The sequence below is a fragment of the Pipistrellus hanaki genome (assembly GCF_964339955.1).
Source record: "Pipistrellus hanaki genome assembly, chromosome: 9".
Lineage (NCBI taxonomy): Eukaryota > Metazoa > Chordata > Mammalia > Chiroptera > Vespertilionidae > Pipistrellus > Pipistrellus hanaki.
This window is the reverse complement of record NC_140511.1, coordinates 80480608-80751679: the sequence shown is the minus strand read 5'-3', so window position 1 is coordinate 80751679 and position 271072 is coordinate 80480608. Positions and strand designations below refer to the sequence as shown.

At 60.7% G+C, this 271072-nt stretch overlaps 15 protein-coding genes, 3 long non-coding RNA genes and 1 pseudogene across 34 annotated transcripts in view; 10 read left to right on the top strand and 9 right to left on the bottom strand.

The window, feature by feature from the left end:
- Positions 1-11669, bottom strand: part of LOC311628501 (SH3 and multiple ankyrin repeat domains protein 2-like) — a gene marked incomplete at its 3' end in the record, with an annotated part of 63148 nt that extends 51479 nt beyond the window's left edge. Inside the window, exon 1 of the mRNA XM_084895717.1 lies at positions 11549-11669. The remainder of the gene's footprint in view (positions 1-11548) is intronic.
- Positions 11670-29070: 17401 nt separating this feature from the next.
- On the bottom strand, positions 29071-38836 carry LOC311628277 (actin, alpha skeletal muscle-like). The gene is made up of 8 exons (XM_084895361.1): positions 38474-38836; positions 37012-37137; positions 36515-36625; positions 35505-35589; positions 33234-33395; positions 31983-32171; positions 30332-30513; positions 29071-29281 (listed from the first exon to the last, which is right to left on the bottom strand). Exons 1-8 carry the CDS (start codon positions 38762-38764, stop codon positions 29138-29140), a joined length of 1290 nt encoding a protein of 429 aa, XP_084751487.1. The 5' UTR covers positions 38765-38836; the 3' UTR covers positions 29071-29137.
- A 12218-nt stretch (positions 38837-51054) lies between these two features.
- KMT5B (lysine methyltransferase 5B) lies at positions 51055-93958 on the top strand (the record flags this gene model as incomplete). 6 transcript variants are annotated; one of them, XM_084893757.1, is made up of 11 exons in its annotated part: positions 51055-51429; positions 65877-66110; positions 68870-69017; positions 71934-72002; positions 76250-76415; positions 76787-76896; positions 78527-78693; positions 78965-78984; positions 79065-79201; positions 81437-81633; positions 88995-93958. In XM_084893757.1, the coding sequence occupies exons 2-11, from the start codon at positions 65951-65953 to the stop codon at positions 90527-90529; spliced, it is 2709 nt and encodes a 902-aa protein (XP_084749883.1). In that variant the 5' UTR covers positions 51055-51429; positions 65877-65950. The 6 variants fall into 6 exon arrangements, with proteins under 6 accessions (XP_084749883.1, XP_084749884.1, XP_084749881.1 ...); XM_084893755.1 differs by having other exon boundaries at positions 51056-51429; positions 71931-72002; XM_084893756.1 differs by having other exon boundaries at positions 51057-51325; positions 71931-72002.
- Positions 93959-104461: 10503 nt separating this feature from the next.
- LOC311627350 lies at positions 104462-114588 on the bottom strand. The gene is made up of 3 exons (XR_014795892.1): positions 111543-114588; positions 109718-111433; positions 104462-106091 (listed from the first exon to the last, which is right to left on the bottom strand). It is a non-coding gene; the product is annotated as an uncharacterized lncRNA (long non-coding RNA).
- Positions 114589-114755: 167 nt separating this feature from the next.
- Positions 114756-153894, top strand: CHKA (choline kinase alpha). 3 transcript variants are annotated; one of them, XM_084893770.1, is made up of 13 exons: positions 114756-115233; positions 125588-125699; positions 135121-135150; positions 136127-136180; positions 142880-142993; positions 145182-145315; positions 145634-145738; positions 146626-146684; positions 148159-148246; positions 149022-149130; positions 150577-150683; positions 151743-151824; positions 152831-153894. In XM_084893770.1, exons 1-13 carry the CDS (start codon positions 114929-114931, stop codon positions 152888-152890), a joined length of 1359 nt encoding a protein of 452 aa, XP_084749896.1. In that variant the 5' UTR covers positions 114756-114928; the 3' UTR covers positions 152891-153894. The 3 variants fall into 3 exon arrangements, with proteins under 3 accessions (XP_084749896.1, XP_084749894.1, XP_084749895.1); XM_084893768.1 differs by lacking the exon at positions 135121-135150 and having other exon boundaries at positions 114758-115233; XM_084893769.1 differs by lacking the exons at positions 135121-135150; positions 136127-136180 and having other exon boundaries at positions 114760-115233.
- On the bottom strand, positions 130091-136154 carry LOC311627351. The gene is made up of 2 exons (XR_014795893.1): positions 132079-136154; positions 130091-131727 (listed from the first exon to the last, which is right to left on the bottom strand). It is a non-coding gene; the product is annotated as an uncharacterized lncRNA (long non-coding RNA).
- Positions 143016-144895, top strand: LOC311627352. The gene is made up of 2 exons (XR_014795894.1): positions 143016-143389; positions 143639-144895. It is a non-coding gene; the product is annotated as an uncharacterized lncRNA (long non-coding RNA).
- A 1846-nt stretch (positions 153895-155740) lies between the features above and the next one.
- On the bottom strand, positions 155741-165662 carry TCIRG1 (T cell immune regulator 1, ATPase H+ transporting V0 subunit a3). Of its 2 annotated transcripts, none has more exons than XM_084893761.1 (20): positions 165532-165662; positions 163333-163453; positions 162939-163017; positions 161986-162200; positions 161825-161910; positions 161415-161541; positions 161201-161283; positions 160877-160970; positions 160371-160583; positions 159317-159461; positions 158779-158918; positions 158541-158698; positions 158369-158459; positions 157532-157650; positions 157169-157382; positions 156756-156878; positions 156514-156618; positions 156322-156439; positions 155972-156149; positions 155741-155891 (listed from the first exon to the last, which is right to left on the bottom strand). In XM_084893761.1, exons 2-20 carry the CDS (start codon positions 163447-163449, stop codon positions 155813-155815), a joined length of 2484 nt encoding a protein of 827 aa, XP_084749887.1. In that variant the 5' UTR covers positions 163450-163453; positions 165532-165662; the 3' UTR covers positions 155741-155812. The 2 variants fall into 2 exon arrangements, with proteins under 2 accessions (XP_084749887.1, XP_084749888.1); XM_084893762.1 differs by having other exon boundaries at positions 165545-165648.
- A 1919-nt stretch (positions 165663-167581) lies between these two features.
- Positions 167582-171371, bottom strand: NDUFS8 (NADH:ubiquinone oxidoreductase core subunit S8). 3 transcript variants are annotated; one of them, XM_084895521.1, is made up of 7 exons: positions 171272-171371; positions 170200-170257; positions 170063-170113; positions 169641-169730; positions 169380-169552; positions 167830-167958; positions 167582-167754 (listed from the first exon to the last, which is right to left on the bottom strand). In XM_084895521.1, exons 2-7 carry the CDS (start codon positions 170255-170257, stop codon positions 167623-167625), a joined length of 633 nt encoding a protein of 210 aa, XP_084751647.1. In that variant the 5' UTR covers positions 171272-171371; the 3' UTR covers positions 167582-167622. The 3 variants fall into 3 exon arrangements, with proteins under 3 accessions (XP_084751647.1, XP_084751648.1, XP_084751646.1); XM_084895522.1 differs by having other exon boundaries at positions 171016-171279; XM_084895520.1 differs by having other exon boundaries at positions 171068-171279.
- A 1574-nt stretch (positions 171372-172945) lies between these two features.
- On the bottom strand, positions 172946-187025 carry ALDH3B1 (aldehyde dehydrogenase 3 family member B1). 4 transcript variants are annotated; one of them, XM_084893766.1, is made up of 10 exons: positions 186724-187025; positions 182058-182220; positions 179422-179532; positions 179175-179295; positions 178815-178900; positions 178387-178468; positions 176464-176850; positions 175689-175855; positions 173918-174017; positions 172946-173422 (listed from the first exon to the last, which is right to left on the bottom strand). In XM_084893766.1, the coding sequence occupies exons 2-10, from the start codon at positions 182217-182219 to the stop codon at positions 173232-173234; spliced, it is 1407 nt and encodes a 468-aa protein (XP_084749892.1). In that variant the 5' UTR covers position 182220; positions 186724-187025; the 3' UTR covers positions 172946-173231. The 4 variants fall into 4 exon arrangements, with proteins under 4 accessions (XP_084749892.1, XP_084749893.1, XP_084749890.1 ...); XM_084893767.1 differs by lacking the exon at positions 186724-187025 and adding an exon at positions 183814-183955; XM_084893764.1 differs by having other exon boundaries at positions 179175-179532; positions 186724-187017.
- A 3853-nt stretch (positions 187026-190878) lies between these two features.
- On the top strand, positions 190879-204733 carry UNC93B1 (unc-93 homolog B1, TLR signaling regulator). Its single transcript, XM_084893763.1, has 11 exons — positions 190879-191035; positions 191297-191438; positions 192432-192585; positions 195828-195989; positions 196211-196343; positions 196575-196668; positions 198589-198713; positions 199304-199486; positions 199881-200154; positions 201921-202039; positions 204301-204733. Exons 1-11 carry the CDS (start codon positions 190943-190945, stop codon positions 204595-204597), a joined length of 1776 nt encoding a protein of 591 aa, XP_084749889.1. The 5' UTR covers positions 190879-190942; the 3' UTR covers positions 204598-204733.
- Positions 204734-206729: 1996 nt separating this feature from the next.
- LOC311628514 (aldehyde dehydrogenase family 3 member B2-like) lies at positions 206730-213115 on the top strand. The gene is made up of 10 exons (XM_084895726.1): positions 206730-206819; positions 209248-209410; positions 209761-209871; positions 210024-210144; positions 210319-210404; positions 210513-210594; positions 210762-211148; positions 212023-212189; positions 212558-212657; positions 212901-213115. Exons 1-10 carry the CDS (start codon positions 206761-206763, stop codon positions 213083-213085), a joined length of 1461 nt encoding a protein of 486 aa, XP_084751852.1. The 5' UTR covers positions 206730-206760; the 3' UTR covers positions 213086-213115.
- A 2245-nt stretch (positions 213116-215360) lies between these two features.
- ACY3 (aminoacylase 3) lies at positions 215361-220943 on the top strand. Of its 3 annotated transcripts, XM_084895359.1 has the most exons (8): positions 215362-215522; positions 216536-216857; positions 217618-217813; positions 218041-218134; positions 218518-218625; positions 218778-218887; positions 220457-220683; positions 220716-220943. In XM_084895359.1, exons 2-7 carry the CDS (start codon positions 216622-216624, stop codon positions 220676-220678), a joined length of 966 nt encoding a protein of 321 aa, XP_084751485.1. In that variant the 5' UTR covers positions 215362-215522; positions 216536-216621; the 3' UTR covers positions 220679-220683; positions 220716-220943. The 3 variants fall into 3 exon arrangements, with proteins under 3 accessions (XP_084751483.1, XP_084751485.1, XP_084751484.1); XM_084895358.1 differs by having other exon boundaries at positions 220457-220943; XM_084895357.1 differs by having other exon boundaries at positions 215361-215522; positions 218518-218887; positions 220457-220943.
- Positions 220944-226046: 5103 nt separating this feature from the next.
- Positions 226047-230980, top strand: TBX10 (T-box transcription factor 10). Its single transcript, XM_084894636.1, has 7 exons — positions 226047-226282; positions 227249-227350; positions 227894-228065; positions 228562-228717; positions 228954-229021; positions 229279-229373; positions 229765-230980. Exons 1-7 carry the CDS (start codon positions 226152-226154, stop codon positions 230052-230054), a joined length of 1014 nt encoding a protein of 337 aa, XP_084750762.1. The 5' UTR covers positions 226047-226151; the 3' UTR covers positions 230055-230980.
- Positions 230981-231518: 538 nt separating this feature from the next.
- NUDT8 (nudix hydrolase 8) lies at positions 231519-233385 on the top strand. The gene is made up of 4 exons (XM_084895519.1): positions 231519-231768; positions 232249-232381; positions 232906-232983; positions 233076-233385. Exons 1-4 carry the CDS (start codon positions 231575-231577, stop codon positions 233307-233309), a joined length of 639 nt encoding a protein of 212 aa, XP_084751645.1. The 5' UTR covers positions 231519-231574; the 3' UTR covers positions 233310-233385.
- A 1860-nt stretch (positions 233386-235245) lies between these two features.
- LOC311628500 (double C2-like domain-containing protein gamma) lies at positions 235246-238916 on the top strand (annotated as a pseudogene). Its single transcript, XR_014797072.1, has 11 exons — positions 235246-235589; positions 235721-235800; positions 235869-235940; positions 236315-236452; positions 236542-236742; positions 237349-237488; positions 237771-237825; positions 237917-238015; positions 238100-238181; positions 238341-238436; positions 238511-238916. The product of XR_014797072.1 is annotated as a double C2-like domain-containing protein gamma (transcript).
- Positions 238917-239066: 150 nt separating this feature from the next.
- On the bottom strand, positions 239067-244233 carry NDUFV1 (NADH:ubiquinone oxidoreductase core subunit V1). The gene is made up of 10 exons (XM_084895518.1): positions 244030-244233; positions 242973-243055; positions 242732-242902; positions 241659-241842; positions 240783-240972; positions 240228-240440; positions 239855-240021; positions 239584-239665; positions 239309-239454; positions 239067-239216 (listed from the first exon to the last, which is right to left on the bottom strand). Exons 1-10 carry the CDS (start codon positions 244099-244101, stop codon positions 239130-239132), a joined length of 1395 nt encoding a protein of 464 aa, XP_084751644.1. The 5' UTR covers positions 244102-244233; the 3' UTR covers positions 239067-239129.
- Positions 244234-248925: 4692 nt separating this feature from the next.
- On the bottom strand, positions 248926-251242 carry GSTP1 (glutathione S-transferase pi 1). Its single transcript, XM_084895334.1, has 7 exons — positions 251156-251242; positions 250847-250882; positions 250292-250398; positions 250125-250212; positions 249745-249848; positions 249365-249472; positions 248926-249188 (listed from the first exon to the last, which is right to left on the bottom strand). Coding segments are annotated over exons 1-7 (633 nt in total). The 5' UTR covers positions 251157-251242; the 3' UTR covers positions 248926-248999.
- A 13520-nt stretch (positions 251243-264762) lies between these two features.
- Positions 264763-269971, top strand: CABP2 (calcium binding protein 2; the record flags this gene model as incomplete). The annotated part of the gene is made up of 6 exons (XM_084895111.1): positions 264763-264927; positions 266956-266986; positions 267996-268130; positions 268577-268686; positions 269101-269248; positions 269741-269971. The coding sequence occupies 6 exons, from the start codon at positions 264763-264765 to the stop codon at positions 269764-269766; spliced, it is 615 nt and encodes a 204-aa protein (XP_084751237.1). The 3' UTR covers positions 269767-269971.
- Positions 269972-271072: the final 1101 nt, after the last annotated feature.

Here is a 271072-nt window from a genome sequence, read left to right as displayed (position 1 = left end):
TAGCCCCCGCCCAAGCTGGGACAGGAAACTCAAACCCGGGCCCAGGGCAGGGCCGGCCCAGGACTGAGCAGCCGGCCCAGGACGGAGGCCGCCAGCCGGGGCCTCAGGGTCCCCGAGAGTGTGGAGCTGGGGCGCAGCTCCTGCCCATCCAGGCACTGACGTCCCCGCAAAGGCCAGGAGGGGGCGCCGCCGCCCAGCACGGCCCGGCGGGCGCCCGGGACACCGTGACCCCAGCCCCGGGCAGGGGTCCAGGAAGGGCCGGGCCGGTGAGAACCAGGGCTGCGGAGGGGTGAAGGCCAGGCCTGGCGCCTCCCCTGCTCCGAGGACCTGATACGGGGTCAAGGCCAGAGCCCAGGGCTGCGCACGGGAGCGGCTGCTCAGTGGCACCCCTGGAAAGTTCTGGAAAGTTCCCAGGGCTTGGAGGCTCCACAGGAAAACCGCGCAGGACCCGGCGCCCGCTGGCCTGGCCGCCCGCACCGTCACTGCGGCCCCGCGGCGATGAGCACAGGCCGGTCCATCCCCCGCCCGGCCCGGCGCCCTCAGACCAGCCGGGGTCACGGCCTGGCTCACGCAGCCGCTTCTCTTCCCCAAATAACCCAGCCCCTGCACCCCCAGAGCGCGCGGGAGACCCCGTGCAGCAGGCCCGTCCTCCCGCGGAGCTGCCCCCGGGGAGCGGGGAGCGGGGGAGGAGAGGAAGCGTGGGGCGGGTCTGCCCTCCACCCGGGCGAGGCGGCCCCCCCACACTCTGCCCTCCACCCGGGCGAGGCGGCCCTCCCGGGGAGCCGGCGTGCGGGCGCCTGGTAATCACAGGCCAGCGCCTGGCACCGCCCCAGGCACCTAATTACAGCCGGGAGCCGCTGGCGGGCTCCACAGGCTCAGCAGCCGGTGCCCTGGGCCGGGACAGGAGGGCCCGTGGCACACACAGTGCCTTCCGTCCGCGTCAGGTTCCCACCCCGCCCGGCTCCGGGGTGAGGGCCCGGCTCTGGGGGTGAGGGCCTGGCTCCCGGGAGTAAGGGCCCGGCTGGGGGGTGAGGGCCCGGCTCCGGGGGGTGAGGGCCCGGCTCCGGGGTGAGGGCCCGGCTCCGGGGTGAGGGCCTGGCTCGGGGGGTGAGGCCGCGGCTCCGGGGGGTGAGGGCCCGGCTCGGGGGTGAGGGCCCGGCTCCGGGGGTGAGGGCCCGGCTCCGGGGGTGAGGGCCCGGCTCGGGGGGTGAGGGCCCGGCTCGGGGGTGAGGGCCCGGCTCCGGGGGTGAGGGCCCGGCTCCGGGGGTGAGGGCCTGGCTCCCGGGGGTGAGGGCCCGGCTTCGGGGTGAGGGCCCGGCTGGGGGGTGAGGGCCCGGCTGGGGGGTGAGGGCCCGGCTCCCGGGGGTGAGGGACCGGCTCCCGGGGGTGAGGGCCCGGCTCCCGGGGGTGAGGGCCCCGGCTCCCGGGGGTGAGGGCCCCGGCTCCCGGGGGTGAGGGCCCGGCTCCCGGGGGTGAGGGCCCGGCTCCGGGGTGAGGGCCTGGCTCGGGGGGTGAGGCCGCGGCTCCGGGGGGTGAGGGCCCGGCTCCGGGGGTGAGGACCCGGCTCCGGGGTGAGGGCCCGGCTCTGGGGGTGAGGGCCCGGCTCCGGGGTGAGGGCCCGGCTCTGGGGGTGAGGGCCTGGCTCCCGGGAGTAAGGGCCCGGCTGGGGGGTGAGGGCCCGGCTCCGGGGTGAGGGCCCGGCTCTGGGGGTGAGGGCCCGGCTCCGGGGGGTGAGGCCGCGGCTCCGGGGGGTGAGGGCCCGGCTCCCGGGGGTGAGGGCCCGGCTCCGGGGTGAGGGCCTGGCTCGGGGGGTGAGGCCGCGGCTCCGGGGGGTGAGGGCCCGGCTCGGGGGTGAGGGCCCGGCTCCGGGGTGAGGGCCTGGCTCGGGGGGTGAGGCCGCGGCTCCGGGGGGTGAGGGCCCGGCTCTGGGGTGAGGGCCTGGCTCGGGGGGTGAGGGCGCGGCTCCAGGGGGTGAGGGCCCGGCTCCCGGGGCGGGCGCGCAGGCAGGGCCTCGGAGCTTTGGAACCACACCCGCACGGGGCCCAGGGGGTATCCGGGCCCCGTGTCCATGTGGTCGCTGAGCTCCGGGCCACGGTGATGACAGTCACAGCGCCAGGTGCCCCCGAGCCACGTCTGCAGCTGTAACTTTAAACACTCGCAGCTCAGAGACACAGAGGTGCCCCAGCCTTCCCTGGGGCGGGGTCATGACCTGGGGTAAAGGTCACGTCCAGGGGGTCAGGGTCATGACTGGAGGCGAGGGTCGTGACCTGAGGGTGAGGGGCCCTGTCGGGCACCCTGGACGGCGGGAGAGGTGCAGCGTCGGCAGGTCAGGGGGACCACCCAGCAGACACCAGTGCTGGGTCCTGTGGCTCCGGCCCCCCCTCCGCGCCTGCGACCCCAGCGGGCGCCCAGAGACAGCGGAGGGGGCGCGAGGACCGAGGGCCACGCTAACGAGGGGCCCGGCCGGCGGCCGATGGAAACCCCGAGGCACCCCACCTGCCGCCTGGCCAGCGTGCCCTCCCCCAGGGGCATGGCCCCAGAAAGCCCTTGGGCTTGGGGGCAGCACCGCCTCAGTGTCAGCATCTGGAAAATGGGCACATGCAGAGCACAGCCCGGAGCAGACCCACACACGGAGTCCACGGAGCCCACAGAACGGGGAGGTGTGGCCGGCCGGGGGCTGAGGCCAAAGGGGCGGGACTCCCTGACCTTAGGGCGCCGGGAGGCCACGCACCACGTCTCCGCTGTGGCCGGGTCTGCGCAGGAGGTGGTACGGCCCAGCGGGTTTCTAGAAAACCAGGGGGCGGGCTCAGGGGGTTTCAGCTAAAATCAAACTCAACCCCAAACCCAAACAACAGCCCAGGGCAGCCCCCCCGCCCCCCACAGCTGGCCCGGGACTGCACCGCCCGCGCCCTTGCCCTCGCCCTCGCCCTCGCCCTTGCCCTCGCCGTGGCTGGTGGCGGGCACACAGGCCCATCGGCTGCCGGAGCTCAGAGGCAGGGCCTGCGGGCGCCAGGCCGCAGGAGGCAGAGAGGCGGCCATCCCCGTCCCGGTTCATTCCAGACCCGCCCGGAGCCCGGGGCCGAGCCTGCGGGGTCCTGACCTTCCGTGGGCCGGCCACCTGGGCGGGAGGCCCTGGGAAGGCAAACACGGACGGTTACTGATTAACGCCGGGCCTGAGCGCCGGGCGGTCCGCCCGCTCCGACACGGCTGCTCCGTTTCACCGAGCGCCTCAGCCGGCGTGAGGCAGGCCGTGCAAAGACCCACCTGGATTCCCCGGAACCGGGGCCCGGTCTCAGCAGCGCCCCCGTGGGGGCGAGGGGCCCTTTGCTCTCTCACCTGCGCCCCCTGGTGGTGGGGCTGCACAGAGCAGAGGGAGGAGCCGCACGGCCTGGGGGCCGCTCCCGGGAAAGAGTCCTGTCAGCCAGGCAGGGCCGCTGGGGCCAGCTACGTCTGGGGGAGGGGGGACCTCAAGCCAGAACAACAGGTCGATAAAGTCCAGTGACGCTCGGAACGTGTTGGGTCTCACTGACCCTGCCAAGGTCCCAGGTGACGCGGAGAAGGAGAACAGTGGCAGGAAGCCCTGGCCGGTGTGCCCAGTGGTCAGAGCGCCACCCTGGGACCAAAAGGTCTCACGTTCACTTCCGGGTCCAGGGCTGGGACCTCGGTGGCAGGTTCGACCCCCAGTCCCAGTGGGGGCATGTGCAGGAGGCAACCCATTGATGTGTCTCTCTCATATCAATGCATCTCTCTCTCCCCCCCCCCCCACTCCTTCCCACTCTCTCTAAAGATCAATGGGAAAAATAACCTCGGGGGGATTAGAAAAATAATCAGTACATAACGTGAGGGCGGGGAAAGGGGGTCTAACAAAGATCCTGTGTGTGGCTGCGAAGGTGCCTGAGGAAACCCAAGTCTTTTATATATATTATTGATTTTTTTACAGAGAGGAAGAGAGAGGAATAGAGAGTTAGAAACATTGATCAGCTGCCTCCTGCCCACCCCCCACCGGGGATGTGCCCACAACCAAGGCACATGCCCTTGACCGGAATCGAACCTGGGACCTTTCAGTCTGCAGGCTGACGCTCTATCCACTGAGCCACACCGGTTTCGGCGAAACCCAAGTCTGAATGCGGCCCTCGCGGCCCCGACGTCTGATGGACAGACAGCCGGGTGGACGCTCCTGCTCGGGGCCGTCCAGCCACAGCGCCAAGAGGACACGGCCCTGAGACGGACACAGAAAAGCCACGTCCCGCGGGCGTGGCTCAGGGGCGGAGCCTCACCTATGACCTGGCAGGTCAGGGGTCAGGGCACGTGCCCTCTCGCCGCCAATCGAAGAGTCTCTCCTCACTGATGTTTCTCTCTCCATCCCTCTCCCTTCCTCTCTGAAATCAATTTAAACAAAGACAGCCCAATACCTCGCGGCGGGAGCCAGCTTCATCAGGTTCGCTTCTAAGACTGAGAAGGCCCCAGGCTCCGGTGTATAATGTTTTAAAAACCGCAGGCACCCTCTGTGCTGGGGAGCGAGACGCGGTGACTGCCCCTCTGCCCTGTGCGCCCAAAGGCACACCACTCACTCTCCCGGAGCGGCATGGCCACCGCCACTCAGGGTCAGGGTCAAGGTCAAGATCTGGGTCCAGGCCGGAGCCTGAGCGCAGCCCTCGGGAACCTGGGAACCGGAAGTGAGGAAGCGGTTCTGTCCGCTGTTGGAAATGGCCGAGAGGAGCGGATGAGAACGCAGGGCTGGCGGCCGGTTTGCGGGTGTGGAGGGGGCGGGTCCGGGGACGAGTGGCGGGTGGCAAGGTCACGGGAAAGCCCCCTGGTCTCCCGTGTTTGCTTAATCCCGGCTCCAGCGCAGCCTCACAGCGGCCACCGCGAGGGCCTGCTGCCCGCGGCGGGGGCGGGCCGGGGGTCCTCTCCGGTAACAGCGCCCTCCCCACGGCGGAACCGGGGAGAGAGGCTGCGAGCCGGTGGCTGCCGGCCCCCGCTCCCTCTTCAATAAAAGATGGCAGGGTCGCATTTCAAATCGACAAGCGCACGCCGTGCCAGCAGCACCCGACGGGCCTCGCACCCCTGGGCCCCCGGCCGCCATCTGGAGCCGGGGAGGGGGTGGGGGGGTCCCCCGCTGGGGCGCCCACAGGACCCGCTCCCTGTGTCCGGGGGGTGCCGGAGCATGGCGGCCCCACGGCTGCCCATTCCCCAGGAGAACAGCAGTGACAGGAGGGGCTGCCCGGTCCCAGCACCGGAGCCCCCACAAGAGTCAGCGCGCCCCCCAGAGCGGCCAGAGGCTGTGTGGGGAACGGGGTGGAGGGAAAGTCACCGGGGCTGTGCCTGAGCCCCGGGCCCACAGACCCCGCTCACGGGGGCGGGGGGGGGGGGCGACCAGCGGTCAGAAAGCAGGTCCAGCCCCCCCTCACAAGGCCACAAACCCCGTCTGACAGCCACGGGCTCCAGCACAAAGGCCGTTCCCTGGTGGCCACGGTTTTACAGAGAAAACGGAGCCATGGAAACGAATACTCAGAAATATTGGGTCGGCAGCTAAGTAATTGCGGGTTTCACACATATATGGCTTCAGTTGAATTTTTAGGTTTGCAGACGTAGTACAAATGTAAAACACATTTTGTTATTTGATAGTTGGCTATTCAGCTGTTAATCAGTAAAAAAAGTTTTTTGATCTGTTTTGTAGTTTTCGTTTGGCGTTCATTGAAAAATGGAAAATCAAAAGGAACATTTTCGTCATATTTTGCTTTTTTATTTCCTCAAAGGGAAAAACGCATCGCAAGCTCATAAAAAGTTATGTGCTGTTTATGGTGACGAAGCCTTAAAAGAACGGCAGTGTCAAAATTGGTTTGCCAAATTTCGTTCTGGTGATTTTTCACTCAAAGATGAAAAACGCTCTGGTCGTCCAGTTGAAGTTGATGACGCCCTAATCAAAGCAATAATCAATTCGGACTGTCACAGTACAACATGTGAGATTGCAGAGAAGCTTCATGTATCACATACATGCATTGAAAATCACTTAAAACAACTTGGCTATGTTCAAAAACTCGATACATGGGTTCCTCACGAACTGAAAGAATCACAGTTAACGCAACGCATTAGCAGCTGCGATTTGCTAAAGAAACGTAATGAAAATGATCCATTTTTAAAATGACTGATAACTGGCAATGAAAAATGGGTTGTTTACAACAATATCAAGCGGAAAAGATCGTGGAGCAGGCCAGGTGAACCAACTCAAACAACATCAAAAGCTGATATTCATCAAAAGAAGGTTTTGTTATCAGTTTGGTGGGATTACAAAGGAATTGTCTACTTTGAACTCTTACCACCCAACCGAACGATCAATTCTGATGTCTACATTGAACAATTAATGAAATTAAACAATGCAGTTGAAGAAAAGCGGCCCGAATTGACAAATCGAAAAGGTGTTGTATTCCATCATGACAATGCAAGGCCACACACATCTTTGGTCACTCGGCAAAAATTAATGGAGCTTGGTTGGGATGTTTTGCCACATCCACCATATAGTCCTGACCTTGCACCATCTGATTACTTTTTGTTTCGATCTTTACAAAACTCCTTGAATGGTAAAAATTTCAATAATGATGATGATGTCAAATCGTACCTGATTCAGTTTTTTGCTAATAAAAACCAGAAGTTTTTTGAACGTGGGATTATGATGCTGCCTGAAAGATGGCAAAAGGTCATTGATAAAAATGGGCAATACATTACAGAATAAAGTTATTTAGTTCTATGAAAAAATTGTCTTTGATTTTTTTAAAATCCGCAATTACTTAGTTGCCGACCCAATATTTCCTTCAACCCAATGCCTGCCAAAGGCCACCGTTCACCACGTGGCAGCAGCCACGTGGCCAGGGCTCACAGCCACAATCACAGGCACAATCACAGACGGGGGGCTGGCGCCGGCCTGGGGTCCCCCGTCAGGAAGCTCTGCCTGATGTGAACGTGCTGCCCCCTCAGCACCCGTGGCCCTGGGCCTGGGCAGCAGGGTCCCCGCATCTGTACAGTCCACCCTGCGGGGCTCGGGCGCCCTGGGCCGCCCACCCCTGAGCTGGGTGCCTCCCCCCAGGACACACGATGTGCAGCGTTGTTGCTCAGTCTCCCCGGGACCAGAGCTTGTTTCTAAGGACAGAAACGCTGTGGACTTAGAGCGCGACACACCCAGCCAGAACCAGCCCCGGTGAACCGGGGCTGGGAGTGGGCTGCGGGGGGGCAGTGGGGGGGGTGCGGTGGGGGGTGCTGACCAAAATCAGGGCCCGGCCAGAGTCTCGGCAGAAAGAGGCCTCAGGACCTACCTCGCACCAGGCCCTGCGCTGACTGCTGATGGGTTTTTAAAAAGCAAATGAGAAGCAAGATATTAAAATGGTTAGTGAGCCAAAACCGGTGTGGCTCAGCGGATAGTGTCTGCCTGTGGACTGAAGGGTCCCGGGTTCGATTCAGGTCAAGGGCATGTACCTTGGTTGCGGGACCATCCCCAGTGGGGGGCGTGCAGGAGGCAGCTGATCGATGTTTCTCTCTCATCGATGTTTCTAACTCTCTATCCCTCTCCCTTCCTCTCTGTGAAAAATCAATAAAATATATTTTTAAAAATAAAATCAGTGAGAGGGCGCAGGAATGTCCGGTGGTGGCGGGGAGGGGTGCCTGGAAGACAAACATCACCCAGGGAAAGGGCGGGACTGGGACCACCTCCCAGTGTGCACTCCCCTTTCCTCCTGCTGGTCCTCACCTGAGGACGGGTTTTTCCACTGATTTGTTTAGAGAGAGTGGGAGGGGAGGAGAGAGAGAGGGAGAGAGGGAGAGAGGGAGAGAGAGAGAGAGGGAGAGAGAGAGAGAGAGAGAGAGAGAGATGGATGTGAGAGACACATGGACAGTTGCCGCCCGCACATGCCCCAACCGAGCCCGGCGGTCAACCCGGCAATCCAGGCACGTGCCCTTCACTGGGAATCGAACCAGAGACCCTTCCGTGCGAGGACCCATGCTCTAACCACTGAGCACACCAGCCAGGGCCCCGGGTAAACCTCTTCAGGACAGAAAGCTACGCTCTCAGCCAAGGCGCAAAGGCAAGGCGGCCAGGCCGAGGCGGATCCAAGGCGAACGCAGAGCCTGCGAATCGGCGAGAAGCCAATGAGCCACCGGCCCGTGGTCAGGAGGGGGAGACGGGGAGGCTCAGGAGTGGGGGCCGGAGCAGAGGACGCTCTGTCAGAGCAGAGAACACCCGGGTCCAAACGAGAGGGCCTTGGCCGCCGCGGGCCTGCCTGGCGTAACCGGTCAGCGCCGCCGGGCCCAGGGAGCCCCAGCCCCGGGCGGCAGCATGGCCGCCTCGGGGGACAATCGGGGAGAGGCAGGAGGGGTGACCCGGGGGCCAGGTGGCAGCAGGGGCCCATCTGCAAAGCGGTCAGTCTCTGAAATCGTCACCTGGCCCGCCGGGCGTGGCTCAGGGGCTGAGCGTCGACCCCTATAGGACCCAGGAGGCCGCTGTGTGGTCCCCGTCAGGGCACAGGCCGGGCGGCGGGCTCCGTCCCCGGTGCGGGGCGTGCAGGAGGCAGCGGATTGCTGATTCTCTCCTCGGACCAGGCAAGTTGCCTTCCCAGGCTTTTCTGCGGGGGCTGCCGGCCCTCAGGGGACGCGGGGCCTCCCGGCTGCGGAGCAGGAGCTGGGGTTCATGGGAGAGGGTTCAGGGTCCAGAGCCAGGGACCCGGCCAGATCCTCACCCAGATCCTGGGAGCAGGAGGCACAGGGCCCCCAGCAGCTCCCACCGGAGCCCCACTTTGGGAAACAGGCAGTGAGTGACAGTGCTTCCTCTGGAGCCCGGTTCGGGGAGCTTTCCTCCGGGGCCAGCTCCGCCCCGTTTTCTGTGCCTCAGGCATGGTGTCCACGTGCTCCCGTCCCCATAAAATGCAGAGCCAGGCTCCGGAACTCCCCATCAGCCTCCCAGGGGCACTCCTCAGCCCCAACCCCGCCTGCCAGGGTCCAGCTCCTCCCAGGGGCCACCGGGCCTCAGCACGTGGCCTCCCCGGGTGCCCTGCAGGCGGGAGGCAGGAGGCAGGAGGCGGGAGGCGGGCCGTGCACAAAACCCCAGCGCTGGCCGAGCCCACGGGTGGACAGAGGGAGAGTGAGGGAGCACCTATCGAAGCCTGGGTGTGCACGGGCTTCCTCTTTATTTTATTCTTCGATGTATGTTTATTGATGTCAGAGAGGAAGGGAGAGGGAGAGGAGAGAAACATCACTGATGAGAGAGGATCACTGATCAGCTGCCTCTGCACGCCCCACGCTGGGGATCCAGCCTGCAGCCCGGGCCTGTGCCCTGACCGGGAACTGAACCCTGGCCTCCTGGTTCATAGGTCCATGCTCAACCACGGAGCCACGTCGGCCGGGCTGAAGTGGCCTTTGGAAAGTAAACAAGACCCCGACCCCACCACCACCACCACCAAAACGGGGTCTAAATTTGTCCCAAGCGGCCAGGTGCCCACCAGGGCTGTCTTGGGGGTAAAACCGCCAAATCCATAAAGAGCACCACCTGTCACCGTCCGTCCCCCAGAACCGGGGGTCCCTCGGCTCCCCATCCGGCCCTAGAAGACAGGGTCCCCCGGGCCAGCGCTCACCTCCTGTCCATAGGAGCCCCCCCATCACCACGGAGCGCCCGCAGGCATAGAGGTCCCGGCGGCAGAGGGCGGGTGATGCCCACAGGGCGTGAAACGGGGTCTCCAAGGACAGCTGCCCCCGGGCGTGTGGGTCACCCTCCAGCCCCCAGGGCACCCGCTGGGCCTGGGTAGGGGCCTCACTGACCACTCTTCCCTGTGGGCCCCACACCGAGGCCAGGCTCTCCCTGCCCCGCCAGCAAAGTCCGGTCCCGGGACAAGGCCCAGGTACAGCTCAAACCCCCCCCAACCCCCAACACACCCCATTGACAGCTTCCACCCCCCACCCCCCCCCCACCCCCCCCGCGCGGGGCTCCTCTAATTAGCAGTGGCCTCGTTAACTCCAAAGGGAGCTCCAGACAAAAGGAGGCCACGGGACTATCCAATTTACTCCCTCCACTTCCCGGGAGCCAGCTATTTCCAGACGGTCTCTGGGGACCCCGCCCCGGCCTCCTGTCCTGCGGCCGGAGCTCCCAGCAGCCCCCTGAGCGCAGTCCGGGTCCCGCCCCCCAGGGGGGCCTTCCAGGCTCGCCCTCCAGAGCCCATGGTCACGGTCACGAGCCTGGCCTCCGCCCCTTGGACGCTCCCAGCCCCACGGAGACAGGAACCATCGGTGCGATGGGGCAGCCCGCAGCCGGCCGCACCCTCCGACCCGGGCGGGGAGACCCTCGCGGGGCTCACACCTGCTCCGCGATCCAGCGGCCCCAGCAGGGCGTGGTGGGTCCCCGGTGCGCCGCCCGGAGGAGGGGCGCCCGGAGGAGGGGCGCCCGGAGGAGGGGCGCCGGGAGGAGGGGCGCCCGGAGGAGGGGCGCCCGGAGGAGGGGCGCCGGGAGGAGGGGCGCCCGGAGGAGGGGCGCCCGGAGGAGGGGCGCCCGGAGGATCTGCGCCCGGAGGATCTGCGCCCGGAGGAGGGGCGCCCGGAGGAGGGGCGCCCGGAGGAGGGGCGCCCGGAGGAGGGGCGCCGGGAGGAGGGGTGCGGGACAAAGTTGCCCGGAAACTTGAGAAGCGCGCGGGGCCGCCTCCTGCATAATTCACCGGCGGCGGCGGGGCCGGGACGGCTCGGCTGCTCCGACCGGCACCCCCACCCCGGCTGGGGCGCTTGGCCGGCCAAGCGGAGCGCGTTGCGGGGATTCTGTGTGACCCCGCGGACTTGGGGGCCCATCCTGTGGCCCCAGAACCTACACCGGGGACGCCGGGCCGGGCCCTCCAGGATCCGCTGCACCCACCGCGGCGCCGGGGCGGGGCACGGGCGCCAGTGCGGGGCCGGGGGCGGGGGGCGCCAGTGCGGGGCCGGGAAGGGGGGGGCGCGAGGGCGCAGCTGGTCTCCGGTCCCGGCGGCCGCGGCCAGGTCCCCGCTCCCCGCGCCCCGCGCGCCCCCTGGCGGCCCGCGCCGGCTCCGCGGCCGCAGCCTGACCCAGGTCACCCGGCGGCGGGCGCGCTGGGGCGGGAGGGGCAGGGGGCGGGAGGGGGATGGAGGGGGAAAGGAGGGGGAGGGGGTGGGGGGGCTGTAGGTGGATCCTCCGCTGGGCCCAGGGGAGGCGCCGGGCGAGTCAGGGGCGCGGGGTTCGCGCGCGAGGGAGACAAAGGGGCGTCCCGCGCCCGGCGTCCGCGCCACCGTCACTTGTGAAGCGTCCGACCCAGCGGAAGCCGCAGGAGGAGCGCCCGCCACCGGCGCGCACTCCCCGCCCCCCGCCCGCACGCGGCGGGTCCGGGACGCCGCCCCCCGGCAGTTGGGGCTCCGCAGTCCGAACGCCCCGGTGCGGCCGGCGGCGGCCCGGGGGGGTGGGGGTTGCCCAGGGCACGTCCTGTCCCTCCCGCCCGCGCCGGCGCCCGGCCGCCCTCCCCGCGCCCGGCCCCCTCCCCGCGCCCGGCCCCCTCCCCGCCCGCCGCCTTACCTGGGCCCGGCCTGTGGCTCCGGCGCGGCGGGCGGATCGAGCCCCGGGGCGGGGACGGCGGCACCTGCAGGGCCGCGGGGACAGAGCCGCCGCCCAGCCGGCCGAGCGCGAGCCGCCGCCGCGCAGGTGTCCGGGGGAGGGGCGCTGCGCCCCGCCCCTCGCGGAGCGGGCAGTGCGGGCGGCGGGGGCCGCTCTCCGGGCGGCGGGGGGCGCTCTCCGGGCGGCGGGGCCGCTCTCCGGGCGGCGGGGGGCGCTCTCCGGGCGGCGGGGCCGCTCTCCGGGCGGTGCGGGGCGCTCTCCGGGCGGCGGGGGGCGCTCTCCGGGCGGCGGGGCCGGCGAGGGCGGGGAGGGTCCGCCGGCTGCCCCGGGGCGCGCGTGGCCGGGACCCGCGTGGATCTCCCCGGCCAGACCGCGGGCCCCACCTGCTCCACCTGCTCGGCCCGCGGCCGCTGGGCTCCGGCAGCGTCTGTTGTAGCAACGCCGGCCCCGCGGCCCCGCCGCCGGCCGCCCCGCCCCCGCCCCGCCCCAGGCGCGCGGCCGCCCGGGAGAGCCCCGCGGACCGGACCCGCGGGCCCGTGTGCGGAGCGGCCGGCTCGGTGTGGTTGGCCCGGACGCGGGGCGCACCCGCCCGGGGCACAGGCGTGGACGGGGCTGGGTGCGGGGGCCGGCCCGTCGGGGGTGTGCGGAGCCCCGGAGCCCGAGGCTGAGACCCGGCGGATCGCCTCCTCCCGAGGCGGGACCTGCGGACCGCTGACCCCGAGCCCTCGAGTCCTCCCCGGAGCTGCACCCGCACGTGCTGTGTGGCTCCGAGTAAGCGAGGGAGGTCTCTGGTCCCGAATTTCCAATATTCCAGTGTCCCGCCTCCAGATCTGCCCCTGGGGGGTGGGGGGTGGGGGGACGGAGACCCGCATCCAGGTGTGTAACAGCTGCTCCCGGACAGACAGCCTCCATTCCACAGGCCCAGTGCGCCCCCCGAGGGGGAAACCCGCGCATACAACACATGCCTTGGTCGGTTTTGTACTTCATAGGCATATTTATTTATTTATTTTTATATATTTTATTGATTTTTTTTTTTTTTACAGAGAGGAAGAGAGAGGGACAGAGAGTTAGAAACATCGATGAGAGAGAATCATCGATCAGCTGCCTCTTGCACACCCCCCACTGGGAATGTGCCCTGAACCAAGGTACATGCCCTTGACCGGAATCGAACCTGGGACCTTTCAGTCCGCAGGCCGACACTCTATCCACTGAGCCAAACCGGTTTCGGCTTAAGTTATTTTTTAAGTATACATTTTTAGTGAGTTCAGAGAGGAAGGGAGAGGGAGAAACATCCATGATGAGAGAGAAGTATTGACCGGCTGCCTCCTGCACGTCCCCCGCTGAGGTTGGAGCCCGAAACCGGGCACAATTTTAATGTACATTTTCCACATATTTGTTAAGTCAATCTCACAGGACATGCCTGAGAGAGCGGCCCGGGCCAGTGACTTCCACATACCAAAGGCAAAGTTAAATATTTGCTCTAGATACTCTTTTTTTCCTGCTTGCATAATTGTCCCACATTTCAAAGAAGTCTTTAAAAGCACTTAGGTTAAAACAAAACAAAACAAAAAAAAAAACACCAGAAAAAGTCCCACACCAGGCTGTGTTTGTGTTTGGGGCCAAATATTTCTGGCCTCTGGCGTGCGGGCACCGGAGCCGCCAGGGCAGCTCCCGATGCCCCCTTCTCCCCTCCTCCGCCCTAACCCGGGGCGGGTGAGATGTTTGCTGAGGGAGGAAGGAGGGGACCCATCAGGTCAGAAATACCCTGGACGGCAGGAAGCCCCGCGGGCTGCACCCTCCGGCCGGGCCTGCGGAGGGCGGGCAGCAGACCACCGTCCTCCAGGTTTGTCTGGCAGATCCACAGTGTGGCTCTTCAGGGCGGGGCCACGCTCCCTGACTTCATTCAGTCCCTCCCATGACCCCAAATAAATCGGGTCAGCTGAACGGAAGGCCTGTGCATGTCTACAACCCAAACCCAAAGACAAGTGCCCCCCTGTCACCCGCCTGCACCCAGATCCCCCACCACCACCCCGATTTCTAGGAATGTTTCCCAGGAGTGAGGGAGGCAGCCGGCCAGAGCTCAGCCAGACACTCCCCGCTGTCCCCACAGAGCGTTCAGAGGCCAGAGCCCGTGTCTCAGAGGGCCCCAGGCCTCCATCAGCCCGTCCTCCCACCCCCCCAGCCCCACACACCCCCGTCAGCCACCCCAGCCCCTCCGGTCTGTCTGCGGCCCAACAACAGCGCTCTGTGCGCGCCCCGTCTTCTGGCGTCTTGAGGGCGGCTTCCTGCCCTCGTCCCAGTTTCCCCATTAGACCCCGTCCAGCCCACGCCCACGAGGCAGCGTGCTCCTGCCCCACAAGCCTCCCTGGGCGGGGGGCGGACGGCAGCTGCCTGCTCGCCCGGTGCCCTGGAGGGACCAGTGCCCGGGCACCTCCACCCCGGCGGCCGCCCCGCCGGTGTGGGCCTCGGACGGGCACTGCGGGGCGGGCATTGGAGGACAGGGCCTGGGCTCTCCACAGCCTGGGCTCCAGGGGCCCAGAATGGCCTGTGTCCGCCCCGGTGGGTGTCCGCCCCGGGTGGGTGTCCGCCCCGGGTGGGTGTCCGCCCCGGTGGGTGTGTGCTCCCGGTGGGTGTCCGCCCCGGTGGGTGTCCGCCCCGGTGGGTGTGTGCTCCCGGTGGGTGTCCGCCCCGGGTGGGTGTCCGCCCCGGTGGGTGTGTGCTCCCGGTGGGTGTCCGCCCCGGTGGGTGTCCGCCCCGGTGGGTGTGTGCTCCCGGTGGGTGTCCGCCCCCGGTGGGTGTCCGCCCCGGTGGGTGTCTGGCCTGGGTGGGTGTCCGCCCCGGTGGGTGTCCGCCCCAGGTGGGTGTGTGCTCCCGGTGGGTGTCCGCCCCGGTGGGTGTCTGGCCCGGGTGGGTGTCCGCCCCGGTGGGTGTCCGCCCCGGGTGGGTGTCGGTGGGAAAAGGAAACCCTCCTTTCTGCGTCTGGATCTCGGAGCTCTGTGCGCTGCTTCCGGGGCTGCTGTGTCCGGGCCCAGGGGCTGCGAGGTCTGAAAGGGCCTCAGAGAGACCGTTTCCCCGCGACGGGCTTTCTTTTTTCCTCTTAAATTTATTTCAGAGCGGAAGGGAGAGGGAGAGGGAGAGAGAGAAACATCACGACGTGAGAGGATCATGGATCGGCTGCCTCCTGCACGCCCCCCACGGGGACGGAGCCCGCAGCCTGCCACGTGCCCTGGCCCGGAGTCGAACCGTGACCTCCTGGTTCCAAGGTGGACGCTCCGCCCCTGAGCCACGCGGCCGGGCTCCGCACCCCGAGCTTCCCCCTCTCCCGGGAGCCGGACAGCGTCCAGGGGCTGCTGTGGGCGCAGAGCCCGCCTCCGGGAAGAGGAGAACTGGAGGCGGCCTGCCCTGCGGGGCGGGAGTGTGACCGCGGCCTGTCCCGGAACGGAGACGCTGTGGCTCCGGGGAGCGCGGCGGCTGCAGCCGCAGGCCGGCCCTCGGGGGGCGCTCCGGGTCGGACCGGCCAGCACTGCTTGGAGAAGGGGCCTGAGGCGGCCGTGGAGCGACCCGCCCTCCTCTCAGCTGACAGAGAGAACTGAGGCGCCCGGTGCTCGAGGCCGGAGCAGGGAAAGGCAGTCGTGCCCAGGAGAGCCCCGGAGAGCCCGGGAGTGCCCAGGAGAGCCCGGGAATGCCCCGGAGAGCCCGGGAGTGCCCGCGTGGGCAGGCAGTCAGGAAAGGCGAGAGCTCCGCGGTCCCTGCAGAGGCTCCTGCCTTTGCAATTCTTCCCTCCACGTTTTCATTTCATTATAAATATGCTAGAGGCCTGGAGCACAGTCTGGCGGGTGATTGGGGCCCATCAGGGCTGGATGGCTGGGGGGGGGGGGGGGGAGTGGGGGAGCAGGAGAGGGAGGTTGGCTGGTTGGGAGAGGTTGGCTGTGGGAGCACACTGACCGCCAGGGGCCAGCTCCTGTGTTTATCATCTGCCCCCTGGTGGTCATTGTGCACCATGGTGACCAGTCAACTGGTCATAACAGTCTCTTAAGCTTTTATATATATAGATTTTTATTTTTTTTAAATATATTTTATTGATTTTACACAGAGAGGAATTGAGAGGGACAGAGAGTTAGAAACGTCGATGAAAGAGAAACATCCACCAGCTGCCTCCTGCACACCCCCTACTGGGGATGTGCCCGCAACCCAGGTACATGCCCTTGACCGGAATCGAACCCGGGACCCTTCAGTCCACAGGCCGACGCTCTATCCACTGAGCCAAACCGGTCCCGGCTAGATTTTTATTGATATCCAAGAGGAAGGGAAAGAAGAGATAGAAACATCAACGATGAGAGTCACTGATTGGCTGCCTCCTGCACGCCCCCTTCTAAGGATGGAGCCCACAACCCGGGCATGTGCCCTGACTGGAACTGAACCTGGGACCCTTCCATGTACAGATGTGTGCGCCATCTACTGAGCCACACCGGCCAGGGCCTTTCCTCGGTTTTTCTCCACAGCAGGCGGCCTGCTTTCCTCCTGCGCCCGCACAGCGAACACTGGACAGCTCTCCCGGTCTCCGTAAGCCCTCGTCCTGCTGGCTGAGACCAGGATGAAGCCGGAGCCGGGCCGGGCGGGCCACACCGGCCCCTCAATGCCTGCACCTGCCCGTGCTCCGGCCTCCGCCCCGCGGACCCCCAGCCTGAGGGGGCTGGGCTGCCCTTTGCGGAAAACTTACAGAACTCCTCCGGACTAATCCCCCCCCCGCCCCCGCAGTAACTGTTTCTCACACAGAGTCCGGACTGAACTTTAACCCCCGTTTCTAGAAACGAGAAAGAGGAGCTGGTCACCGCCACCGGCCCGCCCGGTGCTGACCGAGAAGCCGCTGAGCCAGGGCTGGCGGAGTGCGTTCTCGGGCCCCGCCGCGCCGGCCCCGCCATCACACCCTCCGTGTCCGTGGATTCGCTGCGAGACCCGGAGCCACGGGAGCGGGAGAGGAACACTCTCCGGAACCTTCCGTGTTCCTTCCTACGACCCAACGCCTTCTCCCGCGGTGAGCAGACACTGACCCTGACCGGGAATGAACCGGCCCTGGAACAGGGCCGAGCGTCGACCTAGGAACCAGGAGGTCACGGTTTGATCCCGGTCAGGGCACAGGCCCGGGTTGTGGGCTCGATCCCCATGTGGGGCGTGCAGGAGGCAGCCGATCAGTGATTCTCTCTCACCATCGATGTTTCTCTCTCTCCCTCTCCCTTCCTCTGGGATCAATGAAAACATGAACATAACAGCATTGTACATGCTTAAAGAAATGGGGACGCGGGAGAGGTGGGCTCCGGGGAGACACTGGGAGGTCTCGCCCTGCAGGAAGCAAGGACCTTGGGCGACCTTGAGGCCTGGCTTTCAGCCCCACCCCAACAGGAAACACGCCTTGGATGAGATTTACGTGGAACTACACACACGTCACGCTGGGCCACGCCTGTCGCGCCCGGTGCCAGCTGCGAGCACACGCAGGAGGATTCACTCAGGAGACTCCAGGCCGAGCCAGTGCCGGGCCGGCGGCTCTGGGCTCGGTGCCCGGGAGGCTGTCCGGGCCGATGGCGCTCCCGTCCGCTGGGAGCCTGGGAGCTGGGGGTCAGGCGCGGCCCACGCCGCCCTGTCCCTCCCTGGAGGGGACACTGGGATGGGCGGGCGGCGCCTCAATGGCCCTTTGTTCGGAGGAGGCGGTGGGAAGGGGCGGCTTGGCAGCCCGAACACAACACCTTTGTCCTCTCTGGTGCCAGCGCTTCCGCACGCAGGTGAGCGCCAGGCCTCCCGCGGCCGGCCACACGGCTCCAGCCCTGGTTCCCGCCCAGGGCCGTCTGTCCCCGGGAGGGAGCACCCGGCCGGGAAGGAGGACCCAGGCAGGGAGGGAGCACCCAGGTCGGGAGGGAGCACCCAGGCCGGAGGGAGCACCCGGGCCAGGAGGGAGCACCCGGGCCGGAGGGAGCACCCGGGCCGGAGGGAGCACCCGGGCCAGGAGGGAGCACCCGGGCCGGAGGGAGCACCCGGGCCAGGAGGAAGGACCCGGGCCAGGAGGAAGGACCCGGGCCAGGAGGGAGGACCCAGGCCGGAGGGAGCACCCAGGCCGGAGGGAGCACCCGGGCCGGAGGGAGCACCCGGCCGGGAGGGAGGACCCGGGCTGGGAGGAAGGACCCGGGCCAGGAGGGAGGACCCAGGCCGGAGGGAGCACCCAGGCCGGAGGGAGCACCCGGGCCGGAGGGAGCACCCGGCCGGGAGGGAGGACCCGGGCTGGGAGGAAGGACCCGGGCCAGGAGGGAGCACCCAGGCCGGAGGGAGCACCCGGGCCAGGAGGGAGCACCCAGGCCGGAGGGAGCACCCGGGCCAGGAGGGAGCACCCAGGCCGGAGGGAGCACCGGGGCCAGGAGGGAGCACCCGGGCCAGAGGGAGCACCCAGGCCGGAGGGAGCACCCAGGCCAGAGGGAGGACCCGGGCTGGGAGGGAGCACCCGGGCCAGGAGGGAGGACCCGGGCTGGGAGGGAGGACCCAGCACATCCCTGAGGAGCAGCGGGGATGGGCGTGGCCCCCGAGAACTCCAGGGCCCCAGCTGCTGGAGAGTGGTCACAGGACACCCTGGTCCCCGGGGAGGAGAGCAGCTCTGGCTTCTGCCCGCGCTGTGGGCAGAACACCGTGGGCTCCAGGCCGGGAGGTCGGCAGCCCAGCGGCCTCGGGGCTCACAGCGGGCTGTGCTCTCGCTGCTGCAGTGGGCGGGGGCGGGGACCGAGCCCTGGGGGCCCTGTCTTTGCTGAGATGGCCTGACCCGTGTCCCCTGGGTGACACGCCCTGTGTCCTGTCCAGGCCCCTCTCCCCAGCAAGACCAGAAGGCCGGTCCCGGTGCTGTGCAGCCTGGGGCGGCAGAGCCCTCACGGCTGCAGACGAGTTCTGTGGGGGCGGGACCACACTGGCTTCCCACGGGGACCTGTGGCCTCAGGTGGCAGCAGAGGGACACGCCCGCTTCCAGAGCCCCCTGGCCAGCGATCACGTCACTCGCCATCCCTGTCGCAAGGCAGCTTTTGGCGCGAGGAGCGGGGAAGCGGCCAGGTGCCAGGGCCGGGGGTGCCAGGGCCGGGGGTGCCAGGGCGGGGGGTGCCAGGGCAGGGGGTGCCAGGGCGGGGGGGGGCTGGTGCCAGGGCCTGCGGCCGGTGCAGAACAGGCCGGGCTGGTCGGGCGGGTTGTGCGGGCCAGGCTCGGAGGAGGCTGTTCTTCGTAATCCGGCTGTTGATCCAGCAAACAGGGACACAGGCCGGCTTTGTCCGAGGGCCTGGCTCCTGAGAAAGACCCACCGCAGCGAGGTCTGCCCAGGAACGCGGGAGCCGGGGCCGGGAGCCGGGGAGGGCGGCCGGGGGCGGGGGGGGGGGGGGGGGAAGACATGGGGTGGCCGGGCGTGGGCACCGAGCCTGGCGCTGGCTCGAGAGCCCCAGCTCTTCCAGCTCCGAGGCCAGTGACCCAGTGATGCCCCCATCTGGAGGGCCACGCTTCTTCAAGAAAAAATTTTTAAATATATTTTATTGATTCTTTATAGAAAGGAAGGGAGAGGGATAGAGAGTTAGAAAGAAACATAGTAAATCAGCTGCCTCCTGCACACTCCCCACAGGGGATGTGCCCGCAACCAAGGTGCATGCCCTTGACCGGAATCGAACCTGGGACTTTTCAGTCCGAAGGCCAACGCTCTATCCACTGAGCCACACCGGTTTTGGCTAATATAGTTTTACTAGTGACCCGGTGCATAAAATTCGTGCACATTAAAAAGGGATTAGAGGAAATAGCCGAAACCGGTTTGGCTCAGCGGTAGAGCATCGGTCTGTGGACTGAAGGTTCCCAGGTTCGATTCCGGTCAAGGGCATGTATGTTGGTTGCGGGCACATCCCCAGTGGGGGGTGTGCAGGAGGCAGCTGGTCGATGTTTCTCTCTCATTGACGTTTCTAGCTTTCTATCTCTCTCCCTTCCTCTCTGTGAAAAATCAATAAAAATATATTAAAAAATAAATAAAATAAAATAAAAAGGGATTAGAGGAAATAATTTAATATTGCTATTTGCCCTTTCTCTATAATAGCAGTGTCAGAGATGAAAGAAAATTAGTAAGACGCATATGAAAACTTTCCTCCTGTCAGAGTCTGGGGCTCACCACGGGACCCAGAGTCAAGGCCCCTTCCACCCACATGCACCTCAAAATCGTGTGAGACCCAGACCCACACCCATTGGGCTAGATCCAGGCCCGGCCAGTCCCACCCTTGTCAAGCCCCGCCAGGCAGGGGCCCAGCCTCAGGTCCCCTGGCCCGGTGCTGGGATGGGGGCTGCGGCCTGAGGTTCCCCGTCAAGACCCACTTGAGCAGGAAGTGCAATCTGATGTCCCCTGGTACCAGGGTGCAGGCCGCAGCCTGAGGTTCCCTGTCAAGCCCCATCTGGTGGGGGTGCGGCAGGCTGGGGGCCGGGGAGCAGCTGAGGTCTCCTAGCCCAGCACCAGGACAGGAGCTGCACCTTGAGGTCCCCATCAAGCCCCCCTGGGCAGGGGCATGTCCTCAGGTCCCCTGGCCTGGCGCCGGGGAGGGGGGGTGTGGCCTGAGGTCCCCTGTCAAGCCCCAAGGGGGCAGGGGAGGTCATAGCCTCAGGTCCCTGCTGATTGCTCGTTAAGGCTCCTTATGGGAAGTTGGCTCAGCTGTGGGTGCAGCCATCTTTGTGATGGAGTGGTGGTCAATTAACATATTCCCTCTTTATTAGATGGGATGGATTGCTTTCAGAGAGGAAGGGAGAGGGAGAGAGAGAGGAACATCAATGATGAGAGAGCTGGGCCTGTGCCCTGACCGGAATCGAACCCTGACCTCCTGGTTCCTGGGTCGATGCTCAACCATGGAGCCACCTCGGTCTATAGTGACACGTCTCCACTGGGGTAGGATGGGCCCAAGTCCAGAACCAGCGTCCTTCTGAGAAAGGAGGGGGGACAGCGAGAAGGTGACGTGCAGACGAAGGCAGAGATGGAGGGATGCGCCCACAAGCCCGGGACTGCTGGCAGCCGCCAGAATCAGAGAGGCATGCAGGGAGTCTCCCTCCGGCGGGAGCCGGCCTGCCCGCGCCCTCCCATCAGCCCTCTGGCCTGCGAGAGCCCGCACCCTGTGGCTTCCCTTTTTCCTGTCCTCACCCGAGGGAGCATAGAGAAGGGAGAGAGAGAGAGACACCGACCTGAGAGAAACATCGATGGGTTGCCTTCATACACAATAACCAACCGGGGACCAAACCTGCAACCAGGCGTGTGTCCTGCCCGGGAATCGAACCGGCACCCGCCCGGGCACAGGAAGACGCCCACCCCACGGAGTCCCCCCTCCCCCACCAGACAGGCCCCTTCCCGCAGCTTCAAGGCCCTCGGTATGTGGTCAGTTGTGAGGCACCAAGGGACCCAGGACGGGCTGCGATGCTTCTGAGCCACCTCCCTCCCCCAGGCTCCTCCTCCTCCTCGTCCCCCTCCCAGCCTTCCCCGCCACCAGGGTGGCCACCTGCTGCCCCCGGCCCCGTGCCCACCACGCTTGTGCCTGCCCCGGGCTCAGCGGCATCTGTGTCTCAAGCTTCTGTGGCCCCTGGCGGCCTCAGTTTCTCGCCTGCTGCTCTGTGGGTGTGACTTCGGAAGAGGCAGCCGTTAAGCACGCTGGGGGGTGGGGCATGGGAAGGCCTCCTTGTCCAGGAGACAAGAGTTGGCCCCTCGTTTTAAGTCCAAATCCAAGTGAAACCCTTTTCGAGTAGCTTTGGCCAAGCCTGAGGCGCCCCCTGGTGGCGGGCGGTAGACTGCAGTGTCCAGGGAGAGCTCGCGTTCTGCATGGAACGGCGCCCCCTGGTGGAGAGGGCTCCGTCCCTCAGGCTGTTCCTCTGTGTGCCAGTCCCCCTGGGGACCTGCCTGCCCCTCCGGACCCCACGATCCATGTAAAAGGCCCGACATCCGGGAAATGAGAGCCACAAAGGAAGCCAGTGAAACTAAGGGGACCGTAAATAGTTGGATCAATAATCCAGGAGCAAATGCCAAAATGATGAGACATCCCCACCCGGTGAAGCCCCACCAACTACCAGTTCTGCCGATGACCTTACAGCGTGTGTGAGACCAGCTCTTCTCTTTCTTCTTCTTTATTAAATATATTTCTTTATTGATTTCAGAGAGGAAGGGAGAGGGAGGGAGATAGAAACATTAATGATGAGAGAGAATCATTGATTGGTTGCCTCCTGCATGCTCCCTACTGGGGGGTCGGGCCCACATCCTGGGCATGTGCCCTTCGCCGGAATCGAACCTGGGACCCTTCAGTCCGCAGGCTGACGCTCTATCCACTGAGCCAAACCAGCCAGGGCCCAGCGCTCCTCTTCTTGACCAGAGTTCCACCTGCGCAAGCACCTGCCACAGGCCTCCCGGGTTCCCAGCGGCCCGCCCGCACCTGGCCCCGCCCGCACCTGGTCCTCTGGTTCCTCTGACTGGTCCTTACAGGGACATAAACACCCCGCTCCCCCTACTCGGCCCGGCTGATGCCATTTTGGTCCCAGCGCTTCTGCTAGCAGATGTAGCAACACATTTACAATCGACACCCTTTTGGCCTCCCCGGTTCGGTTCCTCCTCCCGCGGCCTTAACAACCCCACCCCCGCCCCGCCGCCTGCGCACTCACCGGCGCACTCTCTCGGTGGCACCGGCTCCTAAATGCTATCCAGGCCCAAGCCCAGCGCCCTCTCAACTCCCGAGCTCCACGGCTCCCGGCTCCTGGGTGCAAAGGGGCTCAGGATCCCCATCGAACCCACCACTAACCTTCCCAAGTTATCCAGGCGGCTGCAGCGCTCTACGCCGATTGGATACAAAAAAGCGCCGGTCCGGCCCCTTATTGGCTCCTTGGACTGGCAATCTGCGGGACTAAGAGGCGGGGCAAGGAAGCCCTGAAACTTTTACTGGCTCCTCCCGCGGCCGCAGCTGGACGCGCAGGGCTCCGCGCGCCTGGACTACAAGCCCCAGCATGCACCGCGCAGGACCGGGGGCGGAGCGTGGGAGGCCGGTCTGCCCGCCTCATGGTGGGAAACTCCGGACCTCGCAGGGGCCGCTGGCCCAGGGAATCTCGTGCTTCGCGGCTCCCGCTTTGCCTCCAGGGCAGGAAGGGTTGGACAGGGAAAGCCCTACAGAATCTTCTAGGTTTTCCAGGGCGGCGGTAGCAAAAGCACCCCCCAGCGGCTTCGCAGACGGAAGCATTGTCCTCACTCACACTCTGGGGACCAGACGTCCGAGATCGAGGACTTGGGCGGAGGTGGTCCCTGATGTGGGGTGGAACCGGCTTTGCTCATTTTCCCAGCCCAGTGCCCGGAGAGCAGGATGGGCCACACCGAGGAGGGCCTCCCTGAGCCCGGGGGTCTCAGCCGGGAGGGAGGGCGGGGGCGGGAGTGTGGCGGGGACCCAACTCCGCGTCCTGCCCAGGGCCTCTGTGTCTCAGACCCCATGGCTGCTGTCCAAACAATAATAATGAAAGACAATAAACAAAACAATAGAAATTGCAGGTGTTGGCAAGGGTCTGTGTTCTAGAAACACCTGTGCATTTGGGGGGAGGGCATAAGTTGTGCAGCCCCTGATGTGCTGTCTGTCCTTGGACTTCCCAGCCAATCAGATCGCCTGCTCTGAAATAGTGGGCCAATCAGAGGTAACCCCTGAAATGACTAGCCAATCCGACGTGCCTTTCTTGATCTTCCCAGCCAGTCGGGTCGCCCGCCCTGAATTCGTTGGCCAATCAGGTGTGGCTGTCCTGCTAAGGGCCAGCCTGCGGCGTCCTGGCCGGACGGTTGGTGCTGGGGTCCCACCCTGCACCCCTCACCTGAGCGGCTCTGCTGCTCTGACTGCCCAGCGTAGGCCCTTGTCCTCCTACCACATTGCTACTCCGCTCGCCGTCAGAGCCCGTACCCCTCTCACACTGACTCTGCCCGAGCAGCTGCGAGCGGGGCCCCTGCGCCGCTCCGAGCCTCCGCCGGGCTCAGTGAGCGGTGCTGGGCGCGCCGGCCCCGCGGGGCGGACGCAGAGGGGAGCTGCGGGGAACCCAGGCCACAATTTTAAGGACAAACCGTCAGCCTCGGGGACAGCGGGGAGCCTGTAAGACGCCCCTGGGCGCTCTGCCCCCGCAGGGGCGGGGAAGGCAGCCCCCGGGGTCTCCCGCACACGTGCTGAGGCCCCGCCCCGCTCCTCCAGCCGGCGCTCTGTGACCCCGTGGGCGCCTCGCCGTGTCCGGCCTGTGCCCGCGGCCCATTAAGACCAGCCGGGCTCGGGGCGGGGGGCCTCCCACAGCCCGCAGGCCCAGCGGCCCTAATGACAAGATTGCAGGCGCCCTCACGGCCTCGCCGCGGGCGCCGCCAGGCCCATTAGCTCCTTCCCGGGCCATTAGGGCTCCTTCCAGCTTCAGAGAGATCCTCCCGGCGCCCCTCCGCCCCCGCACTCACCCCCTTCCCCGCACCCCTCCCCACCCCCCCGCGGCTCCTCCCCGCTGCCCTCTGCCCAGCAGCTGCCCCAGAGGAAAGGCGCCCCAGGCCCAGGGCCTCGCTGGGTCCTGGGAAGCGGGTCCAAGCAGCCGCCTGTCCCGGGGAGAGCGAGGAGCGTGAACTGGGGCCCCCATCAGACCACGTGCACCGGGAGGGTGTGGGGGCTCCCAGGCCAGGCCCCTCCTCCCGACCTTGCCCCACTGAGGTCCCCACATCCCCTCCGCAGGCTGGCGGCCCGCCGGACAAGGCCCCGGACGCCCTGGCTCTCGAGCGGCCGACTGGCTTCTGGGGAGGAAACGTGTGAGGAAGCAGCTGGGCTCCGGCCCGGGAAACGCGGTGTTTGCCAACGTGTGGTCTTGTCTGTCCCTTCCCCCGGAGGACTGGGAGGGTTCACCGTCTCATCCAGGGCTTGGGGCGGAAGGAGGCCCAGAAAGCCTGAGAGGAAGGAGATGCAGAGGCCGCACTGGGCCCTGAGTGCATGGCGGGGGTGCAGGGAGCTGGGAATGCAGCTAGGGGGCTGGGGGGCTGGGGATGCAGGGGGCTGGGAGTGCAGGGGCTGGGGGTGCAGGGACTGGGGGTGCAGGGGGCTAGGGGGGCTGGGGGTGCAGGGGGCTGGGGGTGGGGGCAGGGGCTGGGGATTGTGGGTGCAAAGAGCTGGGAATCATGGGGGCTGGGAGTGCAGGGGCTGGGGGTGCAGGGACTGGGGGTGCAGGGACTGGGGGTGCAGGGGCTGGGGGTGCAGGGGAGGGATGCCAGAACCACACTCCACCAGCAGCGCGCTCAGGAATCAGGGCACAGGCCAGGGTTGCGGGCTCCACCCCCGTGTGGGGCTGCAGGAGGCAGCTGGTCCTTAGCGCTCTCACGTGGATGTGTCTGTCCTCGCCCTCCTTCCTCCCTGACATCAATAAGCACACGCTTTTTACAAAGAAGCCTGGGGGCGGGGGAGGCAGGCTCCTTGTTCTCAGGGACTTGGGCAAACCTTGCTTTAACCCTGGACCCACTCAGCCCGGCCAAGGCCAAGGCCAAGGCCGAGTCTCCCGGGACGAGTCTGGGCCGCGGGCAGCCCTCGCTCACAGCCCGCCCTCTGCAGCGGCCGCGCTCCCTTTGGGGACAGTTGTTGCCTCTCAAGCAACAGGCTCTGCGGGGTTCGGGGCAGATGGACCGGCGCCAGCAGGAGCCATTCCTCCCCTCGTCCCCCAGTCGCCCCAATCCCCTCCCGCCCACCCCACACGCACACACACACTCTGTGGGCTGCGCCCATCCGCCAGCCCCGGGGTCAGTGCCCGGGAGGCCCCGACGTGGAGACGGGCCTCTGTCCCTCGGCTGCCACGCTGCCACCGGCAACTTCTGCTCCGTCTTTAAGACAATTTAGCCGCTTCCCTCTCAGACCTCCAAGAACTGAGAGCAGCTTCCATTGTGAAGTGTCAGGACGGCATTGTCTGAGCTTGTTGCCTGGCGGAGCGTCAGGTGGGGAATTAGGCCTTCTATTTCTGACGTCCCCGATTCTCAAAATAGGAGACGGTGAGCGGCGACGTGCTGGCCCAGATCGCCACCTCCCTCTGCTCCCCCCGCCCCCGCCCTGGGGTCTGAGCCGGTACCGCCTCCCCTTCCAGCCCAGCTCAGCGCTCTGCTCACGTGCCAGCCAGGGTGCCGGGCACCGCCAGCATCCCTGGGACCCGGGGTCGGCCAGGCAAACCCGGGGGGTGGGGCCCCTGCCTCCCCGCCCAGCGTCTCAGAGGGAAGAGACTGGTCAGCGTCCTGGTGTGGCCGCTGAAAGAGGCAGCAAGTGCAGAAAGCTCTCTCTCTTGTCGGTCACACACCCCCAGGGCTATTTTCCCGTTGATTTTTAGAGAAAGTGGATGGACGAGGAGGGAGAGAGAAACATGGATGAGCGAGACACACCCATTGGCTGCCTCCCGCACACGCCCCGCCCTGGCCGGATCACACCTACAGCCACTCAAGGGCCTCCTGCCAACATTGACCTAGAACCGTGGTCGGCAAACCGCGGCTTGAGAGCCACATGTGGCTCTTTGGTCCCTTGAGTGTGGCTCTTCCACAAAATACCACGGCCTGGGCGAGTCTATGTTGAAGAAGTGACGTTAGAAGTTTAAGTTTAAAAACTTCGGCTCTCCAAAGAAACTTCAATCGTTGTGCTGTTGACATCTGGCTCTGTGGCCTGAGTTTGCCGACCAGCGGGCTAGACCTCTTCCTGAATCGCTGGTGAGCTCCTGTCTCATTTGCATCTGCAAACACGTGCAGAGCTAATGGAGGAGGGTTCTACCTGCGCCTCCGGCCTGCTCGGACCGGCCTCCATCCCTGGGTTCTAGGCCGACCCTGGCTCAAAGTCACCGGCTTCCCAGCACCTTCCGGAAGCTTCCCCGTCCGCCAGTGGCGTGCGCAGGCGCTCCCCCAGGCCCTCTGCGGCGACCCACTTCCTCTCCGGTTCTGGGTCACGCCGGGCTCCCCATTAATCACAGTGACCTCGCTCCGCGCCTCACCTCCATCCGCCCGAACAGAGGGGCCCCGGGCGCCAGGCGGCCCGGCCCGTCTCCTAGGCCTGAGGTCGGGGCCACGCAAGGACAGGCTCCCGAAAAGGTCTCACAATGACAGAGCCAGGACGCTGCCAGTGGTGGGGTCATCAGTGGGGTCACCTGGGGGCAGCCACGGGCTCCACCACCCCTTCTCGGCCTGCCCCGCGCTCTGTGAAAGCCGGGGACACCGAGTCCCAGCCGGGCTGCGCCACCCGTGGGCGCGGGCGCGGACAGGACTGTCCCCGGTCCCCCTGGTGCTCTGACCTTGGGGTGCAGTCCGGGCCCTGCCAGTGAGGCCCCCTCCCCCTCACCGCACAGACACGGGGACACCCCCGGTCACACAGGCCCCGCTCCTCCTGGGCCAGGCTCACCCCGAGGGCGGCCGCACCCAGCACAGGCACGGCCCTCCCTTCCCCATGCACCTGTGGGAATGGCACCGCCCCTGACCGGCTGCTCAATGGTTAGAGCACTGACCTGTGCACCAAGGCTTCGGGGATTGATTCTTGGCCAAAAGCAGCTCCCCCCCTCCACCCTGTGTAGGAGGCAACCGATGAATGTCTCTCTTTTTCTCTCTCTTCCCCTCCCTCCTTCTCTCCCTCTCTCCCTCCATTCCACTCTCTCTACAAATCACTGGGGAAGACATCCATGGATGAAGATTAACAAAAAATGGAAAGGGCACCGCCTGCCTCCCCGGCTTAGCCCAGTCCCCGGCCGCACTGCCAGCCTTGTGTCAGGGCGCCCCCTAGCGGCGGGCTCCGAACCCCAGGTCAGCTGGCTTCCCGGCTGCATCCACCGCTCGCTGGGTGCTGGCTGCGGCCCAGGCCAAGCCTTTCCAGCCCCGCCCCGCACGGCCCACAGCCCACGGCGTCACACGCACCCGCAGCGGAGAGAGCAGCACCCCCTGGGGGCGGGAAGGACTCCCCTTCTGTGGTCGCCCACCGGGTGCTCAGGGCTGGCGGGTGCCTCTCCCTCGCGCCGTCTCCACGGGGGCAGCGCCACCGAGGCCCCGCGTGGCGATGGCTGGTTTCCCGGGAGACTTCTCCTGGGGGTGGCTGTCCCCCGCCCAGGGTAACAGCAGGGGTGTCTGTCCAGCTCCAGCCCAGGGCCCATGGACCCCGCGGAGCTGCAGTTACCCGTACAGTTGGGCCAGGAAGTCCTGGCGGTGGCAGCCGACCCAGCTGAGCCTCCCGCCCTCCCTCACGGCCGCTGTCCAGGCTGGAGCACCCGGAATCCCACAGCCTGAGACCTGGTGACTGTCCCTGGGGTCTGAGCTGCCCATGCACGTCACACACACGCACACACACACACACACACACACACACCCCGCGGGCCTGGGAGCCCAGCCCAGGTGAGGACGACTCTGCAAGGCCAGGGACCGTCGGGCTGAGTTAGCTCTTTACCGCCATCTGCCGGTTGGCTGCTAACAACGCCATTTCCGCATCTGCTCAGAGGAGGGGCATCAGGATGGCTGCTGGCTGCCAGCTTCCTGGGAGTGGCAGTGAGGGTCACGGCTGCTGAAGGACGGCGGTGACACTGCCCTGGGAGCCCGCCAGCTGCCTGCTGGGCACCGTGTGGGGCCACTGCTGAGCCACACCCCCCGGCTATAAACACGGGTCGTTTTCCAGTCTCTGCACCCAGGCCCCGCCTCACCCCTGCGCTGCCCACAGCCGCAGGGACCGAGGGGGTGGGAGGCCCGTCGCTGTGTGGTCTCTACAGAGCGGACTCCCCGGGACCCGAGTGGCCTGAGCCGCACAGCGTGCGCCCCTGAGCCCCGCTCGCTCACTCGGCCCGGCCACGGGGCAGGAGCCAGGGCCCTGGGCTGAGGCTGGGATCCCGGAGGCAGGGGTGGGGGGTGGGGGGTGGCGTTGGACTCTCCATCCGTCCTCCCGCGCAGGGGCACTCCCGTCTCCGCTGCCATGCGTGACGCCGCCATGAACTCAGGTGCAGGTGTGGGTTCCAGTCCTCTTCCACTTTGGGGGTGTTCCCAGAAGCTGGATCGTGGGGTCACGTGGCAATTCCCTGTAAGCCTTCTGAGCCGCCCCACACGGCTCCCCACGGCGGCTGCCCGCTCCCATCCCACCAGCAGGACAGAGGCTCGCTGCCCCCACGTCCTTTGCCAACTGCTCTGTGTTTGGTAACAGCCGCTCCCGCTGGGCGTGCAGGGAGGGGGGAGGGGGAGAGGGAGGGCCTCACCACGGTGCACAGAGGCTGCCAGCCGAGGCCACACTGGCGTCTGTCAGCCGCTCTGGCTGCGGGGTGGACGCAGGGAGCCTGGGGCTGGAGGCTGTAGCGGGACGCGGGGGGACAGGCGTGTGAGAGCGGGGGATGGGGGCGCCCGTGAGCACCCCGGACCTGCCGGCCTCGCCCAGACCGTGTCCTCCCTTCCTGGTCCTTTATTGGCGTCGGGGATGGGACGGCGGGCGCGGGGAGCGGCTCTGCGCCGAGGGGGGTCGGCCTAGCCGAGGCTCAGCCTGGCGGGCGCGGGGACGAGGGTGTCCCGGAGCCACGTCAGAAGGACCTCGCGCTGAGGGCAGAGGGGCCCTTCTCGTAGTAGTCCTCGATGGTGACCCACATGTCCTTGAAGGTGGAGAGCGAGCACAGCACGGAGCCGCCCACCCAGGCGCTGTACACGGAGCTGGGGCAGGTGGACACCTGGGGGCAGCGAGGGGAGGGCCAGAGAGCGGGAGGAACCAGAATCAATGCTGCTCTAACGGGGGGGGGCGGGGGGGGCAATGGGGCGCAGTGGCTGAGCACTGACCCGTGAACCCGAGGTCACGGTTGGATTCCCAGTTGGGCACAGGCCCGGGTTATGGGCTCCATCCCCGGTGTGGGGCCTGCAGGAGGCAGCCGATCCATGATTCCCTCCCATCACTGATGTTTCTCTCCCCCTCTCCCTTCCTCTCTGACATCAATACAAATGTATTTAAAATAAAATAAAATAAATTGGGGGCACAAAATACCAATTCCTGAGCAGACTTCTCCCCTCCGTGTCCCCCCACCTCCGTCCAGACGTTGAACAGTCCAGTCCCCCTGCCCCTCGCTGCCTCCCTGCAACCTGGCCGTGGCTCACCCCACCCTCACTCTCCCTGCCCCCCGCTGCTCTAAGGCACCAGCACCCCCACGCCCAAATCACAGCATCGCTCCGCTGCCCCACAGCCTGCCTCCTGCGCCCACAGCTGGCCGCCCCGCGCCTGAGCCCGTCCGGCACCTGTGGGTGGGCCCTGCTGGGTCAGGTTGCTCTGCTCAGCAGGGTCCCACAGTCTCAGGGGTGGGGGGAGGGGGGTGGGGGTGAGCCTTCCCTGGCTCCTCTGAGCTCCTCTGCCCCCTGTGCTCTCCGCCCCGCAGACAGCAGCCTCCGGGCGGCCGCGGGCGCGGTTCCCTCTGCCCCACTTGGTCCCGCCACCCCCACGGCCCCCTCTCCTGCAGGCATTTCTCCCCAGCACCTCCCAGGAGCCCCCACCACACCTTCCTGGGCTGCGTGGAGCCCTGTGACACTGACGTCAGGGGTCAGGGGTCAGGGGTCAGGGGTCAGGGGTCAGGGCACGTGGGCTTGCTCTGTCCATCTGTCCGCCCACTGGAAGATGAGCTCAGGGGGTGCCCCTCCTGTGTGCTGTGCCCCCCGCACCAGGCAAGCACCTGGCACCTCCGAGGCTTCCGGAAAGCCCCCCCCGCCCCGGGGAGCCCGCGACGGCCAGGACCTGCCTTCACGTTGGTGGTCGGGGACACCAGGGCGGACAGCTCCCGCTGCATGCGGGCCCTCAGGCTGGGCAAGGAGCCCGTGCCCCCCGACAGCAGCACGTTGCGGAAGAGGGTCTTCTGGAGAGCGGGGCTGCAGGAGCTGATGCTGCGGAGGGCGATCATGTGGGCGCCCAGGCTGTTCCTCCCTGTGGGTGCAGTCACCCAGCCTGTCACCCCCCGCCCCGCGGGCACCCCCCGCCCCGCGGGCACCCCCCCCGCCCCGTGGGCATGCCCCGCCCCGCGGGCACCCCCCCCCCCCACCCCGTGGAGCCCTCCGCTGCTGAAGGGGGCCCGGGGGCGGGGTGGGGAAGAGACAGGATACAGCCCACATACAACGTCAGCAGAGCCGGGCACACAGAAGGTGCTTAGTAAGGGACAGCTGCTCCAGAGGCACTTTTAAACCGGCCCCACTCGCTAATACTCGCTACTCAGAGCACAGCCCTCTCCCAGCCGCCCCAGCTTGGGGTCTGCATGTTCGTGCTCACCTGTCCCTGTCCGCCTGTCCACGTCCACCTGTCCCTGTCCTGTCCGCCTGTCCACGTCCACCTGTCTACGTCCACATGTCCACGTCCACCTGTCTACGTCCACATGTCCACGTCCACCTGTCCCTGTCCTGTCCGCCTGTCCACATCCACCTGTCCCTGTCCATGTCAACCTGTCCCTGTCCACCTGTCCACGTCCACCTGTCTACGTCCACGTGTCCACGTCCACCTGTCCCTGTCCTGTCCGCCTGTCCACGTCCACCTGTCTACGTCCACATGTCCACGTCCACCTGTCTACGAACACATGTCCACGTCCACCTGTCCCTGTCCTGTCCGCCTGTCCACATCCACCTGTCCCTGTCCACGTCAACCTGTCCCTGTCCGCCTGTCCACATCCACCTGTCTACGTCCACCTGTCCCTGTCCTCCTGTCCTTGTCTGCCTGTCTACAAACACATGTCCACATCCACCTGTCCCTGTCCACCTGTCCATGTCCACCTGTCCCTGTCCTCCTGTCCACATCCACCTGTCCCTGTCCTCCTGTCCACATCCACCTGTCCCTGTCCATGTCAACCTGACCCTGTCCACCTGTCCTTGTCTGCCTGTCTACGAACACATGTCCACATCCACCTGTCCCTGTCCGCCTGTCCACGTCCACCTGTCCCTGTCCGCCTGTCCACGTTCACCTATCTACGTCCACATGTTCACGTCCACCTGTCCCTGTCCACGTCCACCTGTCCCTGTCCGTCTGTCCACGTCCACCTGTCCCTGTCCGCCTGTCCACGTCCACCTATCTACGTCCACATGTTCACGTCCACCTGTCCCTGTCCACGTCCACCTGTCCCTGTCCATGTCCACCTGTCCCTGTCTGCCTGTCTACCTCCATGTCCATCTGTTCGTGTCTGCCTGTCCAACTGTCCACGTACACATGTATGTCCACTTGTCCACATCCACCTGTCCCTATCCATCTGACCACGCCCACCTGTCCCTGTCCGCCTGTCCATGTCCACCTGTCCCTGTCCATCTGTCTGTGTCCACCTGTCCGTGTCCACCCATCTGTGTCCACCGGTCCATGTCCCTGGCCCGTGTCCGCCCATCCACGTCGCCCACCGCTCAGCGGGCGCCCCGGCTCACCTATGAGGTCCGGCTGGAAAAGCGCCTCCATGCAGAGGAAATGCTCCATTCCGAACTCGACCTCCCGGCCGTCGGGCAGCTGGTGCTTGTGCACCAGGGACACCGAGAGGGCTGCCGCCTTCTCCTTGTCGAAGTCCAAAGCCACGTAACAGCATTTCTCCTTCATGCCCCGGATGTACTCCCGGTCGCCTGGGGAGGAGGGAGAGCGGGAGGAGGGCAGAAGGTGAGCAGCTCGGCCACTCAGCTCGCTCCTCACGGTACAGATGCTATTTCTACTTTGGTCTCGGATCCAGCGCCTCCGGGTGGATGCGTGCTGCAGCCTGAGTTCGTGGACTAGAAAGCAGAATAGTGATGTCTGGACGAGGCTGCACACGTCTGAAAAGGGTCTGGCCGGCGCGGCTCAGGGCCTGAGCATCGACCTATGATCCAGGAGGTCACAGTTCAATTCCCAGTCAGGGCCCAGGCCCAGGCTGATGCCCCAGAGTGGGGTGTGCAGGAGGCAATCAATGATTCCTTCTCATCATTGATGTTTCTCTCTCTCCTTCTCCCTTCTTCTCTGAAACCAGTTTATATGTATATAATATACTTTTTTTTAAGAAACTTTTTTGAGAACCCTGAGGATATTTTCCCATTGATCTTTTAGAGAGAGTGGAAGAGAGAGGGAAAGACAGAGAGAAATTTTAATGTGAAAGAAATACATCGATTGGTTGCCTCCTGCACAAGCCCCAACCAGGACCTGGGCTAAGGAGGAACCTGCAACCATGGTACATGCCCTTGACAGGAATCGAACCCAAGACCCTTTGGCCCACAGGCCTATGCTCTATCCACTGAGACAAACTGACTAGGGCAATATATTATCATCATCACCATCATCACTACCATCACCATTACCATCACCACCATCACCATCACCACCATCATCATCATCACCATCACCACCACCACCACCATCACCATCACCACCACCATCATTACCACCATCACCAAAATCACCATCATCACCATCACCACCATCATCATCACCATCATTCTTCACCATTATCATCATCATCATCACCACCACTATCATCATCTTCATTATGACTGTCATCGTCAATCAGATAACTGTCCCTGGACACAGATGGGTTGTTTCTGGGACATGGATGATGGATGGGTAAGCAGCTTTCGTTTCAGGAACCGAGGGCTTTAGGCCAAACGAGGTGAAGGGGATTGCCGCCGGGCTGGTGTGTCCAGCCCACCATCCGCCCCTACCTAGGCCGAGCAGCGAGTTCCCCCTCCTGGACAGCAGCTGCATGAGGTACAGGGTTATGTCCTGGCCGGCCACGTCCATCTGCATGGTGGACACGTGCAGAGGACAGCCCTCAAAGACGGGCACGAAGTGGGTCATTCCTTCTCCGCATTCGATGGTGGTTCCTACGCGAGAGAGCACACGGCATCGCCATGTGGGGCGTGGCACCCCTTACCACCCAGGTCGGCAGGAAGAGATGGTGAGGGGAAGGCTGGGCATCTGGGGAGCAAACAGTCCCCCCGGAGGGATGTGCTGAGCTGGAGGACTTCTGGGTCAGACCAGGGCCGACTCCGAGGGACAGGAAGTCTACAGGCGGGACAGGGAGTCTACAGGCAGGATAGGGAGTCTACAGGCGGGACGGGGAGTCTACAGGAGGGACGGGGAGTCTACAGGCGGGACGGAGAGTCTACAGGCGGACGGGGAGTCTACAGGAGGGACAGGGAGTCTACAGGCAGGACGGGGAGTCTACAGGAGGGACAGGGAGTCTACAGGCAGGACGGGGAGTCTACAGGAGGGACAGGGAGTCTACAGGCAGGACGGGGAGTCTACAGGCGGACGGGGAGTCTACAGGAGGGACGGGGAGTCTACAGGAGGTACAGGGAGTCTACAGGAGGTACAGGGAGTCTACAGGCAGGACGGGGAGTCTACAGGAGGGACAGGGAGTCTACAGGCAGGACGGGGAGTCTACAGGAGGTACAGGGAGTCTACAGGCAGGACGGGGAGTCTACAGGCGGGACAGGGAGTCTACAGGCAGGACGGGGAGTCTACAGGCTGGACACAAAGTCTACAGGAGGTACAGGAAGTCTACAGGAGGGACAGGAAGTCTACAGGAGGGACAGGAAGTCTACAGGAGGGACAGGAAGTCTACAGGCAGGACGGGGAGTCTACAGGCAGGACAGGAAGTCTACAGGAGGGACAGGGAGTCTACAGGAGGTACAGGGAGTCTACAGGCAGGACGGGGAGTCTACAGGAGGGACAGGGAGTCTACAGGCAGGAAGGGGAGTCTACAGGAGGTACAGGGAGTCTACAGGCAGGACGGGGAGTCTACAGGCGGGACAGGGAGTCTACAGGCAGGACGGGGAGTCTACAGGCTGGACACAAAGTCTACAGGAGGTACAGGAAGTCTACAGGAGGGACAGGAAGTCTACAGGAGGGACAGGAAGTCTACAGGCAGGACGGGGAGTCTACAGGCAGGACAGGAAGTCTACAGGAGGGACAGGGAGTCTACAGGAGGGACAGGGAGTCTACAGGCAGGACGGGGAGTCTACAGGCAGGACGGGAGTCTACAGGCGGACGGGGAGTCTACAGGCGGGAAGGGGAGTCTACAGGAGGGACAGGGAGTCTACAGGCAGGACGGGGAGTCTACAGGAGGGACAGGGAGTCTACAGGCCTTCTTATCAAAGCCACACAAGGGCCCAGCAGCAGCTGCCGCAGAGGTGAAGGGGGAGGAGAGCGGGGAGCCCTCAGCCCTCTCCCGTGGGGACTGTCTGTGGGTGACGCGGGCACAGGGACCCTGGGGAAGGCCTGGGATGGCCAGGGGTCGGCATGCTGTGGGGGAGGCACGCAGGGCAGAGGGGCGTGGTGTGGGGCAGGGCCTTGCTGTGTGAGGTGGCGACTCCTGGAACCGTCCACAGCTGACCGGGGATCTGGGCAGCTGGCCTGTCACCTGCTGAGCCTGGTAACTGAGAACTTCAAGTTTACAGGAAGGCGGCCCATGACCCTCACCCCCACACCAGACGCCCGGGCACCGCTGCAGCACGGGACCCCGCAGTGCCCCCGAGGACAACAGGCCCCGCCCAGGCCTCAGAAGATGCACTAGAGAGCGCAGGGCCGCTGCCACAGCCAACATTCTGTCCACGTCGCCCGGCCGGTGTGCTCAGTGGTTAGAGCATCGGTCTGCCCACCAAAGGATCCCAGGTTCAATTCCAGGTCAAGGGCAAGTTGCCGTGACAGGCTTGATCCCTGGCCGGGGTCGGGCAGAGGCGGGAGGCACACATTGATGAGTCTCTCTCAGATCCACGTTCCTCTCGCTCTTTCTGACCCCCTCCCTTGCTTCTACTCGCTCTAAAAATTCAGGAAGAAGCCTGGCCAGTGTGGCTCAGTGGTTGGGTGTAGAGGAGAGCACAGGGCTAGACCAGGAGGGGTGGCGCAGGGTGGAGGCTGGGGGCACACATTTGGTTTCTCTTTTCTTGCAGATATGCAGGGAGGGGGGCTGGGGCTCCGGGGCCGCTCACCCGAGGTCAGGCCGGCAGAGAAGAGGGACAGGACCGCCTGGTTGATGATGTACAGGGCCGGCATGCTGAAGGTCTCAAACAGGACCTGTGGGGGGCAGGTGCTACAGCCAGGCCGGGCCACCCCCTCTGCCGCGGCGTCCGGCGTGGGGGGCCCCGGCTCCCCAGGGGATGCAGGGCCTCGGCACCGCCCGCCCGGGATGGTTCCCAGTCTGCTGGGCTCACACCCTCCCTGAGCCCGTGGCAGGGCGGCTCCTGGTTTATGGCGAAGGATGGTGCTGAGCTGCTGTCCCTGCTGCTGGGGGCGGGGGCAACAGCCCCTGAAGCCCCACACAGACTAGGGCGACTCGCTTGCTTCCTAATGACAGTAACGACAGGCGCGAAAGCCGTGGCCGGGCCGCCGGCTCCGTCAGTTGGAGCCCAGCCCTGCGCGCCCAGAGGCTGTGGGTTCGATTCCTGGTCCGGCACGTGCCAGGTGGCCATTTGCTCCCTGGTCTGCAGGAGGCAGCCCATCAATGCTCCTCTCTCATCAGTGCTTCTCTCCCTCCCTCCCTCCCTAACAGCAGAAAAACACACACCCTGGGCTGAGGATTTTTAAAAAGCTGACAGGCGTGTTAACGGCACCCCAGATGCTCAGTCCCGATGGCGTGGTCAGGAGAAGGTGCTGCCCGTGCATAGGCGGGAGGGACAGGGGGGAGGGGTATGGGGGGAGGGACAGGGCGGGAGGGACAGGGCGGGAGGGACAGGGGGGAGGGACAGGAGGGACAGGGCGGGAGGGATATGGGGGGAGGGACAGGGCAGGAGGGACAGGGGGAGGGACGGGGGGGACAGGGGAGAGGAACAGGGGAGACGGACAGACAGGGAGACACTGTTGAGGGGCCAGGTGGGGACCCTGCTTCTTCATCAGTGCATCTAGGCCCTCCCGGGAGGCTCTGAGGGAGTGACTGGCACGCGGACACCAGCACCCTCCCTCGTCTCCCCCCCCCCCCGCCCCGCTTTCCTGCCCAGCTCACCTGGGCCATCCTCTCTTTGTTGGCCTTGGAGTTGGAGGGCAGGTCAGCGAGCAGCATGGGGTGCTGCTCCGGGGCCACGCGGAGCACCTGGTAGAAGGTGTGGTGCCAGATCTGGGGGGCACGGGGAGGGCGGCGGTGAGCGCAGCCCACCGCGGCGGCCGGGCCTCCTGTGGACGCGGCCTGGTGGGCCGGGGAGCATGCCCCCGGGAAAGGCGTCCGGTCTCCCTGGAGCGGTCCGGCCCTGACACCACCGGGAGCCTGGGATTGGGGCGGGGGGGTGTCAGGCCCCGCAAAGTCCCCCCGACTGCCCAGGGTGCCGAGCCCGGTTCGTCTGCAGGCGCAGGCACTCCCTCGGTGGCGGGGGGGGGGGGGGGGGGGCGCCATGACATCCGTGGGGCCTGACTTCGTGTCCTGCAGCCACAGAACCAAGCCCACAGGCTCGCACGGCTCCCGTCCAGGCCAGAGGCTGAGGCCGGCGAGCCCAGCAGGGAGCCCACCTTCTCCATGTGCTCCCAGTTGGTGACCTCGCCCCGCGAGACGGGGTACGCCAGGTGGAGTCTCCCTCGCTGCTTCTGCACCTCGTCGCCGATGAACCAGACCTTGTTGTCCAGCCCCACCGGGTCCTGGAAGCCGGACGGGCGTCGGGGAGGGGCGGTACCGCGCCGGCTGCACGCGTGACCGCTGCGGCTGGCTCTGGGGCCTCGCAAGCCTGCCCCCCATTCAAACGCCCTGAGAGGTGTCACCAGTGACCCCCAGGGGCGGGCCGCCGGGCCACGGCTTGGTGGGGAACAGCAAAGAAGGGGGAGGGGTGAAGGGACCTTGTGGGGGGCAGGCACCCGCTTCCACATTCACTTTGGGGCGATGGCGGGGGGGGGGGGGGTAGGGAGGGCCGTCTGCCCTTTGAGGAGGAGGAGCCCAGCCTCTTGCAGACCCCCCTCGGGGTCACTCGGGAGAGGAGGGGAGCCAGGGGTCAGGGAAGACCTACGCCACAGGCCTGCTGAATGGAGAGCAGAGGTCGGCCCTCACCTTCACCCGCCCTCACTCCCCCTGCCGACCTGGGCCCCTGCTCAGAGGGCTCTGCATGCCAGCCCGAGGGAAGGACAGCCCAGCCCAGCCCCCAGTCCCAGCCCAGCCTGGTCCCAGCCCCAGCCCCAGCCCAGTCCAGCCCCACCCCCCAGCCCCAGCCCCAGCCCCGCCCCAGCCCAGCCCCAGCCCAGTCCCAGCCCAGCCCAGCCCCCAGCCTAGCCCAGTCCAGCCCCAGCCCAAACCCAGCCCAGCCTGGCCCCAGCCCCCAACTCCAGCCCCAGCCCAGCCCCAGCCCAGCCCCAGCCCGGCCCCAGCCCCAGCCCAGTCCAGCCCCAGCCCAGCCCCAGCCCAGCCTCAGCCCCAGCCCCAGCCCAGCCCCAGTCCAGACCCAATCCAGTCCCAGCCCAGCCCCAGCCCAGCCCCAGCCCAGCCCCAGCCCCAGCCCAGCCCAGCCCCAGCCCCAGCCCAGACCCAATCCAGTCCCAGCCCAGCCCCAGCCCAGCCCCAGCCCAGCCCCAGCCCCAGCCCCAGCCCAGCCCCAGCCCAGCCCAGCCCCAGCCCAGCCCCAGCCCCAGTCCCAGCCCCAGCCCAGCCCCAGCCCCAGCCCAGCCCAGACCCAGTCCAGCCCCAGCCCAGCCCCAGCCCAGCCCAGCCCAGCCCCAGCCCAGCCCAGCCCCAGCCCCAGTCCAGCCCCAGCCCCAGTCCCAGCCCCCAGACCCAGCCCCAGACCCAGCCCCAGCCCAGCCCCAGCCCCAGACCCAGCCCCAGACCCAGCCCCAGCCCAGCCCAGCCCCAGCCCAGCCCCAGCCCAGCCCCAGCCCCAGCCCAGCCCAGCCCAGCCCCAGCCCCAGCCCCAGCCCAGCCCGGCCCCAGTCCCAGCCCCAGTCCAGTCCCAGCCCGGGCCTGCCCGGCGAGGATGCCACTGTCGCTCACTTCGTCGTCGCAGCGGAGCTTCCCGAGGACGGTGGGGAAGACGGCCAGGGGCTCCTCTGCCCCCGCGAAGCCCACCTTGCTGGAGCCGGAGCCGAAGTCGCAGATGAGGGGAGTGCCCGTGGCGCCGTGGGGCCTCGACAGGGCTGCGGGGACGGGACGGGAGTCCGTGCCGTGAGGCCTCCACTCGCCACGGACCTGCCAGCGTGGCCTGGCCCTGAGCGCACAGGCGGCTGGCTCCCACCCGCGGGCCGGGCCTGCCGGGCTGAGCCGCCGCTGGCTGCCGAGGGCCATTGGCTGGGAAGGGGCCTCCCCTGTGGCCACTGGCACGGCCAGGCTGGAGGCCGGCCCACGGGGAGCTCCGGGGTAACACGCCTGCCCCCCTTCCCTGCTCCTGGCGGCCGTGGCCGGCTCCCGGGCTCCTCTGAAGCAGCCCTGGCTCTCCCCGTCGCTGGGCAGCGCTGGGAGCGTCCCAGCCGCCCCTCCCCACTCCAGTACCGCCTCCCGGCCGGCTCCCCCTGGCCTCTGGGACACAGACCCCCCTTCCTGTCACCGTTCCGTGGCTGCGCAAGTTTAGGAAACACGGCAAAACCACAGAGGACAAGGCTATGACCACCCATGGCCCTGCCCCTGTGGCTGCCAGTCACATACATGTATCCAACATGTGTGTATTATCTCAGAGAGGGAGGGAGGGAGGGAATGGGAGAGAAACACCGATGAGGAGAGAGAATCACTGATCGGCAGCCTCCTGCACGCCCCACACTGGGGATGGAGCCCGCACCCTGGGCCTGTGTCCTGACAGGGAATCAAACCCTGACCTGGTTCACAGGCCGACGCTCAGCCACTGAGCCAGCAGGGCTCCGGGTGACATTGAGCTGCTTTCACCTGTCTGTGTATCATTCACCAAAAGTAACTACGCTCAAAGAGGACACCCGTCTCCTTTAACCAGAGCTCTCAGACCAGTGCTTCTTTAGACGGATTTTCATTCCTTTTTAGAGAAAGTCCAGGTTCTCACGGGAACAGCGGCCAGCCCTCCAGGTCCCGCTGACCCCGCGCCAATGGGACTGCGGGGGTCGCCCCAGTCCTTCCCGCACACAGCCTGTCAGCCTGTGCCCCTGCCCAGCCCAGCCCCGCGCCCTGCCCAGCCCGGCGCCCCCGCCCAGCCCCTGCCCAGCCCCGCCCCCTATCCCTGCCCAGCCCCGTCCCCTGCCCCGCCCCTGCTTAGCCCCGCCCCCGCCCCGCGGAGGGGCCCCGCCCTCCCCGCGCCCTGCAGCAGCGCCCGGCCCGCACCTTGAGCTCTGGCCACGGCCGCGGCCAGCTTGGACAAGCACTTGTAGGTCAGGCGCCGGGACATGGCTTCCCGCGGAAAGGGGCTTCAGCAGAGATCCCCGCGTTCCAGGCCCTGAAGACAGGGGTGGGGGGGGGCGGGGGGCGAGGGGGGCAGAGCTGAGCCCGAAAACCGCCGGGCCCTGCCGCCCGCACCCCGCACCCCACCCCGCACCCCGTCCCTGCCGCCCGCACCCCGTACCCCGCACCTGCCGCCCGCACCCCGCACCTGCCGCCCCGCCCGCCGGTGCAGACCGCCGCCAGGAGGCTGGAGGACTCTGTCCTGAAGGCGGACGGTCCAGTCCCCCCTCGCCTCCCACCCCCAACAATGGCCTGTGTGCTGTAACAGCGCCTCCCGTAGGCCCGGCCCCTCTGCCCCCGGGAGAGGGAGAAGCGCCCCGGCATCCACCCGGGACCGGACCCGCAGGGGCGGAAGAGGGAGCAGTCCCCGCGGGGTGCCCCCCCAACTGGATGGAAAGCGGGCGTGGGCAGGAGGGGCGCTAGCAGGACCCCCACGCCGGCTGCACAAACCCTTCAGAACGGCCGCCTGGTGCTGACCCTCAGCGCGGACCAGGCCCAGCTGGGGACACACGCCCCCCTTTCCCCAGGTCACTGCGCAGTAGGGATGACACTGAACTCTTGGCGTGGCCGTGGGCAGTGGTGTTGTTCGGGTCCCCTGAGGGTATTTTTCTGTTGATTCTTAGAGAGGGAGTGGCGGGGAGAGAGGAAGTAGGGAGAGAGGGGGAGAGAACCCCTCCCACAGGTGCCCGGCTGATTGAAGCTGCAACCCACAGACCTGCCTGTCCACCGGACCCTGGGGTGCCCGGGCCGAAGCGCTCATCGCTGGGCCACCGGCCAGACTTCACAAAGCCGTTTTTCCAGCTCCGGAGAACAAGCCTTTACACCTCGCGTGACCGCCACCCCGGGCGCACCCTGGTTCTCCTGCGGGGACACTTTCCGGAAGACCGTGGAAAGGAAACAGGCCACGGGAAATAAGGAGCCGAGGGGCTGGTGCGAACGGAGGGCCGCCTGGTGGGCAGGTGTCCTGGAGACCACGGGGTTCCTGTCCCAGCCGTACAAAGGGTTCAGCGTTCTGGAGAAGATGATTAAGGAGTTCGAGACGAAAGATAACTCTGAAAGGCATTGGGGGTCAGAGGATCTTCAGCGAAGGAGCTAGAAGACTCTCCACTCAGGACCCTGCTCTTGTTTACATGGTTTATGCTCAGGCAAGGTGGAGAGAATACACTTCCAAGGGGAGGGTCACAGAAGCACTGTCAGCTGTGCAGGTGTTTGGCCAACAGGAGGGAATAAAGTGCCCTGAGCTGTCTGGCCGCTGACAATCCTATTCAGGTTTGGGGGAAGTGCCGCGGAGCCGTTTCCAGCAGGTAAACTATTATACAAGTGTGGCTCACCCTTGTCGAGCTGCCCTGCTTCACAAGCCTTTTGGTGAGCCTCTTGTAATTATTACAGGCTGGAATTGGCTCTCGGCGGAAGGCCACTTGGGCCCAAGCCACCGCGGGAGACAGCGTGGAGCCCTGAGCGTGGAATCTCCTTCACAGAAAGTGCCAGGGATCCAGTCTCATCGAAGAGAATTGAGAACTTCCTCAAACGACAAGAGATTGGTACAGAAATTTTTAACATGTGGTGAAAAGCAGAGGATTCAGAAGCAGCAACAGGGAAGGTGTGTGTGTGTGTGAATGTGTGTGTGTGTGTGTGTGTATGTGTGTAGTGTGTGTGAATGTGTGTGTGTGTGTGGTATGTGTGTGAGTGTGTGTGTGTATGTGAGTAGTGTGTGTGAATGTGTGTGTGTGTGTGTGTGTGGTATGTGTGTGAGTGTGTGAGTGTGTATGTGAGTAGTATGTGTGAATGTGTGTGTGTGTGTGTGTGTGGTATGTGTGTGAGTGTGTGAGTGTGTATGTGAGTAGTGTGTGTGTGTGTGTGGTATGTGTGTGTATGGCTGTGTGTCTGTGTGAGTGTGTGTGAATGTGTGTGGCTGTGTGTGTATGTTAGTGTGTGTGTGTGGTATGCATGTGTGTATGTGTGTGGCATGTGTGTGTGTGTGTGGCTGTGTGGCTGTGTGTGTGAATGTGTGTGTGTGTGAGTAATATGTATGTGTTGTGTGGTATGCATTTGTATGTGTGTACTATGCATGTGTGTGTGTGTGTGTGTGTGGTGTGTGTGGGGGGGGAAGGGCCTGTGTACGACGCCAGGAACAATTACACCTCGGCCACTGCCCTGCACGGACAGCCTCCCGCCGGCAGCAGGCGGAGGTGACTCATGTGTTTCTGACACTCGGTCGCCTCCCAGTCATGAACCTGAACTTCCCTACATTTTCCTTCCTGTCTCCTTCAGGCCCCCTTTCCTCCCCCAGCGTCCGGGGCCTTTTCCAACACGTTCTTCCGGAAGTTAACGGCTTTTTTTTTTTTTACCATTTCAGGCTTTGATCCATGTGGGATTTTCTGTATAGTGTGAAGTAGGAAAAAAAATTAAATATATATATATATATATATATATATATATATATATATATATATATATAATTTTATTGATTTTTTACAGAGAGGAAGGGAAAGGGATATAGAGTTAGAAACATCGATGAGAGAGAATCATCGATCAGCTGCCTCCTGCACACCCCCCACCGGGGATGTGCCCGCAATCAAGGTACCGGAATCGAACCTGGAACCTTCAGTCCGAAGGCCGACGCTCTATCCTCTGGGTCAAACCTGTTCGGCTTAAATATATTTTTATTGACTTCAGAGGGGGAGAGAAATAGAAATGCCCATGATGGGAGAGAATCACGGACCGGCTGTCGCCTGCAGCCCCCACTGGGGATGGAGCCCGCACCCCGGCCTGTGCCCTGACCGGGGATTGAACGCTGACCTCCTGGTTCCTAGATGGACGCTGAGCCACGGAGTCACGCCGGCTGGGCAGATTCTATTTCTCCGAATATCCTGCTGGCCGGGCGCACCCTGCCCTTCCGCCTCACCCCCAGGCAGCGGGGCCGGGCGGGCTCCGGGGGAGCGCCTGGGGTTCCCTCCAGCCTCCCCGGCTGCAGGGCTGAGGGGCCTGCTCCTGGGAGGGCACCCTCTCCTCTCATTCTTGGCCCTTCATCCTGTTGTGGGTATTTAAACAATAAAACAACTCAGGCATTTTAACACATGTGCCAACTTACACACACACACTCACACATACTCACACACACATGTGTGAGCAGAGGCACTGCGTCCGCCGGCGGCCGTCACAGGCATTTTAACACATGTGCCAACTTACACACACACACACACACACACACACACACTCACACAAACACACAACACCCCCCCATACACACTCACACACTCACACACACCTATACACACTCCCATACACATACTCACACACACACACACTCACACATGTACGCACTTACACACACACACTCTCACACACACACACACACACTCACACACACTCACACATGTACACACACACACACTCTCTCTCTCACACACACACACACACACACACACTCATGCACACACTCACACTCAAACACACGCAAAAAAAAAACACCATGATTGTGACTTCCTGGGTGTTGGGTGCACCCTGACATCTTTCCAACCTTCCTCTGCCCTGGCCACAGGCAGCCCGCCCTGCAATCCCACACCCCTTCTTCCTGTCTGTCATGAGCCCCCCAAACAGCGGATAGCATCTCAGTGCTTGTTGCTGCAATGGAGGTGGCCTTTTCTCTTTTAAAATGTATCTTTATTGAAGTCAGAGAGCAAGGGAGAGGGAGACAGACAGACATCGGTGATGAGAATCACTGATTGGCTCCTCCTGCCCGCCCCCCACCAGGGACCCAGCCCACAACCTGGGCATGTGCCCTGACAGGAAAGCGAATCGCGACCTCTAGGTTCCTAGATCCATGCCCCACCACGGAGTCACACCAACGGGCGGAAAGGTGTGTTTTATTTTGATCCAGTCTTGTATCAGGGGTGTAGTTCTCTAACTATGACCCAGAACATTCCATAACACAAGATAGCCAGTTGAGGTAACAGACCACCCCCACTCCCCAACCCCTGAAACCAAACCTTCCTCCCTGGTCCCAACTGCCCTCCCAGAACCCAAACCTCCACCTGGGGCTCCCACCTCCATCCATCCAGAACCAGACTATCAGGGCGGGGCGGAGAAGATTTTCCCGGGCCCCAGGCCTCAAACACAGAATCCAGACTTGTATCCTGGGTGTTCTTCTCAATTTGTAACGAAGACCACCATTTCCACAACCCAGAGGTCCAGGGGAGGTACCAGACCGCCCTCAGGGGCCCAGATGTCCCTCCCTGGCCCCAAAGTCCCTCCCAGGACCCATACATTTGGCCAGAGCCCAGACCTAGCTTCTGGTCGCAGACCATTAGGGCGAGGACCAGAAGGCCATTCCTGGGACCCATACTACGGTAGCAGCCAGTGCCTCTTCCTTAATTGGAGACCAAATAACCAGGCTAGTCTGACCACCATTTCATCATCCCGAGGTCCTGCCCTTGCCCCAGACCTCACACCTGGGCCCATTGCACCCCCTGGTGGCCACACCGTGCCTGAGCGCCCAGACCTACATCCGGGCCTGACCTTCATGGCGGGGCCAAGTAGGCACACCTGGGGCCCAGGCCACAAACCTAAAACTCAGTTGTATCAGGGGAAGAGTTCTCTGTGCTTAACCCCAACAACTATTTTTTTTTGCTTAGATGTGCAGGTGAGGTACTAGATTGTCCCCGGGGCTCAGATTTCCCTCTGGGCCAGATCTGTCCTCACAGGACCCAGACCTCCACCTGGGGCTCACACCTACATCTGGGACCCAGACTATCACGGCGGGGCCGAAAAGATTATGCCGGGGTCTAGGACTCAAACACAGAATGCAGACTTGGATCCTGGGTGTACTTTTCAATTTGTAACCAAGACCACCATTTCCATAACCCAGAGGTCCAGGGGAGGTACCAGACTGCCCCCAGGGCCCCAGATGGCCTTCCCTGACCCCAAAGGCCCTCCCAGGACCCAGACCTCCATCCGGGGCCCAGACCCAGCTCCCGGTCGCAGACCATTATGGTGAGGACCAGAAGGCCATTCCTGGGACCCATACTAGCAGCCAGTGCCTCTTCCTTAATTGGAGGCCAATTAAGCAGGCTAGTCCTGACCACCATTTCATCATCCAGGGGGTTGTTCTTGCCCAGACCTCACACCTAGGCTCATAGCGCACCATAGTGACCGCACCGTGCCTGAGCATCCAGACCTACATCCGGGCCTGACCTTCATGGCGGGGCCTAGCAGGCACACCTGGGGCCCAGGCCACAAACCTAAAACTCAGTAGTATCAGGGGAAGAGTTCTCTGTGCTTAACCCCAACAACTATTTTTTAACTTAGATGTGCAGGTGAGGTACTAGATTGTCCCCGGGGCTCAGACTTCCCTCTGATCAGAGATGGCCTCACAAGACCAAGACATCGACCTCGGGCTCACACCTACATCCATCTGGGACCCAGACTATCACGGCGGGGCCGAAAAGATTATTCCGGGGTCTAGGACTCAAACACAGAATGCAGACTTGTATCCTGGGTGTACTTTTCAATTTGTAACCAAGACCACCATTTCTATAACCCAGACCTCCAGGTGAGGTACCAGACCGCCCCCAGGGGCCCAGATATCCCTCGAGGGCCTCAAAGGCCCTCCCAGAACCCAGACCTCCATCCGGGCCCAGACCCAGCTCCAGGTCGCAGACCATTATGGCGAGGACCAGAAGGCCATTCCTGGGACCCATACTAGCAGCCAGTGCCTATTCCTTAATTGGAGGCCAATTAACCAGGCTAGTCCTGACCACCATTTCATCATCCTGAGAGTTGTCCTTGATCCAAACCTCACACCTGGGCCCATTGCACCCCCTAGTGACCACAGCATGCCTGAGCACACAGATCTACATCCGGGTCCCAGACCTTCATGGCGGGCCAAGTAGGCACACCTGGGGCCCAGGCCACAAACCTGGCACACAGAGTTGTATCAGGGGAATAGATCTCTATGCTTAACTCCAACAACTATTGGAGTTCAGGTGAGGTTCTAGAACGTCCTCGGGGCCAGAGCTGTCCTCACAGAACTGAGACATCCACCAGGGCAAACACTTACATCCGGGACCCAGAGAATCATAGCGGTGCCGAGAGATTATGCTGGGGCCCAGGCCTCAAACACAGAAACACAAATCCAGACTTGTATCCTGGGTGTACTTCTCAATGTGTAACCCAGACGACCATTTCCACAACCCAGATGTCCAGGGGAGGTACCAGACCGCCCCCAGGGGCCCAGACGTCCCTCCCTGGCCCCAAAGGCCCTGGGAGAACCCAGACCTCCATCCGGGGCCCAGACCCAGCTCCCTGTCGCAGACCATTATGGCGAGGACCAGAAGGCCATTCCTGGGACCCATACTAGCAGCCAGTGCCTATTCCTTAATTGGAGGCCAAATAACCAGGCTAGGCCAGACCACCATTTCATCATCCCAAGGGCCTGCCCTTGCCCCAGACCTCACACCTGGGCCCATAGCGCCCCCTCGTGACCATACCGTGCCTGAGCATCCAGACCTGCATCCGGGAAATGCCCCAGGAAAACAACCTAACCGGGTGTTCTCCTTGACTGCTCTGCCAGTCCTGGGAACGTTGGAGAAGTTCACATTGAGCAGTCGCCCAGTCCCGTTCACTCCCGCCCCCAGAATTCCCCTCTTTTGAATGTCTAATTGCATGTACAGACGTAGATGTCCTAGTTCAGTATGCAAGTCCTCAGAAGGCACACACCTGGGTAAACTGCTCCCCACACAGGTGTCAGTCACACCAGAGGGTTTCTCTCTTTTATTAAACATTTTTATTTATTATCTTTTTAATATATTTTATTGATTTTTTTTACAGAGAGGAAGGGGGAGGGATAGAGAGCCAGAAACATCGATGAGAGAGAAACATCGACCAACTGCCTCCTGCACACCCCGCATCAGGAATTTGCCCTCAACTAAGGTTCATGCCCTTGATCGGAATCGAACCTGGGACCCTTCAGTCCGCAGACCGATGCTCTGTGCCACATGGAGATTATTAAGCAGCAGCGAGAGGCAGCTCTCCCTGGCGGTGAGGAACCTGGGTGTCAGCTGCTGACGGTCTGTTTACTCCCTGGCGTGTGTGTGTGGGAGGACAGGCCGTAAGACCGGGCTTCTTTTGGTGCTGGTGGGAAGATAAAAGGGGGCAAGTGGGGGGAACCTCAAGATTCTGTCTCTCGGGGACTCGGGGCCACAGGATTGCCCAGGACACAAACCCCAGGGCACGGGGCAAGCACCTTGAGCCCAGATCCAGGTCCGCCTCCACCTCCTTCATTCCTGCAGCAGCCCTGGGAGGGGCTGTCCTTCGGGGGCTGAGCCTCTACCCGGCAGCCCAGGGGCTGTTCTGGATGCAGAGATACAGCCGAGAACTCGGCAAGGCCCTGCCCGCAAGGAGCTGACAGCCCGGAAGGGGAGACGCCCAGGAGACGCGGTGAGTACATAATACAGGATGCTAGATCGTGATGCGTTCTAAGGAGAGAGAAATGCAGGCAGTTAAGGGAGAACGGAAGCTCGGTATTGCTCCTGAGCAAGGGGAAGGATAGCTGAGAGGTGGGAGTGTGCACGAGTGTGTGTGTGTGTGTGTGTGTGTGTGTGTTTAGCGATGCTGTGTACGGAATGCCCTCCACCAGGCTGGAGGCAGGCACTGGGTACCTCAAGTACAACAGCGATGTGGAGGTTGTGAGTGGGATTACTTAGCAGGTCCAGGGGCTGGCACCCTGTCCCATGGAGAAGACCCTGTGGACAGGCTACCTCATCTGCCCAAACACCATGGCTGGTGAGCGGCGGAGCTGGGATTTGAACCTGCCAAGCCATTTTGCAGCTGCCAAGTCTTGCTGCTGTTGGAGCTGTGGGCAGGTCGCTGGACCTTTCAGACTGCAGGGGTCTTCAAACTACGGCCCGCGGGTCACATGCGGCCGCAGAGGAGTCTGATCCGGCCCGCCAGGTTTTTTGGGCAGTGAGCGCAGCCGAGGTGTTACAGTAGGAATTAGTAGTTCATATAGTCCGGCCCTCCCGCTCTCTGAGGGACCGTGATCTGGCCCCCACTTTAAAAAGTTTGAGGACCCCTGTTTCAGAGGCTTGGTTTCTGAAGGAGAGGTGGGCAGTGCAGGGGCAGGCGAAAGACGAGGGTGATGCAGGGGCCTGGTGGTGCTCAGGCAGGTACCCAGACGGGCCACCCGAATGGTCCTGGGTGTGCCCCTGCCCTTTCCCACCAGTCCCAGACCCCGCTCTCATCGGGACAGTCAGGTCTTCCAGGAAGGGATGGGGGACCGGGAGAGACTCACGCAGAGTCCAGAGCCAACGCGTCACTTTCCATGAGAAGCCACCATCACCCTGCCTGGAAGTCCAGGCTCGGCACAGGATCCCAGCAGGCAAACCCTGCCAGGCAGTCGCTGGGCAAAACGGACTGGAGGAAGGGCAGGTGGAGAGGGATGCAGGGTTGGGGGGACCCGGCGGGTCTCTGGAGTGTCCCTGGGCCCTGCTGGGGGGCTGGGACAGGCCGTGGCCTCAGCCAGCTCCTGGCAAGGGCACCGCTCCCGGGTCAGCGCCAGGCTGGGCTGGCACTCCTGAGGCTTCCAGGGCTGGTGGGCCTTCTGCTGACTGGCTGACTGGGCCTCTCTTTGGAGTTGTCACTATCGCTCTGCCTGTCCCGGCTTGGGGGGAGGGGGGTGGGGTGGCCCTGGCCTCTGTGGCTTAGCACTTCCACTTTGGAGCAGCCAGAGGCTTCGAAGTGTAAATGCCAATGGCTCCTGTCACGTGGGGGCTGGGCAGGTGCCTGGCCGCACTACTTCCTGTCCCCGCCCCCTCCCTGCCAGCTGGCAGGAGAGCCTCCAGCTGGCCACGCTCTGTGGAAAGTCCAATTTGTTGTCTCCCTCGGAGGGCCACTCCCGGCTGCGCCCTCTGACCAGCTCAGCCCTGACCTCCCTGGGCACAGGATCCCAGCAGGGACCCCCACACACACCCCTTACCCTCCCCCTCCCCTCCCCCGCCAAAGGCACCAAGCCTTCAGTATGGCTCCATGGAGGTCCTGAGCCCCAGCTCAGCAACGCAAGTGGTTGGGGAGGGCAGACCCCCAGCCGGCAGCCTGGAAGGAAGCTGCCCAGGTCTGCTCCCTGCCCCTGCCAAGCTGTGGGCTGGCCTGATCCCTGGGGAGTCACTGCCCAGAACACGCAGTCTGGCACTGGGCAGTGACTAAATGGAGGTGCTGGCATCTTGAGACTCGGGCCTTTACAGGCTGGGGTTTGGTGCCAGCCCAGGGGTCCGTGGAGAGCACCCTGTGTTCGAGTGGACTCTGGAAAGCTTGGCGTGTGGTGGGCCAGGCTGTGAAGGCTGCCCAGGCCCCGAGGCCCACACTGGGCTGTGGCTGCCCCTTGGAGGCGGTGTGCATGCCGCCGTGGGCAAAGGCAGTGTCAGCGGGATGCAGTTGAGTATTTGGAGCCACGCACTATGGAAATATTGAAAAGAAAGTTTGGTGGTAAGTCAGAAACGACTAAAGCCAAAGCAATCGTTCGCTAGGTGTGTCTGCAAAGAGGGACGTGACCAGATGAATTCTGATGGCAGGGAAGGCCCAAGCTGTAGAGTGAAAGCAGGAGGCCCAGAGCAATGGCCTGGGTCTGCTCTACCTGAGGGCTCGCCCCTCTCCCCCCAAGTCAGCCTCCAGAGCAGAGCAGGGAAACAGGAGGGAAGTGAGGGCGGTGAGAGGAGCTCTGGTTTTGAAGTTCAAGACCCGCTTCTGCCTCTGTCAGACGTGCCCTCAGCACACGGGGCTGTTTCCCACCCGTGGGAGGGATGCTAGGCCCTTCCTGTGGGCCACCCAAGGCCAAGGCGGTAAGCACCTGTGTGGGGGTTGGCTCCCAGCTCTCACCGGTGCTGCCTTCTCCGTGCCAGGCCCCAGGACGCAGGGCCCACCTGCCCGCCCTGCCCTGCCCGGAGCTGTGCCGGGTTCCCTCAGTTCTGGAAGGTGCTGCCTCTTTCCCCTCCCGGGGCCTTCGCACTTGTTGGTCCCACATTTCCTATCGGCCCCGTTTTCCCTGACATACCCCAGTCCCCGTAGGTCTCCCCGGAGACACCTTCCCCGCGCCTGCCAGCCTGTGGCCACCCCAACTTCTCCTAGTCTGCGGGGTACTGCCTACCTGAGGCTGCAGCTCCAGCCCTGGCGGCCGCTGCAGAGCTAGCCTAACCTCTCCGTGCCTCAGCTTCCCTGTGTGTAAACCGGGGCCACAGGGTCCCACCTCCTGGGGTTGTTGTAAGGAGTAAGTAGCAGGACTAAAGGCTGTGCCCGTTACTGCCATTTCTGTGGTCACTGTCATCAGCCTGCGGGACCCAAGAGCAGGGCTCTGCACGATCCCCCCCTTCCCCGCCCTGTGCGAAGCACTTGGCCTCTTCCAACCGGCCTGGGCGCCTGGCACCCTGAGGGCCCGGCACCCTGAGGGCCTGGACACCCTGAGGGCCTGGACACCCTGAAGGCCTGGGCACCCTGAGGGCCTGGACACCCTGAGGGCCTGGACACCCTGAAGGCCCGGGCAGGCACCCTGAGGGCCTGGCACCCTGAGGGCCTGGACACCCTGAGGGCCTGGGCACCCTGAGGGCCTGGACACCCTGAAGGCCCGGGCAGGCACCCTGAGGGCCTGGCACCCTGAGGGCCTGGACACCCTGAGGGCCTGGGCACCCTGAGGGCCTGGCACCCTGAGGGCCCGGGCACCCTGAGGGGCGTACATGTCGGAGCCTGCGCTGCCCATGGGAGGGAAGTGGCAACACCGCGTCTCAGGGAAAGCCCGCACACAGTAGGTGCTCAAGAAAGGGCCCGTTGACACTAGGATTCATGCCTCTCCCTCCCTCCCTCCGGCGTCCGCCGAGGCTGCCCACCCGGACTCGGGGTGTATCTGCCTCCGACGACACCATTTCCACAACAAAGAGGCTCGCCTCCGCGGGGCCGCCTCGCCTCGGCGGACCGGGCGGCGCCGTGGGAGCGGAGGGCAGGAGCCCGCCGCCCGCAGCGGCGCCCCGGGGCCGGTCCGGGCTGCCCCGGCGGGTGAGGCGGCCGGGGGTCCGGGCGGGGGGCGCAGGCAGACGAGAAGCGGCGCCCGCGGGCGAGCGGCGCCGCCGCCTCCGGCCGCGATTTAAAGGGCGGAGGCGGAGGGATCCTCCGGCCGCTCCGCACGGATCCCTCCGCGGGGCGTGCGGCGGCCCGTCCCGCAGCCTCGCTTTTGTCCCTCCGCTGCGGGAGCAACCGGCGGGGACTCCTTTCTCTCTCGGGTTTCTCCGCCTCCCCCCGCGAGTCCCGTGAAAGCAACAGAGGTGACGGGGAGGCGAGCGGCGGTGTCCTTCCGCCCGGCGAGGGCACTCCTTTCCGTGTCTCCCCACCGAGCCGGCGGCGTCCGGGCGGCGCACCGGGGGCAGCGACGCGGCTGCGGCGCGGGCGGCGAGGCTGCGGGGCGATGAGGTGAGGCTGCCGGGGACGGGAGGTGGCAGCCGGCGCCGGCCCCGGGACGCGGGCCTCGGAGCGGGCGGCGGCCTCTGGGACCCCGCGGCCGCGCGCGAGGCGAGGTGAGGCCGCGGCGCGGGGGGCGCGGGCGCGGGGCCGGCGCGATGGGGGCGGGGGGCTCGGCCGCGGCTGGGACTCATTTCTCGGCGGCGGAGGGAGCGGGCGGTGCCGCGGCGCCGCCATCTTGGATTTTACTCTCCATTTTTCTGAGGAATTATTTTTTGGTGATTAATTTTTCGGGGGGACGGGGAGTGGCGCCGGGCGGCGCGGGCCCCCCAGCGCAGCGGCCCGGCGAGGAGCTCGACGCGCTCGGAGGAGCGGGCGGCGCGGTGAGCGGGGCGGCGGCGGGGGGCGGGCCGCGGCGCGGGCGGGGGCGGGGGCGGGCCGCGGGCCGGGCTGCAGTGGGCGCCGCCGCCGGAAGGGAGCGGTAGCGGCCGGCGCGGGGCCGGGCGGCGGCCGCACGCGGGGAGCAGCCCCGCCGCTCCGATTGGGGGACCGTGCGCTCCCTCCTCTCCAATGGGCGGCGGGCTCCGCGGCGGCGGTGTGTTTGGGCCGAGCCTCCCTCCCGCCGCCGCCCCCGCCCCGGTGACAGCGCGCCGCCCCGCGCCCCGGCCCCCGGCCCCGCGGCCGCTTCCCCTCCGGCGGGCGGCGCCGCGGCCCCGAGAACGCGGGTCCCTCCGCGGCCCCTCCGCGCGGCCGCACGCGATGGGAGCGCGGCGCTCGCACCGGGCGCGGCCGCGCGTGTTCGCGGGGACGGTTCCACCCCATTGTGAGCGGGGCCGGCGGGGCGCCCGGACCCGGAGCCGCGGAGCCGCGGGCAGAACCGCCCCGCCCCGCCCCGCCCGGGCCCGCGGCCCCGCTCCCACTCCGCACCCGCCGAGGGAGCGTGTTCTTGGAAGTTAGTTTGTGAAGTTGCCGGGCGGGGGTGTGGCCTGGGGACAGACGAGCTGGCCGCGGCGGTAGGATTCTCTCGGCACCTGCTGAGATCGGGGCTGTCCGATGTGAAGTCCGGTGGGAGCTGCGGGGACGGCGGCTGGGGGTCCTCCGGAGGCCGGCGCCGGCGGACACTGCCGCAGTTTGCATGCTGGGAGCCGCCCGTGGCTTCGACGCTGAGCCGGGACAGCACCGGCAGTTGGAGAAGGAAGGGGGAGTCTGCACACTTCGATACACGTAACTTCTTGGCCCTTTTCGGCGGCGTCAGAGTTACTGTGTCCGTAGTGGCCGCAGGTTACCTTGTAGCGGTTTTAGGGGCGGCCTGTCATTGTCGGGGCTCCCGATCCACAGTCCAGGATTCAAGTCCGCGAATGCTAATCCCAGCGGCTGTGGGAACGCAGGCCGGTGTGGAGTGTTCAATCTCTAAACCTCGTACGTGCTGCGCTCCCTTTTCCAAGCACCAGCCCCATGGTGGCCATGCCTGTGCCTCCTGGGGCGCACCCTGCCCAGCGGTCCCGCACCCCCTCCCCGTTCACAGGGCTCTTCTGGAAGGCCCGGGAGCGTGCCCGCCTGGTGGAACCCCTCTGGCGCACACAGGTGCCGGCTGGCTCGCCGAGGAGAGCGCACACTGCCTGTGTCCCCCGGCCTGGTCACCTGTGTTGTATGTAGTGTGTGTGGTGGTTCCTGGCTGTCCTCTGGGCTTGCTGTGAGCTTGTTGTTTACCTCCTCCGTTCAGGGGCAGGTGCCGAGAAGGTGCTTATTCAATAGACACTTGAAGGCGTTAAATTCGTTCATATCCCAAGTGATGAAGCTCAGTAGTTAGTATTTAGTTTTTCAAAATGTTATTAAACGTTGTCTTAATAACATATTCTAATGTTATTAAAAACATGGTTGTCATTAGCAAAACAACTTGAAGTGAAATGGATGTTTGGATATTTATTGTTTATGAAGAGAGTAGAGCAGGGCTGTTTCACCCATAAAACTTGCGGTTGAACTCTCATTTGCAAGTGCTCTTTGCCTCTGTTTTCATCTGTCTTCTGTACACACTGAACTGCTTGTGCTTAGAACGCTCCGTGCTTGAGCCAGCCGCCAGGGGGCAGCACTGGGGAGGGGCTAGGCTGGGAGCACGGCAGGACAGCAGGTGAAGGAAGTGGTTGCAGGTTGTTCGCACGCCTTTGAGCGTAGACTTTTGTGGGTGGGGATGTTGGATTGTAAATTTCCCTGGTCATATAAATCTGTCAGTGAACCTGCTTTTTCTTCACATGAGTACCATTTTGTTACCGGGCAGAGTATGTGGCCCAGTGGTGTTGTAAAGACGTACATTGTGTGAGTAGCATCTGAACAGCTCCCTGTCCACAGGAATGCCCTTCCCATGGCTTATGAGAGAAATCCTTTCAGATAGAGCACATAGATCCCATGTTTTTTACTCCCATTTTACTTTGTTTTTATTCTTTATTGTTGAAAGTATTACATATGCCCCCACTTCCCCCCCCATTGGCCCCCTCCAGCTCACCCTGCCCCAGTGATTCTCTCTCATCGATGTTTCTCTCTCTCTCTCTCTCTCTCTCTCTCTCCCCCTCTCCCCTCCTCTCTGAAATTAATAAAATATTATATTTTAAAACAACTTTTGTTCCAGTTTGCTCTGTCATTATTTATATGAGACCATCGAGAGGGCCAAGTTTCTTCATCTGTAAAATAATGAAACATTAGTCTCTGAGGTCACTTCTAATCCTATATTATAGTTTATATTTTACATTTAATTGCCACCCTATTGTAAGGGCTATTTTAATCAAATTTTCACCAATTGGTTTATATACTTTATCTGTATATTCATATAGTCTTACTCCTTTAAAAAATCTAATTAGCCGAAGCCGGTTTGGCTCAGTGGTAGAGCGTCGGTCTGCGGACTGAAGGTCCCAGGTTCGATTCCGGTCAGGGGCATGTACGTTGGTTGCGGGTATATCCCCAGTAGGGAGTGTGCAAGAGGCAGCTGGTCGATGTTTCTCTCTCATCGACGTTTCTAGCTCTCTCTCTCCCTTCCTCTCTCTAAAATATATTTTTAAAAATCAAATTAATGATACAGCTTACAGTCAACTGGGTTTTATAATTAAAAGACTTGGGTATATTGCCAAAACCGGTTTGGCTCAGTGGTAGAGCATTGGTCTGCGGACTGAAAGGTCCCGGGTTCGATTCCGGTCAAAAGCATGTACATTGGTTGCGGGCACATCCCTTTTGGGGGATGTTCAGGAGGCAGCTGGTCAATGTTTCTCTCTCATCCGACGTTTCTAGCTCTCTCTCTCTCTCTTCCTCTCTGTAAAAAATCAATAAAAAAAAAATATATATATTTTTTTTTAAAAGAGAGACTTGGGTATATCGTATATCAGTGGTCCCAAAATTTTGATTCTTAAGGTCTACATGGCTCCTACTTGTCAGTTGCATCGCTGCAGGATGTCTCATTTTCTGCATTTTAGCAGTGCACTGAGGCCAAAGGAAATAGGCCTGGGAGGCATTCCTCAGTGGTAAGCCTCTTTATTTCTGCCTCAGCCACCTGTGGCTCAGGCATTGGCGTAAACCCCAGCCTGCAGCTTAAACACCAGAGCTAGGCCCAGCCTTACCACTTCGCTGCCGTTCGACTTCAGGAAAGCAACCTCACTTCTGAGCTTCGGCCGCCTCCTGTGGAGTGATAATACCGGCTCCCCCACAGCATGGCTGCCGAGCTGGCGAGCTCGTGGTCCTGTGTGTGCGGGCTCTCATCGCGCACCTTTCTAGAAACACCGGGGCTCGTAGGAACAGCAGATTCATGGCGCTGGGATTGCCTCTCTGGTCTCAGGCCAGAGACTCCTGGGAGGGTCATCCAGCTTCCTGTTCTGGAGACGGGTTTCCTGGAAGCTGAAGCTCTGCGCCCTCTAGTGTTCCCGGACACAACCAACATTCCAGCACCACGAACAGTGCCTGCCCGTGGCTCCCAGTAGGTTCTTGGTAAATGTTGGCTTGAGTGGATTCTAAATCTGCAGGATGATTCATTCTGTCTGATTTGTATAACAAGGTTGAAGTATCTGATAAATGATCCATGAGGTGTATTTTTATTTTCAAGAAAATGCTTATGTGGCCCAATGTGGAGGGATATATATATATATATATATATATATATATATATAGTCGAACCTGGGACCTTTCAGTCTGCAGGCCAATGCTCTATCCACTGAGCCAAACCGGTTTCAGCGGCTTAATTTTTTCTAATTCTCTAAGGCTTGCTCTCATTTGTAAAATGGGGTGATAATAGTTATCTTTCATGTTCCTGTATAATTTAATTTTTATTATATGTGAATGAGTATATTTAATATGTTGTACATGTTAAGGGACTGTGATGGGGGCAGGTGACGTAATACACGTAAAGCTATAAGCACAGGCCTTGGATCACAGGGCAGTACTGTGCAATAGTACCCAGAAACCAGTGCTGAAGAGGTGTCTCAGCTGTGCCCAGGCCTGCAAATCGTCCCTACAGCATTCAGGCCTTCACTCACGTCCTGAGCAGAGAGATACTTAGCAGTCCATCGCCGTAACCACTCAGCAACCTCGTCCCAGATAGATATTTAAGTGTGTGGTGGTCACGGTGCTGGGCACTTAACAAGTAACCCTAAACAGTGTAAGTGGGGGTGCTGTTTGCAAGGCCTGTCTCCACAGTGCCGCTGCTCATTTTTTTTCCTCTTTCCTCCCCTTTTCACTTCCAGTTAACTGGAAAAGCTAAAAAGGAAAAAGGAAGTTTGGTTTTGCGTGTTGGTAGCACATTATGTTGTCAGAAGTGAGTTACTTTAGGTAGGTAATTTCTCTCCCTGAGCCTGCTTCTCTCCCTCTAAGACTGTTTTGAAATTCTGTGATTCTTTGAAATAAAATAATATTGGAATGTTGGCATTGTGTAAAGTTCTTTTTGTTAATGTCACTCCACAGCCCCGCTTCTCTCCGGAGTTCTGACATCCCGTGCAGCTTCCCCCGGGGAGTGCCCCCTCCTCCAGCTTCGCAAATCCAGACTTGCCCATCTTTCCCGCAAACTTTTCTTCTGGCCTCATGGCAACCTTGCAGTGGCCCCAACCAGAGCTTTCTGACTCAGCTGGAACTCCTTTCAGCCCCTCCCCACCTAAATCTAATTGGCTCCCACGTCCAGCCAAACTTCTGTTTGAAACACCACGCCTTCCTCGCTTCCCACTCGCTGCTCCTGTTGCGTTAATTTCCTCGCTGGTCGGTCTGTCCCCGGTCACAGGCTTCCTCATCAGCGGGTCTCCTGGCGCTGGGATCGCCTCTCAGGGCTGAGGCCAGAGGCTCCTCCTGGGAGGGTCATCAGCTTCCTGTTCTGTTAGAGCAAATTCTCTAACCTTTCCTCTGAGTACTAACAGCTTCATAGGATGTGGGATTAAGTGATAAAGTGAATATAGGAAGCACTAAATGAATAGAGGGGCTGTGATTTACTGGTGTTTTTAAAAATGGAGTTACAATAAGGAAAAGTGTTTTACCACATACACAACAAGCTCAGTGCCCTGGAATGAAGCCTGCAGGCCTCTGAATGTTGCCTCTGAGTGGTAGTTGGTATAATTTTAATTTCACGTTGTTGCCAGAGGTCACATTCCCCCCTAGGAGCAGTGGGGAGCAGAGCTGGTCTCCGCTCTGGAGCATAAATTCGCACCCCTGGCCCTTGTTTATTCCCCTGAAAACTGTACTTTTAAATGGATGAGGTGATGTGATTGTGTGTTTGTGTGTGTGTGTGGGGGGGGGGGTAGGGTGAGGAGTTAAGGGGAAATTTCTGCTTGAATTTTTAAAGATTTTGTGAATGATGGGCAAACATGCCTGGCCCTCTCTGATTCTGCTTCAGTGACTCAGAAAGAGACAGTTGGAGAACTTTATTTTATTGGCAGTTTCTGCTCCCTTAGTTCTTTGGATAAACCAAGGAGGCAGGCCCTGTCTTCACTTCCTCATTAGGCATTAAAGAGGTTAAATGGCTTGTCCGTGGTCACACTGCGCACACAGAGAGTAACAGGTGGGCCAGGCGGGCCGGCACTCTGACTCCACCCAGAGCCGCGCCCTGAGCCACACAGTCCACATCCTGCAGCCTGGCTTTTAGACCCCCCCACCCCTGAGATCGCCTTTTGGAAGTTTTCTCACCTTTGTCTCTGCCCAGGAAGAATTAATTCTTCTTTGTTCCACTTGCCTCAGAGCTCCCGAGGAACTGAGGGCTGCACTTGCAGGCTTTTGACACTAGGTGGCATCTGTTTATAGAAAAGGAAAATGCTGTGTGAGTCTCAGAAAACAGTAACAAAGGAAGCATCCTTGATTTTATTCATAGGCCCCACTAGGAGGTAGCGGGTCAGACATGGAGAGATGGGCAAGCAGGTTGTTGGTTTTGGAATTTCCCTCAACATCTCCGTCAGCTAAAACCTTTATTTTAAAGTTACCTACTGAGGCGATTTGAGACACAAATTTTTATGTGAAATCCTTTGTTGTGCTATAATGAGACATGAGTAAATAAGGAACTATGAAGCAACGTTCTCTGTAAGGATGCTGTTGGAGAGGTGTTTATTGCATGCCCAGCTGTTGTGTTGTAAATGTCTGATTGCTGAGTTAATGGTAGTGTATATTTTGCTGTTTAAAATGTTCTTCTGAGGCCCTGACTGGGTATCTCAGTTGGTTAGAGGGTCATCCTGATATGCCAAGGTTTGCAGGTTCAATCCCCAGTCAGGGCACATACAAGAACCAACCAATCTACTAGTCTTATCTAGTAATAAAAGAGATACATGCAAATTGACTGTACTACCTCCGCCACACCCACAAGCCACACCCACCAGCCAATTAGGAACAAGTATGCAAATTAACCCAACAAAGATGGTGGCCACAGAGCTGGAGTGAGCAGGAGGCTTGGTTGCCCTTGGCAATGGAGGAAGCCAAGCTTCTTGCGGCCCTGGCTGGCCCTGGCCTCTGCTCAAGGCTACAGAGTTTCAATTATAGAAGATAAATAAGTCCCAGATACCTGCTTCCAGTCGGCCCTGGCCTCCACTGAAGGAGGTGCTAGGGAAAAAAAAAAAAGCAAACAGGAGGGGCTAGGAGCTTGGTCGCCAGGGGCTATGGCCAGCCTGCAAACAGCTATCAGCCTCTCACCCAGGCTGGCCAGTCACCTCAGCAGGACCCCCACCCTGTTTGGACACCCTTCAGGGCAAACCAGCTGGCCACCCATGCACCAGGCCTCTATACTACTAAAAGGGTAATATGCTAATTAGACTGGGAGACCTTCCAGGAGACCTTCCAGATGTTCTCTGGACAAAGCCATGGTGGTAGGGCTGAGGTAGAGGTGTTAGAGGCCAAGAGGGTGATCAGGCCAGGATGGGACAGCAGTTGTGGGTGATCATGCTGGTGGGGGGTGGAGCTGTTGGGGGTAAGCAGACCAGCAGGGGGGGCAGTTGGGGGCAAGCAGGCCATCAGTGGGGTTCAGTTGGAAGTGATCAGGACAGTGGAGGGGGCAGTTTGGAGTGAGCAGGCCAGCAGGGGGACAGTTGGGGGCAAACACACTGGCACAGGGGGCAGTTGGGGGTGATGAGGCTGGTGGGAGACATTTGGGGGTGAGCAGACCGGTAGGAAGAGTGGTTAGAGGCAATCAGGCAGGCAGGTGAGTGGTTAGGAGCCAGCAGTCCTGGATTGTGAAAGGGATGTATCGGTTTAGGCCCGATCCCTGTAAACTGGCAGTTGGACATCCTTTAAGGCACATGTGTCAAACACAAGGCCCGCGGGCCAAATCCAGCCCGCCAGGCCTTGCAATGTGGCCCGCACCACGCTGTCATCACTGCACTCCGCTGTCAGTTTATGACATTGTCAGTTTATGACTGTTCAGTAAACCATTCGGCCCGCGATTTAGGCTGGATTTTAGATTTTGGCCCCTTCTCTGATTGAGTTCGACACCCCTACTTTAAGGGGTGCCAGATTGGAGAGGGTGAAGGCCAGGCTGAGGAACACTGCTGCGTCACCCGCCAACCCCCGTGCACGAATTTAGTGCACCAGGCCACTAGAGCGACTTGAACGCCATAAAGACCAGAATGACCGGTCCTATGACTCCCACTGCAGCTGGCCAAATGGGGTGGGACTGGCCAATCTCCTGCAGTCCCACCCCCTGGCCAGCCCCACCCCCAATGGGCCCCCACCATCCCCATCGGCCTGCAGGTGTCCTCCCCCCAACCCCTCCCTGCTGCCCTGCCCCTGATTGCCCCCCCAGTAGGGGGCGGGGTCAGCAGTCAACCTCCTAAACTCCTCCCCCCCCAATCAGGGGCAGGGCCAGCCAGCCTGTGGCCCCTCCCCCTGGCTTCAATGGGCCCCCAACACCTCCATCTGTCCTTGGCCCCTCCCCCACAGCCAGCTCCGCCCCTGATCACCCCCCCCACACACACACACACACACACACACACCCCAATTGGGGTTAGGGCTGCCTGGCCAACATCCCACAGCCCCTCCCCCAGCTGCTGACTCCCCCATCGCTCCCCCCATTGGGGGTGGGGCCCACCGGCCAATCACCCATGGCCACTCCCCCCAGCTGGCCAGGGCCCTGATGGGTCCACACCCATGCATGAATTCAGGCCTCTAGTGAATACATATAAGTGGAATAACTGATGTTTTTCTCTCTCAAATCAATATAAAAAATAAAAAAAGTTCTAAATGAAAAATTCTAGTAGTTTTAGTTTTCATTTTTATTGTAAATCTTATATAAACATAAACGTGTTCCATCACAATATTTCCCAGGAAGGTCTTGGTTAACTGGGCTTAAGCACAGTTCGTAGTCACATGTGGGACTGAGACTTCAGCTTCAAACTCTGTAGCTTTGTTTCACCCTGCAGTTGAAGAGGGGGAATGACTATTAAAGTGTGTCTAAAACAACTTCTTAAAGGTGCTTAAAACCTGTTTTTCTGTGATACGTTTGGAATTTGATGTGTGTGAAGTCTGTTACCTCTAACGCATTTTCACTTCGGTTTGCTTTTTTGTGGCCTCTGTTTTAGCTTCCTGTGGGCGCTGTGACGGTGACTGCAGACCTGGTGCCTTAGTACAGCACGTGTATTCTCCCTCCTCAGCGTCCCTGGGCCAAAGGAAGGCATGGAGCATAATTACATTTCTGAATCCCTTTTCCTATAAATGACATTTGCTGGTTTGATATCTTTGGGGACCATTTTCCAGCCTACACAGTATTCTCTCCTTTTTTTAAAAATGTATTTTTTTTATTGATTTCAGAGAGGGAGGGAGGAGAGAAAATAGAAAGATCAATGATGAGATAGAGTCATTGATCAGCTGTCTCTTGCACACCCCCTATGGGGATTGAGCCCGAATTGGAATTGAGCCTGGGACCCTCCAGTCCATAATCGGGCACGAACAGTTAACTCAGAAGTCACTGACCAGTTTTTAATCCTGTGTCATAGCGGACAGTAGGAGTGGTAACAGTGTTGGCATTTGGTGAGGGTCCATCACTGCTGGGCACTTGGCATGAACCACACGCATTTTTTATGAAACAGTTCTGTGCTTTCTTTTGAAACTTTCTCAAGTATCAGTATTTTTTCCAATTATTCATAAATAGGTTTGCTATAAACATTCGGGAGTGTATGTGTGTGTGATTTTTAAAATTAATCTCATTCCCTCAATGATAGCCATTCTGTTGATTGGGGGGGGAGGGGTGCATCTGGTTTTTCCTGCAGTGGTGTTTACAATGTGGTTAGACGTTTTCTCTCTAACTACAACTCTGCAGCCAAAGCTGGTTTGGCTCAGTGGTAGAGTGTCGGTCTGCAGACTGAAAGGTCCCAGGTTCGATTCCGGTCAAGGGCATGTACATTGGTTGCGGGCACATCCCCAGCAGGGGGTGTGCATGAGGCAGCTGGTCGATGTTTCTCATCAACGTTTCTGGCTTCCTCTCTGTAAAAAATCAATAAAATATATGAAAAATAAATAAATAGTATAGCGCTGGGGTGTTGATCTGTGAGTGCCTTGGGTGGGGCCTGGATGAGGCTGGTTGACCTATTTGGAAATGTCTTTTGTGTGAGGTGTATCATTGGGCATGTGGAGGTATTATTGATATGAGAAAATGCTAAGTAACTGATTTACTATCTGAAAAGGGATTTACTATCGGGGAAAGGGAGGGAGGAAGAGACTGAACATAAACTGTGCACCTACGGATGAGGACAATGGGAGATGGGAGGGGTACCCAATGGGGGATGGGTGGGGTGGGAACCTGGTGGAGGGGGGGAGAAATGAGGAACCTTTGTAATAATATGAACAATAAAGATTGATTTAAAAAAAAAAAGAAAAGAAAAGAAAAATAAATAAATAAATACAACTCTGCATAATTCTTTAACTGCTTTCCTCTCTAAAGCAGCTCTTATTTCAGCACTTGGCCATAAACACTCTGCCCTCTTACTTACAGTTGGTACTAGGGTCTGAAGCTGTGCTTCCTTCCCCACGTGGTGCATGAGGGTCCTGCCGGCTTGGTGCCGGTGAGCCGCCGGGCCGTCACTGCCTTTCCTTCGGAGAGCCTGGCGCTCTGTGCTCAGAAGCAGAGGGAGCAGACCTGCTGCTGCGCGCTCAGGGCCCGCCTCACCAGAGGGTGCTCCTTCTTCAGTCCAGAGAATTGGAGATGTGGCATCTACATCTCTTCGTCTAAAAGCGGTTTCGTTTATTGGTTTTAAAGTAGGGAAAGGAGAGAGAGACAGACACCTGCATAGTTACTTCCTGCACGCCCCCTACTGGGGATTGAGTCTGCACCCTGAGCATGAACCGAACCAGTGACCTCCTGGTGCATGGGGCAGTGCTCAGCCAACTGAGCCACACTGGCTGGGCTAAAACTGTGTTCTGTTTGTTTGTTAAAAATTATATTTTATTGATTTTTTTACAGAGAGGAATAGAGAGTAGAAACATCAATGAGAGAGAACATCGATTAGCTGCCTCCTGCACGCCCCTCCTGGGGATGTGCCCGCAACCAAGGTATATAACCAAGACGGGAATTGAATCTGGGACCTTTCAATCCGCAGGCCGACGCTCTGTCCACTGAGCCAAACCGGTCAGGGCTAAAACTGTTTTTTATATAAAAGACCCTTATAGACTGTCTCAGGCATACTGTTATCAAATTAACTTATCCCCATCTTCTCCTGTCCTCTGAATTTAATTTACATACATCTTTTCTGACATGTGAAATTTCTACTCTTTTTCTCTCATTTGAAACAGATGACATAAGAGTTTCGGCCTCTTTTTATTCCTTATTCCTTATTTTCCCTCTGCTATCCAATTCTGTTCCCACGAGCCCATGTTTGGAGACATCGTGTCCGTTTTAGAAGTTCCTGCTGTGTCTGAAAGAGGCTCACAGATGGCGAGTGGCCGTCCTGCGTGAGTTTCGGCTCAGAAAGGCGGTTTGCCTCGGAGCCTGGTGGCCTGAGCCAGCGTGGCTGCTCCCCGGAAGTGCTGCTCCCTGCTGCTCTGCCTCCGCTGGTTGCTCCTTTCCCCACCCTGTGCTGCTGTGTTTACTCAGGCTGGTCTGTACCTGCGAGGGCGCTCCCCAGTCCTTAGGCTCCCGTTAGCCAGCCTCCCTTCCCAGGTGGTCCTTCCGTCCTCTGACTGGAAATAGCGTTAGTGCTGACACCAGGCTTCATTATCCAGCCTCGTGCCAGGCCCTGGCGTCCACCTGCCTCCCGTCATCTCCACGTGGTCCGCATGGTTCTCAGATGTTCAAGAGCAAACTCCTCACTCTGACCGCTGCCCACGCCTGAGCTTCGCCATCCTCGGCACCTTCGTGATGCCAGCTCCGTCCTCCACACGGAGGCGCATTGGGTCCTTTTTCTCCCCCCAGGCTGTGCCAAACCCGTCTGCCAGCGCGTCCTTCAGAAAGACCCTGAGCGACCACCTGCGCCACCAGCTCTCCCTCCGATTAGTGCAGGGCGCTCTCCTGCCCCACAAATTACTAACAGCTTCCCCAGAACTTCTCCTAAAAGCATCGCTGTGAGCTCTCCACATAGTAAGCAGCTAGCAGGGCCTTACGACTGTCGGCTGAATCCTGCCTGCCCTGCGCCTCACTGCGAGTCAGTGTCCGAGTCTCAGCAGGCCTGCGGCCCTCCGTGCATGTGTGTCTCCTGGCAGCCTCTCTGGCCTTCCTCCTGCCCCTCTCTGCCCCTCTGCCCCGCCACGGGCTCTGTGCTGCCCTCATGCCCTGCGCAGCTTCCTCTGCGCCCTTTGCCCTCCCACCCCCCACGCCGCCGGCTTCCCGCAGGCCCTGCGCCCCGCACTGCCGCCCTCCCGGGGCTGGCGTCACTGCGTCTCCTACATGAGCACACGAGGCCGGACCTCGGTGCCGGGACCGTGTCCGGAATACGGTAATGTCTAGGACTTCCCCTGGCATTTTTACATTTTGAGATCAGAATGGACAAAGGTTTGTAGCTGTTCTGCCCTTTAAGGAGTGGTCAGTACTCATTTCTGGAAATCATGTTTTCTGCCAATTTGGGGATAAATTTGAGGTAATTTTTGCTTCTAAATATAGTCAGTGGCCAGTTAGCTTAGTGCTGTCGCCACACCGAGGACCCTGGCGGCCCTTCCCCGGAGCCGCTGCGGTCCAGGCAGACGCCTGCTTCCGGCGGGAGGGCCGCCCTGTGGCCGGGAGCCCAGGCTCTGCTCACCTGGGGCCTGCGGCCTGTCTCCGCAGTCCTCCGTCACCGCCTTCCCAGGGCATCCCCGCCTGGCCTGAGTGCTCCTTCCGCTGGAACCGCACCGGGCGAGAACACCCCACACTCCGGGGCAGCGCAAACGTGGCCTGATCATTCCTTTTACTGTGTTCGAAGAGTTTCTGTTGTGTGTGCTCATCTTGAGCTAAAACATTATAAATGGCCCCCAAATTTCCGGTAGTTTCACTAGAACTGCTCCCACCAGGGGCTCCTTTGTCTTTACCGGAACGAGCTGGCCTTCTCTGGACGAGCGGCGAGGCCTGGAGTCTCTGCTAGAATCCATCCGCACGCAGGCACTCAGACCTGCAGCTAGGATCTGTTCCCGTCCGGAGCTTTAACCCCCATTTGTGTGTAAGTGAGGGTGGGTTTCAGTCTGTGCTCCATGACCGGGGCTGAAGTGTGCTACTAGAATGATTTATTGGTGAACTTCTCCTAATTCTTGGGGGAAATTAGGTTGATAGCACAATATCCTCCAATTAAAATGTTTTATTCCACAATTTTCCTTAAAATGTTGGCATCTGCCCTTTGCCCTAACAGCGGATCGGTGATGGATAAGTAACTTAGAACAGCTTCCCATGGAGCTGCGCCCGGACCACCTGAGGCTTACAAACAGATCGCTGGGCTCGCCGCAGGCTTCCGCGTTTGTCTGCGGGCAGTCTGGGTGGGACTTACGGGTTCTCTGTGGAGAGGTGACTCGCTATTTCTTTCATCTCTTCATTCTTTCTAGCCCTGGTGGGTGGTTCCGTCGGTTGGAGTGTCATCCATTTATGTTTCTTATCCTAGAGCCTTCAGTTTGACTTACACTCCAAGCATTTTTCCATGCTGAGTGAAGTCATGGACATCCCTTTTCTCATTCCATCACCAACAAACAATCTACTGCACACCCTCACTTCCAAAGGTCCTTAAAGGTACAGGGAACCTCACTGTCCAAATCATTCCGTCCCCAAATTCAGCTCGTTCACGTTCAGATAGTGAGAGACCTCTCTGTGAGCAAGTGGAATCTCTCAAGTTCCTTGTAAAGGAACGCTGAGTAAGACATTTTATGACGGGCAATACTTTGATAAAATATCCCTAAGTATCTTGAATGTTGATGTTAACGACAAAAAGATGTAACAAAACTGTTGCGGGCAAGAGAGAATAAATACCTCTGTAGTTTACTCAGAGTTCACAGATGTGACCACAATGTGAGATTTGAGCTGATGACTGAGCTGAACCTAGATGTCAGCATAACACAGAGCAAAGGTGATTCTTTTTTTTTTTTAATATATTTTATTGATTTTTTTTTTGCCCCCCCCCTCCCATACATACCCTCCCTCCCCAGAGTTTTATGTCCATTGGCTGTACTTATATGCATGTATACAAGTCCTTCGGTTGATCTATTACAAAGGTGATTCTTGACGGTAATTGCAGGACAGACATTCATAGAGCACTTGCTATTGGCCAATTGCTGTTCAAAGCACCCGCTGTGAGCAGGACCCAGTGGTCCCTCCTCAGAGCCGGGGGCATTTAAGACCTCAGCGTGATGGACGGCGGGAGCCCAGGTCCTCTAAAGAGGAAACATTACTACAGTACTTTTAATACTCTGCATCTTTTATAGTGGGAACGTTATTACTACAGTACTTTTAATACTCTGTATCTTTTATAGTGGGACCGTTATTACTACAGTACTTTTAATACTCTGTATCTTTCTATAGTGGGAACATTATTACTACAGTACTTTTAATACTCTGTATCTTTTATAGTGGGACCGTTATTACTACAGTACTTTTAATACTCTGTATCTTTCTCGCGAGTCTGTGTAGCATGGTCTGTTGTGTATTTACCTCCCATTTTGTTTGTTTTTCCTGTTTTGTTTCCGTTAGGAGAGAACATTGAACTTATTCTGAGCTATTTGAAGAAAGTGACTAAATGCACCTGGGTCAGGCTGGCTGTGGGCATGAAGTGGTTGGGAGAATCCAAGAACATGGTGGTGAATGGCCGCAGACATGGAGGCAGGTTGTCTAATGAGCATCAGCAGAACCAGCCGAAAGTGCCGCACTCGGGGAAGGACTCTGTGAAGGCTGGCAGACACGCAGGGGAGAGGAGGTCGAGCAGATGTATGTACACAAACTTGCTCTTTTCATTGTGATGTGAGGCAGTAATTCTTTCCCGTTTGTAATGTATCCGTGCTCTGTTGTATTCAAAACAATTCTTCATGTTCTCACATAGTATAGTATTTTACTCTTTCAAAGTTGTATCAGTTTTTATTCTCATCAAATGTGTCAACTTCAGTTTAATGCTTAATATAATAACTTTAATCATCCTTTTATATTCATGGTTTTAATTATATTTTGTAGAATTTATACCTAAATTGCTAATCTGTACTATAAAAAAAATTTAAATACTGCTACTTACCTGAATTTCTTAAAAGTTCAAACTGTATTTTTTATATTTGATGTAAATATAAATATGTATGTCTTTGAAAACTTACAGTAATATGAAAAGTTAACTCTGATTTGCATGATAAATAGAGTTTAGGGCAGTTTCACAAATTGTCACCATTTCTTACATTTTATAGAGTGAACAAGCCTTTATTCGGATAGGGAGGCAATATTAAGTTACTTTTTTACCTTTATTCCTCTTGGTAAGAATAAAGGTTGAGAGTTGTAGAAATTGTAGTTTTCACAGCTGTTGTATGAGCAGGATGAACATAAGCCGAAGAGGACAACTGCAGGAAGGTTTTCCAGAGTGTCTGACCGTGTTACGGAGTAGAGCTTTTTCTCTTTCTTACTTTTCCTGAGGTAATTTAGCGACTGCTAAACAGCCTTAGTTTGTGTTGGAACTTGCCTGCTCCCCGTACAGTGAATTAGCCTGAGTGTCCTGCAGTTTCAGCTAAATGCTCTAGTTCTCATTCATTTCATTTTCACCTTTCAGGGGTTATGCTGTTCATTGGTGGCCCATACTGCCCTTAACCTTAAACAAGTCACTGTTTTTGTAATGGATGCTCTTCTGCATGGCACCTCCCTGCCCCTTAGCGTGTGATGGGAGCCGGAAGGGACTGAGAAATGTAGTGACTATAGCTGTGGTATTGGCTCTGTTCAGTAAGTTAGGCATTTCTTAATTTAAAAAATATATATTTTTTTATTGATTTCAGAGAGTAAGGGAGACAGGGAGTGAGGGGGCGAGGAAAGAGAAGAGAAACATCGATGTTGAGAGAGAATCATTGATCGACCACCTCCTGCATGCCCCACACTGGTGATTTAGCCCCAAATAATCTACGGATTGAATGCATTTTTCTGTCAAAATCTCAACTGGCTTCTTTGCAGAAATTGACAAGCTGTTACTAAAAAATTCTTATGGAAATTTAAGGGACCCAGAAAAACTAAATCTTGAAAAAAAAAAAGACTCTTAGTCATCAGGAAAATGCAAATTAAAACCATAAGGTACAACAACCATTAAAACTAGAATCAAAAGGATAGTTAGTAGTGTTGGTGATGATGTGGAGAACTTATACCCTCACACACTGCTGCTGGAAATGTAAGCTGGTGCATCCACTGAAAAACTGTCCGGCAGTTCCTCCAGAGGTTAACATGGAGTTACATATGGCCTGAGCATTCCATTGTCAGGGGTGTTCCTAAGAGAATTGGGATAACATATGTACACACAGAACTTTCATATGATTGTTCATAGAGACATTACTCATAACAGCCAAAGAGTGGAAACAGCCCAATGTCCCCTGGCTGGTGAACAAACAAAATGTGGTAAGTCATACAGTGGAATATTATTTAGGCATGAAAGGGATGAAGTACAGCATGGATGAACCTTGAAAACATAGGCTGATTGAAAAAAGCCAGTTGCAAAGACCACATATTGTATGATTGTAGCTGTATGAAAACTTCAAAGTAGGCAAGCCCATGGAAACAAACTGGACCAGCGGTTGAAGGGGCTGGAGGGAGAGGCAGGTGGTGGCGGCTAATGGTGTGCAGGTTATTGTGGGGAGGGGTGAAATGTTCCCAAATCGATCGTGGTGATAGTTATACAGTTATGGGAATATATTAAAAAGGAACTATTGTACACTTTCAAAGGGTGAATTATATGGTGTGTGTTCAGTAGCTGCAGTGTCAATAAAGCTGTTACAGAAAATAAGTGATCTGATAGCTTTTCACAGACCCACATGCAAATCATGTACCTACCCTTTGGCAGGGATTTTCACAGAAATGTGTGTTTGTTTATTTATTTATTTATTTTTAAGAGTGAATGAAAAGAAAGTTAACCTTCACTGTGGGTTTCTCTCATTTGCCTTCATTTTGAGAGTCAGCTGGTATCTTCACCGACTGCGGTGGGACTCAGTGACACGTGCTGGAGTGAGCACTGCTGAAACTGATAGACACAAATTCGGCCTCCTTTCCTCTCTTTACAGTGCTTTTCTTCCAAATTAACCCCATCGACTTCCATCACGTATATATTTCTTTCATCTTCCTTATTTTTCAATCAAAATATCTTCAGACAGGTCAGTTAGAAACAGGCCTGTCATTCTCTTTTCTCCTTTCCCACCTCTGCTACCTCGCTTTGTAATCATAGGCAAGGAAGTTCTTAACCTCTGGGCCTGTTCCCAGCCAAGTGGAATTAATGATCACTCATCCACCTGAAAGCAGGAAGCTGGAGTCAGCTACTTGGGACTCCTTTTGGGACTTAAATCAAGCTCTCCCCGCTGTTCCTGACTGCAGAGAGCTCTGTGTCCATAGTACTCCCACGTCCATTATTAAAATTGATTGAAATAATGTTAGTTCTTGATTACTAGCTTGAATGGGCAAAGGTTTTTAAGGTGGACTTGTCATTTTCAATTTGAGTTACTTTTCTTTTTCTTTATTTGCAGGTAATGGTAACTCAGGATTCGAAGGACAGAGTCGATATGTACCATCTTCTGGAATGTCCGCTAAGGAACTCTGTGAAAATGATGACCTAGCAACCAGTTTGGTTCTTGATCCCTATTTAGGTTTTCAGACACACAAAATGAATACTAGGTAATTTTAAGTCTTTATCCTGAATGACACAGATGATGTTGAATTTAAGAAAATAGATGGAATGAAAGAAAATAGATTTTTTCTTTCAGTCAGAAATTTAAATGACATTAAAGGAAAGTACTTTGCCTCAGAAAGATTTTCTATATGTGAGCCACGAAAAGCAACAAAAGCTGCTGAGAATCTTGTCAGTTTTAATTCTGTGTTCTTATTTTATCTCAGGATATTTCTTACTAAAATATAAAGCTAGGGGAGCATCTTTATTCTGTTCTAAATGTTGATGCTAATTAGTGGAAAGAAATCTGACAGGCATCCTGTACAACCTTAAAAGTGTATATTTTCCGACTAAAAGTACATTATAGCCTTTTCCCATAGTTTTATTACAGGCATTTCTAAATCATTGCCACTGTGTTTGATCTTTGAGGTGCAGCAAAGCATTCAGCTAAGTAAGATTCAACTTAGTAAGCGTGAATATCTTTAAAGACATGCTTACATTCAGGTGCAGATAAGAAAATAGATGTGCAAGTGCTTTATTGAGTATTAAAGGTCATCTACTTACAATATTACTGCATCACTCTTGAAATCTTCATCCTTTAAATTTCTTTACTCTACTTCCCTAAAAAGGCTCTTAGAGAATTTTGTAATGCCCTCCACCATACAGCTTCTCTCTCTCTCTCTCTCTCTCTAACTTCCACGGAAAAGGGTGTTCAGTCTGAGGGAAACGTGTGGGGACTTAGAATGTAGAGCCAAATCCGGGCAGCGCCCACTCCTGCCTCCGTCACCCTGTACGTGGTCAGTAGCTCCCGTGTCAAGGGCCAGCCCTGGAAGGACTTGATCACCAGGTGGATATCACCGATAATTAGGGGCAGTAGGAACTGGTGATAAAGGTGATTAGAGGAAAATCTGTGTTCATCTTTTTCCCTTTTAACTCTCTCCCTTGCTAAAATTAACCCTTTGCACTCCGAACCATTCTGGACATTGGCTACCAGCTACTCGACGCTACTTTGCAGCAGAAACGTGCGTTGAATTAACTCAATTCCCCGTAATCACTAATAAACTGCAATGTTCCCCCTGAGAGGGGACATCCGAGTGATATGCTAGAATTCCGATGTCCCCTGAGAGGGGGCAGCGGAGTGCAAAGGGTTAAAACAAAATGCTGTATGATGCATTTATTAATTACATGCTAAACCCAAAAAGAAGTAATTCTGGTGAAAATTTTACATATGTCTCCTTTTTCCCCAACTGACCCCCCCACCCAGCCAAAATACCAGAAAATTGGTATTTTCATGTAATTTTCAGTCATCATGTGTCTGTCTGTCTTTACTTAGTAAAATGAAGTGAAAAGCTGGGATGGACTTGAGAGGTTCTTTAAATAGTTCCCTGCCTTCAGAGGGGCAAATATCTAAATTTTCTTAATAGGAGACAGATGGCTGTCCTCTGGGAAGTCAGCAGCCTCAAAATGCCATAGTGTTCACGTAAAGTCTAGTTTGTATTGTATTAAGTCCATTTCCCTTTTTTCCCTCAGTAAACGCAGGAGACCTGGCCGCTCTAGAGCAAGCATGTCAAACTGGTGGCCTGTCAGCCAAGAGTCCACGAGTTTGGCATGCCTGCAGAGGATCCTGATAGCATAGCCTTTTTCCCCCTGAGTTAAGAAATGTGAATCACTGATTCTCATAACAATCTAGTAGCAGCATTCAGGATTTTACTGCAGAGGCCTATAATTATGACCTGGAGTCATCAAGAAACGTATTATCTTCATTAAGCCTTATATACTGAAATATGGAAGCATATAAACCATTTTAGAAAGTGTTCCAACAAAACTATAAGCGTTTCTAGTGGCTTTAGGAAAGAAATCTGGGTGTGCAGGATCCCCATGCTTTGACTGTTCCAGAGGATGAAAGCTCACCTGTTACTGGGAAATAAGTCCAGTCCTGTCCTATATAATAAAAAGCCAATATGCAAATTGACTGAACGGCAGGATGACTAATCACTATGACGCACACTGACCACCAGGGGGCAGACTTCAACACAGGAGCTGCCCTCTGGTGGTCAGTGCACAACCACAGGGGGAGTGCTGCTCAGCCAGAAGCCTGGGCTTGTGGCTGACACGCACAGTGAGTGACGGAGCCTCTCCTGTCTCTGGGGCATCCTTCGAGGGCTCCCAGACTGCGAGAGGGCGCAGGCCGGGCTGAGGAGCCGCTGACCCCTCCTCCCCCCCACTGCACGGACTTCGGGCACTGGGCCTTGAGTTTTCCATAAAACCCTCCTCGGTAGTTAGTTTCTGGGAGTCACTTGGTGAATCTTAAGATGCTTAACCAACGGACACAGACACGGGGGCTTGCCCGGGGTGTGGATGGCTGGGTGGGGGGTCAGCTATGGAAAAAGGAGACACACCGGAACAGGTGCCTCAGTCATGCCCCTGCGGAGGCTGTCGAACCCAGCGGCTGGGCAGTGTCCGAGGACGGGCGCCTTGGCAGTGCGCTGAGCAGGAAATGATGTTATAAAGAAATGCAAGAGTCACTTTTTCTTTGGAGTTTTTCTGATCCAAACTGCAGTCTGTATAGTCCTTGCTCATCCTTCTACTACTGTAACTAATTTTATTTTACTTTATGTATTTGATTTTGTATTTATATCCTCTGTTGGATATGAATTTATAAATCACGTTAAGTGTCACTTTGAAATTAAGTGCTTGACTAGAAAGCGTAAAGGAATTCTTAAATCTCCTGACTCGGTGTAATGTGAACGGTGTACTGTGGGAAGAGAGGGTTTTAGCATCCGGCTTTTGTCCTGCTGAGACTGGAACACAGTGTCTTAAGGATTTTTGCAACAGCTAATATTGTAAATCTGCTTAGAGATGACAGGTCCAGGTTGTACAAATAGTTTTCATTGTTGTTGTTTGTTTTTGCATTTCCATAGCAGCGCCTTTCCTTCGAGGAGCTCAAGGCATTTTTCAAAGTCTGACAGTTTCCCTCACAACAGCCCTGTGAGGTAGGTGGAGCGCGTTGCAGACAACGATAAGGTGCCGCGCACCGGCACAGCCCGTATGATGTGCTTTGGTGTGAAATAATGGAGGTGTTGGCACAAGCATGACTTTCAGAACATGTTGCAAACCTTTTAAAATAGTTTGGTCTTAGTCATAGTTGTATTTTAAAAAAATGACTTGTACTCCATAACAGGGTAATTTTAAGAGAAATCTTTCATCAAAGATCAGGAATCACTCCCTGGACTAGCTGAGCACTGAGCAGACTCGGCCAGGTATGTGTCCAGTGGCTGGCTGGCTGCAGGTGAAGAAGGAGCAGAGCTGCGGCTCTGGCCGGCCTCCTCCTCCTCCTCCTCCTCCTCCTCCTCCTCCTCCTCCTCCTCCTCCTCAGCCCTGCGCCTGTCAGTGTGCAGTCCAGCTTTCTTCAAAGGGGAAATGTGTTCAGTGTTGCCTCATGGTTTCTTATTTTATATCTTAAACATTTGAGCATTTTTCTCTCTTTTCCTCTCTCCTTCCCTTGCTCCCCTTTTCCCGTCCTCCTCTCCTCCCCTCCTCCAGTCAGCTCATGTTGTACATGCTCTGGAGGGGACATAGTGCAGCTAACACAGACCCGCCACCCTCTTCATTGCCCAGTGCTCTCTTGGGTTCGGACACAGGAAAACCAAATAGCCAGGAACCCTGGAAGGCAGTCTCAGGAAAGAGTGGGGAACAGGTGTGTGGGAGTGTGAATCCCTGTGTTTTCCTGCCCCTTTTAATAATAATGATTGTCAATGACGTTTTTCTTATAGCAGCCATTCATCAGAGGTGTGGGAGAGAGAAGAGAAATGTTTGGTTTATTTAAAGTAGCAAACTTTGTGCTAGAGGAGGCACATTGACTGGGAAATACCAGCTTCCTGTTTCTCTCCTCCCCTAACACCCACTCCGCCCCCACACGCCCGATGTAGGAGTGTCTAGAGCCTTTCCCTGAATGCTAGAATACCAGCAGCTCCCGCTGCCTGGGCTCCGGGCTGGTGTTCCATGGCACACACAGTCCAGTCCTGTTCTGTGTGAAACCACACGAGAGCGCCCTGATCCGCACCAGAGCTGCTGGGAAAGGCTTCCCTCAGCCAGCCTCAGGGCCTTTTCCTCACTAGCTGGGCCAGAGGCTGCTCAGACAGCCTGTTTTCTCCTCGCTCTAAGAGCCGTGCGAGGAGAGCTTTGTGCGGTGTGAGAGATCTACAGCGATTGTGATGAAGGAGGCAGAGGGTATTTTCTACTCAATAATAGACAGCTGTTTTAATGTTTTTAAACATCTTCATGCTGTTTGCCTGGTCCTAATAGTGTCACAGTCTTATGCTAGTAAGTAATTCTTATTCCCCGGCAGTGTTTGCTATGCTGGGGTTTGCTTGAACCGCCAGCCTGGTGATTTACTGGGTTTTGGTCGGGTTTTTGAAAACAGCTGCCTCTTCCTCTTCCTGTCTGTACCCAGACCCCTTTTCTTCCTTTCCTCACTCTCATTTCATGCCCATATCAGCCAGCTGTGACAGGAAGTTCGATGGCAATTATATTTTAAGTGAAATGGAGGTTCTTGCTATTGGCAAGTAACAGTTTGCTTGTGTTTGACTCAGCAAAGCAGAAACAACGTCAGCACAGGAAACGTGGAAAGCAGACTATAGCTAAATCAAGAGTAATTCTCTTGTGTTGGTTTTAGCATATAAATTGGCATCATGAACAAGGAGTAACAAAGCTCCAACAGCTGAAAGGCGTTTTTAGGCGGAAGCAGCGGTCTCAGGAGTGAGCGCACTGAGCCCATAGGAACAGCCGGCGTCCGCTCGGGGCTGCGTGTCCTGGAAACGCAGGGAAGCCAGCCTGACTCTGACTTGCTTGCTAATGTGTTGAGCCATGCAATTGTCTTAAATAGGGTGTCACTGGGCACTCCCATGGTGGACACCAGGATTGCCGGTTCCTTTCTGCCACCTGGAGCACTAACATGGCTATACATTGTGTTTGCTCAGAGTGAGGTACTAGGATTGCTTTTCTGTTCTCTGCACGAAACACGGGTTATCCATTTCCTGACATTTCACATTTTGTTTGTGTGAAGTGGCATGTGCAAACACTCCTAGTGTAGCTTTGCAGCAAGAATGTCAAAGAAACCCAATCTGGACAAAAATCACTTGTGATATCTACAAGTCGTTTAATATTATAACTGGATGGAAGTTTGCAGACTTTCACAATTCTGCAAGTCTTTAGACTATTTTGACATATTTTGACAATCTTAGTTAAACGCATTCTGAATTGTTTAAAGGACATCCACTCGTCTATCTGCCAGAGCGGGTACACTAATAAAACACGGAAAATAAAATTTGATGTCCATTTCTTTACATGACGCCTCTGGGGTAGATAGTTGGAACTCTCTCTCTGATGGTTCTGCTCTGTAGTTGTGAGAGCTTCCGGAAGCTATAGTCTGAGCTGGACAGTTCCTGGAGGGGTCAGCGTGCATTAACGCATCTGAAGTCGCCAGAAGCCCTGTCTTCAGTGGTGTTATCCCTTCTCTCTTCCTGTTCTGTCCTCTGCTGCTGTTGCCCAGCTGATGCCCTCTGTCCCTGTTCGCCTCTTTGAATGTAGCCTTAAGATGCTCTGCTTAAATTCCCTCTCCCTGTGCCTGCCCTCCTCTGATTCTTTCCTGCCTGTTCTGGAAAGCTGAATTCACCCTCTCCTTACTGCCCAGACGTATCTGCACTTTAGTTATGATTTCCATGCTTTAAAGTGCTAGGGTGCAGGTTGTACCACAGTGACCTGCATTTGCCTAGCGCTGCTTTGCTTAACTGTTGATGCCTGTGTATGTCTTTTAGTCCCGGACACATTTTCCCTGTAAGAGCAGTGGCTAGTCTGTCCCTTCACCATAACGCCTGTGTGTACACAGCACCTAATAAATGAGCCTTGGTAAAATATTGTGGCTTAACATTTTACTGAAACGTTATGAATACAATTATGGTAGCTCATCTAGAAAAAAACCCTGCTTGAGTGCTTCCTTTCCTAGGTCTTATCTCAGTTTTAGCATTTTCAGATTTATGAAGTGCACAATTTCAGTTGGTAGAGTAGGGTGCATAGTTCAAATTCTTTTTCTTGGCCTTTAATATTTTTTTTTCTTAATGTATTCTATTTGAATAGCAGTCTGTAATTCCGTTTTTTGGTTGGATTTTTTAAAACTTTATTTGGGAAAATAAGCCAAATGAAATTGACATGAAAAGACTTTTTTTAATATTTAAATATTTAGTTTTAGAAAGAGAGAAGGAGGGGGAGAGAGAGAAAGATGGATGTGAGAAACACCAATCGGTTGCCTCCTGCACATACCCCAATGGTGGTGGTGGGGGAGGGGGTTGAACCCACAACCTAGGCACATGTCCTAACTGGGAATTGAACCAGTGATCTTTCATTGTACTGAATGACATTCAACCAACAGAGCCACACCTGCCAGGGTGACATTTTGAAATTAAGATTTAAGTGCTTTTGATTGTAGTAGATGTTTTATTGAGAGCACTACTTTAGAATGAGGGACTTGCAGACTTAATTTTACTTGGACTATGGTTGTATTGTGTGTTATTTTATGACTAGAAATGTAATATGCTGAAGTCATTCTAGCTAATTTTATTACTAGAAGCCTTTTATAATGGTACACCAACTGTTTTTCCTTGTGCACCATACAGCAGTAGTACTTTTGCCCTCCTTTTGTTCTCTGACTGCAGTTGTCAGAGATCAGTTGGCATGGTGCTGGAACATCAAAGTGTACAGGATGTCAGGGCTCCGGGGTACTTGGTTTGGGGTCGATCTGACCGCACAAAGGCTGCTGTGTTAGCGCCATGGTTCTGTTTGCTTCGTCATTCATCGGGAGCTCGTTGCCTGGCACTCTTCTGGTTGATTCTGCGTGTTTTTAAAAGTTGTCCCTCTAACACGCAGTTAGATGAGCTCTGTCGTAGGTCTTCCATTTTGTACCTCAGACTGGAATAAGCCTGAATAGAGAGCATTCACTTGAATCATCGGGTCCCTTCTCAGTTAATGAGATAACAGTGAAATAACAATATCAAAATGCATTTTGAAGACAGAGAAATTGTTTCCTGGTGGTTAATATTACTTGAGCAGTAATTATCAAGATTATTGAATGTTTTCTTTTGTTCTGTCGGGCAGTTTTTAGGTTACTGTATCTTTCTCAGTATCTCTTATCAGTGGCCCAAGAGTGATGGCAGATAATTAAAGTTGCTGTCTTAATTTTGTTCAGATTCCGGCCTATCAAAGGAAGGCAGGAAGAGCTGAAGGAAGTCATTGAGCGCTTTAAGAAGGATGAGCACTTGGAGAAAGCCTTCAAATGTCTGACTTCCGGCGAGTGGGCGCGGCACTACTTCCTCAACAAGAACAAAGCGCAGGAGAAGCTGTTCAAGGAGCACGTAGGTCTATTGATACGATGAATACTGTTCATATGTTTGCCTAGGAATAAGGAAACTAAAGCCTACATTTTGGTGAAAACTTGAAGTCAGTTTTTTGTGAAACTAATCGTATGAAGATCTAATAACATAGGATCCTTTGACTGTCCGAAGAGAAAACTTAATCATCAGAAGTGAGATTTGTTGTGAGCTTTCAGAATAACATAGCCATGCCATTCGGTACTCAAATATGTGAAATGTTGAAATATCAACAAAGTATTTTAAAAGTGCAACATTTTTATATTGTTGTTCATGGTTTGCTTTTATAGTTCTATGAAAGTCTAGCAGGACAAACAGTTTACTATAAAGTTAATGTCAAACTTTTTCTGTTTTAGGTGTTCATTTACTTGAGAATGTTCGCAACTGATAGTGGATTTGAAATACTGCCTTGTAATAGATACTCATCAGAACAAAATGGAGCCAAAATAGTTGCAACGAAAGAGTGGTAACTATTGCACTAGTGTAAACCCATGAAGTAATGTTGTTTGCAGTTCTCTCTGACTCGCTGTGAAGTGCTAAGGAAGTCCGGAAGGGATGGAGCCGGGGCTCACCGAGAGGAACAGGCAGGCCGGTGCCCTGGCTCCTCATTCCGTCCTCGTTGCTTAGAACTGGAAGTCTGAGTTGACCAGATTCTGTGTCTAAGCTGAAGTGTGTTTTGTTTTCTTTGGGTTGAATCCAGGTGTCTTGCTCAATAACGGGCTACTGAAAGGTTAGGGAGGCCAGGGTTGGACAGCCTGGCTTCTGGAGCTGGTCCTTCACTGGCCTGGGAGAAAAGTTGGGTATGGAGCCTTCATGATCCTAGGGAGTTGGCAGGTGGGAACTTCTTAACACATTGCTTGCTTTAAAAATGCATAGACAGCTGGAATGCAGATGGTAACATTGAGCCCGTTAGAACGGTGACAGCATATGGAAAAGAGAGAGTGTGTGGTTATATCTTCTTCCTCTGATGCCTGTTCCCTACCTTTTCTCCCAAAAGAAACAAGCAGCCCTTCCGTATGCCACCCTGATATGTTCTGTAGGAAATGACGGGGTCAGTGCCTGGAAGCGGGGGGCAAAGAGCACTACTCTCAGGCTCGGTGTGTGTGTGTGTGTGAGAGAGCATCTTCTCGGGATGATACGCCTGTTGCCAGCTCCGTGGCCCCCTGTGTGTCGGGGTGTGGAGGTGTGAGATCTCGGTCCTAGAGCTGCGCTGTCAGTACAGTAGCCACCAACCACATGTGGCTCTTGAGCTCTTGAAATGTGGCAAGTCGGAATTGAGAAGTGCAGTCAATGTGGTACACATGCCAGGTTTCATACGAAACTAAAGTTTTCGTTAATATTTCTTAGCCCCATGACCTGCTGAAATAGAATTTGGGGTTTATTGGGCTAAAATATATTGCTAAAAGTAATTTCACGGGTTTTTACTTTCTTAAAGTGGCTGTTAGGAAATTGAAGATTCTGTGCTGGGTTTGCATTCTGTCTGTGGGATGGCGCTGCTCTGTAGTGTTTCCCAAACTTTTGACATGTGTCCCCCTTCTACAATTTCCGTAACGCTGAGTACCCCTCGTATCATGAGAACGTAGAATTAGGCGCAGCTAAGCACGGTGCAGTGCATATCCCCACCAAACTCCGGTGCAGCGCGTACCCCCACCAAACTCTTCCCGTGCCCCTGGGGGTCCGCGGACCACACCCTGGGAAACACTGCTCTAGAGGGTAGCATCCCAATTCTGGGTCCTCATGGCTCTTCCCACACTCATCCGTGTCTCCTTCACCCAGTGTCGGCAAGCTGAATTCCGCCGGCAGGAATGGAGTTCTTGCTGCTGCAGACACTGCGCTGGGCGCTGCGGGTGTTCGGAGACATGATAGGCACTCAGTCTGTCCCGGAGGCTCTCAGCCTCGGGAGGAATGAGCAGGTCCATGGCTGCACAGCACACGGCACAGGCTCTGGGCTTCCCGGCGGGGATCCAAGCAAGTCAGCTACAACATGCAGAGCTGGGTCTTCTCGATGCTTGGGAGCTTATTGGACAGGCTTGTTTTAATAAAAGAAGCCTTATTCATAATTACTAGTAATTTTTAACATCACATATTTTAAATAGGAAACGAAATGACAAAATAGAATTACTGGTGGGTTGTATTGCCGAACTTTCAGAAATTGAGGAGAACATGCTGCTTAGACACGGAGAGAACGACTTCAGTGTCATGTATTCCACCAGGAAAAACTGTGCTCAGCTCTGGCTCGGCCCGGCCGCATTCATAAACCACGGTAAGCGCTCTTCCTCCGCCGTCAGCATGGGTGTGGGGCGGTTCCGCTCCGTCCGAAGGCATAGCAACCTAAGACCATCTTCCTGTAAAGCAGGTTAAGAATATGTCCCTGCCCCGAGTTACTAAAGGAAATGTTCCCGTAGTTTAACTGAAGACATAACTTCTATCACAGGTTGTAAAATTACATGGAAAGCTTATTTCAGATTTCTGTAATTGTTCGTGTTTCAGATCTTATCTACAGTTAATTGACTTTATTTTTGGACATTTTTCAGATTGCAGACCTAACTGTAAGGTAAGCATAAAAACTGTCTATCTCAAGTATTTAGTTTTTGCTTTAGGTACGAGTTTCTTAATGAGTTCATTTCATTTCAGTTCGTGTCCACTGGTCGAGATACAGCATGTGTGAAGGCCCTGAGAGATATTGAACCTGGAGAAGAAATCTCTTGTTACTATGGAGATGGGTTTTTTGGAGAAAATAATGAGTTCTGCGAGTGTTACACGTGTGAAAGGTAAAGAATTAAGTAAGATGTTCAGCTTTTCCATTCTTTTAACCACCTGATGAGCATGGGCATGAAGTCCCGTTATCTCCTCATTATTTAAATGCAGGAATAGTCTTCTACATTCTGGAGCATTGGAGCCAGTAGCAGCATAAACAAAACCAAAGGTCCTTAACTTTCAAAGGCACTGGCACCTGACCCTTAAAAATATTATTACCAGCTGTTCTTATGAATGGATCAGAATTCAAATGCGCGTCAGTAGAGAATGGGAAATACTTACACTCATACACACACAGCCACCGCACAGCCAGGGGTTTGCCGTGAACATGGCAAGTGAATTTCAACTGCTAACAGACATAAAAGCCCTGACATAATCTTGTGTGTTATCCTCTGGAATGTTTTCTTTTTAATGCACATACTCTTCATAATTCCTAAGTTCTGTCACTTAGCAAGGAACCTCTTTGTAGGACCAGCCAGGTTTTGGATCCTTGTAGAGGTCCCAGCCCTGCCGTGGCAGCAGTGATGTTCGCACGGCTCACTGCAGCGGCTCTGCACCGGGAGCTCCCAGCGCAGCCCCCGCCTGTCCGGGTGGCGCTGCCGGAGGCGCCGTAATGTCTGTTGAACCCGTTTCGCGTGCCTTGCACCGCCCTGGACAGACTGGTGTTGACTCATTCAGTCCTCACAGCCACCCTGTAGAGAAGGTAGTAAGGCAGTAAGGTGGCCCTGTTGCAAATGCAGAAACTTAAGTGCTTAACATATGATTTACTTACTCTTTTGAATAGAGCTGGGAAGGAATTTTTCTCTATACACTGAATAAAGCAAAGCTTTGTAAAACTAGATTCCTTTGGGAAGTTTAGGAACTCTTAGTAAGTACCCTCACTTCAGAAAAATTCCGTCAATACAAATAGAGCAGGTTAGAAATTGTTCTTATCCTGTCTGAAAAGCAAGTCTTTTGGTGTCTTATTTAGCAACTTTTTTTTTTATAATATATTTTATTGATTTTTTACAGTGAGGAAGAGAGAGGGATAGAGAGTTAGAAACATTAATGAGAGAGAAACATCGACCAGCTGCCTCTTGCACACTCCCCACCGGGAATGCGCCCACAACCAAGGTACATGCCCTTGATCGGAATCGAACCTGGGACCCTTCAGTCCGCAGGCCAACGCTCTATCCACTGAGCCAAACCAGTTTCGGCTAGCAATATTTTTATAACTTAACTAGAGGCCCAGTGCACAAATTCATGTACCAGTAGGGTCCCTCTGCCTGGCGTGCGGGATCAGGCCAAAATTGTCTCTCTGACATCCCCTGAGGGGTCCCGGATTGTGAGAGGGCACAGGCCAGGTCAAGGGACCCCACCGGTGCACGACTGGGGCCAGGGAAGGACGTGGGAGGTTGGCCAGCTGGGAGGGATTGTGGGAGAGCTCCAAGGCGTGTGCTGGGAGGAGTGTCACTCAGTCCCGATTGGCCAGACCCCAGCAGCAAGCTAACCTACTGGTTGGAGCATCTGCCCCCTGGTGGTCAGTGCACATCATAGTGAGTACTTGAATGGCTTTAGCATACATTAGCATATCACACTTTGGTTGAATGGATGACCGGACACTTAGCCTATTAGGCTTTTATTATATAGGATTGTGGTCATTTATGTTTAATTCACGTATTATAAAGAATCATTTAATCGTTTTTATAGTTCAGAAAGTGAGACTTGCATTAATACAGCCTAGCCTTCTTAGACAGAATTTCAGCTGGAATTTGTATCTTTCAGTTCTAAGTAATGCCTCATTTATGGAAATTCTCTGGGTTGTTGTTTTGTTTTGTTTTTTCATTCCTTAATTCTCAATATTCAGTGATGTAGTGTTAAATTGTGCAGGAAAAAGCTAGAATATACTTAACAGGTGGGTTATTTAAGCCACAATTTAGACCTAACTATATTGCACTAACCAGTTTTGAAATTGAAGATTTAGTTATCTACACATGAAATTCTATGGGGTTCAATGGTTTCCCATGGGCAGTTAATAATTGGCAATAGTCATAACAATTGGTTTTGTGATTTTAAGTTTAGAGCTTTTTGGTGATTTTATATATATACTTAATTCCTTTTGAGAGTCCTAGACTTGGTAAATTTCCAGAGATGGTTGAGGCCTCCTCAGTTCATCACATCTGTAATCTGATGTGGCCAGAACCCTCGGCAGCCGATCGTATGGTGCGTAAGTACGCTATTTGTCTGACGTGTGCTGTTTTCTCTTTCAGACGAGGAACTGGTGCTTTTAAATCCAGAGTGGGACTGCCTGCGCCTGCTCCTGTTATCAATAGCAAATATGGACTCAGAGAAACAGATAAACGTTTAAATAGGCTTAAAAAGTTAGGTGACAGCAGCAAAAACTCTGACAGCCAATCTGTCAGCTCTAACACTGATGCAGATACCACTCAGGAAAAACACAATGCAAGTAAGTAAGGGAGATTTGATAAGCATCTTTTCTTATGTGTTTTCACACAGTTTGTTCTCTAAAGTGTGTTTCAATAGTTTTGATCTCTTAAGAACTGAGAGAAGCCCTGGGACTCGTGCACTCCAGCAGCTTCGCAAGATTCTAGAAACGCTCTGCCACAGAAGCGGCTGTGCTGGCCTCCGAGTCCAGGCGCTCCTCCAGACTGCCCGTCTGCTTTTCTTGGCTCCTGGGTAACTGATGTTACCACCTTCAGCCTGTGTTCCAGGGTCGTCATGTATGTTTGAAAGAAACATTTTCAGGTGCTAGTTTCACCATAATTCTGTCATGTCTTCCGAGAAGACGGGACGGGTGGGATCTGACGGGCACACGTGTTTCTGGGCCCAGCCAGCCTGCGAGGGTGGAGGATGGGCTGGATAGCTTCTGGCTTCAAGGTCCCCACCTTTTTACTACTTATCTTTTTTCAAAATGAACGGACCCAGTTTACTAAGTCATTAGTTACCAGGCTCTTAATTACGATAAAGGAACATTTTAGATGTCAGTGTGCTATGACATATTAGCCACTAACAAAAGTAACAAGACGAAAGGAGAAAGAAGCAAGCTTTAAGATGCCAGGCCAGGGAAGGGGGCGCAAGACCTAATGGAACTGGAGAGAGAGAAGGAAGAAGGAGAGGAATGAGAAGAAAGCTGAGCGAACAGAAGAAAACACCGCATCCTGCCAGAGTGTGAAGGCCAGGACTTCTGATGCGGCTGTCTCACCGGCGATGCCCGTGTCTCTGGCTCCGCTCACATGGCAGCTTCAGTCCACCTGGCGTCGGACAGGCATTGAGTTCGCAAGTTTTGGCTGGTGATCCCCGGTGTATGCCGGTTTGGGCACTGAATGCTCAGATACTTCCAGTGCCTGTGCCTTCTGAGGCCTCGTTATTCCAGCTCTTCTCCGTTCTCACACGTGCTCCCCCCACACTGGTGCTCCCCTCTGGGCAGACAGCCCCAAAGAGCGGGAGTGCCCCCCAGGGCAGGGCTCACTGCCGTGAGTGCCCGAACCTGCTGCTGCCGCCGCCTCAGTGTGATCCTGTGCGTCCGGTCCGTAAAAATGTCCAACGTGAACAAGAGCAGTGAGTCCGTCACTCCCTGCGGACTGTTGGTCTAACAATAAATGCCGCACAATCACTGTTTGTTTTCCGAGTGTGGTTCCTTGTGAGACGGGAGGCTTGTGAGGTCTCTCTGTGAGACGGCCACCGTGCTGTCCACACTGATTGGCTCTTGGCATTTGTGGGTGTTTTGTGTTCTTATGCATTAACTATTTCTAATGCATAGATTCCGAACTCAGTACACCACTTAGTTTAAAAGATTGGAACACAAATATTTTTGGAAGGTTTTGAATATATTACTAAGTGACCATCGGGATATTTATTAATAAACTAAACATTAGTACTTACTAAAAGCCTGGTAGTCGTTGAAGAGAGACATACGTGTAGGAGACTCAGCCCCGCCCTCGGGGAGCTCAGGCCCTAGTCCCAGGACGGGGAGGGGCACCAGTCACCCCACAGCCTTCCTGACGTGCAGAGGGAGCAGGACCCTCTGGGCTGTGGTCTCAGCATCGCAGACAGGCCTCACTTCCCGGCGGCCGCGGACCCGGCCGCTGCTTCCTTCAGCCTCTTTCTGCAGAGCGGCTGGCTGCCAGCCTCTGACTGCCGGCCTCGGCGTTGGTGCTGGCTGAGGGCATGTGGTGGGCGTGCTCGGTGCTCTGACCAGTTCCAGGCTTACTCCAGCCACCTCCTTGGCCAGCATACACTCAGCCACGTTCACGCAGTGTTTTCTCAGACTCTGCCATGCATTCTCTTAGGCTGTGTTTCTTTGGTGCTTGTGTCTTAGACAAACAGCCTCCTGAGCGTGTGAGGGGGAGACCGGTAACGCAGCTGGGGGCAGAGCCAGAGCCTGAGCTTGGTGCTGAGGGCGGCGGTGCTGCTGAGGCAGGGACTCCCTGTGTGGCCGCCCGCGGATTCTGCAGCCTGTCTGGGACTCAGTGCTGGTGGAGGAGCTGCTTTCCTGAGCAGTGTGATATTCTTAAACAGTTCTGCCTCGTGGGAAGAAGAGTTATTCCTTCTACACGGATTGTTTTAAAAAAATTTAGTCCTCGTCTGAGGATATGTTTAATTTTCATTGACTTTAGAGGAAGGAAGGGAGGGAGGAGACATAGAAACACTGAGATGTGAGAGAAACATCCATCAGTAGCTTCCATGCTCGCCCTGATGTGGAATCAAACCCAAGACCCAGGTATGTGTCCTGACTGGAATCAGACCGCCACCTTTTGTGTGGGGGCGCTCCACCCCAATGAGCCCTCCTGCCAGGGCCAGGGCCGTGTCCGAATGGCATCTCAGAGCCTCGGCCTGTTTGCTTTAGCATCTACAGAGCGGAAACAAGTCCTTTTTTTAAAAGTTTTTTCCCCCCTAAACCGGTGTGGCTCAGTGGATAGAGCGTTGGTCAGTGGACTGAAAGGTCCCAGGATCCATTCCGGTCAAGGACATGTATCTTGGTTGCGGGCACATCCCCCATAGGGGGCGTGCAGGAGGCAGCTGGTCGATGTTTCTAGCTCTCTACACCTCTCCCTTCTTCTCTGTAAAAAATTAATAAAATATATATTTTTTTAAATAATAGTATTTTTGTTAAATAATTTTTTTAAATATATTTTTTTAAATAATAGTATGGGGTTTTTTTGTTTTTTTTTTTTTTTAAGTATGTTTTTGATGATTTCAGAGAGAGGTAATTAGAAACATCAATGATGAAAGAATAATCGATCAGTTGCCTCCCGCATGCTTCCTACTGGGAATTGAGCCCACAATCCAGGCATGTACCCTGACTGGGAATTAAATTGTGACCTGATTTATGGGTCAACACATACCCATTGACCCACACCAGCCGGATGAGAAATCCTTCTCACAAATTCCGTTTACGTGCCTGAATTGTGCCGTTATTGGAAGATTCCCACGTTTTAGGTTCTTGTGCCGGGATGGCTGGGCCCTGCCCACAGTCGGTGCCGTGATACGGAATGTTGGCATTGCCAGTGCCTCAGGTCGGTGCAGAACGGAGACGTGGCCAGTGGATAAGCTGCTCTTACTAAGGACTGCTGTCCCGGAGGCAGGGGTGGGTCCCTGCGTCTCTCCTGTCACAGCCGCAGGCCCGGGCGGGAGCTGCTGCGGGTCTGTGGTCACATAAGACGGAGGAGCTGGCTGCTCGAGTTCTGACGTGTCAGCCGTGTGTGTCCTCGTGTCACCTCATGGCGGTGCTCCCGGGCATCGCCAGCGCAGAGGGGGCGCAGGCCTGGCCCGCGGGAGCCTTGGGGTTCGGGGCCGCTCTTGTATCTGCCTGCAGCCCCTGAAGCCGGCAGGGCTGCTGTGATCTGAGGAGCCTGAAGTGACGGAGGGCCGCGAGGCTTCTTCCCAGGCGCTGGGGTGGCTGCCTGAGAGGCAGTGCTGAACAATTGGGATCTTAACCCATTTCCTCAGTTCACATCCCACCCCTGCCGCTCGCAGATGGACGGTCATAGGCACACCGGTCCACGTGAGCTCTGTGCCATAGCGAGACCGCTCTGGCCCCAAAAGACGCCTGTCAGCATCGAGATGGTGCTACGGTGGCCGTCTGCCCGACCTGCTACCTCATAATGGTTAAGAGTGTGTTCACCCAGTTAGGGTAGGTTAAGCATTGGAGGTCTGTCCCGGCCAGTGGGGGAGTCCCGCCTGGTGTGAGTGCTGGTGCCAGGGCCACCGTACCTCCTACGTCAGAGCCCGAAGTCGCTGATGCATCAGAGCCAAGGACAGTGTGGCCCTTTGGGGGCAGCGAAGAGCCCTTGGCCCTTGCCACCCTCTGGTCTTGGCCACTTGCTCACACCTCTGCCCAGCTTGCTTGTGTCTGTTTTGACCTTAGACTTGGTAAGCACACTTTTTAGTTGGGCTTTTGATGAGGTCATGCTTTTTAGACAAGATGAGAATACACTCTAAATACATAACCGTAAGGGAAACAAGTCGTAGCATCAAATAGTCTATTTTGAGCTGCTGAGAACAAACACCCACGTGGACAGCTAACACTGGTTCCATGGGAAGAAGGCGTGAGAGGAGAGGCAAGCGCCAGAATCACCATGAAATGAGGTTTCATCTGATGGCTTCAAATCGTCCCAGTAAGACAGTGAGAGCACCCCGTCCTCTGTAGGCGGCTGGACAGGCTCCCTGGGAGACGTGGTTCCTCTGAACTCCAGAGGGTGAGAAGCTGGCCACGTGAAGCCATTCAAAGCAGAGGGACTTTATTTTAAAATTACATACTCATTATATATAAGGGGATGCTTGTAGAGCTTGAATAAGTAAAGTTTATCATGGGCGGAATTGAAGGTAGGAAGAAAGGATGTGAGCACAACTTAAAATGTTGGATTTGATTCTTAGAGCATTCGCTTATTAAAAGGTTTAAATCCCAGAAGTGACTTGGGTACTAGGAAGATCATTCTGTCCGCATGGTGGGGAATGGGATGTTGGGGGAGCAGTAAGAGAGAGAAAAAAAAAAGGTGGCCCTAACCGGTTTGGCTCAATGGATAGAGTGTCGGTCTGCGGACTGAAAGGTCCCAGGTTCTATTCCAGTCAAGGACATGTACCTTGGTTGCAGGCACATCCCCAGTAGAATGTGTGCAGGAGGCAGCTGGTGGAATTTTCTCTCGTTGATGTTTCTGGCTCTCTCTCCCTCTCTGTAAAAAAAAAAAAAAAGGTGGAGCTGTTGCCCTCAGGCAGGCAGGCGGCTGTGCACTGACAGTGGAGAGACGTGCAGGAACGGCCTCCAGGGACCTGGCGGCTGCTGGTGAGGCCGTGAGGGAAAGCAGGCGTCAGGAGTGGCCCCCGGGGCCCAGGGGGACAGCGGAGAAGTTCAGTGTGAGCATGTCCAGGGGCTACGGCAGCCTTGGGGAGACCCGATGCCAGCGGGGATTTGGCGGTGGGTCTGTGACTAAGGAGAGAATCGGTTGAGAGATAGTGGCTCAGGAAGGGGGTGGGCGCCTCTCACCAGGAGGCTGGCTTTCCAAGGGCCTGGCACAGCAGAGGCCTGAGGGCTGCGGTGTCTGTGTGGGCAGGTGGAGAGCGAGTGTTCTCGGGACAGCGGAGGGGAGAGGGTTTCCCAGGAAAATGAACGTCAGCAACATCACATTCTGCAAAGGAAGGTGAGGGCGGAAGGTGCTCCCTGGGTCTCACGACCTGGCGGTGGTCAGAGATGGGCCAGGTGCTCGTGTAGGGGACAGGCTGGGTCCCGATCTGGGATCGCTGTGGAGAACGCAGTGTGTGTGTGACTATAAAGCACAGTGGCTGCAGGTGTGAAATGAGAAGGGGTGGGGAAAGGGACGAGAGGCTGAGAACACTAAGCGTGGCCATGGAATGGTCCTGGAAGAGTCAGGCTGGCAGAGGACCCCTTAGGCGACCGAGAAAGCCGAGCGCGGAGCGCTGGTGTGGACTTCTGTCAGTAAACACGGGGCCTCCTGGTGCGGCTGTGGTTGAGCATCGGCCTATGAACCAGGAGGTCATGGTTCGGTTCTTGGTCAGGGCACATGCCTGAGTTGAGGGTTTGATCCCCAGCATGCAGGAAGCAGCTGACTATTGATTCTCGTCATTGATATATATATATTTTTTAAAATATATTTTATTGATTTTTCTTACAGAGAGGAAGGGAGAGGGATAGAGAGCTAGAAACATCAATGAGAGAGAAACATCGACCTGCTGCCTCTTGCACAACCCCTACCGGGGATGTGCCCGCAACCAATGTACATGCCCTTGACCGGAATCGAACCTGGGACCTTTCAGTCCACAGATCGACGCTCTACCACTGAGCCAAACCGGTTTCGGCTGATATTTTTTTCTCTCTCTCCCTCTCCCTTCGTCTCTGAAGTCAATAAAAATACATTTTAAAAAATAAGCCAATAAGTGCCTCTACCAGTTCCACCTTGAAGGAAGCCTTGAAAGCAGAAATTCTTTAACCGAAGAATTCCCCAAATATCCTCATATTTTAAAAATCATTTCCAGCCAGTTCTGTATGATTCCAGTTCATATACATGTCTTCAAAGGGAATGGCATCCAAAATTACTCCTGTTCTTCAAAAAATAGGGGCCTCATTTCTGGGGATTCTGCTGGTTTGGGTCCCTCAACTCCATGTGGGGGCCCGCCTTGAGTACAGAGCCCTTTCGCGGGTGATGCTCGGAGTGCTTGTTTCTCATTCTGGTTCTCTGAAAAGACTGACTGGCGGCGGCGGACTTGCTCAGCCAGGAAGAGGGGACAGCGTCGCCCTGGCCGCCTCCGGGCAGGCAGTAAGGACCGTCTGCCCGGCAGTGCGCTGGACTGACCCACATTCGTTGTTTCTATTTCCTTGTTTTCTGATGAGACGGGCGGTTTGGTGTTCTCAGCTTCTCTGTGAATGGTGGAAAAGGGGTGTTTTGATGGGGATGAGGTTTTCGGGTGGGGAGTGTGGGAAGCTGAGAAGTTGACTCCTGTAAGACCCTGTGTAGGTGCACAGGAAGGCAGACAGAGATGGAGCTGGTCAGCGGAAAGTCAGAGGTCCTCGGGGCGCAGCTTAAACTGTCACACGTACGGCTTTTGGGAAGCCCTTCGTTTGCCACTCAGTTCCCAGTAGGATCACCCCAGCCTTCCTGTCCTTGTCCGGAGGAAGGAGTTGGAACCCCTTGTCTTGAGAGGAATTGTGGCGGCATGCTTCTCCTCTCGGTGTGATGGTGGGCAGGAGGGGGCGCGGGAGGGCGGCCGGGCCGGGGGACTGCTGACTCCCAGCGCCTCGGGGAGGGGGTTCGGTCGGCAGTTCTCGGGGCGGGTGTTAGGACACAGACGTGGTTCCTCCATCTCTTGTTGAAACTGTTGGACTAGACAGTGTCTCTGAGCCCATTTGCAATCTGTTTCCTAAGTTAACGAATAGTTAGATTTTAGAAACCTATTTAAAATGATTATTTTAAGGATTTATGGAAGGAAAAAAAATGATTTTCCCCCTTCGATCCACCTTCAAATCTCTTACATGGTGAAATACTAAGTCGAAAAGAAATACTCATTTTGACCAACATCAGGTAGATGAAGGAATGCAGAGGGGAATCTAGGTGCTTGGTAGCGGGAGCTCCTCAGACACCCCGTGCGGAGGGAGTCGATGCTCGTGGTCAGAGGCTGGGATCAGGAAGAGACGTGAGGGGAGGGTGGGAGCTGAGCGCAGGCAGAAGCCAGGCCGTCTGTCCGCCCGTGCTGTGTGACAGCGTCACGTGGCCAGGAGTCTGGTTTGGGATACTGTTTTGTGTTATCAAGGCTATTTTTCATCTTTTTTCTTTCTTTCTTTTTTTAACTTTGCAGCTTCTAGCCGAAAATCTTCAGTTGGTGTGAAAAAGACCAGCAAGAGCAGAACATTAACAAGGCAATCTATGTCAAGAATTCCAGCTTCTTCCAACTCTACCTCATCTAAGCTAACTCATCTAAACAATTCCAGGGTACCAAAGAAACTGAAAAAGCCTGCAAAGCCTTTACTTCCGAAGGTGAAATTAAGAAACCATTGCAAGCGGCCGGAGCAGAAGAGTGCTTCAGGAAAGCTCGAGATGGGAAACTTAGTCCTTAAAGAGCCGAAAGTGGTTCTCTATAAAAATCTGCCCCTTAAAAAAGACCAGGAGCCAGAGGGACCAGTGCCAGCCACTGCGGCCAGTGGGTGCTTAACCAGACACGCGGCCAGGGAGCACAGACAGAATTCGGGGCGAGGGGCCCCCTCGCCAGGGGAGGGCGCCCTCGGCGCCTACGCCACCAGGCGGTCCGCACGGACGAGAACGGCTCTGAAGGAGCCCTCTGACATCAAGCTGGAACCAAATACTCCGGGCGGCTACGAAAGCAGCGTGCCCGAGCCGGGCCCGGAGAGCGAGCACCCGCCGCCTGCGGCGCCAGAGGAGGAGGAGGAGGAGGAGGAGGAGGAGGAGGAGGAGGAGGAGGAGGAGGGAGAGCCGGCGGGGGACGCTGCGCCCGGCGGGGAGGCGAGGTGTCCGCGGGGCGACAGCAGCGCTGCGAAGAGGAAGCCCCGGCCGGGGAAGCTCGCGAGGCAGTTGGCGAAGGCGGGGGAGCCCACGCCGGAGCACAGCCCCCCCGGGAAGGCCGGGCCGGGGCCCCTCCCGGACCAGGGCGAGCACAGCGGCTCGGAGGGGCCGCCCGGCGGCTACACGGACTGGGCCCCCTCGCCCGTGGCCGGCCCGGCGCTGACGGCGGACGGCTTCAAAGCAAAGGACGGCTTCAGGGCGGCGAAGAGCAAGAAGAAGCGGCGCATCACGCGGTATGACGCGCAGCTCATCCTGGAGAACAGCTCCGGGATCCCCAAGCTGACGCTGCGCCGGCGGCACGACAGCAGCAGCAGGACCAGCAACCCCGAGGGCGACGGGGCGAGCGCCTCCAAGATCAGCATCAAGCTGAGCAAAGACCACGAGAACGACAGCAATCTCTACGTAGCAAAGCTCAATAACGGGTTCAACTCAGGGCCGGGCGGCAGCGCCACCAAGCTCAAGATCCAGCTCAAGCGGGACGAGGAGGGCCGGGCGCCGTGCGCCGAGGGGCGGCGCGAGAACGGGGTGTGCTGCGGGGACCCGCTGTCCCTGCTGGAGTCGCAGATGGAGGTGGGCGACTACAGCCCGTACGAGGAGGACAGCACGGACGCCCCCTCGTCCTCCGAGGGCGGCGACGAGGGCGACGAGGACGAGGACGAGGACGAGGACGAGGACGAGGACTTCATCCCCCTGCCGCCCGCCAAGCGGCTGCGGCTCATCGTGGGGAAGGACGCCATCGACATCGACATCTCTTCCCGGAGGAGAGAGGGCCAGTCTGAGGCTCAGCGCGTGAGGCTGGCATGGACTACTTAGAAATAAGGATTCCGGCCCGCATTCCTCCACTGAAACGTGTGAGCGGCGGCACTTCCCTCGTTCTCACTTCCCGGCACGACGCGTAGACTGTGCAGCGTGCCGACCGGCCGAGTCCGGCTTGTGCACATTTTGTTGTCCTTTCTGGATCGCCGCCTTACGTGCAATTCCGAGTCGGGGGGAAGCCCTGCCGGCAGGTGAAGGCTCAGCAAACTGCAGTGGGAGCGGCTTTCCACGGCGCTGAGAACAGGGATGCGGCTCCACAGTTTTTTTAACTGTAAGAGCATCAGCTGGCTCTTTAATGTGTGACTAAACAGTAACTCACACCAACCCTAGTAGCGGCATATTAAGGTTTTCTAGTCCATGCTAATATCACCAGCAATGACCTTTGGCTTTTTGGTTTATTTGCTAGATGTTCCCCTTGGAGTTGATCAGCTCCGCACTGTTAGCTGGCCAGGCGTACTGTGTGTGGCCTTGGTTAACTAGCAGACCGTCAGGAGTCAAATTGGTTTATTTTTTTTTTTAAAGTACAATCCCATGCGTGACAGCCAACTTTTCAGTACATTATATGTACGAGGGTAGCAGTGTGCAGGATGAGTTTCGATACAGCGTATTTATTGCTTGTCATGTAAATTAAAGACCTTGTATTTAACACTTTTCAATACTTTTAGATAAAATTGTTCTTTGCAAGAATGATTGGTGCTTATTTTTTCAAAAATTTGCTGTGAACAATGTGATGACAACAAGCGACATTTAATGAACTACAGCTGTCTTCATTTGGGTCTTCGAGTTTTCTGTTGCACTTGTAAAATGCTACAAGGAATATTAAAAAACTATTCACTTTAACTTATAATAGTTTATGAAATAAAAACATGAGTCACAGCTTTTGTTCTGTGGTAACCTATAAAAATGTTTGTCTTTAAAAGTCAATGTAAAGAACTGAAAACGATGTATATGTTGTAAATATTTGTGTGTTGTGAGAAATTTTTGTCATAAGAAATTAAAAGAACTTACCAGGAAGGTTTTTAAGTTTAGAAATATCCATGCCAATAAAATAGGAAATTATAAATACATAGTTTTAAGCACTGCATCAGTGGGAGTTCTTGACTTATGTTAGTTTATGTATGAAAATATCGAAGAGTTTTTGACTATATTGTCAGTTAGACGGAAAGAAGAGTCAGATTTAATTTGTTTTTTGAAGCACTTTGAAAAGATAAATTAATTTTAAGTAAGTTAATGAACGAAATTTTACTACTTTATGTTCAGTACCAGTCTTTCCTTTTCCTGGGTGGTTTTCTAAATCATTGGACAGACACTGGGGGATGTGAGCCTACAGCGGGCAGAGCCAGCGGGTCTGCTCCCGGGCAGCGTGTGCGTGTGCTCTCTGACACAGCGCTCCTGTGTACCCCGTCCGGGCCCCGTGGTGTCTGGAAAGGGAGCCCCGTTTTAAATATTGAAGGAATCTGCAGGTGATGGAACCCTTGGAGAAACCTCTGTGCTCACTGTCATTCCGAATTATTCCCCCAGTTCCCAGCTGCTGGGACATTCAGTTCCTTAACACTATCGCCAGTAGGTTCCAGGTAGAAATGAACAATCTCCGTAAGAGTTTGTTTTAATGTAGCAGTTCGTTTTCCTTCCTTCAAGGCATCACTTCTGTAGTCTGCTGTCGCCCCTGCGTGTTCAGATGCAGTCTGCCCTCAGGTAGCGATGGGCAGCGCGTGGCACACACCCTGCCTCTGTGCTCAGCTGGAGCGCCCCCCGGGCAGCAGGCGGCCCCAGGCCTGTCCCGAGTCCTCGGAGCCCGGGGTCCCTGTGAGACGGGTACTCGCGCCACCAGGGCAGGGCAGGGCAGAGGGCCACCTCATCCCCACCTTCAATCAAACAATAACTTAAACATCTTGAACTGTTTCTTGGAATACCAACAATAGCCGTTACAGGAGTCCCAATCTTAAATATCGTATTTCCCACTTTTCTCCATGGTTAAGCTTCTTTTCAGTAACTTATTTATGATGTTAGTTTTTACTGTCTGCAGCCTCGTCCTGTGAGGCTGGCCTTCCCGTGTCTGAGCGTGACACCGGCAGCCTCACTGTCTCAGAGTCTGTGCCCCAGCCTGGCCACCGCCGGCGCCTTCCGAGGAGCTGACTGTCCGCTGTTGTGTTGTCCTGGCTCTGCCCTGTGGGGTGGCGAAACCCATACTCTGGTGATCTCTTGTAAGAGGTCAATGAAACTTCATTCAATAAAACTCTTAGCTTGAGCTTATGCAATGATTGGTAAAGACTTTTGCATTGTAAGAATTAGGAAGTGATCATAGAAATATATGTATTCAATTTTCAATCATTTTTCAAACTACTGTTTTAAATTGTTTTTGCTGAGTTGTAATACTTTTGAGATACAATGTATTCCTTGTACTGAAAGAATGAAAAAAAGGACTTTTTCAGCATTTGAGGTAAGTTCTTTAATGTTTCATTAAAAACATTTTTTACAAATATTTTGTACATGCACTTGCAGTATTGAGGTTAATCATTTTAATAAATTCGGAAATTAAAACAGTCTGGCCGGTGTTCACTGCATCCAAGAAGGAAACATCCAGGTGATTTTCTCTCTCAAGGATTTCATTTCAGGTAGATTTTGTAAATTCAGCGTTTTTAAAGCCTTTTCAGTCTCTCTGAGTGTTGAGTTCTCAGAACCCTGATCTCCTTTGCTTCTGGTGGAGAAGACCTTTTGGCCACTCAGTTTAAGAGAGAAGCAGGGGCCAGGCTGGCTCAGTGTTTGAGCATTGACCTATGAACTAAGAGGTCACGGTTCGATTCCCGGTCAGAGCACACTCTTGGGTTACCGGCTGGATCTCCAGTGGGAGGTGTGCAGGAGGCAGCCGATCAGTGATGCTTTCTCATCATTGATGTTTCTCTCGTGCTCCTTTCCTCTCTGAAATAATCTCTATATAAAAGCCTAAGCGATCAAATGACTGGTCGCAATGGAGTGCACTGACCACCAGGGGGAGACAACGCGGGAGCTGCGTGCTGGTGGTCAGTGCGCTCCCACAGCGGGAGAGCCCTCAGCTCCGCTGCCAGGGAGATGCCGGCACGGAGGCGGCTGGGTGAGCGGGGCGGCTGGGTGAGCGGGGGCCGCACGGCCAGAGGCCTGGCTCAGGCTCCTCCCGGGCCGCCTGCCACTGGGCACCACTGCGTCCCTCAGTATCGACTGGCCCGTGGGGATCGGGCTGAAACCGGCAGACATCTCCCGAGGGGCCCGGGGTTGTCAGGGCGCAGGCCAGGCTGAGGGACCGCACTGGTGCACAGTTCTGTGCACTGGGCCTTTGTGTGTGTGTGTGTGTGTGTGTGTGTGTGTGTGTGTGTACTATATATAATTTTTTTTCTTTTAAGAAGAGTGAGTGGGAGGAGCACCTGCTCTCTGTGGGGAGGCTTTAAAGGACATCCTCTTACCCTCAGCCCTCCGGGCCTGTGAAGGCTTTTGCAGCCCGCTTTTCCGTGGTTCCTGGTTAGTTAGGTTTTGTCTCATGGACTGGATAGAACTGGTGTGAGTCCTTCTCCCAGTTCAGCAAAACCTGGTTGGAAGAGGAAATGCGGCTGGCATGGGAGTCAGGAAACCTGAGTTTGCCCAGCGTTGCAAGGTCTGGGTGACCCGGGCAGGCTGCTGACCCAGATCTCTCGCACCTGGGGGTCGGGCGGACCCCGGTGCCATGGCCGGGCGGCTCCAGGCCGAGCCGCCTGCTCGGTGAGGCGGTGAGGGCGGTGGTGCGGACCAGGATGGAAAGCCTGACCCTGACCCTCTGGAATGTCCACGCGGACGGTCTGCAGGGTGAAAAGGCTCCCGGTGGCCTGCCTGTCACTCGGTCTCGGTGTCCTTTGCGATGACCAGCTCGCTGGGCCGTGCTGCCAGCGCTGCTGCGGTTTCTGTCTCTCAGGCGCCATCGTGTTCGCTGCAGACCCGTGGCGCTCAGAGCCGGGTGAGCTGCTGGCCGGGGCACTGGCGCTCCGGGGCGGTGGTCAGCGTGACCCCAGCATGCAGGCCGGGCAGGTGGGGCGGTGAGGAGGCCTTGGGCTCGGTGGTTGCTAACGCCCAGGGGGGAGCAGGTTTGGACTCCTCAGGAAGGAGCCGGTGGTGAGTGGGCAGGATGGCCATGGGGTCTTCCCCCGCTGCCTCCGCCCCTCCCTGCGCTGGGCGCCCCGTCCTCCCAGGACACGGCGTGAGCTCAGACAGCTGGGGGCCTCCCTGGAGGACGGCAGTCTGGCGGGAACGTCTCTGTAAAAAGCCGTATGGCCCGGCAGGCGTGGTTCGTGACGGGGCGTCTGCCCAGGGCCCAGGCGGTGACCGCCGGACTCCAGTCGGGGCCCAGGCTCGATCCCCAGCGCGGGAGCATGCAGGAGGCAGTCTATCGATGCTTCTCTCTCATCAGTGTTTCTCTCCCTTCCCCTTCTTGTCTCTCTGAACCCAAAACATATTTTAAAAAATAAATAAAAAAGCTGTTGACAAACCTTAAAAACAAGTCTATGTTCCTGGATCCGATCCTGCCATATCTGTGTTTTCTGCTGAGATGTGGACGGTGACCTTGGGGCCTGGGGGGACCGTCCTGCTGAGTCTGCCCCGCTACGGGGAGGAGCGCCGCTGGGCCACTCAGGCCGGGCCCCAGGCTGGCAGCGGGGTCCCGGTCCGAGGCCTGAGCGGGGGCGTCGAGAGAGAAGAGTTGCGTTTCTTTGACGTGCGTTGGACACGGAATGCGCTGCGGGTTTCGGAGGAGGAAGGTTTGAGAGTCTTCCTGTGGGTGTGATAAAGCCCCCCGTCAGATGTGAGAGGCCGAGGGACCGAGAGCCGGGAGCAGGAGAGGCCCTGGGCGGCGCCGTCCAGGAGGCCGAGGGGTGAGGGTGGGGAGGGGTGCGGCGGAGAGGGAGAGAAGGCTGGCAGCGGCAGGGGGGGTGGTGTGGAGGGACAAGCAGGTCAAACTGGAGGGGAAGCTTCCAGGAGACAGTTCCAGGGAAGGGAGGGGAGGGGAGGGGAGGGGAGGGGAGGGGAGGGGAGGGGAGGGGAGGGGAGGGGAGGGGAGGGGAGGGGAGGGGAGGGGTATGAGTCTGGGGGAGGAAGTGCTGTGCCAAGCGCTGAGGTCCCGGAACTCCGTGTGCTCGTGGACTCCATGGAACCGCAGGCCTGGCCGAGGGCAGGTGCACCGGGCTGCGGCCCTCTTCCGGCTCTCCACCCCCCACACTCCCCGCCCGAGGCTTCATGGGGTCACACAGACCACAGGCCCGCAGGGGGAGCAGGGCTTGCACGAGGTCAGACACCGCTGTTTACAATGCAGGCGCACAGCTAGAAGTTTTTCTTCAGACGGAGTTGCTGGCCAGGTTCCCAAGGTCTCAGTCCCTTTCTGCCGGCCATCCCTGGATTCCCACGGGGGGGGGGGGGGGGGGCCCTCGGAAGGGGCCCGTTTACCACACAGAAGGGGGTCTTTCAGTCTAGATCCAGCTTCTGGGTGATAGAGGAGAGGGGGCAGTCCCAGCAGGAGGGCGTCTGTCCCGCACCCGGGAGGCAGGGTGTGGAGGGCGAGGGGCGAGGGCCCGGAGCTTGGGCATGAAGGAGGCTTGGCACTGAGACAGGGAAGGCACCCACGGGCCCAGGGCTGATGGAGCACGGCTCCGACAGGAGCGGACAGGGCTGAGGGACAGGGGCAGCTGGGCAGGAGCGCCCGAGTGCGGGCAGGCGGGAGAGGGGTGCAGCCCTGGGATGGGAAATCGCGGTGCTGGAGGCAGGAGGCGCCCCGGAGGGAGGGCGGTGAGCACGGAGCTGGGAGCAGGCGAGCATGGAGGACGGAGGCGGAGGCAGAGGGGGGTAAGGGCAGCATTTGCCATGATGTCCTGGGAAGGTCAGGGGGGAGATAGTGTCCTGGTTCAGAGAGGCTAAGACTCTGGACAGGACTGAGGGCGCCCACGTGGACAGCACACAGACAGCCTTCACCCTGAGGCCTGCAGGCCGCGGCTGAGCCTGTGGACCGAAACACCCTCCTCAGGGGGGCCGGGGGGCCGGGGGGCTGGGAGCTGGGGGGCCGGGGGGCTGGGGCCTGGGGGACTGGAGGGCTGGGGAACTGGGGGGCTGGGGAGCTGAGGGGCTGGGGGGCTGTGGCCTGGGGAGCTGAGGGGCTGGGAGGCTGGGGGGCTGGGAGCTGGGGGGCTGGGAGGCTGGGGGGCTGGGGAGCTGAGGGGCTGGGAGGCTGGGGGGCTGGGAGCTGGGGGGCTGGGGAGCTGAGGGGCTGGGAGGCTGGGGGGCTGGGGAGCTGAGGGGCTGGGAGGCTGGGGGGCTGGGAGCTGGGGGGCTGGGGAGCTGAGGGGCTGGGAGGCTGGGGTCTGGGAGCTGAGGGGCTGGGAGGCTGGGGTCTGGGAGCTGAGGGGCTGGGAGGCTGGGGTCTGGGAGCTGAGGGGCTGGGAGGCTGGGGGGCTGGGGCCTGGGGGGCTGGGGGGCTGGGGCCTGGGGGGCTGGGGGGCTGGGGCCTGGGGGGCTGGGGGGGTGAGTAAAAGCTCTGTAACTCAATGAATGCGTGAGTCAGCCTGCCCAAGTCAGCCTGTGGTGAGTGGCAGCCAAAGGTCAACCCCATCAACCCCAGATCCGGCCCCACGGCCCTGCCCTCGCGGGTCACTGAGTCCAGGGGCCCTGGGGCCAGAGCCGAGTCACAGTCACGAGGCCTCACCTGTGCCAGGTGATTACCGGGTGACAAACAGCAATCACGGCTTTCACCCTCGTTTCCCAACTCTGTCCAAAGGTCACGGTGCAGGTAAGCGGGGGCCGCCCCCGTTAGTCAAACAGACAGGGAGCCTGAAAAGTGGGTCAGGTGCCACCACGTCCGCCAGGCCCGCAGGACTCCTGCCTTTATCTGAGAAGGCGAGCCAGACACGAGAATGCCTCGAGACAGACAACGGGACAGCGGAGTTCAAGGTCTCCTCCAGCCTGGCCCCTCCGCGGCGGCTGCGGTCGGACAGTGACCTCACTCAGACGGGGAGCTCAGAGGGGCCGCTGGCTGGGGTTCTGGCGTTACCCCAGCACTTGGCCATGATCACATCGGGCCGGTGTGGGGAGGGAAGGGGTGTGTGCGCAGGGCGTTGGTGCTTCTCGGAGGCACACCTGGGACCCAGCTCCACCTGCCCCTGTCACCGCCGAACACCCAGGGCAGCTTCCGGGGGTGGGGGCGCTGGGCCGGGGGCACCTGGGGGAGACGGCGGCTCTCCTCTCTGCCTGCGGAGCTGGGCAGGGGCCCTCCCGGGCTCACTCCCCCAAGCCAAACGGAACAATGTTTATTTCCTCCTCTTCCCAGTCAAACGGCATTCCTCCTCTCGGGGTGAGAGGGTGAGTGAAGGCGCAGCCTTGCCAGCCTCCACGTGGGCAAGCTGACCCGGGAGGGGCTCCGTCTGGGTCCCGGCTGGCAGCGGGCGCCTGACCCGATCCCCTGCCGGGCTGCCCGGGGCTGGCGGCCAGGCTGCTGGCATGGCCTTGGCCTTTCTGCCCTTCCTTCACGGTGAGCACAGACAACAACCTCCCTTCGCTGGCCTCAGTTTTCTCACCTGTGAAATGGGCTGACCCCAGCACTTCGCTTTGGGAGTGGGGAGGATGGAGCGGACCAGTGGCCCCCACATCAGCAGTCAGTGCCGGCTGGCATCAGTCTGAGCCCCCCCACGGTCTGTGCATGCACCCTGACTCGTATAGGCCCTTTCTCTCTGCCCTCTGCCCTCTCGGCGGACAGCTGCCCATTGGGCTGTAATCACCACCTCCTCCATCCCAACTTCACATGCCCGGCTGTGGAGCTGGTCTCCGCTGCCGACCGGACACAGAGTGGTCCTTCCTTGTCCCCTCCCTCCCGTCCCCCCCATCCCAGGGCTCTTTCCGATCCATCTGCTCCTGGACGCTCCAAAGGCACAGGATCCCAGCCCAGCCCCCCTGCAGGCAGCAGGGACACAGAGCAGGACCAGCCGAAACTGATTTGGCTCAGTGGATAGAGCAGCAGCCTGTGGACTTAAAGGTCCCGGGTTTGATTCTGGTCAAGAGCATGTGCCTTGGTTGCGGGCACATCCCCAGTAGGAGGTGTGCAGGAGGCAGCTGATCGATGATTCTCTCATTGATATTTCTAACTATCTCTCTCCCTTCCTTTCTGTAAAAAATCAATAAAAATTTATTTTTTTAGCCGAAACCGGTTTGGCTCAATGGACAGAGCGTTGGCTTGGGGACTGAAAGGTCCCAGGTTCGATTCCGGTCAAGGGCATGTACTTTGGTTGCGGGCACATCCCCCGTAGGGGGTGTGCAAGAGGCAGCTGATCGATGACTCTCTCTCATCGATGTTTCTAACTCTCTATCTCTCTCCCTTCCTCTCTGTACAAAATCAATAAAATATATATATTTTTAAAATTTATTTTTTTAAAAACAAGAGCAGGACCGTGGGTGAATGCCTGACGGGACGGCCTTGTCCGCCTCATGGAGGGTCACAAAGACAGCGGGCGCCGCGGGGGCCCTGGTCAGTCACTCTCAGCCGCTCTGGTTTCCTGGAGTCTGACCCCAGCACCAGCAGGGCCTCCCCAGCTCCTCCACCTCCTCCCAACCGGACCCCGCCATCCCAGAAGGCCAGAGGAGAGAGGGACCCCCCACCCCCAGCGAGGGACAGTGCCTGGCCTGGGCCACACATCCAGCAGGGGCGAGGCGGGTGGGACTGGAGCCAGGCAGTCCTGGCAGCCGGAGCCATGCGGGCAGAGGCAGGCGGTGCCCGCAGGCTGCTGGTGCCGGAGTCAGTGCCTGGAGCCGCTGTTGACATGTGATAGCGGTGTTTGCTTAGCTGGGCCGCTCATCAGAGGGGTTAATGTTCAACCCCGCGGCCAGGCCTCTGCGTGGAGCCACGGCCTGTCTACCCCGGGCTGTGACCAAGGCCCCGGGCTGTGACCGAGGCTGTGACTGAGGCCTGGGCTGTGACCGAGGCTGTGCCCTGAGGCTGTGATCGAGGCCCCAGGCTGTGATCGAGGCCCCGGGCTGTGACCGAGGCTGTGACTGAGGCTGTGACTGAGTGAGGCCCCGGGCTGTGACCTGAGGCTGTGCCCTGAGGCTGTGATCGAGGCCCCGGGCTGTGACTGACTGAGGCCCGGGGCTGTGATCGAGGCCCCGGGCTGTGACTGACTGAGGCCCGGGGCTGTGACCTGAGGCTGTGCCCTGAGGCTGTGATCGAGGCCCCAGGCTGTGATCGAGGCCCCGGGCTGTGATCGAGGCCCCGGGTTGTGATCGAGGCCCCGGGCTGTGATCGAGGCCCCGGGCTGTGACGGAGGCTCCGGGTTGTGATCGAGGCCCCGGGCTGTGATCGAGGCCCCGGGCTGTGACCGAGGCCCCGGGCTGTGACCGAGGCCTCGGGCTGTGACTGACTGAGGCCCCGGGCTGTGCCCTGAGGCTGTGATCGAGGCCCCGGGTTGTGATCGAGGCCCCAGGCTGTGATTGAATGAGGCCCCAGGCTGTGATCGAGGCCCCGGGCTGTGATTGAATGAGGCCCCAGGCTGTGCCTGAGGCCCCGGGCTGTGACGGAGACCCGGTCTCCCGGCTCCGGGGAACACGGGGCTGCCGGCGGACTCCGGGCCGGAGGAGCAGCCTCAGGCTCCGCACAGTCACAGCCGCAGGGACCCACCACGTTGGGCCGGGCCGGGGGCTGGAGCCCCTGGGCGGACCCAGCGGCTGTGGCTCCAAGTGTGGGGTGGGGCTGGCCAGTGGGTTAGGGAGCCTTCGCTCCCTTCCTCTCAGCCTCACCCTGAGGGCTGCTCTCACCCTGTGGCTCCTCTCACCCTGTGCTGTCCACCCAGACGTCCCCCCCAAACCCTCTCAGACCCCCGCCCATCTCTCTGCTCAGCCCCGACCCTCCGGCCTGGGGGTCCTTGGGGCCTGATGGGCGTCGGCTCAGGGAGGCCTGGGCAAGCCTCAGGTTGCCGGGGAGGGCACTCAGCCTCCCTCCTCCGGCCAGCCGGGCAGGGCGCAGGTCACCCCGAAAAGCCGCAGCCTCGGCTGCTCCAGCCACGGGAGCACCGGCCGGCCTCTGCTCCCCGCTCCCAGCGCAGGGCAACGAGGCTGTGCCCACCTGTGCCCCCAGGAGGAGGGGCCGGGACCAGGGCAGAGCTGCTTACTGCGCGCTGGGCCGGGGACAGAGCCCGAGGTGCAGGATGGGCCCGGGAGGGCTGAGGGCCAAGGGGACTCGGGTGGGCAGCAGCCACTCCCCTCCTGCCGCAGCCGCAGCCTCCATGCCCCGTGAGCACCGGGGTCCCACGCAGCCCCCAGGGCCCCATGAGCACTGAGCTTCCAGAGGCTCCTTCCAGAGGCTCCTCCGCGCAGCCAGGGAACCTTCCAGAGAGGGGAGCAGAGGCGCAGGCGTGGGGGCAGAGCAGGCCGGGGACGGGAGAAGGACCTCGGTGTGGCCGGGCTGGCTGCTGTCCGCGGGCGCAGGGGAGGGCGCTCTGAGGAGCGAGCAGACCTGGAGGCAGGAAAAGGGCAGGGCGCCCTCGGCACCACAGCGGGGCGGAGGGGGGACGCGGAGGGGTGTCGGCGGAGATGAGAGGCCGGGGCAGCCCTGCCCCCCGCTCCCGCCAGCCTGCCCCCGCAGGTGGTGCCTGAGCCCAGCGCTGGGGACAGGGCTCACTGAGGACGCAGTGGGCAGCCAGGCTGGCATCGACCCCGGGGAGGACAGTCCACACCTGGGCTGACCTGTGGGTGAGCCAGGGTCTGACTGCCCCCTGTGCCAGGCAGTATCCGGGCACTGGGTCAGACAAACAGGCTGCGGCCACATGGCTGCCAGAGGCCTCGGGGTCAGCGGTGGAGAGTGGCTGTGAAGATGGCGGACTTTGGATGTGGGCCACCGGGAGCTGCAGGAACTTCCCCACCCAGCGCTGGCCCCGCTCCTACGGCCACCGCCTGTCACTGCACCCAGCCGCTCCCTCCCTCCCTCTCTCTCTCACTCCTTCCTTCCCTCCCTCCCTCACTCCCTCCCTCCCTCCCTCCCTATCTCACTCCTTCCCTCCCTCCCTCTCTCACTCACTCCCTCCCTCCCTCCCTCTCTCACTCCCTCCCTCTCTCACTCCCTCCCTCTCTCACTCACTCCCTCCCTCCCTCCCTCTCTCACTCCCTCCCTCCCTCTCTCACTCCCTCCCTCTCTCACTCCTCCCTCTCTCACTCACTCCCTCCCTCACTCACTCCCTCCCTCTCTCCCTCTGTCTCTCCCTCCCTCCCTCTCTCACTCCCTCACTCCCTCCCTCCCTCTCTCACTCCCTCCCTCCTTCCCTCTCTCACTTCCTCACTCCCTCCCTCCCTCCCTCCCTCTCTCCCTCCCTCCCTCCCTCCCTCCCTCCCTCACTCCCTCCCTCACTCACTCACTCCCTCCTTCCCTCTTCTCACTCCCTCCCTCCCTCCCTCTCTCACTCCCTCCCTCTCTCACTCCCTCCCTCTCTCACTCACTCCCTCCCTCACTCACTCCCTCCCTCTCTCCCTCTGTCTCTCCCTCCCTCCCTCTCTCACTCCCTCCCTCCTTCCCTCTCACTCCCTCACTCCCTCACTCCCTCACTCCCTCCCTCTCTCCCTCCCTCACTCCCTCCCTCTCTCCCTCCGTCTCTCCCTCCCTCCCTCTCTCACTCCCTCACTCCCTCCCTCCCTCTCTCCCTCCCTCACTCACTCACTCCCTCCCTCACTCCCTCCCTCCCTCCCTCTCTCACTCCTTCCCTCCCTCCCTCCCTCCCTCCCTCTCTCCCTCCCTCCCTCCCTCCCTCACTTCCTCCCTCACTCACTCACTCCCTCCTTCCCTCTCTCACTCCCTCCCTCCCTCCCTCACTCCCTCCCTCACTCACTCCCTCCTTCCCTCCCTCACTCACTCACTCCCTCACTCACTCATCGCAGCTTCTCCCCTCGCTGAGAGCTGAGGCCTCGGACACGGTCCTTGACCTGACAGCCCGCACTCGGCGGCTAAAGCAGCAGCGAGGACCATTGCAAACGTGCGGAGAGGGGCGCCCGTTTGTCTCAGGAGCCTCAGTTTTCCCCTGGGAAATGGGTGTGCCGGGGGCTTGGGAGGGTTGACCGCCGTGTCTGCTGGACGGGCTCCGCGCGGTGCTGCACGGGGTGAGCTTGGTGAGCACCAGACCTCGGCGGGGGCGGACGCCCCTGAGACGTGGCCCCGGACAGAGGTTGGCTGGGCCGGTGTTTGTGTGAGCGGAGACGAAAGACTCCCTCCCCGAGAGACTGTCCCCTCCAGGCCTGTCCCTCCGCAGGTCCCCGCCCCAGGCCGCAGCGCGGGAGCCAGCGGGGGCTGGGGCCGCGCTCTCTCGTCCTGGTCACTCCCTGGGCCGCTCCGGGAAGGGGCCACTTCTCTGCTCTCACCCACGTGGCTCAGGGGGCCGGCCTCCCAGGCGCCCAGCCGGACTGCAGGGCTGCCCGCCAAGGGCCGGCCCCGGGCACTGCGATGGTCCAGGGATGGGCACAAAGGCCTGGAGCCTCCCCCACCTTCTGCCACCCCAGGGCCAGGCCGCCACGGAGGAGGCGGGTCGGACCAGCGCTTAAACCAGGTGCCGCAGCCCGCAGCCCAGACACAGCCTCGGCGCCTGTAATGCCTGCAGCTGGGGGGCCTGGGCGCCGGGTCAGGCCAGAGGCAGGCTGCTCCCCGCTTTGCTGTGTAACCCACATCCAGGTGCTCCCGCTCCAGCCTCCCATCGGCAGCAGGCCCTGACCCCTGCCCCATGGACACAGGCTGGCAGGCCGCTCAGTCCACGGCTGCAGCCTGGCCTCGGCCGCTCACTGCTCCACTTGGCGGGCAGCCCCGGGAGAGAGCGGAGGTGGCCTCCCCGCCTGCCCTGGGCCGGCTGTCTCGGACCCTGCAGCCCCAGGAGAGAGCGGACGTGGCCGCCCGCCTGCCCTGGGCCGGCTGTCTCGGACCCTGCCTCGCTGGGGCTTGCTGAGAGCAGGGAGGCTGGAGGTGGCGGTCTCAGGCCGAGGACCCGGGGATCTGGTGCTCCGGGTTTGAATCCCCGCCTCCCATCGCCTGGCTGTCTGATTTGAGGCAAACGAAGCTTTTGAGCCTCCTTTTTCTCACCTGCTACATGGCAATATGATAATAACTAGCCCTGACCGACTGGCTCGGTGGATAGAGCGTTGGGTCCCAGGTTCGATTCCAGTCAAGGGCCTGTACCTTGGTTGCAGGCACGTCCCCAGTAGGGGTGTGCAGGAGGCAGCTGGTCGATGTTTCTCTCTCATCGATGTTTCTAACTCTCTCTCCCTCTCCCTTCCTCCCTGTAAAAAAATCAATAAAATATATTTTAAAATAATAATAATAGTAATAACTGTCAGCTGTCACCTACATGCAGCTGCTGGGCTTACATGTTCTGTGTGTTATCCTGGTTTCTCCCCGTGGCCGGGGGAGGCGGACCTCACCTCTGCGTGTTCCACATGAAGAAACTGAAGATAATGACACGAAGCCCTGGCTGGGTGGCTGTCGGTCAGAGCGTCATCCTGATACACCAAGGTTGCAAGTTCGATCCCTGGTTAGGGCACATACAGGAATCAACCAATGAATGATAAATAATGGGATGACAAATTGATGCTTTTCTCTCTCTCTCTCTAAAAATCAATCAATCAATCAATCGAATCAATAAAAAAAGAAAATGGCACTAAAAGCCACAGAACCATAGCGCTGGGTCTTGAATCCCTGTTTTTCTGTAATAAAGTGAGCTTCCCCAACTACTTCCCTGTTTCAGGCAGGTTCAGCCGGAAAAAACAGGACTTCGAGCCGAGGGACGGACCCCAGCACGGAGGGCCCGCAAAGCCCTTGGAAGAGCTGGGGTGGGGGGGCGCGAGGGGGCGGACGGCAGGCAGCCCCGGCTTGGAGGCCGGAAAGCACCGGAATGCAGGATGGCGGTCCTGGGCCCCACGGTGGGCCTGTGTGTGCCTGTGGGGGCGCCTGTTTGTTTGTGGACGGTGCTCCTGAGCATCCTTCACGCGGGCCTGACCGTGGCATGTGAACAGGAGGGAACTAAAGGTTCCTGACACAGGCGTGTCCACACCACAGTTTCTCCACACTTTGTTACGAAACGTTCAGACCTCCGGGAACTGGGGAGACTCGTTCAGCAAATCCCACCTGAGTGCCCCACCCTCCTCTGCTGCCTGGGGCTCTCTCCACCTGCCCATCCCGCTGTCTGCTTCTTTCTCTTTATATTAATCCTCATTGCTTTTTAGAGACAGTAGAGGGAGGGAGGGAGTGAAGGAGAGAGAGAGAGAAACATCGATGTGAGAGACACATCGATTGGCTGCCTGCCCAACTTGCTCCGAGCAGGGCTGGGGCTTGAACCTGCAGCTCAGGTACAGTACATCCCCTTGACCGAGAATCAAACCGGAAACCCTTCAGGGCACAGGCCGGCGCTGTAACCACTAAGCATACCTGCCAGGGCACTCTATCTGCTTTTGTTGATGCAACAATATAATTTTTTTAAAGAGAATTTTTGAAAGAGTTTATTTGAGCCAAACTGCAGACACATGTCAGGGAGCAACACCCCCAATGCTCCCCAACGAAGTAATTTTCAGGGGGCGAGTGGGGGAGCCAAAGCCAGTGACCCAGAGAGCCCGGGAGGAAGCGCAGCGAACGCCCGCGTCCACATGACCTCTGCCCGACAGGATCTTCTTCTTCTTTTCAGTATTTCCCAGCCTTTCTGGTCAACGGCTTTGATTAAAAAAAAAAAAAAAAAAAAAAAAATCCGTTTTGCCCTAAGAAGGAGCTTTGTCTTCTATGGGAGGGAATGTCTCCGTTGGGGAAGGGACCGTGGAGAGGTGACTGGAGGGCTGCACCCCCTTCATCAGAGGGGAGCCGAGAGCAGCTGTGGGAGGGACCGGCCTGTGAGAAGCTCCAGAACGTGGCAGCATTCCGGCTCCTTCAGCCCAAAGGAGAGCCGGGAGCAGTGCTCCCACCTGCCCCGAGTGCCCGATGGCGCCGGGGAGTGCCGCCCGGGCCGGTCACCTGCGTGGCTCGAGAGCACTCTTCCAGCCACTTCACGCGGGCCAGGGCGGTCACGGGGCCCGGTCTGAGTGCCCAAACGAAGAGCAGCTCAGCCGAAAGTGACCCCGAGCCAGCTCCCCGTGGCCAGCCCAGCCCCGGGCTGTGGCCGTGGCATCTCAAAGGTGGGCGACCCGGGGCACACAGGCCACAGGAGGAGGTGGGGCGCGGGTCCTCTGTCTGCACTGAGACCCCGTGGACAGTGGCCACGCAGACGGAGAGGGGACGTGTCCGTGACCGTGGCCTCCTGCACCTTCGCAGTGGGGCTGGTGTCAGCTTAGAAGACGGAGAGCATTGATGGGGGGGTCAGGAGAGGAGAGGACTCCTCGGGAAGAACACCAGCTTCTGGCTTCTCCCCCAGGACAAGCCTCCGGGACACCCTTCGCTCCCTCGGATGCGGCCCCGCGGAAGCAGGGGAGCTGGTTACCCCAAACGGCCGCCTAGGACGGCGGGACGAGGTCGCACGGGAGACTGGGAGCTTGGCCGGATCGGGAACAGCCGGGACCACATCGGAGGTCAAAGGAGCCGCGGCTGGAAGGAATGCAGAGTGATACTGAATGCAAACTGTGATTGGAAAATAAGAAGCGCTCAACAACAGGAAGCTCAGGAACAAAGGGAGGAAGAGGAAGATGGACAAACATTGCACCAAGTGGGAGGACGCGTCCAAGGGCTCTGACCACTGAGAGGCCGGGGTTGGCCTTCCCACGGCAAGGCAGGACGGGGGGGCGCCTCCAGGCGGGGGTGGGGGTGGTGGGGTGCACATCTTCCCATCCCTGGGCGCCGGCTTCCCTCTGGACCACGAAGGCAAAGGTGCTTAATCTTGCTTTGTGTTCCATAAAGTGTCAAGCAATTAAGTATTTATTTGTGTCCTAGATGATGAGCCAGGGACTTTGTTTTGGCTTTGTCATCCCTATCAGAGTGTGATCCAATTTCCTAAGTGAGAGAAAAAGAGTCCTGAGAAATGGCTCTGTATGATCAATGGCTTAAAACCTAGCCAAGACCGGTGTGGCTCAGTGGATAGAGTGTCGGCCTGCGGACCAAAAGGTCCCAGGTTAGATTCCGGTCAAGGGCATGCACCTTGGTTGCGGGCACATCCCCAGTGAGGGGTGTGCAGGAGGCAGCTGATCGATGATTCTCTCTCATTGATGTTTCTAACTCTCTATCCCACTTCCTTCCTCTCTGTAAAAAAATCAATAAAATTCCATTAAAAACAAACAAACAAACAAACAAAAAACTAATGAAAGGCCCTGGCCAGTGTAGGTCAGTGGTGGGAGCGTGGGTCCATGCACCAAAGGATCTTCAGTTGGATTCCCCAACAGGTGCAAGTATCTGTGTTGCAGGTCCCATCCCTGCCCCTGTCAGCTTGTGTCTCTCTCACATTGATGTTTCTCTCTCTCTCTCCCTCCTTTCCTGAAAATCAATGGAAAAAATATCCTTGGGTGAGGATATATTTCATGAGCCTGTGCAAGAAAAAAGGAAAAGAAAAAGAAAAAGAAAGGAAAGAAAAACAGAGAAAGAATTTATCTGAGCCAAAGTTTTGAGGACATGCCCAAAGCAAAATCTCAACAGCCTGGGGAACTGCTCTGGCAGTCCGTTCTGGCAGTCCTGCAGTTCATTTCATCCCCGGAGGAAGCAGGAGGAGGGGCACGTGAAACCCATTTGTGGTAGATTGGCGGCAGGAGAGAGCAAAGAAGGGAAATGCCTGCGATTAGATAAAAGCTAAAAGGGAGAGAGACATACTGCCTCCCCATCGGTGAGCACCGGACAGTTAACATTTCACATCGACAGCGCCTAGCGATGTGGGCAGCGAGATGAGAGCGAGGCATCCCTGGTCTGTGCCCCGTGGCCTGTGCCCCACTGTCTGTTGTGCCCCGTGGCCTGTGCGTCGTGGGCTATGCCCTGTGGCCTTTGTGGCCTGTGTCCCGTGGCCTGTGCTCCGTGTTCTGTGCTCCGTGGCCTGTGCCCCGTGGCCTGTGCTCCGGGGCAGGTGATGGTGCCCTGAGGATCAGGGAAAGAAACCCACTGTGGCGATTGGAAGGAATGTCCTCCTCGAGGCGGGAGAGCCGTGGCCCGGGCTCTCAGCAGAGCTGAGCTTCCCATGACGGCCTGCCATGACCTGCCAGCGAGGACCTTGTGGTCAGACCATCCTGTGCGGTTACGTTCGGTCACTGAGCTCTCAGCCTGCCACGCAGCCCCTGAGCCTGTGGGTCTGCCATGCTGCCCCCTCCGGTCACAGGCTTCTGTATCTGCCGGCATCGCCACCCAACTAACAAGATCAAGTCCTCAGCGCAGTTAAATAAAACCATTTTCCTCGTGTTTCTGCCCACTGATTTTTGCAGCTTGACTGTTGAATTCTATTTTTTTATTTTTATTTTTTAACATTCAAGGAACCATATTCTTTTTTTTCTTTAAATACATATTTTTCATTGATCTCAGAGAGGAAGGAAGAGAGCTAGAGATAGAGAGAAACATTAACAACGAGAATCATTGATTGGCTGCCTCCTGCACACCCCCTGCTGAGGTGGGGCGGGGTTGAGCCTGCAACCCCGCATTTGCCCTGCATTTGCCCATCGCCAGAATCGAACCTGGGACCCTTTAGTCCGCAGGCCGCCACTCTATCCACCTAGCCAAACCGGCTAAGGCTGAGCTCTGGTTTTTAATGAATCTCATCAACCACCTGAAGGCCCAGAGGCCCAGAGGGAATAACCAATCACCTCTCGGCGCTGAAGAGGGACTCTGTAGTGGGACTGGGATTAGCATCAGGCCCTGACCTCAGTCCACCTGCACTCAGACATCACTGCCCACCGCGATGGGCAGGACTGGGGGCGGGAGAGACGGGGGCGTGGACGCAGGCGGCGGGGGGCTCCAGCCTTGGGGCGGGCTGCGCAGGGCGGGCCTCCGGGGAGCCTGGCTCCGGGGAGGAGAGCCGGCCCGGCGTGGCTAGCGGCTCACAGCCTCGGCAGTTCCTTCTCCGCCCCGCGGTGGACAGACGCTCCGATGGCAGAAGCAGCTCCGTCGCCTGTGGAAGGAGGCCGGTCACGCTGTTGGCTGCTCCCAACAGAACACCCGGGGGTGACTCCCCCCAGGTCCCAAGCCCTGTGTGGGGGCTGGGGCAGGCTTGTAGATTAGGGGGCCCCACCGTTGACAGATCACTCCCTAGAGGTCCTGGTGCGGAGGGAGGTCTGGGGCCCCACTCCTGTCCCTCCCGGAGCAGGCCCCCCGCCTGCCGCTGCTGTGCCCACTGCAGCCTCACAGTCCAGCCCGGAGAGGCCCAGGAATCCCGTGGGGCGGGATTCCTTCTCCCTGGGACAGCGGAGCTGGGGGAAGTCGGCCAGAGGCTCGCAGGATATGGCAGGGCTTCCGAAGTCGCCTCCTCTTCTCTTTCATCCCCTCCCCGCCTGTCTCCACACCGCCCCCTCCGCCTGCCTGGTTAGATGGCATCGGAACCAGAAGTGAAGGTGAAGGGGCTACATGAAGGGGGAGGAGGGAGGCGGGAGGAGGCACAGCTGGGACATCGCTAGGATGGATGGAAAGCAAAGGACCAGGCACACTCTGTACGTTGTGGGCACAGCGTCGTTAACAGTCCGCAGTCAACACAGCGACAACGAGGCATCTGTGATCCCCACTCTGGTGCTCCTGCTGTGCCGGGAACAAAGGAAACTGCCCAGACATTCCAAAGGTATGCCGTCCGAGATGCAGACAGACAATAGACGGGCTCAGTTAGATAAAGGCTGACCTTTGGCAGGGAAGATCCTGGCCAAGGACAGGACTACCTGCCCTGACCTGCTCGTGAGGAAGTTCTCATTTCAGACCCTCCAGTGCGGCTCCTCTCCGTCTCCCAGTTTGGAGGCTGCGGGCGGGCCTCCCCTGAGCTGGTCGGGGTAGCCTGTGGCCCCCTTTCCGTCCCCAAGCGAATCCGTCCTGCGACCTTGGCCTCTGGCTGGTTGGAGATGGTGACCCCCTAGGACCTTCTGGGGCCTCGCTGACCCGGGTCTGGATACTAGATGTCAGGGGTCGGGACACGCGGACATTCTTTCACGAGTTCACAGGGTTCTCTGGGATTTACACACACAGCTCCAGATGCACAGTGAGAAATCAAGTCCCGTTTCCCAGGCCAGTTAAAGCAAGAATGGGATCATTTCTCAGGGCTCACCTACCTGATTTTAGCGACTCCAGGCTAGTTCCTCAGCCGTCACACAGCGGGTGGAGGCCGAAGCTCCACACACAGGCGCTGGCCCTGATGCTCCGGTCGGGCTCCCTGCGAACAGGGCCGGGAAGGACCTGTCCCGTCCCCCCACACGACCTGTGGGCCTTCAAGTCACCGGCTTTCCCGCTCTACCTGCGACCCCTGCACAGTGAGGCCACACGAAGGCCACCACCCTTGGCTCAGGGACATCCAGGAAGCTGCTGGGCACGCTCGGTCTCGCGCTGGGTCTTGGGGCGGGGCCAAACCTGGGCTCTGCAAAGGGCCGGAGCCCTGTCACTCCGCCGCGGGGCTGTAACCCGATCCCCAGTATGGCGGGGTTCAGCCGGCTGGCCTCTGCCACATCAATATTTTAAGGCTCAGACTGAGAGGGGCCCTGGGCCGGGGAGCAACCTGGAGGGACGGTGAGCTGCTCCGGCCGCTCCCTCCTGAGCCTTCTGGGCCGAAGGGGCTTTTGGTGCAGAAGGACGAGGCCTCCCCCAGCCACAGAGGGGAGCCCTGCTGGGTCCCGGGTCCTGCCCTCGCCAGCTGCCTGCTTTGGACAAATGGCTGCAGCCCTCTCGCCTGATGGTGCATTCTGATCACATCAGCTCACTGCCGCCAGGAACGTGCAAAGATGCTGGGTGTGGCTAAAGGGCTGGCACAGGCGTGACAAGCGGTCCCTCCATGTGGGGTTGGCAGGCTCACAAAGCCCTCCTTCGGACAGGCCTTGCCACTGGAGTTAGTGGCAGGGCTGGGGCCGTGGGTGGCCCCCTCTCTCCCCTGGTGGAGGCCCTGATGCCCTCAGGCCGGAGCAAAGGAAGCGTTCTGCAGGAAGGCTAGGGGCTGGAGAGGGACTTCCCTTCTCCCCTCCCCCCGTTCCTGAGCTCACCCCATACCGCGTCTGCTCAGATTTCAGCTCAGAGAGCTTCTGGAAACTTTTCCTTATGTCCTAGAAGAAAAGCTTTGTCCCGGACACCCTCTCCCCTATACGGTACCCGCCATAACAAATTTCTCTCCGAGTCTGGTCCACTTCCTCCCAAATGTCAACACTCTACTGATCAGAACGCATGTTCCAGTCTGACTTACTCTCTTACACAACGTGCGTCCCCAGGCTGAGTTGCTACAAGTGTGTGCATTATTCATCACCAAATGCCAGCCGCTGGCAGGTGCTGTGCCATGAGCCACCACGGAACAGCCATGCGGGTGCTTCCTGCAGGCATGGCACACACCCTCCCCGCCCCTCACCACAGCCCGGTGCCCGGGGGACTGTACCCCTATTTTACAGCTCAGCAAGCTGAGGCTCAGCCCAAAGCCATGCGTTCGGCAAATATTTCTGAGTGCCTGCCAATACCAGGCCTCCTGGGCACTGTGGCAGAGAACAAGATAGGCCAGCCCCGGCTCCTGGAGGCTCCAGTCTCCGGGAAGGAGACAGACAATACACAATAAACAAACCAAGGGGGGTGAGGGGAGAGGAAGAGGGTGGCAGAGTGTGTGTGTGTGTGTGTGTGTGAGCGCACGCAGGGGGAAATCAGTGCTACTGTTCCAGAAAAGGAACATGCAGGGGCCAGAATGGTGAGGGATTACGAATTCACTGGATCCTCCGCACACAGGGGCTGAACCTGGATGGCTCCAGCACCCAGGGACTCCTCGGCTTGTAAAGGACTGGTGGCCGCTTTTTCTGGGCAGACTTCTTTTTGCACGCCCGGAGGGGAGAGATGGAGTGGCTTCTGTGCACGCCTGGAGGGGAGAGAATGGAGTGACTTTTTTGCATGCCCGGAGGGGAGAGATGGAGTGACTTTTTTGCACGCCCGGAGGGGAGAGATGGAGTGGCTTCTTTGCACGCCCGGAGGGGAGAGATGGAGTGTGGTCCCAGCAAAGGGAATGCCATGGCGAAATGACCGGAGAGCCAGTTCCCGGGGGTGGGCATCGATTCAGCGGGTTGGTCAAGGCGAACAGCCACCAAGTCCTAGCCCGGCAGGTGGTGGCGGGTAGTCCGTCCAGGCCCAGAGCTTCCTCGGCACAGGCCCATCTTCACCTTCACCAGCCCTGTCCGCCGTCCTCATGCGCCAGGACCACACGCCTGTGGATGTCAGAGCACTTTTCTCTCCCAGACCCCTCAGGCACCATCACCGCCGGAGCACAGCCACCCGTTTCCTCCGTGTTATCTTGCTGCCTGCATCTCTCTCTGCTGCAAACGTTAGCTATCCTGTAGCTATCCGTGTGAAAGAAGTTCGGGGCCTTCCATTTTGCCTTCTATCCAACCCCAGCGATATCCCTGCTTCCTTTCTCCCACCCCCTCAGCCTACCACCAATGGCTTCCTTGTGACCCTCCTTGAGTTTTCTTTGATTCTAATGTATAACATGAGCTGCAAAGCTGCCCTTCTCGGGAGCATCTTTTCAATCTAATTCATTGAGATCTTGCTTGGGGCATGTCTCAAACAAATGACTGGTTTTTAATGAGAGAGAGGACAAGGGCAAGAGAGCGTCAATCTTGCTGTTCCTCTTCTTTACGCACTCACTGGCTGATTCTTGCATGTGCCCGGCTGGTGACTGGACCTACAACCTTGGCTTGGGCGGGACCATGCTCTAACCATCTGACATGCCGGGCCAGGGCGAGTTCTCAGCTTTCCATAGGTTTGGGTGTTCTTTTGTGGGCTCAGGGCTGCCGAGGGTTATGGCTGGCACTCGAGAAATATGTGGAAAATGCATCCTTCCTACCAACTTCACCCTGGCCACGCTGACCTGCCCGGTACACCAGCGTGGTGGGCTCGAACTGAAGGTGTTTCCATCCTCCAATCGGAGACAGCGGGAACGGGCTTTTTGCTTCCGAGGGCCATTTTCTTGGGAGGAAGTCTTGAGAATGGGGTTGCTAGCTTGAGTCCTGCGCGTATTTATCCTAGCCTTTTGGAAAAACAGTGCGTGTCCGGCATCTCCCGGAGGCCTGTGTCCCAGGCCTGGCGCTCAGTACACCCTCAGAGGACGCAGCTGTAAACAGCAGGCGCTCCAGAATGCCTGCTGGATTCCTCCCCAGCCTTCCAACCCTCTCAAGCACCGCCCACTTCCACAGGCGGAATCGCCCCTTTTTCATGTGAAACCCATTATTTTAGCATTCCTCTATGCCCAGCGGCCTCAGTCCCAGGATCGGGGTTTTGCCCAGCACCACGGGTGGGCGCTGGCTCCAGGCTGGCTATCCAGAAGGAAGTTTCGTATCCCCGTGGAAGCAAAGCGCTTCCCAGACAGAGCCAGGACACCTGCCTCGCCCTCCCCGAGCCTAGGACTTGTCCAAGGCTCTCAGCCTCCGAGTCTCAGCATCTATGAATCGGGATGGAAGCAACTGCAGATAAAACTTTTCCGACATCTTTAATGAGGTGACCTCTCACTCCCACAGGGAATTGCAGCCCATAAAGGCGCCGGAATAGGCTCTAACAGCCCAAACCGGCAGACGCCAGAACGAGTTATTGCCCATGAGAGGCCCAGCCCGCACTGCTGGTGTCCCTGCCTCCTGCCCAGATGTCTCGCATTCCTCTGCGATGACCAGGCGTGTGCCAGGGCACAATGGGAGGGCGGGCAGTGCAGGCCCCACCTCCCTGCAGGCTGGTATTTTTAGACAAAGTCCTTGGCCACCTTATCTAAATGGCCAGGCTGGAGACCTTTTCTCAGCTTCCCAAACATCCAGTGGGGCTCCCGACCGCACCTCCCTCCTCCACCCCGGGTGCTCCCGGCTCCATAGGGTGCACCCTCCGAGTCTCCCTCCGCAGCTGTCCGGCTAAAAGCCCTCTTTCGTCCTAACCCTTCCTCTCAGGGAGACCATTTTTCTTGTGCCGAGCTCAGCCAGTGAACACTGTAAGGAGAGGTTTCTGCCGGAGCACATTCCTGCAAAGCAGCCATTTCCTGTGCGTCAGGTGCCGAGTTTCCCCCGGCAGCCGGGGAAACATCGTGTCCCGGCTCACATCCCGTAAGACGGAACCTGCAATGTCTATTCTTGTCTGCACCCCGAAGAGCAGTGAGGGGGCGCGGGCGCGGGGGCGGCCCATGGGCGGGCGGGGGCCCTCGCTCCCCACCGGGCAAAGGTGCGTTCGTCACGGTCACGCGCGGCCCCGGCGGGGTGGGCGGGGCGGCGGCCACAAAGCGGGGCCCGTGGCGCTCACCTTAGGCCGGAGCTCCGGAGCGGAGGGGCCCGCTGCGGTGCCCCCGCCCGCCCGGAGCCCGCGGGCCGCGGCCTCAGCGCCGCAGACGGGAAACCGAGGCTGCGGGCGGCCTCCGGGGCCGGGCCGGCGGTGCGGCCTGGAGCCCGTCCCTTCCCCCTTTTCGGGCCTCGGTTTCCGATCTCGGGACAATCCTTGCTCCGGCTCCGGCTCCGGCTCGGAAGGGGCGTGGCCGCCGTCCGGGAATATTTTTTAAAAAATCATACACCAGGAGCCGCAGACCTGGCGCCTCGTCCCAAGGTCACGCGGAAAGAGGAGCCAGGCGCCGGGCATGAGCTTCCACGGCCCCCCGCCCGCGGCCCCGGCCCCTCAGGTCCTGGGGGTCCGAGAGGGTCCCAGGGAGCTTCCGGCCCCCAAATCCAAGCCCCGAGTCCGCACCCGAGTCCGGCGGCCGCCCCGCCCCCGCCCCGGCCCTCCCTCCGGCGCCCGGCGCCCCGCTCGCCCCTCTCCATCCCCGCGAACCCCGACACCGCCCCACGCCCCGCCCCTCGCGCCGGCCCCGCCCCCTGCGGCCGCGGCGCCCCTGGCGGGGGCGGCGCCGCAGCCAATGGGGAGGCGGCGTGCCCAGGGCGTTGGCGGTTGTGACGCGCCGGGCGTCGGGCGTCGGCCAATCAGCGGCGAGCGCGAGGGCGGGCTGTGACGCGGGCGGCGCTCCTCGTGCGGCGGCCGCGCTATAGGAGCGAGCGCCGCGGACCGCAGGGCCAGCCGAACGCAGCCGCCGCCGCCGCCGCCGCCGCCGCCGCCGCCGCCGCCGCCACACGCCTCCCGCCTCCCGCCGCCGCCGCACGCCTCCCGCAGCCTCCGCGCCGCCGCCGCCGCCGCCCAGCGAGCCCAGCGAGCCCAGCCCGGCGCCCCAACCGCCGCCGCCCCTGGCCGGCCCGTCTGCGCGCGGGCGAGCGGCCGCCGCCCCCGGCCGGACCCTGAACCTCGCCTTCTCGCGCCTCGGCCGCCCGCGCCTCCTCGGCTGCCTGCCCGGCATGAAGACCAAGTTCTGCAACGGGGGCGAGGCGGAGCCCTCGCCGCTCGGGCTGCTGCTGAGCTGCGGCAGCGGCAGCGCGACGCCGGCGCCGGGCGTGGGGCAGCAGCGCGACGCCGCCAGCGACCTGGACTCCAAGCAGCTGGGCGGCCGGCAGCCCCCGGCGCTGCCCCCGCCGCCGCCGCCGCCCGCCGACGAGCAGCCGGAGCCGCGGACGCGCCGCCGGGCCTACCTGTGGTGCAAGGAGTTCCTGCCCGGCGCCTGGCGCGGCCTCCGCGAGGACCAGTTTCTCATCAGCATCATCAGGTCGGTGCGGGCGGGGGCGCCGGCGGCCGGTCAGGTGACGCCGCCGCGGGCGGGGGGGCGCGGGCCGCAGGGCCACCTTCCCGGACGCGGCGGGTCCGAGCCAAATCTCGCGAAACAGGCCCCGCGGCCGCCCAGGACCTTCCGAGAGGCAGGCTTTTGAGAAAGAAAAAAAAAAGTGTTTTTTTTTTCCTTCTTCGGTTTCGTGGGAAAGCAGGTCTCTTCCGAGGAGAACAATACCGTGCGATCCCAAAGTAGTACATTTCGTTCAGAAGCGCCAGCTGTGTCTAGAAAGTTCCTTCGCGGTGTAGGGCCTGAAATGAAGGAGGGATGATATGACTGGCCTTAAAAAAAAAAAAATCACTTGGTAACTTTCGCTTCCAGTTCCTTGAGTCTACGATTGGATTTTTCTCTCTCTCCTCTGTGGAGGAGTCATTTATTAGGGCTGCTCATACCCCCAACACGGTTCACACCAAAGTTCGGGGGTGTGGCCCCGAAAACCCCGGGGGTGAAGCAGAAGGGATCCTCCCCCCGACCCCCGTTATTTTACGGTTAAACGTTTTCAAATTTAAATTTAATCCGAAACGTCTAGGTGTGCATGTTCCCACGTAACAGGAAAACATAAGACCCCCTTGATTTTTGTCTCCCATGGGATCCCCGTTTAACATGTTAGTGTGCATCCTTCTGTTGACACGGATGCCTTTTTCCTGCGAATTTCCCCTCACGGCTGACCAGGTGGAGGGCAGTATCCAGCAGCTGGCTGGCTGCCACCAGCAATCCCCAAATCCAATTTTAGTCATTTGACTCCTCTTCTGCGCCCAGCCCTCCGCCGGCGCTGCCAATGCAGCAGAATGGACGGAGCTCCTTTCCTTTCTGCGCCCGGGCCTCGCTCGCAGAGGGCTTTATGAGCAGAGTCAAAGGGCAGAGAGAAGAAAACCAGAAGGTGCTGAGGCAGTAATCCCTGAATGGAGCTTTTCGTTTCACTTCCCACTAGTTCAGGGCTGGTGTGTGTGGAGAAACGCGATTGACTTTTGTCTGTTAAATTTTGTATGTTATAACCCTGCTCAGTGGCTTCTCCGTTCCAGGAGGGTTTGTCTGTTTTTTTTCCAGTTCAGTCCCTTGGATTGTGCAGCTCCGCCTGCTGCCCATGTTCTCCTTCCTGGTTCCTCCACCGCTGGCAGCGCAGCACGGCCCCTCCTCTTCCCCCCGAGAGAATTACTGGGCCCCAGTGTCACAGCGCTGAGTGGAGCCGCCTGGAACGGAGGACTGGAGATGGAGCTTTCCTCTGGCACCCATCTGGCCACACTCCTCAAGAGTGATCTTTGCTTTGTGGTTGGTGCTAATAATGAGCAGCTGACATTAGCTTGTAATCTTCACATAAATCCCTGTTAATACCTCATGTTATGCTGAGAAAACAGGGTTGGAGGCACTGAGTAACTTGCCCAAAGAGCCAGCAAAGGCCCGCTTTTTGTTTTTCAAGTATGTTTTTAATTGATTTCAGAGAGAGGGAGAAACACCAGTGCTGAGAGAGAATCACCTCTCAGCTGCCTCCTGCACATCCCCCCGGGGCCAGCTGCATCCTGTGCTTGTGCTGTCTGGGAATGAACCTCGACCTCCTGATTCTTAAGTCAATACTCAGCCACTGAGAACACCAGCTGGGCACGGCCTGTGCGTGTAACTCCGTCTCCAGGCTTGGGGCTAAGGCACCTATTCCTGATTACCCCGTATTGATGCTGTCATTTAATTGAAGGATTTCTTGTTTTACCTGAGCTGTGGTGGTTTCAAATTGAGTTTTAGATGACTAGAAGATATTTTCCAAAAATCCTAAAGTTTTTTTCATTTGCAACCTAAATTCAGTAACTGTTTTGGTGTTACGTTTCCTTCTATTTTCTGTATATCTGTCCTTTGGACTTGAGGATTGTTTTTCTGCCGAGACGCTTTATGTTGTGAATTTTAAAAAATACATATTTTTATTCATTTCAGAGAGGAAGGGAGCGGGAGAGAGAAAGAAAGAGACATCAATGATGATAGAGAATCATTGACTGGCTGTTTCCTGCATGGCCCTTACCACGCATTGAGCCCACAACTAGGGCATGTACCCTGACCAGGAATTGAACTGTGACCTGGTTCATAGGTTGATACTCAACCACTGAGCCACACCAGCCAGGCTCTTAGTCATTTTGACTTTTAGACGATGGTCTTGAAACTCCTGGGTCCAGGCCCTAACCTGGACAATATGCATGCTGGACTCGATGCCTGTGACTTAATGTACAGTTTGCAGTGGTTTCGATGCCATTTTTGTTTTCCAGCAAATACAGCTGGTTAGGTGCAAACCAGATAACTTAGCAGAAGAAAATCTTTGTTAAAGGTGTCTTTGGAACGGGTGGTTTCTTGGATTTGCCATTGAGCATTGAGTTGTCTCAGCCAGATATGAATTCTTCCCCAGATGATTGAAATATGTGTAGACTTGTTTTGTTAAAAAAAATAAAAAATAAAAAAAATAAAAAAAAATATATATATGTATATGTATATGTATATGTATATGTATTATTGATTTCGAGAGAGAAACATCAATGATGAGAGAATCATTGATTGTCTGCCTCCTGCAGGCCGCTTGGTGATCAAGCCTGCAATCCAGCCATGTGCTCTAACCGGAATCAAACCAGACATTGAACTGTGACATCCTGGTTCATAGGTCATGCTCAGTCACTGAGCCACAGTGGCGAGGCCGAATATATCGAGATGTTTGTGATGGATGATTGGATAAGCAGAGGTGACATTTACATACAGTGGGGTATTATTCAGCATTATTCAGCCTTAAAAGAGGATATTCTGATACCTGCTACAACATAGATGAACCTTAGGACATTATGCTAAGCAAAATAAGCCAGACCCAGAAGGACAAATATTGTATTGACTTCTGTGAGGTCGGCAGAATAGTCAGAGAAACGGCAACAAAGGAGACTGTTGATTCCAAAGGCTGGGGAGAGGGAGAAAGGGGAATTCGTGTTAAATGGATACAGCCTTTTTGTTTTACATGATAAAGCATTCTGGAGATGGATGGTTGGGATAGTTGTACAGAAATGTGAACATATAACTGTACACTTAAGCATGGGTGAGAAGGTAGATTGTATGTTACTCGTATACTTGGAAACACTTTGTGAGATCAAGTTGCAAACGTTGAAGCCTGTCCTGGATGTAAAGACATACACGAGCTTGCCCGGCACCGGGCTTAGAGCTGTAGTTCTGCCCTGTACCCTGCCTGCTCACTGTGGTCCACGCCTGTTCTTCAGAATTACCGACTGTTTCCTTCCAAAGCTGGCTGCCTGAGCCCAGAGGGTGACATTCACAGTGCTGATGGTTCAAGGGGGTCACATGATACAGCTGGACTACATCACATCTACTAGAATATTCCTTTTTTCTTGGGACTGAAAGGTTTTGATGACATCGTTGTCTTAGATTTGGCTTCCTTTTGCAGGTGGACACATGGAGTATAGTTACAGTCCATGTGAACTTTTCACAGCAACCGAAGTTACAGTTTTCATAGCCCACACCGGTGGCAGCAGTGTTCGGTAGGATGGGATAGTCTGTAGGGACTGGTGAAGTGGCCTTTGCTTGCTTGGTTTGTGCTGTAGAACCACAGTGACCTCTTGCCCCCGAGCATTCTGCCTGCTCAGGGCATGCTGAGTTCCAGGCTGCGCTGTGGTGCTCCGTCCGGGGGACTGAGCATAGAAAGGGACTGAGCATAGAAGGGGGAGAGGGAGGAGGCCGGCTCGGATTGTACGGTCACAGCCGCCTTCCTTTGCTCTCACGTTACACGGGTTTCTCCTATTACCTGTTCAAGGGGGAGGTTCCTTCCCCCGCCGCCTCCCGGTGAGGCGCCTCCCCGGTGAGCCGCAGCTGTGCCTCTCGGAGCAGACGGCCTGAAGGAAGGGCTCCTCTCTGGCCTCAGGGGAAGTCTAGTTCACTTCTTGAAAAGTCCGCCAGTTGCCATTAAGTTTTGAAATCAGTTGTGCTGATGTTAGACTGTTTGGCTTGCAGTGACCTAGTAGCAAATTAAGAGGAACTTGATTAAATTTTAATCTTGCCTTATTTGGGGCTTTGCGGGTTTGCCCTGGTGCAGGTAACGTTAGTTTCCCCGAGGCTGTCCTGAGACCAGGCGGCCGCTGAGGTGGTGGACTTGGGAGGCTTGTGCTGTAGGTTCTGGATCAGGGGCTAACGCAGAGAAAGACGGTGGGAAGCAAACAATAAAGCTTGCTTATTCCAGAACTTTCCCTGAAGTTGAAGGATGGAAAGCCACCGAGAAACAGATTTGTTCTTACGAATTTTTGCTATGAATGAAAAACGTGTTGGCTTCTTAAAGGGCTAGCTCAGGAAATTCGGGAGAGGAGGCCCAGACGGAAACAGAAGGGAATTTGCAGGCAGGTTTCAATGAACTGGAGCACAGTTTACTGGAAGTTTTCCTTATTCTGATTGCTTTTTTAAATCCTCATCCCAGGACTAGTCCATTGATGTTTAGAGAGAGAGGAAGTGGGCGGGAAAGAGGAAGGAAGGAGTTGTGGGGGAAGGCACAGACCGGAGGTTGAACTTGCAACCTCTTAGCATATGGAATGATGCTCCAGCGAGCACCCAGCCAGGGTGTGAGTTAACGCTGATTAGCTGGGTATAAAGAGAAGGTGAAGTGCTTATTTTTATGTCGGATTAGTAATGTACAAAGGAGGCGGGTGAGATTGGTGACCACACTCAGCGAGGTCCAGGCATGCCTGTTAGAATTCCCAGCTCTTCCGTTTCCAACATGTGTCACTGACACGTGTTGAATGTGAAATGAATGTTATTTTTCATTTTATTTGCTTCATGAGTGTGTTGTGCCTCCTAAATTTAATTATGACATATCTGTTTATTATAAAGCTGTCCCAGCCAGATGATAAACTTTGTAGTTTGAGTTCACAATTCTTTGAAATCCCTGAGAGTTCCAGGGCCAGATATATATATATTTTTTTCTTCAAATTGATTTTAGGGAGAGGAAGAGGGAGAGAGGGAGAAACATTGATTTATTGATGCATTGATTAGTTGATTCCTGTATGTGCTATGACCAGGGATTGGACCCACAACCTTGAATCGGGACAACACTCGAACCAACTGAGCTACCCGCCAGGGTTTGGGCAGATAATCTTGACAGATTATGCCATAAATTGGGCTGTTGGATTTTTGCTATCATTTCTGTGCCATGTTTTCCTAATATCTCCTTGTTCCTAGTCATTTTATTTGGCTCATTGGTAACTGGCTTATTTCTGGATGGTTTTCACAGTTTGCATCATCCATAATGGTGACCTTTTATTTTGATTGTCACTAAAATCTAGTCAATGGTTTACTTCCTCCTACCAAAGCCTATTGAGCAACAGAGGCTACAGATAAGATGAGAGATGAAGGATTTCCAGGTTGTGGGCCTGTTCTGCCAAGCTCGGCCTGCCCGCCGCCTTCTTTAGGAGTCCGGGGATAAACTTTGAGTGGAGTTACACAACTTAGAACAGAAGCTCATCTGTTTGCTCTCCTTGTTGACTGAGCTCTCCAGAGGATGTGACAGGAAGGAGAACTAGGACTTTAACTAATGCCTGTCCTGTTGCTTGGGAGCCAGAGCCCTTGCTGGCTGGGACTGGAGCCGCACGCAATTCTGATGGCTGTGCGCACGAACACCCCCCCCCCCCCCCACACACACACACACACTGAGGAGAAAGGTTAGGGTCCGTGTGCCCTCCTTCTCTGTCCCTCACCTTCCATCCGCTTTTCCACTCGCTTCTGGGTGGGGGGTGGGGTACTAAACCTGAGTTCCCTTATCTTTCTCTTCCTCCTTAACTGACTGGCCTGGGGAAACAGATCCTTAACTCTGGTGAGGGCTCCCAGGTCCTCTGATTGCTTTCTCTTAAGCTTCTGAAAAAATCAAATTTGACTTTTATTTACATCTGGACCATTGTTTCTGTGGAAGCACGTTCAGATTTTTTAGTAGCTTAAACTCAGTACATAGGAAAAAGTCAGCTTTCTTATTTTAAAAAAACAACTATTGAAATATAATTCACATCCCACAATTCACCCATTTAAAGCCTACAATTTAGTGGTTTTTAGAATACCCACAGATACCTGCAACCATCACCACAATCAGTTTTAGAGCATTTCATCATCTCCAAGAGAAACTGTCCCCTTTAGCCTCTGCCTCCCTAGTCCTACGCACTCACTAATCTGACTTGTCTCTATTGACTACCTAGTTCTGGAAATTTCTTATGAATGGAATGCATATGATTTGTGTGTGTGTGTGTGTTTTTAAGGATCATCCATGTTATAGCATATCAGTGACACATTCCTTTTAAAAAAAAAATTGTGGTAAATATGCACGTAATAAAATTGATTACAATTTTAACCATTTGTAAGTGTCCTGGTCAGTGGCATTAAGTACACGCACATTGCTGTGTCACTGTTACCACCATCGTTTCTGTGCTTCCAGACTGAACCTCTGTGCCCATCAACACTAACCTCACATCCCCCTGCACAGCGCCCCCCCCCCCCGCCCCTTTACACTCATCAGCTCAGTCTGCTCTGTTCTGTGTGTGTTTCCTGAAATGGAGGATATGCTTTTGATGTGCAGCTCTGCTGACACCTTGATTTAGCTCCAGACCTTTTTCAGGCATTTGAACTCCAGACCTGAAAGGCAGTAAATGTGCTGGGTTAGCCGTACGTTTTCGGTCATACGTTACGGCCGCTGCAGGAAATGGAGACATTTGTGCAGGTTTGTACGGACTAGTCTTGATGTAAGGCTCTTGGTGTCCACTGCACTTGTTACCGCGTTTGGCTTTCTCTCTTGTGTCTTGTGGCATCAGTTAAAAGCAAGGACCCTGGAGCCATACACCTGCATTTGAATCCTGGCTTAGTCACTTCCTTGCTATGTGCCTCAATTTCCTTATCTGTAGAATGGGGCAATACCAGTGTCCACCGGAGGACTGTTGGGAGGATGAAAGAGTGAATCCTTTTCAAATACTTCATTACTCTGCGCCCTTACAATGACTGATGAATCCCACTCTTTACAGAGGAGTGAATCTGAGGGTCAGAGAGGCTGCAGTGGTGATGTGCCCACGATCGCACAGCTGATAAGTGGCAGAGGTGGGGTTTGAGTGCCTGGCTCCCTGGCTCTAAGCCTGCGGGCTTTCCCTCCGCACAGTGCCTTCCCCAGGAAGATGGGAGCTTACAGTCTGACCAGGAGCTCAGGTACGGCAGTTTTCAAACAGCAGGAGGGGTTTGGAGAAGAGAGACAGTGGGACAAGAGGGCTGTTGTCATTTTTAGAAAATCGTTACTGAGCATCCACAGCCTGGAGGCCATTGAGCCTTAAAAATTGAAGGCAGACATTTCCCTGGCCCGCAGGGAGCCAGCTCGGAAGATGGCAAAGCTTCTGGTGAGGTTGGACTTTGAACTTGGTCTTAAATGGCAGGTAGTTTTTAGTTGGGGGAGGAGGAGGAGTTTCCAGATTGGAAGGACTCAAGTTAGTGGACGTGGTGATAAGCTCTATCAGTTAGTACTTGTAACAGAAAGCTCCAGAGTAACAGAAGCTTCCGCCCCATAGAAATGTTTTCCTCCGTGTCAGCTCCAGAGTCCCCAGGCCAGCCAGTCCGGAAGCTCCGCAGGCAGATGGGGATGCAGGTCCTCCCAGCCAACTCCTCTGCCCTTCCCGGGAGGTGGCCTATTCTCATAATCCGAAAAGCTGCGAAAGCTCTGGCCACATGTGCCAGTCAGGCTCTTGCAAGAAACTAGACTAATACTAGGCACTTTGCCATAGAGAACTTAACACGGAACTGGGTGGCAGGTGTGGAGGGAACTGAAAAGGCAGAGGTGATTAAAATAATGAGTTGCATGAAGCAGCCCCACTCCGGGCCTTGGAGAAGCAGAGGGAAGCGGCCGGAGTTGTCAGAGTCTGGAAGTGCGGAGGGGGCACAGAATAGGGCACGGCCTGCGCGGAGGGGCACTGCGTGGCTGTTGCTGGTGCCTCACGTTGAGAAGCGTCCCTGGGAAGCCAGAGCCCAGACCGCTGCACCGGCCTCTGGAAGGTGTTCGGAGCTGGTTCTGGACCAGCTGCCAGGGCTGGGCTGACGGTGCTGCTGCTGCAGTGCCAACAGGAACACCCTCTCCCTCCCCTGGCCTTTCGGGCCCCTCCAGTGCCACAGGGCCCACTGCCCACCCAGCGGGAGCATCTGGTCACGGACCCTGGAACCGCATCACAGCAGAAAACAGATGGGTTTGGAGCTCAGAGACAATAGCTCAGCAATGACACGCCGTCATTTTCTTGTTTCAGACAGCAGCGTGGAGGGTGGGGAAGAGAGGGGCAAAGTGGGAACTTGTCTAATGTTGATTTCCCAGAAGTCACAGGCCTTTTCCATTTGTCAGCACTTGGTAGCATGGGCCCACCTAGCTGTAAAAGTCTCTGCTCAGTGTAGTTTTTAATGCAGGGCCCTTCCTGGCGGAATCAGCCTGGGTTCTAGCAAGGAAAGGGAGGTGAACATCTGCCACCGAGCAGAACTGTCAGAGCTGTTAGACTGACATTCACGTAGCAACGCTAATAACCCCCACCCAGGCAGGAGATTTGTCCCTACAGCTGTTCCTTCCTGCAGCTTGTTTCTCATCTTCACTAGGCAAGGTGGAAGGGCGAGGGTATTGAGATCTTCCACGTTCTCGGAATGCTCCAAGAATCACTTCATGGTGCAGGTTTTTTTTTTAAAGGCTTGCTAGTCAAAACTGGTTGAGAAATTTTTACTGACAATGGCATGGAAGAGGTGGGTCTTGGAACTGTGCTTCAGATGGAAAGTTCTGTAGGAAGGGGAATCTGCTGTGATGGCGGTTTGGAATCATAGAAGAATGTGGGGGTGAAGGACTGCATCTGGGATCCCCATTGCCAGTGCGGAGAGAGTGCTCCTGGTCCTTGTCATTCTCCAGAGGCCAGTGCCATGTGTAGGACACACATGCGTTTAAAAAAAAAAAAAAAAAAAGCCAAAACCGGTTTGGCTCAGTGGATAGAGCGTTGGCCTGCACACAAAAGGTCCCAGGTTCGATTCCGGTCAAGGGCATGTACGTTGGTTGCGGGCACATCCCCGGTGGGGGGTGTGCAAGGGACTGCTGATCGATGCTTCTCTCTCATCGATGTTTCTGGCTCTCTATCCCTCTCTCTTCCTCTCTGTAAAAAAAAATCAATAAAATATATTTTAAAAAAATCAAACCTCTCCCCAGCACTAATCTAGAAGGACAGATTGGGGATTTGCCTGTTTTTGTTTTTTAAGTATATGTATTTTTTACTTCAGAGAGGGAGCAGAGAGAGAAATCAGTGATGAGAGAAAAATCATCGATGGACTGCCTCTTGCACACACACACACACACACACACACACACACACACACACCCCGTACTGGGAATCTAGCCCACAGCCCGGTCATGTGCTCTGCTGGGAATTGAACCATGACCTCCTGCTTCATAGGTAGACACTCACCCAGTGATCCGCACTGGCTGCGAAGGGTCTGCCTGTCCTATATAATAGAAGCCTAATATGCTAAGTGTCTGGTGGTCCATTCAACCAAAGTATAATATGCTAATGATATGTTAGGGCTGCTTAACTGCTCACTATGACGTGCACTGACCACCAGGGGCAGATGCTCCAACTGGTAGGTTAGCTTGCTGCTGGGTCTGGTTTATTGGGACTGAGTGAGACGGGCTATTCCCACCCGGGAGCCATGGTCCCTCCTCGGCCCTCACCATGCACTGTGAGGTCCCTTGGCCTGGCCTGTGCCCTATCGCCATCTGCACCCTCAGGGGCTGGCAGCCGATTTTGGCCTGATCGTGCAGGCCAAGCCAAGGGACCCCAATGGTGCACGAATTTGTGCAGCAGGCCTCTAGTTTTTAATGTGACTCATGGAATTGATCTGAAACCTGTGGAGTTAATCATTTATGTTGCAAGTATCTTTTTTTAATTTTATTTTTTTATACAATATATTTTATTGAATTTTTACAGAGAGAAAGGGAGAAGGATAGAGAGTTAGAAACATGGGTGGGAGAGAAACATTTATCAGCTGCCTCCTGCACACTTCCCACTGGGGATGTGCCTGCAACCAAGGTACATGCCCTTGACTGGAATGGAACCCGGGACCTTAAAGTCCACAGGCCAATGCTTACCCACTGAGCCAAACCGGTTAGGGCTATGTTGCAAGTATCTTGAGAGAATGAATGAAGACTTAACAAGAACAGTGCTTGTGGGGTCCTCACTGGCATCCATTGTGGTTACCCAGGAGAGTGACTCAGAACACAGGAACTCACCGCCCTCTCTTCCTCCAGGGGCGGCCTCAGTAACATGCTGTTCCTGTGCGCCTTACCGGACACGGTGGCCTCCGTCGGGGACGAGCCCCGGCAGGTGCTCCTCCGCCTGTACGGCGCGATCCTGAAGATGGTGAGTCCCGGGGCCCTTAGGGACGGGGGCTGTGGACAGGTTAATTCTCTCCTGCTCCGCGGAGGAGATTTTAATGTTTCAGTGGTGTTACTGGGCTATTTTAATATGTTACGTTTATTTAATCGGGCTGTACAACTTGGCTTTTGTTTCTATTCTAAGTGAATTCCTGTTTTTACTTATTATTTGTTAGGAAACGAGTGCAAACATTCCTAGCTTTTATCCACAGAATGTATGATGTCGGTTAAATCTTAGAGTGCCTGATGATGCTCGGATTTCAGCGCAGACTGGGCTGTGAGCCGCTGACGTGGAGGTGTTTTCACAGCACGGTCACAGGTTTTACAGGGCGTCCCAGAGGCAGACCTCAGGGAAGTGGAACTCATTAACTGCCTCCTTGGAGATTTCCTTACAACTTTAAATTCGTTAGATTTACAGTCTTTCCTAATTTTTATATTACTTTAAAATAATTTATTCTAGTTTTAATTAAAGTACCTTATTTGTTAAATTGTCTTAATCTATTATAGGATATCCCAAATGTCTGGATTTTTAAAACTATTTTTAATATCGTGAGTTTACCATTTTACTGACCACACATACACATATTTGATGGATATATTTCTATGGTAGAATTTGATACTCATTTAAATCCTCTTTGGAAGAGCCTATTTTTTTATCTTTATAAAATGGAGAATATAATTTTTAGAACACTAGTCTCAGCTCAATCTAAAAAGCAGGTCATGTCCATATCTATGATAATTTGATTATGTTTAGAAATATTAATAATTAAGATTGGCACTTTATATGTTAATTCATTAAAAATTGGTCATAATTTGACTGAATCTTTTCACTGGATAATTTTTCCTTGACCCTGACAAGCTGTGAAAGTGGTTAGGATCTGAGAGAGTTGGAAACAGTCAGTCTGCTGTGAGAGTGTGTGCACTTTGCTGAGGCGAGCTGAGGCCGTTACAGTTAGGCACACACAGCTGAACTCCAGCGACCTTCACCCGACAGTGCACAAGCAGAAAAGGTTCTTCTGTTGCCACGCAGTTTAGTTTTTTTAATTTAATCACGTTGCAGTTTCCAATCACAGTTTTTGAAATATCCACTTGATGTCCTTTTGGCCCTTTTAATAAAGTCAGTCTTTATCCACTTTCTTTGAAGACTTTTCCATTCTGTAACAAGCCCATTTCTGTTTGTTTCTGTGTGCTTTCATTTAAGCAGTACTTTTAAACACTTTAATGACCAGCTATTGGAATTGCATGTGATAAACTCATTTTTCTTGGGGGGGGGGGGGGAACTTTCTTTGCCTCATAGGTGGAAATCATAATTACTTTATTGAATCCTTAGTTTAAACACCTTTTTTTTTTTTAGAAATTTAAGTTTGAACCTTGTAAAATTATCAACCCTACAGCTTCAAATTTAAATATTTTTGGTCCCCAGGTTCTTCAGGATTTATCAGGGGCACTTGTTGCCAGTTAGACTTTCAGACATTAAGACTACTTTTGACAACACTAGAGGGGAAATGCAGGGACCCAGACAAGACCACGGTAAGAGAGAAGGAAAGTAGAGGTAGGCTAAGGAGCCAGAGAGAGGCGAGCTGGACAGCAGTTATGTGTTTTAAAAGTTGAATTTTCACAACACTATCAGGGATTTTATCGTGAACTTAAATTCTTTAGCAAATATTTTTTACTCAATTTAAAAATTTCTGATATCTTATCAATTCCTTGAATCTGGCCTATAAGGGAAGGAGAGAGATTTATAATCTACAATGACACTTTTCTTCCCAAAACAAGGACAAAATTGCCAGAATTGACAGTAACTTGTCAGGATTGGCATTAAGAGATGTAGCTGAAGGCAGTTTAATATAGTACAGTGCAAATATTATACTTTCCCTTTTTACTTTGCGTTATATGGAAGCACACGCATCTCTATACATGATTGTGCATTTATGGAAATATAATTGGTATCACCTAAATCAGCTATATAAATGCAGTTGTAGCATCCTTTTGAGGTGGATTAAAATAAGCTCCTTCCTTTAAAAATTTTAATCGATGACTGTGCATAATATGTATTTTCTCATAATACTTTGCTGCTTTGCTTAATTATATGATAGACAGGTTTAGTTTAGTGTGTCCCTTTCCCCCTTCTTGTTTTAAGCTTTTGACATTTTTAATCTCTGTGATAATGAAATAATTAAATAGAAATCTTTGATTTACATTTATAGTCATTTACAAATGACTTAGTTTAAAATAATGAGAGATTTCTCACCTTTTTTTTTGTCCCTTCCTCTGGTGTTGTGCGATGTCTAACTTCCTTATTTCCAGAGTGGCAAGGAAAGGGCTGCTGCTTGGTGCAGTCCACTAAGGGTTCAGTAGCGGAAAGCCACGGTAAAACCTTCCACTTGGTCCAAAGCCCAGTTTCTGTCCCTTATTTTTGTATAGGATGAGCCATAAGCAGATTCCTAATTATGTTTTGAAGGTCTTATTTGGGATTTGTGTTCCTTAAAGGGGCTTATTAAAAGTCCTGTGTTAGACAGGGAAAGAATGGGTCCATTCAAGAACATAAAAAAAGAAACACAGTTTTGAAAAACTGCTGTACAAAATATTATTTGTAGGGAATTATTAAATATAGAAATATTGGTCTAATCTTAAAGTAATACATGTCAATATAATTCAGTGTCTATTTCACAGACTAGCTCTAATTTTAATGAGGAAGAGGTTATTTACATTCGCTGTGTAGTCAGTGAAAACTGAATTCAACTATAAAACTGCCCCTAACTTAAAGTAGGGTGGTATAATAGTTTTTTGTTTTGTTTTGGGCTTAATAGGAGTTTTGAGAAGAAATACTAGTTTAACTTTGCCATGTGGTAAGAAATGTCATTGCTAGAAAAGAGCTTGACATGATAAAGTTAGCTATAAATGTAACCTGATTTTTTTCCTTTCTGGTACTGGGAAGGAACATGTGCTCTGCAGCATCCAGTAGCAGCCTTTTCAAAGAAGCAAGTCTGGCTGATTACAAATAACCAGTTTGCTTATTTATCATGAATTGTGGAAGACACATGTCAGTACGTATTGTTCTCTCGATGTAACCTGTGCCAGTTGGCGGAAGGCTCAGAGGGTTGCTCTGTCCCTTCCTCTGTCCGAACGGTGGCTGTGTGGAGCCAGTCCCTCTGTGCATGAATGGGGAGATTTGGCCTCACCGTTCTGAACGGTCTCACAGGCATGGATGTTTATAATATACATCAACGATCTCTCGAGTGTGGTCTGGGAAATGCTTTGTGTTTTTGAGTAATAGAAGGCTAATATTAGTGCTTGTTTGAGTACTAACCGTAATACGATTAAAGGTATCCAGGCACAACGCAGATATGTGTTAGTGATTCAAAAGATTAAAATTTGGTACATGGTCTTTTTTGAATGCAGAAAACAAAATCTGCTCTTCCCAGTTTCCTGTTAACCCCAGTTTAATTAAAAGTTACCTCCCAGTCAAATATAGAACAGCCCAGAGATAGCTAATAGTAAATTATTGGCTCCTGAGAAATTGTCATTTCTCTGTGGAACTAAGGTCACCTTTACTGTGCAGACAGTGTGACCGAGGCCCCTTCACACAGGCCCCACATGTCCCCCGTGACTGAAAGTCATGTCCCGGTAACTGAGGACTCGGAACGAGGGTTATCACGAGCTAAGTTATGTTTATTCTGCGTTAAAATAAAAATATTCCACTGTACTTTGAGTATGCTGTAATTATATCTGTCTCTAAGGTAGTCACACTTACCTCTCGGAAATCAAACCTTTTTCTACTTTTGTATTCCCATTTGGTCCACCCAATATTTCTTTTAGCTAGTACTTGACAAAGATAGTCACCAAATTATGATCTGTAGTCCTTCCATACCTGCTTTGGTGCCTTCTTTTGATAACTAAATAAACCACGCACAACTGTGTCTAATTTTGACATATACAAAGTGTCTTTGTCTTGCTGGTCTTAAATGATGTTTGAGATTTATAGCATGAGCCAATACCGATTCTGGGCCCTGGAACGATGGTGTGACGCAGCCCGCCCCGGGAAGGAATGTCTGTGTTGGGGGGCGTGAGGGCGTGGGGAATGTACCACTTTAGCTGTATGTGCATGTGTTCTCTGCTGCAGGCTTGTCCATGCGATCGTGCCTGGAGCACTCTGGTTTCCAGGTGACAGACACGATTCACGGTATAGTATGAGTCCTCTGAAGTCGGAGCATTCTCTACAGCTTTAATTTCCTTCTTTCAGCTCTTGGTTTCAAGAAATGCTTTTTAAAAAGAAGTTGTAATGCTTTTGTTAAGTAGCACCAGCTACAGTTTGTGCTGTGTATTAAAGAGGGTCAGTGATTAAGATGTCAGAATGTTATATATTGAATATTCCACTTTTTATTTTTTGAGGGGTTTTGCTTTGTTTTTGCCCAAGGTAAATCAGATTCCCTTCTTCTGTTTCCTCAGTAGAAAATGACAGGCATTCAGTTATTTTAGAAATTTATGGGCCTCAGCCTGAGAAATCAATTGAAGCGTTAATCTTCTTCCTTCATAGCACTTAGCGTTGCATTGAAGTTTTGGTCAGAGTTGTAAACGAACTTTCTTCCTTGTCTGATCAGTTAGTATCCTCTTCCCTGTCCCCGGTGGGTCCCTGGCAGCTTTACCCGCTCAGCAATGCTGATCCGGGTTGGAAGCGTACACAGGCCTGAGAGCCAGGGCCCTCGCTCCCCCTGGAAACGGCTTCCAGCTCAGCCCTTGGCTGTTTATGCCGAAGCTCCTTTCACCGCCAAGCCTCAGGAGTCCTGGGCAGCGGTGACCCTGGTCAGACAGACATTTTGGGAAGGGCCTAGAAGGAGCCTTCTTTACCAAGAGCTGCTCCCCTGTCTTCATTGGCTCTGTCTGTAGAAGTTCTAGCCTCCTGTTGATGTTCAGCAAGTCACCCAATTTTACAAAATTCAAAAGAATGTTCCTTGGGATAATATAAGATACTCTAGAGACTACCGTAAAATATTAGAACTTGTCTGTCTAAATTATAATTCATATATCCTCATTAAATAATCACATAGGCTCTATTTTAAACCATTGCATTGTCATCTTAACATTTAAATACGTTCTGTAAAGTATTTTCAGGAAATGCTGTAAGAAACCATAACAGCAATAGTTCACATCGAACATATAATAACACTGGAAAACTCCTAGGAATCCTGGAGAAGGAAGGTTAGGGTCCACGGTAACATTAAGAAGAAGCGTGCTGCAGGATTTTAATGGGGAGAGCCATGACTGCTGTGACTTCTGTGGATCGAGATTCTCAAGCTGCTTCCACCCGAGCTCAGCAGAGAGGAATCCAGTCCCCGTGTACAGACATGGTGACAGGTGCCGTCCCTGTGCTGAGAATCCTCCTGGAGACTCGAGTGTGGTCAGCAGCAGGGTGAATCTGAGAAGTCTTCAGCCTTGCAGACTGCAGGGTAAAGCCCGTGTCATCCCAGCTCAGTGTTACTGAGCCTTCAGACAGGACGCACGGCCGTTATTCTCAGGGTGAATGTGAGAGTCTGGGCGTGGGTGAGCACTCAGCTCACAAGTGTCAGCCCAGGTCCGTGGAGAGAAGGGAGGATTCTGGACCACGTCTTAGGTGCCCTGAGGTTGAGTCTAGCTTAACATTTGGATTATTCTTTCTTCACTCATTTCTGGATTCCAAAGCACTTTTTAAAATATGTATTTTTATTGATTTCAGAAAGGAAGGAAGAAGGAGAGAGAGAGAAACATCAATGATGAGAGAGAATCCTTGATCGACTGCCTCCTGCATGTGCCCTTGACCGATGCTCTATCCACTGAGCCAGACTGGCCAGGGGTCCAAAGCATGTTTAAAGGCCACAACCAACTCCTTTATCAGATCGATAGCCTTTGAAAGAGACGGCCCATTCAGTTGTTTTTTGATGGGGACGAGCTATTAGGAAGGAGAGAATGTCTCCCATGTTTCTGTAAAACACTCTTCTTTGTATCTAAAAAATTGTTTTTAACATAGTGGCTACCTCCTTATGACATTGTCCATAATTGATGATGATTGATTTCCTAGGTAGCGTTTGGGTTTATTACACTATTGATGACATGTTCTTCTTTGTGGCTGACCCATCACTTCTCCCAGCCAGCCCCGCAGCCGCTCAGCAGTGTTGGATCTTTAAAGCTATTTTGAAGATAAATATTTCAGGTAGTACAAACGACATTTGGGTAGCTGTATGCCACTGCATGCCCCTGGGACTAATTTATTTATAGACACCCATCCACAGACTCTGGGGAAAACCAAGTGCTGCTTGGTTTAGTCTCACAAATGTTGTGGTTCTATTAAAGTAGTCTAGCCAGAAAGCTGACTCTGTCACTAGAGGAGCCTTTATTAAGAACTGGCCCCTAAAAAGAGCTAATCTTGCCCAATGGCTTAAACAAATTTAAAGTAATAAAATGATTAGATTGTGAAACATTAGGTAACTTAAAGTAGGACATTTTTGAATCCTAAAATTATATATGACAATTAAATCAAGTGTTATTTTCTTATCCCAGCTCCTAAAGATATTTTATTACCAGTGGATTTTTATCTCTGCAAATCACTTAATAGAACATTTTGAAAACTAATAACCTGTAATATGAACATTTTCTTTTTTCATGGTCATCTTTAAAATTCAAAAGTCTTTTAAATGGGATTTTTGTCAGAAAAAGCAACATTGGAAACCTTGAACCAAAAGTATTTATTATAGAAGTAACATATACTTTTAAGTACTTTTTGAGGTATGTATGGAAGTAAGTAAAGTAAAACATGGGAGTCCTGCCCTAGCTGGTTTGGCTCAGTGGATAGAGTGTCGGCCTGTGGATTGAAGGGTCCCTGGTTCAATTTGCGGCCCAAGGCACACCCCTCAGTTGCAGGTTTGATCCCTGGCCCTGGTTGAGGCATACGCGGGAGGCAGTCAGTCGATGTGCCTCTCTCACATGAGGGTTTTCTCTCTCTGTCTCTGCCCCTCACTTCCACTCCCTCTAAAAATCAGTGGGAAAATATCCTGAGTGAGGCCTAACAGTACAACCCCCTCCAAAGAAAAGGGAAAGCCCTTTATTCTCTCGTCTTACCATTTAAACTTTTAGGAACTTGGGTTTTCAATTTCAACATTCTTGGCCAATCACAATCTCTTTCAGCTTTTAAAATTTTTATAACATTAAAGCAAAATGTAAACCATACTGTTTTATTGTTATTGCTACCACTTTAGTCTTTTATTTCCTACATCACAGTCTAATGAATACGTGGATTATAAGGAATACTTATACATTCTCTGAAAACCAAAATAGGAGGAAAAGAATGAGGAAGAAGGAAGGAAGCCAGTGGCAGTATATTTTTAATTATCGCTGGGTGTCTTCTTTTTTTATAGTAACATCTTTATCCATTTAAAGTGTACAACTCAGTGGTTTTTAGTATATTCATAGAATTAGGTGTCTATTTGATGCATTATGACTTCTTAAGTCTTAACGTTTCATTGTTTCTTTTGTAAACTTTTATTATGGAAAACTTCAGATTGCGGCCCATAGAGTATAATGAAATGCAAGCCCCCAGCATACCCCTCTCCCTCTGACCAGTCTTCTCTCCTCTTCCCCACATTCCCTCTCCGGGATTATTCTGAAGGAAACCCAGACACCACTCTATTTCTCCCGTGAATGTTTCAGTCTGCATCTAAGGTGATTTTTAAAAAGATGATCAGAATAATATTCACATTTAAAAGTCTTAGTAATTATTTGAAATTAAATAACCAGTCAGGGTTCAAATTTCTAATAAATATAAATTCTCAGCTTTATTTATAGCTTATAAAAGCTAATTTTTATGAATGTGCAAGTTAGTTGACAAAAATATTGAAGTCATGTTACATTTTTTACATTATATTTCATATCTTCTTGATGTAATTTTTTTCCTCTGAAGTAAAAACCCACAGATTCCAGGATATATTTTTCTTACTGTCTTCCAGGACAGAAACGTCTCTGACCTTTGGGCAGTGTGAGCCTCTCTTCTTGGCTTATCTCAGGAGGAGGCCTCTTCTCTCACCTTTTCATGATATCTTATTGTTTTGAGGTTTCCTGGATCTTTCCCAGGTCTGAGGGAACCTGAGCATTCTGTACTGAGGAAACAGAACCGAAGGCTGACTGCAGCAGAAGTCCGTCTTACCTTCATGATGGTGTTCTTGGGCAGCAGTCATGCGTGCATTTGGGGGTGGGCAGGTGGGAAGTTATTTTCACTGAATGGTTGCTAATATGTTCAAAAGTCATGGCCTCGGGAACTAAACCAATTCTGACTTTGGATGAAGTCACTTGCTTTTGAGAGCACCATTAGACAAGGATAAGGGACTTCTGTTGACTTAATAACCCATTAACTGTATCTAAGAAGATACAGTTTGAGTAATAACAACCTAGGAATAACGATAGTCATTTAGAACTCTGTACAGGTCAAATCCAGTTACAACAAATTTCAGTAAGATATCTAAGTTCCTTATTTGTCTTCAAGTTTTTCCTACAAAGTATCAGATATTAGAGATAATAGAACTTCCTTTATGCTTAACTTCCCTAGGGGAGAAAAAGCAAAAGGATATAATGTTTTGGGGACATTTCTACCCCATTCAGTGTTTCAATGAACACTGTGGCCAGTGTTCCCACTGCTGGAATCATGGATGTGAGTTTGCCATCTCCCTGGCTGCACCTTGAGCTAGCCACCTTGAACTTCATGGTGTCAGAATGTTAATTTATTCATGCCATCCTATTGATAAAAGTGTTCAAGCACCAGCATTTACTTGGTGCTTTTGGGAAAGACATAAATCAGAGATGATATCCATATGCATAAGTACCTTGTAGGCCACGGGGAGAGGAGACCAAGTCTAAGGTAACAGTGTAATCATGAGAGTATTTTAGATTAAAGCTTTCATGATACCTAATTACTCCCTCCTAAGATTGATCACATCTTACACCTAGCCATCAGCAGAGGTCTAAAAGTATTTCTAAAATATTTTCATTTTTGTAGCTCTCAGTGTAACGGGATTTAACCTGTACCACCTTTTCATCAGAGAGATGCAAATTGCACAAAGTGTTTTATATCCCTTTTGTATTTTCTGTTCTTTATACAAAATGTGCTTAACTGTATGGTAAATACATTATCGATTATATGTAAGTGCAGGTCTTTGCAGATAGCTTCATGCACATTAATATTTATTTTGTTTATTTTTATGTTCAGTAAGCTAGAACATATACTGTTTATATAAAACATGTTAAAATGTCTGTGGAAAGTTACTTCTGTGTGTGATGGATGGGATTGTTGAATAAATCACTAGGTTTTTGAACGGTGCTAGAGTAGCTGGTGTTGCTTAACGTGGCATTTTTTTTCCTGTCCACACTTTCTACCCTTGGTACAGGTATTTTTGATAAAGCTGTGGAATGGAAAGGTATGTTTTTCACGGGGTGTCCAAGAATCTTTTACCTTAACATTTTTAAAGAGCTTCCTTTATGGGCTTCTTCTGTGTCTGACATAAGCAGACTTTAGTTTAATTTTAACAACATATTTTTAGAGGCAATATTTGAGTATAGACCTTTGACGTGACCTTAAGTTTATGACTTGCTTCCCCAGGCCCTGGCTAGCAGATAGCAGGAAGGTCTCAGGGCGCTTGGGTGGGGGTTGCTTTGGGAAGAAATGGCCGGGGCCATGAAGAAAGAACACAGGCAGAGTGGAAGATGGTGGTTCGCGATGTAGTTGTTGTTATTGCTAGAATCCTGGTTACCAGTCATTTGCAATTTCATTGCGCAGTGATGTGAAAATATCCCTTCATACGTTAATACGTGACATAAGTGAGAGCCCTGATTAAATCTGCACAAACCTCTCTTTGGTGGAGGACACGTTTATACTGAGAGGAACAAGCAGGGTTAGTCTGAAAGCACCACATTGGCAGGCTCGTCTGCACAGTTTCTGTGCCAGGTCACCTGCCTGCACAGCTTTCCCTGTGAGTTCTGTGCCTGCCACTGGCGGCTGTGCCCTCCCTGTTCTTGCTGAAAGAAGGCCTTTCTCCAGGGACAGAGCCACCTGGCTAACCAGGGCAGACTCAGCTTGACCATGTGCTCTGGAAGGCCTCGTTGGAAGAGCGCCCTCTGTTGCTTTCCTCCAGCAATGAAATTGTGAAGTGGTACACCAGAGTGCTGAGTCACAGCTGCTTGGTCCCACAGCACAGCCCTTCCTGTAAAGAAACGAGCGCTCTCCGGGTGTTGGTCCCGGTGTGGACACCGGTGGTGCAGCTTAGACATCAGTGGACTGAGCCACACGCTTTAATCGGTGATGTTGGTTACCCTGGCTGTTCTGGTGGCTGCAAAGTTAGCGCCTTCTGCTTGTTCCCCATCTCACCGGAAGTGTTTACTTTTTCTCATCCATAGAGGTCCTGTAATAAGGAGGGATCCGAACAAGCTCAGAATGAAAATGAATTTCAAGTAAGTAATGAAATCCATTCTGCATCTGTGTGAGGGGTAACCCGTTAGCCGGCCTTGGCCACTCTGGTGGGGCAGTATCTGCAGGACCCTGGTTGTCTGTCCATCTGTCTGAGAGGATGGGCTCTTGGTGTTTGGGAGCCACCTCAGTAAGCCCGAGAGGACAGTGGCTGATCCAGTTCCTGCTGAGGTAGAGCATGTGTGTGTCTTTTGGGCGACCTGGGAGCATTTGGGGGACTAAGGTGGCAGTTTGCGGTGACATTGTGCATGATGTTCTGGTGGAGACCTGGATCTCACTGCTGCCGTGTTAGCACTGCCCAGCCGTTCCCCCCGGGGCAGGAGGAGTGTTACTTACATAAGGCACCCGGTAGAAGGGTGTCTCCCTCAGTTACAAGCTTTGAGTTAGAATGACCCCACTTTGTAAAACGTATACATTCAAAAGATCTCACTAAAAAAAACAAGATGGCGGCATAGGCGAGCAACTAACCTGCTGCCTCGCACAATTTCAAAACTACAACTAACGGACAAAACGTCTGTCACCCAGAACCACGGGAAGCTGGCTGAGAGAGAGGAGCACAGCGCTGAAAAGCTGAAAAGCCTAGGAACGGAGGCCCGCGAATCGGGGTGGTGGCGGGCAGCTGGGTGCGCGGCTTCTTTTCAGCCAGAAGGGAAACTAGCTCCGATCGCTCTGAAATCCAGTTTCTGGGGTCACGCGGGGACCCAGGTCCTACAAGGAGAAGCTGGTCTGTCGGCCATCGGGTCCGAAAGTGAGGGTGACTTTTTTGCAGAGGTGCGTGCAGCAATCATTATTTACTGCACTGGAGTGTGGGGACTTGGAAACACTAAAAGGCAGAGGCGGCTGGTGGCAGCCACCGCTGTTTGCCACGCCCCAGCCTAGTGATGTCCTGAGGCCCCGCCCCGAACATTCTACAAACCCGCCCAGGCTCCACACAGCTGCTTTGGCATAAGAGGCGAAAATGCTGAGAAAAGGAAGGAGTTCTCAAACAAAAGAAATGGAGAACAAAAGGCTGGATATAGAGTTCAAAACCACGGTTATAAGGTTTTTCAAGAATTTCCTAGAAAAGGCCGATAAATTTAACAAGACCCTTGAGGATATGAAAAAGAAATTAAACCAACTAGAAATTTAACATACACTGGCTGAAATAAACAGCAGACCAGAATGCAAGAATCAAGTCAAAGATTTGGAATACAAAGAGGCAAAGGACACTTTTCCGGAGAAGCAAGAAGAGAAGAGAATCCAGAAAGTTCAAGAAAGTGTAAGAAGCCTCTGGGATAACTTCAAGCGTACCAACATCAGAATTATGGGAGTGCCAGAAGAAGAGAAAGAGCAAGACAGTGAAAACCTATTTGAAGAAATAATGACCGAAAACTTCCCCCATCTGGTGAAAGAAATATAAACTTACAAGTCCAGGGAGTGCACAGAACCCCAAACAAATGGAATCCAAAGAGGACCACACCAAGACACATCATAATTAAAATGCCAAGGGCAAAAGACAAAGAGAGAATCTTACAAGCAGCAAGAGAAAACGTCAGTTACCTACAAGGGAGCATCTATACGAACATTAGCTGATTTCTCAACAGAAACTATGAAGGCCAGACGGGAGTGGCAAAAAATATTCAAAGTGGTGAATAGCAAGAACCTACCCAGCAAAGTTATCATTCAGAATTGAAGGGCAGATAAAGAGCTTCACAGATCAGGAAAAGCTAAAGGAGTACATCACCACCAAACCACTATTATATGAAATGCTAAAAGGTGTTCTTTAAAAAGAGGAAAAAGAAGAAAAAAGTAAAGATAAAAATTATGAACAACAAATACATACCTATCAACAAGTGAATCTAAAAGTCAAGTGAATTAAAAATCTGTTGAACAGAATAAACGTGAATATAATAGAATCAGGGGCATAGAATGGGAGGGGGTTGATAATTCTCGGGGAAAGGAGTGTCTGTGTGGGGGGTATGGGAAGAGACTGGACAAAAATAATATACCTATGGATGAGGACGGAGGGGGGGAGGTAAGGACAGAGGGTGGAGTGGGGCCCAGGGGGAGGGGAACTATGGGGGGAGGGGAAAGGAGAAACAATTGTAATAATCTGAACAATAAAGATTATTTTAAAAATTAAAAAAAAAAGATAGCACTGATGTCATCCTGTCTTCTCTTTGAGGCTCAGAAGTGGGGAGTCGAGCAGTTACCTCCACACTCCAGGGAGGAAACAACCTTTGAGCATACTCTCCTGTTTGTGTATAAGGGATGTGTGTGCACAGGTGCATGTACACACAACACACATGTACATGTGTATCTGTACACATAAATACACTGGCTCTTCTAATTACTAAGTTGTGTACTAGTTATTAAAACAATAAAGACAAGCATAAAAAGAGGGGAGATGATAAAGGAATAAAGTGCTGCTAGTCCCCATGTTCTGCAGGCTGTTTACCTGCACCTGCTCTGGGACCCTGTCCTGAGGGTCTAGAACTGACGGGGAGGCCCCGGGCGGGAAGTGACCGGCATTCTGTCTCTCCCGTTCTGAGCCCGTTAGATGCAGACCTTAGTGCCTGTTGGGAGGTGAAAATGGCGGAGCACTCGGACCTCCACGGTGCTAAGTCCAAAGTATCTTTTCAGTTCTATTATTTTGACTTCTCAGAGCATTTAGCAGGACCCTCATCTATTTTGAGATGTGTTCTTCCCTAAAGGCAGCTGGGACACAGACACAAAGTAAAACTGTCTCCTAATTTTCCTTCTCTCCTTCCTTCTAGGCTCATGTCCTATTGCATTAACTGCTAGAACGCGCCACAGTTCGCTCCACTCCCTCTTCGCATGCTGCCCTCTCTCCTCAGGCCACCAATCCAAACCTTGTCTTTGTGTTTCTCCTGTACACCAGGAGTTCACACCATCTGCTACCATTCTCTCGTAGGGTGGTCACTTAAGTAGCAGGCAGCAGGGTGCCTGAGACCTTGTGACAGAAAGACCACCTGTGGCCCAGGCACTCATTCTAAGATTACTTGTGAGCCTTCTTACCTACCCATTTGTCTTGTAACTTAGTTTTTTCTTTCATTTTCTTCCTTTCCGGATTCTTCCCTCCACACACCATTCCCCTATCTCCCTGCTGTGAATAAATACTGAGCTGTAGCGTCACATAAGAACAAAGAGGCTTGTTCACAGTGTTCAGAGCGGTGCTACAGAGGTTGGGACATCCTCAGGTCTCTTTCTGTCTTCACCGTTTCTGGCAATGCGTTGGCTCAACCCTGGAGGGTTCTGGACCATGTGTGTTCTTTTGCAGTCATCTCCAGAAGCCTTTGCACAATGTGCAAAAGTAATTACTGAAATAATAGTGGGGTTTAAATCTATGGAATTTGAAACTTTAAACTATAAGGGGCATTGAGATTAGAAACGTGTTTGATTCAGTGTCAACCTCAATGACCTTTAACTTATTCTAAACAGAGGAAACTTGACAGCAAACTTTAATTCCAGCAGAACTGAGGGCACAGACAGGAGAAATCTTGGTCGGCGTCCTCTTTGGAAATGACGGGACGGGCTGCAGTTCGGGTGGGGAGCTGTACGGATGGCGAAGCGCCCCTGATGGGAGCCCAGCTGGACTGGGGCCACGGTCAGCCTCCTTGTCCTGCACTCACTCTGACCACGTCCGGCGCGGGGGGGGGGGGGGGGGGGAGGCTGCTGCTTCCTGGGACAGCAGAGCCGGGCGCAGGTGCAGAGCCGGGGACGCCCTGCGCTCTCCTGCGGTGTTCCCGGCGCTGGGCGGGAGGCCCGCAGACAGGTTAGCTGTCGTCAGAGGAGTGAGCGAAGACGTTTTGCAGTTAAATAGAGATGTCAGGAGTTGGTTGTCAGTCATTAAGAGTTTAAAGATTGTCAGTCAAATCCTGCTTTAAATGCACAAACTTTTGATAGGTCAACCCTGTGGCCCTATTGTCATTGTCTCAGACAAAGTCCCCAGAGCAGGAACTACAGGCCCTGGTTTTTCCAAGCTTTGGAGGCTAGAGGTCAAGGGCAGGTGCCTGCACGCTGGGTTCTGGTGAGAGCCCTCTTCCTCCCTGGCCAGATACCAGCTTCTCGCTGGGTCCTCACAGGGTGGAGGGAGAGAGAAGTAGTGAGAGTCCTCTGAGTCTGTTCTTCCAAGAACACTGATCCCCCTAGGGCTCCACCATCATGACCTCAGCGAACCCAGTCACCTTCCAAAGGCCCCACCAAAGGCCCCGATCGCAGTGGAGTTAGTTGGGGCTGCAATTATGGGTTTGGAGGAGGAGGCAGCTTGTTTTATAGCAGTCATTTATATAAAACTTCAAGCTAGTAAAGGAAGACTGGCCCCCCGCGGTGATGGTTAGATCACAGTGGCGGGGATTCCACAAGGTGGCGGCGGCTAGCCTAGAACTGTGGGGATTACCAGCAAATCCACTTCCCCCAAATGTACGAGTGAATTACTTTTAAATTTGACACCGTATCTTTTTAAGTAGCATTTCCTTTTCTTCTTTGTTTCCTTCTTACTAACGTTAGTTTGTATCATTGCTATGAGTTTTGTCTTACTTAATTTTTGTAATGTGTGATTTAAAGAACTTTTTAAAAAATCCTTTCCTAGGGATATGTGTGTTTTTGTTTGGTTTGGTTTATTTTATTGATCTTAGAGGAAGAAAATGAGAGAGACAGACAGACAGACATTGGACATCAGTGTGAGAGAGAGACGATGGAACCTGAAACGGGAGTATGTGCCCTGACCAGGAGTCGGATCCATGCCCCTTCGGTGTAAGGGACAATGCTCCAACTAATTGAGCAGCCTAGTCAGAGCTGGTTTTCTTCTTAAAAAAGACTCTGCCCTGCCTGGGTAGCTCAATTGGTTAGATCACCATTCCAGTATACCAAGGTTGTAGGTGCAATCCCTAGCCAGGACACATACAAAAATCAATTAATGCATCAATAAGTGGAAAATAATTGATGTTTTTATGTTTCTCTCCTCCTCCCTTCCTCTAAAATTAATAAATTAAAAATTTTTTAAAGAAGATGCTTTAACATTTCATGTAATACTGGTTTGGTGGTGATGAACTAACTTCTTTAGGGTTTTCTGGTCTGGGAAACTTTGTCTTTCCATTCTAAATGATAGCTTTGCTGTATAGAATAATCTTGGTTGTAACTTCTTGCCTTTCATAACATTAAGTCTTTCTTGTCAGTCCCTTGTGGCCAGCAAACTTTTTGTTGTGAAATCAGCTAACAGTCCTATGGGAGCTCCTTTGTAGGTAACTTAACTGCTTTTCTCTTGCTGCTTTTAAGATTCTCTCTGTGTCTTTAACGCTTTGTGTTTTAAGTATGATGTGTCTTTAGGTTTATCTCGTTTAGGACTCTGTGCTTCCTGGACTTGTATGTCTGCTTCCTTCACCAGCTTAGGGAAGTTAACCGTTTTCTCCAAATATGGTTTCAGATTCTTGCTCTTCTCCTCCTTGCACCTCCAGAATGCAAATGTTGGCAAATGGAAGTTGTCACGGGGCTCCTTTATACTATCCTTGTCTTTTTTAAATTCTTTTTCCCCCTTTGCTATTCTGATTGGGTGTTTTTTGCTTTTTTTATATTCCAAGTTGCTGTTTTTATTCTCAGCTTCATCTACTCTACTGTTGATTCCCTGTAAATTATTCTTCATTTCAGTTAGTGTATCCTTCATTTCTGACTTAATTGCTCCTGGCATATCAGTGGGAGAGATTTACCCTGAGGCCCATGGCTGCAAGGATGGGCTGTGACATTCAGCTGTGAGGGCCCCCCCACAGAACAGGGCTCGCTTCAGCGGCTGTGGCGCCCATGAGCCTGTCTCTGTGGCGGCGGTTGATGGTGCTTCAACGTGACCTGAAGCTGTCCACCTGGGCACCGATCCTGGGCCCCCAGCAGCGCAGCAGCACGGCTCTTACCGAGGGGTGAGGTGGAAACTCCCGCCCCTGAAAGAACTTTCCGAGATGCCTGCTGAAAGGCTCTGAGAGACTCGGGCGCTCCTCTGGCTAACTTCCCATGTCTTCACCCCAACAGATGGAAACTTTTAACCTGTAACTTGCTGCCTGAGAGAAGAGAACTAAGGAATAGTTTGAATTGAATCCAAAACATGGATTTTGAAGGCAAAATGATTCTAGATCTACATTCGTTTTTAGGACAGAATCATAGATGTTTTGGCAAGAACATTAAATGGCAGAGGAGAAGATCGGGGATGATAGGAGAAAGTAGAAACCTCGAATGCTCCAGGCGCAGGTGCTCATGGGCCAGAAAACAGACCCCTGATCTGAATGAGTGATCGGAAGCTCACTGTAACAGCCCAGGCAGCCGGCAGGCTTTGGCCCTGCGCTTACCACCCAGCACTGTCTGCCCTCACCAGCATGGCGGTCTGTGACCTTGGACAAGATGCCCAGGGTGGGACTCTCACAAGCTTTAAAATTAACAGGAGCCATAAAGGATTGATAGATGTTGTCCCGTCTTTTGAGTCAGTGACCTTAATTAAAGTTAATTTTAAGTCTCATCTGTATAGTGCTTTGAACATGGATCTTACAAATCCAGGTCTTTTAACCTCTTTCTTCATATTAAATATGGGTGATGATAATGCCGATCTTAGAGTTGGTGCGGGATCCGGTGACACTGCTCGTGGGGAGCACTCTGAGCCTGGCCCAGTCAGCCCTCTGACGTCTGCGCTGTTGGTGTTTCAGGGCACTGAGGCCATGGTTCTGGAGAGCGTCATGTTCGCCATTCTCGCAGAGAGGTCGCTCGGGCCGAAGCTCTATGGCATCTTTCCGCAAGGCCGCCTGGAGCAGTTCATCCCGGTAAGATGTCTTTCTCTCTTTTTAACTTTAAATTTTATGTTTAAAATTGATTTTGAGAGAGAGAAACAGTGGATGTGAGAACAGGAACATCATTTAGCTCTCCTGCACACCCCTGCCAGGGACTGAGCCCATAGCGGCCATGTGCTCTGACTGGGACTCAACCAGCAACCTTTGGGGACAAGGGACAATGCCCACCGATGAGCCACACCAGCCATGGCTGCCATCACTCTTTAGCAGCTTGGGAAGCTGAGTGAGCTTCTTTCATTAGTCCACCGTGGCCTGCCACTGACAGCTGCGTGCCCTGTTCCTAGCATAGTGTGGTCATTGTGGAGGATCCAGAGTTGGATAGAGACAGCTTGACTGGCCGTGGTCTGAATCACAGGGCACCTGCTGCTTGTTGAAATGCGCTGGTTAGCCGGGACCAGTTTGGCTCAGTGGATAGAGCGTCGGCCTGCGGACTGAAAGGTCCCGGGTTCGATTCCGGGCAAGGGCATGTGCCTTGGTTGCGGGCACATCCCCAGTAGGGGGTGTGCAAGAGGCAGCTGATCGATGATTCTCTCTCATCGATGTTTCTAACTCTCTATCCCTCTCTCCTCCTCTCTGTGAAAAATTAATAAAATATATTTAAAAAAAAAAAAAAGAAAGAAAGAAATGCGCTGGTTAGGTGCCGGCCCGGAGACTCGCCGCATTGAGCTGGTTCAGAGCAGCCTTGTCAGGAATTTCATGGCATGTTGGCATTTTACAGACACTGGAACGAGGCACAGGGTGTAAGCAGTGTGCCCTTGGCCGTGTAGTTTGCAGTGAGTACCGAAGCCAGAAAGGGAGCAGGGGGCCGTTTCCTAGCTGAGGACACTCGCTCTTCACCCTGTGCCATCCCCCTTTGGATTTTCTTACTTTTTAATACATTTTCATTGATTTCAGAGAGGAAGGGAGAGGGGGGAAGAGAAACATCAGTGATGAAAGAGAATCATTGATCAGCTTCTAACTGCCCACCCCACAGCCCGGCATGTGCCCTGACTGGGAATTGAACTTTCTGGTTCATAGATTGACATTCAACCACTGAGCCATGCCTCACTTTGGACTTTCAGAGAAATGTCTCTGGGTTTCTATGGGGAAGCATTTCTAAGCAGATAGACAAGTCTTAGGTCACTGAGCTCCTGTGAACAGCTGTGGGAAGGCAGCCACACGCACTTGGCCTCGGGCTGCGGTGGGAAAGCTGGGGAAGTCCCACTTGCTGGGCACCTTTTTCTTGAGAGCCTTCCTACCCGTCCGCAGGCCAGGACCCCGCTGTGAACAGTGGGATGGGACTCAGCCGAGCTGACAGCACTGCTGGCCACCACCCCTCCCTGTCAGCGGACTGGCTGCTCCGGCTGGAGAGGAGCTGGATGCGGTCACCGGAACCGCGGAAGCCCTGGTTTCTTTGCGTGGAGGCGGGAGCATACTTTTAGTGCTGGGTCAGCAGAGGGCGGCACAAATTATGAGGGAGAAGGACTTTCAGCTTTAAAATTTCAAAACGAATTGGACCTTTGAAGGTGGTCTGCCCTGACACCCGGCCCACGTCGCTCAGTGGGTGAGTGTCTCCCTGTGAACCAGGAGGGCATGGTTTGATTCTAGGTCAGGGCACATGCCCGGGTTGCAGGCTGGATTCCAAGGAGGGGCATAGTAAGAGGCAGGTTGTCAGTGATTCTCATAATTGATGTTTCGGTTGTCTTCTCCTTTCCTCTCTTTGAAAATCAGTACAAATATACTGAACAAAGAAAGAAAGAAATGCCATGGCAGTTAGTGTGTCACCATCTTCGGGCACAGTGCCCATTCTTAAGGGAGTTTTGTGTGTTAGCTGAGACTTAGACACCCTCAAAACCTGGCTTCTCGTCCTGAGAGAGTGTGAGCTCACACTTTTTTTTTTTTTTTTTTAAATATATTTTATTGGTTTTTTACAGAGAGGAAGAGAGAGGAATAGAGAGTTAGAAACATCGAGGAGAGAGAATCATCGATCAGCTGCCTCTTGCACATCCCCCACTTGGGATGTGCCCGCCACCAAGGTACATGCCCCTGACCGGAATCGAACCCGGGACCTTTCAGTCCGCAGACCGACGCTCTATCCACTGAGCCAAACCGGTTCCCGTTGAGCTCACACTTCTTAGGTTACCTGGATAAATGCCATTTCTAAAACCTTTCTTTGTTCCAGAGCCGACGATTAGAGACTGAAGAATTAAGTTTGCCAAATATTTCTGCAGAAATAGCTGAGAAGATGGCCACGTTTCATGGTATGAAGATGCCATTCAATAAGGAACCGAAATGGCTGTTTGGCACAATGGAAAAGTGAGTGGTCACATCCTTCTCTGACTGAGTTTTACAGCGGCAGCCCCGGGTGCCAGCGGCGATTCCTCTGTCTGCTGTGTGCAGCTTTAGCTGGTGGGGAATGCCTCGTGGATAGATCTTGCTTCCACGTCAGAATCAGTTCCCGGACCAGGAAAGACTTGCAGAAACGCCACTGAAAGGCGGATGGGCAGGAAGTGTGCTTCAGCCGCCTGGGCCGCATGCCCTTCCCTGTCCCCCCACGGAGACCCGGTGGTTACATTGAACTGGAACCCGGGACCAGCTGCCTGAGCAATGCTCTCTGTTCTCTCCTTCTGCAAGGTACCTGAATCAAGTGCTGAGGATTAAATTCACCGAGGGAGCCAAGGTGAAGCAGCTGCACAAATTCCTCAGTTACAACCTGCCCTTGGAGCTGGAGAACCTGAGGTCAGTGAGTGCGTCTGTTTTCTACCCTGACAGCAGCATCCAGAAATGTCACCGGCACAGCCGTCAGTGATCGCCTGCTGAGCATTGCCTCGGGGCCTGCATTCCGGCTGCTCTGCAGGATGGCTTTATGCAGTGGGTTTGTCACCTGGTGGGTGTTACAGGAGTGATGTCACTTGCTGTTCACTCACAGAGGTTACGTGGCGGGAGTGCAGGCCCGCAGGCACGGTGGCTGGCTGTGGCAGCAGTGCACCAGGGTAGTAGTTTTTTCTGAAACAAAACCAAAACAAGCAGCCATGGGGACAGACTGGGAGTGGGAGCCAGTGCGGGGACCGTGCGCCCCACGCTGCGGGGAGATACAGGAAGACGCTTGACATCGCTGTCTGAATAGACGCCATATGGAGTCTTCAGAGGCTGGGGGTGCAGACTCAGCACACGTGCCCCGAGTGCGAGTGTTTACACCTTTAGTACGCAGGGTGTGAGAGTCTGCTGAGCTGGGCTTTGTGATTGGTAACCAAGGCCTTCTTCAAGGCCCTTCTGTTCCATCAAGAGAGACAAAAACAAGAAAATAGAGAATGTTAAGTTGTGATAAGTGTTCTCAAGGAATCGAGAGGCCAAAACAGCGATGCGCTCTGGTCAGTGGCCAGTCTGGCTCTCAGAGGAGGGACTGCAGGAGGAGAGGAAAGGAGAGGGAGAGGCTGAGGGCAGGCCGTCCTGGAGCCTGGCCCACGCAGGACAGTTCCACAGCGACAGACGTCACGCAGAGGCCCGTGTTGTGTGGGGCACTGATACGGGGGCAGGGGGGGGGGGGGTGGTGTTGAGACGGCAGGGCTGTTTGCATTGGACTTCTTAAAAGCTTGGTACGTAACGGCAAACCCTTTCTTTTCCAGATCACTGCTTGAATCCACTCCATCTCCAGTTGTATTTTGTCATAATGACTGTCAAGAAGGTGAGACTTGCCTCCATTATGTGTGCGTGTGCACTAAAAGGTGGCCTCTGGGTGTACAGCAGGTGCCAGGTGTGCAGGAGAGAGAGGATTTGAGGCATTAACTTACGGCACAGCCAGACATGAAGTGTAGCATAACTATTAAAAAGGAAGAGGGAGCACTAGAAATCTTGCTTCTCAGCATGTCATGAATTTGGCTCAAATAAATTCATAAGAATTCTCAAAAGGGGGGGAAAAAAGAGGTTGAATTTTATACAGGCCAATAGAAAACCTCCAGGATATATTGAAAGAGAAAAGCATATTTTAGGAAAACATGTAGAATATCATCCCATTTCTGTAAAAAAAACAATATATTCAGGAAAAACAGAATATTCACTTAAACTGCGAGGTGGGATAAAGGCTTCAGCTTCCTAAGTCTGTGCTTGTGCAGTGTGACGCCTGTCTGGACTGGCTGCAGCCTGGACCAGCAGGACAAGGCAGTCCACTGCTTCGGTCCGTCAGGGCCACCCCACCCAGAGCGGCCCCTTGCAGCATGTCAGAGCCACCTCCTGTGGAACGTTAGTTCATGCCTGTACTGACTTCTGCTTTGCCCTGCCATCCACCTCTGGGCCCTTGGCCAGGCTGAGCCGTTGGTTTTAATTTTGAGAACAGTCTCTATTGAAGCAAGTCATCAGTAAGACCTCAATGTAAGCCGAAGTGCCTTTTAGTAATTGGCTGGTCGTTGCCAGCCAAGTCTGATCAGGCGCCATGTGGACACATCAGCCAGTTTGTGTGGGCGGGAGGGCAGCTGCCCGCGATGGCAGTGTGTGTGTGTGTGAGAGGGGGGCGTGCGTGGGTCCGCTCTGTGGGCATCTGCCCACTTCTCCATGGCCCTGGAAACAGGTGGTGCCGAGAAGCCTAGAGATGGTGCCACCTGCAGGATCCCTGCAGAGGGAGTGCCAGCAGAGGAGCCAGGCGGGCCCATGGGAACTGAGATGCAGGACATTGTGGAGAGTGGGGAGGGGGGTTCAGAATGTAGGCCTGGGGTCAGTATCCAGGCCAGAAGACAGTGTCCAGATGTTGTCGGTGGTCTTGGTTAGGAAACCTGGTGAGGGTGAGGGCCACGTGGCGGGGCCAGGTGTGGTGTGTGGCCTCACCTCTGCTCTCCTCACTGGGAGGACACAGACCCAGCTTTCCAGCCCCCCCCCCTCGGGCTGTGGGGTGTCGGGTAACCGGAGTTCTAGAGCGCCGTAAAGGCCTCCCCTTTGTGGCCGTGTCCAGAGAGCCCAGGGAGGGCCCGGCTCACTCCTCTGGCTGCGGTGAATAGACGGGGCCCTGGCCTTTCCCCCGGCACATGCTGCTCCAGCGCCACCCGGGACTCGGCCTGTGTCAGCATCCCTGAAGGCTCAGAGCCTCGCTCCGCCGGTCAGGACTGGCACCTTCGGCTGTGCGCACACGCACGCCGGAGTGAAAGCGGGTCATGCACACCTTTCTGCAGGTAACATCTTACTGCTGGAAGGGGGAGAGAATTCGGAAGAGCAGAAACTGATGCTCATCGACTTTGAATACAGCAGTTATAATTACAGGTAAGTAACAAGGGGAGGAATGGGGGATATCTGTAATGCTATCAATAAAATGTGTATTTCTTAAAGAAAGAAAATAATTACAGGTAATATGGTGTTTTTATTTCCATACTCATATATATATATGTGTGTATATACATTTGTATTGATTTCAGAGAGGATGGCAGAGGGAAAGAGAAATGTCAGTGATGAGAGAGAATCATTGATCAGCTGCCTCCCACACGCCCCCTACTGGGGATTGAGCCCACAACCCAGCCATGTGGCCTTGACCGGATTCTAACCCGGGACCCCTCAGTCCCCAGGCCGACGCTCTATCCACTGAGCCAAACCAGCCAGGGCACTTACATACTGTTTTATTTGAATATGTGTATGAAACACTTCAGGGGAAAGTCGGTAACTATGCGGTTGTGCGTTACAAAGTTTCTTCTGGGAGCAGTGCTTTCTGTCCCCTGCCGGATGCGGCCCGTCCTTGGCTCCTGTTAGGGGAGCAGGGCTGTGCGTGATCAGAATCCAGAATCTGGTACTTCCTTCGCTCAGAGATGATTTCCTTTCGTATGAGACTGATGGCAGGAAAGTGCTCTCGAGCAGTTGCTCGGAGCGGCAGGTCGGAGGTGCTTTGTGCTTCCGTGGCCCCGTGGGCTGTCCCTGCCCCGAAGCAGGTACTCGGGGGCCTCAGGAAGGCCAGCGCGGTGCCAGGAGATGCTCGGACCCGGCCTCTCCGTGAACGGAGCTTGGTGTGGGCAGGTGCCTCACTCTGCATTTCTGATCTCTTTTCCAGGGGCTTCGACATCGCGAACCATTTCTGTGAGTGGATGTATGATTACAGCTATGAGAAGTTCCCCTTTTTCCGAGCGAACCTGGGGAAGTTCCCCACCCGGAAGCAGCAGGTGAGGCGGGGTGTACGTTGGAGCATGAATTACCCAGGCGGCCTTCTGTGTTAGTGTTGCTTACATCACAATTTGGAAAGATGCTTTTTTTAAACTGTGTAATGCTTAGGCAAACCCTCTTGCTTTAAAAGTTTTTCCCATTAAACGTAGACACAAACTTGACGTTGGAGCTCAGCTCTGTGCCAGAGACACCAGGATTCAGGCAGAGGGAACACAGCCCCTTTGTAGTTCTTTTCATTGTTTTTTCTAAAAAGTGTAGCCTCTCTCCTGCTTTCTGGCTGCCCTTTGGGGATCTCTGATGTTTCCTGTTGTGTCATCGCTGCTGCCATGTTAACAGTCCTCTGTCACGTCCTGAGGTAGGGAGCCCCGTGACGGGACTGCCTCCTGGGACCCCTCTCTCTGGGCGGAGGGTAAGCTGGTGAGGAAGCAGGCAGGGCTGGGAGCAGTGCACCACGCCCCCTCCGCCATCTTACCCAGTGGCGGCTCCACACCTGCCCTCCGCACGTCCCGCCTGCTCAGAAGCACCCACAGAGTCAGGGAGCGGACAGGGATGCAGTCACGGAGCCGGTGTGTGCGAGGACCCACCCCTGAGGGAGGCACGGTGATGGGGCGCAGCCTTTCGGCTTCGGGCTATGGCTGAGTGTAACTCCTGCCCAAAACCCTGTGGCTCTCTTCTGGCCATAGGTGTTATTTTTAAATATTTGCTTATTGATTTCAGAGAGGGAAGGAGAGAGAGGAACATCAGTGATGAGAGAGAATCACTGATTGGCTGCCTCTTGCAGGCCTCACACGGGGGATCAGCCCACAACCTAGGCATGTGCCCTGATTGGGAATTGAACTGTGACCTCCTGGTTCATAGGTCGATGGTCAACCACTGGGCCATACCAGCTGAGCTCTTTTGTTCATATTTAAGGCTGACTGTGAAGATCTTGAGTCTGTCCAAAGTGTCAGGATGGTCTGGACCTCAAGGTCCCGCTGTGTGAGAACGGTGGGAGGAAGCTGGGGGAGGGCGCAGCCTGGCCTCAGGTGCTCCTGGCAGTCCGGGGCCCGCAGGACAGAGGCGGCTCTCTGCGGCGAGGCAGAGCTGTCCCCACCAGCGCTGCACAGCGTGGAACCGGAGGCAGACTCACCTGCTCTACGGCCAGGCGGTGGGAAGCATGAGTTTTGATGAGAATAAAACGATTCCAACTGAATTACTGTCTCCAGAAGTAGCCTTAGGTTCCTGTGCGGTCGGCAAGACAACATGGGCCATTAGAGCTCTGACGGGGCCAGTGACTGCCGACAGGCGCCCCCGGTGCCCTGGGCCGCAGGGCAGGGCGGTGGGCAGGGCAGGCCAGCCTCCGCAGGCTTCTCTGCCGCCTAGACGTGTGTGCTCCACCGAAGCTTTGGACAGCGCCTGTGTTCAGCCATCACTGGTCCTGACCTTTTTTTCTTTTTTCTTTTTAGCTCCATTTCATTTCCAGTTACTTGGCTGCATTCCCACATGAGTTTGAAAACCTCAGTAGTGAAGAGAAGTTCATTAGAGAAGAAGAAATGCTGGTTGAAGTCAATAGGTAATTTCCCCTTGCTGATCTGTGAAGGTGGCTCACTGCTCTGGAGTGTGGTGGGTGCCTCCTGTAAGCTCTACCGCACATCCCTCAGCCCTGTGCTTTGTCAGACACAGGACACCGGCGCTTCTCGGCCCAGCGTGTTCAGGGTCGGCAGGCGAGGGGAACGGTCTGCCCTCGGGAGGGCAGCGCAGGCCGAAGACTCAGCTGGGCGGGGCTGCTGCCAGCCGGCCTGTGCACTTGCCTCAGGCTCATGACGGGAGGTGCCGTCTAATACACGTCTCCTAGGAGATGGTTAAATACCGCCTGTTTTCCAAGTAACTTGTACTGTCTGCCCCCCGTCCCGGACCACCTCTGCATGGTTCGGGCATGTCCACACCCTTTCCCGAGCACGCCACCCCTGGTGCCACCGGCAGCATAAGCTGCCCTTCCTGGTTCTAGCCAGGTGGCAATAGGAGAGAGGTGGAGAGACCCGCACAGCAGGGTGGTACCCGGGCGGCGAGTGGGGACTGCCAGGCGGACAGGCTGGTTTAGTGAGCGAGCCAGAGCAGTCCTGGGACTGGCACTGTTCACTTGCACAAGGCCCAAAGGCATGAGGTGAGAATTTGGACTCTAACAGGCGTGGCGCAGCCTGGGGGTGGGGGCACTGGCTCACTCTCCTGTGCTTGGTTTCACTTCCGTGAGGGAGGAGGGGGCGAGGGGGTCCTGCCTCCTGGGCCGGGCCGTGAGCTCTGAGGCCTGTGGTTTCTCCTCTTGCGGTGATGTGTGCAGGTGCTGATGTGTGCCCGCTTACAGGGCAGCACAGCGTGGAAGTCAGTGGCGCCCAGGCTTCACTGGCATGGCCGCCAGGGCCTCCGTTCCATGTGCCCGGGACAGGCAGTTGGCGTGTTCACACGTGTCAGAGGCTGCGGTGCTCCCGCTGTGGCCATGGGACATCAGCCCCCTGAGCTTGCCCAGGCGGCCGCGCCCAGAGGAGTGGGCTGAGTTAGGATGCCCCCAGCAGAAAGCCCTCCCGGGCCCTCGGTGCACGCGCTTCCTCACGTGCTTCCTGCTTCCGTGTTACAGGTTTGCCCTGGCCTCCCACTTCTTCTGGGCGCTGTGGTCCATCGTGCAGGCCAAGATCTCCTCCATCGAGTTTGGCTACATGGTATGTCTGGGAGCGCTCTTCTCTCCTCCCGGGGAAAGGCTGCCTGGTGTGAGCGCGGGGCAGTGTCCCATGCGGTTCCCGTCCCCGGGAGCCCCTGAACTGGCCCGGCCAGCAGGCTCCGCGGGCAGGGAGCAGAGCGGCGGTCACTGAAGCCCCTCCGGCGGAGGCACGTCCCTGTGGGCCTGCCTCGCCCCGGGCAGCAGGCCTCCCCCGCACAGAGAAGTGCCGTGTGGGCCTCTGGTTCTGACAGGGGCTGCAGAGGTGCAGACGGGAGAGGTAGCCCCAGCCTTGGTCTCTCATGACACAGGGACACGTCTGTCACCACTCCTTTCTGTCTCCAGCCTCACCTTGGCTGGGAGCTGTGCTGCGTTAGACAGCCTACTCATGGGCACGTTTTATCCCGACCTGAAGAGCTGTCTTGGTCACAGACCCTGTCGTTACCTCCATGAGTGTGGGCGGTGTCCGGGGCCGGGCACACACAAGTCGAGTGAGCACCTTGCTTTGGCACAGCTGCCATTTTCCTCCTGATTCGTATCAGGATGATTGCTGCTTCTCGGCAGAAGTTAGGGAACACACAGGTGCTGGGAGGCAGAGGGCAGGGGGTACATGGGTGCTGAGGGGTAGAGGGGAGCGGGTGACGGGTGCTGAGGGGAGAAGAGGGAAAGTGTGGATTTTTAAAGCCAATATGGAGTCATGGTCAATGACACGGAGACAAAGGAGACTTTTTTGCCTTGTGCTTGCGAGCACACGGACTTTCTGCTCTAAAGGGGAGCCTCTGTTAAGTCCGTCCGTCAGTGTCGTGAACACTTGGAGGAGATGAGTGGGGAACCAGGGGAAGTCCTGTCTGGGTGGCGGGGCCAGGTGGGTACCGTAAGATGAAGGTGTGGGGGGAACACTGCCAGCAGCGGGAGGAGATGTCTCTGGAACAGGTGGCTCCCGGGCAGGATCCAAGCAGCGTTCGGGTGGGCAGGAGCCCGGGTCGAGCCTCTGTGCTTCTGTCTCGCAGGACTACGCCCAGGCGAGGTTTGACGCCTATTTCCACCAGAAGAGGAAGCTGGGGGTGTGACCGCGGGAGGACTCCTGACACTCCGTCCTGGACTGCATGGGGCGCCGAGCCACGGGGCCTCCGCTCCGACTGCTGTCCCTGCGGCGAGAAGCTGGGTGGCTGCTGCCGCATGCAGATGTGTATGATACAAAGACTGTATTAAACTTGATAACATTTATTTCATATCTTGTTTACGACTCACTAGGCCTCTGACGAGCTCGGCAGCGGAAACACAGTTGAGTAGTGCAATAGCGATAGCTCGGATTCCTGTAGGCAGGCCCGCCTGCGCGGACGTGCAGCAGCCCAGGCCCCTCGGCGCCTGTCACTGCTGCTGCTTTACAGGACTGACCCCGCTGGGAGCCCTGCGCGGCTCTGTAGGTAACAGCGTGTAGACACCGCTCCCTCCTGAGGTGACGGGGACAGAACAGACGTGACCTGCCACTCGTCTCCGGAGCTGTTCCTTCACCCTTCGGTCCGAATGGCTGAAGCTCAAGCAGCAGTAGGCACGCGGCTGCGAAGCTGCCTCTCCGTGCGATGGATGTGGCTCCTAGGACTGTAGTGCGTTCAGTTGTACGGACAGATCTCTCCCCACCTGGGGTGGCTCTGCCTCGCCCTCCTCACCGAATGTTGCTTTATTAACCCTGCCTCGAAGGGCAGTGAGGGGGTGTGCAGGCCCTGCCTTCCACGGGACCAGGGCCCCTCCCTGCAGCCACTTCTCCACGACTGCAGCCTGGAGCTGGCCATCTGTGACAGGGCTGTGTGCCCGGGCCCCCAGGAGGAGCACAAACCCTGGCTGTGCCCTCGGTGGCCAACCCTCACTGCTCTGACACCCCGGCGCCCTCCAGGTGGGACCAGCGGCCTGTGTGGCGTGGGGCGTGGGTAGAGTATAGCTGTGAAATTTGTATATGTTAGATATCCTTTGGGATAAATTTTTTAAACCTGAACTCTTATTGAATTATTTCTGTGCATATAGTCCTGCTACCACAGAGATTGTACTATACAAACAATAAAAAAATAAAACTCCATCTTCAGCTGTCACTTTTTTTTTTAATATTGATTTTTTTTCTTTTACAGAGAGGAAGGGAGAGGGATAGAGTTAGAAACATCTATGAGAGGGAAACAGCGATCAGCTGTCTCCTGCACACCCCCTACTGGGGAGGTGCCCGCAACGAAGGAACATGCCCTTCAACGGAATTGAACCTGGGACCCTTCAGTCTGCAGGCCAACGCTCTATCCACTGAGCCAAAGCAGTCGGGGCCAGTTGTCACTTCTGACCGAGTCATGCAACGGCGGCCCAGTACGTGCACCGGCGTCTGCTCTGGCGCGCTGGCCGCCCGGGCAGAGGGGACACGGCAGTGCAGCCACTGGGAGACTGCCCGCTGTTCACCTTGTGGACATTTAAACTTTAACCAGGGAAGCGTGATTTAATGTTCAAGCAATAAATGATACTGAGCTACGTGAGAGCTCATTTAACACATGGCTTCCAACTCCCTGTGCCCACAGGCCAGGCCTCGTCCCCACCCCAGCCTTCCCCTCCCGCCACGCCAGGCTTGCCAGGCTTGTTGCTGACTCTCCCGCTGAGATGCTCGGGGCCAGGTCTTCCAATGACGGGCTTCTTCACATCCGCGCAAACGACCAGTGCCGTTCTAGACCCCCCCCCTCCACATCCGGCGCCTCCCTCTTCCTACGTGCGCCTATTCCTGACATCGGCTTCTCCACTCGGTGTCCTCTGCTTTAGACGGCAGGACAGGCCTGCCGCCCGTGTGGGTGACCCACGTCCCTGTGTCTCCTGACGACCTTGCCCAGGAGTGCCCAGTGCAGTGCTTGGCACAAGCTGGCCCGCGGCAGCCAGACCCACAGCCAGGCTGCCAGCCATCCATGTGCCAGCCAGCGTCTCCCTAGGCCACACCTCCTCACAAAACCCCACACACCAGCTCCCAGAATGTCAGGGTTCCTCGACACCCCACCCTGCAGGCCTGCCCAGCTGCTCCCCAGGGAGGTGTAAGGCTTGGGGTCTGGGCTTAACCCTCGCAGCCCCAGTCTCCCACGCTTTCTCTGCCTCACTAGACGGCCGTCATGGTTTCTCAGCCACATCTGCCAGGCATGTGGGATTGCCACCCGGCTCCCAAGGGCCAGGCTCCTGGCAGCTGCCAGAGGAGCGCCCCAGTGAGGGGCCAGGCCCCAGGCTCACTGCGCCCAGGGCGCCTAGCCTCAAAGCGGCCTTTGTTCCCGACCGTCCAGCTGGAGAGAGGCCTCTGGGAAGCACTGGCTCTGCCTCCCAGGGGTGGAGGTGGGGGTCCAAGTCAGTAAGATACAGACCACCCGCCTCACCAGCCGAAGGACAGCCTCCAGGGAGCAGGTCTGGCTGCCAAAGCCTCCCAGGACGGAGACGGGGCCTGGAGTCTGCCTGCGCCCCCTTTCTGACCCTTCCCTGCAGGACCGTGGCCTCTGGTGTCCAACAGCACTGCCCTCCCCATATGGAGCATTGGCCAATTCGTGCCAGGCATCCCTCACACCCAGGGCATCCCAAGCATTCTCTCGCAGCCAGCTTGCACACCCTCAAGGACAGGAAGCTCACTCCCCTGGCCTCGCATGTGCAGGGAACACCCCTCCCTGGTCCACACAAGAGTCAGCTTCTTACAGATGGGCTCATGGGCTCTCTCCCCAACCTCTCAAGGCCCTTGGTCATGGGCCGGTGCCTCCCACCCCCTCAGCTGCCAAGGAGGATGGAAGAGGCAGGCGAAGAGGCCGCCACGGGGTCCATGAAACCGAAAGAGGCTCACGGCAGGACCAGCCCACGCCCGCGGCCCAGAGCCCTGCCACCCCAGCCTCCCCAGCCCCTGCTTTGCAGACAGGACCCAGACACAGTCCTGGGACTTCCTCCTCTTTATTCCTTTCCTGCTCCACTCGGCAAGCTGCGGGGGAGCATGGCCACAGGGGGCGCTATTGGTCCTCCACGGCGAAGGTGAAGGGGTTCAGCTTGTAGCCGGTGCCCGAGTAGAACTTGTTCTGGAACTCCACCCTGGCGTGAGAAGGGAGCTGGTGATGGGAAGGCCTGGCCTGGCCCTGCCCGGAGCCGCCCAGCAGTCGGCGGCCACTCACCAGTGCAGCCGCAGGGCGTGCAGGAAGGCCGAGAGTCCCTCCATCACCAGCAGGATGGCCACGGTCAGCACGGCGAAGGCGGCGAAGACGGGCACCAGCACCACGGCCGCCACGCCCATCTCCCGGCCCATGCCCAGGCCGATGCGCATCACCATGGCCCACAGGACCTCCGACAGCTCTGAGGGCGAGGAGCGGGCGGTGGAGACCAGGGCCGGGGTGCCCCCCCCCCCCCGCGTCCAGAGGGGACCCCGAGGCCCAGAGAAGTGGCCCGCCCAGGCCACCCCGCCGGCGGCTGTGTGTGCCGGCTGGAGCCGGACGTCACCGTGGCCCCGCCCACGCCGGTCACTCACGGGCATGGGCCAGGCTCAGGGCCCAGAGGCGCAGGTAGGAGGCCGTGTTGGAGATGCAGCCGAGGCAGAACTCGATGGTGTGGATGGCCTGGTGCATGAACACCTCGGAGAGCACAAACTGAGCGGGGAGGGGGATAGTGAGGGGCAGGCGGGCCAGCAGGTCCCCCCCCCTCAGGAAGGCACCACACCCACCTTGGCTCCCTCGTGGTCCCCGGGGTGCCCCGCCTTCTCCTCATCGGAGCCCCAGCCGGCCACAGACGCATCGGTTGAGTCCAGAAGCCCCGTCTTGTCCTCCTCCTGGGGATGGGGCGTAGGCAGCGTGGGCAGGCCCGCCCGGAGAGGCCCGCACTGCCCCCGCTGCCTGCCCACCGCCATGCACAGGGCGCGGTGGGTCTCAGGCTGGCAGCGGCCCCACCTCCCTGCAACACCCCTACCTGCAGCTGGAGGGTCCGCCTCAAGTGACGCCGGTGACTCCAGCGAAGGAACAGGGGTGTGCCCAGCAGCAGGACGGGCACTGTGGCCAGGGCCAGGACCACCAGTGCAGACTGCACCGCCTCCTGCGGGGAGGGGGCTGGGTCAGGTGCCCCTGCAGCCACACGCCCAGGGAGCCCGCACTGCGCTCCTCCCCCAGCCCCTCACTGAGCAGGGGGACCTCGCTGTGTCAGGAACCCTCGGGGAGAAGGGGCCAGGCCTCCAGGACCCTGTGCCACCTCGCTGGGAGCCTCCACGTCCCCGGGCCTCCGCCTCTCAGCTCAGGCCGCCTCCCTGCTTCTCAGAGGACCCTCGGCCGCTCCGTGGGGCCCGGCGGCCAGGCCGCGGAGGGCTGTGAGCCCAGGCCGCAGCCCACCTGCCCGGGGAAGAGCGGCCGGTTGGTGGGGCTGCGGGCGAAGAGGAACATGTTGATGAAGTGGATGAGGATGCTGGGGGCGGTGGCGGCACCGGCCGCCGAGATGCGCAGCCACTTGTAGACGACCATGAAGACCAGGTAGCCGAACAGGCCCAGCAGGAAGACCAGCTCCGGCAGCGTCTCCAGCACCAGCCGGTGCCACTCGCCGAAGTGCCTGCGGCGGGACAGGGGCCGAGTCACCGGCCGCCGGCCCCGCGGTCCCTGCACCCCCCCGGCCCCGCGCCCCCACCGCAGCCTCGGCCCCGCGGCCCCCGCGCCCCCTGGCCCCGCGGTCCCCGCGCCCCCGCCGCAGCCTCGGCTCACATGTGGTTGAAGACGCCCAGGACCACCCCGAAGGCCATGTGGGTGACGCCCAGGATGACGGACATCTTCATCTTGAAGGAGTTGAGGAAGCTCAGGTGGTTGACAGCCAGGCTCCAGATCTGGGGGGCGGGAGGGACAGGCGTCACGCAGGGGCCTCCTGCCCTCGTCACTCTCCCCAGCCTATTTGTCCCCGTTAGGCCTCAGCACCATCTGTCACCTGACCCCCCACCCCCCGAGGCAGCAGAGAGCACTGGGGAGGAGCACACACACGGCCAGACAACCTGGCCATCCCCAGCTCTTCCTAACCCGGTGACCTTGGGTGACCTCCCGTGCCTCCTCCGCCTCCTCTGTAAGTGGGAATGGTGCTGAGGTGTGCCTCGTGGAGATGTCACAGAAATGAAAAATCATTGCAGTCCTAGCCGGCGTGGCTCAGTGGATAGAGCGTCAGCCTGCAGACTGAAGGGTCCCAGGTTCGATTCCGGCCAAGGGTTGCAGACTCGATCCCCAGTAGGGGGCATGCAGAAGGCAGCCGATCAATGATTCTCTCTCATCAATGATTCTCATCATTGATATTTCTATCACTCTCTCCTTCTCTGAAATCAATAAAGAAATCTATTGTTGTGTTTTTTTTAAATCATTGCACATACAGGGCTCCACACAGCCAGGCACCAAGGCGGCTCACAGTGGCCCAGTGCCGCCATCACTCGGACAGCCCCCGCTCGGTGGCTGCCGGAAGCGCCAGTCAGCAGGCCCCTCCTCGGTCCGGACCCCGCACCCTGCACCAGGCCTGGCTGCCCTCCTGCTCACCCGCGGCCCCGGGGCCCGGCCGGGACTCACCGGGTCGATGCCGAAGGGGTAGGGCCCCAGGAAGACGCCGGTGACGTTGGGGTCCAGGGAGAGCAGCGGGTGGTCGGCCAGGAAATCGTCACTGTGGCAACAGCGGGCAGGGTGATCAAGGGGGTGCGGACGGGGCGGGCGGCGGGGCCCCGGGGCGGGGCGGCGGGCTCACCTCCAGCCGGACTGGTTGGCCATGGCGGCCACGCTCCAGCCCGAGGGGAAGATGACGGTGGCGCGGCTGAAGCACTCGTTGTAGATGAAGCCGGTGTAGACGGAGAACAGGCCCATGAGCAGGAGCAGGTAGCGGCCCCCAAAGAAGGTCTGCCAGATCTGGGGTGCGGTGGCTGTGAGACAAGGCCCAGACCCCCCCCCCCCCCCCAGCCTCCCCTGTCCCCACCGCCCTCACTCGCCTCGTTCTTTGCCGCCCTGACGGCCGGCCGGTCCTCAGCCAGCACCATGGCCAGCGCGAAGAGAAACATGAGCAGCCCGTGGCCCACGTCCCCGAACATGACGGCGAAGAGGAAGGGGAAGGTGACGATGGTGTAGGGCGCTGCGGGAGAGCGGCGCTCAGGGACCCGCGGCCGAGTGCATCCGGCACGGGGTGCCCGAGGCCTCCGCCCGGCTCCGGAGACACAGCGCGCCCCGGCCCCGGGCCCACGGTCTGCCGCCCCTTCCCAAAGCCGCTCTGACTCCCATCTTACAGGTGAGACGGCTGAGGCTCAGGGCACGTCCTGAGGGGAGGGAGCCAGACCCCAAACCCAGGCCACTCCTGCTGCAGGGACTGGGCTCCGTCCCTTTGTAAGCTCCACCAGGGGGTGCTGGGTGAACACCCCATACCACCCCCACATGATGGGGATCACGGGGACTGGGCCCCTCCGCCTGCAGGGGGCGGGCAGGCCCAGTGTGCACGCCACCCCGGGCTCCCACCACGGCCGGGGCCGCTCTCACCGGGGTTGACCTCCTGGTAGCGGCCCACGCCGTAGGCGTCCACGATGGCCTGGAAGCTGGCGGTGAAGCGGGTGGTCCGGACCAGCGTGGGCGGCATGTCCCGGCTGGGGATCCGGTGGACCACGGCGCTCACGCCCGCCTCGCTCTGGCGTCCGCCGGGCAGGCAGACGGACGGACGGACAGATGAGACTGGGCCTTCAGGGACCCTCTGACCCCCCCAGCCAGGCCCCGATGGAGACATGGAGCAGTGGGCAGCCCTCCCTTCTCTGTGCAGCCAGGGTGGAGGGAGAGCCAGACCCCAGACGGACCAGAATCCTTTGGAAAACCGAAATCCACTGTGGCTCATCTAGGCGGCCCGGGAGAGGGAGCCCACTGCCACCTGTGAGCACTGACTCGGTACCGCAGCCTGTGTGTGTGCACACTACGGCCTGTGTGTGCGCGCTACGGCCCGTGTGTGTGTGCACACTATGGCCTGTGTGTGTGCACACCACGGTCCATGTGTGCGTGCAAGCTACGGCCTGTGTGTGTGCATGCTACAGCCCGTGTGTGTGCATGCTACAGCCTGTGTGTGTGCACACTACGGCCCGTGTGTGTGCGCGCGCCACAGTCCGTGTGTGTGTGTGTGTGTGTGTGCACACCACGGTCCATGTGTGCGTGCAAGCTATGGCCTGTGTGTGTGCATGCTACAGCCTATGTGTATGCACACTACGGCCTGTGTGTGCGTGCGCCATGGCCCGTGTGTGCGTGCACGCTATGGCCTGTGTGTGCGCGCTACGGCCTGTGTGTGTGCGCGCTATAGCGACCCCTGGAGGCAGGGTCATTGCAGCTCGGTCTGCGATAGGTCAGGGCCAGTGCCTGCGGAGCCTGGACTTGAACCTGGTTTCTGATATAGTGCCCGCCCAGAGGCCGCCAAGGTGCCGTGGCCCAGCCAAGGGCTCCGGGACGTCAGGGCCACCCAGGGGGACCCCTTGGGGAGGGCAGAGAGCTGGGAGGAGGAGTGTGTGAGGCAGACAGGCGGCCGGGGGGGGGAGGGGGGCAGACCCGCCAGGCTCACCGAGCTGTCGTGCAGGGCCTGCTGCACGGCGGGCAGGTCGCGCGTGGCACACCAGGCCTCGGCGATGAGGCACTTGTAGGTGGCGCTGACGCTGCACTGGTTGAGGGCCAGGTACACGGCCTTCATCTTGCGGATCTGCACCTGCCAGGGCGGCAGCAGCCGCTGCACCCGGCCCAGCACCTGGCTCAGGAAGCGCTCCGACTCGCCCAGCACCTGCGCCGGAGGGAGCGGGCGGGGAGGACAGCACGGGCCGGGGGTCAGCGGGGAGGACAGCACAGGCCGCGGGGTCAGCGGGGTCAGCGGGGAGCAGGCACAGGCCGGGGGTCAGCAGAGAGGACGGCGCAGGCTGGGGGTCAGCGGGGAGCGGGGGCAGGGGGGAGTGGGACTTGCCCGCGGGGTCAGCAGGAGCAGGGGGGTGGGGGGAGCGGGACGGGGCCGTGAGGTCAGCGGGGAGAGGGGGCGGGGAGGAGGGGGCACAGGGTGGACCAGGCCCGGCGGGCGCCCACCTCCCGCAGCTCGTGGCTCTGCTGCTGCAGCTGCTGCAGGGCTGCCTGGCGGGCCTCCTCCTGCTCCTCGAACGGGAAGACGTGGCAGTGGAAGCTGCAGGGAGGACAGGACGGAGGCGTGAGGGGGGCCGGCGGCCAGGCGTGCGGAGGCTGGAGCTGAGGCCAGAGGGAGCTCCCGGGGCAGCAGGGCTCTGTCCCTGGGCACCCACAGGGCGCCCACCGCGGCCCCCGGGGGCAGGGTCCCCGCACAGGGCACCCACCGCGGCCCCTGGGGGCAGGGTCCCTGCCCAGGGCGCCCACCGCGGCCAGCCCCCGGAGGCTCACCAGTCGGTGATCTTGCGGATCTTCTGCCCAATCTGCTCGCCCCAGTAGGAGATGAGGAAGGTCATCCAGGCGGCAGGCTCGCCCTGCCAGAGGGAGGGGGCTCAGCTCACCAGGCTCCACCCTCCAGCCCCGTGTCCCCCTCGCCGTCCGTCCCCCTCGCCGCCCCCCCTCGCCTCCCCCATCGCCGCCCCCCTCGCCGTCCCCATCTGCTCACCGTCACCGGGTCCTCCAGCGGCTGCTCGGTCTCCCGGAAGCTGGCGATGAGGAAGCCCCGGCAGGCCCTCCAGAGCAGGCGCTCGAGGGCGGCGGCCTTGTGGGGTTCCACGGCCCCTGCCACGAAGCTGCCGGCCAGGCGGGCTGAGGGGCCGCTCCTACCCGCCCCCCTGCATCGCCCCGGCCAGGCCACCTGAGGCCAGGCCCTGGCCGTGCTGGCCAGCCAGGCACCCTGCCCTGCCCCCGGCGGGGAGGCAAGGCCCCCTCAGGCCAGGGCCGGACAGGAGGACTCCCCGGGCCGGAGGGAGGAGGGAGGAGGCGGGGCAGTGAGCACTGCACAGGAGCCCTGGCTGGCCCCACCGCTCAGGCCCCCTGGTGGCGGGAAAGGGCACGCAGCTGCCCCTCACTTACTTGACTCTCAGGTCCTGGTGGGGTCCCTTGGGGGGCTGGATCAGGGGGGTCCTTTCGGAGGGGCCATCCGTGGAGGTGGCTGCCAACTAGGAGTGGGGGCGCCGTGAGCCGGGGCCTGGCAGCCCCCCCTCCCCGCGCCCCGCCGGCCGGAGGGCACTGACCGAGGCGCCCTGGCCCAGCACGGCCGCCTGCAGCCGCAGCCTGTGCAGCTGGGCCCGCAGCGCCTGCTCGTTGCCCCGCACGTCCCGCAGCTCCTGCGCCAGGCGGTCCGTCTCCTCCTGGATGCGCAGCAGGTCGCGGGGCGGGGGCGCCAGCAGCCCGGCCTCTGGGGGCGGCAGGGCCAGCCCCGCCCGCCGCACCTCCTCCTGCAGGAAGGCTGGGGCAGAGGGAGGGGCGTCAGGGAGACCGGCCACGGGGAGCCCCCACCGCGAACGGCCTCGATCAGCCAAGGCTGGTTAGTGTCTAGGGGATCCCAAAGGCAACCCCAAATCCACTGGCCGCCCTCAAACTGGCTCACTGGGTCCCCCAGGGCACAGCTCCAGCGCCACACGTCTGCTCGGCTCCCGAGCTCAGGAGTCGGCTCTCCCCAGCCCCCCGGCCACGCCCGGCCGGCCGGCTCCCCCCGGGGGCTCCCGGGCAGGCCGAGGGAGACCCACCGGGGACATGAGCTCCCGGAGGCCGCACAGAACCCGCCTGGGTACTTATAAGCGATCACCAAGCTCCATCCCCACCACAGGCTCCTCCAGGGGGAGTGGTGAGGGGCCGGAGTGGCACCAGAGCCGAGCGCCCTCTGGCCCAGCACTAAGGAGCTGACCCTGGACCCGGCCCCTGCCCACCCCGTCCGCCTGCGGCCGAGGGAACTGCTCGCGCTCAGAAAGCACGGCGGCCCCAAGGACAGGCTCGGGCTCTCACACAGAGTCCGAGGCCGCTGCCCTGGCCTCGGCCCCCTGCTCCCAGGAGCGGACCCGTCCCCTCAGCTCCGGCCGCCTCTCCTGGCTCTGGGGGCCCAGCCTGGCTCTCCCTTCCCTGCCGTCCCCGGGGCGACCCCGACTCTCCCTCTCACGCCCGGCCCCCCTCCTCCTCCAGGAAGCCCGCGGCCGGCCGGGCCACTCACTGAAGGCCTTCTCCAGCTCCTCGCAGCGCCGCACGTCGCCCACGAAGCGCCTCTGGAAGACGCTCACTGAGGCGTTGAGCTGCGGTTGTGGAGGAGTCAGTCTGGGGGGAGTGGGGAGGTCCCGCCCCCAGCCCCCGGCTGCAGCTGCCTCCCCCAGAGGGCGCGGCGCACAGTGACCCTCCGGGGCCCGCGGGAGGCAGACCGGCCCCACCCGCCAGGCGGCACGGCGGGGCCAGGGGGTCTGGCTGCCCCGGGCCAGGCCGCGGCGGCCTCACTGAGAAGCGGCCCTCCCGGGAGCAGGCGGCTGTGGCCGAGGCCGAGGGTCCCAGCGGGGCTGGGCCACGGGGGGTGGCTGTCCGCCAGCGGGGCCCTCCCCACACCCTCGGCCACTCACGTCTCGGAACTCCACGAGGCCCCGCTCGCCCAGCTGGCTCACGCAGGTGTAGGCGGCAGCCGTGGGCAGGAAGAGCTGCACCAGCGACACCTCCTCGCTCCGGAACATGGAGCCCATGGTCCTGGGGGGCGGACAGGGCGCGGGGCTCAGCCAGGCCGGCCACAGCGGGAGGTCCGTGCACCTCAGCTCCCATCATCCCACAGGTCCTGCCCCACGCCCACCTGACGGGTGGGGAAACTGAGGCCCGGGAAGGCGCGATGGGGTGCCGGGCCACATAGGAAGTAGCCTGGCCCACATCCTGACCCACAGCCCAACGTCAAGCTCTTTCCTGGCTTGGCTCTGCCTCATCCCAGACCCCTTCCCTCCGCCCTGCCGGCTCCTGACCTCTGCTCCCGCTGTCCCTCGTCTGTGACCTGCCCTCACCCTGGATCCTACTCAGCCTTGGGGTCCCACGGCCACTGCTCCTGGGCCCCAGGGCCCCAGACCTCACTGGTCCCCAGTCCTTGTCTTTCTACCCCAGGGACAGGCGGATTCGGGCCTGTCTCCACAGCGGCTGAGCCCTCCCCGCCCCTCCCCGCGCGTCTGTGTGCGCCGAGGGCTGGGCTGGTTCCCGGGGCTCAGGGCGGGCCGGGGCCGAGAGGGACCTTAGTGAACGGGGACAGTGCGAGGCCTGGCTGCCTGGCGGCACCGCTGTGTGTGGGCGGGGCAGCCTTCCCGGTGTTGAAACCATTGAAAGTGAAACTGTGGAACTTTAAAAGGAGCGGAAGGGCCTCGCGGGGCCTTGCTCAATCGCCCGCAGGGGGAGGTCCCCGCGGCCTCCGACGGGCCTGCGCTGCCCCCGCCCACGAGCCAGGGCCCGCGGCTGCTGCCCTCGGGGTCCGGGGCCAGCCACTGCCCCTCCTGTGGGCTCGGCTGGCTCAGCTCTCAGCCGGGCATGGGGACAGACACCAGTGAAAGCCCCTCGGAGGGTGCAGGTTTGGCGCCAAAGTGCCTGGCGGCTGAGCGGGCACTTCCTCCCTCGGGGCCGGCTCACAGAGTCTAAATGGGGAAGGCAGCCCACCGGGAGGAGGGAACGGCCGAGGCGGCTCAGGGACCGGAGGAGGATCGTGTGGGAAGCGGCTGGATTCCATGCCCCGAGGCTCGGGAACTATCTGAGGAGCGTGCCCCTGGCTGCGTGACCTGGGGGAGTCTCTGGTCCTCTCTGAAATGCCACGGGACGGGGGACAAATTGTTAAAAATCGGGACCTCTGGTCACCTTAGGGAAATAGGACTTGGCCACCCTCAGCAGACAGGGCCTGGCTGGGGAGATGGCCAGACCCCCAGAACCCCACCCCATGTAATCCCTCCGCCCACACCATCTCATCTAAGCTCGGCGGCCGCGGTGAGGGAGGCGGCGCTGGAGGAGGCCAGCCAGGCTGGGGGCGCTGCAGCCCTGAGCATCAGCCGCGGCAAGGACAGCGGTGGCCCTGACCCGTGCGGGCCTGGCCTTGCCCGGAGTGGGACGAGCTGTGGTGGGCGTGGGGAGGTAGACACCTGGCTGGATGAAGGTGAGCAGACGTCCTGATTTTTAACAATTTGTCCTGCGTCCTTTAAAACGCTGTGGGACGCGGGACAAATTGTTAAAAATAGGGACTGTCCCGCCAAAAGTGGGATGTCTGGTCACCTTACAGCTAGACCCTTCCCTGGCCCACAACCTGCCCCTCCCCCTGGCCCCTGCAGTGTTTACGGGCCAGCGCCAGAGGCACCCAGCCCTGGGTAAGGAGCAAACGAAGATGCCTCTGTCCTGCACCCTTCCGAGTCCAGAGTGCTCCCTCCCTGCCCTCCTCCCTCCCCGGTCCCTCGGGAGGCTGGAGGCTGAGGCCAGACCTGTCCTCGGAGCCCCTGGTGCACGACCGATGATGAGCTGGGCTGGAGAAGGTCAGCCCCTCCTCCTCCAGGATGGCGGGCTCTGAGCCCCACTTGCCTCAAACTCTGTTTCTTCCTACTTGGGTGGGCCTCAGTTTCCCCATCTGTAAAATGGGTCGCTCCCTCCAAGAAGACGCGGTGGGAGAAAAACTCCGAGTGCCACCAGGCCTGGCAGAGCCGGGCTCGGTCCTCAGCAGCTGTGAACACCCCATCCTCCTCCTCCTCCTCCTCCTCCTCCTCCTCCTCCTCCTCCCAGTCGCCCCCAGCAACGTCTCACCCTGCGGGAGCACCCACCTCCACCACTCACCCGGCTCGGCTCAGGCACAGTGGGCCGCTCGGGCTGTGTGTTCCGCGTTCCCGGCTCTGAGACACCGGCCCGGCGCCACCAGCTCACTTTCCTGGGCGGGACGGACCGAGGGGGCGGGGCCAGCTGTTCCCGCCCCAGTCCCCTCCCCGGGCTCCGGCCCCAGCTCCGGTTTCTCGCCAGAAGCTGGGAAACAATTCTGGGCGGCGTGGGGCATGGGGACACACTGACCGCCGCCAGCCGGGCGCGTCTGCTGAGCCCAGGCCCAGCTTGGGGGCCAGAGAATGGGATCCCCACCACCCAGAGGCCTATGGCTGATGGACCCCAACCCCCTCAGGCCTGGGGTCCGCGATCCGCCGAGGTTCCGAGACCGGCCTGCTCCCCCGCTCTCCACCCGCCTCAGTGAGGCCTCAGGGCCCGTCCTCCCAACTCCCGCCTCTGCCGCCATGGAGCGCCCTGCGCCCGGCTGGATGGCTGCAGCTCTGGGCCTCTTTCCTCAAACACGGCAGGACGGAGGGCCAGGCAAGGCTGTTCCACTTGGCCCTGTCCCCAGCGTGTGCTGGCAATGCTGTTGGGGTGTCCCGGGGGGGGGGGGGTCCCAGGGACCTGGCTGATTCAATTCGGGGGTTCATCATGTCCCAGCACCGATCGGGCTCACAGCCACCCAGCTGCCTGCACTGCGGACAACCAGGACCATATCCCCTGGGGCCCAGGGGCCCCTCAGCTTGGCGGTCCGAGAGTCACACTGAGGGCAGGAGTGAGTGATGGAACCAGGGCTGGAGACGGAGGCATAGCCAAGGTCAGCGCCCCAGGGCGGGTATCTGGAACATGATGGGGCTGTTCCCGGAGCAGAGAACCCTCAACACGAGCACAGAGCACAGTGTGTGTGTGTGTGTGTGGATGGGGGGAGGGGGTCTCAGGGCCACACTGCTGGGTGCAGGGACGCAAACTGTTCACAGGGGCATTGGGGCCGCAGTCGTGGCGCAGGGAGGGAGAGAACCAGTCAGGGGCGGACAGGGTTTAATGAGCGACTGGTTGCCTGTGTGCCGACAGGCTCTGCCCATTCTCTAATGCCGGCTCTGGTCAGTGATTTGGGGCTTTTAAGCCCCTTTGGCGACTTCCTGTTGGCAGGCTTTGCCCAGGACCAGCGGGGGTGGCTCCCCTTGGGTCTCCGCTTACTTCTCGTTTCTGTGCTGTCCCTTGGGCTGGGGGTTGGGTAAGCCCTGGCCAGTGTTGGGGTCCAGCCCGGCCCCGGGTCAGCAGTGACCTGGGAAGAGGGGATCCCTGGGCCTGAGCTGGGGAAGGCTGGGTTTCCCTGCTGCAGGCCTTCTCAGAGCCTCGACGGCGTTAACACGCAGTGCTTGTCCCAGGGAAGAAGCTGGGAGCACTTCCCCACTCAGTGACCATAGAACCCCTCCCGCTTCTTCAGAAGCGACTTAGGGAATGGGCGCTGACAAGTCCCTCTGGGATCATGGCGCTCGGACTGAGTGAGTCTGCTCATTGGATGCAGGCTGTGATTCTGAGCAAATCACTGCCTCTCTGAGCCAGCCTCCCCTCTGCTCAGAACACACAGAATCCTGCCAGCGCTCAGCACGGCCCTCCAGGGGCTCACTGGCACTCCGCGGCACCGGGCTTGCTTCCCAAGGGACCACACCGCTTTGGGGGATCACAAAGCAGGAAGTCCTGAGCAGAAGCCACGCCAGCGGCCTGGCCTGGGGAACTTGGTGAGAAAAGGGGATGTGGCTGGAGGTGAGGCAGGGCCAGCTCAAGGTCAGCAGAGCCTGTGTCACTATCTCATGACTGTCACCCCCACAGCAGCCTCACTCTGACCAAGAAGGAGGATCCGGCATTTCTGAGCATCTGCCAGTGACGGCTTCTGCCCGAGACGGTGGGAGCCTCAGGGACGCGTGGACACCGGATCCCGGGCCCCGGGGAACGTGCTGGAAAGACGTGTGGCCAGCAGGCTGCTGCGGGCTGGAGCAGCCCGGGAGGGCCTGACGGGAGGGGCTGGCTCGGCCGCGAGGACAGACACACAGGACAGAGCGGGTCAGAGCCTCTTTATTGGCGCGGCGGCCGGGCGGTCACCGGTACAGGTAGTCGGCCTGGATGTTGGCGGAGATCTCGGCCTCCCACTTGTCCCCGTTGTTCAGCAGCTTCTCCTTGTTGTACAGCAGCTCCTCGTGCGTCTCCGTGGAGAACTCAAAGTTGGGGCCCTGCGGGTGGGGGTGCAGGCGGCCGTCAGGCCTCTCCAAGGAGCCCCCCCGCCCCCGCCCCCGGGGCCCACTCACCTCGACAATGGCGTCCACGGGGCAGGCCTCCTGGCAGAAGCCGCAGTAGATGCACTTGGTCATGTCGATGTCGTAGCGCGTGGTTCGGCGGCTGCCGTCGGCGCGCGGCTCCGCCTCGATGGTGATGGCCTGGGGGGCGGCTCAGGGTGCGGTCACCTGCCAGGCTCCCCGCTCAGAGCACAGGGGGCCCCTCACTGCCCATCCACCCCTGTCTGCACGGCCGGGCCCCGCTGGGCACTCATCCCCTGGGGCCTGCAGAGCGGACCCTCTGCCATCCCTCTCAGCCAAAGCCGCCCTCCAGACGCCCCAGCAGCCAGGCCGCGTCCACGTCGGCTTCTCCTTAGCACCCCCCCCCCCATGGCATTCTTCCCGTTTGTCTCCGGAGGCAGGCTCTCACTTGCTGTCCCGGCAGCTCCTGGTGTGAGCGGAACCGCCCTCCCCCTCACCCCCAGCCTTCCCCACCCATCGGCCAGACACAGAGGCGAGGGGCAGAGCCAGACTTGAAGGCCAGGCCTTAACTCTGTTCCTGGGAACAGCCTGTGCCAGCTGGGTACAGCCTGTGCTACCCCCCGTCAGGAGGGTCTTCAGAGCAGTGTGGCAAAGCCCCCACAGGCCCGGCACTCACAGAGGGACCTTGGCTGGTAGCCTCATCTATGAAAAGGGAACAGCGCTGGCCGGTGCGGCTCAGCTGGTTGGGCCAAAAAGTCACTGGTTTGATTCCTGCTCAGGGCACCTGCCTGGGTCAGGCTCTATCCTCAGTAGGCGATGTGGAGGAGGCAGCCTGTTGATGTTTCTCTCTCCCCTCCCCTCTCTAAAAATCCATACAAACGTATTTAAAAACAGGGATCCCAATCTCTTCCCGGAGTTGCTATAAGATCAGAGCCTGGCAGAGCCTGGCTTGCGGGCGGCACTCGCTGCCTGGAGCTTCATGCTGTGTGTGTTGGTAGCTGGACTGAAGGCGCAAGGCCACAGCCTGGGGCCCGGAGGCCAGGGAGCGGCGAGGAGACGTGCCGGACTCAGAAAGGAGCCTCCTGGGTCTCGGACACGGGGTCGCTGAGCCTGCGGGCTCCTGCTGGCATGCCGTGGGTCTGTCTGCCGACTGGCCTCTCTGATTCCACACAGCCAGGCCCTGGCTCCGGGCGGTCCGCCAGGGACCCTCCGACCGAACCAAACACGGGGCTCAGGGGCAGTGACAGGGGCAGTGACGGCCTCCACTGGTCTGCGTGTCCTTGGGGCTGGCCCTGTGGCAGGCACAGGCAGGGCTCCGGAAGCGGCTGCTGTGCCCGGGGAATGGACCCTCGGTGCCACCCTGCGGCCACAGGCCTGGCGCCACGGCCCTGACCAGGCCTCCGGGCAGCACCCTGTGCCATGCGGGCTGCTCAGGGGGGAAGCTTACCCGCTGACTCAGTGACCACGGACTCTGAGCCGGCCCGGAGACAGGCCTCCCGCCCCCATTCACAGGGGGACGTGGCTCAGAGAGGGGGAGGGTGTCCCTGGAGACACTGGCCGTGCCAGTCCTCGGCCCCCGCAGGGCCGGGCGGCCGGCTCACCTGGGCCGGGCACACGGCCTCGCAGAGCTTGCAGGCGATGCAGCGCTCCTCCCCGGACGGGTAGCGGCGCAGGGCGTGCTCCCCGCGGAAGCGCGGGCTCAGCGGGCCCTTCTCGAACGGGTAGTTGATGGTGGCCGGCTCCCGGAAGAGGTAGCTCAGGGTCATGCCCAGGCCTGTGGGCACCAGAGGCATGGCTGGTGAGGCCCTCACCCTGGCCACTGGGTCCCACGCCAGCCCGCCCGGCCCTCCCGCAGGGCCCACCTCGGATGAGCTCAGTCCACAGGAGGGTTTGAGCCGCCCGGTCGGTCACTGACTTCATGTCCATCGGGGGCTCGCGCAGGTTCACGTACTCTGCGGGGCAGACGGGCAGCTCAGGGAGGTGAGGCCGCGCCCCCTGCAGGCACAGCCGCCCCTGCGCTGTTCATTCCCCAAACCTTCCCGAGCCGGCCTGGGCCCTGGGCCTGTGCGGCCCTGAGCCAGGAGGGGAGGCCTGGAAGGGGCTTAGGGTTCGGGGTCCTGAGGAGGAGGCACGGGCGCCCAGGGCTCACACCGGGCAGCTCTCTCCCGCCCCACGGGGGAGCTGAGGTCACTCTGTGACCCCTGCGATGAGACTGTTCCCGTGGACCATACAGTCCGGACCCTCCTCCCACTGTTCGGAGAGGAAACGGGGCGGGCAGACTCACTGTAGGTGGCGGCCACCGCGCTGCTGTGGAGGCTCCGGGCGCTGGGAGGCCCTGCAAGGAAAGGGCCGAGCTGTGCAGCTGCCGCCTCAGGCCAGGCCCGGCTCCCGCGCCCAGGGCGGCCCTCCCCTCCGTCCTACCTGCACGAAGGGCCCGGGCCAGGGCCCGGAGCGCGGTGGGCGTGGGCAGGCAGTGCATCTGCGGGGGTGAGAGGGAGGGAGGGGTGATGGGTCCCAGGCTCTGCAGGAGACCTACCCTTGGCCTCAGGGCCACTGTGTCGTCTCTCTCCTACTTAACCCCATTCCTGCCAGAGGCACAGATGGCCTTGCTGTCCCAGCCCGCCAACATGACAGCTCAGCGTGCGAGGGCCCGAGTTCCATCTTCTCACCTCTGAGAAATCTTTCCAATCCACCTTCCTCCCTCCCCCGCCAGTGCTCCTGTTCATCCTCCCCACGCAGACCCGATCAGCACCGCCAGCGGCCGCCTGCGGCGATGGCGAGGTCCCTGCCCCGGCGCCCGGTGCGAGGGGCCACGCTCAGCTGTCCGGTCCTTACGAGGACCCCCCGGAGGCAGGGTGAGCAGCCGCAGCTCGGTGGTGGGTACGTGACTCGCCCAAAGTCAGGCTCCCGGAGGCTGGGACCAGGACTGGATCCAGCAGAGCCCCCCCTTCCCACCCCCAGCCCGGCCCTGCTGGAAACCGAGGCTTAAATAACCCTCAAGATCGAACTCCTCTCCCAGCACCAGGCCCTTCTGGAGCTGTCCACCAGACTGTCCAGTGACCCTGGGCGGGCGGGTCACCTGGCCTGTCTCCCCCATGGGAAATGGGGGACCGTAAGAACCAAGGGGGTTCCTACAAGCCCGGGGTGCAGCCCAGAGCAGGGCACTTCGCGGGAGCTCACGACGGCCCCTCCCGTGACCTGTGACTTCTAACGGGTCCATTTCTTTCGACCACTGACTTCAGTTTAAGGCACCAACCCATCTCCTTCGACCTTCCCTATGACCTCTGACCCCAAGGACGCCGCGGCGCATGCGCCCCGAGGATGCCGACTTCCAGGTCCCGCCGCTGCACGCTCAAGGGCACGGGGACGGAGGGGTCTCCGCGGGCCGAGAGGAGGCCCCGGGGCAGAGCCAGCAAGACCAGCGGAGGCGCCACCCTCGCTCCCGACGCCGCGCTGCCCAGGCCGGCCTCAGCGGCGGAGCCCAGACACCCACCTTGAAGCGTTGCCACTCCTTCCCCTACCGAGCGGCCTGCTCTCCGAGAGGCGGAGCCTCACACCCTTGGGCGCTGCCATTGGGCCGGCTGGTTTCGCCGTCTCCGCGCTGACTCTTCACGGTGTGCTCTGATTGGCCAGTGGCGCAACCGAAGAGGCGGGACGTAGAAATACCTTTCCTCTGATTGGCTACGGGAGAGCAGGCGCTCGAAGTTGTGTATAGCGCCGCCATGTTGTATCGGAGAGGCCAATCAGCGAGAACTCCGGGACCTGGGGGCGGGACATCCGGGGCGTGGCTTAGGGCGGTTCCGGCCGGCCCCCGCGGGTGTGTGGTAAAGGCGGTGAGGAGCGCGGGCGGCGGCGGTCAGTGCGGGGCCTGACGAAGCCCTGGGGCGGTCATTGTCCGTTCCCCACGGGGCACTGAGGCCCGGACCTGTTCCCTGTGCCCGCGCCCTGGGCCTGCGAAGTGCGGCTCCCCGCACCCAGTCCTCGACGTGACCCGGGAGCCCGACCCTCACCCGCCGCCAACCCTGTTTCCTCTCGGCGGCGGGAGTGACGGACGACCGGAGGCGGGGCTCGGCGGCGGCCTGAGCCGCTGTGCCCGGGGCGGGGACGGGGTGGAGGAGGTGCGGTCAGGCTGAGGGCGGCGGGAGCGGAGCGCGCCCGCCTGTGTGAGCGGAGCTCCCCGGAAGGACGTGGGCACGGGCGTGAGCGGGGCGCGGGGCCCGGCCACGGGCGTGAGCGGGGCGCGGGGCCGCGGCGGGGCCCCCGGCCGGGTCGGCAGGGTTGCGGGCCCCGGGCCGGCAGGCAGGCTCCTGGCGCTCGGGGGAAGCAGCGGGGCCGGGCAGAGGCGGGTCAGGGTGGCCCTGGGCGCCGTGGTTCGTGCGGGGATCCGGGCAGCTGTGTGGGGTCAGCATCCTCGGGGCTCGCTGAGAGGCGGGGCTTGGGTCAGGTGACCGGGCGTCCCGCTTTGGGCGGGACTGCCCGGTTTTTTAAAAATGTATATATTTTATTGATTTTTCACAGAGAGGAAGAGAGAGGGATAGAGAGCTAGAAACATCGATGAAAGAATCATCGATCAGCTGCCCTTGACCGGAATCGAACCTGGGACCTTTCAGTCCACAGGCCGACGCTCTATCCACTGAGCCAAACAGGTTTCGGAAAGTCCCAATTCTTAACAATTTGTCCCGCGGCATTTAAAAAAAGTCCCGATTTAAAACGCCGCGGGACAAATTATTAAAAATCAGGACTTCATCAGGACTTTAAAACACCGCAGGACAAATGGTTGAAAATCGGGATCGGGACGTCTGGTCACCTCGGGCTTGGGAGATGGAGGGGGGAGGGGTGCCGAGCTGGAGGTATGGGGACCAGTGCAGGGCACCCGGGCCCAGGAGGGTGAGCCCAGTGTGGGACGTGGTGCGGGGAGGAGCCTGGGGCTGGCCCTTGGGGACGGGTGTGTTCAGCGCTCCAGAGCCTGAGCTGAAGGGAAGGGAGAGTCCCCCGCAGGCGGCTCACCTGAGCCGGAGGGAGAGGCGGGAGGGAAGACACCAGGACACAGGGGTCCGCAGCTCCTGTTTATTAAGCTCCCAGATGCCACCTCTCCGCCCTCTGAGATACTGTTAGGCACTCCGCTGTGCAGACGGAGCAGCTCAGGACAGGGAGGCCCGGCCCACCACAGGCCCGAGCCCCTCGGCACCCTCCCCGGGAGCGCGCGGCTCACGGGTGCCCATGTCTGCCCTCTCCCGGGACGCACGTGCCTGGCATTGAGGTTCCCACCCTAGTGGGGGCAGCTGAGGAGGAGGCTGAGGGCCGGAAGATGGGAGGCCGAGCCCGGGCTGGGCTGGGGCCCTGGCAGGTCTTCTCATCCTTGTGCCCTGGACCCGAGGCCACATCTCCTCCCCCAGGACACGGCGGCCTCGGCCATCACAGGAGGGACACGGGCCCCGGTGCCCGCGGTGGGCTCAGAGCAGGGTGCAGCTGCAGCCCCGGGTCTCCATGGCCACCAGCAGCAGCCTCAGGTTGCGCGGCGAGTAGGGCGGGTAGCGGACGGAGTACATCTTCTCCAGCCCGGGTCTGCGCAGCAGGCAGGCGCGGCGGTGGGAGAAGGTGTCGAAGGAGAACTTGCCGTGGTAGCCGCCCATGCCGCTGGCCCCTGGACAGGGAGGGCACAGAGCGTGGCACTCAGGCCTCGGTGGCCAGCTGAGGCGACACAGACAGGCGGGCTCTGCCAGTCACGCAGTGCCCCCTGGGGGGCTGCTTCACCCCTCGAGCCTTGGTCTCCCATCTGGAAAGCGGGCTGGCTCATTGGGAGACTGGGTAAAGGGCTCAGCCCTGAGCTTGGCACCAGCTCAGCACGCGTTGGAGACGCCAGGTGTTTGACCTGTGGTGTTAGGACCTGGCAGAGCCCAGTGCGGCCGGGGCAGCGGCAGGGGAGCGGAGAGGAGGCCGGGCAGGAAGGGCCGCCTCCGGAAGCTGCCAGGCCCTCGGTGGCCAGCAGGGGCCTGGGAGCATGGGGAGGTTTTCGTGGGAGTAGTAGGATCAGATTCGCTCCCAGACAGACCCCACTCATGTCAATGCAGAGGCAGGTCTGGCGGTTCTGGGGCCACCCGTCTGGTGAGGTAAGAGTGCAGGGCCCTGCCACACCTACCCACTCCGCCGAAAGGCAGGCTGGCCAGGATCAGGTGCATGAAGCCGTCGTTGCCGCAGAAGCCCCCGCTGCTGGTCCGCGCCAGCACCTGCTTCACCACCTGGAACAAGCAGCCAGGAGCCGAGTGGCGGGGCCGCCCCCACCCCGCCCCAGGGGCTCTGTCCGGCCCGTGAGGGCCCCAGGAAGGGTCCGAGGCCCCTCTGTGACCCCAAGGGGGTGGGACCAGTGTAGGGCATGGCTCCGCAGCCTGCACCAAACTCCCCTCGCGGCCTGTCTCCCAGCCTCTGCTCCGGCGCGAAGGTGCTGGGGACACGCTCAGGCCCAGGGGGAGGGGAGCCCAGCTTTGCCTGGGGACATGCCGAGTGCAGGGGAGGTGCCGGGTAGTCAGGGAGGTGAGATGCCCAGAGAGGGAGGTGGTGCCTGGGTGTCTCGGGGGCAGAGCGAGAAAGGGCCCCCAGGCGTGCAGGGCAGGTGGGAGGCTCAGGGCAGGGAGTGGGGGTTGGGGGCTGATGTGTGGCACGGGGAGGTCAGACAGTCCTGTGATGAGTGGGTATTTGAACATGAGCTTGGCCTTCGCTTGCTTTAGGAGGCCCTCTCCTCTCCTCTCCACTCTGCAGGCTTATTTGAAGAATGAGAGGGAAAGGTGAGCAGTCACTTATTGTCATTAAAATCTGTCCCAGTGTGTGACCCCCAGGTGACACTGGGTCAGGGCTGGGCAGTGGTGGCAGAGTGGACCCCCATCAGTGGGCTCAGCGGCCAGTTGAGACCAGCAGTCATGACCACGGGTGGAGGGGGGACGGCTGTCTTCGGGAGGAGTAGGAATAAGTCGGGGAGTCCAGTGCCTTACGGGTCCCTGCATCCTGGGACCCGGCCTGGGCAGTCAGAAGCTTGAAAGCCTCTCTGCCAGGTGACCCCCATTCCAAAACCCCGTGTGGCTCTTATGTGAACATGACCCTGATGAGCCCGGGTCCCGGAGGAGCGGCTGGCTGTGGGCTGGTGGAGAGGAGGTGAGCCGGAGCGCCTTGTAGGCCCAGGGAGGAAGGAGGTGGAGAAAAGCAGGATGGGCGGGCTCCCGTGAAGCAGGGAGACAGGCCAGAGGAGCCGGGACAAGGACACACACTGAGGACCCGGCTTGGATCCCGGGGCGGAAAGAAAAACTGGCGAATCGGAACCGAGTGTGGAGTCCAGTAACAGTGCTGCACCAACGTCCGCCCCTGACCAAGGTCAGGGCCCTTTCCTGGGGGGTTGGGGGTGTGGTCTATGGTCCCTGGGCCATCTTTGTAACTTTCCTGTAAGTCTAGTTATTCCAAAATAAAAAGCTCATTTTAAAAAGCATTGTCGAGTCTGCAGGGTCTCGTGAGAGCTGGCTGAGGAGGGTGGTGTGCTCTGAGCTGCAGGTACTGCCCTGAGGCGCGGGGCTGCCCCAGGGGCTTGAGCAAAGCTGAGGCAGGAGGTGAGGGGCCAGGAGTGGGACCAGGGCCCATCCTTGGCCTGTGTGTTCTGGTCCTTCACCCTCCTCACGCCTGCCCATGTGTGTGCCTTCATGAGCTGGGCACTGAGGAGGGACACGAGCCACCAGGTGGAGGAGGGCTGGCCAAGGGGGCTCTGGGTGCTGGAGAGCGTGGCTGCTCCCGAGAGAGAGGGCAGAGACAACCAAGATTGCCACCCACCAGGAACTCCGGTGACTGCCGAGAGGGCCAGCACCCCCTCCCTCCAGGTCCCTTGGTCACTGCGGGCACCTGCCCCACCTGTCCAGCCCTGCCCGGCCCACCTGGCTGCGGCGGGAGAAGGCGTACAGCGCCAGCGGCTTCTCCCGGCGGTTGATGAAGTCCATGGCCTCGTCCAGGCTGCTCACGGTCATGATGGGCAGGATGGGCCCGAAGATCTCCTCCTGCATCACCGGCTCCGTCTCCTGCACGTCCACCAGCACCGTGGGGGCTGCGGGCATGGGGCGGCTCAGCAGGGCACAGGGGGCGGCCCAGTCCCGGGAACAGGGGGCGGCCCAGCCCGGGCACAGGGGGCGGCCCAGCCCCGGGCAGGGCCCTGGGACCGGGGCTCCGGCTCGGGATGTTCTAGGGGAGAGTCTCCCCACGGCCCTGAGCGGTGACCGGGACCCGGGCCCAGCGCGGTCTTAGGTCTCAGGGTGACTGGGTCTCAGAGCCCCGGAGCCCGAGGGCCCAGGCCCAGCCTGCTGGAGCAGCAGCATCACCACGGAGCCGTGTGGCCAGAGGCCGGGCCGCTCTGTAAGGACAGCCCGGCGGTGCCCGGGCGGGACCCGCGGGCTCTCAGGAGGCCGGGGCTGAAGCTGGGGGTCTGGGTGTGGGAGCCTGGGCCTGGGCCCAGCTCTGGGCGGGGCCGCGGGGTCACAGGCTCAGACCACGGCCACATGTGGTGTTCGTGTCCGGGAGTCGTGGCGACAGCCGTGGACCTGGCTGGGCTCCATCCGTGGGGCCCTGGAACCTCAGGCCCGGACTCGGCCCCGCTGTGGCTCCAGCAGGAAGGGCCCCGGCCCGGGGCCCGGGGCCGGGGCGGGAGGGCGGACTCACCGATGTAGCGGTCGCTCTCCTCGCTCTGGCCCCCGACGGCCACGCGGCCGCAGCCCAGCAGGCCCCGCAGCCGCTGGAAGTGCCTGTCGCTGATGATGCGGCCCAGGTCCGGGGAGGCCCTGGGGTCCTCGCCGTAGAAGCGGGTGATGGCGCCCTGCAGGGCGGGCACCAGCCGCTCCCGCATGGCGGGGCTGCACAGCACGTAGTCGGGGGCCACGCAGGTCTGGCCGGCGTTGAAGTAGCGGAACAGGGCCACGCGGTTGGCCACGGTCTGGGGGTCGCAGTCGTCGTCCACGTAGCAGGGGTTCTTGCCCCCCAGCTCCAGCGTGACGGGCGTCAGGTGCTGGGCGGCCGCGGCCATGACGATCTTGCCGACTTGAGTGCTCCCTGTGCATGAAAAAAACCCGAGGGACCCTCATTCGCCTGGACTGGTGGGACGGCCTCGGTTGGGGACTGGGATCCCTCAGGGGGGGTTCACTCCCCGCCCTGAGTCTCCCTGGACAGGGGGTTGAGTCGGGAGCTCCCAGGCCTCATTGGCTTTCCCCTGCCAATCACTGCGCTAGCAGGACCCTCTGCAATGCCCCGCCCCCCGCCCTCCCTGCTTCTGATTTCTGACCTCCCCTGTAGGTGTCCACACGCTGCCCTGCGCTCCTCACCACTTCACGCTCCTCTAGACCCCCCGACCCCCTTAGCTGGTTTGGCTCAGTGGATAGAGCGTGGGCCTGCGGACTGAAGGGTCCTGGGTTCAATTCCGGTCAGGGGCATATGCCCGGATAGCGGATGTGGGCTTGATCCCTATAGGGGGCGTGCAGGAGGCAGCCGATCAATGATTCTCATCATTGATGTTTCTATCTCTCTCTCCCTCTCCCCTCCTCTCTGAAATCAATAAAAATACACCCTAAAACAAACCCCCCCCCCAACCCTCGGCGACTCCTATCGCCAAGGCCGAGGCCGGAGTCCAGCTGCAGCCGCGGACATTCGGTCTCTCCTCTCTCTGAGCCGCCTGGCAGCCTTGCCCCCTCTGCACCCGCTCCTCCCTCCCCTCCTGGCTGGTCCCGTCCTCTCCTCTGGGTGATCTCCTGGGTCTCACGGGTCCTCCTCTCAGCCGCCCCCGACCCTACCCCCACCCACCCCAGTCCTGGGCCTCTCCTGCCCACACTGGCCCGGGTCAGCCACTGCTCTGCTGCTGGCTGCTGCCGCTCCCTCCCCAGGCTCCTCCTCCACTCCTCCAGCCTCTGCAAACATCTCCCTGTCTGAGGACTCCTACCCCCCCACCTCCCCTTGTTGAATTCCACTGAAGCCCCCCACCGGTGCCCGTGGGAGCCTGGGCGGGCGGCTCTGAGGAGACTCCCGCTGATGGAGGAAATGCCAGGGCCCGTGTGTCCTCTAGACGGCCGGTGTGCGGATGGCTCAGTCTGCCGTGAGACCACCATGGCCTGGCGGCCTCTGTGCCGGCCGCCGCGGGACCCGGCCTGGAGCCAGCCTCAGGTCGGCCTGCCCCTGTACCCTCCGTCCTGGGGCCAGCGCCCGAAGCCCGTCCAGCCGTGTGGCGTGATGGTGGAGGCTGGGTTGGCACCCTCCCGGCTGCCTCTCTGTCCCTCCCACCCCCCCAAAGTCGGCAGGAACAGCTGAGGCCCCTGGCCCCTCTGCTTCCATAGGCCGACCCTGGCCGGTGGGTGATCCAGGCTGGACACCGAATCCAGAGGTCTGTGCCAGGGGAGGAGGGGGTCCCGGCCCTCCTGTGAGTCCGGGTCCAGCGCTGCTCCCAGCCTCCTCCGGGCACCGCGGGCACTTCCCCTCTGAGTTCTGGCTGCCCCTCTGCCTTGGCACTGTGGCCTCTCTCAGTTGGGGACAAGACCCCTCCAGGTGGGGCTGGTGCAGGCCCCCCTCCTCCTGCTCCGGCGCCCGCAGCAGGCCGCTCACCCGTGAAGAAGATGTAGTCGAACTTGTGCTCCAGCAGCTGCCCCGTCTCCTCGGGCCCGCCCAGCACCACGGCAAAGCAGCTCTGCGGGAGGGACAGCAGAGGGCGCCCTGGGACCCAGCCCGGCCTGTCCCCTCGGGCCTGGCCTGGCCCGGGACTGCAGGCTCTAGGGCTTCATGGGGGTGAAGTGAGGAGAGGGTCTGGGGCCCAGCGGGGCTGGTGAGAAGGCTGAGGCCACAGTTGAGGGCACAGGGACCCCCAGAAGACAGGCTAATCAGAGCACTGCCATGGATGCCACCCCTCTGTGTTACCAGGAGGGAAACTAAGGCTGAGAGGAGTGGTGACTTGGCCAGGGCCACTCGACCCGCAGGAGGCAGGCGTGAGTTGGAACTGGGTCCGGCCCAGCCCTGGGGCCGCCCGCTCTGCTCACCCGGTCCAGGTAGCGGGGCAGCATCTCGACCAGGATCTTCTCGGTGTTCTTGCTCACCTCCGAGGGCTTCAGCACCACGCAGTTCCCTGCGGGCAGGCAGGGCAGGGCGGGCGGAGATGGGCCAGGGGTCCGTGCAGGCCTCATTCACCTCTCACCTGCAGGCCAGGTGGGCCTCACTGCCCTCTGGTGAGGAATCTGGCTCAGAGAGGCGACCAGCAGGCCCAAGGCCAGCAGCCCGGAGCGGGGGAGCCAGATGCCAGCTGTTCTAACTTAGCCACCCGGTGCCACCGCTCCCCCGGGCTCCGCGGGCCCCGTGAGGCCCTGAGGGAGGGGCCGGGGGAGGTCAGGCTGGGTGCTCACCTGCCGCGATGGCGCCCACCAGGGGCACCAGGATCAGGTTCAGGGGGTAGTTCCAGGGGGCGATGATGAGCACCACCCCGAAGGGCTCCTTCCGGATGAAGGCCGAGTCCAGCTGGGTGGCCTGTGCCGGGCCGGCATGGCGGTGAGGAGTGAGGTCTGAGGCTCCAGACCCTCGGCACCACCCTTTACCCAAGGGGCGGCCCAGTGGATAACCCCCCACGTGCCTGCCCTCCCCCAGGCCGCTCACCAGGTTCCTGGGCACCTTCTCATCCTTCATCCAGCCCCGCAGGTTCCTGAGGGCCAAGTTAATCTCGGAGTGGCTGATGCTGAGCTCCGACAACTCCGACTCAAAGGCTGACTGTGTGTGTGTGGGGGGGGGGCGGTCAGCTCGTGGCCAGAGGCCTGGAGAGGGCACAGCCTCCTCTGGGCACAGCCTGCTTTGGTTCCCTCACCCCCCCACCCCCCGTGGTCAGTGAGCGCTCAGTGTCCGGGGCTGTGCTGGAGCCAGGGATGCAGCCGTGGCCGCAACAGAAAACCTGCCCCTGGACCCACCTGGACACCGTGATTTTGGAAGTGCAGGCTGTTTGTTTATTATTTAAATTCTTTATTGTTTAAAGTCCTACATTTGTCTCCCCCACCCCACCCCCCCATTGACCTCTCGCCGAGAGTAGGCTGTTTCGGGCCAGGGCTGTGTCCTCTGTGCCTGCTTAGGGGTGACTGAGGGTGGTCCCCAACCTGGAAGGCCCTTTGGGGTTAGCTGAGAGGATTCGTGCAGAACAGGGCAGGGCAGGTTTGGGGACAGAACTTGCACCGAAACCGGTTTGGCTCAGTGGATAGAGCATCAGCCTGCGGACTGAAAGGTCCCAGGTTCGATTCCGGTCAAGGGCATGTACCTTGGTTGCAGGCACATCCCCAGTAGGGGGTGTGCAAGAGGCAGCTGGTCGATGATTCTCTCTCATTGATGTTTCTAACTCTCTATCCCTCTCTCTTCCTCTCCGTAAAAACATCAATAAAATATATTTTAAAAAAGAACTTGCAAGACCAGAGGGAGGGGCCACGTGAGTGTTCTGGCCGCTCCCTCTGTGGGCCGGGCTCCCGGGGCCTCGAGGAGCCGGGATGGGAGGCGGGAGTGAACCCCGAGCCAGAGGGAGAGGGGCCAGACAGGCAGCAGCTCAGGCCTCCGCTCCACGGCCGGGCAGCCGGCCAGCCCGTGGCGGTGGCAGAGGCTCCGTGGCGGTACCCCCGCCCCCACCACGCCCGGGGAATGGGACCGTCCCCACAGGGAGGCAAGGCAGCCCCTCGAGACGGGGAGAGCGGAGGAGAGCACGGACGGGAGCCCTGGTTTCATAAACAGATCATTCCAGAAAGGGCGATGGGGTGCCTGGGTGTCACGTGGCTACGGCACTGGTCAGGTTTGCCGACTCCGAGAAGGGAGCAGTCTTACAGGAGCCTTCCTGGCCAGCGTCCGCTGTCCCTGTGGACGGGGACCCCCAGCCACCACCCCAGGCGCTCCGAGGCACTCGGCTAGAAGTCCGTGGCTGCTCCAGGGACAGGCGGGCACCGGCTGGGTGTCTGGGAAGCGGGCGGAGGGACCCCTGGCCCTGCTGGTACCGGGCATCGTGTCGCTCTGAGACCCGAGTGGAGCGGCTGCCCGCCGGGAAAGTGGGGAGGAGGAAGGGGAGGGCAGGGGCTGGTGGACCTGAGGGTTGGAGGCAGGCCCAGAGCAGCCAGGGGGGACCCCAGGGGTCAAGGCAGAGTCGCGTGTGTGGGCTCAGGAGGCCCAGGCCCTTCCTGGACATCCTCGGGCTTAGGACTAAGACAAGCTCAGGACAAGCCAACATGGGACTGCCGTCCCCCGGGGATGGGAGGTGACCACCGGGCGGGTGGGCAGCCAACAAGCACCCAGCACTGAGGTCCCCCCCCGGGCGTGAAGGATCAAACACCGCTTCCTCTCGCTCATTGACAAGGAGCCTCGGGCCTGGCTCTGGGGGCTCAGCCGGTGAGGGGCCGGTGGGACGAACGGGGTGGGTCTGGACACTGTGGCCTTTGCAACATGCACAGGGACATTTTTCCAAAGGACCCGCTGGACAGCTGTCCCAGGCAGCTCAGCAGTGGGCCTGCCAGCTGAGGAGGGGTGCCTGCCGGAAAGTGTGTTTCTGGGAGTCCAGCCACGGCTGCTGCTGGAATCGGGAGGGGCCAAGCCCCCAGGCCTCGGGGTGTGGGCCCTGTACCACGTGAAGCCCATGGGTCCTGCGTGTGCGGCCCAGGGTCCTGCGTGTGCGGCCCACGCCCCCGGGCCCCACCTCCTGTGCAGCTCTGCTGGCCTCCTTGCTGCTCCTCAAGCATCAACACCCCGAGCACCTCCGGCCTCAGGGCCTTTGCACGTGCTGTGCCTGCTGCCATTCTCCCCTCTATCCACGGGAGCCTTCCCCTCCTCCTCTATGTCTCTGCTCAGACGCCGTCTTCTCAGAGAAATCCTCCCTGACCCGCAGGATAAAGCAGCACCTGATCCCGGCACTCCCGCTCCCTTCACACTAGGTAGTCTCCCGGTGCCGGCACCACGCTGTGTGGTTATCTATTTGCCGTCATGTTTGGGCAGGAGGCCAGCTTGCTGGGCCCAGGGACTGTGTTCCTCTGTTTGCATCTCTAGATCCCAGAACAGTCCCCTCACATCGCCGGTGCTCAGTCAGTACCGAGTGGAAGAGGCTGAGTGAATGGGTGAAGGGAGGACCGTTAGGGGCCGCAGAGGGCGGAGTCGGATGGGCTCTGAGTTCCGCTTCTTAGAGGATGAGGCTGTCCCGGCCCCGCCCCGCCCCGCCCCCACCCCGCCCCTCCCGGCCCCGCCCCGGCCCGGCCCCGCCCCGCCCCCCGCCCCGCCCTCACCTTGCGCAGGTCCTGCATCAGCGCCTCCTGCAGCTGCTGCTTGTGCTCCTGCAGGAAGCGGTCCAGGCCCTTGAGCTGCGCCGCCCGGAACTCCGCCGACCGCGTGCGCCCCTCGCGGAAGGCCTCCCGCAGCCGCTGCAGCGTGTCCTCGAAGGGGTCCATCCTGGGAGGCAGCGGGGAGCGTGGGCAGGAGTCCCCGCCTTCTGGGCACCTGCCCCACCCCCTCCTGCACCCATGTGGGCTCACAGACACCCTCACTGCCCTCTGTGTGACCCCAGAGGGCCTGGGCTGGCCCTGCTCTCTCTCTCACACACACACACACACACGTGCACACACACACACACACACACGCACACACGCACACTCACACATATACACACACACATACACACACACACACACACACCAATCAGTGCACAGACACACACACACACACACACACACACACACACGCGCGCACACACACACACCAATCAGTGCACAGACAGCTCCCCTTGGCCAGTGGACCGGAGCCCGGGCTGTGCGGACGGGTGTGGGCTTGGGGACAGCTACTCCACAGCCCCGGAGGGTGGGCAGGCAGCCAGGGACCCAACAGAAATCAGCCCCAAGCCAGGGCCCCGCCCCGCCCAGCGCCCTCCTGGAGACGGAGCCAGGCCTGGAGTGGCCAGGAGGGGTCTAAGGAGAGGGACAGGCCACCAACCGCCACCACCGCCACCACGTGGGAACATTCCAGACACAGGACGCTCTGTTCCCCGCCCGTCCCCAGTGGGGGGCATTGCCTGGGGGGGGGCAGTGGCTCCGAGGGTGACAGAGAGCAGGGCCCTCCTCTCCCCGTTCCCGAAAGAGAGAGGGCAGAACGGCCTCCCAGCAGTGGGCCAGCCGCTGTGCGGGAGGAGCCCGGGAGCGGTGGGGACAAGGGGTGAAGGGCAGACATCGGCAGGCTGGCAGGTGGGGCAGAGGCCCCGATGTTCCCCCGGGGCCCCACCTGTTTGCTTGACAGAGGAGTGCCCTGCCGCACACCTTCCTTGGCCCTGGGGGACCCCTTCCTCCTGCCCCTCTGACTTCCGCCTCTCAGGTCTCAGCTTGCCTGATGCCTCCTCCAGGCAGCCCGCCCTGGTTACTCCCTCCCGCACCCCACAGGGCCCCTGGGCTCTGCTCCGGCTGCACCGGGTTACAGGTGTCACAAATACCGGTTTCATCCTGACCTCCTCCCTGGGCCTCCCCCTCCTCCTCTAGACTTAGCTCCTCACTGGGGGTCCCGGCACCCACTCTCCTGCTCGTCGGGCAGTGAGGGCACCGCCCGCTGGCGCGGTGTTTATGGAGGGCGAGTCGGGCCTGAGCCCGGCCGGCAGCAGAGCCTCCGAGGCCGCCCGCAGTTGTGCAATGGCTGCCGTCACCTTGCGTTCTGCTTCCTGGGAGCCAGCCTGCCGCAGCCCGCAGGACGGCGGCCCAACGGGCCTCGGTGCCAGAAGCCCGGCTGGGGCCTCGGCCGGCCCACCAGGTGAGCCTGGGGCCACGCGGACCCACAGGCCTCGGCTCCTGGTGGGAGACACTGGGCAGCCACCTCGGCACCGGGGCCTTAGAGCGGGTGGCGGGGTGGCAGAGGGGGCGCTCAGAGCTCCCCCTTTGTCTGGGCGGAAGGCGCCTGGCCCCGCGGGGACCCAGGAGCAGGAGCCTGGGCCTCGGGATCCCCTCTGGGCTGGTGCCCCCTCCCCGCTCTGCCTCTGAATGGTCCGGCCTTGGGCGAGTCACCCACCTCTCCGCCTCAGTTTCCCGTCACCAGGCGGGGACGTGAGCGCCCGCTGTCCTCCTGGGAGCAGGGCCCAGTGAGGCCACTGCCACTCAGACCTCTAACTCCGGCCCTCTGCACTCCTCAGCGGCTCCCCAGAAGCCACAACAATGTAAGGCGCGCACCGCACCGGGCACTGGAGTGGCACTCCCAGGCCAGGGGCTGTGAGCCAGGGGAGGGCGGGAGCTCTGCGGGGGGCAGGGGCGGGGTGGGAGGGTGGGAATCTGGACGGAACCTTCCAGCAGCCTCTCCTGGCAACACTGAGGCAAACTCACCCCACATTGCCCCCGCCGGCTGGTCACGCTGGACGGAGGCCCCCAGGGGCTGCCGGCGGGGGAGCGGGAGCCGGGCACAACCCCGGCATGCCGAGGAGCCAGGCTGCCTTCCGCGGGGTCTGGGGGACCCTGGGCCTGTGACCTCACAAAGGACCCACAGATGACAGGGTTCCCCAAGCCCACCCCATCCTGGGCGCACGGAGCTGCCTGAGTGCCTGAGAGGCAGGTTCCACTGGCGTTTGGCTCAGCGGACAGAGTGTGGGCCTGCGGAGGGTCCAGGTTCGATTCCGGTCAAGGGCGTACCCCTCGGAGGCAGACTCAATCCCTGGACCTGTGCAGGAGGCGACTGATCAATGTGCCTCTCTCACATGCATGTTTCTCTGTCTCCCTCCCTCCCGCTCTCTCTAAAATCAATGGGAAAGTTGAGACTGGTTTGGCTCAGTGGATAGAGCATCGGTCTGCAGACTGAAGGGTCCCAGGTTCCATTCCAGTCAAGGGCATGTACCTTGGTTGCAGGCACATCCCCAGTAGGGGGTGTGCAGGAGGCAGCTGGTCGACCTTTCTCTCTCATGGACGTTTCTAGCTCTCTATCCCTATCCCTTCCTCTCTGTGGAAAATCAATAAAAATAATAATATTAAAAAAATAAAATGAGCCGAAACCGGTTTGGCTCAGTGGTAGAGCATCGGTCTGCGGACTGAAAGGTCCCAGGTTCGATTCTGGTCAAGGGCATGTACATTGGTTGCGGGCACATCCCCGGTAGGGGGTGTGCAAGAGGCAGCTGGTTGATGTTTCTCTCTCATCGACGTTTCTAGCTCTCTATCCCTCTCTCCTCTCTGTAAAAAATCAATAAAATATATTTTTTAAAAATAATAATAATAAAAATAAATAAATAAAATGAAATAAAATAAAATCAATGGGAAAATATCCTTGGGTGAGGATTCGAGAGTCAGGTTCCATCGCCTACCCCTGAGTGACTCGTTTAACCAGGCCCGCTGGGAGGGGCCTGTAGCTCTCCCGGCTGGAGGCGATGGAGATTGGGCTCAGATGGCAAGGGGCCTGCCTGAGGCCCCAGCCCCACCGAGGCCGGGCGGGGGCAGCGCGGCCTGTCCCTGGGGAGACGGGCACCTGGGGGGCCTCAGCGGCGGGGGGCAGAGGGCGAGGTCCCGGCCGGTGGGAGGCCTGCTGTCTGCATCCTGCTGCCGTGGCCTCGCCCCTCGCCGCTCCTGACGACCCCCCCTCTGCTTCCCCTTCTCGCCGCACCGGAGGCCCTGGGGCCGGCGGCCAGGCTCTGGGGGCACAGACCGCACGGCGGGCTGAGGGGCCACGCTCTCAGCTGTTCCTGTCCCTGCTGCTTCTGGCTGGGGGAGGGGGCCAGGAGTCGCTAAACCGGTGGGCGGTGATGAGGGACAGGCCCGTTCCCTGGCCTGGGACCTGGGGAGGACAGAGCAGGGCCCTCCAGGCCACAGGCCTGGGATTCCTCTAATAAGAATAACCAGGTGACCCTAACCAGCGTGGCTCAGTGGACAGAGCGTTGGCCTGCGGACTGAAGGGTCCCGGGTTCGATTCCGGTCAAGGGCTTGTACCTTGGTTGTGGCACATCCCCAGGAGGGAGTGTGCAGGAGGCAGCTGGTGGATGTTTCTGTCTCATCAATGTTTCTAGCTCTCTCTCCCTCTCCCTTCCTCTCTGTAAAAAGAAAAGAAAAGAAAAGAGATAACAGGTGCTCACCGTGCCCAGCTCTGTGCCAGCCTGGGTGTAGCTAGGGCCCGGGGCCCCTAAAGAAAGCTGGGGCCCAGAAAAGGCACGTGGGCTTGAGGAGGGGGGGAGGGGGTGGGTCCCAGGTCCGCTGGCTCCAAAGCCCCATCGCAAACCTCCTGTTAGGAGACCTCGGGCAGGTGCAGGCCTCGCCGGGCTCGCCTGCAGGGGGTTCAGCCGGAGGCCCGGGCGGGGCGGGAAGCGGAGCTGGGGAAGGTGACTGAGGTGAGCGGGGCGGCGGAGGACCCTCTCAGCGGCCAGACGTGGAGTCACGGACCAGCCTGGAAGCTCCCGATTCCGATCTGATCTTAACCTGGATTTCCACGGGGTCCCCGAGGCTCTGGGCAGCTGCCCCCTCCCTTCCCGGAGGGCCGTGGGGTGTGGTCACCCCAGCCCCTCGGTGACCAGTTCCCCCTGCCTCGCCCAGGAAGCGCAGTGCGTGTTATTGCCAAATGCATGGCCTGACCCCCCCACCAGGGACGGGGTGCTCTCCCTCCCGGAGTGCCAGGCCCAGAGCGGGGCCCCGGCTCCCGCACAGGATGTGTGACCCCAGAGAGAGGAAGGGTGGTGGCCCTGCTCAGACAAAACGGGGGGCCTGCCGCCGCCGCCGGGCCCCAGGCCCCCTCCCCACTCGGATCTCTCCTGGCCCCTCCCCCTCCTTCGATGCCAGCGAAGGGAAGTCCCTCCCTCCTTCCCCTTCTCCCCGGCCGCCGGTCCGGAGACAAAGCCGGTCTGTGCAGAGGCCGGAGGGCCTGCCGCCCGGGCTGCCGGCACGGAGCCTGAGCCAGCCCCGAGCCGGGCCTCTGGCCCGCTGCCCGCTGCTCTCCCCGGCCTCCCAGACACGGTACCTGAGGCTGCCCGGCTGGCCTTCCTCCGGCGTCCTGCTCTGTGGCCGCCTGGTTACGAAATGGCCAAGGCTGGGCCTGCCCTGGGCGGGGCCGCCTGGCCTGGGGCCTGGGCTGAGGTTCACTGCCACGTCCCTCCCTGCCCGCCGAGGGATGTGACCCCTGCTGGACCCCGGCTGGATCCCAATCCGGGCGGAACAGGGACTTCCGCCCCCAAGTCCCCGCAGAGACTCTTGTCTGCCCTCCGGGTGCGGGCTCCAGCCCGGCCCTGCCCTTCCCAGGCAGCACGCCGCTTCTCCCCATCCTTCCCGCCCGTCTTATGTAATCCCGGGCGCCTCCCACGAATCCACACCACCCTGCCCTGCCCACCGGCCTCCCTGGTGGGTCTCCTGTGGACCCGTGAGCTATTGACGGGCTGCCAGCCTCCTAGCTGGCCTCTCAGCCCCGGGGAGCTCTGAGCGGAGGGGCCAGCCCCGGGCCCGGTGGCAGGGACCAGGCCCGCCGGAGCAGGAGGAGGGGCCGGCGGTGGCTCGGAGTGGTGCTGTGGGTGGGCCCAGGGCCGGGAAGAAAAAGGAAGACCCGCCTCCCCCACACGCCCGCTCACCTGGTCTCAGTTTCCCGTCCGCCAGAGGGAGAGGCAGCCCCGGAGATGGCCGGGGGCCAGGAGCTCAGGCTCCGCCACGCCCTCCGCGTCTGTCAGCGCCCTCCGCCCCCATCTAGCCTGACATTCCACACGGAGGGGGTGGGCACCAGAGGGGAGGCGGGATGGGGACACCCCCCCATCCGGGGAGCGTGTTGCCAGGAGCAGGGCCCGCGTCCATCCCTCGCCGTGCCCTCCCCGCCAGAAGCGCCGCCCTCTGCCCTCGAGGGCGGCTGCGATGCCAGGTGTCACCATGGTGGCTCCTGAGCTCCGCTCCTCGGGCCCCTGCCCTTCGCCCTGCCCCGGCCCCCCCCCTCCCGAGGGAGCCCACAGAGCTGCGATTCCCCAGCCGCTGCTGTCAGACAGGCGGCGCTGTGGCAGGTGTGGGGGCAGGAGCACCCTCTGTGCCATCACCTGTGCAGCTCCCGGACCGCTGCCACGGTCCCGTGCCTCTCGCCTCGGGGCCCTGATCCGCCTCCGATCCCGGGGCCTGGGGCCGCCCTGCCCTGGGAGAAGCTCCTCGCCACCCCCCCCCCCCCCCGCACAGCTCCCCCTGCCCACCCGGGGGGGCAGGAGCGGTCTCCCGGCCCACACCCGCTCTGGCACCTCTGGAGGCCTCAGCCACTGGGGACGGGTCAGGGCCTGCAGAGGCCCCCGACCTCTGTGAGGAACGGAGCCCCAGCCGCTGCCTGTCACGTGGCCAGCATGTGCCAGCCAGCCCTGCTGCCTGGAGCCGAGCCAGGCAGATGCGGAGGCAGAGGCAGGGGCAGGGGCAGGGGCAGGGGCGGAGGCGGAGGCAGAGGCAGAGGCAGGGGCAGGGGCAGGGGAAGGGGCAGGGGCAGGGGCAGGGGCAGAGCTGGCTCCAGGTGAGGCTGGGCTAGGGCTGAGCCTGGCAGCCCTTGGCTCGGAATCAGGCTCAGAGAGGGGCAGCCACTGGTCTGAGGCCACACAGCAAACCAGGGACCAGCTGGGGAGTACTGGTGAGGAGGAGGGGTGTTCCCGGATCTTGAGGGGCCCCTCCCTTGCCAGGGGTCTCCCCCTGCAGGGGCCACTCCTGAACTTGTCATGAATTCGGGGACAAAGAGGCCTGGCCTGGCGCAGGAGTCCTGGCTGGGGCGGCAGTGCGGCCCCCAGCCTGAGGGGCGCTGTTCTCGGGGAGGAGGGGGGCCAGTCCTCCCCCCGGGTTCGATGCCTCTGTTACAGCTGAGACAGCAGCTCAGAGAGGAGCAGGGACCGGGCCAGGGCCACGGCGAGAGGGCTCGCCCCCCTGAGCTGGGCATGTGGGTGCGGGCGCTGGGCAGGGTCCGTGGCACAGCTCGGCCCGGGGAGCTCCCCGCGGCCTGTGAGGATCATGTCTCCCGGCGTCCGTGTCAGAGCGGCAGAGGCGCCGTGGGGCGGGAGGCCTGTTGGTGAGCGCGCAGTGGGCCCGCGGCTCCTGGTTGGGACGTGATGCCGGGGTGACGTCCAGGAGCTGCTGTTTCAAGGGGTTCGGATGGCGAGCAGCACTTGTCTCTCCTGGTGCTTCTCTGCAAGGACAGTCCTAGCGGCATAAGAATAAAACCGACGGCGGAGAAGGCAGTGAGGGAGAGTGGCTGCCCCTTCCGGGGTGTGGCAGGGAGTTCGCAGCCTGGGTGGGCGGGAGGAGCCTGCCCCTCCGTCAGGCCTGGGTCCCGGGCCGCAGCGCTGTGTTTGTCTGGATCCCCCGGGCCGCTCACAGGCCGGCCCAGGCGGAGGCTGAAGGGGAGGAGAGCGGTGTCATCAGCCTCCGGAGGGCCGGGGCACCCAGGGCCGGTCTGTGGGTGCTGGGACCCTGAAGGAGCCACGCCATGCCCACGTGCCTCCGGGAGAAACCCCGTGGCTCTCAGGCCCGCCTTCCACCAGCGCCTCCCATTGGCCAGATCCAACCGGGAGCCCGTTGCTCCAGACAGGAGTGGCTGAGCGGGATTTGAACCAGCATCTCACATGCCTGAACGCTCCTGTCCCAGGAGCAGTTTGCCGGTCGCATGTGGTCCTGTGCGTTCTCGCTAAGGGACAGCGTTCTGAGCATCGCAGGGTTTGGGAGCCGTGGGGCTGCCTTCCATAACCACCTGCTGAGCACTGGCAGACGAAACGCCCCCTCCCTCCTTGGGACTCCATGTTGGTCTTCTTTCTGGCAGTGTGTGTGCATGTATGCGTGCGCGCACGCGTGTGTGTGTGTGTGTGTGTGTGTGTGTACATACTTTCCCCCCCATAAAGTTAGAACAGTATCATTAACTATTGTGCCATAATGTCAGGTTTTGTAACAAGCTACTGGGAAAATGTTCTGAAGTAAATCAATTCTAATAAAGAAATTTAATACTAAATGTTACCAGCAGACCACAGGAAGGCACATGTTATAAGGACTTAAGGTTAAATTCTTAGCTGTAGCCCTAGCTGGTGTGGCTCAGTATGGAGTCCTGAGGCAGCCCAGCAGCCAGGGGGCTGGGGAACTGACGGGTCCCGGGTTCGATTCCAGCCAAGGGCACAGGCCTGGGTTGCAGGCTCAATGCCCAGTGTGCGGTGTGCAGGAGGCAGCCAATCAATGATTCTCTCTCATCGTTGATGTTTCTCTCTCCCTCTCCCTTCCTCTTTGAAATCAATAAAATATTTCATTTTTAAAAAGTAAATCCTCGGCTGTAGAGTCACCTTTGTCAGGCAGGGCCTGTGAGACGGAGAGAAACCGTGCGGCTCCCATGGGCGCGGTGGGCCGGGGAGACAGGGACACCTCGGCACTGGTGGCCTTCCACGAGGCAACCACGGCGCCCCTCCCACCTGCTCTTTGCTTTCGGGCTGTTCCTTAAACACTGATTCCTCTCCTCTGGGGAGGAAGACAAAAAACCTCCTTCTGGGGGAGATCCAAAGCCAGTGAAGTCAACAAGCTTGTCCCTCTCCCCTGATCAGACACGCCCCCAGAGACCTTCCCCTTCCGCACACCCCTGGGGTGACCCCCCCAGGGTGACCCACACCTGGCAGACCCACTGGGCTGCCACTTTCTCCCCGCCCCCCCCCCACCTGCCAGGCCCCAGCCAGGCTCGCTGGGGCAGCTTCCAGAGGCGGCTCGGGGTCATGGAAGGCAGCCCCACGGCTCCCTCTCCAGGTCTTTGTGGGCCTGACCGCTTTCCGATGTGGTGACAACAGTGTCCCCACCCATCTCCCCCCACAAAGAGCCCCCCCAGGGCTGCTCTGCCTCTGCGTGCCTCTGGCCCTCCTCCTCTAGCCTGTCCCTAAACTTCCAGAGACACAAAGCCAGGAGTGGCAGAGCGGGATTCGAACCAGCATCTCACATGCCTGAGGCTGGGTCCTGGCCTCACATAGACACTCCACACACACACACACATACTGACACACACACACTCACTCCCACAGAGATACACACACATATACACTCACTCCCACAGAGATACACACACACACACACACACACTCACACACTCACCACCTCCGCAGCCGGCCGGGGCCCCTCCTCCGGGTGGGCGGGGATGGGGCGGGCCGTCCCACCTCCGGGAGGAAGTGCAGGACCGCGGCGGGACACCAGCCGCAGCCACCGTCCAGGCGAGCACAGCGATGGCCGAGCCGCCGCTCTACCCGGTGGCGGGCGCCGCGGGGCCGCAGGGCGAGGAGGACCGGCTGGGGCTCCCCGACGGGACGGAGGCCCCGGTGAGCGGGGCGCAGAGGGCGCGGGCCGGGCTCCTGGGTGTGTGTGTGTGTGTGTGAGTGTGTGAGTGTGTGTGTGAGTGTGTGTGCACATGTGTGTGCGTGTGTGTGCGTGTGAGTGTGTGTGTGTGTGAGTGTGTGTGTGTGAGTGTGTGTGTGTGTGAGTGTGTGTGTGTGAGTGTGTGTGTGTGGAGGGCAGCCCGGGAAGGGGCTGGGAGCCCCGTCCCTCCGTCCGGCCGTACTCCGAGCGCCCTGTGCCCGCAGCTGGACGAGCTGGTGGGCGCCTACCCCAACTACAACGAGGAGGAGGAGGAGCGCCGCTACTACCGCCGCAAGCGCCTGGGCGTGCTCACCAACGTGCTGGCCGCCAGCGCCGGCGGGCTGCTCACCTACGCCGTCTACCTGGGTGTGTGCCCTCCCGGCCCGGCCTGCCCCTGCCCCTGCCCCTGTCCCCCGACCTGCCCCTGCCCCCAGCCCCCAGCCCCCAGCACCTGCCCTGCCCCTGCCCTGCCCCTGCCCCCCGGCCCCCAGCACCTGCCCTGCCCCTGCCCTGCTCACCTACGCCGTCTACCTGGGTGTGTGCCCCTCCGGGCCCCGGGCCTGCCCCTGTCCCCCAGACCCAGCCCCCAGCACCTGCCCTGCCCCTGCCCCCAGCCCCCAGCCCCCAGCACCTGCCCTGCCCCTGCCCCCAGCCCCCAGCACCTGCCCCTGCCCCTGTCCCCCGACCTGCCCCTGCCCCTGCCCCTGTCCCCAGCCTCAGCACCTGCCCTGCCCACCTACGCCATCTACCTGGGTGCGCCCCCGGCCCGGCCTGCCCAGCCCTGCCCTTGCCCCTGGCCGCGGGGGGAGGGGGGGCGGGGCAATGGCCCTGACCCCCGGCTTCTCGGTGCCCACCCCCTGCCCCCCCTGCACCCCGTCTGGGAAAGAGAAACCTCTGGGTGGCCGGTCCCCGTTCCTCTTTCACTTCCAGCCCGCCGTCCTCCGGCTGCAGCTGCGAACCCTCCCCGCGTGGGGGCGGGGGCCCAGCCCGGGGACCTGGGGGCGGGGGGCCCAGCCCGGGGACCTGGGGGCGGGGGCCCAGCCCGGGGACCTGGGGGCGGGGGGCCCAGCCCGGGGACCTGGGGGCGGGGGCCCAGCCCGGGGACCTGGGGCGGGGGGACCGGGCAGTGTCTCCGGGCCCAGCCTGGGGGACGTGGGGGTCGGGGGCTGGGATCCCGGAGACCCGCGGAGCGAGGCGGGGGCTGAGGCGGGGATGAGGTCGCTGAGGCTGCACCGCTGGTGGGACGCTCGGCCGGCCTGGCTCCCCCTCCCCCCCCTCGTCCTCGGGGCCGCAGGGCGCAGGGCGCAGGGCGCGGGCCCGTGGGGAGGGTCCAGCCTGTGCGTGCTGTGCGCCCCCCAGGCCTCCTGCAGATGCAGCTGATCCTGCACTATGACGAGACCTACCGGGAGGTCAAGTACGGCAACATGGGGCTGCCCGACATCGACAGCAAGATGCTCATCGGCATCAACGTGACGCCCATCGCCGCGCTGCTCTACACGCCCGTGCTCATCAGGTGCGCGCTGCCCCCCAGAGGGCGTCACCCGCCCTGAGGGGGTCACCCCGACCCTGAGGGGGTCACCCCGACCCTGAGGGGGCCTCACCCGCCCTGAGGGGGTCACCCCGACCCTGAGGGGGCCTCACCCGCCCTGAGGGGGTCACCCCGACCCTGAGGGGGCCTCACCCGCCCTGAGGGGGTCACCCCGCCCTGAGGGGGCGTCACCCCGACTCTGAGGGGCGTCACCCGCCCTGAGGGGGTCACCCCGCCCTGAGGGGGTCACCCCGACCCTGAGGGGGCCTCACCCGCCCTGAGGGGGTCACCCCGCCCTGAGGGGGTCACCCCGCCCTGAGGGGGCGTCACCCGCCCTGAGGGGGTCACCCCGCCCTGAGGGGGTCACCCCGACCCTGAGGGGGCCTCACCCGCCCTGAGGGGGCGTCACCCCGACTCTGAGGGGGCGTCACCCTGACCCTGAGGGGCGTTACCCCGCCCTGAGGGGCGTCACCCCGACTCTGAGGGGGCGTCACCCGCCCTGAGGGGGTCACCCCACCCTGAGGGGGTCACCCCGCCCTGAGGGGGTCACCCCACCCTGAGGGGGTCACCCCGACCCTGAGGGGGTCACCCCGACCCTGAGGGCTTTGACCCCGACCCTGAGGGGGAGTCACCCCGACCCTGAGGGGCGTCACCCCGCCCTGAGGGGGTCACGCCGACCCTGAGGGGGCGTCACCCCGCCCTGAGGGGGCGCGGGGGCCCCGGGAGCTGGGAGGCAGGGAGACCCCTCTCCTCCCGAGGGGCGAGAGGAGGGGAAGCCCGGGTTTGGGGAGGAAACGGGAGCTTTGCCCAGGACACTGGGTTTCGCTCAGGCTCCTCCGCAGCGGGCCCGTGCCCTCCCCTGGGCACCCCCCGGGGCGGTCAGCGGCGGCGGGGGAGGGCCTTTCTCTCTCTGAAAGGCCTGCTGCAGACTGAGCCTGCAGGCCTCCGGCCCGGCCTCCGCCGCTGCAGAACCAACCCCTCCACAAACACGCTATCCAGTGGCGGCCCGCCTGCGCAGCCAGCCAGAGACCGGGCCAAACATGGGTTTCAGTTCCCTTCTCTTTAAAAAAAGAACCCTGAGCACACGGCACAGACCGTGTGAGAGTCATAACTGAAACCAGAAAAGGAAAACATCTCCCAGGCCCTCCAGAAAGCCGGCTGCCCTTGTGGTTCCACCTTTGTGCGTGCATGTATGAGTGTGTGTGCGTGTGCACGTGCATGTATGTGTGCGCGTGTGTGTGCGAGGATGACAGTCCAGGCCTTGTCCCCAGAGCATCAGTGAGCCACGTTCACTTCCTTGCTTTTTTCCCTCCAGCCTCCTTACTTTATTTTAAATGGATCTTTATTGTTGAAAGCACACAGATGCTCCTTTCTTTCTGTTGTTGTTTTTCCCCGTTGACTCCCTTCCCGCACTCGCCCCTCCCAGCTCCTCACCACACCGTGGTCTGTGTCCACGGGCTCTGCGTACAAGTTCCCGTTACTGTCTCTCCCCCACCGCCGCTCCCCCCGCCACCTTCCTCTGAGGCTCCTCAGCTTTCTTTCTTTTTCCCCTCACACGTCCCGGCCTGTCCCTCTCCCCAGGGGCACTGGTGGGCATCGTCTGTAGCTGTGGGTACCCAGCTGTGGCCCAGAGTTGTACCTTGCAGCACCCTCTCCTTTTAAAAAAATATTTTTTAATTGATTTCGGAAAGGAAGGGAGAGAGAGAGAAACATCAGTGATGACAGTCATCACTTGGCTGCCTCCTGCACGCCCCCTACGGGAGACCGAGCCCACAGCCCGGGCGTGTGCCCTGACCGGAATCAAACCGTGACCTCCTGGTTCACAGGCTGATGCTCAGCCCCTGAGCCACGCCGGTAGGGTGCCTTCTTGTTTTTTGCGCATTCACTATTGCTTTGTAGCTCTTTTCTTCATAAAATGAAAAAGAAAGAAAGCTTCCGGATCAGTTCCCACCAGGGCCCTTCCGAGGACACAGGCTTCTGAAAGGCCATGTGGCCCTTGAACCCCATCGCTGTGAAGCACAGCTGCCAGCTCGCCTCACGTCCTGTGTGCTGGGCTCTTTATGAATGCCGCCTCATTCCTCGCCGGCTGAGGTGGAAGCTCTGAGCTTAGACACGGAGGAGCCAAGAGACTGAGCCACTTGCCCGAGTCCCACAGGCAGCTCGGCAGACGGAAGGTTTTTTTTGTTTTGTTTTATTGATTTTTTACAGAGAGGAAGGGAGAGGGAGAGAGAGTTAGAAACACTGATGAGAGAGAAACATCCATCAGCTGCCTCCTGCACACCCCCTACCGGGGATGTGCCCACAACCAAGGTACATGCCCTTGACCGGAATCGAACCTGGGACCGTCCAGTCCGCAGGTGGACGCTCTATCCACTGAGCCAAACCGGTTTTGGCCAGACGGAAGGTTTCAACCTAGGCAGAGTGGCTCAAAACCCCCTCCCTGCTCCGTGCCCAGACCACCAGGCTGCTTCCCCACGGGCCGTGTGGACCGGGCCCTGTGATGGCACAGGGATCGGAAAGCCAGCGTCACTTCGCTCCGAGCTGCCTGGGAACCCAGAGAACTAAGAGCTCAAACCCTTAACAAACAAACCCGCGGTCCGGGCGCTGGTTTTCAGCCTGAACTGCCTCCGAGCCCGGGACAGGCCCTTATCTCCTGCCTGTCCAGCCCCTCTGAACACCGGGTTCGTCTTCCCAGGCCAGTGAGGAGGAGCGCCTGGCCGACCACAGGGCCCGCAGCGCAGGGCAGGGAGGAGGGACGCCGGGGGCTGGCCTGCTGCTGCCAGCACCGAGCCTCTTCCTGTCTCTTCCTGTTTCCGGGAGCCAGTCTGGTCCAGTCCCCCGACATGTGCTGGGCCCTGCGCCCCAGCACCCGCTGAGGAAAGGGGGTGCGTCAGCCCAGAACCCCAGGGGGGGCTGGACGTGCCCATGAGCCACGGAACCTGGCACCCTGCCCCTGCCTTGCCTCCTTCCATCCTGCCGTGGCCAGGGGCCGCCATGGTCTGGGCTCTGTGCCCACGACAGCCTGGAAAACGCATGTTTGGGTGCCTGGCTGACCTGAAGCCACTCAGCAAGTCCCTGCCTCTGAGTTTCTATCTTCCAGTCCTTCGTCCCAAGGCCGGGGTCTCTCCCGCCTCGCACAGCCTCGTGGGCTGAGAGCTGTGGGCACTCTGCTATCGGCCCTGGCAGTCCCGACAAGCCCGTGACACAGCCTCTCTCAACGCCCCCAGGTTTTTTGGCACCAAGTGGATGATGTTTCTGGGCGTGGGCATCTACGCCCTCTTTGTCTCCACCAACTACTGGGAGCGCTACTACACCCTGGTGCCCTCGGCCGTGGCGCTGGGCATGGCCATCGTGCCCCTCTGGGCCTCCATGGGCAACTACATCACCAGGTGAGCCTGGCGGGCGGCGGGGGGGGAGGGGGCGCTGGGGACCCGGCGGGGCCTCCGCTGCTTTGCCAACCTCGGCCAGAGCACCTGGGACTGGCCCCTCTGCCCTCCGGGCCTCAGTTTCCCCCTCCGTAAGCTGCAGGGGTGGCCAGCCCGGGCTCTGGGTGTGGGGCAGGAGATGTCCCGCAGAGGCGGGCTGGGGCCAGCCTCTCTCTGCGGTGCAGGATGGCCCAGAAGTACTACGAGTACGCCCACTACAAGGAGCGCGACGAGCAGGGCCCGCAGCAGCGCCCCCCGCGGGGCTCCCACGCGCCCTACCTCCTCGTCTTCCAGGCCATCTTCTACAGCTTCTTCCACGTGAGTGCCACCGGGGCCCGGGGCCTCCAGCCCCAGAACCCACACATGGGTCCCGGCCAGTCTGGCCAGCCTTCCAGTCCCCCAGTCTGCTTACCCCGAGTGCGTGAAACCTCCCCGGCTGTGCACAGTGCTGGCCGGGGCAGTCCTCTGGCCTTGGGCTGCCCCTCTACCGGCACCACCCCAGGGCTATGCCAGGACCCCCCAGATAACGCCTGTGCCCTCTGCCCACAGCTGAGCTTCGCCGGCGCCCAGCTGCCCATGATCTACTTCCTGAACCACTACCTGTACGACCTGAACCACACACTGAACAACGTGCACAGCTGCGGTCAGTGCTGGGAGGAGGGGTCCCCACACCCCCTCCTCTCCCCCTCCCCCTCCTCCTTCCCCTCGGAGAACACCGTGCACAGCTGCGGTCAGTGCTGGGGGAGGGGTCCCCCGCCCCCTCCCCTCCCCCTCCGAGTTGTCCTGCGGACCCTGGGCCTCCAGGGCAGAGGGTGCTCTCTCACGGGCTCAGGGCTGGACATGCGGGGTCCCAGGGCTCTGGTGGGCGAGGCACAGGCCCTGTTGGACAGCGTGTGTGTGTGTGTGTGTGTGTGTGTGTGTGTGTGTGTGTAATCTGACCGGCAGGGGGGAGGGTGTAGCAGGGAAGGTGCCTGGGGGAGGTGCCATCTGGGACCAGGCTGCCCATAGGGTCTCTCTTGGGGTCAAGTCCTACCCTCAAAGCTGGATCAGTGCACGGTGAATGTACAGATGTGGGGATGCACTGTGTCGGCCCCCAACCCAGCCTCTGTGCCATGGGGCGGGAAGGGGGATGGGCGGAAGGGGGATGGGCGGAAGGGGGATGGGCGGGAAGGGGGATGGGCGGGAAGGGGGATGGGCGGGAAGGGGGATGGGCGGAAGGGGGATGGGCGGGAAGGGGGATGGGCGGAAGGGGGATGGGGATGAGAAGGGGGATGGGCGGGAAGGGGGATGGGGATGAGAAGGGGGATGGGCGGGAAGGGGGATGGGGATGAGAAGGGGGATGGGCGGGAAGGGGGATGGGGATGAGAAGGGGGATGGGCGGGAAGGGGGATGGGCGGGAAGGGGGATGGGCGGGAAGGGGGATGGGCGGAAGGGGGATGGGCGGGAAGGGGGATGGGCAGGAAGGGGGATGGGCGGAAGGGGGATGGGCGGGAAGGGGGATGGGCGGAAGGGGGATGGGGCGGGAAGGGGGATGGGGATGAGAAGGGGGATGGGCGGGAAGGGGGATGGGCGGGAAGGGGGATGGGCGGGAAGGGGGATGGGCGGGAAGGGGGATGGGGCGGGGAAGGGGGATGGGCGGGAAGGGGGATGGGGATGAGAAGGGGGATGGGGCGGGAAGGGGGATGGGGATGAGAAGGGGGATGGGGCGGGAAGGGGGATGGGGCGGGAAGGGGGATGGGCGGGAAGGGGGATGGGCGGGAAGGGGGATGGGGATGAGAAGGGGGATGGACCGGGAAGGGGGATGGGCGGGAAGGGGGATGGGCGGGAAGGGGGATGGGCGGGAAGGGGGATGGGGATGAGAAGGGGGATGGGCGGGAAGGGGGATGGGGATGAGAAGGGGGATGGGCGGGAAGGGGGATGGGCGGGAAGGGGGATGGGCGGGAAGGGGGATGGGCGGGAAGGGGGATGGGCGGGAAGGGGGATGGGGCGGGAAGGGGGATGGGCGGGAAGGGGGATGGGGCGGGAAGGGGGATGGGGATGAGAAGGGGGATGGGCGGGAAGGGGGATGGGCGGGAAGGGGGATGGGGCGGGAAGGGGGATGGGCGGGAAGGGGGATGGGGCGGGAAGGGGGATGGGGATGAGAAGGGGGATGGGCGGGAAGGGGGATGGGGATGAGAAGGGGGATGGGCGGGAAGGGGGATGGGGATGAGAAGGGGGATGGGGATGAGAAGGGGGATGGGGCGGGAAGGGGGATGGGCGGGAAGGGGATGGGCGGGAAGGGGGATGGGCGGGAAGGGGGATGGGCGGGAAGGAGGATGGACCGGGAAGGGGGATGGGCGGGAAGGGGGATGGGCGGGAAGGGAGATGGAGGAAGGTGCTCCTTTCCGTGGAGTCTGTTCAGCCCTAGCGGCCCTCACATCCAAACGGCTCCCCAGGAACCCTGCCTCGGCACGCATTGCTCGGGCCTGTGCCCTCTCCCCCGCCCCCGCCCCCCGGCCTGGCTGCACGTGTGACTGAGCCCAGTGCCCCCTGCCGCCTCACCGCGCTCTCCCCGGCTCCGCAGGCACCAACAGCCAGGGCATCCTCACCGGCTTCAACAAGACGGTGCTCAAGACGCTGCCGCGCAGCCGGAACCTCATCGTGGTGGAGAGCGTGCTCATGGCCGTGGCCTTCGTGGCCATGCTGCTGGTGCGGCGGGGGCAGCGGAGTCCGGCCGGGGCGGGGAAAGGGGGCGGGCCGGGCGGGGGCCGGCTCCTGGGACGCGGTCTGAGTGGGGGGCCAGGCTGAGTCCCGGGGAGTCCCCCGCTGCGCCCTGGGGCGATGGCGCAGGAAGATGCCGGTGGGCTGGGGGTGGGGCTGGAGGGGACAGGCTCTGTCTGGGGTGGAGGTGGAGTCCGGACTGGAGGGGGCTGGCCTGACCTGGGCTGGGGGTGGACAGTGTGGCTCCTGAGGGCAGATGGAGGCGTGGGGGCGTGGCTGGTGTGAGCTTGGGCTGGGACACGGGGCGGAGGCCTGTGGTGGGTCTAGGGGCGGGGCCTTGTGCAGAGGGGCGGGGCGTCTCTGGGGGTGGGGCCTTTGCCAAGGGGCGGGGCGTATCCCTAGGGGCGGAGCCTTGTACAGAGGGGCGGGGCGTCTCTGGGGGCGGGGCCTCGTGCCGAGGGGGCGGGGCGTATGTCTGGGGGCGGGGCGGCTATGGGGCGGGGCCTCGTGCCGAGGGGCGGGGCGTACATCTGGGGACGGGCCGGGCCTGGCTGCCCCTCACGGCGGTCCGGCCGCAGGTGCTGGGCCTGTGCGGGGCCGCCTACCGGCCCACGGAGGAGATCGACCTGCGCAGCGTGGGCTGGGGCAACATCTTCCAGCTGCCCTTCAAGCACGTGCGCGACTTCCGCCTGCGCCACCTCGTGCCCTTCTTCGTGTACAGCGGCTTCGAGGTGCTGTTCGCCTGCACGGGGCTCGCGCTGGTAGGTGCAGCCCGGGGTGGCGGTGACCGTCTGTGCGGCTCCGTCTGAGCCGCAGATAAACGACGACGGAGCTGTGTGTGTACAAACGTGTCCCATATCCCCCCTGCCCCTCCTTCCTTCCCCTCAGTCTGGGACATATGTTTCCTCTGAAGGGAGGGGGTTCGCTCCCGGGGGGACATGGCTGAGCAGGATAACACCCATCAGGCGTTGGTTCCTGGTGGGGTGCGGCCTTGGTGCCGGGAACAATGTCCAGCATTTCTCTGCTCCCTCTCCCCCGCCCCCGCCCTTCCCAGGAGCCTGAGCCTCGGAGGGAGTCCGCCCCCAGGTGCCCAGGGGGCAGGGTGGGGCCTCCTGTGGGGAGGGCCAGAGCCTCACACGTCCCCCTCCTCCCCAGGGCTACGGCGTGTGCTCCGTGGGCCTGGAGCGCCTGGCCTACCTCCTCGTGGCCTACGGCCTGGGCGCCTCCGCCGCCTCCATCCTGGGCCTGCTGGGGCTGTGGCTGCCCCGCCAGGTGCCCCTGCTGTCGGGGGCCGGCCTGCACCTGCTGCTCACGCTCGGCCTCTTCTTCTGGGCCCCCAAACCGCGGGTCCTGCAGCACGTCTGGACCCTCTACCTCGCAGCCGTCCTCTGGGGCGTGGGCAGCGGCCTCAACAAGACCGGACTCTCCAGTGAGTGTCGCCAGGGGCACGGACGGCTGGGCAGGTGGGGGTACAGACACCCCAGGGCCAGACGTGGGGTCCCGCAGACACAGGGAGGTCTGTCGTGGGCCTGCATACCTGGCAGGGGTGGCTGTGGGTCCTGTGGCCTCACAGGGGTGGTCAGTCCCGTGGCCATCGGAGGGACAGGCGGGGGTCCTGTGCCATGGACATCGGTGGGCACCCAGGCGGGCATGGGGCCTGTGACGCTGCGGGCTCGGTGTGACGTCTGTGGCTACGGGGTAGGTGTGGGCTCTGCGGAAAGCTCGGAAGGACGGGGAGGAACACTGGGGGCGCTCTGCTTTCTGCCAGGGCAGAGCCCACGTGGCACAGTTTCCACGACCCGGGAGCAGGTTCCGTGTCTGTCTCAGGAGCACGGGAAGGGCAGTGGCCCCGGGCACACCCAGGGGCAGAAGGAGGCGCGGCCTCACAGAGGCCCTGGGGCCGGGTGACGCCCAGAGCTGGTCTGCAGCGTCCAGGCCCCAAGCTGGCTGCCGGGGCCGGGGCCGCGGGGCCCTGTGGGTGGACAGGAGGCCGTGGTCAGCGTCCGGCGCTGTGAGGATCTCTGCCCTCCGTGGGCAGATGCCAGGGACACGCAGGGGTACCCACAGCTCAGCCATCGGGGTCCTCCCCCTCGGCATCTGTTCTGTTTTGAACCTCGTCCCGGGGGGGCGGCATGGTGAGGTCATGCTGCTGCAGGCGGGCAGGGCTGCTCAGGTGACCCCAGCGCTTACCGCCAGAGAGAGAGGGAGAGAGAGACAGAGAGAGAGACAGAGAGAGAGACAGAGAGAGAGACAGAGAGAGAGGGAGAGAGAGAGAGAGAGAGAGAGAGGGAGAGAGAGAGAGAGAGAGAGAGACAGAGAGAGAGGGAGAGAGAGAGAGGGAGAGAGTCAGAGTCGGGGGAGCCCGCGCCCTGGACCCCCTGCTCGTGGCTGTTGCTCAGGGGCAGCCAGCTCTGGGCAGCATCTGGCCGGGGCACCTTGGACCCATGTGATGGCCGGAGTGGCCTGGTCCCGAGCTCCTCTTCCCAGCTCTGCTTCCTGCCCCCTCTGTGGGCCCGGACTCCATGCCCCTCACAGCAGCCCCTGGGGCACAGGCCCGCAGGGCCACGGCGGCTCCCTGTCCCCCGGCGGGGAGGGTGTGCTCTGCCAGGCCGGGCGGCACTCGCAGTAAAGCCTCGCAGTGACACGTCCGCCTGGGCTCGCTCTCCGGGCGGGAAGAGGCCCGGGAGCTGCCTTCTCTGAGTCGCCCCCGGGGCCGGCATTGGGACCCACACCTCTGTGCCCGCTGCCTCCCTGTGCCGGCCGAGGTGCGGTCTGAGGCCCTGGCTCTGTCCGCGCTCCGGCCACCCCGGCGGGTCCTTAGGGAAACAGGCTCAGTCCCCGGCGCCAGGCTTCATCTGTGGCCAGCTCATCGCTGAGCCAGGGGCGGGGGAGAAACAGCCCCCGGGCCTGGCTCTGAGCAGCCGCGGCCGCAAAGGGCGCAGTTTGGGATTGGCACCAACGTTTCCACTTTTCAAGTCCCCGTGCCCCAGAGCGAGGCCCGCCTGCATCCCACCGGTCTCCTCTCTGAGCTCAGCTGCCCGGGCGGGGCAGTAACCGGCGTGTCCACCAGGGGGCAGGCCGGGACCGGTCACAGCTTTGCAGGGTGGCCTGGGACCTGCAGTGGGGGGATGGCAGTGGGAGGGCGACCAGGACGCTGGGCCCTGGTGACACCCCCTCCTGCACCACCCGCCGCAGCGCTGCTGGGGATCCTGTACGAGGACAAAGAGCGGCAGGACTTCATCTTCACCATCTACCACTGGTGGCAGGCTGTGGCCATCTTCGTGGTGTACCTGGGCGCCGGCCTGCCCATGAAGGTGAGGGGGGCCTCTGGGGCATTAGGCTCCCCCACCCCCAGCTCCCTCTGAGTGCCCCCCCGGCCTCGTAGCCCCGGAGGGCACCCCAAACCCAGCCTTCACTCGCAGCCTCGCCTCCTGGGCCTCAGCGTGCCCCTCTCCGAGCTTTGCCTGGGGACGTCCCAGCCGCCCTAACCCTAATACCCAACCCTAACCCTAACCCCTAACCCTAACCCTAACCCTAACCCTAACCCTAACCCTAACCCTAACCCTAACCCTAACCCTAACCCTAACCCTAACCCTAACCCCTAACCCTAACCCTAACCCCTAACTCTAACCCTAACCCCTAACCCTAACCCTAATCCCCAACCCTAACCCTAACCCCTAACTCTAACCCTAACCCCTAACCCTAACCCTAATCCCCAACCCTAACCCTAACCCCTAACCCTAACCCTAACACCTAACCCTAACCCTAACCCCTAACCCTAACCCTAACCCCTAACCCTAACCCCTAACCCTAACCCTAACCCCTAACCCTAACCCTAACCCCTAACCCTAACACTAACCCCCAACCCTAACCCTAACCCTAACCCCAACCCTAACCCCAACCCCTAACTCTAACCCTAACACTAACCCCCAACCCTAACCCTAACCCCTAACTCTAACCCTAACCCCAACCCCTAACTCTAACCCTAACCCTAACCCTAACCCCTAACCCTAACCCTAACCCCTAACCCTAACCCTAACCCCTAACCCTAACCCTAACCCCTAACCCTAACCCTAACCCCTAACCTAGGGGTGTCGAACTCAATCAGAGAAGGGGCCAAAATCTAAAATCCAGCCTAAATCGCGGGCCGAATGGTTTACTGAACAGTCATAAACTGACAATGTCATAAACTGACAGCGGAGTGCAGTGATGACAGCGCGGTGCAGGCCACATTGCAAGGCCTGGCGGGCCTAACCCTAACCCCTAACCCTAACCCTAACCCCTAACTCTAACCCTAACCCTAACCCCTAACCCTAACCCTAACCCCTAACCCTAACCCTAACCCCTAACTCTAACCCTAACCCCTAACTCTAACACTAACCCCTAACCGTAACCCCTAACCCTAACCCCAACCCCAACCCTAACCCTAACCCTAACCCTAACCCCAACCCCAACCCTAACCCTAACCCCAACCCTAACCCTAACCCTAACCCTAACCCCAACCCTAACCCTAGCCCCAACCCTAACCCCAACCCTAACCCTAACCCCAACCCTAACCCTAACCCCTAACCCCAACCCTAACCCCAACCCTAACCCTAACCCCAACCCTAACCCTAACCCTAACCCCAACCCCAACCCTAACCCTAACCCCAACCCTAACCCTAACCCTAACCCCAACCCTAACCCTAACCCCAACCCTAACCCTAACCCTAACCCCAACCCCAACCCTAACCCTAACCCTAACCCCTAACCCCAACCCTAACCCTAACCCCAACCCCAACCCCAACCCTAACCCTAACCCTAACCCCAACCCTAACCCCAACCCTAACCCTAACCCCAACCCTAACCCTAACCTGTGCCCGGTGTCCGGCCCGAGAGGGATGCGGGAGGTGGGTCTCCCTCTCTGGCCACGGGGAGCGGGTGACCACGCTCTGCTCTCACTCCCCGGTGGGCGGTGTAGCAGGTCCCTCCTGACCAGTATTTTAAAAAATATATATTTTATTGATTTCTCACAGAGAGGAAGGGAGAGGGATAAAGAGTTAGAAACGTCGATGAGAGAGAAACATAGATCAGCTGCCTCCTGCACGCCCCCCACTGGGGATGTGCCCGCAACCAAGGCACATGCCCTTGACCAGAATCGAACCCGGGACTCCTCAGTCCGCAGGCTGATGCTCTATCCACTGAGCCACACTGGCTACGGCCTGGCCAGTATTTAAAAAGGAAACAGAATAGGACGTAGCGGGAGTGTGTGTGCAGGGACTGGGTTGTGGGGCAGGATTCTCTCACAGGGGTGACGGTGGGAACCTGCTTCCTGCTGAGAAGCGTAACTTAGGGTCCCGCGTGTAAGGGACAGGGAGGGACCTCAGCCCGGTAAAGGGGGGGCCAGGCTGTGCCCCCATCTCAGCCTCTCCCGTCCCCTGTGCGGGCGGAGCAGGCGGAGCCCGGCCGCCGGAGGGGCTGGGAGGCGGTGGGTGGGCCTGGGGGGGCGGGGATGGGCCTGGGGAGGGCGGGGATGAGCCTGGGGGGCCGGGGATGGGCCTGGGGGGGACGGGACCCTAAAACCGCGCCCCCCCAGGCCAAGCTGGCGGTGCTGCTGCTGACGCTGGCGGCCGCCGTGCTGTCCTACCTGGCGATGGAGCGGAAGCTGCGGCGCGGCGTGGCCCCGCGCCAGCCCCGCATCCCGCGGCCGCAGCACAAGGTGCGCGGCTACCGCTACCTGGAGGAGGACAACTCGGACGAGAGCGACGGCGAGGCCGGGGGCGCGGGCGCCGAGGAGGAGCCGCCGCCCGCCGGGCCCCCGGAGCCCGCCGCCGGCCGCCGGGCCTGCCCCTTCGAGCAGGCGCAGGAGGGCGACGGGCCCGGGGGGCGGTGAGGGCCGCTCCGGCTGCGTCTGGGGCCCCGATGGCTGCGCTGCCTGCGGGAGGGACCCAGCCCCGCCCCCCGGACCGGGACCCCGCCCCCCGGACCGGGACCCCGCCCCCCGGGAGGGACCCAGCCCCGCCCCCCGGACCGGGACCCCCGGAGGGGCCGCTCTGCACGGCCCCCTCCAGGCCGCCCCAGCCCCGGCCCCAGAGCGGGGTGGGTCCCCTCGCCGCCCCCGCCCCCCGGCCGCCCCGCTCCCCGCTGCAGGCCTGGCGGAGCTTGTCATAAGCTTTGCACATCCCATCCCTGTGGCCACCAAGAGGCACGACTTTTTCTACAAAATAAACAATAAAGAGTTTTTGTACCGTCCGGACCGGAAGTCTCAGGCTGTGGAGGAGGGTAGAGCTCCCAGGGTGTGAGCGGCTGACCCGGTTTCTGGGCACCGAGGTCAGAGGCCCTGACTTCCCCCAGGTGGGGAGGTCCCCCGGCCCCGCCCACCAAGCTGCCAAGGCCCCGCCCACCAGATTACACAGGCTCCGCCCACCAGACTGCACAGGCCCCGCCCACCTGGCCCGTGCGCGCTGCCCCGCGGCCCCACATCTCATCCCTGCCCCCCATGCCCGTCCCCCTCTGGCCCCTCTGCCCTGCCCCTCGCCCCACGGCCCCACATACCCCAGTGAGGGCTGCGCCCTGGAGTCCTTCACCACGCCTTTGCCCTCTGCGCCCGACATTCTGCTTCCAGATGAGCGGCCCCTGCCCCTGCCCCTCTCACACGGCTCTGCCAGCTGCTGGTCCTCCTCGAAGGCGCTGGCCACACGGGACTCCCTCCGCCCGCTGCGCCCGCACCTGTCAGTGGAGCGGCCCCTGGGCAACCTGACAGCTCTGCTGGGCCAGTCCGGCTGCCGACCGTCCACACGCCCACACTTCCAGTAGGGGATGTGCAAGAGGCAGCTGGTCGATGTTTCTCTCTCATCGACATTTCTAGCTCTCTATATCTCTCCCTTCCTCTCTGTAAAAAATCAATAAAATATTTAAAAAAAAAAAAAAAAAAAGAATTGGCTTTACTACCATGCAATGGTCTGGAGTCACTCATTTGGATTCATTCCCATAAGATTGATAAGAACCGCCCTCTTCCTTCAACTCAGAGTGTCCGATCACACTTGCTGGTCTGTGGGGTGCCTAGAACAGGTGCAGCCTCTCTGGACACAACATCCAGGCCTCACGCAGCCGACCTGGGACAGGTAAAGTACACATAATATACACGGAGCGGCCAGATGACGATGATCTCTGAACGCAGAATCATCTGGCCACTCTGTCTATCCTATAGAATAAAAGGCTAATATGCAGATTGTCCCCTCAACCAGGAATTCGACCAGCAGGCAGGCCAGCCAACCGCCCATGTCCCCTCCCCCTGGTCAGGCTGGCCAGACCATGCTCTGGGCCTCTAATATATGCATTAGAGTGGTCAGATTAGTATGCGTCCCCGCCGGAGGGACCCCACTCACTCCGCAGACGCCCTTCGAGCTCCAGTGCCACCCCAGCTGCGGCCGGCCTGGGAGGGATGGCGGCAGGTTGGCTCCAGGGCATGTCCAGCCCGTCTCGCCCGGTCCTGCCCCTCTGGCCACTTTCTCATCAATTTCCTTTCCATGTGCACGAACCCGCCTTCCAAGGGACAAAGGAAGGAGACAGCACTCTGCAGCCACAGCTGCCTGGCCGGCCAGGCTGTCTGTGGGGAGGGCAGAGGAGGGCGCCGGGGTGCAGTGCGGGGGGCGGGCATGAGGACTCGCTGCGGGCTCCTAGACGGGCTCTGGAGTCTGCTGGCTGAGGGCTTCCTGGAGGAGGCGCCATTGGCTGCCGCGGCCCCGCTGACATTCCACCCAGTAATTTCCACCTCCTCCCAGATCTCCCTCTTTGTCAGGTAATTTCCTGGCAGCCTGCGATTTCCAGACCTGTTCCAGAGCCAGCTGGGCGGGGGCGGGCGGGAGGGAGGGCAGTCAGCGGGAAGTGTGGGCGTGTGGACGGGCGGCAGCCGGACTGGCCCAGCAGTGCTGTCAGGTTGCCCAGGGGCTGCTCCACTGCCAGGTCGTGTGTGGCCAGCGCCTTCGAGGAGGACCAGCAGCTGGCAGAGCCGTGTGAGAGGGGCAGGGGCAGGGGCCGCTCATCTGGAAGCAGAATGTCGGGCGCAGAGGGCAAAGGCGTGGTGAAGGACTCCAGGGCGCAGCCCTCACTGGGGTATGTGGGGCCGTGGGGCAAGGGGCAGGGCAGAGGGGCCAGCGGGGGCGGCATGGGGGGCAGGGATGAGATGTGGGGCTGTGGGGCAGCGCGTACGGGCCAGGGCCTGGCTCCACGCAGGGTGGGTGCCGCCCGCCTGGTTGTCACTGCCCCCACGGAGCCCCTGGGGAGCTCAGAGGAAGCCGGTCCTGGCCCCGGGCTGGCCGGGCCCCTGGTGGGGAGGAGGCTGGATAACAGGGCGGGCAGGGTCCCCGGGCTGGGCCTGGTGGAGAGGAGAGGCCAGACCTGAGTCTGGCTTTAGGCTCCACAGTGAGACTGTCTCTGGGTTTGAGGTGTTGCCTTCTCGCCGCAGACGATGCAGAAGCTGCCGGAGGGCGGAGGAGGATAAACAGCTGGGGCTCAGGCAGTGCTGGGGGCGGGGTGTCGCCATATCCTGGCTGTGGGGAGGGCAGCTCAGGTCAGCTCTGGATCCGTACAATGCGTGACGGTGAGACCGGGCGGCCCAGTGCGCTGAGGCACACCGCGCCCTCAGCGCCAGCGGCCAGCTCTGCCCCTCCCCGGGCTGCGGTCCGCCCATCGCCCACGGAATAGATCCGACTCCCTCGGGAAGTCTGGCTGCGTCTCGTTCCCAAGATCTGCCCTCACAGGGCCTCCGCACACAGGGCCTCCGCACACGGGGCCTCCGCACACGGGGCCTCCGCTCACAGGGCCTCCGCACTCTGCACACAGGGCCTCCACACACAGGGCCTCCACACACAGGGCCTCCGCACACGGGGCCTCCGCACTCAGGGCCTCCGCACCAGGGCCTCCGCACACGGGGCCTCCGCACGCGCTGGGCCCTCTGTTGGGAGCTCCCCCCCACACACACACACAGGAAGTCAGTCTCCGGCCGGCCTCCCACAGAGCCTGCAGCGCCCCGTTCGTGTCTGTGAGGCTGTTGAATTCCCTGTCAGCGTTGTTCCACATCTAGACTGGGTTCCCTCCCGTGCACAGGCCCAGTCTGCTGCGGTGACCTCTGGGCGGTGACCCCCGGGCGGTGACCCCCGGGCGGTGACCTCTGTGCGGTGACCCCTGGGCGGTGACCCCTGTGCGGTGACCCCTGTGCGGTGATCCCTGGGCGGTGACCCCTGTGCGGTGACCCCTGGGCGGTGACCTCTGGGCAGTGACCCCTGTGCGGTGACCCCTGTGGCGCAGGTCCACTGGGGTCAGGGAGCTCCCTGAGCCGGTCCCTGCTCCCTGTGGCGGGAGGCGAGGCAGGGGGGCACCGAGGACGAGAAGCAGGTCCAGCTCCAGCCCCGGGGAGCCCTGGGGACCTCAGCCCCAGCCTCGGGTCTGCTTCCTGTTTTCCTGGGCCGTGGAGGGGCTGGGCCTTTGGATGGGGCCATGGACAAGCTCAGCCTGACGCTGCCCCCGGCGTTCCCGGTGTGCACAGGGGACCCTGCCTGCCTCACCTGGGAAGTGATAGCTGAGCGGGGCTGGGGTCCTGGGATGGGCGTCACACAGAGACAGAGACACAGAGAGAGACACACACACACACAGAGACACACACACAGAGACAGAGACACAGAGAGAGACACACACACACACAGAGACACACATAGAGACACAGAGAGAGACACACACAGAAACAGACACAGAGACAGACACACACACACAGATACACATAGAGACACAGAGAGAGACAGATACAGAAACAGACACAGAGAGAGACAGACACACAGACAGAGACACACATAGAGACACAGAGAGAGACACACACACAGAAACAGACACAGAGAAACACACACACACACAGACAGAGACACACATAAAGACACACAGAGAGACAGACACAGAAACAGACACAGAGACAGACACACACACAGACAGAGATACACATAGAGACACAGAGAGAGACAGACATACACACACACAGACAGGGACATACACAGAGACACACAGAGAGAAATACACACATAGAAACAGACATAGAGAGAGACAGACACACACACACACACACACACAGGGACACACACAGAGACACACAGAGATAGAGACATACACACACACACAGATAGAGACACACACAGAGATGGAGACACACACAGAGATGGAGACACACACAGAGATGGAGACACACACACATAGAGACAGAGACAGACAGAGACATGGAGTCTCCCCATCTGCCACTGGGAAAGCTGTGGCCCGGGAGGCAGAGCCCTCAGAGGCCGGGTCAGGCCCAGGGGGGCCCTCTCCCGGGTTTGGCTTGTGTCCGGGGTTCTGGGTGGAGGGGCGGAGGGAGGCAGGCGGGGTGCTGTGCTGGCGGGGTGCAGGCCACCTGGCCCTCGGGGTCACACGGGAGTCCGGCAGGGTGTCTGAGCCCATGTGGGGCAGAGGCAGGGTGGTGCCCAGAAGGCGGGCCCCGGCCCACACTGCCTCCGCCCGGCAGGACGGACCCCTTCGAGGACACGCTGCGGCGGCTGCGGGAGGCCTTCCGCGCGGGGCGCACGCGGCCGGCGGAGTTCCGGGCGGCGCAGCTCCGGGGCCTGGGCCGCTTCCTGCGGGAGCACAAGCAGCGGCTGCAGGAGGCGCTGCTGCAGGACCTGCGCAAGGTGAGGGCGGGGCGGGGGGGGCGGGCGGGGGCTGGCCTCCAGGTCAGTCCTGTCCACGCCCAGGCCCTCCCCGGCCCGCGAGCTCACGCACTCTCGGCACTGACTCCTGGACGGGCAGGGGGTGGCTGCTCCATCGCCGACGGGAAACGGGCACCGGAGGGTGTATCTCCCCACGGCCCCGCAGCAGGACCCGGCCCAGGCCACCTGCTCCCCCCCTCCCTGTGCAGGGCTGGGGACCCGCAGTGCTGTCCCCGGACCTGGCTCCTTGCCCCTGGGAGGGCCCTCTGGGGACCCCTCACACTAGATCCCTCCGCGGCCCGCCCCCCTGACCCCTGCGCTCCGCCCCGCAGTCGGCTTTCCAGGCGGACTTGTCCGAGCTCATCCTGTGCCAGAAGGAGGTGGACCTGGCGCTCCGGCACCTGCACGCCTGGATGAAGGACCAGCCGGTGGCCAAGAACCTGGTGAGCTGCTGGCCGGGCCCCCGCGCCGACCCAGGGCGAGGCCCTGACTCTGGGGACCCCCGTGTCCTCATGGGGACGCCACTGCACAGGCCCTGGAAGTGGGGGGCTTGGGGGGGTCCTCGGCCGGGCCTCACCGCCCATCTCGCCCCCAGTTGACGCCGCTGAGCTCGGCCTTCGTCCGGAAGGAGCCCTTCGGCCTGGTGCTCATCCTCAGCCCCTGGAACTACCCCGTGAACCTGATCCTGATGCCCCTGGTGGGCGCCATCGCGGCCGGTGAGGCGGGCCCGAGCCCTCCTGGCCCACTAGCCCTTCCCACAGGGGAGCCCAGAATCCCCCTGTGAGATGCCCTCGCCTGGCACACCCTCCCTGCACCTCTGCTTTCCGATGCCAGCCCCGGGGTGGGGTGGGACCCCAGCGCCCCCGTGTCTCCCCCGTCTGCCCCTGCAGGGAACTGCGTGGTGCTGAAGCCGTCAGAGATCAGCCAGGCCACGGAGAAGGTCCTGGCTGAGGTGCTGCCGCAGTACCTGGACCAGGTGAGCGTGGCCGTACCCCCCTGCCCCGTGCCCGCAGGCCGGCCCCGCCCGCCTGGGCGGCCGCTGCCCGGGGCCACCGGGTCCCCTGAGCTGCCGTCCCCCCCGCAGAGCTGCTTTGCCGTGGTGCTGGGCGGCCCCGAGGAGACCGGGCAGCTTCTGAAACACAAGTTTGACTACATCTTCTTCACGGGTGAGGATGGCAGGGCGCCAGAGAGCAGGCGGAGAGGCTGCGGCCACCAGCCAGGCCGCTGGGCCTAGGAGGGCGGGGTCCCGGCAGCATGGCCAGGCGGGTCCCAGGCGGTGTCCGAGCCTCTGGCTGAGGCCCATGGAGGATGAGGGTCCATCCCATGTCCTCAGGGAGCCCTCGAGTCGGCAAGATCGTCATGGCCGCGGCCGCCCAGCACCTGACGCCCGTCACGCTGGAGCTGGGGGGCAAGAACCCCTGCTACGTGGACGACGACTGCGACCCCCAGACCGTGGCCAACCGTGTGGCCCTGTTCCGCTACTTCAACGCCGGCCAGACCTGCGTGGCCCCCGACTACGTGCTGTGCAGCCCCGCCATGCGGGAGCGACTGGTGCCCGCCCTGCAGGGCGCCATCACCCGCTTCTACGGCGAGGACCCCAGGGCCTCCCCGGACCTGGGCCGCATCATCAGCGACAGGCACTTCCAGCGGCTCCGGGGCCTGCTGGGCTGCGGCCGCGTGGCCGTCGGGGGCCAGAGCGAGGAGAGCGACCGCTACATCGGTGAGTCCGCCCTCCCGCCCCGGCCCCGGGCCCCGGGCCGGGGCCCTTCCTGCTGGAGCCACAGCGGGGCCGAGTCCGGGCCTGAGGTTCCAGGGCCCCACGGATGGAGCCCAGCCAGGTCCACGGCTGTCGCCACGACTCCCGGACACGAACGCCACATGTGGCCGTGGTCTGAGCCTGTGACCCCGCGGCCCCGCCCAGAGCTGGGCCCAGGCCCAGGCTCCCACACACAGACCCCCAGCTTCAGCCCCGGCCTCCTGAGAGCCCGCGGGTCCCGCCCGGGCACCGCCGGGCTGTCCTTACAAGCGGCCCGGCCTCTGGCCACACGGCTCCGTGGTGATGCTGCTGCTCCAGCAGGCTGGGCCTGGGCCCTCGGGCTGAGAGCCAGTCACCCTGAGACCTAAGACCGCACTGGGCCCGGGTCCCGGTCACCGCTCAGGGCCGTGGGGAGACTCTCCCCTAGAACACCCCGAGCCGGAGCCCCGGTCCCAGGGCCCTGCCCGGGGCTGAGCCGCCCCTGTGCCCGGGCTGGGCCGCCCCCTGTGCCCTGCTGAGCCGCCCCTGTGCCCGGGGCTGGGCCCTCCCCCTGTGCCCGGGCTGGGCCGCCCCCTGTCCCCGGGCTGAGCTGCCCCTGTGCCCGGGGCTGGGCTGCCCCCTGTGCCCGGGACTGGGCCTCCCCTGTGCCCGGGGCTGGGCCCTCCCCTGTGCCCGGGCTGGGCCCTCCCCTGTGCCCGGGCTGGGCCGCCCCCGTGCCCGGGGCTGGGCTGCCCCCTGTGCCCAGGGCTGAGCCGCCCCCTGTGCCCGGGCTGGGTCGCCCCCAGTTCCCGGGACTGGGCCGCCCCCTGTGCCCTGCTGAGCCGCCCCGTGCCCGCAGCCCCCACGGTGCTGGTGGACGTGCAGGAGACGGAGCCGGTGATGCAGGAGGAGATCTTCGGGCCCATCCTGCCCATCATGACCGTGAGCAGCCTGGACGAGGCCATGGACTTCATCAACCGCCGGGAGAAGCCGCTGGCGCTGTACGCCTTCTCCCGCCGCAGCCAGGTGGGCTGGGCAGGGCCGGGGCAGCGGAGGCGCCGCAGGGTGCAGAGGGCCCACCCTCACCCCGTCGCCTGGCGATGGCTCCCCGCACAGGGCGCCCGGCGGGGGGGCTGGGCACCCAAGGCTGCCGGACGGTGCCCCCTGCCAGGCAGCCTCCCTGTGGACGGCGAGCACTGCCCGCGGAGGGACGGTTTCTGAGCCACGCACGCTCTGTGCGGTGGGCAGAGCCCGGGGGGTGGGGCGGGGCTAAGCTGGTCCTCACAGGCAGACCAGGCTGAGAGGCGATGCTGCCCAGGAGAGGATGGAGCCGGGGACAGTGGGCCGAGCCCCCTTTCCCGGCGATGAGCCCCCTCTCTGCCCCGCCGCCCCAGGTGGTGAGCCAGGCGCTGGCGAGGACCAGCAGCGGCCACTTCGGAGGCAACGAGGGCTTCCTGTACCAGACCCTGTGGTCCATGCCCATGGGGGGCGTCGGTGAGCCCTGCCCCCCCCAGCCCCTGCCCGGGGACGCCGGAGGGGGTTTCCAGGCCCAGAAAAGCCCAGGGTTGCCTTCACTCCCTGTTCCTGTCGACCCAAGCCCCGGGCCTCTCCGGGCCGCCGTGTCCCTGTCTGCAGAACGGCCCTCGGTGGCCAGGCTTTCCCTGAGCGCCCGGCCCGGGGTGGGCAGGGGGTGGGCGGGGGCCGCCGGCCTCAGACCCCCCCCGCGTGCCCGTGCAGGCCACAGCGGGATGGGACGGTACCACGGCAAGTTCTCCTTCGACACCTTCTCCAACCCCCGCGCCTGCCTGCTCTCCCCCGCCGGCCTGGAGCAGCTCAGGGACCTCCAGTACCCGCCCTACTCCGCCGCCAAGGAGAAGCTGATCCGCTGGGCCCTGGCCTCCCCGGGCTGCACGCTGCTGTGAGGCCGGCCCCCTCCGGCCCCCAGCCCCGCCCGCCGCTGCGGCCACCTGCTCGGTCCCGCCCCCCCCCCAGGCAGAGGCCCTGCCCCCGGGGTCGTGTCAGACGGTCTCCCTGCGGGACAGGCCCTCTGGGCTCCTCTCTCGGCGCCGAAATCCCCGGCATCCTCCGGACACAGCCCCGCCCTCTGCGAGCACACGTCGGTGGCGGAGCCCGCCCCCCAGGCTGGGCAGTGCGGGGGCGGGGGGGGGGGCCGGGGTAGAAGGCACTCGCTTGCCCTGGTGGGCGTGGCTCCGCTGGCGAGCACCGTCTCCCCCCAAACGGCCGTGGGCCGGAGTCCCTGTCAGGCACACGCTCCGCTGGGGATGGGATGCCCCAGCAGGAGGCAGCCAGGCAATGTCTCTCTCACCAGCGTGCCATTCTCTCCCTTCCTCTCTCTCTAACCTAGGGGTGTCGAACTCAATCAGAGAAGGGGCCAAAATCTAAAATCCAGCCTAAATCGCGGGCCGAATGGTTTACTGAACAGTCATAAACTGGCAATGTCATAAACTGACAGCGGAGTGCAGTGATGACAGCGCGGTGCGGGCCACATTGCAAGGCCTGGCGGGCTGGATTTGGCCCGCGGGCCTTGTGTTTGACACATGTGCTCTAACCAATAAAGACATCGTTTATTTTATGAAAGAGAATCGCTCTCTTATATTAGGACCTATAATTCGGCTCCCAAAATACAGAGCTATTTCTTTAAAAAAAACCACGTTTTTTTTGGCTTTTAGCGAGGGACGGAGAGAGAGAAAGGTCGTCCGTCGGCTGCCTTCTGCACGCCCCTTCCTGGGGACGGAGCCCGCAGCCCCCGCCGGTGCCCGGACCGGGATCCAACCAGCGGCCTCTTGGTTCGTGAGTGGACACCGGCCGGGCAAAGACAGAACTGTTTCTGAGCGGCCCCCTCACCTGCGTGGGGAGCTGGCCTGAGAGGTCCGGTCTGGCCCCGGGCTGAAGCAGCCATCGCCGAGCCCTCCTGCTGTAAGGGCCCCGCCGGGGGGCGTGCGCGGCTGACGGTGAGTCTGCGATCGGCAGGGGCAGGGGCTGTGTGCGGGGCCCCAGCCGCCCCCCCGCTCTCAGGCTCCCAGGGGACTGAGGGAGCAGGCGGAGTCTACATCCGGCCGCTCTGTCGGACACACCGGGAGCTGAGGCCCACAAGGACAGGCTGGCCTGAGTTCACCCGGCGAAGAGGGCGGAGCGGAGAGGGCGGGCGTGAGGAGACGCGTGGGCGAGGGCTCGGTCCACGGAGTGCCTGGTCCGCTGACCGGCCCCCTGCCCTCTCCCCCGGCCTCCCCCCGGAGGCCCCTCCAGCACCCCAGCCGCCATGGTGGGTCCTCGCCCCGGAGGCCCCCTCCAGCACCCCAGCCGCCATGGTGGGTCCTCGCCCCGGAGCCCGGGCTCGGGCCTGAGACTGAGGGAATCGGGAGCAGGATCTCCCCTGGGAACTGTCGGGGAGGGCTGTCTCCTCGAGGGGACAGGTGGCCTCAGAGGAGGTGCTTCCAGGGGCTGGCTGGTGAGGGAAGGAGAGAACGGCTGAGGAAGCGAAGGGACGAATGGATGGAAGGACAGGTGGGCGGGCGGGTGGGGGAGGGTGGAAGGCAGGCGAGTGGGTGGATGAGAGGACGGACAGTTGGTTGGGTGGATGGATAAACGATGGGTGTGAGCGAGGCCCAGAGAGAAGCTGAGGGACCGCTGGCCTGTGTCCTCCCGCCTCTGCCTTGGGGAGCTGCTTCCTCAGAATGACCATTGGACTGAAGAGAGAGCCGGGGCGTGTGTGTGTGAGTGTGTGTGTGTGTGTGCCCGGTGTGTGAGTGTGTGTGTTTGTGTGTGTGCCCGGTGTGAGTGTGTGTGTGTGTGCCCGGTGTGTGGGTGTGTGTGTGTGTGCCCGGTGTGTGAGTGTGTGTGTGTGTGTGTGTGTGGAGAATAACAGGTTGTCCACGCCCAGTCTGGGCAGGGAGCCCAGGGAGCAAAGAACAGAGATGCTGCTGGTCGAAGACTGGAATCCGCCGCCCTGGCCGGCCAGCGCCTCCCTTTGCCCTCGTGGCCGTTGGCGGAGGGTCAGATGGGGCCAGTGTGGCTCTGGGGCCCCTGGAGGGGGGGGGCAGTCCCGGGGCCGGCTCTGGTGGCCTCCGATTGGCAGGGCGGTCACATGACTGCGTCCTGGCTGCCAGGGAGGCCGAGCTGGTGCAGCCCGGGAGGCTGTTCCAGGGGCCACCACGGTGACAGGTCAGTGCCCCTCCTCACTCCGCCTCCCGTCCCAGCCTGTCCTCTCGCCGTCCCCGCGGGCCAGGCCCCGTCCACTCCCTCTGAAAACCCACGGAAACCCCTCAGGGGAGGGTTAACAACCACAACAACAGGAACTCCTGTCAGGCAGGGCAGGGCAGCGCTGACCCTCCGGAAAAGGTGCTGGGACGGGCGCCGAGGGCAGGTGGAGGCGGAGGGCAGGTGGCACCGGGGGCAGGTGGCGCCGGGGGGCAGGTGGAGGCGGAGGGGCAGGTGGAGGCGGAGGGCAGGTGGAGGCGGAGGGCAGGTGGAGGCGGAGGGGCAGGTGGAGGCGGAGGGCAGGTGGCGCCGGGGGCAGGTGGAGGCGGAGGGCAGGTGGAGGCGGAGGGCAGGTGGCGCCGGGGGCAGGTGGAGGCGGAGGGCAGGTGGAGGCGGAGGGCAGGTGGAGGCGGAGGGCAGGTGGAGGCGGAGGGGCAGGTGGAGGCGGAGGGCAGGTGGAGGCGGAGGGCAGGTGGCGCCGGGGGGCAGGTGGAGGCGGAGGGCAGGTGGCGGCGGAGGGGCAGGTGGAGGCGGAGGGGCAGGTGGAGGCGGAGGGGCAGGTGGAGGCGGAGGGGCAGGTGGAGGCGGAGGGCAGGTGGAGGCGGAGGGCAGGTGGAGGCGGAGGGCAGGTGGCGCCGGGGGCAGGTGGAGGCGGAGGGGCAGGTGGAGGCGGAGGGGCAGGTGGAGGCGGAGGGGCAGGTGGAGGCGGAGGGGCAGGTGGCGCCGGGGGGCAGGTGGAGGCGGAGGGCAGGTGGAGGCGGAGGGCAGGTGGAGGCGGAGGGCAGGTGGAGGCGGAGGGGCAGGTGGAGGCGGAGGGCAGGTGGAGGCGGAGGGCAGGTGGCGCCGGGGGGCAGGTGGAGGCGGAGGGCAGGTGGCGGCGGAGGGGCAGGTGGAGGCGGAGGGGCAGGTGGAGGCGGAGGGGCAGGTGGAGGCGGAGGGCAGGTGGAGGCGGAGGGGCAGGTGGAGGCGGAGGGCATGTGGCGGCGGAGGGGCAGGTGGCGCCGGGGGCAGGTGGCGGCGGAGGGGCAGGTGGCGCCGGGGGCAGGTGGCGGCGGAGGGCAGGTAGAGGCGGAGGGCAGGTGGCGCCGGAGGGCAGGTGGCGCCGGAGGGGCAGTGGGACTGGCTGACCTGCCCTCCGTCCCATCTGCCCACAGACGGCCGAGCTGCCCGCGGGGGCCCTGGGCCTCGCCTCGCCCCAGCTCAGCCTGAGCCTCAGAGGCGCCCCAGCCTGCGCCCCGGGATGTGCTCGCGGCCGGAGCCCCGGGCACCCCTGGGCCGCGTGGCCGTGGTCGGGGGCACCCACGGCAACGAGATGTCGGGCGTCTGCCTGGCGCGGCACTGGCTGCGGGCGCCCGGGGAGCTGCGCAGGCCCGGCTTCGCCGCGGTGCCCGTGCTGGCCAACCCGGCCGCCGCCGCCGCCTGCCGCCGCTACGTGGACCGCGACCTCAACCGCACCTTCACCGGCGCCTGCCTCACGTGAGTGTGCGGGCGGCACCCGTCCCTGCCGCCAGGGCCCGGCCCGGGACCGGCACAGCCTCACCCGCACCCCCTCCAGCACCAGCGAGGCACTCTGCTCTCAAAGCCTGTTCTTCCCGTTCGGATCAGACAGACCCGAGCGGATACAGCCTCCTCCCAGAAGCCATCCTGCCTTGGGCCAGGCCAGGCCTCAGGCTGCATTCACTTTACTGCCTTTATGGACATGCGCCGAGCCCCACCTCTGAGCCAGGCTCTGGGAGAGGAGGGGAGTAAAATGAGATGCTGTTCGCAGCTGCCGGGGGGAGACAGAGGAAGAACCCAGGAGCCACAGCCCCGGAGGCTAAATGCAGGGCGGGGGCTGCAGAAACCTGACCGGGGGTGGTCAGGGAAGGCTTCCTGGAAGAGGTGGCATCTCAGCCACTCACGGAAGGGCGAGTCCACGTTAGCCGGTGCAGAGAGGAGAAAAGGGGTTCCGGGAAGGGCCCGGCAGGTGCACAGGCCCAGCAGTGAGACCGGCTGGAAGTGCGGCTGGAGGGAGAGCCGGGGAGGCATCTGGGCCGGGCCAGGCCGAGGGCTTGAACCTCAAGAGGGCGAGGGGAGCCAACGAGAGCCCCGAGAGGGCAGGCACACCCGAGGACGGAGGACGGGCCCTCGAGCCGCTCTGCCGCTCCTGCAGGGACTCAGGGCTCCCTCCCTCCGCCCCTCATTAAACCTTGGTGATTGGGACTGCGGGCGGTGACACCCCATCCCTGCCCCTCAGGGCCAGGGCCCGCCCGGATGACCCATACGAGGTGACAAGGGCCCGAGAGCTGGACCAGCTGCTGGGGCCCAAGGCCTCGGGCCAGGCCTTCGACTTCGCCCTGGACCTGCACAACACCACGGCCAACGTGGGCACCTGCCTCATCGCCGAATCCGCCCGCTGCGCCTTCACCATGCACCTGTGCCGCCACCTGCAGGTGGCCCCGGGCCGGGGGGAGCAGAGGGGGCGGGCGGGGGCGGGGGGTAGAGCTCGCTGGGACAGGCTTGGGGCAGGTGCCTCCTGGGCTCCGGGCCCAGGGCCCTGCCACCCTCCGGAACCCCCCCCCCCCCGCCCCTCCCCACGCTGCTCTGTGCTTCCTCCGCGCTCCCCCTGGACTCAGTCTCCCGCCTGGTAGGCCTGGCCCTGACCCGCCTCCGCTCGCAGCTGCAGAGCCCGGAGCCGCCCTGCCGGGTCCTCCTGTGCCGGCTGCCGGGGGAGGAGAGCTACAGCCTCATCTCCGTGGCCCGGAGCGGACTGGGTGGGCCCCCTTGGGGGCTGGGGGGCGGGGCGGGGCCGGGTGAGGGGCGGGGCCAGGTGAGGGGCGGGGAGTGGGGTGGGGCCGGGTAGGGGCGGGGCCGGTGGGCGGGGCATGGCGAGGGGCGGGGCCGGTGAGGGGCGGGACCGGGCGGGGGTGGGGCCGGTGAGGGGCGGGGCCAGGCGGGGGAAGGGGCCGGTGAGGGGCGGGGCCGGGCGGCGGAAGGGGCCGGTGAGGGGCGGGGCCGGTGAGGGGAGGGGCGGGGCCGAACGAGGGGCGTGGCCAGGCGAGGGGCGGGGGGAGTGGGGCAGGGCCGGTGGGGCGGGGCCGGTGAGGGGCGGGGCCGGGTCTCCCGAGCACCTGCCTGACCCCTTCCGGGGCCCCAGGCCTGGAGCTGGGCCCCCAGCCTCAGGGGGTGCTGCGGGCTGACCTTCTGCTCAGGATGAGGGCGCTGGTGGCCGCGGCCCTGGACTTCATCCAGCTCTTCAACCAGGGTGAGCCGGACCCGGCGGGAACGGGGCCCTGGGAGGGGCCTGGCCCGGGGCGAGGACCAGGCTCTGGGGGGCTGGGAGCCAGCCCTGAGGGGCCCCCACGCCCCACCCCGCCGGGGCCTGGGGGGTGGGCTCCCACACGCAGCCTCCCGCAGGCACCGCCTTCCCTGCCTTCGAGATGGAAGCGTACAGAGCAGTGCGCGGCGTGGACTTCCCGCGCACGGAGGCCGGGGAGCTGGCAGGCACGGTGCACCCTCAGCTGCAGGTGTGTGCGCGCGTGTGAGTGTGTGTGCACGTGAGTGTGTGCGTGTGAGTGTGTGAGTGCATACGCTCGTGTACATGTGCGCGTGTGCGTGTTGTCGGTGGAGCTCCTGGGTCGCAGCTTTGGGAGGGTCAGAAAACGGGCACAGAGGCAGGGACCACAGTGCCCCTCCCAGCCCCCAGCACCCCGGAGTCCGGAGCAGGGGCCGTAGCCTGGGCCCTGCCCTCCCGCACTGCCTCTGCGGGAGCCCTGCCCGGGCTGGGATGCCGGCCACAGGGATGCTCACTGAGCCTGTGGGGGCCCCGGGGCCCACAGCAGCCCGGACACACCTCCCCTGGCTGGAGGGGGCAGCCGGGCCCTGCTGTGAGGTGCGAATACAGAGCCCTGTTCCCAGTTCATTCCTCACGCTCCCCTGTGCAAGTTAGCAGGGAGCCCGGCCTCTCCCTCTGCAGGCCCCCCCTTCCCGAACGTTCCGGGACAGGGATCCTGCGTTCACCAGTCCACCTGGCAGGAAGAGGTAGGCAAGGGCAGCCAGCCCGCTGCCATTCTCCTTGCTGCCACACGGGGTCGCTGTGGAGCAAGGCCCACGCCCTCCGTGGCCTTTGCTTTCTGCAGTGCCGGGCGCCTTAGCCTGGCCTCATTAGTAAGTGTTCCCCACCCCCACCCCCATCTGGCCTTCGGGGTGAGAGGGGCCTCAGAGGGGCCGCCTGCTCTGTGCACAGGCCCTCCTCAAGGCACCCCAAGCTCAGCCAGGACCCCGCCTCCATGACGAGCCCTTGGGGGCCAGCGGGGTCCTCTGCTGCCGGTGGGACCCGGGGAGACCCCACCTGTGTCAGAGTGACCGGCCATTCCGGATCTCTGCCAGGATGGGTGTCCTCTCAGGGGCCCCACCTCCCTCGGTCGGCCCTGTCCGTGCCACAACAGGGGGGCGACCCAGCACGCAGGCCTGGCACGCACTGAGAGCCTGGTAGGCCGGGCATGGCAGAGAGGGGAATATTGGGAAGAATCTGGTATTTCAAAGATCCTCCGAAGGACCGAAGTAACAACTGGGAAAATCGGAAGCGGCCGGGCTCTTGTCCGGAAGCAGCTGCCGGTTCATCTCGGTGTTTTTACTGTGGGAGGGGCCTCCTGCCCGCCGCGGGGCCTCCGGGCCCTGAGCCGCCCCCCGTCTCCTGTGCTGAGCAGTAACAGTCACTTTGATTGATTCCTTCCTCAACTTTAATTTAGCCAACTTTGATATGATGTTCACTGACTGCAAAGTGCTCTGAGCCATCTCTGACCTCCGTGACGGAGGGAGCGGAGGAGGGGGCCACACCGCCAGCAAGACTGTGCCCCAGGGCGGCCCCCGCCTGTGGCCGCGGGCACACCCCCTCGGGACAGCCGCTCCCCGGGGGGCTGGCGGCTCCTTCTGGGCACAGGGCCGCTGGCACCTCGTACACACCCTGTCACTGACGGGGCGGGGAGGAGTGAGAGGGCGAGGCCGTAAGGGGGGGCGCCCTGGTCAGTGCCCGTGGGGTCACCCCGAGGCCGGGCAGAGGTCAGCCCAGCCCTCGGCCCTCGCTGTCCCCCCAGGACCAGGACTTCGAGCCGCTGCGGCCCGGAGCGCCCATCTTCCAGACGTTCGGCGGCGAGGACGTGCGCTACGAGGGGCAGGCCGCCCTGTACCCCGTGTTCGTCAACGAGGCCGCCTACTACGAGAAGGGCATCGCCTTCCTCCTGGCCGAGAAGCTCACGCTGTCTGTGCCCGCCCTGCCCGCGCCGGCCCCGGCCCCCGCCCCGGCCCCGGCCCCCTAACCCCGGCCCCTAACCCCGGCCCCGGCCCCGCCCCGGCCCCCTAACCCCGGCCCCTAACCCCGGCCCCGGCCCCGCCCCCCGCCCCGGCCCCCTAACCCCAGACCCTAACCCCGGCCTCTAACCCCGCACCCTACCCAGCCCCAGGCCTCCCGCCTGAGGTGTGATCCCCTCTCAGAGGCCCCCTTGCCACCTTCTGTATCTCATGACCCTGCCACACACACCCACCTCCGTGCCTCAGTTTCCCATTCTATAAAGCGGAAGGCTCCAGGGGGCCGTGGCTGGTGTCCTTCATCTGTGTGGTGCCTCTCTGTGGCCTCAGGATCTGGGGCAGGTCCGGCCCCGTGTCGCCTCGGCCACGCTGTGTCCTGGGGCCCGTGTGGCCGTCTCTGGGCCCGTGGTGTCCAGCGGAGTCCTGACCTGCGGGGGGAGCTCTGAGTGAGGCCGTCCTCGGACCCGCAGAAGGGTCCCCAGCTCCCTGCACTCCCGCGGCCAGAGGGATGGGAGGAGAGCGGGAGCGTGTGCCCAGTATGTGCCCACGTGTGTGGTGCCCGTGTGTGTGCCCGCCCAGGGCTGTGTGTGCACAGGTGTTTCCGAGCACCAGAGCGTGCTGTCCCGGGAGGATCTGTCTGTGGGGGGCGCACAGCCCCGCGTGCCTTTCCAGGCGTGTGATGAGCTCAGGGAGTCAGCTGGGCGAGGCGGGCAGCTCGACCCAGGGCGGCACACAGGGAGGAGGTGCCCGGGCAGGAGTGGGCCAGGGGCTCCCGCGGGGCCCCGGGCCCTGGCCAAGCTGTCCACGCAGGCACCTGGGCAGGGTGGACGCCCAGCGCAGCCCCCGGTGCCCACACCCTCTGAGCCGGCAGGGCAGGGCTCCGGCTGCCAGCGGCTGGAGAGCCAGCTCCGTGTCTCAGGCCGGCTCCCCGGCCCCCCTTCCCGCGGCCCATCCGTCTCCCCGCGGCCACAGCCGCCAGCCCGCTATTGAGCGGGAGATGAGAAGGTGTGAGGGATGCGGGGACGCGGGGGACGGGCTGGCAGGCGAGATGGATGAGGGGCCGGGGCCAGAGGCGCCTCCGGCAGGATGGCTGGCCGGCGGGAGGGGCTGCGCCGGGAGGGGTGCGTGTGTGTGTGTGTGCCTGGTGCGTGTGTGTGCCTGGTGTGTGTGCACGGGGGCGGGCGTGTGAGCGAGTGTCTGTGCACACAGGAGCTTGTGCACGTGGGAACCCGGATGGCAGCGGGTTGGCATCTATGTACCCGTGTGTTATGTGGGTTGGCATGTCAGTGTGGTCATGTTCATGTGTGGGGGTGTTTCCCAACACAGAGACCAAGGCGTGTATAAGCACACACACACATACACGCACACGCACAAACATACACGCACACACACGCCAACAGAGTCCAGGCTGGCCCGCCCCAGGTCCGGGCTGACGGAGCTACCAGGTCCCCCGTCATCACCCTCACCCCCACTCCGCCCACTGCGGTCCTGGTCAGGTGGCCCGGCCCTACCTCAGCGTGGCCTGGTGCCATGGGCTCGCCATCACAGCACAGAACTCCCGCCCACCCTGCCCGCAGCAAACCCAGGCCGGCTCGGTGTGCCCAGGCGGGCACCGTGCCCCTGCAGGTCCCCTCCGGGCTCGGCGGGCGGGGTCGGGCCTGGGGACCCAGTGCCTGAGCTGAGGGGGGGGTGGGCCTGAGGCTCGAGGCTCTGGGGGGGCAGCCGTCCACGGCTGGCCCCTCTTAGGCCCGGGCCTCTGCCGTCCCACATCCCCAGTGCCAGCCTCTGGAGGAAGGGGGTGCTGGGACGAGCCGGCCTTGGGGACGTGCCCAGCCAGCCTGGGTTCTCCTGGCTGCTCCCTCCCAGTGGGCACCTGGAGTCCAGCCAGTGCCCCTTCCCGGGCCCCGTGGAAGGGACCAGGCGGCCAAACAGCACTCCCACCGGAGAGCAGCCAGCTCCGGGGCCCACGCCCTCTGCCCTCCTGGCCAGTGACTGTGTCCCCGGAACGCCCAGCAGGGGCCAGCAGGGGGCAGCCTGGAGATGGTACCTGGTCTGGCTGGGAGAAGAGACCGACACCTCCCGCCACCCCCCACCCCCCCAGGCCTCGCCCCGGCCCAGCCCCCCATCCTGTGGACTGTACAGGCCTCTGCAGCCAGGCCGCGGCCGGCTCCCCGCCCATCCCAGGCAGGAGAGATTACGCTAAGGTGACCAGCCTTCCCGCTTTTGGCGGGACAGTCCCGATTTTTAAAAAACCAGGACTGTCCGCCAAAAGCGGGACGTCTGGTCACCTTAGATTATGCACCTCGTACGGTTGGGGAAACCGAGGCACAGGGCTCGCCAGGGACCTGCCAGTGCAGCGCAGCTCATTGGGCCAAACCGTGCGGCGCACCAGGCTCCCCGCCCACCGGGCTCTGTCTCTGCAGCACCTGCTCCCGTTTCCTGTCATCTTCCCCGTGGCTCCACCCGGCGGCCCCAGGTCAGGGGTCTGGGTCTCTGCCCTGCAGCCCCGACAGCGACCGCCACTGCCCTGGCCCCCCACCTCCCCGAGGCCCCCTGGGCCCAGCCCCTCCAGTCAGCCAGGCCTGGGCCCCACGGACGCCAGCTCCTCCTCCAGACAGGCCCCCCGTGCTGGCCATCGATCAGGAGTGGGGAGGGCCCCGGGAGGGGCAGGGAGGGCAGAGGGAGGCTGTGCCACGTCAGAGCCTCCCACCTGCCCTCCCCGCACCGCGCCGCCCGGGCGGACAGCAGGCCGGTGGCCTCAGACCGTGCGGCGTGCGGTGGCTCGGAGAAAGGGGTCCCGAGCCGGGGCCCCCCCGCAGAGACCGGGTGTAAAACCAGGACCCGGGCGCTGGGGAGGGAAGGACAGTCCTGCCAGGAGACCGGAGACAGGGAGCACCTGAGAGCGGCCGTGCGCTGAAGGAACCCGGAGACCAGGAGGCGCTGACCACCCGCCCCGCCCGGCGGCCGGCCGGCCGGAGCAGGCTGCTCCTGGACACAGGCGTCCGCATGGCAGGTACCGTGTGGGCAGCCCTGGGGGTGCCGGCTCTGGAGGGAGGGGCGGGGCAGGGGCCAGGGAAACCCCACTGGACCCAGGCCCGGGTCAGACGGTGAGGCAGGGCACCCCGGCTGTCCGGGCAGGGCTGATGGACGCCCCGCCATCCGGGTGCGATGATGGGGTCAGAGCCGCTTCAGGCTAACTGAGAGCCTCATCGGCATGGGCGCCCTCAGGCCTGTCCCCACCCCTCAGCACCAAGGTCCGGGCTGGACAAGAAGCTGGGTGTGCAGACCGAACATTCTGCCCCGCCCGCCCCCCCAGGCCCCCAGAACACCGGGGCTTCAGCGAGATGCCCCTCTCCAGTGTGGTCCCGGCCCCGCCTCTCACCACGGCTTCCCCGGTGCCAGCTGTGGCCAGTTTGCCTCTTCAGACGCTCCCTCCACTCACCTGTCTGTCTGTCTGTCCATCCCCCCGACACCGAAGTTCTACCTCTGCCCAGGGGTCTCCTGGTGTTACCAGACCCTCGGCTCCTCCTGGGCGGCTATCACTAACCACTTGTGCTTCAGGGTTTGTTTGTTTTTCTATTTTGAACATTTTAATTGTGGGAAATGTACACAACACTGAAATGGCCGTTTTAAAACGCTCAGTTTAGGGGCAGCCGCCACCGCCACCATCTCCAGAACGCTCTGCGTCTGCTAACGCCCAACTGTCCCCTTACACCTCACTGCCCCTCCCCCCTCCCCCACGTTCTGTTTCCGAATTAGACTTCCTGTGAGTGGACTTGTACAGCATCTGTCCTTCTGTCTGGCTATTTCACTCAGCGTATGTCCTCAACTTCCTTCTTTTTAAAAACATATCTCTCTATACTTATTTCAGAGAGAAGGGGAGAGAGAAAGAGATAGAAACATCAGTGATGAGAGAGAATCTGCAATCGGCTGCCTCCTGCACACCCCGCACTGGGGATGGAGCCTGCAACCAGGCTTGTGCCCCGACCGGGAATCACACTGTGACCTCCTGGTTCCCAGGTCCACCCCTCAGCCACTGCGCCACGCTGGCCGGGCAGGGCCTCCTTCTCGGTAGGGCTGCAGCACAGTGCCTCGTGTCTGGACAGACCACGCTCTGCTCTCCGTCCTGATGCCTGCGTTGCCTCCGCCACTGCCCGCTGTGGCCAGTGCTGCCGTGAGGGCGGTGTACCGGGCCCTGTCCGGCCGCGGCTCTGGGTTCTTCCCGGTGTGTGCCAGGAGCAAGGCGGTCGGGCCACGTGGGAACCCTGAGGTTCGTTTTGGGGGGACCGCCATTCCGTTGCCCACGGCGACGGCACCGTCTCACGGTCCCACCGGCCGGCCCCGCGCCCTCACCAGCACATCGTTCTGTTACTGCGATTGTCCTGCTGACCGCCCTCCGCGTGGGCGCACACAGCCCATCGCTGTGGTCGGGGGGCTTGCTTGTTTGACCGGGAGGGTGGAGGGTGACACGGCTTTTGGCCAAGGCTGGTGCCAGGACTGCAGGTCGGAAGGCAGGATCTGGGGGGAAAGTGAGGGGCCGGGGCAGACAGCTGGCTCCGGGCGGGTCCGGCGGGGTGTCCGGTCGGAGGCGGTAAGAGAGCTTGTGGTAAGGGGGGGTCTCCGGAGTGTGGTCTCTCCACGGAGACCCCCCTGCCTCGTCCCGCCGAAGGAGAGCTGAGCTTCCAGGGACGGAGGGGTCCCACGGAGCTGAGAAAGACCCCCCGCACCCACCCCGCCACCCAGGCGTCCCGTCACCTATAAAGCGTGTCGCTGAAGGCTAGCTGTGTGCCAGGCCCCGCGGGTGCCTCCCAGCCCCTCCAGCAGCCCGGACGCAGGCATGGCGAGGCCCTGGGGGCGGCGGTGGAAGCGGAGGCTCAGGGAAGGGGGACAATTTCCCCGCGGCCACCGGACGGCTCAGAGGTCCCCGGGAGCCAGCCAGGCCTGGTCTCCGGCTCCGGGAGCATTTAATTAATTAATTAATTTTTAAATTTTTCTTTATTGATGAAGGAATTACATGTGTGTCCTTATTCCCCCTTTGCCCCCCGCCCCCCTGTGTCTGTGTCCACTGGTTAGGCTTGTATGCATGCACACAAGTCCTTCGGTTGATCTCTCCCCCTCCCCCCACCTCCCCCTGCCTTCCCTCTGAGGTTTGATGGTCTGATCGATAAGTGAGCATTTGTGTGCCTTATGAGGTGAAGCTGAGTCACGTTACCTGTGGGAACACACACAGACCTGGCAGTCAGGGAGGACTTCCTGGAGAAGGAGGCACCTACATGCAGCCTGGAGGCTGAGGGCCGGCTGGTGGAGCGGGGGCGAGCAGGGTCCACGTTCTGTCCTCTCTCCCCAGCCTTCCTCTCCGCGGGCCTCGGGGTCCTGGCAGCTTCCGAGACCTGCCCCCCGCCCGCGAGCAGCTCCGGCTGGGAGCCCCGGCTGGCTCCCCCGCTCCCACCCGGCCTCCCCGCCGGCTCCGCGGGGGCCCGGGCCATGGCGGAGCCCCCCGGGCAGGGCCCCAAGAACCCGCACGTGTCCGGCGTGACGGTGCAGCTGGAGATGAAGGCTCTGTGGGAGGAGTTCAACCAGCTGGGCACCGAGATGATCGTCACCAAGGCGGGCAGGTGTGCGGGGGCAGGGGGGAGGGCGGTGAGCGGGGGGAGGAGGGGGTGCGGTGAGCGGGGGGGGGGCGGGGGGGAGGGCGCGGTGAGGGGGGGCGCGGTGAGCGGGGGGGGGGGCGGGGGGGAGGGCGCGGTGAGCGGGGGGGACGCGATGAGCGGGGCGGGCAGGTGTGCGGGGGTGGGGGGGCGGTGAGGGGGGGCGCGGTGAGCGGGGGGGGGGCGGTGAGCGGGGGGGGGGCAGGTGTGCGGGGGCAGGGGGGAGGGCGCGGTGAGGGGGGGCGCGGTGAGCGGGGGGGCAGGTTGCGGGGGGGGCAGGTTGCGGGGGGGGGCGGTGAGCGGGGGGGGCGGTGAGCGGGGGGGGGGCGGTGAGCGGGGGGGGGGTGGTGAGCGGGGGGGGGGCGGTGAGCGGGGGGGCGGTGTGTAGGGGGAAGGGGGGCGGTGAGCAGGGGGGGCGGTGAGCGGGGGGAAGGGGGGGCGGTGAGCGGGGGGGGCGGTGAGCGGGGGGGGGCGGTGAGCGGGGGGGGGCGGTGAGCGGGGGGGAGGGGGGGCGTGAGCGGGGGGGGGCGGTGAGCGGGGGGGAGGGGGGCGTGAGCGGGGGGGAGGGGGGGCGGTGAGCGGGGGGGGGCGGTGAGCGGGGGGGGCGGTGAGCGGGGGGGAGGGGGGGCGTGAGCGGGGGGGAGGGGGGCGGTGAGCGGGGGGGGGCGGTGAGCGGGGGGGAGGGGGGGCGTGAGCGGGGGGGGCGGTGAGCGGGGGGGAGGGGGGGCGTGAGCGGGGGGGAGGGGGGGCGGTGAGCGGGGGGGGGCGGTGAGCGGGGGGGGGCGGTGAGCGGGGGGGGGGGCGGGCGTGAGCGGGAGGGGGCGGTGAGCGGGGGGGAGGGGGGGCGGTGAGCGGGGGGGGGGGGCGTGAGCGGGGGGGGGGCGGGCGGGGGCCCGTGGGGCCGCACTCAGGCGGCCGGCACCCCCTCCCCAGGAGGATGTTCCCCACCTTCCAGGTGAAGATCCTGGGCATGGACGCGCTGGCCGACTACGCGCTGCTCATGGACTTCGTGCCCCTGGACGACAAGAGATACAGGTGCGGCCGGGGGGAGCGGCTCCGTCCGCGGTGCTGCACCCCCGGGAGGCGGGCCCGATCGGGCAGCACCAGGGAGGCCTGTCTGGGGCACCAGCGGGAGTGTGGGGGCGGTGGGCACCAGCCCGGCAGCCGGCGTGGGCGGTGGGCGGTGGGCGGTGGGCACCAGCCCGGCAGCCGGCGTGGGCGGTGGGCGGTGGGCGGTGGGCGGTGGGCGGTGGGCACCAGCCCGGCAGCCGGCGTGGGCGGTGGGCGGTGGGCGGTGGGCGGTGGGCACCAGCCCGGCAGCCGTCGTGGGCGGTGGGCGGTGGGCGGTGGGCGGTGGGCACCAGCCCGGCAGCCGGCGTGGGCGGTGGGCGGTGGGCGGTGGGCGGTGGGCATGGGCAGCAGCTGGGACAGGCGGAGAGGGCGAGCCCAGGACGGCGGGCGGAGCCGCAGGAAGCTCTCGGAGCTGCCGCTTCCCCCTGGCGCGAGGGGCCAGTGCGCGGGCACCGGGGGCGGGGGGCGCTGTGCGATGCGGCCGGCACCTCCCCCCGCTCCGCCCAGGTACGCCTTCCACAGCTCGGCCTGGCTGGTGGCGGGCCAGGCGGACCCGGCCACGCCCGGCCGCGTGCACTTCCACCCCGACTCGCCGGCCAAGGGCGCCCAGTGGATGCGGCAGACCGTGTCCTTCGACAAGCTCAAGCTCACCAACAACCTGCTGGACGACAACGGCCACGTGAGCCGGCCTCAGGGCCTGATTCTGACAAACGGAGCCGGGCCGGGAGCCGGGCCGTGGCCCTGGGGGCTGTGAGGGCGGGCCGGGCCTCAGGGCCTGATTCTGACAAACAAACGGGAGCCGGGCCGTGGCCGTGGGGGCTGTGGGGGCCGTGGGGGCCGTGGCCGTGGCCGTGGGGGCCGTGGGGGCCGTGGGGGCCGTGGGGGCCTCGGGGGCCGTGGGGGCAGGCCGGCCTCGGCAGGGTCTGACAGTGACGAGGGGCCGGGTGGAGGCAGGAGACCCACAGGGAGGCCGCTGAGGAGACCGGGTGCGACAGGAGGCCAGATGGTGGAGGCCCCGGGCGGGCGAGGCGGTCAGACGGGACAGGGCTGAAGGCGGCGAGCAGCGCCCTGTGGGTGAGAGGAAGCACAGCAGCCAGGATGCCCCAGCCCCGGGGCCCGGCACTCCCGCCCCGGAGGGCGGCCGCAGCCTCAGTGACAGCTGCTCCCGCCCCCAGATCATCCTCAGCTCCATGCACCGCTACCAGCCGCGCTTCCACGTGGTCTTCGTGGACCCGCGCAGGGACAGCGAGCGCTACGCCCACGAGAACTTCAAGTCCTTCGTCTTCGCCGAGACCCAGTTCACGGCCGTGACGGCCTACCAGAACCACCGGGTGCGTCGGCCACAGCCGCTTCACCGGCCCAGACTGAGGCTCCCTCTCTCGGCCGCCACACACTCTCTCCGCCCTGGGGCTCCGAGCACCTGCCGGTCACTCCCGCCCTCACACCCGCTGTGGTGCGGGGCCCGGGCCTCCTGACGGGGGCCGGGGGGTGAGGATGGGTGAGCCTGGTGCCCCACAGCCTCGTCCCAGCTCAGGGCTGACCCTTCGCGCCACTCTCTTCTTTGCAGATCACGCAGCTGAAGATCGCCAGCAACCCTTTCGCCAAGGGCTTTAGAGAGAGTGACCCAGACTCCTGGTACTGACCGCTCCTGCCAGGCCTGCCCGCTGCCCTGGCCCAGCCCCTCGCCCCGTCCCCAGGCACCTGCTGGGCTGGCTCCTTAGGAGGCCACGCCCACTGACGGGTCCTGGGGTCTCATTGGCTGACTCGGAACCAGATCCTTGGCATGACCCCTGCCCATCCCTGCCTGCCCCCCTACCCCCCCTACCTGCCCCCCCCCGCCTGCCCCCTGCCACCCCTGCCTGACCCCCTGCCCACCCCTGCCTGCCCTCCAGGACCGCGTCTGCACAGCCCCTGCTTGGCGTCCCCGCCCGGAGCCGCAGCGGCCTCGGCCCCTGCCCGCTGACAGGCCCCGCGGAGCAGGAGAAAGGTTAGACCCGGCGGGACCAGAGCCAGCACGGGGGTGAGAAGCCAGGGCCAGCACCCAGGGCTTCCAGAAGGAGTTCCAGCACACACTGCAAGCCGCTGGGCACCTGTGAGGCAGAGGGGACGCAGAGATTTCTCAGGCGATGTGAGGCCCGAGGCAGAGACAGGGTAGGGACACGTTTCTGGGGGAAGGGGGCGCGAACAGGTGAACTTCCTGGGGAGGTGGTTCCCACGCTGGGCCTGGCAGGCCTGGGAGGGAGAAAGTGAGAGAAATTCCAGGCAGAGGCAAAGCGAGAGCCAAGGCTGAGGCGGGCAGCGTGAGGTGGGAGACGCGGAGAAGGCAGGAGTGGACCTGAGGGGAGGGCTGGGGTCACTCAGCCCACTTCCTCCCTCAGATCCCAACAAAGCTCCAGCTCTCACCACCAGGACCCCTGCTCGGCTCCACCCCCCGCTGCTGGCCACCCCGGAGGCTCTGCTGGCCCCCGCCGCCCACCGGGCCCTCGCCTACCAGGACCTGTACCCCGGAGCCTCGAGCTCTCTGGGCATCCCAAGGGCCCGGCCCACACCGTACCCCCTCCCCGGCATCCAGGCTGGCAGGGATCGGGGCGGCCTGCGCCTCCCAGCTGGGCTGGGGCTCCTGTCCCCCACTGCCACCTGCCTGAGGTCCCACCAGGACCCTCAGTGACGAAGGGTACCCTGTGGGCAGAGTCCCCTTACCCTGGACCCCACGCCCCCCAGCCTCACCTCTGCAGAGACCCCACCCTTCCCGAGGGGAGCAGTGAGCACAGAAGCCCAGAGGGGGAGGCTGGGATAGTGCCAGGCTTGGAACCAGGCCTCCTACCCCCAACCTGTGCCCTTCTGCTGTGGGGGTGACTCCTCCAAACTCTGCCCCCCTCTTCCTCCCCACACATTAAACTGTTTGGCACGGTGGTCAGAGCCCCTCTGTCCGCAGGGCTGCTGGGGGAGGGCTCAGGGACACTGAACGCCGGAGCCTGGGCTGCAGGCACCCAGAGCTCTCCCGGGCCCTGGCGCTCCCTGCCCGTGTGCCCGGATGAGGCTGAACTGCAGCTCGGAGAGGTTCTTGCTCAAAGTCAAGGCTTGAGGACACGTGCCGCTCAACGTCCCGGTGCTGGGCGTGGCTGGGGTCTGGCCCTCAGGGGCCAGGGTCTGGCTCAGGTTCCGGAACCACAGCAGGCAATGACCACAGGGGCCCAGGTGGGTGGGGGAGGGATTTGAGAATCTGATCAGGACTGACCCGGGGCAGCGCCTGGAGAAAGCCACCTTTGAACCAGCACCCAGAGGAGCGGAAAGGAGAGGGGAGGGGCCTGGAACGGGGAAGGCGGGCGGGGTGGGTCCCCAGGAGCCGGAGGGCGGCGCGGCCCTGATATCCTAGGGCGCCCGTGGACCCCTAACGCCGACTCCGCCCATCTTGGAGCCGTTGCTGTGAGGCCCTCGGAGGGGAACGGACACACACGGGCGCAGGGCGGGGAGCCGGCGGGGCCTCAGCAGCAAGGCACCCCGATTCCTGAGCTCCGTGTCCGAAGGGCTGAGATCGGTCCCCGGGCCGAGCACGACCGAAGCTGGAGGACACAGGAGCCTGACATGCACCCCACCTCCGCCCCGCCCCGCCCCGCCCCGCCCCGCCCCGCCGCCTCTGCGGGCAGCGAAGACACCGGCCACGCCCCTTCCGGCCCGGCCCTTGCACAGGTCACGCCCCTTCCGGCCCGCCCCGCTTTCTCTTTAGAGCCCGCCCCTTGTGGTGAGGCCACGCCCCATAGAGACCACGCCTCTTACATAAAGCCACGCCCCTTTCGGGCCCGGCCCCACTTCCCCTCCTGGAGTCTGCCCTTTGCAAGACGACGCCCCTTACCAGGCCACTTTCTTTACCAGGCCACGCCTCTTACATAGGCCACGCCCCTTATGGACCCGCCCCCACTTCCCCTCCTGGAGGCCGCCCTTGAGAGGCCACGCCCCCATATGGGTCACGCCCTGCATAGGCCACGCCCCTTTCTAGGCCACGCCTCTAAACCGCCTGGGCAACTTCGGAGCCCGCAGGCCCGGCCGGGGCGGGGCGGGGCGTCGGGCCACCCCAGCGCCGCCCCCCGGGTCCCTGAGCGCCGCCCCCCGGGTCCCTGAGCGCCGCCCCCCGGGTCCCTGAGCGCCGCCCGCGGCCCGGCCCGGCAGGAGCGGCGGCGCGGGCCGGACATGCTGCCCGACTGCCTGTCGGCGGAGGGCGAGCGGCGCTGCCGGCAGCTGCTGGCCACGGCCACGGCCCGGCTCCGCGCGCGGCCCGCGGCGGCCGCGGTGCTCGTGCCGCTGTGCTCGGTGCGCGGGGCCCCGGCGCTGCTCTACACGCTGCGGTCCAGCCGCCTGGCCGGGAGGCACAAGGGCGACGTCAGGTACCGCCCGGCCCTCCGCTCCGCGCCCCGCTGGCAGGGCCGCCGCACCGGGGACGCTGGGCCCCGCCTCGGTCTCCGCCTCCGGAGGACGGGTCTGCGGGGAGCCCGGGCCCGGCGCCGCGGGGCCCCTCGAAGCCGCCCGCAGCACCTCCCGCCTGGGACACCCGCGAAGCTGTGACCCCTCTGAAAGGGGCGCCCTCGGGCCTCTGCGGAAAGATCGGGGTCCCAGAGCCTGGGGAGCCTGGGCGGGCTTTCCGGCTCCCCGCCCCGGCCGCGCCCCCGGCGGGAATTGGGGACCCCCGGGGCCAGCGCCGGGGCCACCGCAGGCCGAGTTTGCACGTCTGAGTCCGGGGCCTCTCCCACCGCCATGGCTCAGGGAGGCCCGCACCGGAGAGGCCGGTGGCTTCCGGAGCCGCGCTGGGAACTCGGGCGGGAGCTTGGGGGTCCCTGGCCCTCCGCCTCACCGCCTGCGCCTGTCAGCTTCCCAGGTGGCAAGTGTGACCCGGGGGACCGGGATGTGGTGCACACGGCCCTGAGGGAGACCCGGGAGGAGCTGGGCCTGGCGGTGCCCGAGGACCGCGTGTGGGGTGTCCTGCAGCCCGTGTATGACCAGGTGAGCCCGCCGGGCTCCAGGCCCCCGTTCGCCCACTCTGCCTGCCCCGGGCGCGCCCCGGGACCCGGGACCCGGGACAGGAGCAGGTCCTGGGCTCCAGCAGGGGTGGAACGCAGGGCACCGGCGCCTGCCTGCCCCTCCTCGTCCGCCCCCCACAACCCTCCGGGGCTATTGTACCCTCTTCTCACAGGGATGGATGCTGGGGCTCAGGTTCCGGGGAGGCGGCGTGGGGATGAGCCGGTTTGGGATGAGGGTTGGGAAGACCCCACAGGGCAGGTTTTAGGGTCGTAGAAAGAAGGGAAGGTTTTCTAAGTGGAGGGAACAGTCTGCGAAGGGCCGGAGGCTGAAGGGGTCCCGAGGCAGTCGGCGTGGCTGGAGGGAGCCCCCCGCAGGACAGGGCCAGAGGGACCGGCTGTGGCCGCTCCAGGCCTCCGGGTGGCGAGGGTGGGGTTCCTCAGCCCCCGCTCCAGCCCAAAGGCCTGCCGCGGCCAGGCCTCCCTTGACCGCCTGCCTCCCTGGCCCAGGCACAGAACACCGTGGTGCCAGTGCTGGCCGGTGTGGGCCCACTGGATCCCCAGAACCTCCAGCCCAACCCCGAGGAGGTGAGCAGGGCCGGGCGCCTGGGGCCGGGCTGTCCCGGGGGGAGAAGGGGGCCCGCCATGGCCGGCCCTCTGTCCGCCCCTCCTGTCCGCAGGTGGAGGAGGTGTTCGCGCTGCCCCTGGCCCACCTGCTGCAGGCACAGCACCAGGGCTACACCCACTTCTGCAAGGGCGGCCACTTCCGCTACACGATGCCCGTCTTCCTCCACGGTCCGCACCGCGTCTGGGGGCTCACGGCCGTCATCACCGAGTTCGCCCTGCAGGTCCTGGCGCCCGGCGCCTACCAGCCCCGCCTGGAGATCCCCCGGGCGTGGCGGCTCCGGGCCTGAAGGCTGGTCCCTGCAGCCCCCGCCTCCACCCGCCAGCCCAGCTCCGCCTCGGGACTGAATAAAGAGCCTTTACCGACTCTGGGACTGCATCTTCTGCGCCAGCGCCCGGCCTCGAGCAGACCCCCTGGGACAGCGGGGCTCCTGGCTGGGCACCCCTGTCCGAGCACACTGTCCCCCGCAGGGGCGCGCACCCTGCACCAGGTACTTGGCATCACTGCTCTCGTTCCACCCTCGCCTCGGCCCCGTGAGGTGGGCCGACGCTGTCCCGGGCTGGTGAGCCTGGGCTCCGAGAGGACAGACGCCTTGACCACGCTGGGGTTTGAACCAGCCCTCTCGGACTCGAGCCCAGACACTCAGCCACGTGTGCTCCTTCCGCCGTGCCTGGCGGGCCCCGTGCTGGGCCGCGGGAGTCTGGAGAGGAGCCCTGCACGTGACTGCTGAGCGCCCACCATGCTCCAGCTGCTGGGCGGGGCCACACCTGGGGACCAGCAGATGCTGTCCTGGCCTCTGGGGGTGGAGAGGGGCTCAGACTAGGGGAGACCTTAGACCAGATGCTCCCTCCTGTGGCCGCACATTAAACGATCACGTGTAAGTCACAGGGGAGTTAGGCAGTGTGCTGTGAGAGTAGAGGGGGTCAGTTGGACTTTGGCAGGTGGACTGGGCAGTATTAGCCAGGACAAGTGATGGGGAGCGCCACCCACTGGCTGGAATGGTGATTGTGAATGCAGGGTTCACGTCGCTTCAGGCTTGGCTGCATCCAGGGGCTCTCTCTCTGGCCGGCCTCATCCCCAGGAGCCATCTCCACTCCGCGGAGAGGGAGGAGAGGGCCGCAGCTCCAGGTGGCCCAGTGTTCCGCTCGGCCAGGGTAACCCGGAAGCGCCCTGCCTGGCCTGCTGGGCCCAGGCCCTTCCCGAGCCAGCCGTGCGGCTGCTGGGTTTGGAGTCGTTGACTGGCAGGGTCTGGGGCACAGCCCTGGGAGGAGGGTGGGCTGGGAATAGGGAGGGGGCGGCCCCCAAAGGACCGCTGGGAAGGGGGGTGCCGAGCAGGGGAAAGCCAGCCGAGCTCCCGGGCAGAGTGACCTTGAAACCGGAGGCAGGGGTGAGCCGGGTCGAGGGCAGGGCAGGACGGTTGGGGCAGCAGCCGCCGGGCACAGAGCTCGGGTGCTCACGGAAACCGTGAGGAGTAACGTGGAGATGGGGGGTGCCAGGGGCACGCCTCAGTGCCGGGCTGGGACTTTCACCCAGGCCCGTAACGGAGAGAGGAGTGGGTGTGATCTGACCCACGTGCCAGAAGCGTGCGCTGCAAGGGACCAGACCGCAGATGCCTCCTCCCCAAGTGCCCCCCCTTCCCGGGCACCCCCACATTCCACATGAGCCCTCCCCTCCCCTCCCTCCCCTTACACCCCTCTACGCCCTCCAGAGTCCCACACCCCGCCCTCCCTCCACACCTCCCCACATGCTCCCTCCTCCTGCACCTTCCCTCTCACCTGCTCTTCACCCCCCACACCCCTCCCATCGCCCTCACCCCTGTCACCGGGCACCCGCCTCGGAGCAGGTCCCATGATGGGGTAAAAATAACCGCAGCCTGTGAGTAGGGGGAGGGGCTGGCCAGGGCGGAGGGAGGCGGACGCCCCCTTGCCCAGAGCTAAGTCAGGGGCCCTCGGAGTCAGGCAGGGGAGTGCCTCTCCTGAGCCCGGAGTGGGCTCTGAGCCCCGCCCTCCCCTCCCTCGCGGGTACCAGGAGGCCGGGTCACACCGATGAGTCACCGCAGTCGGGCGCACACCCAGTGCGGGCAGCGGGCAGAGCCGGGCGGCAGAGCGCAGAGAGGCACCGTCGGCCACCGGGTCCCCCTCCAGGCTGGAGCCCCCCTCCCCACCCACCCACCCTGCCCTCTGTGCTCAGGTCCTCCTCAGCACCCTCAGCGAAGCCGCTCCACCATGCCTAGGCCCAGGGTGCTCCCCTCCCGTCCAGTCCAGGGGGCTTGTCTGAGCCCCTCCCCCGTCTGAGCCCCATGGTGGGCGCGGACGCGGCGGGCACGGAGGCGGCGGGCTGGCGGCGGGCGCCGCGGGTGAGCATGCAGGAGCACATGGCCATCGACGTGAACCCGGGGCCCATCCGGCCCATCTGCCTCATCTTTGACTATTATACTTCCCTCACTTCCACCCCTTCGCAGGGCCTGCCCTGCGCGCCCCAGACCCACCCCCCGCAGTGCCCCCCGCCATCTGCTCTGCACCCCAGCCACCGCCGGACCCGGAGCCAGAGGGAGACTCGGACGACAGCAGTGAGTGGGGCGGGGGCGAGGGCACCCTGGGCCCGGCCCAGCCAGGACTGGGTCTGTGCGGGGCCGGGCAGGAGGCACGGTGCCACGGGGGCAGGAGCAAGAGGAACTGACCTGCGTGCCCCCTCCCGCAGCCGCCCTGGGCACCCTCGGGTTCACCCTCCTCTTCGATGCGGACAACAGCGCCCTGCACTGCATGGCTCACCGTGCCAAGGTGAGGCTGGGCGGGCTGAGCCGTGGGCCTGGGCCTCAGCCTGACCCACATCTATCGCTCCCCCCCAGGGCCTCAAGCCACCAGCCTCAGGCTCCCTGGACACCTCCGTCAAAGCCAACCTGCTGCCCGGGGCCAGCAAGGTGAGGGCAACCCCGGCTCCTGCTGCCCTCGGCCCTCCCCCCGCCTGGGACACCCACCCGCCCGGCCCGGCCCGGCCCGGCCCCCAGGCCTGAGCTCCCACGGCAGCTGCACCCCGGGACCCTGGGAGGGCGGCGGCCTGGGGGGCCCGGGGCGAGGCACCCTGACCCCGGCCGGCCCCCAGGCCAGCTGAGGACGCGCACGGCGGGGCACGCGGGGGCCGGTCTGGGAGGAGGCGTCACGTTTCACGGCCTCACCCCCACGCCGGCGCAAGACCCTGCGGTGGGGCCGGAGCCGGGCCACGGGGGGCGGGGGAGGGGGCTCGCCTGCCCGTCTGACCCGGGGCCTCCAGGCTGTGTGTGTGTGTGTGTGCGAGGACCCCGGCTGCGGCCGCGGCGCCGGGCGCCCCCCTGGGGAGCTGCGGCTGCCCCTGCGGAAGCTGGTGCCCAGCCGAGCCCGGAGCTTCAGCCTGTGTCTGCAGAAGCGGAGGCCGGTGAGGCGGGCGGCGCACAAGGTGGGGTCCGGGGCCCACAGCCGTGTGCTGGGGAGCTGGGGAGGGGCGGGCGGGAGGGAGACAAGGTGACCGGCTCTCTGCTCTTTCAGACCAAGAGGCCGGAGCGCCTGGACACGTCCCATGGCATGTCCCTGTGCGCGGTGCGCAGGACACACGTGTCCCTGTGCGCGGTGCGCAGGACATACGTGTCCCTGTATGCAGTGCATAGGACACACGTGTCACTGTACGAGGTACGTAGGACGCACGTGTCCCTGTACATGCTGCGTAGGACACACGTGTCACTGTACGAGGTGCGTAGGACACACATGTCCCTGTGCACGGTGCGTAGGACACACGTGTCCCTGTGTGCGGTGCGCAGGCCGGTGGCCCTGAGCAGGCTGTGCAGGGGACAGGCCTGGTGCTCGGGCACCAGGCAGGTGTGAGGCGGGCTGGGAGGAGCGTTCTGAGGCTCGGAGCCTGGGGAACAGCAGGGATCCGCAAAGCCCTCGGGGAGGGGGTGCAGAGACCCAGGCCCCTGGAGCAGAGGCTGAAACTGCTGGGGTTTGTGTGGCCGGAGCAGCGCGGAGGGCAGGTGAGAATGGACAAGGTGGGGCTCCCTGGCTGCTCCCGGGGGTCAATGTGGTGCCACTCCTGGGGCTGGCACCCTTGGACCAGCGCTTGTCAGGAGGCAGTGACAGTAACTGGAGGGGCCCCAGGGGAGACCCAAGACTAGACTGAGGCAGGACTGGCCCAGGCCCCTCTGATGGAAGGTCCAGTGCTGCTGCCCTGCCCCCTACTGGAGCCACAGGGTACTGCAGCTGGTGCCCAAACAAGGCCAGGCAAGTGCCACCTCCGTGGGGCTGGTAACCTGTGCCACCCACCGCCTGTCCCGCTCACTGCAGTGCGGGTGCCGGCAGGTGCCCACGGACACTCCCACAGGAAGAGCTAGATGCTGGCCCGGCGGCTGGACTTCCTGCAAATCGAATCCTAGGTTACATTTGGGAGAAACATCCTTCCCGGCCCCCCCCCCCCGAGGGCTCCTCTTGGAAGCACCAGGGTGAGTGTGGCAAAAGGCGTTCAGCGTCTGGTCCCGGGACAGGGGGTGGAGGGCGGCTGGTCCCAGAACTGGGGGGGGGGGGAGGCGCGCGGAGGGCGGGTGTTGTACGGGAGGACCTGTGCGGCTCCCGAGACGCGGCTTTCCCAGCGGGAGGGTGGTGGGCCCTCTGGGAGGCCATCACACGTGCCCGGCCTGTCTGGCTCTCGGCCTGTTTCCCTCCTCTCCACGGCAAACATGTGACCCGCCGGTCGCGAGGCCTGAGCAAGCCCCTCCCCTTCTTAGCTTCTGGAGGTACAGCTGGCCCGGGCAACTGCCTTCCAGGGCACCAGGCCCACGAGTGTGAAACTGAACCATGAAGTTAGACCACTGGCCTGTCTGAGCTCACACCCTGGCTGACACGGGCGGGCGGGCGGGCGGCTGTGGTGCAGGGCTGCCCCGCCTGCCCCGGGGAGGAGCGCGGGCACATCCTGCTGTCCCTGTGCTACAGCTCCCGGGGGCGGCCTGCTCCTCGGACCCTTCGTCCGCCTGTGAGTGTGGCAGAGGTGGCGGGCTGGGAGTCCTCTGGGCTCCTCTCCAGAGCCACCCCTCACCCGACCCCGTCCCCCAACCAGGTCCCTGCATCCCAATGTGGGGAAGAAAACTAAGTACAAGACCAGCGTTCGAAAGAAGGCCCTGAACCCCGAATCCAATGAGGTGGGCCAGGCCCAGGCCCAGGCAGGCCTGCTGCTCTGGGTGGGGTCAGCACCCCGCCTCAGGGAGAGAACACAGGTCCGCAGGCCCGAGCCCCTCGCCACCTGGGCCTGTTTCTGAGGCCGGGAGGGACCGAGCGCCTGCCTTCCTCTCTTCCCGCAGGAGTTCTGTGCGGGCCGCAGGGAGGAGCTGCCCGGAGGACCCTCTGCTGTCCGTGTGGGACTATGACCTGGGCTCAGCCAACGACTTCACTGGTGAGTGGAATGCAGGGAGCCGGGTGGGGGCCCAAGGGGCACCACACATCTCCTGACTGCTCTCCCCCATCCAGGCAGGGTGCAGCTGAGCGGCCGGGCCAGCGGGGAGCGCCAGCGGCACTGGAGGGAGTGCCTGGGCCACAGTGACCGCCGCTGGAGCTGTGGCACCCGCTGGACGGCAGTGCGCCCCTCCAGCTCAGCGACCAGCTGGGCACCTGGCCCGGCCCTGCTCACTGCTCCTCCCCACACTGACCCACACGCCTCCCAGAGGTGGGAGGAACCAGGGCTGCCTCGCCCCCCGTGCCCATCCCCTCGTCAAACTGTTTCCCTCCTCCCCTCCTTCCACGTGTGCCCAGGGCCGAAGCAGGAATAAACCTCTCCTCCAATCCAGGCTGAACCAAGCTTCTCTTTCCTGGCCGATCACCGCACAGGGCAAACTGGACCCTGCTCTCCGAGTCCCCACCCTCAAGGGCCCAGGGGGTGTTCAGGACAGACTCACTGACGCACCGGAGGCCAGTGGATTCACAGCATGACCTGGAGCTGGCCATCCCGCCCCAGCCTCCCCAGCTGGCAAACGGGCCCGAGTGATGGGCAGGGGCAGGGGCAGAGCAAGGCCACAGAGAAGCCGCAGCAGGACGGGGGGCAGCACTGGCTTTATTGTCCCGCCGTCTGAATGACACCAGCCAGGGCAGCAGGCTCAGGCGGCGGCCTGCCCGACCTGGTGCTGCTGGGCAAACCGCTGCATCCGGTCCTCGAGCTCCGGCCGGAAGTGTCGGATCAGGCCCTGGAAGGGGGGGCACGGTGTGAACCGGGGGCTAAAGACCCAAGGCCCGGGGCGCTCAGCACCCCACGAGCGCCGGAGCAGGCGGCGGGTACCTGCACAGGCCAGGCGGCCCCGTCGCCCAGCGCGCAGATGGTGTGGCCCTCGATCTGCTTGCTGATCTCCCACAGCGAGTCGATCTCGGCCGGCCGCGCGTCCCCCCTCACGAAGCGGGCCATCACCTTGTTCATCCAGTCCACGCCTGCGGAGAGGGAGAGACTGAGGCCCCGGCAGCGGCAGCACCTGTTTGCTCAGGGCCCAGCGCCCGCTCCCCTCTGACCTCTGCCCACCCAGGCCCGGCGAGCCAGAGCCCCGCCCCCGCCTGGCTCACCCTCGCGGCAGGGCGTGCACTGGCCGCAGCTCTCGTGCTTGTAGAACTCGATGAGGCGGGCGATGGCTTTCACAATGTCCGTCTGGAGGGACAGAGGACAGTGAGCCTGGGCCCTCCCTGGGCGTCCGGCAGGCCCCTTCTCCGCGGCACCTGCCCCAGCGCAGCCTCGCTCCCCGTGCCCGCCGGCATCTCGGGCTGCAGGGCTGGGGCCAGCCACGGAGGGCACCGCGCAGGCGCAGGCGGGGGACGGGTGGGGGCGGCCAGCCCTTACCGAGCGGTCCATGACGATCACCGCGGCCGTGCCCAGCCCCGTCTGGGCCTGCACCAGCGCGTCGAAGTCCATCAGCACCGTCTCGCACACGGACTTGGGGATCAGCGGGGTGGACGAGCCGCCGGGGATCACAGCGAGGAGGTTGTCCCAGCCGCCCGTGACGCCCCCTGGGGGACGTCCCCAAAATGGCGGTGTCAGGGCCGGGGCCAGCAAACGGGCCGAGTCCTGAGTCCAGGGCCTGTCAACCCTGCCCCAGCCCCAGGCCCTTCCAGCCTGGCTCTCTCCACGAATGCCCTGCCACCTGCCTCCTGCCTCCTGCCCCCTGCCCCTGCCCCCAGACCCCCTGCCCCAGGCCCCCGGCCCCAGGCCTCACCCGCGTGCTTTTCAATCAGCTCCTTCAGCGGCACTGACATCTCCTCCTCCACGGTGCACGGGTGGTTGACGTGGCCAGAAATGTTGAACAGCTTGGTGCCCGAGTTCCGCTCGCGGCCAAAGCTGGCGAACCAGGCGCCCCCTCGGCGGCAGATGGTGGGGGACACGGACACCGTCTCCACGTTGGCCACGGTGGTGGGGCAGCCAAACACTCCTGTGCGGCAAGGGGACAGGTCGGGGCGGTTTCCTGGCAATGGTCTGTCCAGGGTCCCGCACCCATGGCAGAGCGCCCCCTTCTGCTGTTTATCACTCTCATCCCCCCGGACCCCCAGCCAGCGGGTCCTGCACCGCCTGTACCCACCACGCCCTTGGCTCCGGAGGGCTGGAGGGGACCTGGTGCCTGGCATGGGGCTGAGGAGGTGGCACTGGCGGAGCCTCATGTAGTTACCACCCGCTCCCCGTGTCCGGCCCCAGAGCAGGAGGAACTCGGAGATCCCCTAAGGAAGACCAGACCCCGATCCCGCAGGCCAGGCCAGGCCAGGAGGCCGGAGCGCACCCACGTCGGCGGGGAAGGGCGGCTTCAGGCGCGGCTTGCCCTGCTTGCCCTCGATGGACTCGATGAGCGCGGTCTCCTCCCCGCAGATGTACGCGCCGGCCCCGCGCACCACGAACACGTCGAAGTCGTAGCCGGAGCCGCAGGCGTTCTTGCCGATCAGACCAGCCTCGTAGGCCTCTCGGATGGCCACCTGCGGGGCGGGGCCAGCGTGAGGTCACTGTCCCCAGGGGCTGGGGACGCTGTGGATGGGTGCGGGGCAGAGGAGGGGAGAATACAGGCCCGTCACCAAATCCAGGGCAAAGCCCCTCTGACAGGAACGGAGGACGCTCTGGAGGGGCGAGGGCTTGTACAGAGTGCGTGCCATTGTAACAACAACTTAGAAATTCCCCAACTACATCTATTCTTAAAAGAAAGGTTTTAGAATAATGAAGGATTTAGCAAGTAGCGGATCTGTGTGAGATTTTCCTCACGGCTTCCTATCTTCACAATAAGTACTGCTTCTGCGATAGAGGGAAAGACCTAGAGGTTTGACTTTAAAGTATGTAATAACAATACATTTTACACTCGATGCTGCTGCGTGGGCCCTATACACGGGCATCACCAGGCTAAGAATCTAAGATCCACCCCTTGGTCACGGACCCTTCCGCAGGAAATATGCCCTCTTACGAGGCCCCACACGCGAGAAGTCATGGCGCCACGGAAAACCTCCCACGGTGAGCCTGGAGTGAACGGGGCGGCCAGAGGGGGCCGCTGGGGGCCTGTCCCAATCCCGCACACGCAGGAGTGGCCGGCACTCTCCCAGGGACCCGCCAGATTAGGCGATGACTGTGCGGGTCAGTGGGCGGTGCGCTCCTCCACGGTGCCCCCCCAGCCCACCTGCAGGTTGGAGGCCTCGTTGTAGAACTCCCCGCGGATGTAGATGTAGGCGGCGCGCGCCCCCATGGCCCGGCCGCCCACCAGGCAGCCTTCCACCAGCTTGTGGGGGTCGTGACGCATGATCTCCCGGTCTTTGCAGGTGCCCGGCTCCCCCTCGTCCGCGTTCACCACCAGGTACTTGGGCCTGTGGGGGCCAGCAGGTCAGTCAGGCTGCAGGGCCACCAGGGAGGGTCTCTCAACCCCCCTCTCCCAGCCACGCCTCCAAGATGTCTCCTCTGACAGCCGATCCCCCGCTGCCTCCCAACACGTTCCCAGGCTTCTGCCTGCTCAGCACCGATGACGGGAGCTCACTGATGTACCCCTGTGGCCTCTGACAGGAAAGGCCGTGGCTCTGCTGTCCACAGGTCTCTCTCTGTGCTTTCCCAGAGCCCACACTCTGCTCTTGGTCACAAAGGCTTTCTGAACCTCCGCCATGTCACTGAGGCCAGAGGAGGTGAGGCAGCTGACGTGTACCATTTCCTTTCTATGTGCTGACCAATGAGCAGGCCACAGCTATTCAAACTCTCTTTAATCCCCACAAAAGATAGCATCCATTTAAAGATCGCTGAGGTTCAAAGAGGCCAAGAGACTGCCCAAGCTTAATGATTAGAAGGCAGAGCTAGGAATTGATCAATTAAGTCGCCCGAGTCAAACTCGTGTGCTGCCCTGACCCCGGCTGTCTGTCGGGGCACTGCCCAAACACCAGAGGTTCTGGGTTCGATCCCCGGTCAGGGCATTTACCTAGGGAGCAGGTTCGATCGCCCGTAGGGGTGTGCAAGGGAGAGAACTGATGGATGTTTCTCTCTCACATCAGTGTTGCCCTCCCTTCCTTCCTCTCTCTCTAAAATCAGTAAGCACATCCTCAGGTGAGGATTAAAAAAACAATCTTGTTCTGATTCTGCTGCCCTTCAAGTCTCCCCGGAGGAAGGCCAGAGAGAACGGAGTCCCGCCTACGGAAGCTCCAGTGACATTTCCCGCTTCATTCCCTGGGAGGCAGCAGCCCGGCCCTCCCGCGCCCGGCCGCCCGCACGCACCTGCCGTCGGAGGGCTTGTTCATGAAGCTCCACTTGAGGCCCGTGGGGAAGCCAGCACCTCCTCGGCCCCGCAGGCCGGAGGTCTTGATCTCACCCAGGATCCAGTCGGGCCCCTTCAGCAAGATCTCCTTCGTCTTGTACCAGTCACCGCGGCGCTGGGCACCCTTCAGCCTGGACAGAGCGGGAAGGTGCTGAAGGGGAGGCCGTGCCCTGCGACCCCAGGCTCAGGGCGCCAGCTCACCTCCAGTCATGGCGTCCATACAGGTTGGTGAAGATCCGGTCTTCGTCCTTCAGGGACCCAAAGGAGGTCTTCTTGGGCGCCGCCTGGGGACACAGAGGGTCAGGAAGCTCAGCAGAGCTCTGGGGTCACCAGGGGCCACCCAGAAGCCAGATTCTTAGGTCGCCCTGACTAGCCGGGCTGCGCGGGGGAGAGGGCAGGAGCCTAAGCCTCAGGACCCTGGGAGCATCATGGCTACCACCACCCCCAGTAACCACGTCCCGTCAGCAGGCCCCGGGCTGAGCATTTCACATCCAAAACCCTGTCATTCCGCATAACGCTGAGCCAGGAGTGAGTTTACAGAGGAGGGAACTGAGGCTCGGAGCAGAATGAACTTACAGAAGGGCATATAGCCAAAAGCAGCAGACAGACTTGAGCTGAGGGCTATCTGAGCCCAATGTAATGGCCTGTCCATTTCCCTGTCTGGCTGTCCTGCTGGACGGAGCCTTGGTTAGGCCCGGGCCATCTGTTACTGACAATGCTGGGAGCAGAATGTGTTTGCTGATGGAAAAGAAATGTCTGCCTAGGGCCGGGCGGAGGGAGACCCGTTTGGGATGAAACTGGTGAGAAGAGTGGGACCTGGGATTCCACAGAAGCCAGGGGTGAGCACCCGGCTCAGAGCGCTGGGGAACCGGCTCCCGGATCCGACCCCCTAAGAGCCGCAGCAGGAAGCAGAGCGCTGAGCGGGGAGTCGGGCGGTGCACCACCCGCTCCGGTTTTCTGCACCTGCACAACGGAGCTACGACGCTTTCCCGCCCCGCGGGGCTTGGCGAGGGAGGAACGGGGCGCGGACGCTTCCCCGCCTTCAAAACTCCCCAAGGGAAGCCGGAGGCAGGGGGAGTCAGCCTCCCGCTGGGACCGTTCCCCTCTGCACCCATGCCGGGGGGGGGGGGGCCTTCCTGCCGGGCTGGGGAGACAGGAGGGTTCTCAGGAGGCACCACAGGCCCGCGGGGCGGCGCGCGGAGACACGGCGGCGAGACCCGCCCGCTCGCACCCCTGCTCCGAGCCAGGCCGGCCTCACCGTGTCGCCGCTGAATCGCACAGACACCCGCGCGGGGAGCGACCCGCCGAGCAGCCGCCGCGCCGCCAGCATCGCGGGGGCCAGCAAGTTCACCTCCCGCTGTCACCTTCACGGCTCTCCGCCGAGGAACCCGCGCGACCCGAACGCCGGGCGGCGCACAGGAAGCGCGTCACGCGCCCAGGCATCCCTGCGCCTCTCCCACCCCGCCCTTCGCCCCGCCCTCTGGGAGAGGCCGGAAGTGGCCTGAGTAACGCTGGGGCTGCTGGGAAATGTAGTCCGACGCGCCTTGCTTCTCCCGCCGGGCTGTAAGCACTTGCTCCCCGGGGCAACCACTGGCCCACTGAGCGTTTGCTTCCGGACCCAGCCTTTCCAACCTCAAGTGAACAAGCCTTGAGCGTGGCCTCCTGCCAGTTTCTGGTGTTTTCCACGTTCTATAGGTTCAGCATTCAGTGTGAGCTCCTGTATGCACAAGTGCTGGGGGGGGGGGGGGAGAGGAGAAAACGGCCTGACCCTCATGACTATGTTAATTCCATTTTACACATGAAAGAACTGAGGCCCTTGGAGGCTTCATGCCTTGTCCGTGGGCATCCAAGAGTGTTAGAATTGGAGTCAGATCCTGGCCTTTCTTCCCAGAATGCCCCGCGCACCACAAACCTACAGAACAATTGACACACATGTGACAGTCATGGGATGTCTGTGGAATCTCCAAAAGAGGCGCCCAAACAATGGCAGCTTGTCTCGTGTGCTGCAGATGGGTAAGGCGGTCACAGGCCCAGAGCCCAGCAGTCCTGGCTCCCAGCCGCGGCCCCGCTCCTGGCTGGGGAAAGAGATTGCCCAGACAGATCTGGGGATTACACAGCTAATCCGGAGTTCAGGCTTGAGCTCACGAATGCCTCGCTCTGGGGTGGGAGCAGCTGGGTCACGGCGGATGGATTCCTTCCTTGTTCCTCTCTAATTGGGTCAAGGGAACAGAAGGCCCTGGGGAGAGGCAGCCTGGGGCAGGAGATGGCTGGACAGGGGATGATGGGAATGGAGCATGAGGGGCAGGGTCTCCCATACATCCAGTGCCAAGCAATTGCCATGTGTTATCTCTTTAATCCTCCTACAGCCTCAGCTGTAGGAACGATGAGCCCCTGTTTTCAGAAGAGGATCAAGTATCAGCAGCACTGGCTGGCCTACTGCTCTCCCCAGGGTGCGTCAGTCTTACTGAACACTAAAGCACGTCCGTGGCGCCAAGACCGTCACACACCAAGTTGTGGTCTACGCACGGCTCCACTGCCGCCGGTGGCAGACACGGCACAGCGCCCCTGCCCGCGGGCACAGGGGGCACAGGAGGGGCCTGCCCCGCCTCCGGGGGGGGGCCGTCGTGTGTGGGGGCATGTCCAGCATCCCCACGAGCTCCGATGCCGTTCCAAGTTCCTTCCCCTCGTGGTGAGGCCTGACCCTCTCCGGAAGGTGCCAGCATCTGTGCTTCTCTCTGGGGCTCTGCAGTTTCACCGTCGCTTTTGTGTCAGCCTTTGGTCCTTTTTTCCTCCCCTTCCCATACGCTTGGCCGTCAGAGTGCCGGAAGCTCATCTTCTCCTGCCTTGCGTTGTTCATTTGATCACCTGCTCCCTATTTCTCCCCTCCGCCCGCCCTCCCTCTCTCTCTGGACCTCCTCGAATAATCAGTTTTTCTTCTCTCTCCATGCTTTTGTCTTTCTGTTCTGTTTTCACGTGGGTGTTCAGCCTCATCTTCAAGATTGTCCATCTCCACTGTGTCACACTATGAAGTCCCAGCTCCGTCCCCGAGCGCTCTGTGCTGGCGCCCTTTCCCGCCCCCGGAGGAGGTGTCCTTTGTTATCTCCCCGAAGTCTCTCCTGCAGCCTGCACGCTCTCTGTCTCCCCCGAGCTCCTTGCGTTTTCCTGTTCATGATCTCTCTCTTTCAGGTGAGAGGTTTCTCTCCGATGCCAGGCAGTTATGTGTTGTCGTTGGTATTTGTCCGGTGAGGAGCGAGGGAGTCGGCGGGAGTTCCGGGTGCATTTGAAGTTGTCAGCTTCAGGGTCCGTTTCTGCCCCTCCCGCCCGGGGTCCGGGCCGCTCTGCCTGTTCCGGGGCCAGGCTGGGGGCATGGGGGCCCTCCCCCGGGCACGCAGGCGGCCCCTCTGCCAACTGCTCCCCCAGAGCCTGTCCCAGGCTCTTGCTCTTCACGGTGGCAAACCCATCGTGTGAGCACCTCCCGCGCTCAGCCGGTCTCCTGCTGGATGGCGATGCTGTTTCAATACGTCTGACCACAATGGTACCATGAATTCCCTTTTCCTGCCTCAATTCACACCAAAAGCAAGTTATTTATACTTTCTGTGACTCAGTTTCCTCCCACAAACAGGGACAAGGTGGTGAGGGTTCAGGAAGGTAACGTACTACAGCAGGGATGTCACACCCGAGGCCCTCGGACCCATGCGGCCCACACTGAGTGTTTCTGCAGCCCAGTCACTGTAACAGCATGTAAGACACGTTTTTAAAAATATATATTTTATTAATTTTTTACAGAGAGAAAGGGAGAGAGAGAGAGAGAGTTAGAAACATCAATGAGAGAGAAACATCTATCAGCTGCCTCCCGCCCACTCCCTACTGAGGATGTGCCCGCAACCAAGGTACATGCCCTTGACCGGAATCGAACCTGAGACCCTTGAGTATGAAGGCTGACGCTCTATCCACTGAGCCAAACCGGTTAGGGATGTAAGAAACATTTTAATAAAAATGTTATAACTTGCCAAGACCGGTTTGGCTCAATGGATAGAGCATCGGCTTGGGGACTGAAGGGACCCGGGTTCGATTCCGGTCAAGGGCATGTACCTTGGTTGCGGGCATATCCCCACTAGGGGGTGTGCAAGAGGCAGCTGATTGGTGACTCTCTCCCATCGATGTTTCTAACTCTCTATCTCTCTCCCTTCTTCTCTGTACAAAATCAATGAAATATATTTAAAAAATGTTGTAACTTAATTTTTACAATATCCAGTTATACATTATTATTATTTTTTATTTAATTTTATTTTTTATTGATTTTTTACAGAGGAAGAGAGAGGGATAGAGAGTTAGAAACATCGATGAGAGAGAATCATCAATCAGCTGCCTCCTGCACACCCCCTACTGGGGATGTGCCTGCAACCAAGGTACATGCCCTTGACAGGAATCGAACCCGGGACCTTTCAGTCCGCAGGCCGACGCTCTATCCATTGAGCCAAACCGGTTTCGGCTACATAATTATTTTTTAATAACATATATTTATTGATTTCAGAGAGGAAGGGAGAGGGAGATAGAGATAGAAACATCAATGATGAGAAAAAAGCATTGGCTGGCTGCCTCCTGCACGCCCCCCACTGGGACTGAGCCCACAGCCTGGGCGTGTGCCCTTCAATAGGATCAAACCTGGCACCCTTCAGTCTGCAGGCCGACGCTCTATCCACGGAGCCGAACTGCCTAGGGCTCTACATAATTATTAATAACGAACTACAGCCTTCGCCAATGACTGATGACTGTAATCATGTCCATTCATTCCCCTTCCCTCTCCACTAACAGTAGCAGCAAATATTTTAGCATCCGACTGCCACGTCCTTAGTCTTGTACTGACTTTTTTGGTGTGTGCAACAGGAAATGTTTCGTTTTCGGAGAGCAAGGAAAATAGGCTTATTTGCGTGATGCTTATTAATTTGTGCCGCTATCCAGTGTCTGGTAAGTGAATGTTCTAGAGAAATATTAATTTTTGTTAAAATGTTCTATTACTTTATGTCGATGACTCATTTATTTCAGCCCTTTGTACGCAGCATGTCTCTATGAAATAAACCTGTTTCGATGCAAATTGGAGCTTTTGTTTCTCTGCGGCCCACACACGCTTAAACCGTGTGTATCTGGCCCGTTAGCCTTTGCGTGGGACACGCCTGTACCGCAGCCTGTCCGTCCTGCCTGCGGGGAGCCAGCGCTCAGCATTAGCAGCTACCGCCGGTCTTTGAGGCGTGGCTGTGGGCGGTTCGGGATTCCCGCCTTTTCCGTTGGGATCCGCACGTCTTAAATCCAAAGTCCTCCCCGAGGCACGGCCTGTTCCAGCTCCCAACCTTGTCCTCCGCCTCCCGGGCAACGCCCAGGGAATGCCGGCACCCTCTGCGTCCGGGCTCCCAGCGGCCGCCGAGCCTTCCCCAGCGCCCCAGCATGTCACTGACACCACGCGGGCCCCAAAGGGGGCTCCGAGGTGTGGGATGGGTGCAGGCCTCCCTTTGCTGGCCCAGCTGTGAGGTCACTTCCTGAGGGACTCCCCTATGGGCAGGGCTCCTCCCGGCTGCAGGACAGGGGCTCCCGTGGCTCCTCCTTCACTGTCCCTGCTCACACCCCAGTGCCTCCACCGTCCCTGCTCACACCCCAGTGCCTCCTCTCCACTGTGGACATGCCCCCCCCCAGCTCCCCAGGCCGATCTTTCTCAGGCTCCATCCTTTAGCAGCCTGGGTGGGGCGGCGGGAGGCGCCTGCCCTTCGTGCTGCCCGCAGTGTCCACCATGTCTGAGGGGCAGGGAGTGACCCCCTCCCGCCGGCCAGCTGGGCTGCTGGGCTGTGCCCGGAGGGACCTCAGCTCCCGCTGGCCGGGCCTGAGGTGCCCTGGCAGCTGCGGGCTGGGCCGAGAGCCTGCTGCCACAGTGAGCCTTCTCTCGGGACTGGGACCTCCAGGGTAGGGATCTCCGTGATTTCTCTTCCTGCTTCTTTCTTTCTTTTTCCCCTCTTCCCAAGCTCTGCAAACACAGACCGCACTGCAAGCTCCCCGGAGACGCTGACTGTGCCTTAGTTTTCAGGCGTCCCAGCCGGGCACCTCCAGCGTCTGACAGGCGAGGACCCCACAGCCCTTTCCCCAGGAGACTCAGGGCCCACGGCGCCACTTTTCTGGAAACTTTATTGGTGCAGGGGCGGGAGGCAGGCGGGCAGCCCCCCCTCCTGCTGGGGCCGGGCCTCACTGCTTCCCGTTGCCGTTGATGGGGCGGCTCACGTGCTCCGGGGAGGCCAGGAAGGCCTTGAGCTTGGGCCGGGCGCTGAGGCGGGACACGTAGGCCGCCAGCAGGGGCAGGGCGTCCAGGCAGCCGGGGGCCAGGACCTGGTGGATCAGCAGCAGGTCCAGCAGGTTGTAGTCGGCGAAGGAGATCTGCGGGGAGGGGGGGTCAGGCGGCGGCGGGGCAGACCGGAGGGGCAGGGGGAGGGGGAGGGGTCCGGGGCCTGAGCCGGGCCCTCGGTCTGTCCAGCCACGGACGGATCACGCACCCTCTGCCCCCTTTCCCGTCGGCACGGGAGGGTGGCACGGGAGGAGGGGCGGCCGCCCACCTGGCTGCCCACGATGAAGGCCTGGCCGCCCTGGTTCTGGGAGAGCAGGGTCTCAAAGGGCTTCAGGCGGCCCGGCAGCGCCTTCACGTAGTCCTCCTTGCCCGCCTCCTGCCGGGAAGACAGACGGCACCGGTCACTCCGCTGACCCTCACCCTGCGGCCCCCCCTCCCGCTGCCCGTCTGAGTCTCCGCCTCAGAGCCCCGTGCTCCGCGGCTGACTCCCCCCAGGCTGTGCCACGTCCTGTCCGCCAGCAGCCAGTCCCTCCCTTCCTCCCTCCCTCCCTCCCCGTGACCGCTCAGCAGATCCCTGCGGGGGCCCTGGGGGTGGGTGTGGGGGGGTGGGTGCCCGTTCGTTCAGGAAGCCCGTCTCTGCTCACGCACGTAGTTGGTGTAGATGAGGCTGGCGTACTTGCAGCGCAGGTCCTCCACGCCGTCATTCACCACGTCCAGCAGGGCCGCCTCGCGCGGGTCCTTCCCGTACAGCCCTGGGGGGAGGGGGCGGGAGGGGGCGGGTGACCGTCAGCTGACAGTCTGAGAGCCATCCTCAGGCCGGCCATGGTGCCGGGGCCCAGCGAGCGGGGGGAGGAGGGCGGGGGAAGGAGGCGGTCCTGCCCCACAGGGGGTGCTCAGAACCGGTGGGAGGCAGCCTGGCGGGGGGCAAGGGCTGCAGGCGAGCTGGCTGACCTCCCGGTGCCCGCACCCCCTCCCCTGCCCGGGGCCCAGAGCGGGAGCCCCCGCCCCGCCCGCACCTCCGCACTCACCCAGGGAGCGGCCCAGGTGCCGCAGGATGGCGTTGGACTGGTACAGGGTCAGGTCTCCGTCCTGGAACTTGGGGAGCTGCCCGTACAGCTGGGGGTGCACAGCCCTGTCAGCGCTGGGCTCGCCTGCCCCCCTGCCCCGCCCCCCGCCCCCCGCGCAGGGCACGCACGCAGGAGGCCTTGAGGGTGCCCTCCAGCCACGCCTCCTTGGTCACCACCTCCTCCGTCCAGCTCTGGCCCTGGTCCGCCAGCAGCATGCGCGTGGCCTCGCAGCGCCCTGCGGGGAGGGCGCGGGCTGAGACCCAACCCCAGGCCGGGGGCGGGAGGGGGCTCCGGGGAGGGACCGGCCACAGGGTGGACCCCAACCCGGAGCTCAGACACGGCACGCGGTCCGGCCAGCGGCCCCCGAGGACGGACAGGGGTCTGCGCCCCCCTCCACCCCCGGCCCCTCCACCCCCGGCCCCTCCACCCCCGGCCCCTCCACCCCCGGCCCCCTCCACCCCCGGCCCCTTCACCCCCGGCCCCCTTCCACCCCCGCCCCCTCCATCCCCGGCCCCCTCCATCCCCGGCCCCCACCGCCCCCGGCCCCCTCCACCCCCGGCCCCCACCGCCCCCGGCCCCCTCCATCCCCGGCCCCCACCGCCCCCGGCCCCCTCCACCCCCGGCCCCCAGCCATGCGGGTGCGGCTGCCCCCCCAGCCCCGGCCCCGGCCCCGGCCCGCCTACCTCGGACGGGGAAGTAGACGATGGTGTAGGGCGCCACTGGGGGGGGAGAGCTGGTCAGCGCCCGGAGGGCAGTGCACCCCCCGCCGTCCCCCGTCCCCCCGGCCTCCCCCGGCCTCCCCGGGCCCCATCCGGGCTCCGGGCCCCGGAGAACCCCCGCCCCGCGCCGGTGCCCGATCCCCTGGCGGCCGGGGCGGGGGTCCGGCCGGAGCGGGCGCTGCAGCCTCGGGCCCCCCAGCCCCCCGCCCTCGGGCCCCCCGCCTCCGGGCCCCGCGCCCTCGGGCCCCCCGCCTCCGGGCCCCGCGCACTCACTGGCGACCGAGCGGGGTGGCGGCGGCGGCAACTGTGCTCCGAGGCCGCGGCCCGGAGCCCGACGGGGAGGTCCCGCCCCGCCCCCGCCCTGCCCCCGTCCCCGCCCCCCGATTCCTGCCCCCTCCCCCGCCCGGTGCTGAGTCACCGCCGCCCCGCCCCCGCCAGGGTTCGCGGGGAGCTGGTGAGACCGGGTCCGGGTTTCCAGAACCTTCCCCGGGCCCTGGCTTGGCCCGGGCCGGCCTCCTCCTAACCTTGGGTCGCAGATTCAAGAGACACAAACTCAGACAAAGGCGCTGCACCAAGAGGGACAGAGCCGCGTGCCCTGCACACAAACACGCGTGCACGCACTCAAACTCGCGTGCACACACTCAGACACGCGTGCCCTGCACACAAACACGCGTACACAAACACGCGTGCATGCACTCAAACACGCACACAAACACGCGTGCACATACACTAACACGCGTACATGCACTCAAACACACACAGACTCGTGCCCTGCACACAGACACTCGTGCACACGCGCGCGCGCGCGTGCACACACAAACACACACGCGTGCACGCACACTGCAGGCTGGGTTTCATTCCCACCAGCCATTGGACGCCACCGTTTCCCCTAAACCACCCGCTGAGCTCAGACAGCCCACGGGAAACGACCCTGCTTCATCCCTAAGGGGACCAGGCGCCGCTGGTAAAGGCGGGGTCACCGGCCCGGCCGGTGTGGCTCAGTGGGTGAGCGCCAACCTGTGAGCGAGAAGGTCCCAGTTCGATCCCTGGTCAGGGCACAGGCCTGGTTGGGGCTCCATCCCCAGTGCAGGCGTGCAGGAGGCAGCGGATCCGTGATTCCCTCTCATCGTTGATCTCTCACTCTCTCTCCCCCCTCCTCTCTGAAATCAATTCAAAAATAGATTTAAAATTTTTTTTACTTTTTAATATTTTATTGTTGTTGTTGTTTTGTTTAGTTTTTACAGAGAGGAAGGGAGAGGAATAGAGATAGAAATATCTATCAGCTGCCTCCTGCACACCCCCCACTGGGGATGTGTCCGCAACCAAGGTACATGTTTTTGACCGGAATGGAACCTGGGACCTTCAGTCCGCAGGCTGACGCTCTATCCACTGAGCCAAACCGGTTAGGGCAGATTTTAAAAATTGTTTAAGGTAGAGGTCACTGTACACACAGTCACGAGGAGAACAATGTGGCTTTGAACCGACCTGGATAGAGGGACACTGAACCCTCAGTAAAAAGGGGTGTAGGTGTTTCCATGGTAACGGGGAGGATGGGTGTTTCCATGGTAACGGGGGGTGTAGGTGTTTCCAAGGTAACGGGGGTGTAGGTGTTTCCACGGTAACGGGGGTGTAGGTGTTTCTGGCTCCAAACCCAGATGTGCCGATCATGTCACCGGGACCGAGGACGCCGCAGAGGGTTCCGGGGTGTGGAGCCCAGAGGGTCTGCCCGGAGCCCCTTCCAGAGCTCCCTCTGCGCTCCGGACCCTCCGACGGCAGCTTCGCAGAGACCCTCGCAGACCGGCGGTGCTGAGGCTGCAGCGCGGCCCCGGGGGCAGGGCCAGGCCTGGTGACTGCGGGGAGGCGGCTTCCTCCTGAGATGGGACCGGGAGAGGCAGCCCTGAGGGCACACGTGTTCCCTGGGTGACCTGAGGGCACACGTGTTCCCTGGGTGACGGGACTGGGGGACCGGGGTCCGGAGGCAGGAAGGGAGCCGTCAGGAGCTTAACAAAGAGACGGGTCAGTCAGAACCGGCCGCCTGCCTCAGGGCCCTGCTCCCTCATCTGAGCCCTCCTGCCGGAGCAGCGATTCCTCCGGAGCCACAGAAGCTTGGAGCCGAGACCAGTGTGGCTCAGAGGATGGAGCGTCGCCTGCGGACGGAAGGGTCCCGGGTTCGATTCCGGGCAAGGGCATGTATGTTGGTTGCGGTCACATCCCCAGTGGGGGGTGTGCAGGAGGCGGCTGATCTATGTTTCTCTCTCATCGATGTTTCTAACTCTATTCCTCTCTGTAAAAAATCAATATATTTTTTTTTAAAGAAGAAGAAGAAGCTTGGAAACACCACCAACATGATGTGTAAGGTAGCATGTCTGTGGACAATGGAATGAGCGGCTCCTCACAGCCCAGGCGGGTGCAAGCAGGGGTGGCGCCCTCCGGCCTGGCCCGGCCAGGGGCAGGGGTGGCGTGTTCTGGGCAGACAGCCCTGGCCACGGTGCTGGGCCTCAGACAGCGCCAGGTGCAGCCCGGGGCTGGCCCAGGGTCTCTGCTCCTCCACACACACACACACACACACACACACCCTGCCCCGGCCTCCCTGTCCTTATCCCTCCGCATGCAAAACGCCTTTCTCACCTTCCTCCCCAAAGAGCCCATTCGCTCCTTGTCCTTATGCTAAAAGCAACCTGAACAGCCCTGCAGTCCTGCCTGGCTGGCAATGAGCTACAGAAGAACAAAGAGAAAAGCAGAGAAACAGTTGCAGTTTATCTCCTGAGCCGAGCGGCCTTCTTTCTGCTACATTCTCCACCTCCACAGCCCTGTCAGACACCCCCCCCTCCACCGACACACACCCCCACACTCACACCCCCCAACCCCACCACACACACACACACACACACACCCCCACACTCACACCCCCCAACCCCACCACACACACACCACACACACCCCCACACTCACACCCCCCCACCCCACCACACACACACACACACACACACACACACACACTCACACCCCCCCACCCCACCACACACACACACACACACACACACCCACACTCACACCCCCCAACCCCACCACACACACACACACACACACACACTCACACTCACACCCCCCAACCCCACCACACACACACCACACACACCCCCACACTCACACCCCCCACCCCACCACACACACACACACTCCCACACTCACACCCCCCCACCCCACCACACACACACACACACACACACACCCACACTCACACCCCCCAACCCCACCACACACACACACACACACACACACACCTCTCCCCCCACCCCCACCACACACACCACACTCACACACACACACACACACCTCTCCCCCCACCCCCACCACACACACACACACTCACACACCTCTGCCCCCACCCCCACCACACACACACACTCACACACCTCTCCCCCCACCCCCACCACACACACACACTCACACCTCTCCTCCCCCTACCCCCCCACACTCACACACCTCCCCCTAACCCCCACCACCCCCACCACACACACCACACACACTACACACACACCCACACACACTCACACACCTCTCCTCCCTCCACGCCCTCCTCCCCCCGCCCCCTCCCCCCAGGTGGCAGGAGCAGGGGATGTGCCCAGCCAGGCGGGTAGGTGGGCCTTTGTTGTCAGCTCGTCCTCATTCCTGAGGGTCTCCCATCTCTTCTGGGCTGCGGGTTCCTTTCCCTCTTCCGCAGACCGCCGCTTGGTGCCTGGCCTGTTTCTCTCTCGTTTGCTGGAGCTCCTCACTCATTACAGCTCTATGTCCTCGCTGTGGACACCACACATGCCTTCCCCGTCAGCTCTCAGCTCCGTCCAAGGCGTCTTTCACTGCGCAGGTTCCCTCCATCTCAGTGTCCCCAATTCAGCAGGTTTGGGGAGGGGGAGGGGGCGCTTAGGTTTTGTGCCTTTGAAATTTTGTCCATTGGTGCCTCCCTCCTGCACCTCTCCCTCCCGCCTCTCCCTCCCCTGGGTACCCTTGCTTTCTCTCTCCTACGCTCCAAGGGCCCTTCTTTTGCTACTGTAACTTTAAAAAAAAAAAAAAAAATATATATATATATATATATATATATATATATATATATATATATATATTATTGATTTTTTACAGAGAGGAAGGAAGAGGGAGAGAGAGTTAGAAACATCGATGAGAGAGAAACATCGACCAGCTGCCTCCTGCACACCCCCCACTGGGGATGTGCCCACAACCAAGGTACGTGCCCTTGACCGGAATCGAACCTGGGACCCCCCAGTCCGCAGGCTGACGCTCCACCGCTGAGCCACACCGGCCTCTGTTATGATTTTTCAGTTGGGCGTTAGTACCCGAGACGCAGAGAAATGCAGGGATACGTGGGTTTTGTGGGTTTATACCCGGCACTGCGGCCGGAATCTCGTGGATTCGATAGCGAGTCAGTGACTCCAGCGGTCCTTAGGTAAAGGGTCACACCCCCTGCAGGAATGCGCATTTTCTCTCCTCCCTTCCTCCCTCACATCTTCTCCTTATTTGATTTTAAATCGTTTTGATCGGGACCCCCAGAATTCTATTGACTGGCAGCAGCTGGTCTTGCAGGGACATGGTGGGCCTGAGTGGAGAAAGGGGGTGCCGGCGTTCACACCCCACCCTCCATGCTGGGGCTGCGGTGACCTTGGAGAGGGTGTGTGGGCTGGAGACCCGGGGCATTGTGGGTAACATTTGTGTAGATTTTTGGCGTCAAGTTCAGCATGTTCCCTTCTGTTGGGCTGGGAAGACTGTGTATCGGAAATAAGTAACCAACCTCACCAAAGGCTGCTCCCACCCCGGCTGCTGCTCCCTGGTCCTCGGCTGGAGGAGAGTGACGTGGATACACTTTCCTTCTGGAGAAGCCCGGCTGGGCCCGATGTGTTACATTAGACACAATGTTGTGAGTGTAGTTTAGGGTTTAGCGGGGGCTCACAAATGAAATGGGCATGTCACTTATTTTATTTACTTTATATTTTCTTTTCTTTTCTTATTTATTTTATTTTATTTTATTTATATTTTATTTTATTTTATAATTTATTTTATTTTATAATTTATTTTATTACTTATTTTATTTTATATTTTATTATTCATTTTTTTTTTATTTTTTGTTGTCTTTATCTGGTTTTTGGAATTGAGACTTCACTAACCTCATACAATTTCAGGGGAAATCTTCCCCTCTGACTACTGTGACTTCCAGGATCATCCGATTCTCCTTCCCCCTCACAGCGCCCAGCTTCTGCCTGGCATCCTGGCGCCGGCGGTGACTCCATCCAGTGTGGGAGCTGCTGAGGGCCTGGGGCGTGGCCCAGGGTGCTGGGCGCTGTGAGGGCCTCCCACTCAGAACCCATCTCTCCCCCATCTCTCCCCCCATCTGTCCCCCATCTGTCCCCCCATCTCTCCCCCATCTCTCCCCATCTCTCCCCATCTGTCCCCCCATCTCTCCCCCATCTCTCCCCATCTGTCCCCCATCTCTCCCCATCTCTCCCCATCTGTCCCCCCATCTCTCCCCCATCTGTCCCCCCATCTGTCCCCCCATCTCTCCCCCATCTCTCCCCATCTCTCCCCATCTGTCCCCCCATCTCTCCCCCATCTCTCCCCATCTCTCCCCATCTGTCCCCCATCTCTCCCCATCTCTCCCCATCTGTCCCCCCATCTCTCCCCCATCTGTCCCTCCATCTGTCCCCCCATCTCTCCCCCATCTCTCCCCATCTCTCCCCATCTGTCCCCCCATCTCTCCCCCATCTCTCCCCATCTGTCCCCCATCTCTCCCCATCTCTCCCCATCTCTCTCCCATCTGTCCCCCCATCTCTCCCCCATCTCTCCCCCATCTCTCCCCCATTTCTCTCCCATCTGTCCCCCCATCTCTCCCCCATCTCTCCCCCATCTCTCCCCCATCTCTCCCCATCTCTCCCCATCTCTCTCCCATCTGTCCCCCCATCTCTCCCCCATCTCTCCCCCATCTCTCCCCCATCTCCCCATCTGTCCCCCCATCTCTCCCCCATCTGTCCCCCCATCTCTCCCCCATCTCTCCCCCATCTCTCCCCCATCTCTCCCCATCTCTCCCCATCTCTCTCCCATCTGTCCCCCCATCTCTCCCCCATCTCTCCCCCATCTCTCCCCCATCTCTCTCCCATCTGTCCCCCCATCTCTCCCCCATCTCTCCCCCATCTCTCCCCCATCTCTCCCCATCTCTCCCCATCTCTCTCCCATCTGTCCCCCCATCTCTCCCCCATCTCTCCCCCATCTCTCCCCCATCTCCCCATCTGTCCCCCCATCTCTCCCCCATCTGTCCCCCCATCTCTCCCCCATCTCTCCCCCATCTCTCCCCCATCTCTCCCCATCTCTCCCCATCTCTCTCCCATCTGTCCCCCCATCTCTCCCCATCTCTCTCCCATCTGTCCCCCCATCTCTCCCCCATCTCTCCCCCATCTCTCCCCCATCTCTCTCCCATCTGTCCCCCCATCTCTCCCCCATCTCTCCCCCATCTCTCCCCCATCTCTCCCCATCTCTCCCCATCTCTCTCCCATCTGTCCCCCCATCTCTCCCCCATCTCTCCCCCATCTCTCCCCCATCTCCCCATCTGTCCCCCCATCTCTCCCCCATCTGTCCCCCCATCTCTCCCCCATCTCTCCCCATCTCTCCCCATCTCTCCCCCATCTCTCCCCATCTGTCCCCCCATCTGTCCCGCTCCCCATGCTCCATCAGAGCCCTCGGTCTGGAGGAGGCGGGGGCACACCCAGAGCGGTCGGTCCCTGCAGCCCCAGCCCCGCAGGCACCTGGAGATCCCAGAGAGCGCGGGTCCCTGTAACCTGCCCCGTCCCGGACGGCATCCTCTTTGGCGCCTCTCACAGGGGGGTTCCTCGGGCCATCGGGGCCGGCCCGGGGCCAGTCCAGCTCCCCTGCCTCCCGGGAGCCCTGGCCCCGCTGTGAGCCTCCTGGTCCTCACTCCCTGTGAGGGTGAAGCCGGTGACACTGGCACGAGGGGGTGTCCGTGACGCCATGCTGTGTCCTTTCTGCTCTGCCTGCCTGGGCCCAGTTTGGAGGACACTGAGGCCCCCCCCAGGCTGAGCCTTCGAGGAGGGGAGCGGTCTGAGGCCCCGGGCCGGCTCCAGACCCACTCTGGTCCTCCGTCTCCCCAGGCCTGGGACATCCCAGGCCTCTCCTGCCCCCTGAGGCTGCCCCAGCGTCCCACACCGACCAGGGTGCTGAGCCCCAGCCGGTGGGGAGGGCTGGGGGCGGCCTTCGCCCAGGTGTTACCCCTTCCCCCGGCACACGCCCTCGGACCCACCCGGGCCAGGGACCTGGCGGGCACGGGTCCTGGGCAGTGCGGAGCTGACGCCAGGCTGCCCCACCAGACACTGAGGTTCTGGCGCCCTCCAGAGGCCACACCAGGGAGTGCGCGGCCGGGACGGGACCAGAGAGCCAGCAGGACACAGCTCCGTCCGCAGATCCTGCCGGACACCGACCGGCCAGGCGGCCCAGGCTCTGCGGGCCCCTGCGAGGGAGTCGGAGCCCCCCCTCCCGCCTCAGGAGGACGCCTGCCAGCCACCCCCTCAACGCCAGGAGAGCCCCCGCAGCCCTGCTGTCCGGCTGGTCTCCCCAGAGGCCGCGCGGGGCCCAGGGCTCGTTCTGGGTGAGGCCCCGGAGCAGGAGGAGCCCGGGCCCAGGCAGACACGGCCGATCGGCCGGAGTCAGGAAGCCCGCTGTCCGCCCGGGTTCCTGCCGTCAGAACGGTCCTGGCAGATGCCAATGGAGAGGGAGGATGAGGAGGGAGCCCTGCCCCCTCGTGTGGGCCCTGTGGCCCAGGAGATGCCAGCGAGTGTGGGGCCACGGCTGCTGCACCTGCAGATGCCACAGCGCCGCCGAGCGGGACTGGGCCGAGGCCTCCGGCGCGTCCCAGGGGCCAGGACAGGAAGCCGAACTGGAATAAGGCGGTTACAGAGCAGCTGGTGTACCCCCCTGCACACTCACACCCACACCCACACTCACACTCACACTTACACTCACTCACACACACACACTCACACTCACACTCACACACTCACACTCACACCCACACTCACACACTCACACTCACACACTCACACCCACACTCACACACTCACACTCACACTCACACTCACACACTCACACACTCTCACACTCACACACTCACACTCACACACACACTCACACTTACACACACTTACACTCACACACTCACACACACACTCACACACTCACACTTACACACACTTACACCCACACTCACACACTCACACTCACACTTACACACACTCACACTCACACTCACACTCACACTCTCACACTCTCACACTCACACTCACACTTACACACACTTACACTCACACTCACACACACACTCACACTCACATACACTCTCACACTCACACTCACACACACACACTCACACACACTCACACACACTCACACACACACACACACACAAATACTCTCACACACACGCACTCTCACACTCACACACTCACACACACTCACACTTACACACACTTACACTCACACTCACACACACACAAAGACTCACACACTCACACACACACTCACACTCACACTCACACTCACACTCTCACACTCTCACACTCACACTCACACTTACACACACTTACACTCACACTCACACACACTCACACACACACACACTCACACAGACACACACTCACACACACACACACTCACACACACACACTCACACGGACACTCACACTCACACTCGCACACACACACACACTCACACACACACACACTCACACATACACACTCACACACACACACTCACACAGACACTCACACTCACACACACACACACACTCACACACACACACACACACTCACACACACAGACGTTCCGCAAATAACTGCTCACCCTGCCCCGCCCGCCCACAGAGGACTCGAAGGCAGAGAAGAGTGGGCAGCACTGGCCGCCTTCGCCGAGTGCTTCTGCGAGGCAGGTTCCCTGGGAACCACGGCCGCCGAGAGCCAGGCCTTCCAAAGCAGGGCCGCGGGTCACCGCTGCTGGCCGGGGCCTGTCTGCCATGGTCACTGCTGGCTGGGCCTGTCTGCCATGGTCACCGCTGTGCGGCCGGGGCCTGTCTACCATGGTCACCGCTGCTGGCCGGGCCTGTCTGCCATGGTCACCGCTGCTGGCCGGGGCCTGTCTGCCATGGTCACTGCTGGCTGGGCCTGTCTGCCATGGTCACCGCTGCTGGCCGGGGCCTGTCTGCCATGGTCACTGCTGCTGGCCGGGCCTGTCTGCCATGGTCACCGCTGCTGGCCGGGCCTGTCTGCCATGGTCACTGCTGGCTGGGCCTGTCTGCAATGGTCACCACTGTGCGGCCGGGGCCTGTCTACCATGGTCACCGCTGCTGGCCGGGGCCTGTCTGCCATGGTCACCGCTGCTGGCCTGGGCCTGTCTGCCATGGTCACTGCTGGCCGGGCCTGTCTGCCATGGTCACCGCTGCTGGCCGGGGCCTGTCTGCCATGGTCACCGCTGCTGGCCGGGCCTGTCTGCCATGGTCACCGCTGCTGGCCGGGCCTGTCTGCCATGGTCACTGCTGGCTGGGCCTGTCTGCCATGGTCACCGCTGTGTGGCCGGGGCCTGTCTGCCATGGTCACCGCTGCTGGCCGGGCCTGTCTGCCATGGTCACCGCTGCTGGCCGGGGCCTGTCTGCCATGGTCACCGCTGCTGGCCGGGCCTGTCTGCCATGGTCACCGCTGCTGGCCGGGGCCTGTCTGCCATGGTCACCGCTGCTGGCCGGGGCCTGTGTGCCATGGTCACTGCTGGCCGGGCCTGTCTGCCATGGTCACCGCTGCTGGCCGGGCCTGTCTGCCATGGTCACCGCTGCTGGCCGGGGCCTGTGTGCCATGGTCACTGCTGGCCGGGCCTGTCTGCCATGGTCACCGCTGCTGGCCGGGGCCTGTGTGCCATGGTCACTGCTGGCCGGGCCTGTCTGCCATGGTCACCGCTGCTGGCCGGGGCCTGTCTGCCATGGTCACCGCTGCTGGCCGGGCCTGTCTGCCATGCACCTGTGAGCCCAGCAGGAGCCTCCCGGCCGGTGTGCATCCCGGGCGGAGCCGGAGAATCGGGGGCCTCACCCTCCGTGGGACAGACGCGGCTGCCGGGAGCCTGGGCCCCGCAGTCCAGCACAGACACCCGCCCCTCCCGGGACCGGGCTGTCACCAGCTCGGACTCTGTAACCTCAGCGCACGGACAGCTCACTGACACACAGCCTGAAGCCAGAATGTGGCCATAGACAAGCAGGAAGTGGTTAAAAGGTTGCTTTTTCTCAGCCACGGGGAGTGGGAGCGTGAATGCTTCTGTAAACAACCCTTTTAAAATAAAATGTTTAAAAAGCACCTCTGTGCAGCCGAACCAAACCCGCGCTGAGCAGACATGTAAAGGCCCGGCGGGAAGGGGGCTGACGCTGAGCCTGCCTGTGGCCGCGGCCCGGCCCTGGGCCAGGGAGGAGCTCCCTGTGTGACGGTGTGTGCGGGCCGGGGCCCCGCCGGGGGAATGAAGAGGCATCGGCGTCCTGAGCCACCGGGACGCCGGGGACCGCGGCCCCGTCAGGGAACCGGCGGCGGGGCCACAGCGGGGTTAACGGACACGGGGACGGCGCTGCTGGCGGGAGTGCCGGAACGGCTCAGCCGCTTTATTCTTATTTATTTATCTTTAATACATTTTATTGATTTTTACGGAGAGGAAGGGAGAGGGGTAGAAAGTTAGAACCATCAATGAGAGAGAAACATCGATCAGCTGCCTCCTGCACACCTCCCACTGGGGATGTGTCTGCAACCAAGGTCCATGTCCTTGACTGGAATCGAACTCGGGACCCTTCGGTCTGCAGGCCTATGCTCTATCCACTGAGCCAAACCGGTTAGGGCAGTTCAGCCACTTTAAAAACCTGTCTGCAGCCGAAACCGGTGTGGCTCAGTGGATAGAGCGTCGACCTGCGGACTGAAAGGTCCCAGGTGATTCCGGTCAAGGGCATGTACCTTGGTTGCGGGCACATCCCCAGTAGGGGGCATGCAGGAGGCAGCTGATCCATGTTTCTCTCTCATCAACGTTTCTAGCTCTCTATCCCTCTCCCTTCCTCTCTGTAAAAAATCAATAAAATATATGTTTTTTAAAAACCTGTCCGCTTTATTAGCTACAAAGCGCCTCTCCTAGGGGACGGCTAATTTGATGTGTCAGCCAGGGCAGGCCGCAGCATCCAGAGAGGCAGGGAGAGGGAGGAGGGGAAGCATCGATCGGTTGCCTCCGTAGATACCCCGACCACCGGGGACCAACCCGGGCATGTGCCCTGACCGGGGATCAAACCGGTGGCCTTCGGTGCCCAGGACGACGCTCCACCAGCTGAGCCACACGGGCCAGGGCCCTGAAGGTGCTGTTTAGATGGCACCAGCATTCCAGCCCGTAGGTCCCGCTGCTTGGGGCGGGGTGTGTGTGTGTGTGTGTGTGTGTGAAGGAGCCGTGCCGGAAACTCGTCCTTGGAACGCGGGTGGCGGCCGGCCCCGGGGTCACAGGCAGAAATGGAGGTTGCTAACCGGAAGACTCCTGTGGGCGGCTGTGCCTTTGTCCCCAGCTCTGACCTCCACCCCTGCTGAGCGGCCTCCGGACCTCACACCAACCAGGAAGCCTGGAAACCAAGCTCATTAAAACTCACAGCACAAAACCAAACCAAAACTAAAACCAAACTCAGAGCATCGGCCTCCTGAGCCTGGAAGTCCGCCCCTCTGCCCCGCACGACGGCAGATGGCGCCCCTTGGTTCTGACTCTGTATCTATTGCTGCCGATGAATCACCTCACCATTCAGCTGCTTACAGCAACAAGCAGCCCTGGCTGGTCTGGCCCAGTGGATAGTGTGTTGGCCTGTGGACTGAAGGGTCCCAGGTTCGATTCCGGCCAAGGGCACATGCCAGGGTTGCGGGCTCGATCCCCAGTGGGGGGCGTGCAGGAGCAGCCGATCAGTGATTCTCTCTCATCGTTGTTTCTCTCTCCCCCTCCCTTTCTCTTCTTCCACAGCCCCCCCCCCCCCCCACACACACACATAGCCAGGCCCCACGCCTCCTTCCCAGCACCCTCGGTTTACGTGAGTCTCCGGCCCGGCGGAAGGTTCCGGGAGGCGGGACTGGGCAGCCGGGGAGGCAGCCGCAGGTGCTCCGCGAACATTTGCTGAAGATGCAGCCCCTGAGGTGGTCCCCACCCCCGTGCCCCATGCCCTGTCCAGGACTACCGCCCCCTCCTCCCTGCGGACCGCCACCCAGCTCACCCTGGGGATCCAGCCCCCGCTCACCCTGGGGATCCAGCTCCCAGCTCACCCTGGGGATCCAGCCCCCCAGCTCACCCTGGGGATCCAGCCCCCCAGCTCACCCTGCGGACCGCCACCCAGCTCACCCTGAAGATCCAGCCCCCGCTCACCCTGTGGACCGCCACCCAGCTCACCCTGGGGATCCAGCCCCCCAGCTCACCCTGGGGATCCAGCCCCCCAGCTCACCCTGCGGACCGCCACCCAGCTCACCCTGGGGATCCAGCCCCCCAGCTCACCCTGCGGACCGCCACCCAGCTCACCCTGGGGATCCAGCCCCCCAGCTCACCCTGGGGATCCAGCCCCCCAGCTCACCCTGGGGATCCAGCCCCCCAGCTCACCCTGGGGATCCAGCCCCAGCTCACCCTGGGGATCCAGCCCAGCTCACCCTGGGGATCCAGCCCCCAGCTCACCCTGGGGATCCAGCCTCCAGCTCACCCTGGGGATCCAGCCCCCAGCTCACCCTGGGGATCCAGCCCCCCAGCTCACCCTGGGGACCCAGCCCCCAGCATGCCCAGCTCACAGCGAACCCCAAGCCCCGGCTAACTGTGGGTGAGCATCGCCAAGGACGGAACCCTGTCCCCGCGTCTCCCCGTGAAGCCCCCAGCGCTTGGAGACTGGTCCGTGGCCCCCCTGAGGGGGCAGGGCCCGGGCAGGGGGTGTGCGGTGGCCCCACAGCCAGCGGGTCCGGGCCCCAGCCGCCTCGATGCTCCAGAGCAGCACATGAATGGCCGGCACGCGGGCCGAGAGGCCAGCCCGGAGGCTCGGGTGGCAGGCCCCGGCGGGATCCGGTTCCCCGGACAAAGGCGGGGGGGGGGGGGGGCAGGTGAATAAATCATGAGGGGCCCGGAGCAGGGCCGGACGGGCCGGCTGACCTCATTCCGGGCGGGAGGAGCAGGCGCCGGCGGTGAGTGTCTGGGGACACAGGGCCCAGGAGGCAGTGGGCTGCCCGGTCACCCCGTCCTGCTGGCTGAGCAGCAGGGGCGGAGGTCAGCAGCGCTCAGCGGGAGGCGCTGGCAGGAGGGGAGGGGAGCGGGGGGCGGGGTGAGGCGGGGGAGCCTTGCTGGGAGGGGGCGGGAGGTAGGAGGACAAGGTGGACGGACAGAGAGCACTGTGAGAGGAGCCCACGCACAGAGAGAGGAGGAGGAGGGAGGGGTCCGAGGCCCACGGGCCCCTGGGCAGGTGTCAGCAGGGGAGGGCGGAGAGAGGGACTGCCAGAGAGACAGACAGACAGACAGGCCGCCACGGAGTGAGGGCGGACAGGGGCCTGGCAGGAGGCTCGGGAGCCGGAGCCCAGAGCCGGCCGGTGGGGCCAGCGGAGGCCAGAGGGTGGGGAGGCGAGGACTGGAGGGAGGCTGTCTGAGAGGCTGGGCAGCGAGGGGAGAAGGGAGGTGGGACTCGGGCAGCCCGGGCACAGAGATGCCTGCCGGCTGCCCTGGCCGGGGGCAGGGGAGAGAAGCCGGGACCACCGCTGCCACTGAGCCCCCCCGCAGGACCGGAGACCGAGTGGGGCCGCCCCTGGTCCCGATGGCCCTCCCTCAGGGCCCGGAGGGTGACAGCCCTCCGCCGGGGGCGCCCATGGCCTCGGAGGACGCGGCGGGGCCCAGCCAGGCCCCCGCCAGCCCCGCGGTCGCCCGGCGGCGGCTCCTCCTGCGGGAGCTGGAGGCCCAGGTGCAGGCGGCCTTCGGGCAGGTAAGGTGGGCGGGGAGCGGGCGAACCCCGGACGGGGGGACCCTGAGCCAACAGGGGACCCCGTGCCGGACAGACCCAGCCTCACTGTGCCGGAGGAGGCCCTGAAACACGTGCTGGCCCGAGTCCTGGCTCAGCGGCTCACAGGCTCCCCGTCCTCCCTGAGGCCCCCCCTCCTCCCCCCAGGCCCCGTCCTCCCTGAGGTCCCCCCTCCTACCCCCCCCAGGCCCTGCCCCAGAGCTGGCTCCATCGGTCAGCTCCTCATCCAGTGGCGAGGGCGTGGGGCTGGTCCAGGGGTGCCGAGGGCAGGCGGGCAGGCGGGTGCTCCGAGGTGAGAGCGGGGGAAAAGGGGAGTCCTGGCAGGAAGAGGCAGGGCCTCCCAGGCCTCCGTCTGGGCAGGCAGCGAGCGGAGGGTGTGCAGGGTTCACACCACCGGGGCCCGTTCGGACGGAGGGACGCCCAGCCCGCCCCGCACAGCAGGCGCCCGTGTCCTCCTCCAGGCCCGGCCCTGCTTCTGAAGACACCCAGTCCCTCCTGGTGGGAGGGATTAGGGGATGGGGGCGGGGAGGGTGTGTGCAGGACCCTCAGGAGCGAGCGAGGGGAGGCTGAGCATCCAGGGCCCTTGGCACCCCAGCGGCCCCCCTCGCCAGCAGAGACACTCAGAGCTAATCCCGGATTAGGACCCAAGCCCCCGTGCCAGGCTCCCCGCCTGCCCACCCGCCCCCGACCTTCCCCACAAAACCCTTGGAAAATCCCCTGCCGGGCTCCCAGACTCCGGGGAGCGGCTGGGGCCGGCGGAGCCCACGGCCTCCAAGAGGCCCAGCCCCAGCCCGGGCTCCCGGCCCGGCATGGTCCCTGGCCCATGGGGAACTGTGCCAAGCGGCCCCGACGCCGGGGAGCTAAGGTAGGGGCAAAGGGGCCGGGGAGCTAAGGCAGGCGGCGAGGGGGAGAAGCCACGGCCAGGAGCCTGGGCTGGGCCCCGGGAGGGCCAGCTGGGTGGGCAGGGCCCTGGGTGAGGCAGGGCGGGGCTTAGAGGTGGGCACAGGCCGGCGGAGGACGGAGGTGGGTTCCCACTGGGCCTCCCCCGCCGAGCTGAGCAGGCCCCCAACTGCCCCCCGCTGGCCGCCCCGCTCCCTGCGGGGGACCCTGTGCCCCTGGCTTCGGAGTGGACTTGGCCAGGTCCTTTGCCCTCCCCGAGCTCAGGTTTGCCCAACGGGACAGTCAGGGGCGGCCCCTCGGCCGAGAGTGGCCATGGGGAGGGCCTCTCTCCGGGGCCAGGCGCCCCCGGCAGGAGGGGCCGCCGCCCCAGCTCACGGCCGGCTCTGCTGCAGGGCGGTTGGCTGTGGCCCAGCTTCTGCCCAGGCGGCTCCCCGCACGGCCCCAAGGAGCCCGGGGGCCCCCGACGGGGCGTCCAGGGCTACTCGGTGCTCAGCAGCCTGGTGGGGCCCGCCTGCATCTTCCTGAGGCCCAGCATCGCGGCCACCCAGCTAGTATGTACGGGCCCGCGGCCCGCCCGACCGTCTGCCCGCCCGCCCGTCTGCCTGCCCACCCGTCCGTCCATCCACCTGCCCATCCGCCCGTCCACCCACTGACCTCTCCCTGAGGGGGGAGAGGACTGAGGGGGGAGGTCAGAGCAGAGGCACCCAGATTGGGGGGTGGGGGGACAGAGAGAGACCCAGCAGAACATCAGAGGCAGCCGCCCAGGGGGTGGGCCGGGAGGGGGCAGGTCCCTCGGAGACCGATGGTGCCATGGAGGCCCCCCAGCTTGGGATCCGCCCAAACCAGACCCCTCCTCTGTCCAGGGGGCTCCGTGCCCCAGAAGAGGGTGGCGGGGGTGGGAGGCCGGGGAGACGCCTGGCAGGGTCCGAGGAGGGGACCCCAAGCCCCCAGGGCCGTCCGTCAGCGGGGGTGGGGGAGGAGCCAGGCCTGAGCAGGTCAGACACAGGCCTGGGCGCTGAGGGGGCTGATCGGAGAGGCCCAGAGAACAGGAAGCAAGGGGTCCGGGGAGTCCTGACCCCTCTGTGCCCCCAGGACCGGGAGCTGCGGCCGGAGGAGATCGAAGGTAAAGGGTTTGGAAAGAACCAGGGTTTTTGGAGGGGTGGACGTGGGGTGCACACAGGGGGGAGAGGGGGGCGGGGGGCTCAGCAGTCCCCAGGGGGAACTGGGAGCCGGAAGGAGGCTGCAGGAGAGCTATGCGAGGGGCCTGGGGACAGACTGAGCAGGGATGAGTCCACAAACCCCCGCGGTCAGCTGCCTGCTCTAGCGTGCCAGGTGGGGCTTGGTAAGGCCACCAGACGTCCTGCTTTTGGCGGGACAGTCCCGATTTTTAGCCCTGTGTCCCGCGTCCCGCAGCGCTTTAAAAAAAATCGGGACTTCTTTAAAACGCCGCGGCACACATCGTTAGAAACCGGGACTGTCCCGCCAGAAGCTGGACGTCTGGTCGCCTTAGTCTCTTGGGTCCCTTTTACGTTTGTTCAGCCAGCACGTCCTGGGCCCCCACCTGGCCCGTGCTGAGCCCGGAAGCGTGGCCAGCGCACAGACCTGGCCTGTCCTCTGGAGACAGACGTCAGTGAGACAGCAGCACAAGTGGTCTCAGTGCTTCCGGCCGAGGACAGATGGCGGCGGGCTCAGGAGTTAGAGGGAAGACTTCCTGAGTACAGGACATGAGGACCAACGGGGAGGGGGAGTGCTCCAGAGTGTGCGCTCCTCCTCCCTCTCTCCCTCTCTCCTTTTCTCACTCCCTCCCTTCCTCCCTCTCTCCCTCCCTCCCTTCCTACCTCTCTTCCTTCCTTCATTCCGTCTTTCCTTCCTTCCTTCCCTCCTTTCCTTCCTTTTTCTTTCTTCACTGTCATATTCCCACTACCTAGAGCAGAGCTTGGCACATAGCAGATGCTCCTAAATATTTGCTGAAAGAATGAATTATGGGGTAGCATGTGCAAAGGCCCTGAGGCAGCCAAGATGAAGGGATGTTTAGAAGGAGGGGATGATCAGTCCAAGGAGAGAAGGGGAGTTGATCCGAGCTGGGGCCCAGGGGGACCCTGGAGAAGGACTGACCCTGCCCCACCTGGCAGAGCTGCAGGTCGCCTTCCAGGAGTTTGACCGGGACCGGGACGGCTACATCGGCTACCGGGAGCTGGGCGCCTGCATGCGGACGCTGGGCTACATGCCCACGGAGATGGAGCTCATTGAGATCTCCCAGCAGATCAGTACGTGCCTCAGACCACCCCCCCATCCCTGCTTCTCCAGAGGCCGGGTCGGGCCGGGGCAGCCAGGCGTGGAGGTGCCTGCTGGCTGGCCCCACAGCCCAGACCTCGGCCGTCCTCCAGGCCAGGACTCTGCCTCCAGAAATCCCACCATCCCTGTGAGGCAGCAGGGCGAGGACCACTATTCCCATTCTTTAGACGAGGAAACTGAGTCTCTGAAAGGTTAAAGGTTAAGGTCATAGCCAGGTCATTGGAGCCAGGGCTTGACCTCAACCAAACTCTGCAGGAGAATTAAGGAAAGTCATCAAAAATCACAGATGGCCCAGCCTGTGGGCCCCGGGGGGAGAAGGGCAGGTTAGCGAGCCCAGGCCAGGAGGGGCGGGCAGCGGGCAGCGGGCAGCGGGCAGAGGAGGGCCAGGGCCGGGATCTCTGATGAGCATGGCCCCCAGGTGGCGGGAAGGTGGACTTTGAAGACTTTGTGGAGCTGATGGGCCCCAAGCTGCTGGCGGAGACCGCGGACATGATTGGGGTCCGGGAGCTGCGGGACGCCTTCCGAGAGGTGTGGCCTGGGCTCAGGGTGGGAGGGGCCTGCGTGTGCGTGCGTGTGTGTGTGTGTGTGTGTGCGCGCGCGCGCGTATTTTTGTGTGTGTGCGCGCGCTTGTATGTGTGTGTGCTTGTATGTGTGCGTGTGCGCTTGTGCGTGCGTGCATATTTGTGCGTGTGTGCGTGTGTATTTGTGCATGTGTGTGCGTATGTGCATGTATGTTCACGTATTTTTGTGTGTGCGCGTATTTTGTGTATGTGCACTTATTTTTGTGTGTGCGAGCGTGTGTGCGAGCACATTTGTGTGTGCATGTGCGTGTGCGTGTGCATGTGGTGTATGTGCGTGTGCGTATTTGTGTGTGTGCGTGCATGTGCGTGAGGGCTGAGCGATGGCGGTCCCTCGGGGACCCACGCCGTGGCCGCGCCGCAGTTTGACACCAACAGGGACGGCTGCATCAGCCTGGCGGAGCTCCGGGCGGCCCTCAGGGTCCTGCTGGGGGAGCGCCTCACGCAGCGGGAGGTGGACGAGATCCTGCAGGACATGGACCTCAACGGGGACGGCCTGATCGACTTCGAAGGTACCGCCCGCCGCGCCCCCGGGGGCTTCTGGCAGCGATGAGGCCGGGCCTCGGCTGCGCCAGGTCTGGCTGAGCCCGAACCCTCCCGTACAGCGCCCCCAGCGCCGGGAGGAGGCGCTGTCTCCGGGAGCGGGAGGAGCAGGGGGTCAGGCCTTGGGAAAGGGCCCAGCGTGGCCACAGGAGGCAGACGCAGCCACCCTCTGGCCCAGGCAGCCCGTCCAGACCCCGCTCCTCCTCCACTGCGCCCCCCAGAGGGAGCACAGGACCACATCGCCCCGGGAGGTCACTCCCGAGCTTCCTAGCAGCCGAAGCAGAGAGAACATAGTTGAGTCACAAAGTGCTTTCTGCCCACAAGACAAAGCCCTCTTCTTGGCCTGGAGACAGGCCTGTGACCTGTCAGATCCCGGAGGCGCACGTGACCACACGCCTCACACCTCCCGGCCAGCACATGGGCCGCCCCGGGCGGGACCCACACCCTGGCTTTGTCCGCAGAGTTTGTGCGGATGATGTCTCGCTGAGCCTGCACGGGCGCCGGAGGCAGCGGAGAGCACGTGAGGCCACAGCCACTGCCCACAGTGTGTCCCTGGAGCCCGTCGCCTCCAGCTGGGACCCTCTGTCTCCCCCACCCCCCACCTGTGCGCAGCGCCCTGCCCGCCCTCACCCCACCCGCCCCTCCACCAGGCCCCCCTCTGTATCCCTGACAATAAAGGACCTTCAGACCTGGGAGGTGGCTTTCCCTCTCACGTCCTCACCCCGGGGGACCCAGGGTTTGGCCCCAGAGGCTCAGTGCTGGGTCACCAGCCCCTGGACTGTGAGCTCTGGGGGCGCAGGGGCCCTCTGTGGATCCTGGTCCCGGCCCACAGCGTCCGGAAAGGCCCCCGAACCAGTAAACCCAGCCTGTTCTCCCAGAGCGGGGAGCAGGGGGGCCCCTCACCCCGTGAATGGCCCTGCCACACCCGGGTTGCTCTAGGTCAGTGGTTCTCACACTTCCTAACGCTGAGACCCTTTCACACAGCTCCTCAGGGCGACGTGACTTCCAACCATGAAATCACTTTCGTTGCTACTTCATAGCTGTCATGTTGCTACTGTTAATGAATCGCCATGTAAATATCTGTTTTTTCCAATGGTCTCAACAGCAGCGGTTCTCAACCTGTGGGTCGCCTAAGACCATCGGGGGAAACACAGATATTTACATGACGATTCATTAACAGTAGCAACGTGACAGCTATGAAGTAGCAGCGAGAGTAACTGTGTGGCTGGGGTCACGCCCTGAGGAGCCGTGTGAAAGGGCGGCGGCCTCAGGAGGGTGGAGCACCTCCGCTCGGAGGGTGGAGCAGAGCGGGAGGGCTTTTCCCGGGACCCGGCCGTTCCCTCTGGGGGTGCCGCTCGGAGCCTTCCAGAGGGACTGGAGCGCGTCCAGCTTTCCCTCCCTCCCGGCCGGGAAGAGGCCGCACTGCTGGCTGCGGCTGCGGGTCCCTTTCCCCGCTCTCTGCGGAGCCCCGGCCCGGCCCAGCGTGGGGGCGCCGGGCACCCACGATCCTGCCCGGCCCGGCCCCAGGTTCCTCTCCGCGTCTCTGCCTCCCGCCCCCTGGCCTCGGCTGGGGCTGGTGGGCTGGTCTCAGCCGAGGCCCTCCCTCCGGCAATCTCTCTTTCTCGCCGCTCTCCGCCTTGCATTTCTAACGCCATCTCGCTACCTGCCTCCTGGGGACCCGGATGACACGTCGCCCCCCCCCCCCCTGCGTCCTCACACCCCAGTTCCCAGACGGAGGAGGCCGAGAGGCCGGGCTCAGTGCTGGGCCGGAGGTCACACAGCACTGACCTCTC

Coding starts and splice junctions, on each gene's coding strand:
- NDUFV1 (XM_084895518.1), bottom strand. CDS start 244,101: ATGCTGGCGGCGCGGCGGCTGCTCGGCGGGTCGCTCCCCGCGCGGGTG. Junction 239,666..239,854: donor TGATCGTCATGGACCGCTCG/GTAAGGGCTGGC, acceptor CTGTCCCTCCAG/ACGGACATTGTGAAAGCCAT. Junction 239,217..239,308: donor GGGCCGCCTGGCCTGTGCAG/GTACCCGCCGCC, acceptor CCCCCCTTCCAG/GGCCTGATCCGACACTTCCG.
- CHKA (XM_084893770.1), top strand. CDS start 114,929: ATGAAGACCAAGTTCTGCAACGGGGGCGAGGCGGAGCCCTCGCCGCTC. Junction 135,151..136,126: donor TAAAGCTGTGGAATGGAAAG/GTATGTTTTTCA, acceptor TCTCATCCATAG/AGGTCCTGTAATAAGGAGGG. Junction 145,739..146,625: donor TTGGAGCTGGAGAACCTGAG/GTCAGTGAGTGC, acceptor TTTCTTTTCCAG/ATCACTGCTTGAATCCACTC.
- NUDT8 (XM_084895519.1), top strand. CDS start 231,575: ATGCTGCCCGACTGCCTGTCGGCGGAGGGCGAGCGGCGCTGCCGGCAG. Junction 231,769..232,248: donor AGGCACAAGGGCGACGTCAG/GTACCGCCCGGC, acceptor TGCGCCTGTCAG/CTTCCCAGGTGGCAAGTGTG. Junction 232,984..233,075: donor TCCAGCCCAACCCCGAGGAG/GTGAGCAGGGCC, acceptor TCCTGTCCGCAG/GTGGAGGAGGTGTTCGCGCT.
- TCIRG1 (XM_084893761.1), bottom strand. CDS start 163,449: ATGGGCTCCATGTTCCGGAGCGAGGAGGTGTCGCTGGTGCAGCTCTTC. Junction 161,542..161,824: donor CACCAGGACCTGAGAGTCAA/GTAAGTGAGGGG, acceptor CCTGGCCGGCAG/CTTCGTGGCAGGGGCCGTGG. Junction 158,699..158,778: donor TCAGGGCGGCAAAGAACGAG/GCGAGTGAGGGC, acceptor ACCGCACCCCAG/ATCTGGCAGACCTTCTTTGG.
- LOC311628514 (XM_084895726.1), top strand. CDS start 206,761: ATGTCGGGCGCAGAGGGCAAAGGCGTGGTGAAGGACTCCAGGGCGCAG. Junction 209,872..210,023: donor AGCCGGTGGCCAAGAACCTG/GTGAGCTGCTGG, acceptor TCTCGCCCCCAG/TTGACGCCGCTGAGCTCGGC. Junction 210,405..210,512: donor TGCCGCAGTACCTGGACCAG/GTGAGCGTGGCC, acceptor TCCCCCCCGCAG/AGCTGCTTTGCCGTGGTGCT.
- GSTP1 (XM_084895334.1), bottom strand. Junction 250,213..250,291: donor GCACCCTCAAGGCCTCCTGC/GTGCGTGCCCTG, acceptor GTGCACCCCCAG/CTGTACGGGCAGCTCCCCAA. Junction 249,849..250,124: donor GCACCTGGGCCGCTCCCTGG/GTGAGTGCGGAG, acceptor CCCTCCCCCCAG/GGCTGTACGGGAAGGACCCG.
- NDUFS8 (XM_084895520.1), bottom strand. CDS start 171,088: ATGCGCCGCGGCGTCCTTGGG. Junction 169,731..170,062: donor CGCGGTGGCCGCCACCTACA/GTGAGTCTGCCC, acceptor TCTGCCCCGCAG/AGTACGTGAACCTGCGCGAG. Junction 167,959..169,379: donor AGGCCGTGTGCCCGGCCCAG/GTGAGCCGGCCG, acceptor GCCGCCCCCCAG/GCCATCACCATCGAGGCGGA.
- ALDH3B1 (XM_084893764.1), bottom strand. CDS start 182,219: ATGGACCCCTTCGAGGACACGCTGCAGCGGCTGCGGGAGGCCTTCCGC. Junction 176,851..178,386: donor CGACTACATCTTCTTCACGG/GTGAGCGGCCTG, acceptor TTTCATGCACAG/GGAGCACTCAAGTCGGCAAG. Junction 175,856..176,463: donor GGAGAGCGACCGCTACATCG/GTGAGTCCGCCC, acceptor CCATGCCCGCAG/CCCCCACGGTGCTGGTGGAC.
- LOC311628277 (XM_084895361.1), bottom strand. CDS start 38,764: ATGGCCCTCGGCAGCCAGCGGCGGCTCAGCCCGGCAGGCCCGGCCCGC. Junction 35,590..36,514: donor ACAAAGAGAGGATGGCCCAG/GTGAGCTGGGCA, acceptor TGCCCCCCACAG/GTCCTGTTTGAGACCTTCAG. Junction 30,514..31,982: donor TTTCCAGCCGGACCTCATAG/GTGAGCCGGGGC, acceptor CTGCACCCACAG/GGAGGAACAGCCTGGGCGCC.
- TBX10 (XM_084894636.1), top strand. CDS start 226,152: ATGGCGGAGCCCCCCGGGCAGGGCCCCAAGAACCCGCACGTGTCCGGC. Junction 226,283..227,248: donor ATCGTCACCAAGGCGGGCAG/GTGTGCGGGGGC, acceptor CCCCCTCCCCAG/GAGGATGTTCCCCACCTTCC. Junction 229,374..229,764: donor CCCCGCGGAGCAGGAGAAAG/GTTAGACCCGGC, acceptor TTCCTCCCTCAG/ATCCCAACAAAGCTCCAGCT.
- UNC93B1 (XM_084893763.1), top strand. CDS start 190,943: ATGGCCGAGCCGCCGCTCTACCCGGTGGCGGGCGCCGCGGGGCCGCAG. Junction 200,155..201,920: donor CAACAAGACCGGACTCTCCA/GTGAGTGTCGCC, acceptor CACCCGCCGCAG/CGCTGCTGGGGATCCTGTAC. Junction 202,040..204,300: donor GCGCCGGCCTGCCCATGAAG/GTGAGGGGGGCC, acceptor GCGCCCCCCCAG/GCCAAGCTGGCGGTGCTGCT.
- ACY3 (XM_084895357.1), top strand. CDS start 216,622: ATGTGCTCGCGGCCGGAGCCCCGGGCACCCCTGGGCCGCGTGGCCGTG. Junction 216,858..217,617: donor TTCACCGGCGCCTGCCTCAC/GTGAGTGTGCGG, acceptor CCTGCCCCTCAG/GGCCAGGGCCCGCCCGGATG. Junction 218,888..220,456: donor CGGTGCACCCTCAGCTGCAG/GTGTGTGCGCGC, acceptor CTGTCCCCCCAG/GACCAGGACTTCGAGCCGCT.